This window comes from Staurois parvus, unplaced genomic scaffold (genome assembly GCF_062004578.1).
Source record: "Staurois parvus isolate SC_StPar_1 unplaced genomic scaffold, SC_StPar_1.0 ptg000232l, whole genome shotgun sequence".
Classification (NCBI taxonomy): domain Eukaryota; kingdom Metazoa; phylum Chordata; class Amphibia; order Anura; family Ranidae; genus Staurois; species Staurois parvus.
This window is the reverse complement of record NW_028318028.1, coordinates 8,356,260-8,644,617: the sequence shown is the minus strand read 5'-3', so window position 1 is coordinate 8,644,617 and position 288,358 is coordinate 8,356,260. Positions and strand designations below refer to the sequence as shown.

Sequence of the window (288,358 nt, the reverse complement as noted above, 5' to 3'; positions counted from 1 at the left end):
AGAATTCCTTTAAGAATTAAATCATCTCAGGATCGACATTATTTTCTTTCTCTGAACTTTATGCCTTTAGCTGATGGTTACAAGTAAATTTTAGGTGTAGAGTACTGTGTTACCCATTGGTCAATGCAGGAAGTTTGCAATTTAGGTGATACTCTTTGTTGGCTAACTTATGCTATTAAAGATTTCTTGGAACCCATTAGGTGTCTTCTTCAGGCTTAGGTTTGGGTTTTCTAAAAATATTCTGGGTGCATACAATCAAAAGACCTGCAAAGTTTTACTTTTTTTTTTTGTTATTTTGAAAAGCAGCCACTGCTGGAGTAAAAAAATCTGCCCCCTGCCAGCATGATCCAGAGAAGCACTCTTGTTCTCTTTTTGGAAGCAATGGTCTCTCTGCAGAAGTATGACACACCTACATATTCTTTGCAGAATGCTGGCACAGGACAGGCTTTTCAATTCAGAGTGTAAGTCTAGGTTCACACCTATGCAGGTTGTGTTTGATGCATTTCTGCATTGCGTTTTTGCACTTGCATTTTTTACGCTTTTTTTGATGCGTTTTGCATTTTTATTTTTCTTGTTGCTAGGCAGATTTTAAACGTAAAATGCATTTAAAAAATGGCAAAACGCAGTAAAAATGGAATACATGCTTTTCTGCAGCGTTCCCATTGAAGTCTGTAGAACCAAAAATGCAACGTTTTGCATTACAAAAAGGCCCTGACCCTTTCCAAAAAATGCACCGGGTGAAAACACAGAGATGTGAACCTGTCCCATAGGAAATCATGTTAAATGGATTGTATTGCGTTTCTGTACAACGCTGCAGAAAACACTTGGTTGTGAACCTAGGGTAAATGCTTTTTCTAAAGAAACCAGACTACGACTTTGAACACCGTTTATATGCACCTGGAATGTATTTATCTAATTTAACTTGGAAGTTCAATGAATCTTAAAAGCTGAAGTTTTGATCCAGAGAAGGGCCCTTGTTCTCTTATTAGAAGCAGTGGTCTCTGCAGAAGTACACCTACATCTTCTACGTAGAATGCTGGCACAGGACAGGCTTTTCTATTTGGAGTGTAAATGCTTTTTCTAAAGAAAACAGACTATGACTTTGAACACCTTTTATGTGCACCTGAATGTATTTGACTAATTTGACCGGAAGTCCAATTGGTCTTAAAAGCTAAAGTTTGGGGATTTTTACCAAATCAGCAAAAGGGAAAATACTTACATAAGGGATGGGTGGCCCGAGTGCTGGTGGTTGCTTTGTTACTTGAAATAGTCATTCCTCAGCCCTCTGGTACCATCTGTGACCTTCTGGTGCTGCTGAGGTTAGTGCAAGAAGCTCCACCTGTCACAGGCACTCATCAAAATTGCTGATTATGATGGCCTTTCCACCCACCTGCTCCATTCATAGAAGCTGTACTATTAGTTCCCGCAATGACAGGCAATCTATGAATAGAGGATGGGCAGGAAAAATAATGGTCCACCTCCTCCATTCATAGAATGCTCTTCATTGTGGGAAACAACAGTACAGATTCTATGACTAGAGTAGGGAGATGGCAAGGCCGGTCATAGTTGGGACTTTTGGACAGGTGGAGCTGCTTGTATTAGCCCTGCAGCACCATAGGATCACAACTGCAGGAGTATCGGGTAGAGGAATGAAGATGTCAAGGAACAGAGCATCCATCCCTGGTGCTGATTAAAAAAACAAAACCCACTAAACTTCAGTTCTACGTTTTGGATAGTCTAGAGAAGGTTTTGAACATCTGTCAGGTTCTTATTTCTGGGTCAGCCAGTTTTTGGGATTTCCCCTTACTGTCTTTGATAAATGACCACACTCAAACGAATCTCCATAGTCCTTCCAGAATCTCTCCAAAGAAGATAATGAAACAGTTGATGTTATTCATTAATGTGTTCTTTATTCTTTGTGTTTTTTTCTTTAAGGATATAATTAAGTTCCCCGCCCTCAACTAATTGCCGATCTCCTCCACTCTTCCTACCACTCCATCCCCCACAGATATTTCCTCCTGTACCACTATCCCCTCCCTCCTAGATTGTAAGCTCCAAAGAGCAGGGCCCTCTAACCCCTCGTGTATCGAATTATATTGTTACTTACTGTACTGTCTTGTGTATTGTCTCCCATTGTAATGTACAGCGCTGAGCAAACTATTGGCGCTATATAAATACTGTATAATAATAATAATAAAGTTCCACCAACCCATATAGATATGGAGTTTTCCCATTCCTTCCAACCCATATACATTCATATTGCATCATAGCTATGAACGGAATCCTCCTCAGCCAGGAAGAATGTGTTGGAAGGCCAGAAGCAGATGGGAAGTATATCTCATTCACCTCTACTTCAGCTGAAGGTCACAAAAGCTGACCTTCAGCTGTAGTAGAGGTGAATGAGATCTGCTACAGGTATGTGCAGTCACCCCTAAGTGGCTGCACTATACAGTATATCTGCTATTAGACACGTGTGATTCCTTTCATTACGAATCTAAATTCGGATTAAATGTTTGTTTTTCGGAGATTCAGATGTATCTGAATCACAATAGTAATGCATTTCAACGAATCTAAAATAAATGATAATGAAACAATGAAATTCATTTGCATTAATTTGTTTCATTGGGATGGCATGATGTGATAGTTTGGGCCTTTTTTATATATTATATCCTCACACTATGTAAGTGAATACCAATGTCAATAATAAAAAAGTGCAATGTAAATGACAAAAGTTCTGATGGTGCTATAATAAATGCACATACCAGCTGAAGCTGTTTGTAAAAGATAAAACCTTCTAATACTGTAATACTTATAAATGAACAATGCGGCTGCTATCACATGTATCTTATTTAATAACACATAACTTATAATATAATATTCAGACTACATGCCTAATAATCCAAAATAACTGCAGTCCATAAATGAAGTGAAATGGTGCAATACTTTGATGGCGCAGGAACAATAGCTGGTGCTGACCTTTAAGCTCACCAGCTGGTGATGACCCTTAAGCACTTCTTGACAGTGCTATAGCTGAATCATGGCTCTAGCACAGCCTTCCAGTTCTGGGAGGGCGTTATATGACATCCTCCCAGAACTCACCCCCCGCGTGCCCCCAGGTCTGCACTGCACGGCACTGTCTGTGATCGCTGTGTCCTTTGGACAAAGGTGATCACATGGCATGGTAAAGGGCCAATCACAGCAGCCATTTACCACATGATTAGTTGTGTCCAATAGGCGTGATGAAAGTACTGCCGATAACTGGCAACTGTGAAAGGATTTATCTACATTGATAATCAGGGCACTGATTATCAGTGCAGCCCCAAATGTGCTCATCAGTGCCCAATAGTGCCACCCAGCAGTGTCCAACAGTGCTGCCAATCTGTGCCCATCAGTGATGCCAATCTGTGCCCATCAGTGTCGCCAGTCAGTGACCTTCATTGCTGCCTATCAGTGCCGCATATCAGTGCCTCCTCATTAATGTCCACCAGTGCTGCCTCGTCAGTGCAGCCTATAAGTGCCCATCAGTGTTGCCTATCAGTGCTGCCTCATCAGTGCTGCCTATCATGGCCTATCAGTGCAGCCTCATCAACGCTCATCAGTGAAAGAGAAAAATTACTTGTTTGCAAATATTTATAAAAGAAACAAAGAAAAACGTTTTATTCAAAATTTTGGGTTTTTTTTTGTTTATAGTGCAAAAAATAAAAAATCCAATGGTGATTAAATATCACCAAAAGAAAGCTCTATTTGTGTGAAAAATTTATAAAAATGTCATATGGGTACAGTGTTGCATGAACGCACAATTGTCATTCAAAGTGTGACAGCACTGAAAGCTGAAAATTGGCCTGGGCAGGAAGGTGGTAAAAGTGCCCGGTAGGCAAGTGGTTAAACACTTGAGAGGAGTCAAAATGCACTTGAATTAAAAAACTTTAGGTGTCGGTTCCTCTCTCCATCACTCCAATTCACAGCAGGATTCAAAGATATATGTTCATCATATTTTATAGGTAAAGTTGATCCAGGGAATATCCCATTGCCTCTCGGGGGATCAGGAAGGAATTTGTTCCCCTGCAGGAGCAAATTGGATCTTGCTTTGCTGGGTTTTTTCCTTCCTCTGGAACAACTGTTGGTGTAGGATTATAACTTTTTTTGCTATGGTTGAACTGGATGGACTTTTGTCTTTTTTCAGCCAGACTAACTAAGTAACTATATATGTAAAGAGGATCACAAAAAGATATGCATAACGTAATTCTGTTATTTTTTTAAAGATGATTATCAGGTTACATGCTAAAGGGTATAGATAAGAAAGGCATAAAATGCCAAACCGGAAGTGCCGCTATGGCTGTGTTCCACCGGCCGGATTGGACGCCACGGGAAGTCCCCCCAAACGCGTTTTGCCCCTCCCACAGAGCGTTTTCAGAAGCTGCTCCTTCCTGTTGTGAATTAGAGGAGTGATGGAGAGTGGAATCTACACCTAAAGTTGTTTCATTCAAGGGCATTTTGACTCTTCATGTTTAAGCCCTCGGTCACATCAAGCTGATTTTGAAATTGTGCGACTTACAGTGAAGTTGCACAATTTCAAAGTAAGATGACCTGCCAATTTCAGGTGTGATTTGCAAGACATCCGACACAGATGTCTATGCAAATCGCACCAAAAGTAGTGCATGTACTACTTTATAAATTGGTGTGGCTCCAACCAAGTCGGAACTGCACCGATATGACCTCTCTAATAGCGGACAATGGGGTGTGACTTGTCATATGATTTGCCAGTTGCATGCCAAGTCGCACCCAATGTGACCAGGGTGTAAGGGTCAACACCAGCTGGTGAATGGTGGAAAAAAAGGCACTATTATTCCTGCACCATTGCACTTCGTTTATGGACTGCACTTTCACCTTATCAGATCATTGAGCACATGGACTGAATATTATAAATTATGAGTTATTAAATAAGATACACATGACAAGAGCAGTGTCACAAACGTGCGCACCAGAGACTGACGCAGTCCTCCATTTTGGTTAAGAGTTCACCATGCCCCCCCCTCATTCTCCCCCTTCCTCTCTGTTCAGCCACAGTGACATCTGGTTGTGGGTCACTGGCAGGCTAGAGCCAGCAGGGAGCCCAGAGCTATAAAACACCTCTCTGAGCCTGGGCCTAGCTGTCCAAAGAACCTGTGCAATTTAACACCTCGTATAAGATAAGGCAAGCTTTCCCCGGAGTTCAAAGAACATTCCCAGGAAACACGACCAGATAACCTTTGTTAAAATCCATTTTCCCCCTTTGTCTCATATCTTGGAATATGAGATACTTACAGAAAAAACAGACATATCGTCAGATTGGCTAAGAGGAGACAAACAATTTGATGGGTCACTCTCCTTGTCTCGAATACATAGGGAAGCAGAAAAGTAGATCTCGGGAACCGATCAGTGTATAATTTCATAATTCATATCCAATCAATCCTCAGACGTGTCTGCATAATAATCTACCCGCGGGTGGAATGTCACTTGTGCAGATGGAAAGTTATGGGCCAAAATATGAGTTATTGGCTCTAGTTGAGGTATCCGCCCATACCTACATGCCCTAAATGGGGTATAGGTCCTTGACTTCAGAGACACCCCCTGCTGGGGAACTACAAAATGGGCTGTCAGGCCTAAGAGAGTAAGTTAAAGACGTCTCCCATTTTAACATCAGTACCACCTGGGGAGACCCGTTCCCTTTCACTATGAAACTTGGATCTGCTAACCCAGGACTTTGGCAAATACCTTAACCCTTTCACCTCTCTCTGATATCTCTTTGCTGTGCTGTTAGTCTCTGTATATTTATATATATATCTTAGTTACATCTTTTTCTGTAAATATTGTTATTGCACCCGTTTACCTTTTAGTAATATATCTTTCTTTCTGAAAGTGTAGAACTGTTTCTATAGCGCTTTATTGCAATTTATGAATTCCTGCCTCTAAAGAGAACGCTACTGTGTTTGTTTAACCCTCTGTATAACCGTGTTATACAGACGATTACCTCAACCATTATAGTGTTATAACTGATATCGCCGAGTTTCCTCTTTCTCTGTACAAAAAGGAGGTGGTGGCAGTGTGAAGGGTTAATTGCGTAATTAACCTGACCTAGTAACAATCGCTCAGGCTGCCGCTACATCGATTGTGGTCCAATTAGCTGGAAAATCGTTGTGCAGGGTGCAGCTGGGTGTGGCATTGTTACGCACGTGACATCGTGGTTTTAGATCGGCTAATCCTTCGGTCACGAGTTTGGTGAGAAGGGCTGGGGTCTGACGCCGCGATAGTGACAAGCAGCGCTGTTAATTTATAAGTATTACAGTTTGGGACTTTTGTTAATGTTTGAACAAATATTCTGAACTGATTTAGGTCCATTTCATTTTTATTTTGCAAAAACATTTTTCATTATTATTAAAAAAACGCTCTCCATATGAAATGGAAACAAATTGCAATAAATACAGTAAGGTATAAAAGCGAAGTAAGTTGATTTCTACTTATAAGGTTTGGGTTGGATGGAGGTAGATCCATCAGAATCCCTGAATTATCCAAAGTTAATTTTGTTCCATTCATTACTTTCGCTACTCCAGTCAATATCGTCCAATCAGCTCATTATACTTCATGTTGTTGGTTGGACCAGCAAGAATGACTCAGAGTGCATAAGTAATCTCTCTAAATAACAAATTAACATGTTAAAATGAATATAGCCAATCTTCCGAAATAATTTCTGAAAATACAAATCGATTTAGAATATATACGAAATTAGCTCCAAAAACAAATCATTCTAACATAATGAATAGAGATGAGCGAATTTCTCAAAAATTCGATTCGGCTGATTCGGCGAATTCCAGTGTGAAATTCGATTCGATGCGAATTTCTTCGCTACGAAGATGACTTATAAAAAGGGTTTCTAGGCTTCAGAGAGCCTTTAAATTAGTGCAGAACACTGTACCTTTAATTTAAATGCTCTTGGAGATGAGGAAAGAGAAGGAGAAGGAGAAGGATGAGAAGAAGGAGAAGGATGAGAAGAAGGAGAAGGAGAAGGATGAGAAGAAGGAGAAGGATGAGAAGAAGGAGAAGGAGAAGGATGAGAAGAAGGAGAAGGAGAAGGAGAAGGAGAAGAAGGATGAGAAGAAGGAGAAGGAGAAGGATGAGAAGAAGGAGAAGGATGAGAAGAAAGAGAAGGATGAGAAGGAGAAGGATGAGAAGAAGGAGAAGGAGAAGGATGAGAAGAAGGAGAAGGAGAAGGATGAGAAGAAGGAGAAGGATGAGAAGAAGGATGAGAAGAAGGAGAAGGATGAGAATGAGGATGAGATGACTTATAAAAAGGGTTTCTAGGCTTCAGAGAGCCTTTAAATTAGTGCAGAACACTGTACCTTTAATTTAAATGCCCTTGGAGATGAGGAAAGAGAAGGAGAAGGAGAAGGAGAAGGATGAGAAGAAGGAGAAGGATGAGAAGAAGGAGAAGGAGAAGGATGAGAAGAAGGAGAAGGATGAGAAGAAGGAGAAGGAGAAGGATGAGAAGAAGGAGAAGGAGAAGGAGAAGAAGGATGAGAAGAAGGAGAAGGAGAAGGATGAGAAGAAGGAGAAGGATGAGAAGAAAGAGAAGGATGAGAAGGAGAAGGATGAGAAGAAGGAGAAGGAGAAGGATGAGAAGAAGGAGAAGGAGAAGGATGAGAAGAAGGAGAAGGATGAGAAGAAGGATGAGAAGAAGGAGAAGGATGAGAAGAAGGAGAAGGATGAGAAGAAGGATGAGAAGAAGGATGAGAAGAAGGAGAAGGATGAGAAGAAGGAGAAGGAGAAGGATGAGAAGGAGAAGGATGAGAAGAAGGAGAAGGATGAGAAGAAGGAGAAGGAGAAGGATGAGAAGAAGGAGAAGGAGAAGGATGAGAAGAAGGAGAAGGATGAGAAGAGGATGAGAAGAAGGAGAAGGATGAGAAGAAGGAGAAGGATGAGAAGAAGGAGAAGGATGAGAAGAAGGAGAAGGATGAGAAGAAGGATGAGAAGAAGGAGAAGGATGAGAAGGAGAAGGATGAGAAGACAGAGAAGGAGAAGCAGAAGGAGAAGGATGAGAAGAAGGAAAAGGAGAAGGATGAGAAGATGGAGAAGGAGAAGGATGAGAAGATGGAGAAGGAGAAGGATGAGAAGAAGGAGAAGGAGAAGGATGAGAAGAAGGAGAAGGATGAGAAGAAGGATGAGAAGAAGGAGAAGGAGAAGGATGAGAAGAAGGAGAAGGAGAAGGATGAGAAGAAGGAGAAGGAGAAGGATGAGGAGAAGGAGAAGGATGAGAAGAAGGAGAAGGATGAGAAGAAGGAGAAGGAGAAGGATGAGAAGAAGGAGAAGGAGAAGGATGAGGAGAAGGAGAAGGATGAGAAGAAGGATGAGGATGAGAAGAAGGAGAAGGAGAAGGATGAGAAGAAGGAGAAGGATGAGAAGAAGGAGAAGGAGAAGGATGAGAAGATGGAGAAGGATGAGAAGAAGGAGAAGGAGAAGGATGAGAAGAAGGAGAAGGATGAGAAGAAGGATGAGAAGAAGGAGAAGGAGAAGGATGAGAAGAAGGAGAAGGATGAGAAGAAGGAGAAGGATGAGAAGAAGGAGAAGGATGAGAAGAAGGAGAAGGAGAAGGATGAGAAGAAGGAGAAGGATGAGAAGAAGGAGAAGGATGAGGAGAAGGATGAGAAGAAGGAGAAGGATGAGAAGGAGAAGGATGAGAAGACGGAGAAGGAGAAGGAGAAGCAGAAGGAGAAGGATGAGAAGAAGGAAAAGGAGAAGGATGAGAAGATGGAGAAGGAGAAGGATGAGAAGATGGAGAAGGAGAAGGATGAGAAGAAGGAGAAGGAGAAGGATGAGAAGAAGGAGAAGGATGAGAAGAAGGATGAGAAGAAGGAGAAGGAGAAGGATGAGAAGAAGGAGAAGGAGAAGGATGAGAAGAAGGAGAAGGAGAAGGATGAGGAGAAGGAGAAGGATGAGAAGAAGGAGAAGGATGAGAAGAAGGAGAAGGAGAAGGATGAGAAGAAGGAGAAGGATGAGGAGAAGGAGAAGGATGAGAAGAAGGAGAAGGATGAGAAGAAGGAGAAGGAGAAGGATGAGAAGAAGGAGAAGGAGAAGGATGAGAAGAAGGAGAAGGATGAGGAGAAGGATGAGAAGAAGGAGAAGGATGAGAAGAAGGAGAAGGATGAGAAGAAGGAGAAGGATGAGAAGAAGGAGAAGGAGAAGGATGAGAAGAAGGAGAAGGATGAGAAGAAGGAGAAGGATGAGAAGAAGGAGAAGGAGAAGGAGAAGCAGAAGGAGAAGGATGAGAAGAAGGAAAAGGAGAAGGATGAGAAGATGGAGAAGGAGAAGGATGAGAAGAAGGAGAAGGATGAGAAGAAGGAGAAGGAGAAGGATGAGAAGATGGAGAAGGAGAAGGATGAGAAGAAGGAGAAGGAGAAGGATGAGAAGAAGGAGAAGGAGAAGGATGAGAAGAAGGAGAAGGAGAAGGATGAGAAGAAGGAGAAGGAGAAGGATGAGAAGATGGAGAAGGAGAAGGATGAGAAGAAGGAGAAGGATGAGAAGAAGGAGAAGGAGAAGGATGAGAAGAAGGAGAAGGAGAAGGATGAGAAGAAGGAGAAGGAGAAGGATGAGAAGAAGGAGAAGGATGAGAAGAAGGAGAAGGAGAAGGATGAGAAGAAGGAGAAGGATGAGAAGAAGGAGAAGGAGAAGGATGAGAAGAAGGAGAAGGAGAAGGATGAGAAGAAGGAGAAGGATGAGAAGAAGAAGGATGAGAAGAAGGATGAGAAGAAGGAGAAGGATGAGAAGAAGGACAGTTCTGTGACAGTTTCTGTCTATTTCTGACAGTTCTGGGACATTCACTCCATACAGCTGTTTCAACCGCTGTATGGAGGGAATGTCATGGAACTGTCAGAAATAGACTATTAATGACAGTTCTGGGACTGTCCTTCCATACAGCGGTTGAAACATTGTATTTATTTGTTTCCATAAATGGATCCATTTATGGAAACAAATACATACAATGTTTCAACCGCTGTATGGAAGGACAGTCCCAGAACTGTCATTAATAGTCTATTTCTGACAGTTCTATGACATTCCCTCCATACAGCGGTTGAAACAGCTGTATGGAGTGAATGTCCCACAACTGTCAGAAATAGACTATTTATGACAGTTCTGGGACTGTCCTTCCATACAGCGGTTGAAACATTGTATCTATTTTTTTCCATAAATGACATTCTGCAAATACACTTAGAGGAGCGCTGCAGATACACTTTTTGCCGGCTTGGAATTAATCTTATTTTCATCCTACTTCTTCTTCTTCATCCTCATCCTCATAAGAAGAAAAAGAAGAAGTAGGATGAAAATAAGAATAATTCCAAGCCGGCAAAAAGTGTATCTGCAGCGCTCCTCTAAGTGTATCTGCAGAATGTCATTTATGGAAAAAAATAGATACAATGTTTCAACCGCTGTATGGAGTGAATGTCCCAGAACTGTCATAAATAGTCTATTTCTGACAGTTCTGGGACATTCACTCCATACAGCTGTTTCAACCGCTGTATGGAGGGAATGTCATAGAACTGTCAGAAATAGACTATTAATGACAGTTCTGGGACTGTCCTTCCATACAGCGGTTGAAACATTGTATCTATTTGTTTCCATAAATGGATCCATTTATGGAAACAAATAGATACAATGTTTCAACCGCTGTATGGAAGGACAGTCCCAGAACTGTCATTAATAGTCTATTTCTGACAGTTCTATGACATTCCCTCCATACAGCGGTTGAAACAGCTGTATGGAGTGAATGTCCCAGAACTGTCAGAAATAGACTATTTATGACAGTTCTGGGACATTCCCTCCATACAGCGGTTTCCGGCAAAAAGTGTATGTGCAGAGTTCCTCTATTCTGCAGATACACTTAGAGGAGCTCTGCAGATACACTTAGAGGAACTCTGCACATACACTTTTTGCCGGCTTGGAATTATTCTTATTTTCATCCTACTTCTTCTTCTTCTTCTTCTTCATCCTCATCCTCATCCTCTTCTTCTTCTTCTGAGGATGAGGATGAGGATGAAGAAGAAGAAGAAGAAGAAGAAGAAGAAGTAGGATGAAAATAAGATTAATTCCAAGCCGGCAAAAAGTGTATGTGCAGAGCTCCTCTAAGTGTATCTGCAGAGCTCCTCTAAGTGTATCTGCAGAATAGAGGAACTCTGCACATACACTTTTTGCCGGCTTGCAATTATTCTTATTTTCATCCTACTTCTTCTTCTTCTTCTTCTTCTTCTTCTTCATCCTCTTCTTCTTCTTCTGAGGATGAGGATAAAGAAGAAGAAGAAGAAGAAGAAGTAGGATGAAAATAAGATTAATTCCAAACAGGCAAAAAGTGTATGTGCAGAGCTCCTCTAAGTGTATCTGCAGAATAGAGGAACTCTGCACATACACTTTTTTCCGGCTTGGAATTATTCTTATTTTCATCCTACTGTTTCTTCTTCTTCTTCATCCTCATCCTCATCCTCAGAAGAAGAGGATGAGGATGAAGAAGAAGAAGAAGAAGTAGGATGAAAAGAAGAATAATTCCAAGCCGGCAAAAAGTGTATGTGCAGAGTTCCTCTATTTCTGACAGTTCTCTCACAGCTTCTTCACATGTACAGCGGTTGAAACATCTGTATCCTAAATGGAAACTAATAGATACAAATTGTATCTATTAGTTTCCATTTAGGATACAGATGTTTCAACCGCTGTACATGTGAAGAAGCTGTGAGAGAACTGTCAGAAATAGAGGAACTCTGCACATACACTTTTTGCCGGCTTGGAATTATTCTTCTTTTCATCCTACTTCTTCATCCTCATCCTCATCCTCTTCTTCTGAGGATGAAGATGAAGAAGAAGAAGAAGTAGGATGAAAAGAAGAATAATTCCAAGCCGGCAAAAAGTGTATGTGCAGAGTTCCTCTATTTCTGACAGTTCTCTCACAGCTTCTTCACATGAACAGTGGTTGAAACATCTGTATCCTAAATGTAAACTAATAGATACAATGTTTCAACCGCTAAACATGTGTTCCTTCTGTCAGAGAACTGTCAGAAATAGCGGAGCTCACTGCAGGGACACTTTTGCCGGCTGATCGGGAAATGTTCGATTCGCGCACCCGAAGTAGGCAAAATTTCGGTTTCGCCGCGAATCGAATATTTCCTGAAATTCGACTCGAATTCCGGTTCGCCTAGTTCGATTCGCTCATCTCTAATAATGAATATGACAAAACAAAATGATTTACTTAAAGTGATTCTAAAAGTACAAATAAAAAAACCCCAAGTATATTATACTTACTGTACCTGCTCTGTAATGGTTTTGCTTAAAGCAGTCCCAATCTTCCTCTTCTCGGCACTGCTCGCCGCTCCTGCTCGGTTGGTTCCCCCATAGGAAGCCACTTCCTATGAGGACACTTGTGCAGGCTCTCTCCCGAGCTCCATTGTCTGTGTCCATAGGCACAGACAACGGGACTCAGCCCCCCTCCCCCCTGAGCCCTCGTCATAGGACTTGATTGGCAGCAGCGGGAGCCAATGGTTCCTTCTGCTATCAGTCAGCCGAGGAAGAGCCGCTGCTCTTATGCACATTGCTGGATTGAGATTGGCTCAGGTAAGTATAAGGGGGGCGAGAGGGGAATTCATTAAGGTGAAAAATCCTTTAGAACCACTGCAACAAATGAATCTGAAAGGAAACATTTTTTTTCATTGTGCACATCTTTGTCTGCTAGCAGCTGTATTTTTTAAGTGACCAAGTAAATTTAAAGACGAATTACAGGTATGGCATTTTTAAATAGCTACATTGGTCCAGATTGTACCAATGTAACTATGCATATACCATACCTGTGGGATCCTCCTAGAAGCTGGAACCCCCTTTAGTAGACATTTCTACTCCAGTGACCTCCACTAGCTTCCAGGTTCTGTGCTAAATGGCTGCCCTCCTGCATTGTGAACACAGGAGGTCGCCCGCCTGCATGGGCACCATTCAGAGAATGTTTTGTATTTTGAATGTAAAGCATTCTCTGTTTGGATAAGATGGAGACTGTGATGTCACTGCCATGCCTTTCCACCTAATCCATTCAGAAAATGCCTTGCATTCATTGAGAAATGCAAAGCAGCCAGTCCCCTGTGGTCACAAGTCAGCAGGGCAGCCGCTCGGCACGGGACCTGGAAGCTAGTGAGAATGACTGTAGCAGGGAGTCTGTGACAGTTATTTTCACCTTCTAGATAGATCCCACAGGTTATTTCATTAGTCCAAGTTAGACCAATGTAACTATGTAAAAGCATCTTTATCTGGAGTTTGTAAAAATTACTTATTACATATCCACAAATGTGAAATTACCTGAGATCCTTATAGGATCTGTTATGCAACGGAAAGCTTGCACCAATGCAGCTTGTGTACTAAGCCCAGCTGCTGCTGCCTGCCATCTTAATCCCAAGATTAGGACAAGAATGGGACATTTTGTTTCAGCACTCAACAAAATAACCAAGGTAAAGTGGATCCTCCCCCAACCTCCTTTTTTTCTTTTTTTTGTGTACCTCTGCCTATCGGTAAGTGAATTCTGCACATTTCAGATACTCACCTACTCAACAGAACCAGCTTTGTCCCACTGAGATCCTCTCATCTTCTGCCACTACTCAATTCTGCACCATCATGTTGTTTCTGACATCATCTAGAGGCCCGCCAGCTCTTCTGGGTTCAGCAGGCGGGCATCAGAATGATGCTCTGCAAGGCCCACCCCTCCTCCTTTGTGGGTTAAACACTATGCCTCCTGGGATATGCATGTCATAGTGAGCACTGTGCATGTCATTGACCTAGGCGAGCGACGTGCATAGGGGCGGACAATTGTCTTAAAAAAAAAAAAAGGAAAAAAACGCAAAATAACACAGAGCTATTCATGTACAGGACGGGAGGAGGGATGGATCAGAGGGAACTTTATTAAGAAAGTGAAGATCTGCTTTAAAGCAGTATGAAACCCAAAATCAAACATTGTATTATATTGCAGCTTACCATTTTTTAGGCTTTCTTTCTTTTAATTTCACCTGATGAACCTGTCAGAAAGTCTGTTGTTTTTTAACAGAACACGATCTCCTGCAGGTATAGTCAGAGGGTTGAGACAAACCATTTAACACTGACAGGGGTGCTTACATTGATCAGCTTGTATTTATGTAATCCATGTATATCCAAAAGGAACAAAAACTGTTTGCTGTAAAAGCTTAAAAAGTGTTAGCTAGTGTTTGGCTTCAATGTGTTAGTTTATCTAAAGCTGCTAGCGCATCTAACACACCCCTCCCCCTAGACTGAAAATGCTGTTGTTAAAAGGCGTCTCTGTTGCTCCTTCAGCCAGAGTGTAGGCACCCTCAGGCAGGGAGTGTGCTACTGGCAAGATCACCAGGTGCAATTTTGGTTTTTGGGTTTATTACCTCCTTAACGCAATGTTAGTAATAAAAATGCAGTTATGCGCTAAATGCTGAGAAACATCTAAAACCACAATCAACTGACTACAACAGAACACCGCAAGGAAAGAATATTACAGGTACCACGTGATCTAGGTATAGGAGTCAGAAACAAATCATTGTTTGACAGTAGTAAATCTGAAACACACATGAGCCCAACCCAAAGTCATAAGTCTTCTCTTGGTGTCATACAAAAAATCCCTTGAAGCCCTTCCTAGGGCAATGTTTGCATAGAAAGCGACTCAACTGACACTGAGATGGAAATTAATGTCAGTCATGTGATCATGCTGTGATTTTCTTTTCCTTTTAGTGTCATTTTTCTTATACATCAGAGAAACCACAATAAATAAGTCTTTTTTAAATTATAAATCCCTGCGCACAAGGGCTTTGTCTATTGTGTTTCAGTTGCATCAAGGCATACCAAATCTGCGTCATCTGTTAAAATAACCTAAAATAAATAATAAAAAAAAAACTTTGTTTACTGTATGTGTTTTATAGCATAAAAGGACATTGCAAAATGTTATGAATATACTAAACAATGTTGGGATCACCTTAAAGTGTCAATAAACCCACATCATAAAAAAAAAATCAATAAATGCTGTATTACATGCTGTTCATACTCATTCACTATGGGATTCATTTTCTGTATTCTGCAAAAAAAACTAGTTCATTCTGCTGTTCTCTAACTCCTCCTTCTGTTCCTGTCCCCAGTGCATTTAGGGATTTTGCAGAGCAGTGTTGGCAGCTACTGCACATGCTCAGTTTTCCTCCCTATCACATCTGAGCAGCCCATGTGACTATAGAGTCTCACATGTCGGCTTATACACAATGGTAAATGGAAGCTCCCTCCCTCCTCCTCGATGCCCACTAACCAGCTACACAAAATGGGGGTGGGATATTACATTTTGATTGATGGAGGCTTCACCTCCCTGTTATTCTAAGACACAGGCTGGAGGGGCATTACACATCCTGTGACTGTCAGAAATCCGCCCGCGCCATGTTATTGCCAAAAAAAATACAGATTTGATTTCAAATATATATTTGTATGACAATTTAGAACAGTGTATTGATATTAATTATTTATTTTTACTCTGCATCCCAAAGGCTGTTTTTTTTAAATGTTGAACCTGTGACCAGCAGCAGAGGACTAGAAACTCCTGCTGCTTACGTTTCCCTGCAGAGGGGCTGGGAAAGGGTCATTTGACAGCTGTATATCTATTAGGAAAATATACTTAGATTTTTTTTTTTAATTAAAATAATTACAGAGCCATCATTCATACACAGAAAGTGAAGAGATAATATAAATTAAACAGTGTGTGTTTAGTACCACTTTAACGGTTATTCCAACATTGGTTGGAAACTATTCAGTCTCAGGTCACTCAAGGAGACACATGGCCACTCAATGAAGTCGGATGAGAATCGGTTTAATCTTAAATGGCGTAGGTTTTGGTTTTTTACTGTAAGAGCGGTAAGGATGTGGAACTCCCTTCTACAATTGGTGGTTTCAGTGGGAAGTGTCTATAATTAAAAAAAAACCTTTTAGATGGGCATCTTATTGAACACAATATACAGGGATATGGGAAGTAACAGAGACATAAATAAACACACAGCTTGAACTAGATGGACTGGAGTCTTAATTCAACCTTACCAACCATGAAACCACTAGTGCAAAATATAATAGACACTGGGCTCCTCTAAACCAGGGGAGTTCAACCTGTGGCCCACGGGATGCATATGGCCCAAGATGGCTATGAATGTGGCCCAACATAAAATTGTAAACTTACTTTACAAAATGTAATTTTTTGGGTGAATGTTTTGCAAAAATGTATTTACACTTAACGAACACATGTGGTCAAAGAAAATTCTGACAGTGTCTCAAAGAACTGGACTTTTATATGTTTTGTATTTACAAATAAAAATTTCCCACTCTACACAATCACACCTTATTCATGTCATCAGTTTTCAGCACCTATATTTGTGAGCAACTCTTTGTAAGGATGAAGCAAAGGGCAAAATTAGAACCAAAATATCTGATGAGCACGTTGAGAATTTCTACTACATCCATGGAACCAGATATTGAGATATTGTGTTAGTTTATCAAAAACAGTATCAAATATTACACTTTTATAATAAATATATTACAAAAAATGATGTTCTATTACTCAGATAGGTCTACTATCTATATCAGTGATTGCTAACATTGTTGGCAATCTCTCTTCTAAACTCAAGCCGGCTCTGGTTGAGAGCATGTGACCGAACCGGAGAGACTTTAGAAAAGGGAAGTATAGACATCTTTCCTTTTACAGGGTAGATAGAGTATGGTTAAAATGGGGGTGGGAGTAGATTTGAGCTTAATTGGGTTTTGATTTGCCATCTACTTTAAATGCACATATCAACATTTTGCTGAGAAAATTATTGTTAGTAAAGAACAAGGCTAAAATAATTCAGACGGCTTAATGAATGTATGAATGTATTTAGCCTTTTATTTTTATTTAGCCTTTTATTTTTATGTATTTATCCCTTGAGAGTTGAATTTGTTTTTTTCATTTAAGGGACCCTTTAAAAGGGAAGCTTTGAACATACTAAGAACTCTAATTCAGCAGCATCTGGTTTCTCAGCAATTAGACGTTGGATAAGATTTGGCATATTTTACTATCAATCCGTTTGTAGGTCCCCTGGTATTGGGCGTGGTGTGTAGTGTATAGCCTTCACCACTTGAAAGTCATTCATCACAATATAGTGAAGGCAAACTGTAAATAAATGTAACCATGTATGTCTGTGAGCCTTGCTGGATACTGTAAAATAGGTATCCATCAATGATTTATCTCATTGTTCTGAGTTGTGAGGTTTGCTTCGTGAACACATTCGAGTAGCCGTCTGACATCATATAACCAAACACGTTTTACAGGAACAGACAGCTTGATAAACGTTTACGTACTTTAGGGGGGGCACCCTATAAATAATCCTGGATTGTTTGAATGAAACAATACATAGCTGTGCCTGAAATACCTGTCAATGATTTTGTAGATCTTGCTAAAAGAAGGAAATATGAATCAGTTTGCTATTAGGAAACTAATTGTATTTTGGTAAAGATATTCCACACCTTTTGTAAGAATTTCCTCTTGCAATTTGTTATGTAATTCAAGGACTTCCTTATTATGCATGTGTGGAAAGCAAAGTGTGGAAGATTTGTCTCTTTCTTGGTTTATTATGCTCAGGATAATTTTTATTTTTATTATAGCGAAAATGAAGTATAGCAGATTAAATTTTTTTTTGGTCTTCTCTTTCATGTTTTTGCAGCCTGTCTATTATTTTTCTTGATAAAAGAGCCATTTGTATGCGCATGCGCAGAGGCTGAAGATGGCGGATGCACATTAATCCCACTCCGCTTCGCCGCTCTCTCTTCCAGCTCCTCCGGAGCAAACAGTAGCTATTCGCTGCAGAGGAGCACAGGTACTGGACTCAGCATTAATTGCAGATCCCCATGGGCAAAATCTGTCATCACAAATACCCTCCATCACCCGCCAAACATCTGCGGCCTACATATATGGATAAATATGTGTCTCGAGCCACATCCCCGGCCTCGAGTGACCACACTATCCCAGTGACTGAACTGGATTATCTGAAGGGCAGTGGTAACACATCATACTGCTCTGTCTCCCTCCTCTCCTTTTCCCTATCTTACGGCAGACATTTTGGATGATAAGATACATGATCTTCTGCTGAATATATCCCATACTATTTCTGCGGCAGTGGGGAAAATAGCACAAGAGTTTAGAGGGGAGATAGCATTGGTGGAGGAACGTACAGACAACCTTGAAACCAAATTTGATGATTTGGTGCAGTATGTGCATGTATTAGAGGAAGATGATCATACTTTGAAACAACAGATATCCCAGCTGCAATCCTTACAAGAAGATTTGGAGAACAGGGAACGGAGACAAAATCTTTGTATACGTGGCATCCCTGAATCTATAGGAAATGCCGATCTGCAAGATTATTTATGAGGTTTATTCACCGCTTTGGCTCCAGCTGTCCTGGACATAGATTGGTGAATGGATAGAGCTCATCGCTCTCTTGCCCCAAAACCTCCATTGGGCGCAAGACCAAGAGACATCATTGTCCGTTTCATTACTATGGTAGTAAGGAGTCCTTACTGAATTCTACATGTAATACTGCTTCGGTAGATTTCATAGGGAAAAAATTCAAATTTGCAGCAACCTGTCTTCTATCACACTTTCTATGAGACATACACTTTGACTGATCACACTTCACCTTCAAAAGCATTGCACTATATACAGATGGGGTTTCCCGTTCAAGTTAACCATGACCAAAGATGGCACTCAACACTTAATCAGAGATCTTCAGGAGGGACAGGCATTTTTGCGTAATTTAGGCTTACCTACCCTTCCAGATGAGGCCTTGATGCTTTCCTTATCTAAGCCTAGAGTGGCCAACACTCCTACCAAGATGTGAACCCCGGCAAAATCCAAAAACAGAACACGCCCCCGATTCCTCAACAGTCCCCTGCTTCACTGATATCCTCTGCAACCTGATGACGTCACGCAAAACGCAGCTGGTGCTACTAATATTTCATGTCTATAGGCAAGGGTTTGAATTCAATGAGGAAGAGGTCGCTAGCCCTCGGGGGATTTCGTCATTCTAAGGCTGATATTTTTCTTGTTCAAGAAACCCATTTTAAAAAAGGCAGCTCATTTAATTTCGTCCTCAAGTATTTTCCTATTCAGCTATAGATAACACAGGTAAAGCAGGAGTCGCTGTCCTTATCAGGAAAGGTTGCTCTATGCAAGCGTTGCCTTCTGTGCTTGAACTCAAGGCAGATTTATATTATTGCCACATCAGTATGGCAATACCTATCTTAAAATAATTAATGTCTACTCCCCTAATACTAATCAATTGGTGTTTTTCAGAGACTTTATTTCCCCACTACAGTCGTACTCACTTCCCTTCATGATTGTTGGAGGGGATTTCAATATATCTTTGTCTCCTGCGAGAGATAGGAGGTCCCTTCGGGGTCAATTGCCCTCAAAATATGTTTTGAAATAATCCACTTCCTTTCGTCAATGGACTAGAGGAGATAGACTGTTTGATGTTTGGAGAATACGACATCTGAATGCTAAACAGTTTTCGTTTTTCTCTCCGGTACACCATTTTTACACCAGATTAGATTAGGTTTTGTTATCATCTCCCTTGCTTAAGCAGATGATAAATTCCGATATCGTTCCTAGCTCTTGGTCAGACCACTCTTTTTTGCTTTTGGATCTGTTTCTAGATCAATCACACTCACGCACATGCCATTGGCGTCTGAATGACACACTTCTGCGCCAGGCAGACGTCAACGCTTCTATTTCGGCAGCTCTGCGTGACTCTTTTAACTCAATACTGGATCAGTTTCTGCATCCTCAACTCTGTGGGAAGCTCATAAAGTGTTTATTAGAGGTCGTTTATAATGGAAAGCTCACGCCTAAAGAAATCCTCATTCCATCAGAAAATGGAGCTTATGAAACAATTATCTCAGGCAGAAAAAAAGCTTATAGAGGCACCCCCTTCCCCTAAACTTCGAATAGTGTTACAGCTTAAGGAGCAACTCAGGGTACTCAAGGCTAGTGAGTGAAGAGACTACTATGGATGAGACAGAGGTTTTATCAATTTGCTAATAAGCCGCTTAGGATGCTAGTTAATAGATTGAAAGCACATTTGACTAATTCAGCTCCTGAATTTCTGTTCCAAACGAATGAAACTCCCATGTTTTGCCCCAGACGGATAGCCCAAGTTTTTGGCAACTTCTATTGTAAGCTTTATAACTGTATATCGCCAGTCCTGCACCCTACCTTCCATAAAGACTCTTTTAATACTTTCCTTTCAGCCCTTCACCTCCCTAAACTTAAAAGGGAAGACAGACTGCTCTTGAACGCACCCATTACTATGGAACAGGTGTGTGCAGATATCAACGAACTGCCAATGCAGAAAGCACCGGGTCCGAACAGGTTCTCATATGCGTATTAAAAACAATTTGTTGCAGATCTGGGCCCTGCCCTATTGGAATTTTATTCTACCTTATTGAGAGGAGAGGAACCTCATCCACAATTTCAACATTCTCATATCATAGTCATTCCCAAGCCTGGTAAAAACCTAGCAGCCCCAGTCAACTATAGGCCCATAGCCTTATTGAACACAGAATATAAAATTTTTACAAAAATTCTAGCTAATCGTGTAACCCCTTTGCTGCCCAAAATCATAAACAACAATCAAGTAGGATTCATTATGGTGAGACAGGCGGGGGACAACACTAGACGCACGGTCAACTCAGTAGACATACTCAATATCTCACGATCCCCGGCTTTGTTGCTGAGTTTTGACACTCAGAAGGCATTTGACAGGCTGGGATGGCCTTATATGTTTGAATTATTGCAACATATGGGAGTGCAAGGACCTTTTTTTAAAGCGATTGAGGTATTATATTCACGACTTGCCGCACAGGTTAAACTTCCCTATGCCATGTCTGACACTTTCCCCATGTTTATCGGTACAAGACAGGGATGCCCTCTATCCCTGCTTTTATTCGTGTTGTGCCTTGAGCCATTGGCTGTAGCAATCGGAGCCCTCCCTGACATAGCGGGAGTGAATGTGAGAGGGAAGGAGTATAAGCTCTCACTTTTTGCAGATGACGTATTATTGACGATTACTAAGCCCCACCTGTCACTGCCTGCTTTGCATAAACTCTAACAAGCTTTTAGTGACTTGTCTGGCTGTAAAATAAACACTTCAAAGACAGAAGCTATGTCTCTTAATATCCCACCCCAGGACCTCTTACTACTGCAAAAAAACTACCCGTACCATTGGTGCATGTCTTCTATCAAATATCTTGGCACTCATATAACTCAGACTTATGCCCATTTATATGGCGCTAACTGTCCCCCCTTGTTTCAAGAGATTTATGATCTCTTGAGTCGATGGGATGCTTATAATATATCTTTCTTAGGCAGGGTGAATGTGTTAAAGATGTAAAGTTTACCTGAACTACTTTACCCAGTGGTGTATTTAGGTTTTGTGCTGCCCTAGGCAACACAAGAATCCCCCCCCCCCACAGAAAGAGCCTGACATTGACCAAGAGCACACATGCCCTCCACCTGAGCCTTCCACTACCACTGCCCCCCACACCATCCCCCATGGTGAGAGAGAGACACTCACCTTCACAGCTCCGGACATCCCAAGAACGAAAGTCGGGCTGTGCATACACTGTCATGAAACCCACAGCATCTCTCGGAACCCACCTGGTCCCCATGCCACGTATGTCCCTTCTTTCATCCCTTCTTCCAAGGGGCAGTGCTGCCCCCCCTGAAAAATGTCACCCTAGGCAAATGCCTTGTTTGCGCCTTGTGGTAAATACACCCTTGACTTTACCTCTTGTAGACTCTCCCTGTGGCAATACCGCAGACTCAACTACGGACTTTACAGCAGGCGTTTCTTAGATTTATTTGGCTTGCCAGGAGGCCCCGAATAGAGAAGCAGGTTCTTTTATCTTCCAGAACTAGCGGAGGTCTGGGGGTACCAGACATTTCCAAATACTACTTAGATATTCATTTAAGACAAATACTGTCCTGGTTTACTCATATTCCCCAGAATAGATGATCAGAGATAGAAATGGGTTATATATATATCTCTGGTCCACACGTGTTCACTGCTACGCCCTTCTAATTATACATTTTCCCTGCCGTCTTCCCTCCAATGCTCAATTCTATTAAATTTACCCTTAAAATATGGTCGGTTTGTGTGAAGTCTCAAAAACTGATGTCTGCATGCTCTCCCCTGATGAATATTTTATACAATCCGGAACTGCAAGATAGTTTATCTTACCCACAGATGAGTTCCTGGGCAGTCAATGGGATATTTCAATTACATCATCCGATTAACCCAGTCTCACGCAGGATCAGGTCATTTGAGGAGATCAAGACTTGGAGATCCACTGGACTTTTATATGTTTTATCTGTCCAAAGAAACATTTCCACTCTACACAATCACACCTTATTCATGTCATCAGTTTTCGGCAGCACCCATATTTGTGAGCAACTATTTTTAAGGATGAAGCAGACAAAGGGCAAAATTAGAACCAAAATATCTGATGAGCACATTGAGAATGAATTAAGAATTTCTTCTACATCCATGGAACCAGCTATTGAGACACTGTGTTAGTTTATCAAAAACAGTATCAAATATTGCACTTTTATATTAAAAATATTACAAAAAATGATGTTCTATTACTCAGGTATATTATCTATATCAGTGATTGGTAACATTGTTGGCAATCTCTCCTCTACACTGAAGCCAGCTCTGGAGAGAGCATGTGACCAAACTGGAGAGACTTTAAAAAAGGGAAGTATAGACATCTTTCCTTTTACCAGGTAGAGTATGGTTATAATGGGGGGTGGGAGTAGATTTGAGCTTAATTGGGTTTTGACTTGCAATCTATATTAAGTGCACACATCAAATATTTTGCTGAGAAAATTATTGTTAGTAAAGAACAAGGCTAAAATAATTCAGACAGCATAATGAATGTATTTAGCCTTTTATTTTTATGTAATTATCCCTTGAATGTTGAATTTGTTTTTTTTATTTGAGTGACCCTTTAAAAAGAAAGCTTTGAACATAGTAAGAACTCTAATTCATCAGCATCTGGTTTCTCAGCAATTAGAAGTTGGATAGGATTTAGCATATTTTACTGTCAATCTGTTTGTAGGTCCCCTGGTATGGGGCATGGTGTTTAGTGTATAGCCTTTGCCACTTGAAAGTCATTTATCACAATGGTGTCTGTTTATGAACCAGCGATAAATGATCGCTGCTCAATTCTCCGGCATTCTCGGAGAACACAGTTCTGTGAATGCCTTTTATGAAGCGGTGTAGATCAGTTCTCTGAACAAAGGGAGAACGTTCTACAAACGCTGGAAAACGGCTGATTTTACTATACTCTCGCGAGATTACAGTAAAAGATCAGTTTACTAAGCAGAGGTAAATTATCGCTGCTTAGTTTGCGGTTACTCCGATTCTCCAGCTCTGGGCTGGAGAATCTGGAGGGAGAACACAGATCTCCAGTGAAGGGCTGAACATGTTCTCCGCTGATCTCCTGAGTGTCATAAACTGTGAATGACCAGAGAATAGTTGTGATCCTCTGAATCGCAGCTATTCTCTGTGTCATAAATGGACACCAATATAGTCAAGGCAAACTGTAAATAAATGTAACCATGTATGTTTATGAGCTTTGCTGGGTACTGTAAAATGGGTATTCATCAATGATTTATCTCATTGTTGTGAGGTTTGCTTCCTGAGCATATTCGAGTAGCCCTCTGACATCATATAACCAAACATGTTTTACAGGAACAGACAGCTTGAAAAAAGTTTACGTACTTTAGGGGGGGGGGCACCCTAAAAATAATCCTGGATTGTTTGAATGAAACAATACATAGTTTTGCCTGAAATACCTGTCAATTATTTTGTACATCTTGCTAAAAGAAGGAAATATGAATCAGTTTGCTATTAGGAAAGTAATTGTGTTTTGGTAAAAGTATTCCACACCTTTTGTTAGAATTTCCTCTTGCAATTTGTGATGTAATTCAAGGACTTCCTGATTATGCATATGTGGAAAGCAAATGAAGATTTGTTTATTTCTTTGTTTATTATGCTCAGGATAATTTTTATTTTTATTATAGCAAAAATGAAGTATAGCAGATTACATTTTTTTTGGTTTTCTTCTTTTGAGTATGCAGGTGGAACTTTTTAATTCCTTTTCATGTTTTTGCAGCCTCTCTGTTATTTTTCTTGATAAAAAAGACTTTTGTTTAAAAAATTTATTTATAGCTTAGGCTGAAATTTACACATACACAAAGTACCGTAAATGATTTATCTTTATGGAGCTACCCAGGCCAAAGTTTCAATCAGACAATGAAAGACTCAAAGGAAGTGGCATTAGTGTCTTTTTAGTTTACTCACAGTGCTCTGTAAATTATCATGCGTGAAATGTTTATTTGTAAAACGTACTCTGACCCTGATTTATTAATGGGGTCAGAGTACATCGAATGGTAGGTGTACTGTAACACTGAGATACAGAATAGCAATAAAAATTCAAAAGTAATGCATGAGTAACAAATTATGCACTGATTTGCATGTTCATGAGGGAAATAAGTATTTAATCCCTTATCATTCAGCAGGATTTCTGGCTACCAGGTGTCTTTCATACAGGTAACATGCAAGATTACAAGCAGTCTCTTAAAGGGAGTGCTGCTAATCTCATTTTGTTACCTGTATAAAAGACACCTGTCCACAGGAGCAATCAAACAATCAGATTCCAAATTCTCCACCATGGCAAAGACCAAAGAGCTGTCCAAGGATATCAGGGACAAGATTGTAGACCTACACAAGGCTGGACTTGGCTACAAAACTGTCGCCAAGCAGCTTGGTGAGAAGGTGACAACAGTTAGTGCAATCATTTGCAAATGGAAGAAACACAAAACAACTGTCAGTCTCCCAAGGTCTGGTGCACCATACAAGATCTCACCTCGTGGAGTGTCAATGATCATGAGAACACTGAGGAATCATCCCAGAACTACATGTGAGGATTTTTTCAATGATCTCCAGGCAGCTGGGACTACAGTCACCAAGAAAACAATTGGTAACACACTACGCCGACAAGGATTGAAATCCTGCAGTGCCCACAAGGTCCCTCTGCTCAAGAAAGCACATGTCCAGGCCCATCTGAAGTTTGCCACTGAACATCTGAATGATGCAGAGGAAGACTGGTTGAAAGTGTTGTGGTCAGATGAGACCAAAATCGAGCTCTTTGGCAATGTACCATCAAATCGTGGGTGAGAACCTTCTTCCCTCAGCCAGGGCATTGAAAATGTGTCGTGGATGGGTGTTCTAGCATGACAATGACCCAAAATATATGGCCAAGGCAACAAAGGAGTGGCTCTAGAAGAAGCACATTAAGGTCCTGAAGTGGCCTAGCCAGTCTCCAGATCTTAATCCGATTGAAAATCTGTGGAGGGAGCTGAAAGTTTGAGTTGCTAAATGTCAGCCACCAAACTTTAATGACTTGGAGAGGATCTGCCAAGAGGAGTGGGCCAAAATCCTTCCTGAGATGTGTGCAAACCTGATGGCCAACTACAGGAAACATCTGACCTCTGTGATTGCCAACAAAGGAGTTGCTACCAAGTACTAAGTCATGTTTTGTGAAGGGGATCAAATCCTTATTTCCCTCATGATCATGCAAATAAGTGCATAATTTGTTAGACATGCATTTCTTTTGATTTTTTTGTTGCTATTCTGTCTCTCGGTGTTACAATACACCTACCATTCGATTTTTAGACTGATCATTTCTTTGTGAGTGGGCAAATATTCAAAATCAGCAGGGGATCGCCTAGGCGATCGTAGCGGAAGTGGGAGCGGGTACCTGTCAAATTCCCGTACCCCCTCCCCCCCTGCTCTCCAAAGGTGGCAGCCAGGTGCCCACTGCTCATGAGCGAGAAGCGCTGTGCTTTGTGAATGGTCCTGTAGTCTTCTGGGACCTGTCACGTGTCACAGAAGACTACGGGGAAAGAAGGGGGGAGAACGACTTCTGCTTCTGATCACCTAGGCGATCGCTGCGGAAGTGGGAGCGGGTACCTGTCAAATTCAGGGACCCCCTCCCCCCTGCTCCCCAAAGGTGCCAATCCTTAATGATTAGCGGAGGACAAAGGCTTAAACCGGAACTTCCCCTTTTGGGTGGAGCTCAGCTTTAACACCAGCCCTCGTGTTTGCAACCCAGATTGGCACAGACTAGATGTAAAGTACAAAGTGCACTTGGCTATAGAAAATACCTTGCGCCTGGATGCCAGGCGAATATAGGGGAGACCAGGGCAAAAATACAAGTGGCTCCTTCGGGGGTAGCGCTACAACTTTATCAGATCAGTTTACCCTATCTGTTACAAGAGCTGCCTGACACAATGTTGTGTAAAAGCAGAGGAGTACAGTTTATATACAGTATGTAGCGTTTACTCACATAGAAGCCGCTGGAAATTTGCCCAGGTTCTTCCCCAGTGGATTTTCCCACAGCAATGCACATGGACACAGTCACTCTTTTCCTCAATAACCAGTCTAGGGCTGTTTTTGTTGTTTTTTTTTATTTTTGGAGAACTTGGATAGGGTTGAGAGAATTGAGTGGGATACCTCAGCAACAGAAACTATGTCCTAATTGAGGATAGTGAACTCCTTTCTGTAAAGCTGAAGCAGAAGTCCTTGGATATAGCAAACTGTGGACTTGGCTTTGTGATAGAAGCAGTAGAAGCACAAAGGCTTCTTTCTTTAGGGCAACAAGAGCAGAATCCCTTCACAGACAACTAGATAAACTAAGCTCTTTATAACACCAGCCGATGTTCCCTTTAGCAAACACTTGGCTGGCTCTCCAGCACAAGAGGGGTGGCAGTGGCCAAAAAGTCTCTAAGATCTCACACAGCAGTCTGTACTCACAGAATGTCCAGGGACCGTTGGTTGCTTCTTTCCAACTTCCAAGCGACACCTCTCTCTCTCAGTGACTCCAGACTAGAGCTTCAGCAGACAGCCTCTGCAGCTCTCTGTAGCTGCAGTATCCAGGCCCTCAGGTCACCCACCTGAGACCTCTCGAACAGCAAGCACATAGCAGTGTTGCCTTGGAGGGCAGCCGCCCTCCAGGCTGGAATGATTTTCAGCAGGAAGAAACCCGGAGCCCAGCCTGTCACAAGTTAGCCTGCAGCCTCTTGTTTGTTTATTCTTACCTGCTTGCTGCACCTGATCCCCTCACATGTGTGTTTGTCTGTGCTTCTATGGGCGTCGTCTGCTGTCCTCTGGGTTTTATTTCCTTCCCTTCCATTACTTCCTGTCCCACCTCCTTGTCTGCCTGTCTATATAAGATGTGCTCAGACTAGGCCACTCTGCCTGAGCATCTTCTTGTTGTGGAGCGCCCTTGTGTTTCTGCTGTGAATCCTGTGTTGTCTATCTGTGTATCGACCCCAGCTTCGTTCCAGACCTTGCTTGTTTTCCACCTGTCCTGACCTCAGCTTGCCCATTGGATTCCCTGTGTCTTCTCCCGTTGTACCCTGCTCCCACTAGCGGTCTCCTCCACCTCAGCTGGGTGTACCTGGGGGCCGTGACCTGGTCCCCGCCTGCTGCAAGTCCATCCCCACCATTAGGGGCCCTGGTGAACAAGCAGGCTGGGGCTTAGACTCCACGCTCTGGGGAACCCCAAGCTGTGGATCTATAGAGCTCACTACCATGGGCCTGACAGTGTCTCTCAGAGTATTTATGCATTTACCCAGATTTCTTCAGGGCCCTGCTCCCTGGGATTGGCCAGGGCTTCATGAATATTCATACTGCCATCTGCATAACCCCACACCTATGTTCCAGAGAATTCCAAAACTGGAAATCAGATAGATGGCTATCAGACTAACAGCAGCTGAGAACACTGAACTGACCTAATTAATCAGCTGCACTGGATACAGTGAGCAAAGCTAAATTTTCCTGACAGAAAATTGCAGCCACACTGATTACAGTGAGGCAAGCTAAATTTACAAATTTACAAAAATACACCCAGCTCCACTGAACACAGGGAGCCAGCACTAAACCTAAGTAATCCTAGCACCTATGTTGGAGGTGATACATATAGCTGTGAGATATAAAAATTGGATTAACGTGATCATGCCTGAAGTGCTGTGGGATTATAACTGTTGGGAATCTACTTAAATCCACGGTCACATATCTTCTCTTTTCTTCTGTGTACAGTGGTGGGGTTCTTTTTCAAGTGTCAAATTCACCTCCTATTGGCTATCCAGTGGCGGGGTCCTCTCACGGTCTAGAAGAGGTTTCTTCAGCTGTGTTGGTGACGGACTCTGATGGTGGATGTAGGGGAGTTCAACATCATTTTATAAGATCTGTAAAAAAAACCCACTGAATGGTTGACAGGGTAGGTTTTGTCTGGAAATAAGCTTTAGCGTGTGAGCTGAGCCAATATGTTTTTATTAGTTTTAGATGGAGTGGAGAAGAATTAGAGCCCCTGGTAGGCTGCATTCACACTTGAGCAATTTGTGCTCCAAAAACACTCAAACTTAAAAAATCAATTGTTCTCTATGGTGCCTGTTTGCGCGATCAGGTGTGAACAGGCTCCATAGGGAACAATTGATTTTTGAAGTTTGAGCTTTTTTAGAGCTTCGAGCTTCAAGCTACCAATTGCTCAAGTATGAATGGAGCCTTAGGGTTTTACTGGCAGAAATAGAGAGATTAGCTCTCACTTTCTATCCTGCTGGCAACATTGTACCAAACAAAAAGTATGGGGAACTCTTAACAGCAACACAGACAGGAAAAGATCTTCTATATAGTAGGGGAGTGCTGGAACCCCTTTCAGATTTTCACTTATGTCTGTATCCCTGTTGCCTCATGCAGGGCCAGATTTAGATCTGTGGGGGCCCGGGGAACATCAGATATGAGGACCCCTCATACACAGAATTGGTTTACAGTCTCAATGACAGTCACACATTTTTAAAATGCATGGCACAATGTTATTCTAAGGTCATGTGTGTACATACAGTCATAGCTCTCTATGGATGGTTTGCTTGAGTAGCCAAAATATGTTTTTTTTAAATGATCCAGTCCAGAGTAAAAACGTTTTCAGATGATGGCCGACAAAATATTACCTCCCCAGATACATTTAATTAAAAAAGTAATTTTGTTATTATACATTTTATATTATTGTATTATTATTTATTATTATTATTTTTTTAAATATTGTTTAATATAATGTTTGTATAAAGGGGGGGGGGGCTTCTGTCAGGGGGCTCAGGGTAGCTGCCCCTTTTTACCCTGTCTGGTGAAATTATTGTCAGCAGGACACAAAATGAAGACAAAAAATCAGCAGTAGAAGAAAGGCAGGTGTTCTAATCCTTCCCACGAGAGAAGTTTGGCAATTTAAAAAAATAAACAATTATACTCAACTAGGTGGATGCAGCATTGGTCCGGTGCTGAATCTTTTCCCCGCTGCTTCTAAGACTGAGAACTGAGCGATCAAAGACTGCTGATGCCTTGGTTCTTGGTCTTAAGTGAGCAGAGAGCCAGTGACTGTGGAGGGAGTGGGAAAGGCTGGCTCAAGCTCTCAGGAGCTGGCAGAGAGGCTAAGCCAGCTGCCAGTAAGTAATCTGGGGGAATCTCTTTAAAGTCAGGATCTCTCCAGAGCATGGATCAGAACAGTGATGTCAGTAAATATGGGTCACGGATATGCACAATGAAGTTACCTCCTGTGACCTACAGGAAAAGTAGGGCCAAAAGAGCTTTGACCCTACTTCTCCTTTAATCCAATATAAAAATTATTGGCTTGACTTACACTATAATAGCTAATGAAAACAATGAAAGATAGATAGATAGATAGATAGATAGATAGATAGATAGATAGATAGATAGATAGATAGATACAAATAGGATAGATAAAAATAGGAAAGATAGATAGATAGATAGATAGATAGATAGATAGATAGATGAGATGATAGATAGATAGATAGATAGATAGATAGATAGATAGATAGATAGATAGATAGATAGATAGATATCACTTGAGCAGCTTTGTGGTGTACAACATATACAAACTGTGAATATAATAGAATGAAATCCTATCCTAAATTGGTCAAGATGACAATGAAAAAGAATTGCGGCATCTGATCAGCAGATTGCAGCGCATAACCTATTATATTTCAGCTTGGCAATGTAAAAGAAATGAGGCACCGAGTTGCAGTTTTTGGGCACTTCTTAACTAACTGACTGTGTACACAATTCATACAGAATCAAGAGAAAAAAATCCACAGACAGACATTGGAATAAGTGCAAGACAAAACAGAAGAGAGAATGTATACCACATGAATACTCAGAGAGTTCCCTCTTGTGGTACACAGGATAAATTACGCAGACTTTCTTTCAGGATGTTCAAAACTGTTTCTTCATTGCTATAATTGTGGTTGCTCAATGCAACTGTTCATCTGGTTCTGGAGATCCTTTTTAACAGACATATATATATTTAAATGGAGGCACCCCTGTTTTTAAATGAAGTGTCCGTAATGGAAGTACTCCTGAGTGCCAGGTCACATATATGTGGATGTGGTTTGAATCGCATCCAATCCGCATGACATGTGAAATAACATTGCTTCCTATGGTGCCTGTTCACATATGTCTGATGCATTGGCAGTGCAGATTCAGTGCAGTTTGAAAAAGAGTCATGTAAGATTTCTGAACAGTGTGGTCCGGATCAGGTGCAGATTACAGGCTATTGACTTGTATGGGAACCGTTTCTAAACCGAACATGTCATCAGTTGTGAACAGGATACAATCCTGACCTGAATCTGATGTAAACCTGACATGAGCCGCTGAACAAATACTGTGTCAGTTAGCTGTGAAAATGGAGTTTTAATCCACACCATGTGTGAATCCACACTAAGGCATTTTTGACGCGTTTTGAGCTATGTTCATCTGTTTTGTTTTTTCGTTAAAGTGGATTTTTTTTGTGGCAAAAACACACTACTATGCATTTCCGCACAGCTTCTCCACTGAACTCTATTGTAGCAAAACTCTGCTTTTTGCTTTTAAAAAAGTCCCTGACCCTTCCCAAAAACGTAGCAGCTAAAAAAAGCATAGATGTGAACATGTTCCATAGGAAAGAATTCCAGGTGTGCCATTTTTTACATTGTTACATTGTTCTATCATTGTGACTACTTATATAACATACTTGTGGGGTTCCCCTAGAAGCTGGAAATCATTTAGGCCAGCCATTGATGTATGGAATCTTGGTCGGTTCAGCAGGGACCGGCTGAGATTTGATCCTTCTATGGGTAGGCAGGATGTACTGAAGCCAATCCATTGATCAGCTTAAATATATATAGCCTGTTGGATTTCTTGTCTGCAATTACAGTCAGCAGCTTTTGCAGCCAGCAGTAGTCACTGTGTTCTGCTGGCAGGGAACACTGTAGCACTGTGGGAGGGATTCCCCCATCAACACTATAGAAACATAGAAAACTGATGTCAGAAAGACCAAGTGGTCCATGGAGTCTGCCATTTTTTTTTTTTTTTTAATTTATACATATTTTTGTAGTTTTGTTTATTTATTTATTTATTTTTTTTGTATAGATCTATGTTTTTTCCAAGCATGTTTAAAGCCATTTACTGTTGACTGACTCATTACCTCTGCTGGAAGTTTATTCCAAACATCAACTACCTTTTCAGTAAAATAATACTCTCTAAGATTAGTTTTGAACTTTCCTTCTGTCTGTGTTGATGGGGGACTCAAGCGATTTTCTTGCCTGCAACCATGGGTTGAAGAAAAATACATCATCTATGGCTTGCCTTAGAAGGCACTGCTATTCCAGTGATCACCACTAGCTTTTGGGTCCTGTGCAGAATGGTTGCTCTGTTGCATTGTGAATAGTGATTAGCTCACTGTTTGGTAGGACCATAGGTTTGGACGGAATACTGGCTGCTCGGATGTTCATCCACTGCTGAACATTTAGATCGTTTGGTATGGACGAACGTGATAGCTTCCAGCAGTCAATGGTTGCTAATGAAGCAGTGGCTGCTTGCAGCCTCCACATCCTTGCCAAGCACTTATACCACCTTGCCCATTCACTTACATGGCTGAGAATCCTCTGCCACATAACCACGGAGGTGGGGAAAAGAGCCTTACATCACTGCAGTTGGGAAATGATGACCTTTCTTTATATATTCGATGACAGCTCGGGTAGCTGTAATTCAGGTAGTGTAACTGTCTGGGATTGGTCATACGCTGCGGGTCCTGAATTGTTTTTCTATTTTGTTGGTGGCAGCAGAAATTTTGGGGGATTTTGTATTTTGAATAAGAAATTTAGCAAACATTTGGGTGTCTTTATTCTTAGGCTACATCTCTTACTCATACTCATAGGAGGGGTGGTAGCCGGGGCCCCCCTTATTATTAAAGGGGGCTGCCAGATTTCAATAATCCCCCCTGGTCTTTGACTCCCACAACCACCAGGCAAAGGTTTTGATGAAGAGGCCTTGTCCTCATCAACATGGTGACAAGGTGCTGTGCCATGGAGGGACCTTCCTGACACCCCCTCATTACAAGGGCATGTGGCCTGGTATGGTTTTGGGGGGGGGGGCACGCATGTTTGGATTACGGGTCTGGTATGGACTTTCAGGGAGACCTCACACTTTTTTTTGCCTGGAATTCCCCCTAAAGTGGAGTTCCACTCAAAAGCAGAAGCTCCTTTTATTTGCCTCCTCCCCCCTCCACTGCCATATTTGTCACCTTTTGGGAGGGAGGGGGGAGTGGACACCTGTTTTTGACAGGTACCCGCTCCCACTTCTGGCTCAGTTTGCCGCGGTGAAGTGAGCCGGAAGTTCGGCCCCCTCCTTCCTCCCGCAGTCTCGTGGGTACCTTCACAGATCCCAGAGGACTGACAGACCAATGAGAATGCGCAGCACGACTCCCGCATGCGCAGTGGGCACCCAGCTGTAAAGATGCAAGCTGTCACAGCCTGGTACCCACAGTTGTATGCCAGCACCTGGGAGAGAAGAGGCAGAGAAGGGACGGCGGGGGCGGGGGCACATCGCTGGACCCTGGGACAGGTGAGTGTGCTTTTATTAAATATCATCAGTTACAGTTTGTGTAGCTGCTGACTTTTAATAAACACAAAACTGACTGGAACTCCGCTCTAAAATCTATCCCAGACCTTAAAGGTCTGACATGGATTTCCTGGGCGACTTTAAGCATTTTTTTTGGGTTGCATTTTTAATGTGAGGTATGCCCTTAAAATCTATACCACACTCATAGGGTCTGCAATGCATTCTGGGTGAAATTTCTTTTCATTCTTGCTGCAGCATGTTCTAAATTTAAATACTCTCCCATATAGAACAATAAATTCTAGTATTGCATCATCATTGTGGGCAGCATCATTACTTATTGTATATTTTTGGGAGCTTATAATTAGAAAGTTTTGTGGTCTTTTCATGTACTATAGCAGGGGTCTCCAAACTGCGGCCCGAGGGTCAGATGTGGCCCTTTGCTTGCTTTTATTCCTTTCGGGCATAGTTCCTGCCACTGACACCCATAATGAGGCACTATTCCTTCCACTGACACCAATGATGGGGCACTATTATTTCCACTGACACCAATGATAGGACGTTATTTCTCCAACTGACACCCAAGATGGGGCACCATTCCTTCCACTGACAACAAAGATGGGGCACTATTCCTTCCAATGACACCAGTGATGAGTCTCTATTCCTCCCACTGACACCAATGATGAGGCATTATTCCTCCCACTGACAACAAAGATGGGGCACTATTCCTTCCACTGACACCAATGATGGGGTGCTATTCCTCTCACTGACACCAATGATGGGGCACTATTCCTCCCACTGACACCAATTATGGGGCACTATTCTTCCCTCTAATATCAAACATGGGGTATTGTTTACTCCCACTTACACCAGGATATTTTGCTATTTTTGTTGACTACAGTCCGGCCCCCCTAAAGTTGGAAGGCGAGTAAACTGGCCCTTTGTTAAGAAAGTTTGGAGACCCCTGTACTATAGTATGATTATGCACATTTTTTTCATCTTCCTGAAATGAGTAATAAAATATCCGTAAGGGCCCATTTATACTATACCGTTTCATTGCTGAATTACACGCTATACTACAACAAAAGGCAATGCATGTTACATATGTTGCTGTGTTGTGATGTAATTTATGTTGAATAACACACCAACATACCAAGGCAACACACATGAATAGCTGGGCACTGCCAAATTTTCAGAACATTCTGGTACATTTGCAGTCTATTCATTTCAATAGGCCGCCTTAACACAAGATGCAGTACCATGTAATGTGCGAAAATGCATTGCATGCTGTAAATAGACAATGCTCTAAAGGACATTACAAGTTTGCAGTCTATTTTTTAAAATGTCCTTGTGGCTCTCATTGTATCATGTCTACGAGACTACAAAATACATCACAGACTGCATTGCCTAATGCAAAAACGATCTGAAGTAAACATATGTACATTTGCCAGTAGAAGATTTTATACAATGTACATATGCATTTCTTAACTTAGGTTTATGCTCTTTGGCCGGATAAACTGCCTTGAGGGTGTAATTAAGAATTAAAACTCAAACACAAGTAAACACAATCAAGATCTGAATTAAATACTTTACAACCCTGAGGCATGCCAAGTACCAGACTAAGAGCACTCAACCTGTATTGCATTGTACAGTTTCCCTACTTTTGTAAGTTCAAATACAAAATGGCTTTTAATAAGTTATGTAGAATAAACAAATAACTGGGAAGTCCAGATGGACGTGATAAAAGAAGAGTAGAGTACTGCTGGGGAAATCTTTACACTGAACATTAAAAGATATACTATACTAAAAAAATTAAAAATATATAAAACCAGTATAAGACTGAAGCTTTTGGTTTTCTGTGCATTCATACATCGGTTTCTCCAAGTTTCAAACTGATGTATTTTGTGGGTTTAGGAGTGTATGTCATTATACACCATAGATGGGTGTTGAGGCACTGCCATTTTCCTTAATGCTCATTTAGCTGTACTCTAGTGGATCACAGGAGTACAGTTCGTTCTGCACTCCCATGATCCCTTTTCACCCGACAGCGGACTTTAGTCACTCATCTGATCCAGGCTGAGAAAAGATCCCTATCATATGGTCGGAATCCACCCAGGAGACTAGACAGGCACATGGCTCTGCCTCTTAGTGAGCCGTTCCCACCCCCTTTACAGCCCAGTGCTTCAGTGAGATCTTGGGTGGTGCAGAACAGACAGTGGTGACTGACAGTCATGGCTTTCTGGTTAGAGTGGCAGGGAGAACTGAGCGATCAGTGGTGTGTGATCGCTCAGTACTCACCCTTAGAGCCTGCTGTGTATGAATGCTGCATCCACCTAGGTAAGTGTGATTTTGTAGTAATACTCAGTTAATAATAAGAGTTGATGAGTTTTGGATCACCCTAAACTATACAACCAGGCAACAGGTATTTTCTTCACTTCTCCACTCACACAGACTCAGTGATACAGTCCTTCACCTAGTTTTTTGTTGTTTTTATTAAGGGGTTAACAACTTGGAAGGGATCTGGGGGTATACAGGATGCCCAAGGAACTGCAAAACTTTGAGGATAAACTTCTTAGCAATGATACTGTACAAAAATACAGTATGTGAATTAAAAAAAATAGCAACTGTCTCTTTAAGGAGCACTAAGTCCCCTTTAGTGTATCTCATCAGACCCCAGATAAATCTTCCTCTTCACCCAGCTGCACTGAGGGTATCCCTGGGCAAGGGATTCCAAGAGCTTACAATTAGGTAGTCCTGGATGAGAACTCACTGGGTCTTGCACCTAACCGCCCTCTCCTTTTGTTTGGCCCAGGGGGTGTAGGAGTCACACTGTCCTGTTCTGTTAGCTTGGTGGGTTAAAGCTGCTTTCAGGCCTTTTGCTAGGCTGGCTCCTTCCTGACTGACAGGTTGTCCTCCCTAGGAGATGGTGGGACTGTGGAAATATTTCTGTCCAGCAGCCAGCCTGCAGGTAGGGAGGTAGGGAGGATCCAGAAGCCCTGACCTGTAGCACCTACCAGCCTGTCTGGAGGTGAACTTACTACCTCACTCCCAAGCTGACACCTAACCTCTGACTAACAAACAACAAAGTTAGCTACCTAGCAGATGCTACAATTTAAAAACAAAAACATACTTCTCTTTTAATGCTGATTCTACTGTATGAGATAAGCAACTATAATATGTTTTACCTTTATGTGGGTGCATATTTTAAAACATTTTATGGACATAATTTATTACTACATTATGGGGTTGTTATCTATCCTTACTTTAGTTTTATTTAGTGCAAAAAAGGATCCCTGACTCCTTTAAAGGGGCAGACACCTGAATTTTTTGAGAATTCACTTTGGAATAGCAAGACCTGGGTACCACTGGAAGTGTCCTCGAGTGCTCATGACCTATTTGATGTGGGGCACATTTAGAAGGTGGTTGCATGGTTGCACAGAGGTGAATCACATGTGCAACATATATACTGTAGATTGTGACACATTTATAAGGAAATAATATTTGTTCTCATTGGCATGTATGCATATGACATTTGGTATGGGACAATGCATATTTGTTTATGAGAGATGCTACTAGATGGTCCATAAAGCTTGATACACTATATGCTTGTAGCACTACCACCTTAGGAGTCACTGAGTTTTGGGTCCCCCTACAGCTTTGCAGAGCCAGGCAACACACATTTTATTCTACACCTTGCACTCAGAGTCAGTAAACAGTCCTTGATTTTGGTTTTGTGATTTTATTAAGGGGTTTAGAACTTGGATGGGTTTGAGGGGCATATGGGACATACAAGGAAACTGTGAACTTTGAAGACAAATCCTTAGCAACTATGTTCAAATCTGTGGATGAAATGGTCTCTCTTTAAAGAGCTCTCCAGCCCTTCTGGTGTACCTTCTCAGACCCCAGATGAATCTTCATCTTCACCAAGCTGCCTGAGGGTATCCCTAGGCAAGGGCACCCAGAAGCTGCCACTTAGAACAGTCCCAGATGAGAAGCTAGTTGGGGTTTCCACCAGACTGACCTCTCCCCTTATCTGGCCCAGGAGGTGTAGGATTACCCACTCTGTCCCTTCTGCAAGCTAGGTGGGACGTTGAGGCAGAGAGATCCTCCTTTCCTTCACCTGCCTGTAGGTAGACCTCTTCCCTGGGCCCCCTCCCTGGCTCCACACTCCAGCCTTCACTCCATTTTCCACCCAGCACTTACTACCCCTGCTGCTCAGGCTCAGCGATATTTAAGGGCTGTCCTAGCCCCATGCCAAGCCTCCTGATTGGGGATTGGCTAAGGTCCATTAAGTATACAGATCAGCCCCTCCTCACCCCACCCACTGACTTCAAAAAAATCCTTCCACTTCTAGAGCAGGGGGGAGGTATCAGGGAACTCACCTGCGGAGCACTCAGCCCAGATCTAAAATAACCTGGCTGACTCATCTCAGGCTGCTACCCAGCCTCTATCTAAAAAAAATAACTAGCTCCCACTAGCTAAACCTGAAGGGCGCTATATGTAGTTGCACTTAGTATTTAGGATTTCTGTATGAAGACACAATAATGTGCTGAACACATGTATGTATGGTGTTTGAAGCAGGTTGTTCATATCTTGATTTGTTTCACTTTAAAGAGATAGTAAACCTAACAAAAAGAAAAATATTTTCCCCTGCAAGGTAATGTCATAATGTGCTAGTATGCATCACATACTAGAACATTAAGTAAGACTTACCTGAGAAAGAAGCCCACCAGCGGTGCACTGTCACCACTGCAGAGGCTTCCATCTTTATCCGGTCTTCCTTCAGGGTTCCTGGGCTGCGGCCACTTGAATGGCCGAAGCCGTGGTGACATCACTCCAGCGCATGCATACGGGAGCTACAGCCACTGCATACAGCTCTGAAGGAATGGCACAGGTATGCTCTTCCTTCAGAGAGCATGCTCCGGTGATGTCACCGGCTGCCAATCACTAGAACATCTCCTAAAGGGTGTACAATTAGGAGATATTAATTTACCTACAGGTAAGCGTTATTATAAGCTTATCTGTAGGTAAAAGTTAAAAAATTTAGTTTACTACCACTTTAAGTTAGTATCTAGCAGCGTGGCACTGAGCAGGCTGAGCAGCGGGGATGAGTATCATGTTTGTCACTACCATGGGTTGGAGGCGAAACCTACAGGTTCAATATTTGTGGTCCCAGGCATACTAATGGTAATTAAGGGAACTTTTGGATCAACCAGTCCCCTCACTATCAAAGGGGCATAGGGCAGCCATAGTGTCAGTGAAATGGAAGCTGTTGTAGTGAAAGCATAGGGAAAGCTGACAAACTGCATGTGGAGAGACTAGTCTCAGTTAGGAAACTGTACTTTATCTCTAACTGCTAGATATTTGGGAAGACAACCCCTTTGCTGCCCTTTTTTCCTGTTACTGGGGACTTTTTTTTGTCTTTTTCATTTTGTGGTTGATTTGAAGTCAGCAGTCACTTTATTTTGTGTTTATCTTATGGTTTGTGGGGTGCTTAAAGTGGAGCATCAACTGGTGAAGGTCCTCTGATGATGTCAGTTATGACGAAACACGTTGGAAGGAGCAAGGGGGTGACATTAATACACCCACTTGCAGAATGCAGTGGTGCTACGAGCAGTTGTTTCTCTGTCATTTGTGAGTATCTGCTGCGATTTTAAATAAACTTTTCCTAATGGTATTACACTGTCTGCTGCCTCTGTTTTGCCTCCTTATTTACACAGTGTTTTTTATGAATATGGGTATCCCCAAGTACATCTTGAAAGCAGATAACAGGTTATGCTAAACACATATCCTGGATGCCATATAATAAGAGTGCTGTTGACCTCCTATGATATAGAGGTCTTGCTGTCTGGTAAGCAGCTGGTACACTTGGTGGTGTGGGGAAGAGCGGCTGGCTTTCTAATACTAAAGCACACCTTTTAGCTCAGCATGTTTATATTGGACTGCTATACATATGCATTTCTTTATGGATTTGGTTTACTTAATTTATTTTCATTTTTGTATACTTTACATGCACTTTTGATATACTGCATATGCTGCACTTATTTATTTACATTTAATTTTTTGTTGATTAATTGTGAATTTTATTTATTCTTAAAGGGGTAGAACACCAATTTATATAAAGTGTGTTTGAGTCCAGTCCAGTGTTGGGATGGTCAAGTGCTACTTACTTGATTTGTAAATTTTGCACCTTAGCTCAAAAGCTTTTCTTTGGTTTTTAATTTTAACAAATGTTTTTTGTATTAGTACATGTTCCCCTTGGCAGTGTGCAGCTTTCCATGTTTTTTTTTTTTTTAAATAAATTTAATACCAAGATTTCACCCCTTATAGACTTATGTTCATATACTGTATTAATTTCAAAGTTTTGATTTGCCAAATGTCAAAAAAATTTGCTGAACCCTTTGCAAATCAAACTCTGACAGAGTTCCCATCACTAATAAGCAGGTCACTCTAAGTTTTCTTTTACCTGCTCATATATCTCAGCTCTCTCCAGAATATTTTGGATCTGAGACTTGTTTTCAGTCTTCCAGTCTATCCAACAGAATTAATATGACATATAAAGTACAGTATGTTGACAATCTTTAAGGAGGCACCCAGGATTGGATGGGAGCCTATGTGCTCCAAGCAGTGGCATATCTACAGATCATGGGTCCCCCTGTTGAAGACTTGTCATTTTTTGTAACATAAAGTATGTATGCATCAAGGAGAGCTAGCAAGAACGCTGTCAGCATAGTCAGAATATTTCTAGAAACCAGTGCTGTGGACAGATGTTGCCAGGGAATAGGGGGAATTGGTCCATGGTATGAAAGCATAAGTTACCTTTGGAAACATTTTACATGTTCCACCCATGTTTGGGTGGAACATGTGTCTACTAGATTATAAGCTCCAACGAGCGGGGCCCTCCTAACCCTCTTGTATTGTACTGTTTTGTTGGTATATTGTCTTCCGTTATATTGTAAAGCGCTGAGCAAACTGTTGGTGCTATATAAATCCTGTATAATAATAATAATAATGTACACCTTCCCACTGCTGCCTGATTTCCCCTCACCATGACAGCAGTACAGGGAGAAGTTCCCCGTATTAGCCATCACTTTTTGAGTTATACTGATGAACTACAAGTCCAGACAGCCTTTGTGGTTGTTAGCTTGTAGTTCCCAATGAACTACCAAGGCACTGAGGAGTGCTGTGGTAGTTCATTGAGTCTTCCTTTTCAGACTGTATCTGTGTGCCTGTATGGGATGTACAGGCACACAGATACACTGGCAGTCCTGCTGGCGCAATGCTTTCCAGGCTCAAAGAAAAAAAAAAATGAAAAGTAAATGCACATTTTTTTACCTGCAACAAATGTGCATCTATTTCTTTTTTGTTTAAAGTGAGCTTATTCTTTAACTTTGAACCTTCATTTTCCAGCTAACTCTGTCCTTAGTAGCTGTCCAGTCTCTTTCAGCATCTGAGATCTCAGGGCTTTAATGTAAAATCTAAGCTCTCTCACCACTTCCACCTCCACTGTGTTTCAGCCAGGAGAGGAGTGGACTGGGGGCAGCAGGGCATTTACCCCCCGGACCAGTACTAATAAAATATATTGGGATGGAGCCCAATAATAGAGACACTCTACTATTAAGACATTGATTTGTTTGAGACCTGCAGTCAGTGACACACACTTGGCAATATATAGCTACTTGCTCCATGTTAGGACTCAGTATCTCTATAATGTCTGACAGAGGGGAATTTTCCAGCACTGACTCTGAGATGTTATATTTTGAAATTCACAGAGCTGCAAAGCAAGCTGATGTTTGAAATTGGAAAAGGTGTGTTACAATAAACCATGTTCTTTAGTAACATCCACCTTTCATCATGCCCACCAATTAGTGTAGCACCATGACACGCTATATGTGATCCACTTTCTTTAGCCCACAGAAATATAGTGATAGGGTCACTTGCTTATATTCACAACTAGGGTAAAGGTTACAATTCCCCCCCCCCCCGAATTCCAATACTGTGCTTTCAGCACCTCAGTTATTGTGTTGCCTCGTTTTTCTTTATGGCTAAACATAATCTTGTAAAATGGGAGGCAAACTCAGTAGAAACTGGCAAATTTACTCAATGTCTTCATTCTTGTATGACACTGAGCTGTGTACAGTATATCACATACAACTACTTTTTTCATGGTCACGTTTGTTATACTTGGAGATTAGTGACACCAGGGGCGGACTGACCATTTGGAAACTCGGGCACTGCCTGAGTGCCCGGGGTCAGTAGGGGGCCCCATGAGATGCCCCTGGTACCTTTTTCATAAGCTTTTTTGAGTTTGGGCAAGGATACAGGGGCCCCATGATCCCCTATTGCCCGGGGGCCCCATGAGTTGTCAGTCCGCCCCTGAGTGACACCCAGCAAAAATGTCATTCAAGAAGCAATGACTTCACAGCTGGTGACAAATAACTGATTCAGATGTCGTATTTGTAGTCAAATAATGGTTGTAATCTTCTGCTTCATGTAAATACATGAGAACAATAAGATTGCAAACCGGGAAAAGAGTATTTAACATTCCTGGAAACAGGGTCAGGTGGTAAAGTGAGTCTCATTTCTAAGATTGAAAAAGAAACCGTCTGTGTTGCAACCAATTACCTCTTAGTAAGAAGTAGGTACCAATTGAACTTTGGTGTCATGCTTGATCAATAGGAAGACAGCCTTAGGTTATAGCTCGTTACTCACAGTTATTGTATTTTGCAGCTCCTTATTAAGTAACCTTCCACTGGGAGAACCATTGTTGCAAATAACAGCAAAATACTTGTCTCATGTATCAGTGAGTCAGTATTAAAAATTGTCTTTATTGGACCATTATCTATTTTGCATATTCAAATTCCACCTGGCATTCAAAGAGATGAGGAATTAGTGTTAATTCTTAGGATTTATGTATTAAGATACTGTGGTTTTATAAACTACCCAAGCATGCAAATTATTACTTGTTGTCAGGGCTTTTTTTTAAGTTGGAACTTGGTGGAACTCAGTTCCGCCACCTCTGACACAGGCTCCCTGCTCACCACTATCACTTGTAAACAAAGAAGTATGGCTTCTGTGTCTACAAGTGATAGCTTGTCTCCCAATGGTTCCCACAGATCTGATCTCCTAAGCGGCTCCCGCTGAGTGCATGATGGGAACAAGGGAGATAAAGGTACCTGGGGTTCAGTGTGGATGCCAACACCCCCACTGGATGATCTCCCTGCAATTGAGAGCCAGAGCCACATACAGTGTGGGGGGTACTAGAGCCAACTGGGTGCTTTGATTTAATACAGCAATAAAGTAAGACGTGGAAGATGGTGGAGCTTTTAAGGAGTTGGAGGAGAAGATGGGGCAGTTGAGAGTGGGTGAGAAGTGTTTGGGGGATGCAGAGGTAAGTAGATGTGGAAGAAAGCTATAATCTGCACTGTGTACCACACCCCTGAACTTTGCACTATGTATGCAGAGCACCCCTGAACTCTGTAATATGTACGCAGTACACCCCCAAACTATGAACGCTGGTGTAACCTCTACCAAAATTCTGCACTCTGTATGTAATGAATTCCTGGTATTTGATGTGGATTGGTGGGTGTGTGTGTGGTGGTGGTGGTGTGTGTGTGTGTGTGTGTGTGTGTGTGTGTGTGTGTGTGTGTGTGCGCGCGCGCGTGCGTGCGTGTGGTGGGGGGGGGGGTGTGGTGGGGGGGGGTTGCAGTCATGGTTGAATTCCTTCACTTATTTTCTGAGAAAAAAAAGCCCTGCTTGTTGTACAGCATGTTAGACTTGTTGAGACTATGTTGTAACTGGCACTGGTTGTTGACTGTGCTGTTGTTGGGTTTACTGTGATCAGCTTTCTTTAAAAGCCCATCTTTGTAATATGATGGAGAATGCTCTGGAAGTAGGACCTTCAATTTATCTACAGACATGAGATAATCTTCATTCAGGCCTCATGAACATGGACATATGAATTTATACTTCAAATATGCTGCCAGAAGTTGACAGAAAAAATGTTTCTAGTCTTGTGTATTGAACATTTAAACACGTATTGATGTGCGTATTTATGCTCGTTTACATGCAGATGGCATTTAGAAGTGCATGAGCTTAAAATCATTCTATTCTCCACTGCTCTCTCCACCCCCCCACCTCCACCCAGCACCTCACTCAGTGCCCACGAGATTGCCAATCACTTCCAAAACAAGATTGACGCAATCCGTAAGGACATTGTCAACTCACAATCCACCTCTCCACCCAGCCTCCCGCCCTCCTCCGACCCCACAACCCTCCCCTCTCCTGACCTCATAGCCGCACTACCCCCCACTATACCCAATGCCCCACACACCATCAACTCCCCAACACTCTGCTCCTTCAGCCCAACTACCTCTGAGGAGGTCTCTAAGGTCTTCACTGAAGCCCGCCTCACCACCTGCCCCCTGGACCCTATCCCCTCACAGCTCCTCCAGTCACCCCCCCCCTCCATCATTCGCTCCCTCACCCACATCTTCAATCTCTCCCTCTCCACCGGCACCTTCCCCTCCCCTCTAAAGCACACACGCATCACCCCCATACTCAAAAAACCCTCCCTTGACCCCACTAACCTTAACAACCTTAGACCCATCTCCCTCCTGCCTTTCACTTCCAAGCTCCTTGAGCGCCTGGCCTACAATCGCCTAAGCGCCCACCTCACTGATAACAACCTCCTTGACCCCCTACAGTCTGACTTCCGTCCCCTGCACTCCACCGAAACCGCCCAACTTAAAATCACCAACGACCTCCTAACCGGCAAAGCCAATGGCCACTATTCTATCCTCCTGCTCCTCGACCTCTCCGCGGCTTTCGACACTGTTGACCACCCTCTCCTCCTTGCCAAACTGCACTCCCTTGGCATCAGGGACGCTGCTCTCTCCTGGTTCTCCTCCTACCTTTCCCAACGCTCCTTCAGCGTTACCTACAACACTGCCACCTCCCCCTCCCTCCCCCCTCTCTGTCGGGGTCCCCCAAGGCTCTGTCCTCGGGCCCCTCCTCTTCTCCATCTATACCTCCTCCCTTGGCAAACTTATTCACTCCCATGGCTTCAATTACCACCTCTATGCCGACGACACCCAAATTTACCTCTCCACCCCCCACCTCACCCCCTCACTCTCTGCTCACATCGCCCACCTCCTAAACGACATATCAGACTGGATGTCGCTCCATTTCCTCAAACTTAACCTATCCAAAACCGAGCTCCTGGTCTTCCCCCCACCCCCCCCCATCCTCTCCATCACTACTAACAACGCCACCATCTCTCCTACCCCGCACGCCAAAATCCTGGGTGTCACCCTGGACTCCCACCTCTCCTTCCTACCCCACATCCAACTGCTATCTAGATCTTGCAGGCTCCACCTCCGCAACATCTCCAAGATACGCACATTCCTCACCCCAGACACCAACAAACACTCCCTCATCATCTCACGCCTGGACTATTGCAATTCCCTTCTCACTGGCCTACCCAGTCGATCCTAAACTCCGCGGCTAGACTCAGCCACCTCACCAACCGCTCCACATCTGCCTCCCCCCTCTGCCAATCCCTTCATTGGCTCCCGATTGCCCAACGCATCAAATTCAAACTGCTAACTCTGACCTACAAAGCCATTCACAACGCCGCCCCAAACTACATAACTGACCTGATACCCAAATACTACCCTACCCGTGCCCTCTGCTCCTCACAAGACCTCCTACTCTCTAGCTCCCTGGTCCCCTCCTCCCACACCCAATTGCAGGACTTCTCTAGGACTTCCCCCATCCTCTGGAACTCCCTCCCTCAATCCATTAGACTGTCACCTACCCTCCTCACCTTCAGGCGCAGCCTGAAAACCCTCCTCTTCAGAGAAGCCTACCCCAACCTCACCTAACACCTGACCTCACCTAACAACTAACCTCCTCCACTCCTCCCACCACTCCATCCCCCACAGCCATTTCCTCCTGTACCACCTTCCCCTCCCTCCTAGATTGTAAGCTCGAAAGAGCTCGAACCCCTCGTGTAGTATATTGTTACTGTCTTGTCTCATGTTCTGTCCCCCTTGCTACTGTACAGCGTTGAGCATACCCTTTGGCGCTATATAAATACTGTATAATAATAATAATAATATTGGGGAGAAAATTAATTTATTCTAGCCACTAGAATAAATGTACACGCATAAATATGTGTTTATGCACATTTATGCAGGTTTAGACGCTTTTTGCATGTACATGCATAAATTATACTGATATGCTCCTCTCCAAATGTAGATGTGGGGCATTTTTTATGCACCTGAACGCTGCGCACAGAAATGCACATACACACCTGCACATGTATGGCCATATTAAATAAAAAGCAACTGTGTTCATGGGCATGAAAAAAATGCCAGAGGCCTCAACAGTGGCATGTATATATGCCCCTGTTCATGAGGCCTAATGGTTGATTGAAGAACATTCTGTCTGTCTGCAAATCACCCCCAATGCTCCTTCACAGGCAGGATGTAGATTGCCAAAGATGGAATTTTCCTGCAGATCACTATTGTTTGCACTCAAAATTGCTGAGGCTGGGGGGTATCAGTAGAGTACTTATCCTGCTGATTCCATGAGAATAAGCAGACATGTTAGCAGGATGCTTACATATATGTTTTTAGAGGGCCTAAAGGGACAATAACAATCTAATCACTGGGTTGCAACATAGCAGGCAGGGAATAAATGATCGTAGGCACTTCAAATCATGTGAACCCAAACAAATTACAACTTGGAGCTCACACAAAGCTGTGGATTCTCTCCCTGCTCCCATGTGACTGAGTTGGGTACCTAAGTGGCCAATCACATAGTACCAGCCCTATCACATGGGAGGAAGATGAGTGATTCACATGCTCTGCATACTCAGAGGTTCCGGATAGTTATCATTGGCTCTGGAGGCTGAATGAGTATCTCGGGAAGTGATGGCAGCAGATAAGTAAACCTTTTGCTTTACCTTGCATGGTTAAAGCAAAGGTTCACTTTAAGCCAGTGGTCCAGATAGTGCAGCCATTTCACAGCTACCGTGTGTTAAAGCATTTTTAAAGATGAACTCCAGAAACTATATTTCTTGCATACTTAAGTTGGGCTATCGTGGTCAAATGTAAGTATCTATATCTGATATCTAGAGGGCCCCTGGGGATGCTGTAATTCACTGTAGTAGTTTTTGCTACATACAGTGAGAGCCATGATCTTACAGGTTCTGTGTTAGTGGTTTCCCCTCTGGACACCGGGAGTTGCTTGATCAGCACCTCTACCATTCATTAAACACCTTGGAGATGTTTCAATGAATGCAAAGCATTCTCTAATTGGATGAGGTGAAGAGAAGGGCGGAGATGTCACAATCTCCACCTCATCCAATCAGTTAGCTGGCAAGTTGTAGCAACATGATTTCTAACAGACAACTTACCTCTTGCAATGGAGGCACTCTTTCTCTGGACTGGATAAGTGAGAGGTCACTCTATTGCAGCAAGTGAGATTTTTTTTTTTGTATTCTTGGTCAGCAAGGGGGTACTTCCACAGGAAAAATAGCATCATAATTGCCACTCTGACATGGCCCTCAAAGCCAATTGTTTTTCTTTAAAAGACTTCCATATCTATTGTTGATGCATTAAGAAAACTGTACCCCCTCACCCTTGAAAACTCAAAGTTGTGCTCATGGTAATGTTAAGTTTAATTATATTATAAAAATATAACAGTGAGGTTATGCTTCCATAATAACATATAGCATTCAATGCAATACATCTTTATTCATTTTCACATAGCCACTTTGTGGCCATGTACTTTTACAAATAGTAATAAATATATTATACAGCAATATATCATACAAGCCACCCCTTGACTGGATATGGTTTTGCCTGCAATACCAGTGTAGACCATCAGAGGCATATTTTCAAGTAGGCAATATTTAATGTATATAAAATATATATAAAATGATAACACACAGTGATCACCAGGATCATCCTTCACACTGATTTCCCTTTTGATTGCATCCCACCCCCTGGCCAAACCTTTGGCTCAATAAATCTTATACAAGGCTTGGCAAATGCTGGTACACTAGATCTGATTATCTTGAAGGTATATTATGCTTGGAATAGTACACTGCACTGATTTGTAGGCGGCAATATTGTAAAGTGGTGTCTAAGGAAGTATTTAGTACATCCTGTTGTGCTCAGTGGATAGAGATGACACCACCATTCCAAGAACATGTAGCACCGTATTTACAGGAATAAACCTCTTGCATACCCAGTGAGTAGACATCACTGAATTTCAGTCATAGGAATACACCCATTACAGCAAGCCAACATATTGTATGATAGTTCAATCTTGTCCAATAGTCCATGAACACTGCTTTTGTTGCATGTAAACATATTGAAAAATAATCAAGGTAATTGGGATTTTCCTTATACTCTCACATTGGAAACATCATAACTGGTAGTAGCGAATCTTCTTATGCAGTAGACAATCTGATTAAAGAAGGAGATTCAAATTAGCAAAATGTTGCACATTTCAATTTTCCTCAGATATCTAACCATTTATAGCAGTAATTGTAGTACTAGTAAATATAATTAAAATAATATACATAATGAAATTAGAATACAATTATATTGGACTGAGTGCTTTCAGTGGGCATTTTTTTATTCACATACTATAAAACTTTGCTACTCTTTTGTTAACATAAAAATACTAAATAGTGTTTCTTGCAAACAAAACTATGAATATGCACCTCTCCCACTGCTTGTGCCTGTAAATATACGATAGATAGAGAGATAGATAGATAGATAGATAGATAGATAGAATCTAATCTATCTATCTACAGTATCTGCCTGTCTGTCTCCCACTTCGTTAAAATAAAGAGGGCTTAATTAGACTATTAAAATCACTTACCAAAAATCCAACAGCCAGTATTGCTGCTAAGGTAAGAATAACGGCAATACATATGAGAATGATGCCCCAGAAAGGAATGACGGTAGTTGAAAGTCCTGTAATCAAATAGAAATAGTGAAATTGCATGCTTTGGGAAAGTCAGCCCTCTCAAAACACTCTTATTCTTCAGAGACTGTGGCAGCAGGATCTCTGTACCTGAGTAATAGGATTTTGCAGTTATTTTACATTATCTCCTAGATTGTAAGCTCCAAGGAGCAGGGCCCTCCTTTCCCTCTTGTATTGAACTGTATTGTTGCTGAATTGTCTCCCGTTCTATTGTGAAGCGCTGAGCAAACTGTTGGCGCTATATAAATCCTGTTTAATAATAATAATTAACGATAATGCAGCAAAGAGAGCTCAATTCTGTTAGTGCAGAAACAGAGCTGGGAACTCCACTGAAGAGATCCCACTGCTGGAACCCTTGTAAATATAAAACAGCACTACAAACAGCATTCCCTCCTAAGTGAAATATCAGTTTAAGAAATGACTATTATATAATTAGTTTTCAATATAATTTTTAATTTTCTATTGTTGGTATTTATAGTGGTCATACCTGTACCTGTATTTATAGTGACCATACCTGCAGCAGTAGTTGTGGGTTTGCTTGTAGAAGTTGTGCTTGAATTGGTTGCCACCGATATTCTTGTTATAGGACTGCTAGTAGACGTTGTGCTTGAACTGATTGAGACTGATGTTCTTGTTGTAGGACTGTTTGTAGGAGTAGTGCTTGAACTGATTGAGACAGATGTTCTTGTTGTAGGACTGCTTGTAGGAGTAGTGCTTGAATTGGTTGCCACCGATATTCTTGTTATAGGACTGCTAGTAGAAGTTGTGCTTGAACTGATTGAGACCGATGTTCTTGTTGTAGGACTGTTTGTAGGAGTAGTGCTTGAACTGATTGAGACCAATGTTCTTGTTGTAGGACTGCTTGTAGAAGTTGTGCTTGAATTGGTTGGCCCTGATGTTCTTGTTGTAGGACTGCTTGTAGGAGTAGTGCTTGAACTTATAGGCACTGATGTTCTTGTTGTAGGGCTGCTTGTAGAAGTTGTGCTTGAATTGGTTGGCCCTGATGTTCTTGTTGTAGGACTGCTTGTAGGAGTAGTGCTTGAACTTATAGGCACTGATGTTCTTGTTGTAGGGCTGCTTGTAGAAGTAGTACTTGAACCGGTTGCCACCGATATACTTGTAGGACTGCTTGTAAAAATTGTGCTTGAACTGATTGGAACTGAGGTTCTTGTAGGACTGCTCAAAGAAGAAGAACTTGAACTGATTGGCAATGCGGTTCTTGTTGTAGAAATGCTTGTAGAAGTAGTGCTTGAACTGGTTGTCGCTGATGTACTTGTTGTAAGACTGCTTGTAGAAGAGTTTGAACTGCTTGCCACTGAAGTTCTTGTTGTAAGACTGCTTGTAGAAGAGTTTGAACCGCTTGCCACTGAAGTTCTTGTTGCAGGACTGCTTGTAAAAGTACTGCTTGAACTTGAGATACTTGTAATGGTATTACTGGCTGATGTGGATGTATTTGGAATTGTTGTTTTGGATGTGGAGATAGTTAACATAGTTGAAGAAGTTGTAGAACTACTGCTATTTGAAAATGTTGTAGAAGTACTAGTGGAAGGTGTTTTGTTACTGGTTATTGTAGTAGATGTTGTTACAATCTTGCTGGAAGTTGGGTTAATACCTGTTGAATTGGTAGAAGAAGGAGGGTTAGTAGTGTACGTTTTCTGGCTATTGGCTGTAATAGCTGAAGTTGTGGCTGTATTAGCAGATGTGAGTTTACTATTAGTTAAAGAAGAGACAATGTTAACAGTGGAAATATTCAGGTTAGTGGTTGCATTAGTCAAAAAGGCTACTGTGTTAGAGGACGTTATTTTACCTGTACTAAGGGTAGTTGAAGGGGATGCACTGTTACTTGTACTTGTCTGCCTTGTGGACACTGTAACTGAAATTGTCACTGTGCTGGAGGATGTTGGATTGTTTGTGGTCAGAGTAGTAGGTGAAGACGATATAATAGTGGAAGGTTTTGGGCTACTGGTACTGCTGGCTGGGGATGCCATAGTGTTGGTGGAATTAGAGGAGATTAACTTATTAATTATAGTTGTGGAAGGTGGTACAGTAATACTGGAAGATTGCTTCTGACTATTGGTTGCAGTAGATAAGGATGACATTGTGTTCAGGGAAGTTAGCCCACTAGTGGTTAAAGTAGCTGAAGAAAAGACAGTGTTACTATTGGGACCTGTTGTTTTGTTTGTAACAATACTGGAAGATGGCACAGTGTTGACTGATGTAGGAGTGCTACTGGTCAATACAAACAATGAAGTTTGATTACTGTATGGTGAAATGAAAGACGTCACAGTAGTAATAGATGCTGTAGTGTTAGTAGAAGCTACTTGGCTACTTGTTGCTAATGTACTAGCAGATGTCCCAGTAGTAGTTGATGCTTGAGTTCCAGTAGAAGAGGTTAGTGGTGATGATGGCGATGATTGGCTGCTGCTTACACTATTAGAGTGTATAGTACTTAAAGATGACCCAGTGATGAGCGATGTTGAACTAGTAGGAGTACCAATGGAAGATTGATTTGTAATGCCTGAAGACAGTGAGCTGCTGCTTCCAGTATTTGAAGCTGATGTGTGCGAAGTTGTAGGTGTGCTACCTGCCAATATAGATGATGAAACTGCATTGTTATTAGTAGGTGTTTGACTGCTTGGTGCTAAAGTATTAGAAGTTGACCCAGTAAAAGCTGACCCTTGAGTTCCAGTAGAAGATATCAGTGGTGATGACTGACTGTTGCTTACAGAATTTGAAGCTGATATGTGCCCTGCTGTAGATGTGCTACCTGACAATGTAGTTGATAAAACTGAAATGTTAATAGTAGAAGGTGGTTGGCTGCTTATTGATAATGTACTAGATGATGTACCAGTAGCAGTTGACCCTTGAGTTACAGCAGAAGATATCAATGGTGATGACTGATTATTGCTTGCAGAATTCGAAATCAGTGGGTGACTTGTTGTAGGTGAGCTACCTGACAATGTGGTTGATGACACCGATATGCTAATAGTAGAAGGTGTTTGACTGCTTGTTGCTGAGGCACTAAAAGATGTCCCAGTGGTACCTGATGTTAGAGTACCAATGGAAGATTGATTTGTGATGCCTGAAGACAGTGAGCTGCTGCTTCCAGTATTTGAAGCTGATGTGTGCGAAGTTGTAGGTGTGCTACCTGCCAATATTGATGATGAAACTGCATTGTTATTAGTAGAAGGTGTTTGACTGCTTGGAGCTAAAGTATTAGACGTTGACCCAGTAAAAGCTGACCCTTGAGTTCCAGTAGAAGATATCAGTGGTGATGACTGACTGTTGCTTACAGAATTTGAAGCTGATATGTGCCCTGCTGTAGATGTGCTACCTGACAATGTAGTTGATAAAACTGAAATGTTAATAGTAGAAGGTGGTTGGCTGCTTAATGATAAAGTACTAGACGATGTACCAGTAGCAGTTGACCCTTGAGTTACAGCAGAAGATATCGATGGTGATGACTGGCTGTTGCTTGCAGAATTCGAAATCAATGGGTGACTTGTTGTCGGTGAGCTACCTGATAATGTGGCTGATGGCACTGATATATTAATAGTAGAAGGTGTTTGACTGCTTGTTGCTGAGGCACTAAAAGATGTCCCAGTGGTGACTGATGTTAGAGTACCAATGGAAGATTGATTTGTGATGCCTGAAGACAGTGAGCTGCTGCTTCCAGTACTTAAAGCTGATGTGTGCTCAGTCGTAGGTGTGCTACCTGTCAATATGGATGACGAAACTACATTGTTAATAGTAGAAGGTGTTTGGCTGCTTGTTGCTAATGTACTAGAAGATGTACCAGTATCAGTTGACCCTTGAGTTACAGTAGAAGATATCAGTGGTGATGATGGTGATGACTGGCTGTTGCTTGCAGAATTTGTAATTGATGAGTGACTCGTAGGTGTGCTACCTGATGATGCAGTTGATGACGCTGAATTGATAATTGTAGAAAGTGTTTGGCCACTTGCTGCAGAGGTACTAAGAGATGTCCCAATGGTGGTTGATGTAGGAGTACCAGATGAAGCTTGATTTGTGGTACCTGATGACAGCATGCTGCTGCTTCCAGTATTTAACACTGTAGTAAGTGTGATTCCTGGCAATGTGCTTGATGGACTTGCAGTTGTAACTGTAGAACCTGTTTGTCTGCTTGTTGCTAAAATAACAGAAGTTCCAGTAGAAGATGTCACTGTGGTGCCTGATGGGGATGATTGGATGACACTTATTGCATTTGAAGTTGGTGTGTTTCCAGCTGCAGATGTGCTATTTGTGCCTGTAGCTGATGAAACAACATTATTAGTTGAAGCAGTCTGACTACTGGAAAATGTTGCTGTCATTAAAGATGTGGGAATACTAGTGGAAGGTATAAATATGCTGCCTGATGTAAATGTACTACTGCTTCCAGTATTTGAAGCTGGTGTGGAATAACTGGTGCTGGTAACAGTATTTATTATATAAGGGGATTGATTATTAGTTACACTTATGGTTGATATGCCACTGGTTATATCTGATTGACTGCTTGGCACTATAGTAGCGGAAGTTGGCTGGCTACTGGTTCGAGTAGTTATAGTTGAGCTGCTGAATTTACCAAGACTAGAAAACGTTTCAGTGTTAGTTGATGGCGACTGTGTACTGGGGTTATTAAATGTTGTTATGCCACCTGTTACAATTGATTGACTGTTTGGTTCTGTGACAGAAGAAGTAACTGCATTACCTGTAGATGGTTGGTTACTGGCAGCTAAACTGCTAAACTCTGAAGATGTTCTTCCACTTGAAGAAGGTGATTGGCTACTCATCTCAGTATTCAGTGATGAAATGCTGCTGGTAAGAACTGACTGACTGTTTGGGCCTAGATTAGAAGATGTGAACACATTGGTTGTTGATGGATGAATAGTTGATGTGGCAGTGCCAGTGGAGCTGCTGAATACAGCTTGGCTACTTGTGTCAATTAGTGAAGATGTTATTGAACTGGCTGAAGGTGATTGGCTACTTGTCTCGCTGGTCATAGTAGATATGCTGCTGGTTTCGAAAGACTGGCTGCTTGGTTCTGAAATAGAAGATGTGGAAACATTGGTTGTGGTTGGCTGGTTACTTGTTATGGCAGTAAAAATGGTGTTACTGGATACAGTTGGACCCTTTGCGCCCAGACTTGAAAATGTTTCAGAGCTGATAGACAGTGGTAGACTGCTGGTTTCAGTATTCAGTGATGTTAAACTTCCAGTTACAGGTGGTTGACTGCTGCTTACTGAATTTGAAGAACTGAATGTTTCAGTTGAAGATGCCGTATGGGCAGTTTGAGTGTTAGTACTAATGGTAAATTCAGTTGAGCCACTTATTCCATTGCTGGAAGATGTTACTGGATTGGTCGAAAGTATTTGACTGCTTGACTCAAATGTTGCAGTTACTACTGTGTTAGTCACTGACTGACTACTTGCGCCAGTACTTAGGGATATCGCTGCACTCTGTGTGCTAGCCAAAGGTGCTGTGCTGGCTGTTAATGTTACTGGATTTGTCGAAACTGATAACACACCAGTTCCAGAGATAGGTGTTGATGTTAAGGGGTTACTTGTCCCAGTATCAAAAGGTGTTGCTGTGCTAGTTGATGACAAAAGTGTACCTGCGCTGCTACCAATAGAAGATGTTGAACTACTGGTAGAAACTGTAGAAGCACCGGTTGCAGTACTAGAAGAAGTGCTAGCTGATGGCTGCTGTTGAGTGCTGGCTTTAGTGGTAGCTGTAGTCACTGTGGTACTGGCAGTTGTAAGAGTTGTTGAAGGAGAAGCTGTTGTAGTAGGACTAATCACGCTGCTTATCTGGTTTACTAACTTTAATATGGCATTAGCCAGGGATGTAATGATACTCTGAATGGTCTGAAGTATTGAGTTAGTTGACTGTGCTTCAACAGGAGATGCTGTGAAAAATAAACAAAAATGGTTATTAATGATATTGGAACCATAAATGTTTAAATGTTTGTCTTCTGAACATCATCAGCAACATATCTTTATATAATCTTTAATGCACTATACAGTATACTGCACTTTTTCTTGGCACTAGTCACAGGGCTCTCTGCTGCCTTCCAAATCCTGTTAGATCTCTGCAGCATGTTTTACATAAGTAGCAGTATAGACCTTCCTTTCAAAATCATGAACAAACAGATTTTTAAAATGTCACCATTTCGAAGTGTAATACCTTTTATTAATTTTAGTAAACATGCATTGGTGGGTCCTTGTATTTGAATTAGTTTTTTATATGATCTCATTAAAAACACAAGTCAAACTGTTATATATAAAGTCAGTACAGCTAATATATGTTCTATAGCTCAAAAAAGCTGACAGTAACATTTTACCTATAAAGATAAATTAGACCTAATATAGCCCATTAGAAAAGTATTCTACTCAATTTATAACTGTTTGATTCATCAGTGAGAAAGCAAAATTGAATATTACCAGCCTGACATATGACCTAAGACAGAGGTTGGAAAATATGATCGTCAATAAAACTAGGCATGCATACAAAGTTGTATTGGAATGAACAATAGCAAACAATTGGGAAAATCTATTCTAGCCAATCAATTCTTGCCCTGATTTAAAAGCACCTGCCTTTGGAGAATGAACTGTGCCTGAAGACATGCAATCATGTCCCAATCAGACCAAGATTATGTAGATTGTGTGATCATGTGACAGTCATCTTGGGGTTTATTTACTAAAGCTGGAGAGTCCAAAATCAGACTCCCTTCTGAATAGAAACCAATCAGCTTCTAACCTCAGCTTGTTCAATGAAGCTTTGGCAATGAAACCTGGAAGCTGATTGGTTTCTATGCAGAAGTGAGTCTGATTTTGGACTCTCCAGCTTTAGTAAATAAACCCCCTTGTGTCTATATCTAAATGAGTTGGATAATGCACTTGATCATTTGTATCTATTGGACTATTCCATGTGTACTTTGAAATCTCCAGTAAGTATAACTGAGATAGCTCTCAAGTTAAAGTTACCATGAGAATGGTGGAGCCTCACAAGAAACATTAGGAGAAGTTTTAGTTTTAAAAAGCCAAAATTCAATACATTTCATGGATCAGAAGCCATCCCCCTTGATCAGGGCTAAATAAAGATCGGCCTGATAAGGAGGGTACATACATCGATTAATCTTGTCCCTATAGGACACTTAAGGGTGTTCATAGATGGCCCAATTATTACAAGCAGTGTTTTCAATTTGAACATTGTATAGGAAAACCAGGTCACCTGTGAACTCTAAAAGTACAACAGAAAGCTTCTCTGGTTTTCAGATGGCTTTTCTGTTACACCTAAAGATTTTAGGACCACATACGGGTGAAATCCTATCATTTCCTCTTCAATATATGTTGTACATGACATTACAAGCTTGTGAGCGTCCATTTGTCTAGCTTTTAGATTTAGGAGAATGTTTTCTTCTCTTTAATATACAATAAAATGTGTTTATTCTGTTACACCATTCTAGTAACTATATACATTTGGATACATCAAAACCAATGCGTGACTTACTATGTGTAAAACTCAATCACTGTGTGTAAATAATGTGGTTAACCAAGGTGTGGAAGTGCATACAATACATATCTAAATCATGTTAATGCTTCTTTAACATGAGTAATCGCATGACTAATATATCAGTAACTATGTTGGGCCTGTACAGTAGCTAAAGAGATAAGATAATGGATAATTGATAAAAGCCAGGGGATAGTGTCACCAGCTAAACAAAATAAAAGAAAAATGGTTTCACTGATATATCTAGGATGTAGGTTATGAACTATATATCTTTTGTTACTTGAAATTTCATTCTACTTTCCAATCTGCTATAGATGGAAATGGTGTAATGTTAATTCAATAAAGATTTAAAAAAACGTTTAATAGGTGTTATCTCAACCTAAATTGGTATACTAGTTTTGAGTCAATACTGGGTCAATACTGGCTGGCTACTCTGCAACAGAAGTCTCAACTGGGTCAGTTTGTGCTTACCATTACAAAAAACTATACCTTAGGTTACCCTAGAAATCTGTGCATTTGTGTTATATTGGACAAATATGCAAATAAAAGGGTCAATAGCTTCTGCCAGCTTTTTATTATTGTCTGTTTTCCCTTGAGATGATACCCTCAAAAAACTTTTGACTGAGATGGGCTTTGACCAATTGAGTTGCTGATGCTGTTGTTAAACAGCACATGGACAACAGTTGTTTGCCAATGCGCATTTTTAAAATGGCACATGGACAAAAGTGTTCTGTTGCATCCCAGCATCTTTAGGTGCTAAACCTGTTCGTTTTCAGTGACAGCCAGGTCAGTCCAGCCTCTTCCTGAGACTCCTATAGTGATATAATGCTAGCTAATTGTAGTAAGCAATAGATCACTACTAGACATGATCTGATGCTACATGAATGCCTGGGTATCTGCATCATGTCTCCACTGACCAAAACACGGTAACAATGCATCACAAACGCATCAAAAATGCATGTAGAAAAACACAAAACAAACTGCAAAAAGCACTGGAGAAAGCATCAAACGCAAAATGCATATATGTGAACCAAGTCTAAAGATCTCCTGGAATAAAATGCATATGTTCACTTTGAGCTTTACAATACCACTATACTACACTACATAAAAAGTCATATGATATCATGTTAATCAGCACACAATGATAATTATATTTTATTGTAAATATATAGGGGTGTGCAACTGACATAAATGTTGCATTGGGAAAATATTAACAGAACAAAAACATTTTTTGCTCAAGTTTTACGAAATATTCCCATAAAACCAAGGAATTAAAAATATATGTATGCAAACTTGCTACCAGATTAGGGTAGGTTCACACCAGATCCAGTCCAGTGCATTTTTTATTTGTATCAAAACCGCATGCACAGTGTTTTCCAGTGCAGTAAACAAAAGTAGAACTTGTTGCATTTATTCTAGATGAAACGCATCTAGAAGGCAGCAAAACGCATCATAAATGCACTACAACGCTCAGAAATACGTAAAAAATGCACTGGAATGCACATGTCCTAAACTGAAAAAGAGAGGAAAACATTCACCAGAAATGCATTTAGAACACAGAAATTGTGGTGTGAACAGGACCTATCTGCCCCCCTTCCCTCCAAATAAAAGATGTTTAATACACTGGGGTACACTGCAAACACTAAAAAGTATAATATGATTAACTGAAATATCTAAAAAAAAATGCCCTGGAACTCAAGTGGCTAAGTACATCCATTATGTGATCCTATGTGATAGAGTACTTAAAGTGGAGCTCCAGCCAAAAGAGGAAGTTCTGCTTTAAGCCTTTGTCCCCTACTCCCCATTAAGGATTGGCACCTTTGGGGAGTGGGGGGGAGGGGGTACCCAAATTTTACCGGTACCCCTCCTGCAATTGCCTAGGCGATTGGAAGTGAAAGTCATCCTCCCCCCTCCCTGTAGTCTTCTGGGACACGTGACAGGTCCCAGAAGAATACGGGGGCCACTCACAAAGTGCAGCGCTTCTCGCGCATGCGCAGTGGGCACCTGGCTGTGAAGCCACAAGCTGTCACAGCTGGGTGCCCACACTGAAGATGTCGGGACCAGGGAAAGAAGACAGCTGGTGAAGCCAGCTGTGGTGAGGACACCGCTGGACCGAGGGACAGGTAAGTGTCTGTATTTTAAAAGTCAGCATCTGCAGTTTTTGGAACTGCTGACTTTTATTTTTTTTTCCAGGTAGAACTCCGCTTTAAAGGAGAAAAACAGAAAGAAAAAAAATTATACTCACCTAGGTGGATGCAGCATTGATGGATGCTGCATCTGCCCCCCACCATCTTTGCACTGGGAACTGAACAATCAAACACTGCTGATTGCTTTTCAGAACTTGGACCGGGTCTGTGATGTCAACCAGCAGCAGGAGTCACAGTAACTGCACTCTTGTGATCCATAGAAGTACAGCCAAAAAAGCATAGGCTATACATCTCTTTTAACCTGAACAACCAAGTTATCATATTGTAGAAACGTTTTTTCTGTACTATAGAGAGGGTGTGGAAGAATTAGAACCACTACTAAGATTTAGTTGTGTCCCCTCTGGGAAGGTTCCACTCACTTCAAGTGTTGTCATTGGGACAGGAAATGAGGGGACATTTTCCCAATGGGGATACGGGCACCAATAAATAAGTTTAATGGAAGCTGTACCCAGCCCCTACTACATTCAAAGAAAAGATAGGGATATACAGGGGTTGATTTACTAAAACTGGAGAGCGCAAAATCTGGTGCAGCTGTGCGTGGTAGCCAATCAGCTTCCTTTTTCAGCTTACTCAGTTACCCTAGGTTCACACCTAAGCCTTTTCTGCAGTGTTTTGCAGAAACACAATACAGTCAATTTAACATGATTTCCTATGGGACATGTTCACATCTCTGCGTTTTCACCTGGTGTGTTTTTTTGGAAAGGGTCAGGGACTTTTTTGAAAAGTTGCATTTTTGGTTCTATAGACTTCAATGGAAACGCTGCAGAAAAATGCATTTTTAATGCATTTTTTGCCGTGTTTTTGATGCAATCTGCCTAGCAGCAAGAAAAAAAAATGAAAAATAAAAACCGCATAAAAAATGTGGCAAAAACACAAATGCAAAAATGCAAAATGCAATACAAAACGCAATGCAGAAACGGCTCAAACGCAACCTGCATAGATGTGAAGCTAGACTTAGGCTTTGGCAATAAATCCTGGAAGCTGATTGGTTTTTCTGCACAGCTACACAAGATTTTGCACTCTCCAGCTTTAGTAAATTAACCCCACAGATCTTTACACCCTGGTCACATCAAGCCCGACTTACAGTGAAGTCTCACGATTTCAAATTCAGGGGACATGCCGATTTCAGGTGCGATTTGCAAGACATATGACACAGTTGTCAATGCAAAGTGCACCAAAAGTAGTGCATGTACTACTTTAGAGGTCAGAACCGCACCAATATGACCACTCTAATTGTGGACAATAGGGTGTGACTTGGCATGTGATTTGCAAGTCGCATGGCATGCAAATTGCATGTGATTTGCATCCAGTGTGACCCGGGACTTAAGGTGCTGCTAATATGCTTAGGTGCTTCCTAACATCAACAATCTTATGTCTGCAGAGGTGATATTTGATACACATACAGTATGTAATTCTCTACACAGGTTTTTGTAAGTTGTGATATTTATGACTACAGTAAACATGTACTTTGTCAGGCAGGAAAAAACAACAGGTTCACTTTACTACCCCCACCCCAAAACAAACACCAGCCTAATGCATTATCCTCAGACAGGGGCGGACTGACCATTTGGAAACTCGGGCACTGCCCGAGGGCCTGGGGTCAGTAGGGGGCCCCATGAGATTCCCCTGGTACCTTTTTCATAGGCTTTTTTGAGTTTGGGCAAGGACAGAGGGGCCCCATGATCCCCTATTGCCCGGGGGGCCCCATGAGTTGTCAGTCCGCCCCTGTCCTCAGATATCATTTATTGATAAAATCTAGCAATAGGTAATATACTCACAAACCGAAATAAGTACAAGCTTGTCAGAATAAATCCAACTTCAGACCCTTGGTACATCAAACCACAGAGGAACAATGTAGGTCCAAAGGTCATTAAATCCCCCCTCTACAGCAGCACACACTCACCATTCCTTCACTCACCTCCTGCAGCCTTCAGCAGCCGGGAGGCAAAAAGCCCTCTAACAGCATCATGTCAAATAGGGAGAGTCTATAGCCTTTATAAGCTGCAACTCATATTTCACACAGGATAACATCTCCTGCTCCAATCAGTCAAACTTACCAGCAGGAGAGCAAAGGAAAGGTATCCGCGTGTTGCTGGACAGGGGGGATTAGAGTGAGCCTGTTGCTTGTCCTGCATGAGTAAAGCACAGGTTCACTTTTGAGCTAGCCATAGATGGATCAAAATTTTGATTCCTCGATGGCCATTCCTATGCATCAGAAGTTGATTGAATGATCAACATTTCACAAATGGGCTGGTTGGAAAATTTGTGTTTGATCATCGCTGCAACCAGTCGACTGCAGCACTGATCAGCATATTCTGATAACGGAGGTATCCTCTGCTGTCAGAATACAATAATACAGAATTGAGGATTCCTCTAGCCATCTTGCTTGTGCGGACAGAGGAATCCATTCAGTTTTTTTTCAATCAGTTCAGTATATAGTACAAATACTATGTAAGACATATTAGGACACTCGCCTGTCCAGGGATACAGCAAAGTCCTCACCCGAGCCGATTCTTCAATTTAGTTCGGGTGCAGGCGCCGACATCTTAGATATGTGAAACTGGCAGTAAAGCTTGGCCAGTTTCCTACTGCACATGTGCAAACCATGCGCTGTGAATGGCCCCGCAGTCTTCTTGGACCTGTGTGTGCCCAATAAGACTGTGGGTGGTGCACTTTACTACCTCATGATTGCCACAGAGATTTGACCCTGAAGTGGGAGCGGGTACCCGACGAAACTAGTTACCCCCCCCCAAAAAAAAATGTCAATTATGGCAGTGGATGGGGGAGTATGCAAACAAGTGGAACTTCCCCTTTTCAGTGAAGCTCTGCTTTAAAGTGAAACTTTAGTCAGAAAATGATGTCCTGTTAGATCACTTCATGCTGGTCCCTTCTACAGATATAGCTATGTAAAGCATTAAAAGAAGTGTCTATACGCTTTAAAATCCAGTTCCTCTCTATTTTTGACACTGTGCAGAAAATGTAGAGGTCAATCTTCTGACAGCCTAATGATTTACTGCTGCTCAGGGGCTCTGGGCTTCAACAAAATGGCAGCCACCAGCAAGAAGAAACAGGGACAATGCTGGAGGCAATTTACAGCACACAGTAGCATAATTATTAATGTGGTATTTATGTTCTTTTTTTATGAAGTTGTTATGGGTAAAGTTCTGATTTAAGAAGAACAATAACAAACATGCATAATGGAGAAAAGCATTTTGTTGAATTGAAGGATAAATGTTTAAATAGGATATTTTCAAGACAGTAGAGGTTAGAAGCTATATTGATATATCAGGGGACACTTTTTACAAACACAGAGTTGCCTTTTCATTCAATCACTCTATTAAAGAGAAATAGCAAGTGTCACTTTATCTTTTTTGGCTAAGAATCTTTTGGTTGCAATAGAGATGACTGCAAAATGTATGTAAATGTTATATATCTCTCTTCTGCCTAGTTGTAGAAATTTACATGTAAATGCTATTCATACACCTTAAAAAAAAAGCAAGTAGTGAATTTTATGTAGGGTGTGGTACATATAATTCCTTTAAACAATTTTTAACAGGGACAGCAGAATAAGCCGTGTGCTGGAAATTCAATCCAATTCAAATTCAATTATTCATCATCTCTTTATATCTGTTCAGGTAAAAACAAATTAAAAAAAAACCTATTACTGTAGTTATGTATTAAAAGTCATGAAATCAGTCGAATTCCATAAACCAACTTATACTATCTATTTACTGGCCCTTTAAAAAATAGTACAAAGATTAATGATATAAACCAAATACACCAGCCAATCAAAAAATCAGCTTTCAGCAGCATGTGTTTTAAAATGAATTCTTATTGGCTGCTTCATGTTACCGTTTTACACAGCTATTTACTGTTATTGGTTAAAAAAATACACTAGTAATTTATTATTTTTTGTTATAAGTGCTCTATTAAATATCAATCAATAAATAAATTGTTAATAAAAGCAAAGAATTTTCTTACCGCACGACAGCAGTAGAATTCCAAAGGTGAAAAAGGTGGCAGTTCCCGACAGATACATATTCAATAAATATTAAATTAAGATACTCAGTAGAAAATTGGCAAAGATAATATTGGCAATGTTTCAGAACCTGTTGATATAGGAATGTACTGGGTTCCCAGTTCTAGCAATGCTGTCAGTTTTTAAAAGCTCTGTCTGTCTGTGCTTTTAAATATATATATATATGTACATATAGATATAGATTTGGTGAGCAGGGAGTGCTCTAGGGTGTGTGACCTGTGACATCACACATACCAATCACAAGTAACAGACTTATTCCTAGAGCTAGATATCGAAGAGGGCGGTTAAGAGTGAAGCAACATCTAAATATAGAGGGAAATAAAGGAAGGTGTCAGCATCACAGATTAGTATTTGTACTAATAAAAATCTAAAGTGCTTATCTCTTAACCACTCTGCTCTGTTCTTCAAGGGATGTTTTACACAGTGTTGGTAACAGAGTCTCCTCAATCACCTGCATACATTGTTACGACAGGAAAATCACCAGATCAATTTGTGTGCTTACTGTATAATATTCTGCAGATTGTAAAACATTGGTGTATATATATTTAAAATATGTAATAAATCCTCCTGCGCTGCTATGCCTACTAGGACTAGTGAAACAGCAGCTAACATCCAACCCTCACCTTTAGATGGAAAATTAGATAAAACTAGTATGATAGTGATGTAGTGCTATAGTTGATATTATGACCCTTTTGTTAGGTACAACACTGCTTCCACAATATTGATATCAATATAAAGTCAACCAAACGTATACTTGTGACATTTATTGGTGATTAGTGAAGTATAAATCAAACATACAGTATATATATCCAAGTGACCATTCCAACATTGCCGTGACACACAGTGATTCCCAGGGGCGGACTGATAACTCATGGGGCCCCCCGGGCAATAGGGGATCATGGGGCCCCTGTGTCCTTGCCCAAACTCAAAAAAGCCTATAAAAAAGGTACCAGGGGCATCTCATGGGGCCCCCTACTGACCCCGGGCCCTCGGGCAGTGCCCGAGTTTCCAAATGGTCAGTCCGCCCCTGGTGATTCCCTATACAGGGATATGGGTCACCTTAAATAGGTGATTTATATAAGTAGTAGTGATATAAATGTCCACAGTATCCGGTGTCTGGCTTGTGTATCAACAGCACACACAAACAATGATAAACAGCATGCTTCTGTGCCGGTGCAGGTAGTAAGTAATACTCCTATATGGCAGGCATGCCTGCTCACCTTCCCCCTGCGACCTACAGGGGCCAAAACGCCTTGCGGATCACCCAGGATCCTGCACTATCTCTCCAGGCAAGGATTAACTCCACAACCTTCAATGAACTTTCCTCCACCTTCCACTATTCCTCCATGGGCCAATTCACACCAGTGCATTAATGCCTAGGTGCTTGATTTTATACATCTGTGGCCATGGAGGTGATTGGAACACCTGAATACAATGATTTAGATGGGTGTCCCAATACTTTAGGCAAAATAGTGTATATCATGCATTAAATACATCACTGTAAAAGAATTAGGTGGTGGTCCCCAGAAACACATCTTGTAAAGAATGCCACATACCATGTATAAACACATCACATTACAGTTATATTGTAAAGCACTGAGCAAACTTTTGGTGCGATTTAAATCCTGTATAATAATAATAATAATTATGAGTTTATGACACCTTCAGTAAGCAAAATGATAAATCATACAGGTGATCTGCAGTCCTTCACCGTGTTTTGTGATGAACCTCATCAAGAGATGTACAACATACTACAGATGTGTTACACCCACTCAAAGGATCCTATGAGACATCAATGACTACAGACCAAGGAAGGTTGCTGCTAAAGCCCAAAGGGACCATTGGTGGACTGCAGGGCGAGGAATCCGGGTAACAAGTCAATATATATAAATGGGTGGATGCGGAAGAGACTAAAATGGGGATCTATTCACTACACACAGGTCATATACAGTATAAGGAAATAGCTGATTACATGTTGACTACACCATTGGCTAGAAGTTTATATAAGTAGCATGCAAGTGGTCCGTAGGGGAAAATCCAGCACTTATGTAATGATGCTCTCACATTCTTCCACGTCCACTGGCTACTAATTACTTCTTGATTTGATTTTAGCACCTTAAAAGTCCCATTCTGTATGTCAAACTTGCCTTCAGTTTCTAAAATTTGGGGATGTGGTCCTCAGGTGATCAATCTTAACCTTCCATGCAATTTGAATACTACTAAAAGCAAGTTGCAATTGTTCATCTACACAAGTCCAAAGTCCATTGACATACGCCCTAAGGGAGGCATATTAAGACAAGTATATTGTTTATAAGGTCAATGATTATTGCTTTAAAATCCCCTGCTATGTTATGGAGTGACCTGTTGTACATTTTCCACCTAGTAAAATGGTAAGTGGTCCACTTTTTATTACTTCAAGAATACCAGGTGAATAAATACCACAACTGGGCTTCACATTAAAGTGGAATTCCCATTACTATTTAATCTCTTTTTACCAGAAGCTTAATTTCCAGATTTAGCCTGCATATGTAAAACGCAGATTAGTGGAAGGAAATTTGAAAAACAATCATTTACAATGTGTTCTATTCACACCATAATGCTGCTTTGACCTGCATTGCACAAAAATGCAACGGATGTATGGAGATACAGTGCAGTACACTGGTTATCCCATGAAAATGCAGTACGCTTTAACACGTGTTGAAATGTATGTCAACGGACATCAAAATGTATGTCAATGGATGTCAAAATGTATGTCAGTGGACATCAAAATGTATGTCAACGGACATCAAAATGTATGTCAATTGATGTCAAAATGTATGTCAATGGACATCAAAATGTATGTCAACGGATGTCAAAATGTATGCCAATGGATGTCAAAATGTATGTCAATGGACCTCAAAATGTATGTCAATGGAGATCAGCTTGCAACTAAAATGAATGGAAATCAATGTATCCATTTTCCATTACAAGTCAGTGTGAATGAGGGGGGCTTGTCAGCAGGAGGCAGAAAAAAAGCAGTACACTGATCTTTCCAGTGAAGAGATGTGCAGAAGGGGGGTGTTTCAGCACACTTCTTGGCCATTGGAGGACAGGTAAGCTGTTCTCTCATCACAGCCAGAAAACTGACCATGCTGGGATGGATTTGCTTTTGTTTCTACTGTGGTCAGTGTGAAATAGGAAAAGGGGATTGGCAGGATCACCAGGTATTTTACACAAAGACAACAGGAATATGAAATGTTGAGATAACATACAGTTTAAATACAACACCTTTAGACACCCATCAACTAGGGTCAGTTATTACATCAAACAGTATTTTACCTGCCAGTCATCTTTGGTAATGTACTGTATGTGTTGGTCTGCCCTTGTGGCACAATCTATATGGAGGATACCACCCAGAATATTAAAGATACGATTGTACAACACTATTTTTCCAGTTAACAGCAAGAACATAGCTTGTCTCAAGACATTTTGCTGAAATGGGTCATGTGAACGATAAATTGAGATATATGATGATTATTGAAATGCCGCTCATGAAAAGAGTTTGTGACTGTGTTTTGAAAATGAAAGAGAAGATTCACCAACTTCCATCACTGAATAGAGATTATGATCTTTATTTCTACTATGGTCATTATGACCTATAACTATGGTTTTAGGTTTATCTCCTATGTTTTGGCTATATGAACATATACAATTGATACAATGTGATCGTATGTGAAGATACATCATTGCATTTTGTATCTAGTATTTATAGTCGGTTGCTTAGCAATAGTGAAATATGATTCTTCTTTTTTCTTGTGGTTTACATCATTGAGATTTCTTACTTTGTACACCTGTGAACAAAGGGCGGGATGCCTGAAACTGCAGTTTTATTTTCCCTGGCTACAATGTTTGTGCTGATAAAAGATCAATAAAAAGAAAAATGCAGTAATACTTGTGCTGCATCCCTACTACTTTGATGAATGTTCAGTGATAGATGACAGTCCGCCTGATGCATTTGCTTAGATGTGTGGCGTGTGGCTCATCACTGTACAAATACATTTATAATATAGTCATATGTTAGACTCTACCTGCTAGAGACACCTAAGGAGACATGAATGGGTTCTCTATGAATACGAATTTGTGATCAGAAAAGCACATGCATAAACTTCACAACTGTCAATCCAATTACTAATACTGTATGTATGTACAGACAATCGTGGTAGAGATTCCAGTGCGGGCATTGGAGGGTGTACTGCCCAGGACTCCCATGGTGCTAAGGGCCCTCTGCCAAAGCAGTGGTCATGTTCTGCTATTTTCCCACCTTTCCTGGCCCGCTTTCCTCTCTCAGACTGCCCCACTCCAGGCACCTGTCAAACAATATGATACTTCATCCTAAACACATAAACAGACTAGCCAGTCTACTATGAGGTCTGGTGGTCACACTGCATAAGCTCCCTACACAGACAGCAGCCAACCTGCCTCTGGGAATTGCTTGGATCTGCTCTCCTCCCAGGCTGCCTGCATTGTCAGATATTGACTCCAAATGCTGAAGCTGCAAGAGCCATTGTAGTTACATTATAAAAAGAGAAGTGAGCATTGAAAAAGGTGGCAGTATAAAAGTAATGGAGTGGGTAAGGTTGGGGCTTAATTGTGTCTATATGGTGGAGATGGAAACTTGCACCATACCATAACTACCTATCACCAAAGACCCTTTAGACCCCTCCCTTTCACACGGCACCTTTACATTTTTCCTCTCTCAACATCTTTAAACACCTCTCCTGCTCTCACCACAGCATCTTTAACCCCCTTCTGCTCTCACCACAACATCTTTAAACCCCTCCCCTGCTCTCACCACATCTTTAAACCCCTCCCCTGTTCTCACCACAACATCTTTAAACCCCTCCCCTGCTCTCACCACATCTTTAATCCCCTCCCCTGCTCTCACCACAACATCTTTAAACCCCTCCCCTGCTCTCACCACATCTTTAAACCCCTCCCCTGCTCTCAGCACAACATCTTTAAACCCCCTCCTCCTCTCACCACAACATCTTTTAATCCCACCCCTGCTCTCACCAGGACATCTGCAAACCCCTCCCCTGCTCTCACCAGGACATCTGCAAACCCCTCCCCTGCTCTCACAACAACATCTTTAAACCCCTCCTTACTCTCACCACAACTTTAACCACCCCTCTTCCTCTTACCACAACATCTTTAAACCCCTCCCTTGCTCTCACCACAACATCTCTAAACCTCTCCCCTGCTCTCACCACAACATCTTTAAACCCCTCCCCTGCTCTCAGCACAACATCTTTAAACCCCTCTCCTGCTCTCACCACAACATCTTTAACCCCCTCCTCCTCTCACTACAACATCTTTAAACCCCTCCCCTGCTCTCACCCCAACATCTTTAACCCCCTCCTCCTCTTACTACAACATGTTTAAACCCCTCCCCTGCTCTCACCACAACATCTTTAAACCCCTCCCCTGCTCTTACCACAACATCTTTAAACCCCTCCCCTGATCTCACCACAACATCTTTAAACCCCACCCCTGCTGTCTCCACAACATCTTTAGACCCCACCCCCCTCACCACAACATCTTTAAACCCCACCCCTGGTCTCACCACAACATCTTTAAACACCACCCCTCCCTCTCACCACAACATCTTTAAACCCCACCCCTGGTCTCACCACAACATCTTTAAACCCCACCCCCTCTCACCACAACATCTTTAAACTCCTCCCCTTCTCTCACCACAACATCTTTAAACCCCTCCCTTGCTCTCAGCACAACACTTTTAAACCCCTTAGCAGTTGACAACAACACTTTTAAATTAGAGATGTGTATGACAAAAAAAAAAATTATTTTCTTTCAGATTAATTTGTTAAGTTAATCATTTCATTTTGTCATATTTGGTATGTTGAAATTAATTGTTTTTGGGATTTGTTCTGTTTATTTTGATTTGTTTTGTATATTTGTTGCTCCGAATCGACACTAGACACTAATCCCCGGTTCATATGATGCAACTTGTCATATGATTTCACAGTTCCAAATCGCATGATAAGTTGCATTGTATTGTCAGAAATTGAACCATTCAATTTGGATCCGCTGGAGTCGCACCGATTTTAAAAATAGTTCATGGATTAATTTCGGCGATTGCAGGCGTGACTTGCATAAACATTTGTGCATGAAGTTGCACAGATGTCAGGCAAGTCGCACCTGAAATCACACTGACCTGCGGCTTTTTCACTTGAAGTAGCACAATATCAAGGTCTCATTCAATGTGAACCAGGGCTAAAGCACAGTATTTGTGTTTGATAGCGGAGTCAGAATATGCACAACTCTCTTTGCAGAGTTCCAAATTGTGCAAGGATTTTTGCTTGCATGCAAGGGTGAGGTCAACAGCCACTAGTAGTCTCCTTTGAAAGACCATCTGCACCTTATAACAGGAAGTGCCTGTCCAAAGTCCTTAAAAAAGAAGTTTGGGGTGATTGTAAAGCTATTATTTTTATTAAAATAACAAACATCCCATACTTACCTGCTCTGTGCAACAACTCCAGATGTACAAATATTGAAAATGACTTTTGAAATTACATTAAAGCTTGTGTTAGATTTTAAGAATTAGGTTTTATACATTTCACCGATGTATGTTGCGCTCCTTAGTACCTCATAATAACCCTTAAACCATAATTATTTTTTAAAATTCCAAATACCATTAAACAATTAATAAATCCCTATTAAAAGTGATTTTGTGCCAACCAATCAAAAATTATTAGTGTAAAATCTATTATAAATTAATAATCCTCAATAAAATACAAAATTTATGACTGAGTGATTTTTTAAAATTAATTCAAAATCCCAGTAATTTATAAAATTAATAAATCTAATTACAGTGATTTTGGAGCCAAATAATCATATAAACAAAATTAATATCATTAAATAAATAATAAATTAATAATCCTAAATACAATACAAAACAAGTGACTGAGTGATTATTCCTCTTCAATTAGTGACTCATGTGAAATATAATTAAATTCTTTCTTAATTAATAGTCCCAAAATCTATAGCAAATTGTGACTCGGTGTTTGTTGCTCTTCAATCAGCAATAATCACTCAGTCACTTGTTTTGTATTGTATTTAGGATTATTAATTTATTATTTATTTAATTATATTAATTTTGTTTATATGATTATTTGGCACCAAAATCACTGTAATTAGATTTTGAATTAATTTTAAAAAATCACTCAGTCATAAATTTTGTATTTTATTGAGGATTATTAATTTACAATTGATTTTACACTAATAATTTTTGATTGGTTGGCACAAAATCACTTTTAATAGGGATTTATTAATTGTTTAATGGTATTTGGAATTTTAAAAAATAATTATGGTTTAAGGGTTATTATGAGGTACTAAGGAGCGCAACATACATCGGTGAAATATTTTGATACACAGTGGTAGTTATGTGTTTTATGTTGGCGATCCACTAGAATTGAGATCATCTTGGCTCGCAGGTTATATAAATTTACACAGGTTTTATACATTGCTTTGACAATGCAGAGAAAAGCAACATGTTAGCTTTAAGTCTGGTCCTTCCAATTGCATATACTGTATTCCTTTGCTCCCTTTCTGCTTTTTTTGCCCACTGTAGCTTACACAGGGATGATGACTGATGCCTTCACATACTGGATGCCTGATCGGGGTTATTAGAGAGAACCAACTCTACCACTCTGGAGGAAGGGGAGTGAGTCACATACTCCCCCTACTGGAATATACCCGGTACTTCCCTTCTCTACTGGCAGCTGAATAGAGCAGTGGGGGAGCAAAGCAAAGGAGGGTATGTGCAGCTGAGAAGGGGCAATTACATGAACCCCTTGCTTTGCCCTGCAATGGAAAAGCACAGTTTTACTATAAACTGATTATTTAATCAGGCGTACAATAAAAAAGAGTGTATGTGTATTTTAACTTTAACTTGGTGTTGCTTTCTTCTTTACATTCCTGTATCCAAATCCATTCTTTCAAATCTCATATCCCTATATGATTTCCTGTTTCCAAACCTCTGTACATAGCACTAGCATAGGGAAACCAGATTCACAAACACACTGCACTGACAGCCTTGTCTCCTTCAATCGTTGGATAAAAAGTCGTAAACCATCAAGTGATTTTAAATACACATTGGCCTTTTCAATGGTCATATCCAGTAACCACACAGGTGTACACAACTTTCTTAAAGGTTTCCTTTGCATTTGCATTTTGGGGTCAGTAAAAATACGTGGTTGAGTCATGTTTTTACCCCTCAACTGCTCCCCCTTTAAATATATCTAAACCCTCACCTTTTTAAACAACATATTCAGTTTAAAATAGAAATGAAAACCAAAACATTTGTGTATAGATATAAAAAAAAATTATAAACACCTTTTTTCCATTTTTTTTATAAGTGGTCACACATCCCGTTCTCAGCTACATAACAGCTAGGGGAGGAGAAACAGCAGCACACTGATCTTCCCAGTAAATGGCTGTGCAGGAGAGGGGGAGCCATCACAAGCCTGATCATTGGATTAGCTCCCAGCACAGCCAGAAAACTGACCATGCTGTGCTTTCCTGCCTAGTGTGGTCAGTTTTTAATTAAAAAAAGCAGATGAACTTGAAGGAACACCAGGAATTTGACACAAAGGAAGCAATGCAAAGGGAACAGTATACTTTTTTCATGCAAGTACATGGTGCAGCAGGTATTTATCAGGAATATGAAATGTTGGGTTTACATGTTTTTTAAATTGCAAAAGTAGTGCATACGTGCCACAGCCACAGCCATGATGCTGTGCTTCACGATCCAGGCAAGAATTAAACCCTTTGTTGCTTTTGATGGACAGTACACCCACCATACGTAACCCATCCAAGTTAATGGGGGCACATCGCAACTGTCCTACAACCGCCTTCATTGTAGCTGTTTTACTAAAGGAACAGAGGCTGTTCACTTAGCAAAGTGAATGTTCCCTTTGCTATGTAAATTTTAGTACAGTTGCAAGAAAAAGTATGTGAACCCCTTGGGATTATGTGGAGTTTTGCATGAATTGGGCATAAAATGTGCTCTGAACGTCATCTAAGTCACAACATTAGAAGAACACAGTCTGCTGAACATAATACTACACAAACATTAGATGTTGCCATGGTTTAATTGCACATAACATGTAAACATTCACAGTGCAGGGAGGAAAAAGTATGTGAGTCCCTAGCTTAATGACTTCCCCCAGAGCTAATTGGAGCCAGGAGTGAGCCAACCTTGACTCCAATCAGTGTGGTGATATTGGATGTGTTGCTGACAGCTGTCCTGCCCTTAAAAAACACACACCTGTTTTGGGTTTACTGGTTTCAAGAAGCACTGTCTGATGTGAACCATGCCTCGCAGAAAGAGCTCTCAGAAGACCTACGAAAAAGAATTGTTAACTTGCATGAAGCTGGAAAGGGTTACAAAAGTATCTCCAAAAGCCTTGATGTTCATGTGTCCACGGTAAGACAGACTGTCTACAAATGGAGAAAGTTTAGCACTGTTGCTACTCTCCCTAGACGTGGTCGTCCTGTAAAAATGACTGCAAGAGCACAGCGCAGAATGCTGCATGAGGTAAAGAAGAATCCCAGAGTGTCAGCTAAAGACCTACAGAAATCTCTGGCACATGCTAACATTTTTGTTGACACATCTACAATAAGGAAAACATTAAACAAGAATGGAGTACATGGGAGGACACCACGGAGGAAGCCATTGCTGTCCAAAAAGAATATTGCAGCACGTTTGAAGTTTGCAAAAGAGCACCTGGATGTTCCACAGCACTACTGGCAAAATATACTGTGGACAGATGAAACCAAGATTGAGTTGTTTGGGAAGAACACACAACACTATGTGTGGAGAAAAAAAGGCACAGCACACCAACATCAAAACCTCATCCCCACTGTGAAACATGGCGGAGGGAGCATCATGGTTTGGGGCTGCTTTGCTGCCTCAGGGCCTGGACAGATTGTTGTCATTGATGGGAAAATGAATTCCAGAGTTTATCAAGACATTTTTCAGGAAAACGTACGACCATCTGTCCACCAACTGAAGCTCCGCAGAGGATGGGTGATGCAACAGGACAATGACCCAAAGCATACAAGTAATTCAACAGAACAATGGCTGCAACAGCACAGAATACGCCTTCTGGAGTGGCCCAGTCAGAGTCCTGACCTCAACCCGATTGAAATGCTGTGGCATGACCTTAAGAGAGCGATTCACACCAGACATCCCAAGAATATTGCTACACTGAAACAGTTTTGTGAAGAGGAGTGGTCCAAAATTACTCCAGATCATTGTGCAGGTCTGATCTGCAACTACAGGAAACGTTTGGTTGAGGTTATTGCTGCCAAAGGAGGGTCAACCAGTTATTAAGTCCAAAGGTTCACATACTTTTTCCTCCCTGCACTGTGAATGTTTACATGTTATGTGCAATTAAACCATGGCAACATCTAATGTTTGTGTAGTATTATGTTCAGCAGACTGTGTTCTTCTATTGTTGTGACTTAGATGACGTTCAGAGCACATTTTATGCCCAATTCATGCAAAACTCCACATAATCCCAAGGGGTTCACATACTTTTTCTTGCAACTGTATATAGGGAAAACCTGTGTGTACCTAATAGTTGAATTCTTGGATAAGCAAATAGTGTCTGAATACAAAAGGTATGAATCCTGGAGTACTTTGCATATTCCTTCCAGATTTGTGCAGTGATCCAACAAGATAGTTTGCCTCTGTGCGGGAGCTTCCAGTAATAAAGACTGGCCACTGCTGCTCTCCCTTTTTGTGCAGGGTGACTGGTCTTGTCTCCACCCCCTCCTTTAGTTTTCTGCAGGCACTTTGTAGTGGGGGAGACCTTCTGGGTCCCTTTTACATCTCTGTTCTCTGCACAAGCTATGTATAGGCATACATTTGTAGGCAATTGGTGCACCTAAATTAAATGCATATCTTTTGGGGATATTGAATCTATATAAATTAAAATTCCTGTGCCCGCGGTTTAACTTTAAACAGGCAATTTTGCTAGCAAAAATCCAGCTTTTTTAAAAAATTGTATGCACATGATTAGATATTCAAAGTACAAATATGTTTGCCTTATGCACTAGCATCTACTCTGCAAAGTATTTGTTCACTTTGCTTTGTGAACAGCCTCTACTCCTTTAGTAAATCAGCTCTTGTATTTACTAAGCTAAGTAAACATTCTGTACAAGTGAAAGTCCCATAATAACAATGATCAGGTTCAGAAAGTTGTTTGTTGCTAGATTAAATCAGATCGTTTGGATCCTACCCTTAAAGGCATCATTGACATTAGTAGAGCATCATCTAAATTCTTTCAGGAACAGAAACAATTGAGTACTGTCTGCGATACTTTTTTTATTTGCACTAACATACAATTTTGAGCACAAGCTTTGGGGGTATGTCCCCTTCTTCAAAGTCTAAACAGTACTATTACAAATCACAAAGTTTAAGCAGAATGTTAGAAGGGATTGAGAAAAAAAAAAAAGCTACAGATAAAATACATAAAGAGCGAGGGGGGGAGGGGGGGGGGGGATACTACACTCACACAGAGGGGGTCAAGCTTCAGCTAATAGATAGTCATAAAGCTGTCGGATAGTGGTTGAGGAATCCCATGTCCAAGTTAAGGCCGTTATCTTTTGTGTCAAATAGAATTATCATTCTTAGTTCAAATGTTTTTTTTTCCTGGATAGATTTGAATTTTCCTTTCAGAACCAAAACATTGAGGTCTCCCATATTGTGGTCTGGTTGTGTGAAATGGTGTCCTACAGGTGTGCAGAGGTCATCGTCTTTATGTTCCTTGATGGTATGTCTGTGCAAATTCATCCTTGTTTGCAACTTCTGTCCTGTTTCGCCAACATAAGATCCTTTGCTGCATTTTCTGCACTGGATAAGGTACACAACATTACTGGAGGTGCAGCTGTATGATCCGGAAATATTGAAGATCCCTTTTGAATGTCTGACACTTTTTGATGGATTGATTTGGTTTGGATAACGGCCTTAACTTGGACATGGGATTCCTCAACCACTATCCGACAGCTTTATGACTATCTATTAGCTGAAGTTTGACCCCCTCTGTGTGAGTGTAGTATCCCCCCCTTCCCCCCCTTGCTCTTGATGTATCTTATCTGTAGCCTTTTTTTTTCTCAATCCCTTCTAACATTCTGCTTAAACTTTGTGATTTGTAATAGTACTGTTTGGACTTTGAAGAAGGGGACATACCCCGAAAGCTTGTCCTCAAAATTGTATGTTAGTGCAAATAAAAAAAGTATCACGGACAGTACTCAATTGTTTCTGTCGCAAATGCACTAATACGGCTACAATCACCTCAAGCATTTCAGGAACAGGAAATGATAGGAAAAATATATACTTTGAACAGAACTTTTCTCCAATTGAACATTCTCTTCTTAAGAAAAAAGCCAAACCATGTGTGCTCAAACCATGAACAAAGCTATAACAGAAGTAATTTCTAGTTCAATAATCTGAATATAGATTTATATTACCTTAATTGTTCTTCTTGCTTATGAAGGACTTATTATTATTCCTAAATGCATTACCATGATACTCCAATAAAGCTCAGTGCATGGACTTTTTAGGTACTCCAGAGTGTAATGCACACAACGTTTGTCGTTAAAAGTAACAAGAAGGATAACTTCCAAATTATACTTTATTTATACAAAAAGTTAAAAACACCAAGTAAATATATCCAAAATAAAATTTCTTAGAAGCAAATACCATCATATCATATTATTTAATCAAGTATCACAGTATTTTCGGAGCATTAAAGCAGAACTCCGGTCAAAACGTTTATTTTCCCATGCAGTGGGGCTGTGCCCGCACTGCATGGGTTAAGTGTTTGTTTTGTCCAGGAGCTCAAGGAAAAGCTTTCTGGATGATTACCCTGATCCTTCAGAAAACCCGCACTCCCCTGGGTCCAGTGGTGGACTGTTCCTGCCATCCTCACATCCGGAGCTGGTCTATGGGCGTGATGACGCTAGGAACAGCCTATTCACAAGACCTCTAGCATGCGGGGGGGGCAGGAGCAGTGGGGACTGGTCTTGTTCTCAGAGGATCGTCAGATTAGGTAAGTATATTTTTGCTTTCTGAGCTCCAAGACAAAAATGAGCATTCAACCCATGCAGTGGGGCAACAGCATGGGAAAATAATAATATTTCCTGGAATTCTTCTTTGATTCTTAGGAGAATTTAAAGTTCTTTTAGAAGTTGGCTGTAATTCCTCATGTTTTGCATGAAACTATGCCTGCTTCTTCTGACGGATAGTAGCTGTTACTAAAGAAAGAACAAATTTAAAGAAAGCAAACATCAATATACAAGACATATGCAATATAATACATACATGAACAAAGTTACAATATGTAGTGAAAACTAATACATACAAACAAGCTGTATGAAGAGAGATATGGCTCCAAGGGGCTCACATGTGGTAAACATCGAATTAGGCAAAATGGGAAAGACCCAAAAGGTCATCCAGAACTGCAGGGTGTAGGTGCCCCCACATGCGGATGCGGGGGGCACACACAAGGTATTTGATACGTCAGCATGAATGTTAGGAGTCAGAGGCCACCTGTAGTCTAATAGACGTTGACCTGTCTGTAAGGGGCTTCTGATTGGATAGGACAACAACCCCCTTCTGTTAGTTAGTAGCCTTCACCATCTTGTGTCCAATTCCTTGCCAGGTGCTTTTCCACGACATCCCATTAGCTTTTGCATTCACAAGAAAGGAATGTCCACACCAAAGAGTAGACAGTACAACTGCAGCTGACTCTTCTGGGTGTTAGACTATCTAACCCTTTTCTTCTGCTTCATACATGGCCTTTACAGTAGCTGACTATATATGTATAGCTCTGAGGTTTGTGGCTTCCATGCCCTAACTAGGACTCCTCCCGTCCTGGCATTTACATGGACAATGACTACATCCATCACATCACTATTTCCAAAAGGGGACCTAACATCCAAAAATACTAATTCCCTAGTACCATACAAATTTGGGACAGAGACATCCAGTGGCAGACTAGCCACCTACATCTGCTCACTGGCCCCCCTCCTTAACTATGCCATGTTCCTGTGCCATGAGGGGGAACCACTCTTGGGGAAAAATTACCTCCTTTAACCCACAAATGGTGACACAGCAGTAAACAAAATCAAGGTACAATAGATTGTATACCTGGCACATTTCTTAAACATTGCAAATAGATTAGAAGCAAGACATTTCTTCCTGTCTGGTACCATGCTTATCTCAAGAGTCGTAAAACAACATAACCTGAGCAACAGGCCCAACCACAAAGTATCACAAATAAATAACAGAATAAATACACAGCATGTAGATAAATATATACAGGGTCAGAGCCAGAGTCTCTGTACCCGAAACCTGTTTAATAACATAATAATGGATGTGCTTGGTATTAGGGTGGGACATCACTACTTAATTAAAGTGGATATGTTGCCCATAGTAACATCTGTACATCCAGTAGAATTCGTTATAGGTGGTGGTTCCAACCACAAGCACCTGGTGATGTTTAGAGGAACACAAGCCCATAAAGCTCTCAAACATAACAAATCATGCGCCGCTGTTGACAAGACTCTGCCCATGCACTGGAGGAAGATAGGAGGCTGGATGTTGGGGGAGTCTACTGCGCACTACTTGACTCCTCCCCTTCCTCCAGCTTCACACATGAGGGATGTCAGGTCTTCCATGGGTTTGGGACCTTCTGGTACCACCCCTTCTTTGCAACCCCTGCTGGCACAATCAGGAGATCTACAGGATTTGGTAATAGGCTGTGATGTGTGGTGGATGATACATTTGGAAAAGCACTTACCTGTTATTTGTCGCTTGCACTTACTGGAAGATACTGGCATGGATTATAGTAACATTATGAACTGTTGATGGCACAAGCACTTTTATTTATTCAGTATTAATTTTTAATAGAATTTTATTTGTACATGGACATTTGTATTTATTTATTTATTCTGTTGTTTGCACATGCACTTTATGGTATATGAAGGTATCACTTATTGATATAGTTATGGAAGTGCACCTATTACCCACAGGCCAATATCGAGAAAGAGGTCCTAAAGGACTGGCAGAGAGTAGTGAGGTTGTGCTGCTCTAGCCACAGGATACAAGAAAGGCTGCATGATGAAGCTGCTGCTGCCATCTATACTGCTCAGTGAATTTGAAGCATCTGCCCAAGATTATCTTCAGTATCTCTCTGCCCAATCTCCTCCCTGAAACTTCAGACCAATCTCAGGTCCCAACACATGGCACAAGGGTGTGTCCTATCCTGCCAACTAAGCCAACATTGTAATGAGGTTTCTGATTGGCCAACAGTTGGCTCCAAATAAGCTAAGCTTCATCCCCACTTCTTCTTGAAGAGGACAACAACCCATTGCTGATAGTAAGTAGCCTTCGCCATCTTGTGCCCAACTCCTTGTCAGAGGCCTTCCCATGACAATCCTCGCCATTAGCCTTTATATTCACAAGCAAGGAATGTCCATACAAAAGGTATAGTTTCTGCACTTTACTTTTGTTCTTTAAAGATGGCAGTGACATTTAACATTGTATACTGACATACTGACAGAACTTTGTGGCACACATTGCCATACATTAAGAGCAAAATCTTTTACAGCAGTCACTCAGTCATGGAATGCCAGCACATAATTAAGAAGCTATCTTCCCTTTGCTCTTACTCTCTCTCCCCTCCTTGGGAGCACCGCACTGTTGGGATGTATCCCACTGTATGCTAGATTCTGTAATATTCTGCTCTATTCAAACCAAGATTACCAAGGTGAAGCATCCTGCTCTGTCATCTGTGATTAACAAGGTGCTTTCTGTAGTATACCCGTCTCTATTTCTATGCCCAGCTCCTTAGCTCTGCTCAGCCATGTATGCTCCCACATGTCACTCTCATTGGTACTCATTCAGAGGGCCCACATACTCATGAGAAATCACATGTACATATTTCTGAACCCATATAATAGACTGATTTTCAATGCTTTTGTTGTGCCCTAATTTTTCGCACACTACTACATTATGCTGTCGTAGAAAAAAAGGCAGTGAATGTACAGGTATTTGTCATTGAAAAGTTTATTTCAAGTACCAGAGCAGAGCGTAAGTATTCCTGGTGATTTTGAAGCTTTTTTTCTAGGCATTTTCAGGTTTTTTTTGTAGCTCCAGGAGTTTGGTAAAGTGGAGGAGAGCAGTTTTAGAGTGGGAGAAAATTTCCTCAGGTGTAAAAAATCACATGTAATGTGAGTTTACAGATGCTCGTTTTGTCTATGTGACCAAAATAACTCCTAAATATGCCCCCCCCAAAAAGCTCATGAGCATTTCTGAGTATAGGGAGTAGAGCATAAAGGGACTGGGTGTACTAGTGTGAACAGGTACAATTAGAAAGGATGGGATTCTGCATTTTGAGTATAGTCAGGAGTAGGTAAATGAGCAGAAAAACACTCAAGTATGTATGGGGGGGGGGGGGGGGGGGGTACGGCTAATGTCACACTTGCGATCCTATTGCTGACAAGCAACATGACTGTTAGAATTTGCAGTGAGAACACTCATCTCTGTATATGTTGCTCCCTTATTGACTTTGGCTGAAAGGCATCACTCCCTCGCTGCCAAAAAGGCTGCAAAATGTAAATCGCTGGAAAAAGAGAGGATTTGCTCATCCATTCCATGATGGAGTGACACATGCAATCATGTAAGTGGGTCACCTCCCTGCTGTGTCCTCCATATTGATCCTGCATTGGGTGAGTTTTCACCAGCAACAGGATAAATCATTAGGAAACCTCATCTGGAATATGCAGTTCAGTTCTGGGCACCAATTCACAAAAAGAACATTGGGGAACTGGAGAAAGTACAGAGAAGGGCAACCAAACTGATAAGAGGCATGGAGGAGCTCAGCTATGAGGAAAGATTAGAGGAACTGAATTTATTCTCTCTTGAGAAGAGGAGATTAAGAGAGGATATGATGAACATGTATAAATACATCAGTGGTTCATATAGTGAACTCGGTGTAGAGCTATTCACCCTGAGGTCATCACAGAGGACAAGGGGGCACTCTTTACATCTGGAGGAAAATAAATTTAATCTTCAAACATGGAAAGGTTTCTTCACAGTGAGAACTGTGAAAATGTGGAATAGACTTCCTCAAGAGTTGGTTCTGGCCAGCTCAGTGGATTGCTTTAAAAAAGGCCTGGATTCTTTCTTGGATACACAGAATATAACTGGTTACTAACATTTATAGATAAAGTTGATCCAGGGAATAACTTCTCGGGGGATCAGAAATATGTTTTTTTCCCCTGCAGGAGCAAATTGGATCATGCTTTGCTGGGTTTTTGGCCTTCCTCTGGATCAACTGTGGGTATAGGATTATAACTTTTTTCTTTTAATGGTTGGACTTTTATCTTTTTCAGCCAGACTAACTATGTAACTATGTAATGATATGGGAAATGGGACAGTAGCTTTAGGGAGACCTAAAAACATTATCAAAAAATCACAGTATTTTCATTGGCAAGCCATGGTTAAGCTTTTGTGCATTGAGGCTCTGGAGGGTACATTCCATAAAAAATCCACACCTAGTTTTGTTAAAGCATCATGTCATGTCAGTTTGAAATTTTTGAAATGTTGACAGTGTGCACATAAGTTTCCAATTACTGTTGAACGTTGTGTTGAAACTATTATTAGTAACTATAGCATGTGATCTCATGGATTGATTAATATGTTTTGGTTATGTCACTTTATCTTATCTAGATGGTTTATTAGAATTTGAGCTATGTATAGCAAAATATATATGTCTTTAAAGGAAAAAGGGAAATGAGTTATTCTGCCCTCTAACACCTCACACCTAGTTTGTAAATAAAGTGTTGACGTAGACAATATATCAGGTGATCAATCAGGTGTATCAATCATAGATGTGCAGCACTATGTGTAACTTAAAGTGGTTGTAAAATCACATTTTTTTTTACCCTAATTCATTCTCTGCATTAAGGTAAAAAAAATCCCTACTACCTGTTCTACATCCCCCCTTTGTTCCTAAACATTTTGCAGACTCCTCTCACTGCTCAAGCACTGATCTCCTCTATTCCTGGTCCCGCAGGAGACACTGAGAGCAGTTATCAGTAAAACTGCTATGAGGAGGAGGTGTGAGCATGGGTTACTGGCACTGTGTGTATCTAAGGAAGCACATAACCCAGCTCGTGAATGCGCACACAGGTGCCCCCTTAGCACCTGGCTTGCTAAGGAGGCACACAGAGCAAGGAGAAGCAGACAGCACTGGTGGAAAACTGCCAAAGAGGAGATAGGGGACTGCTCTGTGCAATATTGTTGCACAGAGCAGGTAAGTATAACATCATTTTTATTTTAAGACATTAATATCACTTTAAATACCATAAATTTACATATATATATATATATATGTACACTATATTGCCAAAAGTATTGGGGCACCCCTCCAAATCATTGAATTCAGGTGTTCCAATCACCTCCATGGCCAAACGTATGTATATAAAATTAAGCACCTAGGCAAGCAGACTGCTTCTACAAACATTTGTTAAAAAATGAGTCGCTCTCAGAAGCTCGGTGAATTCAAACTTGGTACCGTGGTAGGTTACCACCTGTGCAATAAGTCCATCTGTGAAATTTCCTTGCTACTAAACATTCCATAGTCAACTGTTAGTGGTATTTTAACACAGTGGAAGCAACTGGGAACAACAGCAGCTCAGCCACAAAGTGGTAGGCCATGTAAAATGAAAGAGCTGGGACAGCGCATGCTGAGTCGATAGCTAAAGACCTCCAAACTTTGTGTGGCCTTCAGATTAGCACAACAGTGCGTAGAGATCTTCATGGAATGAGTTTCCATTGCTGAGCAGCTGATGCAGTGGTGTAAAACACACCACCACTGGACTCTAGAGCAGTGGAGACATGTTCTCTGGAGTGGCCAATCATGCTTCTCTGACTGACAATCTGATGGATGTGTCCAGGTTCAGCGGTTGCCAGGAGAACAGTACTTGCCTGACTGTATTGTGCCAAGTGTAAAGTTTTGTGGAGGGGGGATTATGGTGTAGGGTTGTTTTTCCAGGGTTGGACTTGGCCCCTTAGTTCCAGTGAAGGGAACTCTTAAGGCGTCAGCATGCCAAGACATTTTGGACAAATTTATGCTACCAACTTTTTGGGAACGGTTTGGGGATGACTGCTTTCTATTCCAACATGACTGCGCACCAGTGCACTAAGCAAGGTCCATAAAGATATAGATGAGCGAGTTTGGGGTGGAGGAACTTTACTGGCCTGCACAGAGTCTTGACTAGAGATGAGCGAATCGAACCAGGCGAACCGGAATTCGAGTCGAATTTCAGGAAATATTCGATTCGCGTCGAAACCGAAATTTTGCCTACTTCGGGTGCGCGAATCGAAGATTTCCCGATCAGCCGGCAAAAGTGTCCCTGCAGTGAGCTCCGCTATTTCTGACAGTTCTCTGACAGAAGGAACACATGTTTAGCGGTTGAAACATTGTATCTATTAGTTTACATTTAGGATACAGATGTTTCAACCACTGTACATGTGAAGAAGCTGTGAGAGAACTGTCAGAAATAGAGGAACTCTGCACATACACTTTTTGCCGGCTTGGAATTATTCTTCTTTTCATCCTACTTCTTCTTCTTCTTCATCCTCATCCTCAGAAGAAGAGGATGAGGATGAGGATGAAGAAGAAGAAGAAGAGGAAGAAGAAGTAGGATGAAAAGAAGAATAATTCCAAGCCGGCAAAAAGTGTATGTGCAGAGTTCCTCTATTTCTGACAGTTCTCTCACAGCTTCTTCACATGTACAGCGGTTGAAACATCTGTATCCTAAATGGAAACTAATAGATACAATTTGTATCTATTAGTTTCCATTTAGGATACAGATGTTTCAACCGCTGTACATGTGAAGAAGCTGTGAGAGAACTGTCAGAAATAGAGGAACTCTGCACATACACTTTTTGCCGGCATGGAATTATTCTTCTTTTCATCCTACTTCTTCTTCTTCTTCTTCTTCTTCTTCTTCATCCTCATCCTCATCCTCTTCTTCTGAGGATGAGGATGAAGAAGAAGTAGGATGAAAAGAAGAATAATTCCAAGCCGGCAAAAAGTGTATGTGCAGAGTTCCTCTATTCTGCAGATACACTTAGAGGAGCTCTGCACATACACTTTTTGCCTGTTTGGAATTAATCTTATTTTCATCCTACTTCTTCTTCTTCTTCTTCTTCTTCATCCTCATCCTCAGAAGAAGAAGAAGAGGAAGAAGAAGAAGAAGAAGAAGAAGTAGGATGAAAATAAGAATAATTGCAAGCCGGCAAAAAGTGTATGTGCAGAGTTCCTCTATTCTGCAGATACACTTAGAGGAGCTCTGCAGATACACTTAGAGGAGCTCTGCACATACACTTTTTGCCGGCTTGGAATTAATCTTATTTTCATCCTACTTCTTCTTCTTCTTCTTCATCCTCATCCTCAGAAGAAGAAGAAGAGGATGAGGATGAAGAAGAAGAAGAAGTAGGATGAAAATAAGAATAATTCCAAGCCGGCAAAAAGTGTATGTGCAGAGTTCCTCTATTCTGCAGATACACTTAGAGGAGCTCTGCAGATACACTTAGAGGAGCTCTGCACATACACTTTTTGCCGGCTTGGAATTAATCTTATTTTCATCCTACTTCTTCTTCTTCTTCTTCATCCTCATCCTCATCCTCAGAAGAAGAAGAAGAGGATGATGAGGATGAAGAAGAAGAAGAAGAAGTAGGATGAAAATAAGAATAATTCCAAGCCGGCAAAAAGTGTATGTGCAGAGTTCCTCTATTCTGCAGATACACTTAGAGGAGCTCTGCAGATACACTTAGAGGAGCTCTGCACATACACTTTTTGCCGGCTTGGAATTAATCTTATTTTTATCCTACTTCTTCTTCTTCATCCTCATCCTCATCCTCAGAAGAAGAAGAAGAGGATGAGGATGAGGATGAAGAAGAAGAAGTAGGATGAAAATAAGAATAATTGCAAGCCGGCAAAAAGTGTATGTGCAGAGCTCCTCTATTCTGCAGATACACTTAGAGGAGCTCTGCAGATACACTTAGAGGAGCTCTGCACATACACTTTTTGCCGGCTTGGAATTAATCTTATTTTCATCCTACTTCTTCTTCTTCTTCTTCTTCTTCTTCATCCTCATCCTCATCCTCAGAAGAAGAAGAAGAGGATGAGGATGAGGATGAAGAAGAAGAAGAAGAAGAAGTAGGATGAAAATAAGAATAATTCCAAGCCGGCAAAAAGTGTATGTGCAGAGCTCCTCTAAGTGTATCTGCAGAGCTCCTCTAAGTGTATCTGCAGAATAGAGGAACTCTGCACATACACTTTTTGCCGGAAACCGCTGTATGGAGGGAATGTCCCAGAACTGTCATAAATAGACTATTTCTGACAGTTCTGGGACATTCACTCCATACAGCTGTTTCAACCGCTGTATGGAGGGAATGTCATGGAACTGTCAGAAATAGACTATTAATGACAGTTCTGGGACTGTCCTTCCACGCAGCGGTTGAAACATTGTATCTATTTGTTTCCATAAATGGATCCATTTATGGAAACAAATAGATACAATGTTTCAACCGCTGCATGGAAGGACAGTCCCAGAACTGTCATTAATAGTCTATTTCTGACAGTTCCATGACATTCCCTCCATACAGCGGTTGAAACAGCTGTATGGAGTGAATGTCCCAGAACTGTCAGAAATAGTCTATTTATGACAGTTCTGGGACATTCACTCCATACAGCTGTTTCAACCGCTGTATGGAGGGAATGTCATGGAACTGTCAGAAATAGACTATTAATGACAGTTCTGGGACTGTCCTTCCATGCAGCGGTTGAAACATTGTATCTATTTGTTTCCATAAATGGATCCATTTATGGAAACAAATAGATACAATGTTTCAACCGCTGTATGGAAGGAATGTCCCAGAACTGTCATTAATAGTCTATTTCTGACAGTTCCATGACATTCCCTCCATACAGCGGTTGAAACAGCTGTATGGAGTGAATGTCCCAGAACTGTCAGAAATAGACTATTTATGACAGTTCTGGGACATTCACTCCATACAGCGGTTGAAACATTGTATCTATTTTTTTCCATAAATGACATTCTGCAGATACACTTAGAGGAGCGCTGCAGATACACTTTTTGCCGGCTTGGAATTATTCTTATTTTCATCCTACTTCTTCTTTTTCTTCTTATGAGGATGAGGATGAAGAAGAAGAAGTAGGATGAAAATAAGATTAATTCCAAGCCGGCAAAAAGTGTATCTGCAGCGCTCCTCTAAGTGTATTTGCAGAATGTCATTTATGGAAAAAAATAGATACAATGTTTCAACCGCTGTATGGAGTGAATGTCCCAGAACTGTCATAAATAGTCTATTTCTGACAGTTCTGGGACATTCACTCCATACAGCTGTTTCAACCGCTGTATGGAGGGAATGTCATAGAACTGTCAGAAATAGACTATTAATGACAGTTCTGGGACTGTTCTTCCATGCAGCGGTTGAAACATTGTATCTATTTGTTTCCATAAATGGATCCATTTATGGAAACAAATAGATACAATGTTTCAACCGCTGCATGGAAGGACAGTCCCAGAACTGTCATTAATAGTCTATTTCTGACAGTTCCATGACATTCCCTCCATACAGCGGTTGAAACAGCTGTATGGAGTGAATGTCCCAGAACTGTCAGAAATAGACTATTTATGACAGTTCTGGGACAATCACTCCATACAGCTGTTTCAACCGCTGTATGGAGGGAATGTCATGGAACTGTCAGAAATAGACTATTAATGACAGTTCTGGGACTGTCCTTCCATACAGCAGTTGAAACATTGTATCTATTTGTTTCCATAAATGGATCCATTTATGGAAACAAATAGATACAATGTTTCAACCGCTGTATGGAAGGAATGTCCCTGAACTGTCATAAATAGTCTATTTCTGACAGTTCTATGACATTCCCTCCATACAGCGGTTGAAACCGCTGTATGGAGTGAATGTCCCAGAACTTTCAGAAATAGACAGAAACTGTCACAGAACTGTCCTTCTTCTCATCCTTCTCCTTCTTCTCATCCTTCTTCTCATCCTTCTTCTCATCCTTCTCCTTCTTCTCATCCTTCTCCTTCTTCTCATCCTTCTTCTCATCCTTCTCCTTCTTCTCATCCTTCTCCTTCTTCTCATCCTTCTCCTTCTTCTCATCCTTCTCCTTCTCCATCTTCTCATCCTTCTCCTTTTCCTTCTTCTCATGCTTCTTCTTCTGCTTCTCCTTCTCCTTCTTCTCATCCTTCTCCTTCTTCTCATCCTTCTCCTTCTTCTCATCCTTCTCTTTCTCCTTCTTCTCATCCTTCTCCTTCTCCTTCTTCTCATCCTTCTCCTTCTTCTCATCCTTCTCCTTCTTCTCATCCTTCTCCTTCTCCTTCTTCTCATCCTTCTCCTTCTTCTCATCCTTCTCCTTCTCCTTCTTCTCATCCTTCTCCTTCTTCTCATCCTTCTCCTTCTTCTCATCCTTCTCCTTCTTCTCATCCTTCTCCTTCTTCTCATCCTTCTCCTTCTCCTTCTTCTCATCCTTCTCCTTCTTCTCATCCTTCTCCTTCTCCTCATCCTTCTCCTTCTCCTTCTTCTCATCCTTCTCCTTCTTCTCATCCTTCTCCTTCTCCTTCTTCTCATCCTTCTCCTTCTCCATCTTCTCATCCTTCTCCTTCTTCTCATCCTTCTCCTTCTTCTCATCCTTCTCCTTCTCCTTCTTCTCATCCTTCTCCTTCTTCTCATCCTTCTCCTCATCCTTCTCCTTCTTCTCATCCTTCTCCTTCTTCTCATCCTTCTCCTTCTCCTTCTTCTCATCCTTCTCCTTCTCCTCATCCTTCTCCTTCTCCTTTTTCTCATCCTTCTCCTTCTTCTCATCCTTCTCCTTCTCCTTCTTCTCATCCTTCTCCTTCTCCTTCTCCTTCTTATCATCCTTCTCCTTCTTCTCATCCTTCTCCTTCTCCTTCTCCTTCTTCTCATCCTTCTTCTTCTCATCCTTCTCCTTCTCCTTCTTCTCATCCTTCTCCTTCTCCTTCTTCTCATCCTTCTCCTTCTTCTCATCCTTCTCCTTCTCCTTCTTCTCATCCTTCTCCTTCTCCTTCTTCTCATCCTTCTCCTTCTCCTTCTTCTCATCCTTCTCCTTCTCCTTCTTCTCATCCTTCTCCTTCTCCTTCTTCTCATCCTTCTCCTTCTCTTTCTTCTCATCCTTCTCCTTCTCCTTCTTCTCATCCTTCTCCTTCTCCTTCTTCTCATCCTTCTCCTTCTTCTCATCCTTCTCCTTCTTCTCATCCTTCTCCTTCTCCTTCTTCTCATCCTTCTCCTTCTCCTTCTTCTCATCCTTCTCCTTCTCCTTCTCCTTCCTCATCTCCAAGGGCATTTAAATTAAAGGTACAGTGTTCTGCACTAATTTAAAGGCTCTCTGAAGCCTAGAAACCCTTTTTATAAGTCATCTTCGTAGCGAAGAAATTCGCATCGAATCGAATTTCATACTGGAATTCGCCGAATCAGCCGAATCAAATTTTTCATTTCTTCGCTCATCTCTAGTCTTGACCTCAACACTGTAGAGCATCTTTGGAATGAATCAGAGCGGAGACTGCGAGCCATGCCTTCTAGTCCAACATCAGTGCCTGACCTCACAGATGTGCTTCAACACCCTCCTAAACCTTTTGGACAGCTTTCCCAGAAGAGTTGAAGTGGTAATAGCTGCAAAGGGTGAGCCAACTAAATATTGAACCGTATGGACTAAGACTGGGATGCCATTAAACGCAGCAGGCATCCCGATACTTTTGGCAATATAGTGTGTGTGTATATATATATATATATATATATATATATATATATATTTATTTTTTTTTTTTTTTTTTTTTTTTTTCAATTTCTCAACTAACATAAAAACAAGTGTTTCTCATACATACTACAATTTCAAAAGTGAGAAAACAGCAAATAGATCTTCTGTATCAAGCTCCAAACCAATGTGTTAATGTGGAATAATCTCTTCCCAGTGCTTTTTTAGCTAGTAAATTATTTTAGAATAAATGATGGTTTGAGCATAAATGAACAAACAGAAGGTAGCTTCAGAAACAGTCCACTAGACAGTATAATCACTATGCCAAGGTTACTTAGAATAGAGTTTTGTAGCACTAGACTGGGATTAACTCAAGAATCAGCAAAATCAGCAATAAGCAGAGCATATAAGCATTAACTGCAATGGGAATAATACTATAACTAGTCTAGAGTGCATTCTGGAGAACAGCTGGACTACGGTGCAATGTCCCTGAGAGGTACCTCTGAGCACAAGCAATAGGCGAAGGTCTCTGTGTAGCAGCTGTAAAGGGACATTCTTTAGTCCTAATTCCTCAGCCGGCTAGCAGAGAAGAGTTCCAGTCAGCCTGCAGGTAGCAATAAAGCTACTAGATGGCTGTACAGTCAGTTCCTAAAGGGCTCAGTCTATCTAGCAGCAGATAGTAAATCCCCACAGTCGCAGCCCACCAGTCTTAGTAATATTGCGGCTCACCATGTGGTCACACACAATGAGTAGTCCACTCTCTGCTCTGCGCCCAGGTTGACTCTGTCTGTCAGCACTCCAAAACTCAGCACTTCGGATCCTGCTCAGGCCACTGAGATGCAGTAGTGACGGTGCACACTGGATAGCAATGTGCACTCTCCAGTCTCCCTCATGGTAAAAAACGAAGCTGTTTCCTGTACGGCCTGAGAAAATGCAGCTCTTTCCCTTCCTCCTGACTGTCTCTCTCTGGGAAATTCAGTTCAAAAGCCCTTGATTACAGTAGAGTCTCTCTCCTCTGCACTACAGTTCCCACAGTGTACTACTGCCTGGCTCAATCTATTGAACTCTTCCTGCTCCACAGCTCTCTCCTCTTGCTGATATAGCTGTTCACCAGTTCAGCACTGCAGGGCAGTAGACACAGACACAGAAAGCAGCTGAAGCCAGCTCCCCTCTCATTCTCCATTTTTAGCCAAGCATTTGGGGAGGGTGAATTAGATTATAATGGGGTAGACAGATTAGACAGGGGTCAGTACTTATTGGTGGGTGGAATGGGAAAAGATGGGAGGAAGGCAATGGCAGATGATAAGGTTCCCATGTTACAAACAATCAGTGGAATTGGTACCATTTGTATGAAAATAAAAAATATGCAAAATACATGTGAACAATTAAAGTGTTTGTTCACCAATGCCAGAAGTCTGCAAAGCAAAATAGGTGAGTTGGAAGCTTTGTTGCATGAAGAGAACTATGATATAATTGGTATTGCTGAATCTTGGCTTCATTCTTTGCATGACTGGTCCTTTAATATTCCTGGCTATGTTCTCTTTCGGAGAGACAGAGTAAATAGGAAAGGTGGTGGTGTCTGTCTCTGTGAGAAATGATCTCAGAGCGAGTGTGAAAGAGGACCTAGTTGATGGAGAGTGTGATGAGGCTGAAGTATTTTGGGTGGAACTACATATGGGTGTGCATACTACAAGGGTAATCATTAGAGTTTGTTATAGGCCTCCCAGTGTTAATGAAGTGGAAACCCAGCTCCTTGCACAGATCGAAAGGGCTGCAAGGGCTGGGACAGTGATAATAATGGGGGATTTTAACTACCCGGAAATTGACTGGAGTAATGGTACTGCAGGAACAGTTAAAGAGGAAACATTTTTAAACGTACTACAGGACAATTTTATGCTACAGTTCATAGAGGCCCCTACTAGGAATGATGCTCTGCTGGACCTGGTAATCTCACACCATGCAGACCACGAATGTCCATATAAAAGAACATCTGGGTAGCAGTGACCATAACATGATTTCATGTATTGTTATCTGTCAACAGCAAGCACATACAGGAAAATAAAAATGCTCAATTTCAAGAGATATAATTTTCCAAGGCTGAGAGCTGCTCTCCTAGACTTAGACTGGGAGGGAATATTGGCATTGATGAACACAACACAGAAATGGAAGTTCTTCAAAAAGACTGTATGTGAACACACTGCAAAATATATTCCCATGGGCAACAAGTTTAAAAGGCTAAAAACCAAACCTATGTGACTTACGGCCAAAGTTAAAAAGCTATAGATAATAAGAAAAGTGATTTTATTCAATATAAAAATGAAGGAACGCTATCATCATTTAAACATTACAAAGAATATAACAGAATATGCAAAAAGGAAATAAAGGCACCAAAAATTGAAAACAAACGACAGATTGCAAAAGATAGCAGGACCAACCCCCAAAAATTCTTCAAATATATTAATAGTAAAAAGGTTTGGTCCGAGCATGTAGGCCCTTTACAAAATAATCTAGAGTGAGTGACTGGGAACAAAGAGAAGGAAAATTTATTGAATACCTTCTTCAGCTCTGTGTATACAAAGGAGCATGGGGGAGCTCTTGTCCATAATGGGCATGGTATTGACACAGCTCCAGATGATCCACATTGGCTCACAATTGATATGATCCAAAAATATTTAGACAGTATAAAGCTGAATAAATCATCTGGACCGGATGGCATACACCCGCAGGTCCTAAAAGAATTGAGCTCTGTCATTTCAAAGCCATTGTTTGTAATTTTTAGGGACTCTTTAACGACTGGCATAGTACCACTGGATTGGCGTAAGGCCAATGTGGTGCCAATATTTAAAAAGGGGTCAAAATCTTTACCAAGTAATTATAGACCTGTTAATTTAACTTCTATAGTTGGGAAGATACTGGATAGTTTAATAAAAGACCACATAGATGATTTCTTGTTGGAAAAAAATATTTTAAGTAACAGACAGAATGGATTCATGAAAGACAGAAGCTGTCAAACAAATCTGATTTCTTTTTATGAGGAGATGAGCAAAACCTTGGACAGAGGGGTGGCGGTGGATGTGGTATACTTGGATTTTGCAAAAGCGTTTGACACAGTTCTCCAGACATGGCTATTGTGTAAGGTAAAGTCTACGGGCTTGGAAAAATCTGCATGTAAATGGGTAGAAAACTGGCTAAAAGATCGTATTCAGAGAGTAGTGGTTAATGATTCATACTCTGAATGGTCTAGGGTCATCAGTGGTGTACCCCAAGGTTCAGTGTTGGGACCCTTACTTCAACTTACAAGCCGACCTCAGTGCACTGTTTAATTGGGCAACTATGTGGCAAATGAGGTTTAATGTTGATAAATGTAAGGTTCTGCACTTGGGGGCTAAGAATATGCATGCATCATACATACTAGGGGGGGGGGGTACAACTGGCATGAATCAATGGTGGAGAAGGATCTGGGGGTTCTGGTAGATCACACGCTTAATAATGGTATGCAATGCCAAGCTGCGGTTTCTAAAGCAAGCAAAATCCTCTCTTGTATTAAAAGAGGTATAGACTCCAGAGAGAGAGATATCATATTACCCCGGTACAAATCATTAGTAACACCTCATCTGGAATATGCAGTTCAGTTTTGGGCACCAATTCACAAAAATAATTCTTCATATAGTGAACTCGGTGTAGAGCTATTCACCCTGAGGTTATCATAGAGGACAAGGGGGCACTCTTTACGTCTGGAGGAAAAGAAATTTAATCTCCAAACACGGAAAGGTTTCTTCTCAGTGAGAGCAGTGAAAATGTGGAATAGACTCCCTCAAGAGTTGGTTCTGGCCAGCTCAGTGGATTGCTTCAAAAAAGACCTGGTTTGTTTCTTGGATACATAGAATATAACTGGATACTAACATTTATAGGTAAAGTTGATCCAGGGAATATCCAATTGCCTTTCGGGGAATCAGGAAGGATTTTTTTTCCCAGCAGGAGCAAATTGGATCGTGCTTTGTTGGATTTTTTTTTGCCTTCCTCTGGATCAACTGTGGGTATAGAATTATAACTTTTTTTTTTCTATGGTTGAACTGGATGGACTTTTGTCTTTTTTCAGCCAGACTAACTATGTAACTATATCTGTACAAACCCCATTCATATATTTAAAAAAATTTTAAAAATCATTAACCATTTGGGCCTTGGAAGATTGTATCCTCCTCATGACTAGGCCATTTTTATGCTATTCGGCACTGCATTACTTTAACTGGTAATTGCACAGTCATGCAACGCTGTACACAAAAGAAATTTATATAATTTTTTTTCACAAATATAGAACTTTCCTTGGGCTGGGATTTTTATTTTTTATTATAGAAATAAAAAAAATGTAAATAAAAAAAAACAATATTTTCTGTTGTTAGAAACATTTCCAATGAAAAAAATCAAATTTATTCATAAATTTAGGCTAAAATGTTTTCTGCTACATATCTTTGGTAAAAAAAAATCCCAATCGCTGTTTATTATTTAGTCTGTCGGAAAGTTATAGTGACCACAAACTATGGTATATATAATTGAAAATTGATCAGTCCTGATGTACTGATGGACAATCTCATTTCGTGAGGCCCTCATGTCAGGACAGTGCACATATCCCCCAAATTACCCTTTTTTGGCAAGTAGATAGTCTGAGGTATTTAGTTTGAAGTACGGCAAGTTTCTTGACACTGTAATTTTTTTGTCACAATTTTTGGGAAAATTTAGAAATTAATCAGGGACACTAAGTGATGACAGAATGAAAAAAGAGAAAGAAAAAACTAGCAAAAATGTTTAAATAATCTTTTATTCAATATTCTAGACATTTGTTTTTTGTTAACATTATTTCTATTTTTTTACTATTTTGTTTCTTTAGTACTTTCATCAGTGTAGTTAAATGTTACCACAGTTTCATTGTTCTACTCTGGGGGGTGATCAGGGATTTTTTATGATTGCTGGCACAGTGGAGATCATTGCATTACTATGCTTTGAACTGTTATGAATGGGTTAAGTTCCTGACCGCTCTGAATACTAGTGATCTGTGATTGGCTACAGCTAATCACATGGTACGGGGTGCTGTGATTGGCCTAGGTACCATGTGATAGCTGTGGACCAACCACAACTCACTAGAATCAGAAGCAGAGCTATTGTGAATGAAATTCAGTGGTTGCACAGAAGAAGGGGTGAGGTGGCGTGCCACGCAGCGCCCCCCTGTGTCATTACAGGCAAAATGACGTACAGTAAAAGTGCTGTGGGTGGTTGGCAAGCTGTTAAATACAATAAAAAATCAAAACATTTCCAATTAATAATATTATTACTATAAAGTCAATTATTCCTAAAAAAATAATTAATGTCAAACTGGATTTAGTTCAAACCTTAGCTCACAATAGTGTTCACACTTAGAGGTGTTAAAAAAACATCACTAGTGAACCCTAAGGCTAGGTTCACATCTCCGCATTCCTGCGGGCTGTGTTTTGCGCGGGCATGAGAGCCATGAGACTCCCGTGCTCTGGGACACGCAGGGAAGAAGTCCCTGCACTTCTTCGGAAAATGCAACTTGCTCGAGAACCTCAGTTACCAGTACGGTTGCAATTTCCAGTGCACGCGGTGTGCCATTAGAAGTAATGGCACCCGCCTGCGGGTCCGCATTCCTCTGTGCGGGTGGTGCGGCTGCATGGATTTTTGTGCGGATCTGCAGCGGCACCAGCCGCACATATGTGAACCAGGAGTAAAAGAATAGACTCTTAACCTCCCTGGCGGTATTCCCGAGTGTAGCTCGGGGTAACATTTCAGTACCAAGAGCGGTAACCCTGAGCTACACTCGGGCTTACCATGCGGCGTTGCTCAGGGAGTCCCTGCAGCGCTTACCTTGTCCTTCGCTCCCTCGATGTGTCCCTTGCAGCATCCCCGGCCATCTCCTCCGGCCGATGCCGGCATCCGGCTTCCGTGTTCCGGTCCCTGTGACGTCCGAGCACCGGAACCGGCGGCAAATTTGAAATTTTTAAAAAATTTAATTTTTAAAAAAATGATTATTATATAGTAAAACATTACTGTTTCAATGCATTTCACATATATTTTGTCCCTACTGCTTTGTCCTGTGCCCTGCCTACATTTTGACTGTTCTTTCTGCCTGGAAACTTAGAAAAGTCCAAAAAGCGTCCCTTTATGTCAAAATCGGTTTTAGACCAGCTAGAGCAGTGTTTTTCAACCTTTTTTGTGCAAAGGCACACTTTTTTCATGAAAAAAATCACGAGGCACACCACCATTAGAAAATGTTAAAAAAATTTACCTCTGTGCCTATATTGACTATATATAAAGTAATTCTCTTGAATAGGAATCAAACACAAAGAAATTATTTTATAATTACTTTATTATGAAATAATAAAGTATTTTATAATTGGACCCGGGGGCCGGACCAAGAGTAGATGAATGATGTGTATGTGTCATCCATAGTAAGTATAGTAATATTCCCCCATAGTAAGCATAGTAATTAATCCCCCATATAGTAATTCATCCCCCATAGTAATTCATCCCCCATATAGTAATTCATCCCCCATAGTAATTCATCCCCCATATAGTAATTCATCCCCCATAGTAATTCATCCCCCATAGTAATTCATCCCCCATATAGTAATTCATCCCCCATAGTAATTCATCCCCCATAGTAATTAATCCCCCATATAGTAATTCATCCCCCCATAGTAATTCATCCCCCATAGTAATTCATCCCCCATATAGTAATTCATCCCCCATAGTAATTAATCCCCTATATAGTAATTCATCCCCCATATAGTAATTCATCCCCCATAGTAATTCATCCCCCATATAGTAATTCATCCCCCATAGTAATTCATCCCCCATAGTAATTCATCCCCCCTATAGTAATTCATCCCCCATATAGTAATTCATCCCCCCTATAGTAATTAATCCCCCATATAGTAATTCATCCCCCATAGTAATTCATCCCCCATATAGTAATTCATCCCCCATAGTAATTCATCCCCCATAGTAATTCATCCCCCATATAGTAATTCATCCCCCATATAGTAATTCATCCCCCATAGTAATTCATCCCCCATAGTAATTCATCCCCCATAGTAATTCATCCCCCCTATAGTAATTCATCCCCCCTATAGTAATTCATCCCCCATAGTAATTCATCCCCCATATAGCAATTCATCCCCCATAGTAATTCATCCCCCATATAGTAATTAATCCCCCATAGTAATTCATCCCCCATATAGTAATTCATCCCCCATAGTAATTCATCCCCCATATAGTAATTCATCCCCCATAGTAATTCATCCCCCATAGCAGTGTTTTTCAACCTTTTTTGTGCAAAGGCACACTTTTTTCATGAAAAAAATCACGAGGCACACCACCATTAGAAAATGTTAAAAAAATTTACCTCTGTGCCTATATTGACTATATATAAAGTAATTCTCTTGAATAGGAATCAAACACAAAGAAATTATTTTATAATTACTTTATTATGAAATAATAAAGTATTTTATAATTGGACCCGGGGGCCGGACCAAGAGTAGATGAATGATGTGTATGTGTCATCCATAGTAAGTATAGTAATATTCCCCCATAGTAAGCATAGTAATTAATCCCCCATATAGTAATTCATCCCCCATAATAATTCATCCCCCATATAGTAATTCATCCCCCATAGTAATTCATCCCCCATAGTAATTCATCCCCCATATAGTAATTCATCCCCCATAGTAATTCATCCCCCATATAGTAATTCATCCCCCATAGTAATTCATCCCCCATAGTAATTCATCCCCCATAGTAATTAATCCCCCATATAGTAATTCATCCCCCCATAGTAATTCATCCCCCATAGTAATTCATCCCCCATAGTAATTCATCCCCCATATAGTAATTCATCCCCCATGGTAATTAATCCCCCATATAGTAATTCATCCCCCATATAGTAATTCATCCCCCATAGTAATTCATCCCCCATATAGTAATTCATCCCCCATAGTAATTCATCCCCCCTATAGTAATTCATCCCCCATATAGTAATTCATCCCCCCTATAGTAATTAATCCCCCATATAGTAATTCATCCCCCATAGTAATTCATCCCCCATATAGTAATTCATCCCCCATAGTAATTCATCCCCCATAGTAATTCATCCCCCATATAGTAATTCATCCCCCATATAGTAATTCATCCCCCATAGTAATTCATCCCCCATAGTAATTCATCCCCCCTATAGTAATTAATTCCCCATATAGTAATTCATCCCCCATAGTAATTCATCCCCCATATAGCAATTCATCCCCCATAGTAATTCATCCCCCATATAGTAATTAATCCCCCATAGTAATTCATCCCCCATATAGTAATTCATCCCCCATAGTAATTCATCCCCCATATAGTAATTCATCCCCCATAGTAATTCATCCCCCATAGTAATTCATCCCCCATAGTAATTCATCCCCCATATAGTAATTCATCCCCCATAGTAATTCATCCCCCATATTAATTCATCCCCCATATTAAGTCCCCAAGCCCCCCCTGTGTCAATTCACTTACCTTTGCTCCGCGCGTTCCTCTCGCCGTCTTCCCGCGCCGTTCCGGTGTAGCATGAAAATCTGTCTCCTATGAGGATCTGTCCCCCTCGACGTATCTGCGCATGTGCCAGTTTCAGGCATTAGCAGCCGATCGGCGATCTCCGGCACATGCGCAGATACGTCGAGGGGGACAGATCATCCTGACAGTATCACGCTCCGCGGGCCGGATTAAAAGGTCTATGTTACGGATGAAATTGCAATTTTTCCCACGGCACACCAGACAATATCTCACGGCACACTAGTGTGCCGCGGCACAGTGGTTGAAAAACGCTGAGCTAGAGAACAGCGATAGTAAATCAGAACCACTTGCAGAATTGAGTGATAATGATTTGTGGGGAAATTCGTCATCAGACACTGAAAACTATTTTGCGACTTTGCTCAGCGATGTGCAAATTTGCCTCTGTATTTCAAATTTCAGTGTTTTTGGTTTGATTATATTATTGAATTAAATTTATTATTATTATATTATTATTTTTTATGATTATTAATTAAATTATAATTTATGATTTCGTGTTTCAAGTTTTATCATATCCGGAATGTTTACTAGATTCTTGTTCGGACAGATTTCAGTGAGTTATTCCTAAAAATTACAGCCTACAATAAAAAACTACATATTTCCATGCAAAAAAATGGTACCGCTTTCAGCACCAAAAATCGGAAATAATCATACCGCCAGGGAGGTTAATAGGAAGATCAGAACATAACCGAACAATTCTTACAATGGCGGATAGCATAAACTCCAGGCCTTGATCCACTTTGAAATTGCACTCAATTTTTATGACACATACAAGATCTTGATAATACAGTCTGATGTTTGAGACTGCAACCACTAAATGTTAGCAGGTTGTTAACATAAAAGACAGGAAGTTTGAAAAGCAAGTAAGATGGCTTCCGATGACTAATCTTTATCTCACTCTCCTATGTAAATCCTGCTGATAAGATGTTTGTACATAATGCAGTCAAATAAAAGCTTATAGCCAGAGTTATTTATAACAGGTTTATAGAAATCACCATGTACACAGTGGAAAAGTAACACAGCACACATAGTATACTCATTGCCTCATTATTTTATTACTGATTCATGAATGGTTGCCTTCAGAGATAACCAGTTATAAAAAACAGAATGGGTGTTTTTTCGGAAGTCTTGGATATTTCACTGTCTATTCATAAAGGATGGGCTGTGCAAGAAACACAGTAAATTTTTGCTGGACATTCACCGCCTATATTTTACAGCTATAATTTTCAAATAGGATTTTCAATCAGCATACAACATAATAGAGTGATTCCAATTACATGATTTGTCTATTACATTTAAAATCAAACAAAATCTATCCATCGGTATCAACATACAACATAATAGAGAGATTCTGATTGCAAACAATATTAGACCATCACACTTAAAATCAAACAATGATCCTACAACATAATAGAGTCCAATTGCAAACAAGATCCACCATTTATATTTACAATCAAACAAGATTACACATATAGTGAATCCACTGGAAATTATAACTGAATGCTGTAAAATACAGACAGCCAAATGTCCAGTAAACATTCATTGTGTGAATTGCACAGCAAATCTTTGAAAAATATTATTAATATTATTATACAGGATTTATATAGTGCTAACAGTTTCAGCGCTTCACAATATAACGGAGACAATACAGCAACAATACAGTTCAATACAAGAGGGTAGATTTTTAATTAAATTTAAAATAATCTGTGAACCCCAAATATGGACCTGACCATATATCATCAGTGGGGTTGTGGGGATCCTCTGTCCCTTTGTTTACGTTTAACAATGGGGCTTTTCATATTAGTAATAGTAAAAAAAAATTTAAAACATTTTTTGTGTTTAATTGCTTTTCATTTTTTCTTTTTAATGCTTAGGAATACTATGTACCCTTTACTCTTTCACATGGGGGGATGAAATGTAGGGGCCCCATTATTGTTAAAGGGGGCTTCCTGAGTCTGATAAACCCGCCACTTGCAGACCCCCATAACCACTGGGCCAGGGTTGTGGAGAAGAGGCTCATCAACATGGGGGACAAGGTGCTTTGGCAATGGGGATCCCCTTGTGAAGCAGACCCCACAATGTTTAGAGTATGTGCCCTAGTATGATTCAGAAGGGGAGATTTGCTTGCTTGTCTCCCCCTTTCCTGGCCAGCCAGGCTGCATGCTCAGATCAGCGTCTGGTGTGGATTTTTGGGGGACCTCATTTTTGTGTTTGTTTTTTTGTGCGGGGTTCTGTTTTAACCACTTGCCCTCCAGAGGATTTACCCCCTTCCTGACCAGGCCATTTTTTGCGATACGGCGCTGCGTTACTTTACCTGAAAATTGCACGGTCATGCAACGCTGCACCCAAATGAAATGTACGCCCTTTATTTCCCACAAATTGAGCTTTCTTTCAGTGGTACTTGATCGCCTGTGCATTTTTTATATTTTGCACTATAAAAAAAGAGCCTGACAATTTTGAGAGGAAAAAACAATATTTTTGACTTTTTGCTATTAAACATGTCCAGTAAAAAAATAAAAAAAATAAAATTTCATCATAAATTTAGGCCTAAATGTATTCTGCGACATGTCTTTGCTAAAAAATATCCCAATATGTGGAAATTAATTGGTTTACATGAAAGTTATAGTGTTTACAAATGGTGGTATATATGCTGGAATCTTTTTTTTTTAATAGTAATGGCGGCGATCAGCGACTTATAACGGGACTGCGGTGGGCATTCTGACACTGGGGGGAACTGACTTGATGTCACTGACATCCCCAGTGACACCAATACAGTGATCAGCACTAATAAAAACCACTGACACTGTACTAATGACACTGGGCAGGAAGGGATTAACATGAGGGGCGATCAAAGGGTTAACTGTGTGCTGTTTTTCTATGGGGGCTGTGTGTGTGCTTTCCACTGTAAGCACACTGCTTTGTATGGCTCTGCTATTAAGAGCCATACAAAGCAGTGTGCAGGAGCTGACAGGGGAGAGATCTGTATTGTTTACATACAGGTCTCTCCCCTGTCGGAAATCCTTGGAGATCGCCGGGTACCGACGGGGAATCACTGGCCGGGACCCGGTGATTAACAGCCGAGGCCGCGCGCACCCCCTATCTGGAACTGCAAAATCGCGTATATATACATGATATTGTGCACCCGTGCCGCCCTGTAGCAGTATTTCTGCTATAGGTGTTGTGGAAGCAGTTAAAATCCATACCAGTTCTTAATGTTATGGCATGAATATTGGGGGGAAGGCATGCCAGGTTTTTTTGTTTGTTTTTTACACAATCTCTGCCCCTTTGTTTACATTCGCTTATCAGCCCAGAATCCCTGGCTGACAGCTGAATGGGCCAGACAGGGATGAGTTGTTAGGATGCTGCTGTCTGACAGCCTCCTAAGGACCAGCCAGATGGGAAGGTGTCACATTTAGCAGCTGTAGTAATGCTACTTCTATATGTATCACTTTCCACTGCCATCAGAGGTTTGACTCAGTCAAACACCAACTTAGTTTGGCTGTTTGCCAAACCTCTGATCAAGCAAAATTCAATCCAAACTTGGGTTCGGCCTATCCATAATTGTTATCGTTCCCTGCACTCTCCTGATTTGGACTACTAGCCAGCACATGCTGCAATAGCCATCATAGTCAAGCTGTGATGTTGAGCTGCTGCTGCATGGAAACATCTACAGGATGTTCATACATATAATCTATAGAAAGGAAACAGTGTAAGGAGAGAAAACTTGAACCACAAAAAGGAAAGTGTATTTTATCACCAAATTAATTAAATTTTAATTGAATTACAATATTCTATAGCAAGTATTAATTTGTGAGAGTTTAGTTCTACTATAACAAACCTTTCCCCCCTAGCAGTATGTATATATCATTGCTTGCTTTTGGAAAAACACTGTTTATCAATTTGGGATCAGGGAAAGAAGACCTTGTATAGGATCCAAACGGACTTCTCAGAGCTCACAAAAAGACCATGATCTCATTCCTCAGGCAAATGTGACATCAATGGGGCCAATAACGAGGCACTTAGAGCTTTGACCTGGGTGAGGGAGTGTGAGTCACCCCCAGGAAGTGTTGAGCATTTTGGAAAGGTAAAATGGTGCTTCTGGGGATAGAGGGAATTAAAGTGATTGTAAACCATTAGTTTTTTCTTATTAATAACAAACATTATACTTACTTGCTCTGTGCAATGGTATTGCACAAAGCATCCCCAATCCTCCTCTCCTGCTCTGTGCAATGGTATTGCACAGAGCATCCCCAATCCTCCTCTCCCCATTTTTCTGAACAACTCTCCTGGCTCCTAACCACCCACCCACCAAGTGCCCAAACAGCTTGCTGTGGGAAACTCATGCGGGCTCACTCCAGAGTCAGCTCTGTGTGTCCATTGACAAACAGAGCATGGCTAGGCCCTGCCCCTGCTCCCTCCTTATTGGCTGTGATTGAGAGCAGTGGGAGCCAATGGAGAGAGCCAAGAGAGCATGGGTAAATGAAAGGCACACTTTTACTCCTCTCCCATTGAGTGTAGGCTACAGGAAAGCCCCTCCCTTCACACTGACTATTGCTTAGGGAAATACAGAAGAACCTGGTAAACTTTCAGTTGGCATTTTGGAAATGGATGTCAAAACTAATTTTTGGTGGTTTCACCATAGCTAACACCATAGCTAACTGGGATGCTGTGCGCTTGATGCACCTTTATAATTGGTGGAACAGACTGAAATCTTTCAGTTTACTAGTATGTAATTTTTTTCATTATCCTTCAAAAATATACATTTAAAAAAGTATATTGCCAGATCTGAACCAAAAATATTCATGGTATGAACAGACTTGGCAAACACTCAGTAAAGGATATTATTACCCATATGATCCATTCCACTAATTTTTCTTGCATATCTGAATAATTTTAATCTTCAGTTACATGACTAAAGTATTGCAGATATTACGGCTGCTCCTAAACCTTTAAACCCCCCACCTATCCCTGTGACCTCCCCAAACCAAAAAATGACACTGACCCACATTGGAGTTTAAAGTCCATAGCAGCCATTTTTATTAAACAACAAGATTACACTTTGTTACCAAAAATACAAATTCTTTATATAACTCACCAAACGTTAATCACCTTACTGTTATTCCGGATTACCTCATTAAAGTCTAGGGTCTTAGAAGGCAACTTGTATATCGACCAACGGGCTGTATCTACCACCAACATAGACTTCAAGACCCCCAGCCGCAAATAAACCAACTCGGGGACAATTTCCTAAAAATTAACCTTGATACAGCCAATTTACTTCTGAACCATTACTGCAATAAATTTGCTAGGGTAGGTACACCCATACCTGTGATGGGCCCAACCCACCATTCTCCAAAATTTTAAAACCATCACTGCCTTCCAAGACCCTGAGACACCTGCCAACTGCTATGAAAAAAGAAACACAGAAAACAACCGAACACCCCAAAACACAGGAACACGACCAAGCAGTCACCCATCCAGGGAACTGCCCAAGAACCACCGAAAGGCTGGAAAGGACCAAACAAGGTGAGCGCCACGAACACGAAGATGCAAAACAAGTCGTTCGGGAGGGAGGGCGGGAGAAACTTGTTCTATGCTGTCCCAGCTCCGACTGGCTCAGACCACTTTAGCACCTCCCAACTTTCTCCCTAAGCCACCCAGACCCTCTTAAGCCACACAGGAACCTCCTTCAATCTGCTAACACTTTCCCTTTTTAAACAAAAACTCCTCTATTAACCTACGTTGCTCCACCTATCTTGCCAACCTAGTCATGTCAGGCCTTCCACCTATGCTACTCATCTAGCTCCAGGCCTTATTCTTTACCATCAGTTTCACATGGCTATCATCTTTGCCAGGTTCTTGTTTTTCCTGTATATAATGTGTACGTTGACATGCTAGGCCTAATAGAAGAATGACAGTAATTTCGATATATTACACAATTTCACATGCAAAAATAAAGAAACATTTTACATACCACAAAGACACACCTCTTCTTCGTATTGTTTTCAAGCTTGATTAGCTTTGTTGGTAATAGGATATCATTTACCTTTAACATTATAGACAATATTTAAAAATAAAAAAGGTTAAATTGTTTCTTTTGTTATTATGGACTCACTGCTTCTATAGTTGGAGTCAAACAATGTCTATTTGGTTATGAAAGTGTCTCGGTAAATTTTTATGATCAGACGAGTGTTGTACGTGGTAATTTAATTATTTTTTTGCAGTGTTCTGCCTGGAAATCTTGGCATAAAAAATCACTGAATTTGCAGTGCAAATAAAAATTAATGTACAGTATTTAAAGTGTATTTAAAACCAAGAAAGACATTAATATATTGTAGCTGATCAGTCCTTAGTGGCTTTATTAGATGTCTTTTTTGGCCTTTATGACCTGGTGATCCTGCCAGTAACACACTCCCTTTCCCGCGTGACAACGCTCACTCTCTGTACTGTATCTGAGGAGCTGCTTTGACAGCCTAGGACAGAAACACACTGTATGCCCCTCAGGACACAACGATATTTTGTGAGATTTTTAAGGTGTATAATCTCTCAAAGAATCAGCACACATACCATATTAACTGTTAAAATCCAAGGTTTATTGTTACAATTCAAAAAAACATCAGGTTGAATAATTAGAAGAAAGAAAAAAACAAGACACTAAAAACATACAGAGTATCTAACTCTTATGAACATAGACCTCATTTGTACAGATCCATCCACAGTATAGCATAAATTTCATTTATATATGTATGCATTGTATAATACTTATGAATAAAGATGCTATGGAGCAGTTCTAAGATCTCAGTATGTTTGGCTACATGCTTCTTCAGGAGAAGGGGGTGTTCAAAAAGAAGATATCAAGAAGATCATTCGACAGGGGCTGTCAGGAATGGACTGGCCAGCAATAGTGGGACTCACCTGCCTTATGAGCTGCAGTACCAGGGCTGGCCAGCGGGCGCTCCCAGCAATCAGAGACTCAACCTTGCAGCCAGTCAAACACCTGGAACTATTTATACTGGTGTATTTAAGGGACATTCAGACCTGCAGACTCTGCCTTGGTGTTGTGTTTCTCCTGGGCCCTGTTTCCTGTTCCTGTTCCTGTCTGATTCTCTGCTGACCCTGCTCTGATCCCTGGCTTGTCTGACCATTCTCCTGCTCCTGATCCCTGGCTTGTCTGACCATTCTCCTCTGCCTGACCCTCTGTGCCACGCTGCCCGCTACCTGCTGGGCCTGGCTTGTGGCCCCGACCATTCTCCGCTTGCTCCCTCTGTGCCTACCTGCCCGGTTGATGTTGACCCGGCCTGCCCGGCGACGCTTGCATTGTATGTACTGTTATCTGTGGGTGGTTTGGTTTGGTTTGTTTGCACTGTGTTATGTTTTAGTGTTGCACTGCGTTTATGTTTGTATTGTTGGTGTTGATAAATTGCGTTGTTTATAACATATCTGAAGTCTGCATTTCCCTGGGTCGGTCACACACCTCTGGTCACACCCGGGAGCCCTGACATTGGCTGTACAGAGCCCACGTTTCGCTACACGCTTCTCCTGCCCCTCCCCTCCTTGCCCCTGCCTCTCTTTGAATGTCCAAGGTGTACTGTCTTGGGCTTTGTATGGCCCTTGCCAAATAACCATTTTGATATCTTTCTTTTGAACACCCCTCTCCTGAAGAAGCATTGAAACACATTGAGATCTTTGAAACCCTATACAGCCACCATCTTTATTCATACATAATATACAATGTATACATTTATTCTGGGTCTGGGTAGATTTATGTGACAGACCCAACCAGGACAGGGGCTTTTGAAGGAGACTAGGGGATAGCCTTCTACCCACTTATTATGGCCCATAGAGGAGACCAGGGATTTTGTCTACTTCTCCTGGTTATAGCATGGAAAAGAGTTCAGTTCAGCCTCTGATCACATGGAGAGAGCAGATCAGTCTGTGATGATGGACAACAATGTGATGAATTCTGAGAGTGAGGCTTGGATTCATTCTCTGCATAAAGACAAAAAAGCTTCCATTGTAATGTACTTTGTGTATTCATTTTTGTTGTTGTTGGACTGTTTGGGGTGGGCTCCTGGACAGACTGGATGCTTAGTCTGATTAATTTACTGGTAATTAGATAGTTGTTAGTTGCTAATTAGATTACAGTTAAATGTATTAATGATATTACTGTTTAACCACTTGCCCTCCAAAGGATTTACTCCCCTTCCTGACCAGGCCATTTTTTGCAATACGGCGCTGCGTTAATCTAACTAACAATTGTGCAGTCATGCAGCGCTGCACCCAAATGAAATTTATGTCCTTTTTTTCCCACAAATAGAGCTTTCTTTCAGTGTTATTTGAACACCTCTGCGGAAATGAGAGAACTCAGGCAGGTTCACTTTGAAACATTTCAGAGAAAATAGAACATATGCTACTGAATAGGCATGCAATTATATAATATGGTATTTAGGTGTTTCTGAAATGTGTCATTTGGCCAAGAATGTTGTCTTGTCATTGACTTGGGTCTCTCCTTATAGTATGAGTGTACAACATTGGCAGCACAAAACAAGCTAGCTAACATTCCATATCATTTGAGTGTCATAAAATTACAGTAATCAGGCAAATAAAGCATTTGTATTGTCTATTTTATTGTAAAGTTTATGGTGTTCCTAGTGAATTCCTTTCTTGTCTTTAATTATATGGTTGAACTTTGCACTTTTGTTGTTATGCCTTTTTTTTATTCCACCATTTTCTTACAATAAAAGACAACCCCACAGCTGAGACCAATGCCATTCTAAATCAATGACTGCAGCATACAATTTGTTTTAAAAGCAATAAATTCCAGGGCATTGGTCCCCAGATATCCTGCTATATAGATATTCTTTGGTGTATTGAAATAGGTGGGGGACTGAGGTAGTCAGAATTTTTTTTTGTCTTCAGAAGATTCTCTTTATTTTTTAGAACTCGGTTTGTTTCCAAATTAAACCAAAAAATAGTATCTCATACAACCAATCATAAATGTGTTAACATGAAACCGAAGCAGGTTCAAGTGAGGAAGCTGGAGAAGTGTACACTCACACCCCTATAGGCTGACAGACGTATTTGTCTGAACACATGATGTGACTGTGAGATGGGTAAACAGCTCTCATTGTTTGAACACTGTTTGTGTGGAAGTAAATTAATGTTTTGATTGACATTCTGCGGTTTAGCCACAAGATGTCACTGTTTTTCTAACACAGGCTCAGACTGCATAGATATTTGTATATTCATGAAGAGGTGGGGTTTTGCACTCAGAGTTGGAGTTTAGTGAACAGGAAGAGGAGACTGCAGCCATGTTTTGGACGATGCTGAATGAAGGGGCCATGTGAGCTGAGAATCCGATGACATCCAGGTGTGAATGCGTCCCTCACTAACCAGAGTTGCAGCTGAGTGAAGCTGATGAGATTGCTGCCAGGAAGCTGATGAGATTGCTGCCAGGAATGCTGATGAGATTGCTGCCAGGAAGCTGATGAGAGCAGAGGAATTAAGCAACATATACGGCAAGACTGCATGCTTGTTGGAGAGACATTTGTTCTGTTCAGAGTCACCAGTGGATGAAAAGCAGACCTGGGTCGGTAAGATCGTGCACGCACCTCATTTCAGTATTGGCGCCTTGAGACTGAGTCCAGGCCTATAGTTAGTTAGTTAGGGTCTCTGTGTCAAGCCACAAGTGTTGTTATTGATTATTGGAAGGACTCCACAATGTAAAGTGACATTTCACATTGGAAACCTGATAAAATCCTACAAACTCAAGCCAGACTGGCGTTTTGCTCAGAAGGAATAATCAGGCACGTGCTACAGGACCAGTTATGGGAGGGGGAATACTGTAAATTTGTGTAAGATTGTAAGCTGTTGTGCTGCACCGCAGGCTAGCCCATACCGTACACCCATACACTGATTCCTGCTCTTTTAGGGTAATAACAGGTAAGGTGTGGCAGCTTATTTGTGCCCGCCAGTAGGTAAATTACTTCATTTTTTACTTTCATCCATCAGAAGGCGCCGTGCTGTGCAGCACAAGGGTGTCAGCCTTTGGGCTGGGTGTATGTAAATTTATTGTATGTTTCCAGCATTTGTGGTTGTGTTTATTTGCCACATTTAAGTAAAATTCTGTTGTGGCAAAAGCTGGTGTTGAGGTTGCTTTCCTCGTTTGTGACTTCACTGTATCCTGGGGAGCCCACCCTGGTACACGGCTCACATGGCATTAAGGTGGCAGTCTCCATTAGAGATTTTTTGCACTTTAACGGAACTTCCTTAACTTCACCCTGGCTCTCACTTTGCAGCATTTCTGAATAATTGCCACATATCTTGCACCAGACTCCTCGAGCCTTTATATGTCACTTCTCCCAGCAACAATAATAGTTATATTTGACTGCATATTTATATAGAACTCCCACCTCTATATTTCACTTAAGCATATTCTCCAGAAAACTGTGCTGCATTCTCACTCACTCCTTCTCCATGATTATCAGGTCAGATGTCTGGTACACCCCATACTGTAGTCAAAACCAATATTGGAGTACCAACCACTAGACAAGAAATCCAGCACACCGATCTCTTCACTACCTGGGACCACTGTCACATCCACCAAGTCACCCCGCTTCCTGGCTGGATGACTGCTATTGTGTAGTACTAGTAGACAAATGTACCTTTTTTCAACACAGCGGTGCACCACCCACAAGGGCTAACCTTGCTGCACATAGAACTGGTACTGTATTAGTTATGTGTGAATGTTTCTTCCCCTGTTTGTGACCAACTGTATGATATGCCATGCATGCACCCCTTTTCTGTTATCTTGAATCATTTCAGTCCAGGTAAAGACATTAGCAACAAACCTTTATTTTCTGAAGCAACTTCTTCACAATATAACTTGACATAATATTGCAATCCCAACAAACATATATATCGCCCTGGTGCCCCCTTGTGTTCCTGTTCATGTGAGGTATTGGTTTATAATAATTATTGATTTACAAAGAACCGGGTATTAGTTATTATGCTATTAAATATGATAGTATATAGGTAATCACTCCTGTGTATGTACTGTATATAACTGTATACTAGCTACTTCTGTATACTCTGATCTCTGGCCTTACCATATGGTCACATCCCTAATCTTGGAACCATTAAATGACCAGAATGGTTAAAACCAGTTATTTAGTAGAACGGGTAAAGATTATTTTTACCTGGGGCCCCCTCAATAGGTTTCACATATACAGTGGCAATAAAAATTTGTCCCAAAATGTGATCTTAAGCTCATCTAAGTCACAGCAATATACAAACACAAATGTGCTTATGATGATAACACAAAAACAATTTTAATTTCTCACTTCTTTATTGAACACAGCTTTGATAGCTCTGGATCAGACCAGCACAACATTCAGGAGGAATTTTTGCAATTTTTGCAATTTTTGCAAAACAGCTTCAGCTCAGATATATTTGTAAGATGTCTGGTGTGAACGTCTTTCTACAGGTCATTCCATTTCATCTCAATGGAGTTAACATCTGGGCTCTGACTTACCCACTCCAAAAGGTTGTTTTTCTGAAGTCAGTCTGTGGTGGATTTACTTTGATGCTTAAGGTCATTGTCCTGCTGCATCACCCAACTTCTACAAAGCTTCAGCTGGCGGACATCCACTCTGATATTATCCTGCAGAACATTTTGGTAAATTTGGGAATTCATTTTCCCTTCGATGAATGCCAGTGGTCCAGGCCCTGAGGCAGTGAAGAAAGCCCAAATCATGATGTTTCCTCTGCCATACTTAGAATGATGTATTAATGTTGGTAAGCTGTGCCCTTTTTGAGCCATACAGAGTGCTGAGCATTCTTTTCAAACAATAACATTTTTGTTTCATCAATCCACAAAACCTTTTCCCAGTAGTGTGGCAGTTTGCCAAGGTGCTCAGCAATGTTTTTTTTAGTGGATAATGCAGGCCATAGATGGGTCGAAAATCGGCCGATTTTTCGTTTAAAAAAACAAACAATTGGTCGTTCAAGTGGCCGACGTTACCACCAATGGTAAAAAAAATCGGCCGATTTTCATCCCGTCTACAGCCGGCAAAAAGTGTCCCTGCAGAGAGCTCCGCTATTTCTGACAGTTCTCTGACAGTTCCTTCACATTTACAGCGGTTGAAACATTGTATCTATTTGTTTCCATTTAGGATACAGATGTTTTTATTCGGAAACAAATAGATACATTGTTGCAACCGCTGTAAATGTCAAAGAACTGTCAGAGAACTGTCAGAAATAGCGGAGCTCTCTGCAGGGACACTTTTTTCTGGACTGGAATTCTTCTTATTTTCATCCTACTTCTTCTTCTTCTTCTTCATCCTCATCCTCTTCTTCTTCTTCTTCATCCTCATCCTCTTCTTCACCATCCCCATCCTCTTCTTCATCTTCATCCTCATCCTCTTCTTCATCCTCATCCTCTTCTTCTTCTTCTTCTTCATCCTCATCCTCTTCTTCTTCATCATCATCATCCTCTTCTTCTTCTTCTTCTTCCTCATCCTCATCCTCTTCTTCTTCATCCTCATACTCTTCTTCTTCATCCTCTTCTTCTTCTTCTACATCCTCATCCTCTTCTTCTTCTTCTTCTTCCTCATCCTCATCCTCTTCTTCATCATCATCCTCATCCTCTTCTTCTTCATCCCCATCCTCTTCTTCTTCATCATCCTTATCCTCCTCTTTCTCTTCCTCATCCTCATCCACTTCTTCTTCTTCATCATCCTCCTCCTCCTCCTATTCTTCTTCCTCATCCCCATCCTCTTCTTCTTCTTCTTCATCCTCATCCTCTTCTTCTTCATCCTCATCCTCTTCTTCTTCTTCTTCTTCTTCCTCACCCTCATCCTCTTCTTCTTTTTCTTCTTCTTCTTCTTCATCCTCATCCTCATCCTCTTCTTCTTCTTCTTCTTCTTCATCCTCATCCTCTTCTTCTTCATCCTCATCCTCTTTTTCTTAATCATCCTCATCCTCTTCTTCTTCATCCTCATCCTCTTCTTCTTCTTCTTCTTCTTCTTCTTCATCCTCATCCTCTTCTTCTTCTTCTTCTTCCTTCATCCTCATCCTCTTCTTCATCCTCTTCTTCTTCTTCTTCTTCTTCTTCATCCTCATCCTCTTCTTCTTCTTCTTCTTCTTCATCCTCATCCTCTTCTTCTTACTCATCCTCTTCTTCTTCTTCTTCTTCTTCATCCTCATCCTCTTCTTCTTCTTCTTCTTCTTCTTCCTCATCCTCTTCTTCTTCATCCTCTTCTTCTTCCTCTTCTTCTTCTTCATCCTCTTCCTCTTCTTCTTTTTGTCTTCCTCTTGCAGGTCACTGCTCATGCGCAGATTTTTTATCGGCAAAAAATCGGCCGATTTGCCCACTAATGCAGGCCATAGATGGGTCGAAAATCGGCCGATTTGTCGGCCGAAAATAAAACCGGCCGATTTTCGGATCGTTAGTGGGCGATTTGGTCGGCCGTTTTTCGGGATTTTGGCCGTTTTTTTTTTTTGGTAAAGTTGGAAAAAAATCGGCCGAGGCATTAATGGGCCAATCGGCCAATTTTTTACCGATAAAAAATCTGCGCATGAGCAGTGACCTGCAAGAGGAAGACAAAAAGAAGAAAAAGAAGAAGAGGAAGAGGATGAAGAAGAGGATGAAAAAGAGGATGAAGAAGAGGAAGAAGAAGATGAGGATGAAGAAGAGGATGAGGAAGAAGAAGAAGAGGATGAGGATGAAGAAGATGAGGATGAAGAAGATGAGGATGAAGAAGAAGAAGAGGATGAGGATGAAGAAGAAGAAGAGGATGAGGAAGAAGAAGAGGATGAGGATGATGATGAAGAAGAGGATGAGGATGAAGAAGAAGAAGAAGAAGAAGAGGATGAGGAAGAAGAAGAAGAAGATGAGGAAGAAGAAGAGGATGAGGAAGAAGAAGAAGAAGAAGAGGATGAGGATGAGGATGAAGAAGAAGATTAAGAAGAAGATGAAGAAGAGGATGAGGATGAAGAAGAAGAAGATGATGAAGAAGAAGAAGAGGATGAGGATGAAGAAGAAGAAGATGAAGAAGAAGAGGATGAGGATGAAGAAGAAGATGATGAAGAAGAAGAGGATGAGGATGAAGAAGAAGAGGATGAGGATGATGAAGAAGAAGAGGATGAGGATGAAGAAGAAGAAGAAGAAGAGGATGAGGATGAAGAAGAAGATGAAGAAGATGAAGAAGAAGAAGAGGATGAGGATGAAGAAGAAAATGAAGAAGAAGAGGATGAGGATGAAGAAGAAGATGAAGAAGAAGAAGAAGAGGATGAGGATGAAGAAGAATGTTTCAACCGCTGTAAATGTGAAGGAACTGTCAGAGAACTGTCAGAAATAGCGGAGCTCTCTGCAGGGACACTTTTTGCCGGCTGTAGACGGGATGAAAATCGGCCGATTTTTTTTACCATTGGTGGTAACGTCGGCCACTTGAACGACCGATTTTTTTAAAAGAAAAATCGGCCGATTTTCGACCCATCTATGGCCTGCATAATTGCCGCGAAAATCGGCCGATCGGCAAAATCGGCCGATTTTTTCCAACTTTACAGAAGAAAAACCGCCCAAAATACCGAAAAACGGCCGACCAAATAGCCCACTAACGATCCGAAAATCGGCCGATTTTATTTTCGGCCGAAAAATCGGCCGATTTTCGACCCATCTATGGCCTGCATAACTCATTATACTGATAAAATGGATGAAATGTTTGCCAGTTTGCCAGATGTTTGCCAGTGATATCTTTAATGCAGGCCATAGATGGGTCAAAAATCGGCCGATTTTTCGGCCGAAAATAAAATCGGCCGATTTTCGGATCGTTAGTGGGCTATTTGGTCGGCCGTTTTTCGGTATTTTGGCCGTTTTTTTTTCTGTAAAGTTGGAAAAAAAAATCGGCCGATTTTGCTGATCGGCCGAATTTCGCGGCAATTAGTGGGCAAATCGGCCGATTTTTTGCCGATAAAAAAATCTGCGCATGGGCAGTGACCTGCAAGAGGAAGACAAAAAGAAGAAAAAGAAGAAAAGGAAGAGGATGAAGAAGAAGAGGAAGAAGAAGAGGATGAAGAAGAAGAAGAAGAAGAAGAAGAAGAAGAAGAAGAGGATGAGGAAGAGGAAGAAGAAGAAGAAGAAGAAGAGGATGAGGATGAAGAAGAAGAAGAGGATGAGGAAGAAGAAGAAGAAGAAGAAGAAGAGGATGAAGAAGAAGAAGAAGAAGAAGAAGAAGAAGAGGATGAGGATGAAGAAGAAGAAGAAGAGGATGAAGAAGAAGAGGATGAGGATGAAGAAGAATAAGAAGAAAAGGATGAGGATGAAGAAGAAGAAGAGGACGAGGATGAAGAAGAAGAGGATGAGGAAGAATAAGAAGAAAAGGATGAGGATGAAGAAGAAGAAGAAGAGGATGAGGATGAAGAAGAAGAGGATGAGGATGAAGAAGAAGAAGAAGAAGAAGAAGAAGAGGATGAGGATGAAGAAGAAGAAGAGGATGAGGATGAAGAAGAGGATGAGGATGAAGAAGAAGAGGAGGAGGATGGGGGTGATGATGATGAAGAAGAAGAGGATGAGGATGAGGAGGAAGAAGAGGATATAGAAGAAGAGGATGAGGATGAAGAAGAGGATGAGGATGAAGAAGAAGAAGAAGAGGATGAGGATGAGGAAGAAGAAGAAGAGGAGGAGGAGGAGGATGAAGAAGAATAAGAAGAAGTGGATGAGGAAGAAGAAGAGGAGGATAATGATGATGAAGAAGAAGAGGATGAGGATGAAGAAGAAGAGGATGAGGATGAAGAAGAAGAGGACGAGGAAGAAAAAGAATAAGAGGATGAGGATGTAGAAGAAGAAGAAGAAGAAGAAGAGGATGAGGATGAGGATGAAGAAGAAGAAGAAGAAGAAGAAGAAGAGGATGAGGATGAGGAAGAAGAAGAAGAAGAAGAAGAGGAGGAGGAGGATGAGGATGATGAAGAAGAAGAAGAGGATGAGGATGAAGAAGAAGAAGAGGATGAGGATGAAGAAAAAGAGGATGAGGAAGAAGAAGAAGAAGAAGAGGATGAGGAAGAAGAAGAAGAAGAAGAAGAAGAAGAAGAAGAGGATGAGGATGATGAAGAAGAAGAGGATGAGGATGAAGAAGAAGAAGAGGATGAGGATGAAGAAGAAGAGGATGAGGATGAAGATGATGATGAAGAAGAAGAGGATGAGGATGATGAAGAAGAAGAGGATGAGGATGATGAAGAAGAAGAAGAAGAAGAAGAAGAAGACGAGGATGAGGATGAAGAAGAAGAAGAAGAGGATGAGGATGAAGAAGAAGAAGTAGAAGAAGAAGAAGTAGGATGAAAATAAGAAGAATTCCAGTCCAGCAAAAAGTGTCTCTGCAGAGAGCTCCGCTATTTCTGACAGTTCTCTGACAGTTCCTTGACATTTACAGCGGTTGCAACAATGTATCTATTTGTTTCCGAATAAAAACATCTGTATCCTAAATGGAAACAAATAGATACAATGTTTCAACCGCTGTAAATGTCAAGGAACTGTCAGAGAACTGTCAGAAATAGCGGAGCTCTCTGCAGGGACACTTTTTGCCGTCTGTAGAAAAGATGAAAATCGGCCGATTTTTTTTACCATTGATGGTAACGTCGGCCGCTTGAACGACCGAATTTTCGTTTTTTAAAAGAAAAATCTGCCATTTTTCTCCCCATCTATGGCCTGCATAAGGCTTTAGCTGTTACTCATGGGTCTCTATCGTTATTCACTGATCCTGGGACGATGTCCATTGTGATGATATACGTGGGGTGGATCCATCACTGACATTATCACACTTATCACATCTGTTTTACATGCCTGTCGCTATTCAACAATTGGGAGTACCATTCTTTTATTATAAATTGTGATATTTGACCACTACACTAGGTTTGTCCTGTGTTCTTCCTCCTCATGTCCACGACTGCACATATGATCTTGGCTTAGAGTTTTGCTGCAGGAGGCTTCTTGATACATCACCCAGAGGTTGTGGCATAGCTTGAGTGCTGTTAGATTTCCTATTCAGGGGTCTTTTTCTCTGGTAAGCAGATAAAGGGGGTTATTTACTAAAATTTCATGGTGCAAAATCTGGTGCAGCTCTGCAAAGAAACAAATCACCTTTAAGGTTTTATTGTCAAAACTTAATTGAACAAGCTGAAGTTAGAAGCTAATTGTTTGCCATGCACAGCTGCACCAGATTCTGAGTGCTCCAGTTTTTAGTAAATCTCCCCCAAAGTGTCCTTTCCCTGGTGGTGGAACACTGAAATGGGGTCACAGTGTAGACAGGTGCAGTGTGCTTTCTCCTCTGTAGGTGGTGCCCAACCGGAGCCGTATCACAGCCTGGAGAAAAAGTCAAGGGAAACTCAGTTTTTCTGTGGTTTCTTGATCCCTGGAGGCAGCATTCTGGTTGGCTATGCAGCATCCAGGTGATCTTTGGTGGCCATCTTTGGGTCAGTAAAGTCTTTATAAAACTCTACCCCCAGGCTTTGGCACACATTTTGTGAAGTGGTTAGAGTAGGTAAAGAGCACCTGCCTGTCAGGGAAAGTGATAGCAGCAGAGAAAGGTTCCTGATGAGTATGGACAGGCTGGGGACATGCAATCCTTACTGTAGCCTCCTTTTAGGGACTGGCCAGGCTGCATTCTACCAGTCAGTGCATCTATACCTGTTTTCTCTCTGCCAAGAATTGGACTTTGAGTGTTACCCTTAGCAGTACTCTCTAGCTGGGGTTGTTTGTAGTTGATATCGTCTACAATACAAGTTATGAATCTATTTGTAAATGGAGTCTGTGTCTTTACTGCCCCCACATCCGGCTGCACCCACCCACACTTAAGCAACAGTATTTGAACCTTCATCATCACAAAGGATTAACCATAGTCTCATCTGTAAATGTCCATAAATGGCATAATGGTATAGCCAGCACCTGGCTACACAGTATTATTAAAAGCAAGAGGTACAACAGTTGTGTTCAAAATAATAGCGTCAGACATCATTAACCTGTTCAATCACTGTTTTTGGTAGAAATGATATTTGTACATGGCAAATAATTTACTAGCAGGTGTAGTAGAGTAATAGAAATCCAACAGACCCAACAGTCATGACATGCATGCTGCTGATTCTGTGTAATTGAATCACTAATTGAAAGGGGCATGTTCAAAATAATAGCAGTGTGGAGTTCTATTAGTGAGGTCATTCATTCTTTGAAAAACAGGTGGCAATTATTGCCCTTATTTAAGGAAGGAAGGCAGCAAATGTTGTACATGCTGGTTACAGTGCATTTCTCTCTGAAATTCTGAGGAAAATGGGTCATTCCAGACATTGTTCAGAAGAACAGCGTACCTTGATTAAAAAGTTGATTGAAGAGGGGAAAACATATAAAGAAGTGCAGAAAATGATAGGCTGCTCAGCTAAAATGATCGCAAATGCTTTAAAATGGCAACCAAAACCTGAAAGACGTGGAAGAAAGCGAAAAACTACCATTCAAATGGATAGAAGAATAACCAAAATGGCAAGGACTCAGCCAACAATCAGCTCCAGGAAGATCAAAGAAGGTGTAAAGTTCCCTGTGAGTACTGTTACAATTAGAAGACGCCTATGTGAAGCCAAGCTATCTGCAAGAAGCCCCCGCAAAGTCCCACTGTTGAAAAAAAGACGTTCTGAAGAGGTTACAATTTGCCAAAGAGCACATTGACTGGCCTAAAGAGAAATGGCGCAACATTTTGTGGACTGATGAAAGTAAGATTGTTCTTTTTGGGTCTAGTGGCCGGAGACAGTTTGTCAGACGACCCCCAAACACTGAATTCAAGCCACAGTACACTGTGAAGACAGTGAAGCATGGTTGCGCAAGCATCATGATATGGGGATGTTTCTCATACTACGGTGTTGGGCCTATTTATTGCATACCAGGGATCATGGATCAGTTTGAATACATCAGAATACTTGAAGAGGTCATGCTGCATTATGCTGAAGAGGAAATGCCCTTGAAATGGGTGTTCCAACAAGACAACGACCCCAAACACACCAGTAAACGTGCAACATCTTGGTTCCAGACCAACAAGATTGACGTTATGGAGTGGCCAGCCCAATCCCCGGATCTTAATCTAATAGAAAACGTGTGGGGTGACATCATAAATGCAGTTTCTGAGGCAAAACCAAGAAATAGAGAAGAGCTGTGGAATGTAGTCCAATCATCCTGGGCTAGAATACCCGTTCACAGGTGCCAGAAGTTGGTTGACTCCATGCAACACAGATGTACAGCAGTTCTCAGAAACAGTGCTTATATAACTAAATATTAATTAAGTGATTCAAAGGAAAGCAAAATCTTCAAACATTTTTCAGTTTATATAGTGAATGTTTGAGTTTGTAAAGAAGAATACAAATACTGCTATTTTTTTTAACAGTCTAATATTCACTTTTCTTCAAATTTTTTAGAGGAACAACACAAATTTTATATATTTTTCTTTATGTTTTGATTTGGAATAGAATGTGGAGTGTTCCCAATGCATTTGTGTGTATGGATATAAAAGCTATTAGAAGGATTTTGAGCTTTATTAACTTTTTTCAACACACTGCTATTATTTTTAACACAACTTACATTTTCACACACTATAAATATGTTTATCTGTTCTCCTAATCACAGATCTGACCATCTCCTTTTTTTTATCAAACTTCTTTTTATTCATTAAATACAATTTTTTAAAAGTTTTATTTTATTTATTTTATAAGTGATATAACTGAAGGTATTGTAGTTAAGGTATGCCTTTTTGCTGATAACAAAAAGGTGTGGTGTATAGGGTTGATATTCCTGGAATTGTTTGTAAAATGGAACATGATTTATCACTGAAAAATAAATGGTCAAAGCAGTGAAAAAAGTAGGTCAAAGTAGTTCAGTGTTTCTAAATGCAAAGTCATGCACTTAAGAATCCTCTCATAGAGAACAAGTTTGGGAGCAAAATGTTGGACAAAACTAGGGATGGGGTTTGAGTTTGCCACAACACATGGTTCACTTCACACTCCGACTGTTTGCCATTTGCTAAATGGGTGAACAAAATAGCCAAGGTTTCCTCCACCAAACCCTTACTAAATCCTTTTCATAGATAGGGATCTTCTATGGATTGTGAAGGGGAAACCCATGCAACAAAAAAGTGAGGTCCCCCCCAAAATCAATATCATACCCTTTGGGTCTGATATGTATTTTAAGAGGGTATCCCACAAAAACAAAATGTGCTACTCCCCATGGAAAAAAAATCACACCTTTTATCTGGGCATGCAACCTGACTATTCAGGAAAGGGTGGACAGAGAGTATGTATTTTTTTGTGTAGCATTACCCCCTTAGGAGTTGCTGAGTATTTGGGTCCCCCTATAGTCCTGCACAGCCAGGCAACATGCATTGTTTTTCACAGACTTGCATTCAGAAGTCAGTATCCAGTCCCTGAGGTTGTTTTTTAATTTTTATTAGGGAAATTTAAACTTGGATGAGGTAAGGGGTATATAGTATGCCCAATGGAACAGAGAAACCGAGGACATCTTCCTGGAACTATTTACAAGTCTCTACAGCAAAACAGGCTCTTTGGATAGCTAGCCAGCATCTCCTGCTGTACCACCCCAGATCAATTCTCTTCTTTATGCAGCTGTCTGGAGGAATCCCTGAGCAAGGCATCCAGTGCCTGTCACCTTAAGAAATAAGACAGTCCCAGGAGGTGGCTCATCTGGTTTTCCACCAGACTGCTCCTTCCCCTATCTGACCCAGGAGGTGTAGGCTTACTCACTCAGTCCTTCTCCTGTGCGACTGGTGGGTTGGTGGCTGCTACCAGGCCTTCTAGCTGGGTCGCTCCTTGCCTGCTGCATATGTGGAGCTCTCTCAGGGGGCCGGTGAGGGTCTTAGCTTTCTTCCCACCAAGCTCCACTGCATGTAGGTTAACCCCCTCTGCATCTGGGCCCCCTCCCAGTCTCCTGCCTTCAGCTTCACATCCTCTCTGTCTTTCACTCTGCAGCTGAGCAGGCTCTCTCACTTTAAGAGTTGTCCTGGCCTCTTGCCAAGCCTCCTGTTGGGGACTGGCCAGGACCCCCCAAAGGTGCAGATCAGCCACTCCTCAGATCCACCCACTGCTTCTAGACTTTTTTCCAAAGTTCTAGAGCAGGGGGAAATTCCAGAGGGCTGGTATTCAGAGCATCTTAGCTCTGACCTTGATTTGACCCCTTCTAGCTATCACACCCAGGCTGCTACTCAGCCATAACTAACAATTGGAGTCTAGCTCCCCCTAGCGAACTAGGATGGCACTACATTTGCATAAGGGACCCCCTAAATGTTATACCAGACCAAGAATAAGGTCCTAGTAAGTCTTTTTAGGGTAAACCTCTCATCATTGTATTTTTTTTCTGTGGGTTGTCCCCTTCACAATCCAGACCAGACCGGCATCTAGGACACGTGTCTGGTATGGATGTTCTGGGAATCCCAGCTGCTTTCTTTTATGATAAAGTGGCTATGATTCCCCTCAACATACATGCCAGAAATTATTTAGCGGCACGGAGATGAAATGTATTTAATCTTATAAATGGCATTTTTGCTTTAGTACATCGTACAGGTACAACACTTCGTATGCAGGTTTAAAGCGACATTAAAGGTTTAATTGTATTGTTTTAAATAACAAACATGTTAAACTTATTTACTTTGTGCAAGGGTTTTGCACAGAGCAGCCCCGATCATCCTCTTCTCGGGTCCCCCACTGGCACTTTAGGCTCCTTCCCCTGCCAAGTGCCCCTAGAGCAAGCTGCTTGCTGTGGGGGCGCTTGTGCTTGCCCGCTCCCTAGCCCCACTCTGTGTGTCCATAAGACTCACAGAATGGGACTCGGAGCCAATGAGGAGGCCAAAAGCTGGGACAACATCTGGTCTCGTGCACATCCCTGAATTGGGCTCGGGTAAGTACTAGGAGGGGCTGCAGGGGTAGCTGCATACTGAAGGTTTTTTACCTTCATTTTTAGAATGCATGAAGTGCAGAACCTTCAGGCTTTAGAACCTCTATAAGAAATCCTGCAACAATTTTAATTAAAGAAATAGTGTATTTTTAATTTTTCAGTTTATTTCTTATTAAAAGACACACTCTCCACCAAATGGTACTTTTGAAACTTTCCCATACCTAGCCAGAGCTATGGATGATGATTTTGGGGGAATCATTTCTGATGATTGCAAAATGCGAAAACAGCGAGGAACGCAAATATTGTTGTGGTGTGCATCATTAAAAGGGTCATCAGCAGAAGTAGAGAGGTACTGAGAGCTTTAGCTAGACCTTATTTAGAACAATATCCAGTTCTGGAGACCTCACTTGCAAAAAGTTATTGATAGGATAGAACTAGTCCAGAGATGGGAAACACATAGTGCAAGGTCTGAATTATATATAGCTCAAAAACACTGTAGCACCAAATCTTAAAACTCAACCTTCCTAAAAAGTGATCATGCTAGATAAATAAAATGAAACCAAACTGCCATGGTCAAAAGTGCAACCCAAATTATACCATAAATAAATAGACCTTTTATTTTTGTCTTTTTCTGATTTTGACTGTTGTGAGTAACTGAAAACATATAAAGATGTTTCTCATTTATGTGGAATATTTATAGTTTGTATTTTTTATTCACAAACACATTTCTTATCACTGAAAATACTAGAGTAAGCATGACCTTTTTTTTTTTTTTTTTTTTTTCACTATCATGACTTGTTTTGCACTAAACAGATCTTTCCATGATATTTATTGCAATCAAAACTCTGTTTATTCCTTTATCTAATGACAGGAAAAAAGAATTAAAATTAAAAACAGTTTCTATGATTAAGTTGTGTGCTGCCGATTGTAGCCAATAATCTTGTCCTTCATTTTCTTCCCTGATACCAAAAATGACAATTTCAGTCTAGGTTCTTGCTAACAGGAAAAGACTAGTTTAATAAACAAAGCCCATTACAGCCTGGGAAAATCACAGTTTTGGTTGTTACCATTTTTCAATCTAGTGAATGCTCTTTATGTCATGAACTGCTCTGTGATTATATTCAAGAAAGTGAAAACCTCATATTCTGATTGCTTGCGTAGGAGCTGATAAGAAATATAAATATTAGAGTTATTTATACCAAGCAAAGTTCTTCATTTGAACATAATATTTAGGAGTGGCTCAGATAAATCTGATATTTTAACAAAGAGGGCGCTTATGCTCACAACGCCTTTACAAAATATTCTGCTGTTAATCTTTAAGGAAGTCTTGAAATAGCTTCAATTATATTCCTGTAACTGTGAGTATCTGTGAATGTGTCAGCACTGAGGAGTTAGGAATTGTTTTGCCTGTTTATTATAGATCCTGAAATTTTCAAAAAGATTTTGTTTCTGACTCATTAACATATCTGTAGCTTTACTACACTTTGGAGGTTTTAAGGTGCTTTTATGGCTGCTTAGTTTATTTCATTTTGTGTTCTTTGTATTCATGTTTTTTTCCCATTTTTCAATATTTGCGTACACAATCTAATTTGTATAATAATAATTTGTATAATTTGTCAAAAACACTAGAGGATCCCATGACATCAATAGTATAGCATCAAATGTAAAAAGAAAGTAGTTTTAAAATGGTAGCCATGGTAGGATATCTGAGGGTGGTTTGAGTTGGAAGCCAAAGGTTACTTTGTGGGTAGGATCAGGCTGTAAGGGAGTAAGGTGAAAGATATTTTCTATATAAGTCCCCAGTTTGGATTCCTCTGCGAATTTTGATTAAGATCAATAGCATATTTAGGGATAAAATTAGAGACACTACAACATCCCAGTGATGCTAGAGGACTGGCAGTACCCAACCCAAGATTATATTTTTTGCAGCTCAACCCTTGCAGGTTGAGAATCTGAAAAACCTCCTAGGTCTGCTCGCCGTCTATTTTCTTACATTTTCAGGGGGCCACCATTGCATGTTTTGGAAGGGGCATGGGAGGCACTTCATTAACTGCTACACCTACTTTGGTGTTAATGTGCAAGGTGTGGGAAGAAACTGAGAAAATTATAGGGATTTCTAACCTTATGGGGAAATGATAAGCTTCCTGAGCATCTTGTTCTTCAGGGATTTCACAGATGAGAAAGATCTGGGGTCTCTACCTTAGCACAACTCTATGAGAATGGAGCTCTTAAAACGTTTGAGCAGTTGACAGAGTTTTTCTTACCTCAAAGGTGGTTTAACCAGTTTCTTTAACTTCGTGATGCGCTATCAGTAGAGATGAGCGAATCGAAGTAGGCGAAGTGGAATTCGAGTCGAATATTGGAAAATTTTCGATTCGCGCCGAATCCGAAAAATAGCCTACTTCGGACGCGCGAATCGAAATTTTTCCTAAAATGGCGGTGGACATGTGCGGCGACGGAGCGGGGATGTCTGGGAAGGCGCGCAGACAAGGCGCGCTGACCCATAATGCATTCCTTAATGACATGTGATCGCATTAGCCAATCAGCAGCCAGCCAGCCAGCACTGTGTAATGGTCGAGCTATAAATAGCGGCCATTTTAGAATTCTTCATTTGCCTCCAGTCATTCAAGAGAGGCAGACCGCTCTGTATTAGGGACAGAGTTAGGGCCACAGAAACGTTACTTGGGGACAGAGAAACGTTACTTAGGGACAGAGAAGCATTACTCAGGGACACAGAATTGTTAATGAGGGCCACAGAATCGTTACTTAGGGCCAAAGAAACGCTAGTTAGGGCCACAGAATTGTTACTCAGGGACAGACAGAATTGTTACTGAGTGCCAGAGAATTGTTACTTAGGGCCACAGAAACGTTAGTTAGGGCCACAGAATTGTTACTCAGGGACAGACACAGAATTGTTACTGAGGGCCACAGAACTGTTACTTAGGGCCACAGAAACGTTATTAGGGCCACAGAATTGTTACTCAGGGACAGACAGAATTGTTACTGAGTGCCAGAGAATTGTTACTTAGGGCCACAGAAACGTTAGTTAGGGCCACAGAATTGTTACTCAGGGACAGACACAGAATTGTTACTGAGGGCCACAGAACTGTTACTTAGGGCCACAGAAACGTTATTAGGGCCACAGAATTGTTACTCAGGGACAGACAGAATTGTTACTGAGTGCCAGAGAATTGTTACTTAGGGCCACAGAAACGTTAGTTAGGGCCACAGAATTGTTACTCAGGGACAGACACAGAATTGTTACTGAGGGCCACAGAACTGTTACTTAGGGCCACAGAAACGTTATTAGGGCCACAGAATTGTTACTCAGGGACAGACAGAATTGTTACTGAGTGCCAGAGAATTGTTACTTAGGGCCACAGAAACGTTAGTTAGGGCCACAGAATTGTTACTCAGGGACAGACACAGAATTGTTACTGAGGGCCACAGAACTGTTACTTAGGGCCACAGAAACGTTAGTTAGGGCCACAGAATTGTTACTCAGGGACAGACACAGAATTGTTACTGAGGGCCACAGAATTGTTACTTAGGGCCACAGAAACGTTACTCAGGGACACAGAATTGTTACTGAGGGCCACAGAACTGTTACTTAGGGCCACAGAACTGTTACTTAGGGCCACAGAAACGTTAGTTAGGGCCACAGAATTGTTACTCAGGGACAGACACAGAATTGTTACTGAGGGACACAGAATTGTTACTGAGGGACACAGAACTGTTACTTAGGGCCACATAATTGTTACTCAGGGACACAGAATTGTTACTGAGGGCCACAGAACCGTTACTTAGGGCAACAGAATTGTTACTCAGGGACACAGAATTGTTACTGAGGGCCACAGAACCGTTACTTAGGGCCACAGAATTGTTACTCAGGGACAGACACAGAATTGTTACTGAGGGCCACAGAATTGTTACTGAGGGACACAGAATTGTTACTGAGGGCCACAGAACCGTTACTTAGGGCCACAGAATTGTTACTCAGGGACAGACACAGAATTGTTACTGAGGGCCACAGAATTGTTACTTAGGGCCACAGAAACGTTACTCAGGGACACAGAATTGTTACTGAGGGCCACAGAACCGTTACTTAGGGCCACAGAATTGTTACTCAGGGACAGACACAGAATTGTTACTGAGGGCCACAGAATTGTTACTTAGGGCCACAGAAACGTTACTCAGGGACACAGAATTGTTACTGAGGGCCACAGAACCGTTACTTAGGGCCACAGAATTGTTACTCAGGGACAGACACAGAATTGTTACTGAGGGCCACAGAACCGTTACTTAGGGCCACAGAAACGTTACTCAGGGACACAGAATTGTTACTGAGGGCCACAGAACTGTTACTTAGGGCCACAGAATTGTTACTCAGGGACAGACACAGAATTGTTACTGAGGGACACAGAATTGTTACTGAGGGACACATAACTGTTACTTAGGGCCACATAATTGTTACTCAGGGACACAGAATTGTTACTGAGGGCCACAGAAGCGTTACTTAGGGCCACAGAATTGTTACTGAGGGACACAGAATTGTTACTGAGTGCCACAGAAACGTTACTTAGGGCCACAGAATTGTTACTCAGGGACAGACACAGAATTGTTACTGAGGGCCACAGAATTGTTACTGAGGGCCACAGAACCGTTACTTAGGGCACAGAATTGTTACTCAGGGACAGACACAGAATTGTTACTGAGGGACACAGAATTGTTACTGAGGGCCACAGAACCGTTACTTAGGGCACAGAATTGTTACTCAGGGACAGACACATAATTGTTACTCAGGGACACAGAATTGTTACTGAGGGCCACAGAACCGTTACTTAGGGCCACAGAATTGTTACTCAGGGACACAGAACTGTTACTGAGGGACACAGAACCGTTACTTAGGGCCACAGAATTGTTACTCAGGGACAGACACAGAATTGTTACTCAGGGACACAGAATTGTTACTGAGGGCCACAGAACCGTTACTTAGGGCCACAGAATTGTTACTCAGGGACACAGAACTGTTACTGAGGGACACAGAACCGTTACTTAGGGCCACAGAATTGTTACTCAGGGACAGACACAGAATTGTTACTCAGGGACACAGAATTGTTACTGAGGGCCACAGAACCGTTACTTAGGGCCACAGAAACATTACTCAGGGACAGACACAGAATTCTTACTCAGGGACAGACACAGAATTGTTACTCAGGGACAGACACAGAATTGTTACTGAGGGCCACAGAACCGTTACTTAGGGCCACAGAAACGTTACTCAGGGACAGACACAGAATTCTTACTCAGGGACAGACACAGAATTGTTACTCAGGGACACAGAATTGTTACTGAGGGACACAGAATTGTTACTGAGGGACACAGAATTGTTACTCAGGGACACAGAATTGTTACTCAGGGACACAGAATTGTTACTGAGGGACACAGAATTGTTACTGAGGGACACAGAATTGTTACTCAGGGACAGACACAGAATTGTTACTCAGGGACAGACACTGAATTGTTACTCAGGGAAAGACAGAATTGTTACTGAGGGCCACAGAAATGTTACTTAGGGCCACAGAAACGTTACTCAGGGACACAGAATTGTTACTCAGGGACAGACACAGAATTGTTACTCAGGGACAGACACAGAATTGTTACTGAGGGACACAGAATTGTTACTGAGGGCCACAGAACCGTTACTTAGGGCCACAGAAACGTTACTCAGGGACAGACACAGAATTGTTACTCAGGGACAGACACAGAATTGTTACTGAGGGACATAGAATTGTTACTGAGGGACACAGAATTGTTACTCAGGGACACAGAATTGTTACTGAGGGCCACAGAACCGTTACTTAGGGCCACAGAATTGTTACTCAGGGACAGACACAGAATTGTTACTCAGGGACACAGAATTGTTACTGAGGGCCACAGAACCTTTACTTAGGGCCACAGAAACGTTACTCAGGGACAGACACAGAATTCTTACTCAGGGACAGACACAGAATTGTTACTGAGGGACACAGAATTGTTACTGAGGGACACAGAATTGTTACTGAGGGCCACAGAATTGTTACTCAGGGACACAGAATGGTTACTGAGGGACACAGAATTGTTACTGAGGGACACAGAATTGTTACTGAGGGACACAGAATTGTCACTCAGGGACAGACACAGAATTGTTACTGAGGGCCACAGAACTGTTACTTAGGGTCACAGAACTGTTACTTAGGACCACAGAAACGTTACTCAGGGACACAGAATTGTTACTCAGGGACACAGAATCGTTTAATTAAAGAGTATGTCAGACAACATGCAGAGGAGTGGCAGAGGAGGCAATGTTTTAGGAGCGAGCAGACGTGGCAGCAGAGGAAGGGGTCGAGGCAGCACTATTCGCAGCCAGAGGCTAGTGCTCCCGGTGTCATCCAGTACAGTGAGGAAGAGCTAACAGAGGGCGGTCAGGAACGGGGGGAGACATCCGCCTCTTCAGCAGCCAGGCGAAGAAGTAGTGGCGAGGAGAGTGGCTCGGTAGCCGGTGTAGAGACAGGTCTGTCTCCTGACCCACACGCAGCCGAGGGGGCTAGTAGTGAGGCGGAGACCCTAATTGATGATGATGAGGCTGATCGCACTTGGCAGCCTCGTCGTCATCAGGCTATTGCTTCCGCATCATCAGGAGAAGAGGGTGGCAGCTTGGCAGCGAGCAAAACAGTCGGTGGGTTGTCTCCATCGCCACACTCTGCCATGTGCCACTTTCAGATTTCCTCACACACTGCTGGTGTGTTGAATTTTTTGACATAGGGTGCTGGCAGATTACGGGCCTCCCATAGCTGCTGCCAGGCCCCTAATCTGCCATGGGCCCGTATACCGCCTCCTCATGCTGCTGCCAGGTCCACAGTCTCTCATGCCATGTGCCACTTTCAGGTCTCCTCACACTGCTGGTGTGTTCAATTTTTTGACATAGGGTGCTGGCAGATTACGGGCCTCCCATAGCTGCTGCCAGGCCCCTAATCTGCCATGGGCCCCTATATACCGCCTCCTCATGCTGCTGCCAAGTCCAGAGTCTGTCATGGGTCCCTGTACGGCCTCCCATTGCTGCTGTCTCCATCGCCACACTCTGCCATGTGCCACTTTCAGGTCTCCTCACACACTGCTGGTGTGTTGAATTTTTTGACATAGGGTGCTGGCAGATTACGGGCCTCCTATAGCTGCTGCCAGGCCCCTAATCTGCCATGGGCCCCTGTACCGCCTCCTCATGCTGCTGCCAGGTCCACAGTGTCTCATGCCATGTGCCACTTTCAGGTCTCCTCACACTGCTGGTGTGTTGAATTTTTTGACATAGAGTGCTGGCAGATTACGGGCCTCCCATAGCTGCTGCCAGGCCCCTAATCTGCCATGGGCCCCTATACCACCTCCTCATGCTGCTGCCAAGTCCAGAGTCTCTCATGGGTCCCTGTACGGCCTCCCATTGCTGCTGTCTCCATCGCCACACTCTGCCATGTGCCACTTTCAGGTCTCCTCACACACTGCTGGTGTGTTCAATTTTTTGACATAGGGTGCTGGCAGATTACGGGCCTCCCATAGCTGCTGCCAGGCCCCTAATCTGCCATAGGCCCCTATATACCGCCTCCTCATGCTGCTGCCAAGTCCAGAGTCTGTCATGGGTCCCTGTACGGCCTCCCATTGCTGCTGTCTCCATCACCACACTCTGCCATGTGCCACTTTCAGGTCTCCTCACACTGCTGGTGTGTTGAATTTTTTGACATAGGGTGCTGGCAGATTACGGGCCTCCTATAGCTGCTGCCAGGCCCCTAATCTGCCATAGGCCCCTATATACCGCCTCCTCATGCTGCTGCCAAGTCCAGAGTCTGTCATGGGTCCCTGTACGGCCTCCCATTGCTGCTGTCTCCATCGCCACACTCTGCCATGTGCCACTTTCAGGTCTCCTCACACACTGCTGGTGTGTTCAATTTTTTGACATAGGGTGCTGGCAGATTACGGGCCTCCCATAGCTGCTGCCAGGCCCCTAATCTGCCATGGGCCCCTATACCGCCTCCTCATGCTGCTGCCAAGTCCAGAGTCTCTCATGGGTCCCTGTACGGCCTCCCATTGCTGCTGTCTCCATCGCCACACTCTGCCATGTGCCACTTTCAGGTCTCCTCACACACTGCTGGTGTGTTGAATTTTTTGACATAGGGTGCTGGCAGATTACGGGCCTCCTATAGCTGCTGCCAGGCCCCTAATCTGCCATGGGCCCCTATACCGCCTCCTCATGCTGCTGCCATGTCCAGGCGAACGTAGTCACACAGGGGAGGAACTTCTCAGTGTAATGAATAGAGAAATCGACAGATGGCTGTCTCCGCGCAAACTGAAAATCGGAACCATGTTGACCGACAACGGAAAGAACATGGTGTCTGCTCTGCGTCAAGGAAGGTTGTGCCATGCGCCATGCATGGCTCACGTGTTCAATCTGGTTGTCAAGCGGTTCCTAAAATCCACCATCCCACTGCAAGACATCCTTAAAATGTCACGTAAACTTTGCATGCATTTCAGCCATTCCTACACCGCAAAGCACACCCTCCTTGAGCTGCAGCGGCAGAACGGAATTCCACAGCATCGCCTGATCTGCGACGTTGCAACAAGGTGGAATTCAACCCTACACATGTTAGACCGCCTTTACGAACAGCGAAAGGCCATCACCGATTTCCTGATGTTACAAGCGGATAAAGGTACTCCCCTGTGTAACTTCGATGTCAGCCATTGGCAGCTCATGCGTGACACCTGCCGCTTGCTCAGGCCCTTTGAGGAGGCCACGCTATTCGTGAGTCGGCAGGACTATGGGATGAACGACGTCATTCCTCTGTTGCACGTCCTGGAACAAATGCTGTTAACAATGGCTGGTCAGGGTGCGGTAGACGTGGCGCACAGATCTCAACGCCACATGACCCCTGTGGGGGAGGACAGGAAGAAGAGGAGGAGGTAGAGGAGGACATTTGTGCTCAGGAATTATTGAGTGAAATGGGTGGTTTTTCCACTCAGCGGACAGGAGTGGAGGAGCAGGAGCATCTGGTAGAGGAGGAGGAGACAGAGGACCCAGACGCACCGTGGCAGTATGCTGTGGAGATGGAGGCAGGGAGTCCCTCGCATTCCTTGGCACAAATGGCCCATAGCATGCTCGGTTGCTTGCGTAGCGACAGCCGAATAATAACCATCAGACAGAGGGATGACTTTTGGCTGTCCACCTTGTTGGACCCTCGCTACCGTTCAAAAATGGTGGCCTTTTTCACACCTGCTGAGAGGGAGGCCAAAATAACGTACTATAAAAACCACCTATGTAGTCAGTTGGTCTCTGCCTTTCTGCGCCAATGTCCATCCTCAGACACTGTGGGCCCTGTGCGCTCGCGTTCCGCTGCCATGGCAGCAGGGGAGGGGTGGGGTGGTAGGAGCAGTGGCAGCTCCACCAGCAGCAGCTGCCTCAGTCTGCAGTCGATGATGAGTAGCTTTCTTCACCAGCGCAGTGAGGAAACTACTAACCAGCCGCAGCAGCAGCATCAGGTGGACCTGGAGCAGGAGCTCAAACAATAGGCTTGGGCCTACTTGGACAGCACCCTGCCAACCGAGGTAGACAATCCCCTTGACTACTGGGCAACGAAACTTGACCTTTGGCCCCAACTAGCTGAATTTGCCCTTGAAAGGCTGTCATGCCTGGCCAGTAGCGTGGCATCGGAGCGCGTGTTTAGTGCGGCAGGAGGTATTGTAACTCCGCGGAGGACACGACTGTCCACCCAAAGTGTGGAGAGACTCACGTTTGTGACAATGAATCAGGCGTGGATTAGTCTGGATTTCAAACCACCAGTTCCTGTCACAACTGACTAAATCCGCCATGAATCATGCCCCAAACATGTGCCACTTTCAGGTCTCCTCACACTGCTGGTGTGTTGAATTTTTTGACATAGGGTGCTGGCAGATTACGGGCCTCCTATAGCTGCTGCCAGGCCCCTAATCTGCCATAGGCCCCTATATACCGCCTCCTCATGCTGCTGCCAGGTCCAGAGTCTGTCATGGGTCCCTGTACGGCCTCCCATTGCTGCTGTCTCCATCGCCACACTCTGCCATGTGCCACTTTCAGGTCTCCTCACACACTGCTGGTGTGTTGAATTTTTTGACATAGGGTGCTGGCAGATTACGGGCCTCCCATAGCTGCTGCCAGGCCCCTAATCTGCCATAGGCCCCTATATACCGCCTCCTCATGCTGCTGCCAGGTCCAGAGTCTGTCATGGGTCCCTGTACGGCCTCCCATTGCTGCTGTCTCCATCGCCACACTCTGCCATGTGCCACTTTCAGGTCTCCTCACACTGCTGGTGTGTTGAATTTTTTGACATAGGGTGCTGGCAGATTACGGGCCTCCTATAGCTGCTGCCAGGCCCCTAATCTGCCATAGGCCCCTATATACCACCTCCTCATGCTGCTGCCAAGTCCAGAGTCTGTCATGGGTCCCTGTACGGCCTCCCATTGCTGCTGTCTCCATCGCCACACTCTGCCATGTGCCACTTTCATGTCTCCTCACACTGCTGGTGTGTTGAATTTTTTGACATAGGGTGCTGGCAGATTACGGGCCTCCTATAGCTGCTGCCAGGCCCCTAATCTGACATAGGCCCCTATATACCGCCTCCTCATGCTGCTGCCAAGTCCAAAGTCTGTCATGGGTCCCTGTACGGCCTCCCATTGCTGCTGTCTCCATCGCCACACTCTGCCATGTGCCACTTTCAGGTCTCCTCACACTGCTGGTGTGTTGAATTTATTGACATAGGGTGCTGGCAGATTACGGGCCTCCTATAGCTGCTGCCAGGCCCCTAATCTGCCATAGGCCCCTATATACCGCCTCCTCATGCTGCTGCCAGGTCCAGAGTCTGTCATGGGTCCCTGTACGGCCTCCCATTGCTGCTGTCTCCATCGCCACACTCTGCCATGTGCCACTTTCAGGTCTCCTCACACACTGCTGGTGTGTTCAATTTTTTGACATAGGGTGCTGGCAGATTACGGGCCTCCCATAGCTGCTGCCAGGCCCCTAATCTGCCATAGGCCCCTATATACCGCCTCCTCATACTGCTGCCAAGTCCAGAGTCTCTCATGGGTCCCTGTACGGCCTCCCATTGCTGCTGTCTCCATCGCCACACTCTGCCATGTGCCACTTTCAGGTCTCCTCACACACTGCTGGTGTGTTCAATTTTTGACATAGGGTGCTGGCAGATTACGGGCCTCCTATAGCTGCTGCCAGGCCCCTAATCTGCCATGGGCCCCTATACCGCCTCCTCATGCTGCTGCCAGGTCCACAGTGTCTCATGCCATGTGCCACTTTCAGGTCTCCTCACACTGCTGGTGTGTTGAATTTTTTGACATAGGGTGCTGGCAGATTACGGGCCTCCCATAGCTGCTGCCAGGCCCCTAATCTGCCATGGGCCCCTAAACCGCCTCCTCATGCTGCTGCCAAGTCCAGAGTCTCTCATGGGTCCCTGTACGGCCTCCCATTGCTGCTGTCTCCATCGCCACACTCTGCCATGTGCCACTTTCAGGTCTCCTCACACACTGCTGGTGTGTTCAATTTTTTGTCATAGGGTGCTGGCAGATTACGGTCCTCCTATAGCTGCTGCCAGGCCCCTAATCTGCCATGGGCCCCTGTACCGCCTCCTCATGCTGCTGCCAGGTCCACAGTGTCTCATGCCATGTGCCACTTTCAGGTCTCCTCACACTGCTGGTGTGTTGAATTTTTTGACATAGAGTGCTGGCAGATTACGGGCCTCCCATAGCTGCTGCCAGGCCCCTAATCTGCCATGGGCCCCTATACCACCTCCTCATGCTGCTGCCAAGTCCAGAGTCTCTCATGGGTCCCTGTACGGCCTCCCATTGCTGCTGTCTCCATCGCCACACTCTGCCATGTGCCACTTTCAGGTCTCCTCACACACTGCTGGTGTGTTCAATTTTTTGACATAGGGTGCTGGCAGATTACGGGCCTCCTATAGCTGCTGCCAGGCCCCTAATCTGCCATGGGCCCCTGTACCGCCTCCTCATGCTGCTGCCAGGTCCACAGTGTCTCATGCCATGTGCCACTTTCAGGTCTCCTCACACTGCTGGTGTGTTGAATTTTTTGACATAGAGTGCTGGCAGATTACGGGCCTCCCATAGCTGCTGCCAGGCCCCTAATCTGCCATGGGCCCCTATACCACCTCCTCATGCTGCTGCCAAGTCCAGAGTCTCTCATGGGTCCCTGTACGGCCTCCCATTGCTGCTGTCTCCATCGCCACACTCTGCCATGTGCCACTTTCAGGTCTCCTCACACACTGCTGGTGTGTTCAATTTTTTGACATAGGGTGCTGGCAGATTACGGGCCTCCCATAGCTGCTGCCAGGCCCCTAATCTGCCATAGGCCCCTATATACCGCCTCCTCATGCTGCTGCCAAGTCCAGAGTCTGTCATGGGTCCCTGTACGGCCTCCCATTGCTGCTGTCTCCATCGCCACACTCTGCCATGTGCCACTTTCAGGTCTCCTCACACTGCTGGTGTGTTGAATTTTTTGACATAGGGTGCTGGCAGATTACGGGCCTCCTATAGCTGCTGCCAGGCCCCTAATCTGCCATAGGCCCCTATATACCGCCTCCTCATGCTGCTGCCAAGTCCAGAGTCTGTCATGGGTCCCTGTACGGCCTCCCATTGCTGCTGTCTCCATCGCCACACTCTGCCATGTGCCACTTTCAGGTCTCTTCACACTGCTGGTGTGTTGAATTTTTTGACATAGGGTGCTGGCAGATTACGGGCCTCCCATAGCTGCTGCCAGGCCCCTAATCTGCCATAGGCCCCTATATACTGCCTCCTCATGCTGCTGCCAGGTCCAGAGTCTGTCATGGGTCCCTGTACGGCCTCCCATTGCTGCTGTCTCCATCGCCACACTCTGCCATGTGCCACTTTCAGGTCTCCTCACACACTGCTGGTGTGTTCAATTTTTTGACATAGGGTGCTGGCAGATTACGGGCCTCCCATAGCTGCTGCCAGGCCCCTAATCTGCCATGGGCCCCTATACCGCCTCCTCATGCTGCTGCCAAGTCCAGAGTCTCTCATGGGTCCCTGTACGGCCTCCCATTGCTGCTGTCTCCATCGCCACACTCTGCCATGTGCCACTTTCAGGTCTCCTCACACACTGCTGGTGTGTTCAATTTTTTGACATAGGGTGCTGGCAGATTACGGGCCTCCTATAGCTGCTGCCAGGCCCCTAATCTGCCATGGGCCCCTATACCGCCTCCTCATGCTGCTGCCAGGTCCACAGTGTCTCATGCCATGTGCCACTTTCAGGTCTCCTCACACTGCTGGTGTGTTGAATTTTTTGACATAGGGTGCTGGCAGATTACGGGCCTCCCATAGCTGCTGCCAGGCCCCTAATCTGCCATGGGCCCCTATACCGCCTCCTCATGCTGCTGCCAAGTCCAGAGTCTGTCATGGGTCCCTGTACGGCCTCCCATTGCTGCTGTCTCCATCGCCACACTCTGCCATGTGCCACTTTCAGGTCTCCTCACACACTGCTGGTGTGTTGAATTTTTTGACATAGGGTGCTGGCAGATTACGGGCCTCCTATAGCTGCTGCCAGGCCCCTAATCTGCCATAGGCCCCTATATACCGCCTCCTCATGCTGCTGCCAAGTCCAGAGTCTGTCATGGGTCCCTGTACGGCCTCCCATTGCTGCTGTCTCCATCGCCACACTCTGCCATGTGCCACTTTCAGGTCTCTTCACACTGCTGGTGTGTTGAATTTTTTGACATAGGGTGCTGGCAGATTACGGGCCTCCTATAGCTGCTGCCAGGCCCCTAATCTGCCATAGGCCCCTATATACCGCCTCCTCATGCTGCTGCCAGGTCCAGAGTCTCTCATGGGTCCCTGTACGGCCTCCCATTGCTGCTGTCTCCATCGCCACACTCTGCCATGTGCCACTTTCAGGTCTCCTCACACACTGCTGGTGTGTTGAATTTTTTGACATAGGGTGCTGGCAGATTACGTGCCTCCCATTGCTGCTGCCAGGCCCGTAATCTGCCATGGGCCCCCGTACCGACTCCTCATGCTGTGACGTTGCAACAAGGTGGAATTCAACCCTACATATGTTAGACCGCCTTTACGAACAGCAAAAGGCCATCACAGATTTCCTGATGTTAAAAGCGGATAAAGGTACTCCCTGTGTAACTTAGATGTCCGCCATTGGCAGCTCATGCGTGACACCTGCGCTTGCTCAGGCCCTTTGAGGAGGCCATGCTATTCGTGAGTCGGCAGGACTATGGGATGAACGACGTCATTCCTCTGTTGCACGTCCTGGAACAAATGCTGTTAACAATGGCTGGTCAGGGTGCGGTAGACGTGGCGCACAGATCTCAACGCCACATGACCCCTGTGGGGGCAGGACAGGAAGAAGAGGAGGAGGTAGAGGAGGACATTGGTGCTCAGGAATTATTGAGTGAAATGGGTGGTTTTTCCACTCAGCGGACAGGAGTGGAGGAGCAGGAGCATCTGGTGGAGGAGGAAGAGGAGACAGAGGACCCAGACGCACCGTGGCAGTATGCTGTGGAGATGGAGGCAGGGAGTCCCTCGCATTCCTTGGCACAAATGGCCCATAGCATGCTCGGTTGCTTGCGTAGCGACAGCCGAATAATAACCATCAGACAGAGGGATGACTTTTGGCTGTCCACCTTGTTGGACCCTCGCTACCGTTCAAAAATGGTGGCCTTTTTCACACCTGCTGAGAGGGAGGCCAAAATAACGTACTATAAAAACCACCTATGTAGTCAGCTGGTCTCTGCCTGTCTGCGCCAACGTCCATCCTCAGACACTGTGGGCCCTGTGCGCTCGCGTTCCGCTGCCATGGCAGCAGGGGAGGGGTGGGGTGGTAGGAGCAGTGGCAGCTCCACCAGCAGCAGCTGCCTCAGTCTGCAGTCGATGATGAGTAGCTTTCTTCACCAGCGCAGTGAGGAAACTACTAACCAGCCGCAGCAGCAGCAGCAGCATCAGGTGGACCTGGAGCAGGACCTCAAACAACAGGCTTAGGCCTACTTGGACAGCACCCTGCCAACCGAGGTAGACAATCCCCTTGACTACTGGGCAACGAAACTTGACCTTTGGCCCCAACTAGCTGAATTTGCCCTTGAAAGGCTGTCATGCCCGGCCAGTAGCGTGGCATCGGAGCGCGTGTTTAGTGCGGCAGGAGGTATTGCAACTCCGCGGAGGACACGACTGTCCACCCAAAGTGTGGAGAGACTCACGTTTGTGAAAATTAATCAGGCGTGGATTAGTCTGGATTTCAAACCACCAGTTCCTGACACAACTGACTAAATCCGCCATGAATCATGCCCCAAACATGTGCCACTTTCAGGTCTCCTCACACTGCTGGTGGGTTCCATTTTTTGTCATAGGGTGCTGGCAGATTACGGGCCTCCCATAGCTGCTGCCAGGCCCCTAATCTGCCATGGGCCTCTATACCGCCTCCTCATGCTGCTGCCAAGTCCAGAGTCTCTCATGGGTCCCTGTACGGCCTCCCATTGCTGCTGTCTCCATCGCCACACTCTGCCATGTGCCACTTTCAGGTCTCCTCACACTGCTGGTGGGTTCCATTTTTTGTCATAGGGTGCTGGCAGATTACGGGCCTCCCATAGCTGCTGCCAGGCCCCTAATCTGCCATGGGCCCCTATACCGCCTCCTCATGCTGCTGCCAGGTCCAGAGTCTCTCATGGGTCCCTGTACGGCCTCCCATTGCTGCTGTCTCCATCGCCACACTCTGCCATGTGCCACTTTCAGGTCTCCTCACACTGCTGGTGGGTTCCATTTTTTGTCATAGGGTGCTGGCAGATTACGGGCCTCCCATAGCTGCTGCCAGGCCCCTAATCTGCCATGGGCCCCCGTACCGACTCCTCATGCTGCTGCCAGGCCCGTAATCTGTCATGGGCCCCTGTTGTCGCTTTTTGGCATATTCCGCTCGTTCAGATGCTCCTTCTCCTGCTACTCCTCTTCACGGATTCCGTCAGCAGTCTTTCTTGGAATCCGTTTCCAAGAGACAACAGTTTGCGAGCACGCACCCGACGGTGCAGAAGCTGAACGTCCTCCTGTCCAAGTTGCTGCTGCCAGGCTCGTAATCTGTCATGCGCCCCTGTACCGCCTCCTCATGCTGCTGCCAGGTCCAGAGTGTGTCATGGGCCCCCGTACCGACTCCTCATGCTGCTGCCAGGCCCGTAATCTGTCATGGGCCCCTGTACCGCCTCCCCATGCTGCTGCCAGGTCCAGAGTGTGTCATGGGTCCCTGTACGGCCTCCCATTGCTGCTGCCAGGCCCGTAATCTGCCATGGGCCCCCGTACCGACTCCTCATGCTGCTGCCAGGCCCATAATCTGTCATGGGCCCCTGTACCGCCTCCTCATGCTGCTGCCAGGTCCAGAGTGTGTCATGGGTCCCTGTACGGCCTCCCATTGCTGCTGTCTCTATCGCCACACTCTGCCATGTGCCACTTTCAGGTCTCCTCACACTGCTGGTGGTTTCCATTTTTGTCATAGGGTGCTGTATGGCCTCCCATTGCTGCTGCCTCCACCGCCACACTGTGGCTCCACACTCTGGTTTTGGCCCCGTGACTGCCCAAATGAGTGAAGTGTGCGGTGATTCTAAGATCGACGGCACTCATCTGCATGTCATACTGACTGTCAGTATTATTTCTCTTCCCCAGCAGACTCCAAGGGCATTTAAATTAAAGGTACAGTGTTCTGCACTAATATAAAGGCTCTCTGAAGCCTAGAAACACCCTTTTATAAGTTAAATTCGCAGCGAATATATTCGACTCGAATCAAAATTTTTCCACGAATTCGCCGAATCAGTCGAATCGAATTTTTGAATACTTCGCTCATCTCTAGCTATCAGCTCAATTCTCTACAGTAGTGCTTTTTTTCCCTACTTTGTCACTGGACAGAATAGTTGAAGCCCTATCAACTAAGGGACTTCTCTCAGAAACCTATGCAGATCTATTAAATACATTTTTATTGACGTTCCCAGTCCCATCCATCACATAGATTAACACAGATTTTTATTCTTCATAGGGTATATAGAACCCCTACATTTCTCCATACCATAGGTATGACTCTGGCCCAGCCTGTGCTACATGTGGCAAACCTGGTACTCTTATACATCTTACGTGCTGGTGTAAACTCCAGAGATATTTGGCGGAGGTGGTTGGTACATTAAAGAATTGTATGTACAGTTTGTTGGTATTTGTTGATGAAAAATGAAAAAAAATAAAATTTAAAATTTAAAAAAGGTGAAAGATAGATGTGCCTAAATCCCTAGAGTAAATGCGGAACTGGAGGGCAGTAGTCCTGGGGGGGGAAGGAAATAAAAATAGCATAGATGCTTTGAGCAGACACACTACCTCTTGAGGTGATCTTGATCACATTCTATATGAAGAAGCCATGAGTTCCAGGGTTGCCAGATGGACAGGTATTTATTCATTTTGTGATCAATTTAGCTTCAGTCTTTTTGTATAGCCTGACTAAGTTGATTCCTGACTTGTGTTGGTAAGCGTTGGCAATTTTTTGCTTGGCTGCTGTTAAAACATGAAGTAGCAATTTTAATTAGTTTTTTGAAAGGCCTGGAGGTTTGAAATTTAAGAGAGCATGCTGAGCTAAGAAAGGGATTGTGGAGTCAATTAGTTTGGAGATCATCTGAACCTCTTCCTCCCAGAACTGCTATTACAGGTCCACCATATGTAGAAAAAAGTTCTCACCTGTCCAAACCCTCTAAAGCAATGTGGCAGTTATGTGGGTACATAGTGAGTAATTCGGGACTGTACCAGATAACAATGCATCGGTACTTTATAATTGGTCTTGACGACCAACATATTAAAAGAGAAGGAATCAGATGTTTCCCAGATTTGGGGCCAATCTTAATTTAAGCTGGTGAATATATTGTTGTGATAGGGAGATATTTAACTCTTGCATTTGTTTTCATTCATGTGCAGGCCTAAGGTTTTTGCAAATTTAGAAAGGGTAGACATAATATTTGTGAGGGAAGTGAGTAGGTTAGTAACTTCCAGTATATGATAACATTGTCTATGAAAAAGACGTAATTTATGGCATGCATCAGCTATCACAGTACAGAGGATATTAGGGTTTTGTTTGAGTAATATGGCCAAGGGTTCCATTCCACAAGTAACAATGGGAAGAGTGAGCATTCCTGTCATGTGTCTTTATTTATGGAGAGGGAGGATTTGTATGCTGAGTATCTGATGTAAGTCTATGCAGAATTGTATAGAGCAAATGTTATAGGACCCAGGCCTCATTTGGGTAAGATATAGGGCAAATATTTTGTCAAATTCCCATAGTGACAAGAGAACAATGGGAATACTGTGGCAACATGTAAGATGCAATATACATCAAATATTGGTACTTACTTGGTGGGTGGGCAGGCATGAAGCTTACTTGTGTACTTTGTGTATTACATTGCCAAATATAGGGATAAGTCTTGTGGTGAAGGTTTTAGCCAGGATTTTTTTTTTAACATTCAATAGCCAGGATTTTGATGTCTAGGTGTAATAATGAGATTCATTCAGTAAAAGTGTGATCTGTGTGAGATTTTGATATCATAGAGATTATTGCAGAGAGGGTTTCTGTTATGAATTTGTGGACTTTAAGGACCCTAATGAAAGCACTGGTTAAGGAAGGAGCAAGTAGGTCAGCAAACTTTTTATAGTAACTAGCAGAAAAGCTATCTGGGATGGGATGCTTGTTAGGTTTCGTTGCTTAATGAATTGAATGATTTTGTCTGAGGAGATAGGCTGTTTAAGGTCACATTTAGAAGCAGGGGAGAGGGAAGGGAGATGCTAAATAGTAGTTGTCCTGCATAGTCCCAGGGAAAGAATCCGGATCTGTGTAAAGTTTAGAAAGTTGGGAGTGGAATTCAAAGAGGATTTTGGTCAGATTTGTTGTGAAAACCAATGTCCCTATCTCGAGCCTGACAGGTTTGTATTCTAAATTAGGTCATCTGAGCCTGTGGGCTAGTAACCATCCTGTTTTTTACCTTTCATGTAGAAAGTATTCCTGACACTTCTACCTTGTTTTTCTATAGCTTCTGTGAAGAATACATCAAGCTCAAGGTGTGCTTTTTCTAAAACTTTTCGATTAGAAGAAGGGTGGGCTTGGAAGGTTATAGTTTTTGTTGAGAAGCTGGCTCTAGATGTTGGAAAAGGAGCCATTTAGATTTTTTGGACTGCAAGGCCAGTTGAATGCAGGGCCCAGATTATAACGTAAAGAGTCAGTGAGAGCTTGTTGAGTTGAGGAGCAATTAGTTAGCAATGAATCACTGAGTGTACAGGTGTGGTTCGCACTAAAAGGGCTGACAAGTCAGGAAAAACTGAACTGTGGTCAGACTAAAGAACATGTCTAGTCTCAGTATACACTATATTGCCAAAAGTATTGCGATGCCTTCCTTTACAAGCACATGAACTTTAATGGCATCCCAGTCTTAGTCCATAGGGTTCAGTATTGAGTTGGCCCACCCTTTGCAGCTGTAACAGCTTCAACTCTTGTGGGAAGGCTGTCCACAAGGTTTAGGAGTGTGTCTATGGGAATGTTTGACCATTCTTCCAAAAGTGCTTTTTTGAGGTCAGGCACTGATGTCGGGCAAAAAGGCCTGACTCACAGTCTCTTCTCTAATTCATCTCAAAGGTGTTCTGTTGGGTTGAGGTCAGGACTCTGTGCAGGCCAGTCAAGTTCCTCCATCCCAAACTTGCTCATCCATGTCATTATGGACCTTGATTTGTGCACTGGTGCGCAGTCATGTTGGAACAGGAAGAGGCCACCCCCAAACTGTTCCCACAAACTTGGGAGCATGAAATTGTCCAAAATGTCTTGGTATGCTGATGCCTTAAGAGTTCCCTTCACTGGAACTAAAGGGCCAAGCCCAACCCCTACAAAAAAAAAAAAAAAACCCACACCATACTTTACACATGGCACAATGCGGTCAGGAAAGTACTATTCGCATGGCAACCGCCAAACCTAGACACGATTGCCAGACAGAGAAGTGTGATTCATCACTCCAGAGAACATGTCTCCACTGCTCTAGATGCTCTAGCATGCTTTATGCCACTGCATCCAATGCTTTGCATTGCAGTTGGTGATGTAAGGCTTGGATACAGCTGCTCGGCCATGGAAACCTATTGAAACTCTCTATGCACAGTTGTGCTAATCTGAAGGCCACACAAATTTTGGAGGTCTTTAGCCATTGATTCTGCAGACATTTGGCGACTTCTGCAAACTGTACTCTTCTGCATGCACTGATCCCTCTATGTCATTTTACGTGGCCTAGCACTTCGTGGCTGAGTTGCTGTTGTTCCTAGTTGCTTCCACTTTATTATAATACCATTACCAGTTGACCGTGGAATATTTAGTAGCAAGGAAATTTCACGGATGGGCTTATTGCACAGGTGGCAACCTATTATGGTACCACGCTTGAATTCACTGAGGTCCTGAGAGCGACTCATTCTTTCACAAATGTTTGTAGAAGAAGTCTACATGCCTAGGTGCTTGACTTTATACACCTCTGGCCATGGAGGTCATTGCAACACCTGAATCCAATGATTTGGAGGGGTGTCCCTAGTACTGGCAATATAGTATATGTGACAAGTGGGAGAGCATATTGAGTTGTGACAATGTGATTAATCCTGGAAAGGGAATTGTGGGATTGAAAACAGAAGTTATATTCCTGTCTGGAAGGATTGCTCTCTTGCTTGTGTCAGTTACCCTATAATGAGTGCAGGGATTAGGAGTTTGTGAGGCATAGGACTCAAAGGTTAGGAGTGCATGACACAGTGTGGAAGGGTCAAAAATGTACAATGCACAAAGGACAGGGATAGGGAGTGTATATTCACAGAGTACCAAGGTCAGAAGTGTATAACATATGGAGTCAGGGGACAAAAGTGTGCAATGCACATAGTGCATGAGTCTGGTGTACATAATGCATCAAGTGCAAGGGTCAGGAGTGCATAGAACAGTGCAAAGTAGTCAAGATTACATAACATACAGACCAGAGTACACAGCAGAACAAAAAAAAATCCCCTCCTTTCAGTACAAATCCATCCAGTACAGATCTCCCCCCCCCCCCAGTACAGATCTTTCCCCCAAATCCCTTCCAGTACAGAGCTCTATTCCCCTTAATTATCCCCAGTACAGACCACCCCCCAATACAGACTTTTCCCCCACAGAACAGACTGTCCCCCCAGTACAGCTCTATCTTCCTAGTACAGACCTTTCCTCCCCAATACAGATCTCTCCCCCCTCCACAAACAGACCCCCCAATACAGACCTATCCTCCTAGTAAACACCTTTCCTTCCCAGTACAGACCTCTCCCCAGTATGGACCACAGCACACCCAGTTCAGACCTATCCCCCCACCCAAGTACAGACCCCCACAGTACAGAAGTCTCCTCCAGTTTCCTCCCCAGTATGAACACAGCTGAGTACAGACATCACCCCTCTGCCCAATGAGAGACCTCTTACCCTAGTATGACCTTTACTCCCCAGTGCAAACCTCACCCCCAGTACAGAGTACATACCTCTCTTCCACTACAGACCACAGACCTCCAGTAGAGACCTCTACTCCCAGCACAGACCTCTCCCCTTCCTCCTCAGAAAAGATCTCCCCTTCCAGTAAACCTTTTCTTCCCAGCACAGACCTCACCCCCAGTACAGACTAGAGACCCATAAGTACATAAAGTACATAAAGAGGCAGACCACAGTGCGAGAAAGGTAAAGCAAAGGAGGATCCTTCCTCTGCTCTGTAAAAGCCTCTCTCAGCTCTGTAAATGGCATGAACAAGTATCAGCTGCAGTACAAATATAACTGGATATTAACATATATTGGTAATAACGGTATAGACTGTTGATCCAGGGAATATAAAATTCCCTTTAGGAGATCAGTAAAGAATTATTTTTCCACCACTGGAGCAACTTGGAACATGCTTTAAAGGGTTATTTGCCTTCCTCTGGATCAAATTTGAGTATAGAGTTCTATTTATGGAGGTTTTCCATTTATTAATTCAATTATTTTTTTCTATTGGTTGAACTAGATAGACTTGTGTCTTTTTTCAACCTAATTAACTATGTAACTATTTAACTTGAAAATGTTTTTGTATTCATCCCCTCACATATTTTTTAATAATCTTTTATTGAAGTACTTGTTTATATGGTGTAGGTGGTGCCATGATACGGACTCACAAAATACATGTGTATTTATACTACACTAATTTAAAACCCCTTGACAACACACAAGTGATCTCTATTAAATCAGCTATGTGACTTTGGAAAAGATTCGTCTGCATTCAAGTGGTTGCGTGCTTGTGCAATCGGTTATTTTGTAATTGTTTTGACTGTCATTTATTTAACCACTTGCCACCCTGCCACTGTAGAAATACGTTGGCAGGGCGGCATGGGCAGGCAAAACCACGTTTTAAAACGTATGTTATGTAAACAGGTAGGGGGCGCGCGCGAGGCGCGCCACCGCCCTGCCTGTCCCGCCGATCACAGCCGCAGATGTCAGTCGCCGGGTCACAGCCGGTCCTTACCAGCTATCTCCCGGCGATCGGCGGCAATCAGTGACAGAGAGCACAGCTGCTGTAGCTGTGCTTTCTGTCACTTCCCTGACAGCTCGAGAACACGCTGACCGGGACAGAAGAGTTTCTCTCTCCCGATCAGCGGTGTTCCCTTCAGTACACACCCCCGCACCCTAGTAAAACACTCCCCCTCACACAGAAAACCCTTCCCTGAAAAATAAAGTTAACCCCTTCCTCCCCAGTGCCATTAGTACAGTGTCAGTGTTTTTTTTTTTGCACTGATCACTGTATTGGTGTCACTGGGGATGTCAGTGACCCCAAGTCAGTACCCCCCAATGTCAGAATGTCCGCCGCAGTCCCACAGTCCCGCCATAAGTTGCTGATCGCCGCCATAAGTCGCTGATCGCCGCCATAAGTCGCTGATCGCCGCCATTATTAGTATAAAAAAAACTAAAATGCCCAGTATCTTTCCCGCCATTTGTAAATGCTATAACTTTCACGTAAACCAATTAATTTTCACATATTGGGGTTTTTTTTTTTACCAAAGACATGTCGCAGAATGCATTTTGGCAGAAATTTATGACTAAATTTGATTTTTACATTTTTTTTTACTGGACATGTTTTATAGCAAAAAGTCCAAAATATTGTTTTTTTTCCTCAAAATTGTCAGCCTTTTTTTTATAGCGCAAAAAATAAAAACCTCACAGGCGATCAAATACCACCGAAAGAAAGTTCAATTTGTGGGGAAAAAAAGGATGTAAATTTAATTTATGTACCGTATTGCATGACCGTGCAATTGTCCGTTAAACTAGCACAGCGCTGTATAGCAAAAAAATGGCGTAAATTGCAGTATCTATACCATAGTTTGTAGACGCTATAACGTTCACAAAAAGCAATCAATATACACTTATTGGGATTTTTTTTTACCAAAAACATGTAGCAGAATACATTTTGGCCTAAATTTATAACCAACTTTGAGTTTACTATATATTTTTTATAGCTGCAAGTAAAAAATGTTGTTTTTCTTCAAAATTTTTGGCCTTTTTTTGTTTATAGTGTGAAAAATAAAAAGCGCACAGGTGTTCAAATTACACCGAAAGAAAGCTCTATTTGTGTGAAAAAAAGGACGTAAATTTCGTTTGGGTGCAGCATTGCATGACCGCGCAATTATCAGTTGAATTAGTGCAGTGCCGAGTAGCAAAAAGAGGCCTGGTCATTAAGGGGGGTAAATCCTCTGGAGCTCAAGTGGTTAAATCAGTCTACAGAGACCTGTTTTAACTTTAATATGAAAGAGTCTGTTTTTGTTAATCAGCATAAATAAACTGCTCCCATTACTGAAAATTACAGCTGCTATGGCAAATAACGGTTGATTTGTACAAACCTTTTTATTGTCTTTGTATAAGTAGTGATACCTTAGAACACCTGTCTATTTTTTATTGTTTTCTGTAGCTGGGAAGTGTAACCTCCAATTTATAATGGTGATCATTACTACAGGTTTGACCAGATTTGGGAGGTGAAAATGAATCTTTTAATTAGCAACACCTGTTTTTCTGACAACTGTTTATGAAAGAAGAGGATTTATTTGACTTTGCAGTGATTTCTTCTTAGTAGTTATTGCATATCTGGGACAGGAAGGGAAGGTATATGTCCCCAATAGGTCACAAGCAGCAAAAAATACATTGACAGGGATTTGAACCGCTCCCTACGCTATCTAAAGTTAACAAAAAATGTTTTGGCTGTACAAACACTTTAAGTAAACCTGTGGCCAGTGTACACTTACCTGTTCTATACACAGAGTGGTCCTGAACCTTCTCTTCTCGGTTCCCCCGCCAGCACTTCTGGCACCTCCTGTTCTCAGTGAGCCACCATAGGAAGTCGCTTCCTATAGTGGCACACCTGTGGGCTTGATCCTGATCCATACTGCCTGTATTTATAGACAAAGACAGGGTGGTTTGGCCCCACACCCCTCTTCTGTTGCATGATTTGACTGACAGCAGCAGGAACCAATGACTTCTGCTGCCTTAGCAAAGGAGACTGGGAAGTGAGAGCAGAGTGCCATTGCAGACAAGCACATAGCTGGATCAAGTGAGGACAAGTGATAACAACAAATGCATAGAGAGTTTAGCTGGCAGGATTCATAGGTGATGAAAATATCACATTGTAATGAGACTTGATTATTGAATTCATTAAGGAGAATGACAATAATGTAAATTTTGTTACATTAACTAAATTTACAGGTTACGTTTTTCAACAATGTCTTCTTTATAAAAAAGCAGGGACAGATAATATTGTGGAGAACAGTCTAAAAAAGAGAGCTAAAGATAAAGAACCTTTATATGAATTGAGAAAGGCTGTTACTTTAACCCCTTGGTGCAGTCTAAAAGGGATTAAGATGCCGGGAGGTGGGGCCGGGCTTGTGATCATGTAACAGTTGTGTTTGGCTGTCACGGCGGTCACACGATTGGAAAGCTCCCAACTGCAAGTAGCAATCGGGATCTATCTGTAGCCACCAGTAACTATGCCAGGAGCGCGCACGGTGCACGCTCTTGGCACAGTTCTGTTTTGTTTGGGTACACATATATGCGGCCTCCCAGTGTCAAGGTCCACGCACCGAGAGGTTGCATGTATACGTACAGCTGGAGGGAAGGAGTTAATTATGAAGTAAAACCAGATTGCATGATAAATAGGTTCTTAGTATGAACAGAAAAATAATTACGTGTTTGGAGGAATCGAAAAAAAATTACCTTCAGATATGAGGCATGATTATTCAGCTATTGTGTAAGAGCTGTCCAATCACATTTGGACTCTACAAGATAAATGTCATGGAAGTACCTTATCTTAAATATTTCTTTGTAAAATAATATGTTTACACAAGTAATTAAACTGATGTAAACAAAGCTATACATATAAAAGAAGTACATAAAATAAATATTACAAAAATATATTATAATATTCTTTTAATTAAGTGCTCCTTTGTAAATGATTCATCTGTATTGTTAAAAGTAACTGTATTTGCATAAGACTTAATAATTATATGGAATAATGCCAACATACAATGACAAATCTCACTAGATGTGGAGTCCAAAGTATCTGGGAACTATCTGACAGAAGGTGGTATGGCACACAGATAACCTGAAGATAACCTGCTGGGGTCTAGCTAACCTAATCTTTTGGGCAATTCAGCTGGTGGTGAGTTCTTGCCTTATTAGAAGTGGACATCAAAGTGTAGAGGTGGAAAAATATATTTCAAATCACAAAGATTTATAGATTTTATTGCTTTTATAATGTTTATTTCACTTTACAGAAACTGTGCACTTGATATCATGAAAATTGTAATTTATAATCATGATATTTATTGAATTGAGATTTGTTGATGGTGCACTGGATCAGAAGTTTGGCATGCATTTAAATACTGTATAGTAGAATAAAGAGAGTGTCAGATGTTTGGAGGACAATCCAATTCAAATTTCTGTCTTTGAACTAGTACATTTTTTTAGGCACTTATTTTTTAAAGTTGTTTTTACAGTGTATATGAATAGTCTAGTATTACTAGAAAAAGCTGACATTGCATATTTCAGAGCACTGAATGTTTATTTCCACATACATTTAATTTGTTACATGTCATTTGTACATGGTGTTTGTGCCAGGTTAATTTGTTTTCCCCCAATGAACACCAAGCAGAATAAAAAAAAACCAAAAAAAAACTTTCCAGGGGTTCTCATCTTTCTCCGTTGTTAGATTTTTTTTAAATGTCTTTAAAAGGAAGCAAGGATACATTTCCAAAATGATGACATAAGCAGTCCTAAAAAACTGATAGTGGTTTAAAATAAAAATCCCTACCATAAAAGAAAACAACGCAGCCCTGAATCCCTTTAGACACGCAGCACATTTTTCAAGTGTCTCAACATAGTTGAAACTCGTGGGGAAATATCATGGGCATTTCTGCAGTACTTTGTTCCATACATTGTCTGAAACCTGCCCTCCCCCCTGCAGACTTTCAGGAGAATTTAAAAAGTGAGCCAACACAGCTGTTGGGAGATCCTCAAGACAAACTGAATGCTTCTACTTTATTAAAAGAAGAGACAGGGCTTGTTGATTTAATAACTACTTAGGGGCTGAATAATTTTTGTTTTTATATTTGCCTGGAATTAATCTTTAAATCATGGCTGATTGTTGATATGGTTGAATAAATTGATTCACTTGGGCTTTATTTACTAAAAGCAAGAAAAGGAAAGTTGCACTTTGCAAAGGGCATTTTCCCCAGAGCTTAGTGATTGAAGTAAAGCTCTGCTGATTTACAGTATGCAAGTGTGTACAAACAAAAATGTAATTTTTTTTTTCATTTGATTGCATGTGGTTGGATATTCTTGCAAAATAAAACTTCATCACATTCGCTAAGTTCTAGGGAAAATTTTGGTGTAAAAGTGTCACATCTCTCTTGCATTTAATAAATCTAACCCACTTGTATCCCAGCTCAAAACAAAACCATCTAGTTTTCCCCAAACTTGGGTTTTTCAAAAGATCGTGATTCACTTCCCTGATAAACGTTTTGCTAAAGTAAACTGATAAAAGGATCCATGGGACCAATTATAAATTAACTACTGGCTCAGCAGACCCTCCCCCCACCACTGCACACACATGCAATATTGGAAACCACTGTCCTAATAGGGAATTACTAACATTTCTATATTGTATCTTAAGGATAGCACCTTATAAGCAAGTATTCTACCTCTTGATATAGGCACTTACTGTATGTCACAGGGCTGGGCTCTCACATTATACCCCCTGCAAGCTTTAACTAAAATCCCCAATGGATCCTGTTGGGAGAAATCACTGTCTTAATAAGGAAATACTAAAATGTTATATTTTATTTTGGAGACACCTGGTAAACATGTATTCTACTTCTTTATATAGGCACTTATGTCACAGAGATGGACTCTCACCCCATAACCCCCAAAGCTTTTAAAACAAGATCCCCTCTGGATTCTGTTGGGCATGTGGTACTCATGCCTCCCTTGGAGCCCTAGCTTTTGGGTGGACTGCTGCTTGGGGTGGACTATGGCACTCCGTGCTGAATGAATGTGAACTCCTAAGCCACCCCCTTTGCCACTTTATACTCACTCATTTCCTGATGTGTACTGACAACATTTTTTTAATGTCATGTTACAAAATAGCACATGTGTATTGATTTATGTTGTATAAATTTTTGCATTATTGGAGCTTCCTGACATTGGCCATTCGTACCACTCGCTTAACCAAGTTTCCCAGTAACCAACACAGAGCAATGAGTAATGGATCAGTAATCCAGCTCTGGTGTGGTCAGAGCTGAGTTGCATGCTCAACCCTAGTCTTTATGTGGTCATACATTATCTCTTATCATAAACACACACACACTTATATTGATACAGCATGACCTCAGCTCTTTGAACAAGCAACACTCTTTTGTAATTTGTCCAGTTCATCATTGAGTGCAAATGGCCTTTCTGCTCTGCAATTCACTATTCACATGCATTAATTTTCTTACTGCTAATAAAAATAATCCCTATTATCTCGCAGCCAACTTGCATAACATATCTATGTTATAAAGCCGGTGTGAACTAGTATGCAACTGAAAGCCTATGCTTTGGTTCCCACCTGGGAAAGATCAAGAATGTGATAAAATAAGGCCGACCCTTTCCTTTGAAGTACTGTATATCTTTTACAGCTTAATAAAGGATCTCCTACATCACATAAAAGTGAAAGTGGATTTACCTTATAGACTGACTGGGCACTCAATGAGCAGTTATGTACCTGTTTCCAGGTATCTACTAGGCACTAAGCTCAGCGCGGGGAAAATTTTTAGGACAGAGACCCTTCCTGTATCATAACCTGCTGTCAGAGAAAGTAGACTTTTAAAACTGCTACTGATGACAATGATTTAGGTTAATGGGTTTGCAAAATTGTAAAGGTTTTATATTAAATGAGAAGAAGAAAGAAGTCACTTTCCAATTTAAAAACCTCATATGTAGATTTTACTGAAGCGCCCTATCCATGTACTTGACACCTGAGGCCAAGATGGCTATGAATGCGGCCCAACGCAAAATCGTAAAATTACTTAAAAATGTTGATTTTTTTAACTTTTTTTTTTAAATGCGTTTACTCTTAGCGAACACATGCAGCCAAAGAAATATTTGACAGTGTTTCTTTAATGGACTTTTTTGAGTTTTATCTTCCCAAATAAAAATATCTCAATCTTCAAAATCACGCCTTATTCATCTCATCCGTTTTTGTAAGCACCTATATTTGTGAGCAATATTTTCAAGGATGAAGAGCACAAATGGCAAAATTAGAACCAAAATATCTGATGAGCACCTTGAGAATTAATTGAGAATTGCTACTATATCCATCGAACCAGATGATTGATGTGTTAGTCTATCAAATAATATCACACTAGCTTTATGTTGCCCTCTTTTACTTTTCTTATAAAAAATATATAAAAAAAAAAAAAAGTTTTATTACTCAGATAGGTACATTATCTATACTCAACAGCCACTTTATTAGGTACACCTTGCTAGTACCAGGTTGGCCCCCTTTTGCCTTCAGAATTACCTTAATTCTTCATGGCATAGATTCAAAAAGGTGTCGGAAACATTTTGTTCCATATTGACATGATAGCATCACGCAGTTGCTGCAGACTTGTCAGCTGTACATCCATGAATCGTCAATACAAAGCAGGATGCATCCATGCTTTCATGTGTTTTACACCAAATTCTGACCCTACCATCTGAAAGTTGCAGCTGAAATCAAGACTCATCAAACCAGGCAACGTTTTTCCAATTTTCTACTGTCCAATTTTGGTGAGCCTTTGGGAATTGTAGTCTCTGTTTCCTGTTCTTAGCTCACAGGAGTGGCACTTAGTGTGGTCTTCTGCTGCTGTAGCCCATCTGCTTCAAGGTTCAATGTATTGTGCATTCAGAGATGATATTCTGCATACCTTGGTTGTAATGAGTGGTTATTGGAGTTACTGTTGTCTTTCTATCATCTCGAACCAGTCTGCACATTCTCCTCTTACTGCTGACATCAACAAGGCATTTTCCTCCACACAACTGCTGCTCATTGGATATTTTCTCTTTTTCGGACTTTTCTCTGTAAACCTTAGAGATGGTTGAGCAGGAAAATCCCAGCAGACCAGCATTTTTTTAAATACTCAGACAAACCCATTTGGCATCAACAACCATGCCACGTTCAAAGTAATTTAACCACTTTCCCTCTGCCCTATAGCAGAAGTCCTGCTACAGGTTGGCAGGGCTGTGCAAAATCATATATATATATATATATATATATATATATATACAGTTGCAAGAAAAAGTATGTGAACCCCTTGGCATTACGTGGAGTTTTGCATGAATTGGGCATAAAATGTGCTCTGAACGTCATCTAAGTCACAACAATAGAAGAACACAGCCTGCTGAACATAATACTACACAAACATTAGAGGTTGCCATGGTTTAATTGCACATAACATGTAAACATTCACAATGCAGGGAGGAAAAAGTATGTGCACCTTTGGACTTAATAACTGGTTGACCCTCCTTTGGTAGCAATAACCTCAACCAAACGTTTCCTGTAGTTGCAGATCAGACCTGCACAACGATCTGGAGTAATTTGGAACCACTCCTCTTCACAAAACTGTTTCAGTGTAGCAATATTCTTGGGATGTCTGGTGTGAATCGCTCTCTTAAGGTCATGCCACAGCATTTCAATTGGGTTGAAGTCAGGCATCTGACTGGGCCACTCCAGAAGGCATATTCTGTGCTGTTGCAGCCATTGTTTTTTGAATGACTTGTATGCTTTGGGTCATTGTCCTGTTGCATCACCCATCCTCTGCAGAGCTTCAGTTGGCGGACAGATGGTCGTACGTTTTCTTGCAAAATGTCTTGATAAACTCTGGAATTCATTTTCCCATCAATGACAACAATCCGTCCAGGCCCTGAGGCAGCAAAGCAGCCCCAAACCATGATGCTCCCTCCGCCAAGTTTCACAGTGGGGATGAGGTTTTGATGTTGGTGTGCTGTGCCTTTTTTTCTCCACACATAGTGTTGTGTGTTCTTCCCAAACAACTCAATCTTGGTTCCATCTGTCCACAGTATATTTTGCCAGTAGTGCTGTGGAACATCCAGGTGCTCTTTTGCAAACTTCAAACGTGCTGCAATATTCTTTTTGGACAGCAATGGCTTCCTCCGTGGTGTCCTCCCATGTACTCCATTCTTGTTTAATGTTTTCCTTATTGTAGATGTGTCAACAAAAATGTCAGCATGTGCCAGAGATTTCAGTAGGTCTTTAGCTGACACTCTGGGATTCTTCTTTACCTCATGCAGCATTCTGCGCTGTGCTCTTGCAGTCATTTTTACAGGACGACCATGCCTAGGGAGAGTAGCAACAGTGCTAAACTTTCTCCATTTGTAGACAGTCTGTCTTACCGTGGACACATGAACATCAAGGCTTTTGGAGATACTTTTGTAACCCTTTCCAGCTTCATGCAAGTCAACAATTCTTGATCGTAGGTCTTCTGAGAGCTCTTTTCTGCGAGGCATGATTCACATCAGACAGTGCTTCTTGAAACCAGTAAACCCAAAACAGGTGTGTGTTTTTTAAGGGCAGGACAGCTGTCAGCAACACATCCAATATCATCACACGGATTGGAGTCAAGGTTGGCTCACTCCTGGCTCCAATTAGCTCTGGGAGAAGTCATTAAGCTAGGGCCTCACATACTTTTTCCTCCCTGCACTGTGAATGTTTACATGTTATGTGCAATAAACCATGACAACATTTAATGTTTGTGTAGTATTATGTTCAGCAGACTGTGTTCTTCTATTGTTGTGACTTAGATGACGTTCAGAGCACATTTTATGCCCAATTCATGCAAAACTCCACGTAATCCCAAGGGGTTCACATACTTTTTCTTGCAACTGTATATATATATATATATATATATATATATATACACATGATTTTGCATTTCCGCTAATGGCAGCTAGGGATGTCAATCACTGGGTTCCAGCCAGTGATTCCCGGCCTGCTTTTGGTGATCGTCGGATAAAGCTGACAGGGGAGTGACCTGTGTGTAAACAACACAGATCTCTCTCCTGTCAGCATGGACATGCAGTTTTGTATCTCTCGGCTGTGCAGAGAGATACAAACAGCATGTCTCTCTAGTAAAACACACACAGCACAGTTAACCGTTTGATCACCCCAGATATTAACCCCTTCCTGCCCAGTGTCATTAGTACAGTGTAAGTGCTTTTTATTAGTCAGGGCCCCCCAGTGTCAGAATGCTCGCCACAGTCCCGCTATAAGTTGCTGATCGCGACTAGTATAAAAAAAAGAAAACTTCAATACAGTATCTATACCACCATTTGTAGACACTATAACTTTCACCTAAACCAATTAATTTACACGTATTGGGATTTTTTTTTAGCAAAGACATAGCAAAATACATTTTGGCCTAAATTTATGAAGAATTTAGTTTTTTTAAATTTTTTTATTGGATATGTTTCATAGCAAAAAGTCAAAGAGTCAGAATTATGGATCTTTTTTTGTTTATAGTGCAAAAAATAAAAAAAAGCAGAGGTGATCAAATACCGCTGAAAGAAAGTTTCATTTGTGGGAAAAAATGACATATATTTTATTTATGTACAGCGTTGCATGGCCGTGCAATTGTCAGTTAAAGTAACGCAGTATTGCAAAAAAAAGGCCTGGTCAGGAAAGGGGGTAAATCCTCTGGAGGGCAAGTGGTTAAATCCCCTTTCTTCCCCATTGTGATGCTCAGTTTGAACTTCAGCAAGTCGTCTTCACCATGTATAGATGTCCAAATGCATTGAGTTGCTGCCATGTGATTGGCTGATTAGCAATTTGTGTTACCCAGCAATTTAACAAGTGTACCAAATAAAGTAGCTGGTAAGTATATATCACTGTGTATGATCACAGCGTGATCGTTAACTTGCAATCTGCCAGACCTTTTCTGCTCGGCTTTCTTTACAACTTACCTTTTCGTGGAGCGAGTTCGGTGTCACCCCGTATGCATGCTGACAATCCCCGCAGGGGACAGACTAAAACATTTAATGTGAAAATGGCTTAATGTAGCTTAACGTACCATAATGTGCTTAAATCTCAATCAATTGACTTGAAACTTTGCACAGCCCAAGTTCTCAACGCCCCAAACATGTCCTAGAAGTTTCACAGATTTTGGACTCCACAAAGAAAATGGGGGACATTAAGCTTGTTTTATGGGGAGCTTAGTGTGGCTTAACGTACAAAAAAGAGCTTAGATGTTTACCATTTCCCACCAAACTTTATACATTAGAAGACCCTATCTATGGCAACATATTCTAAAAATTGACCTCAATCAATTGACTTGAAACTTTGCACATCCCAAGTTCTCAATTTCCCAAACATTTCCTAGAAGTTTCATGGGTTTTGATTTCCCACAAAGCAAGTGAGTGACATTAAACTTGTGTAGCCCCTACCACCTTGTGTAATGGCCGTAGCGTGGGACAGCCAATGGGGGAATATTATGAGTGTGTGTTTGTAGCTCACCAGCCAATCACTGGGGATTTCTTGGCTTGTGGTGCATGCTTGGGAAGTGCATTCTTCCAAGTTCCAAATACCAGTCAATATTGGCACAAAACCTTTAGGCTTCTGCTAGAAAGCTGAACATGAAGAGGAACTTCATCTTTCAGCATGACAACGACCCAAATCATACATCCAAATCAACAAAGGAATGGCTTCACCAGAAGAAGATTCAAGTTTTAGAATGGCCCAGCCAGAGCCCAGACCTGAATCTGATTGAAAATCTGTGAAGAGGGCTGTGCACAGGAGATGCCTTCGCAATCTGACAGAGTTGAACAGTTTTTGCAAGGAAGAGTGGGCAAATATTGCAAAGTCAAGATGTGCCATGCTAATAGACTCATACCCAAAAAGACTGAGTGATGTAATAACATGAAAAGGTGCTTCAACAAAGTATTAGTTTAAGGGTGTGCACACTTATGCAACCATATTATTTTAGTCTTTTATTTTTACTTCCCTCCACCAAAAAGATTTCAATATGTTTTTCAACTGAGTTGTACAGTTTATAGGTCACATTAAAGGTAGAAATTTTTCTGAAATTATATTTCTTTCTCTCATTTTCTTACATCACAGAAACCTGACTTTTTTAATAGTGGTATGTCGACTTTTTATATCCACTGTATATATTCATGAGAATTGCTATGTGCTCAGTCTTAGTACAGTCTACCTCCAGGCTTGGCCTGGGGAGGTAATGCTTATGTGCGGGAAAGGTTTGACTAGGCCTCAAGCCTAGAAGGGGCCTCACATGCTGATTGAGGAGCAGAATGAAAGAAGCTGGATGGCTACTGGAGGTACCTGGTACTAGAATGGACCTAAGGGGCAAGTCTGTCTGACCTATTGAAGATCACATGACTATCCATATTTAGCTGTTCCTCTAATACCCAGTGCCGGCTTGTGCTCCTATTGATTCTGCAATGTGAAATACTGAAAGGGTCTGGTGAGTCTGGAGTTCTTTTCTAATATAGTTTTGACATGAATGTTCTAAACCCTATGTCCTATCTCCCAGTTATGAAGTTCCCCAATAAAGAATTCAAAGATGTACTTAAACTGACTGGCGCCTAACTTTTCTTTGATCGCATATCCCTTCACTGGCCTAGGATCTGCACAAAAACAAAATGTCAGCCTTCCCTGCCTTTGAGGGTCCACGCTACGCCTCTGGGGGTCAGGGGGTGCTGTACTTATTTTTACTGGAACTAATTGTGGCTTAAAGTACAAAACAGAGCTTGGATGTTATCCAATTTCCTCAAAATGTATACAATAGAAGATTTTGGTTTAGGCACATTATGGTACGTTAAGCTCTTTTTACATTAAACTGTTCACATTAAATGTTTCAGCACTGTAGCTTAATGTGAATAACTTTTGATGTGATTTACCAAATTATCTGAAATTTTCAAAATATGTTGCCATAGATTGAGTCTTCTAATGTGTGAAGTTTGGGGGAGATTGGTAAACATCTAAGCTCTTTTTTGTACGTTAAGCCACATTAAGCCCCCCAAAAAATAAGCTTAATGCCCCCCATTTTCTTTGTGGAAGGCTGAAATCTATGAAACTTGTAGGACATGTTTGGTAAGTTGAAAACTTGGGCTGTGCTAAGTGTCAAGTCAATTGATTTTGGTTTAGGCACATTATGGTACGTTAAGCTCTTTTTACATTAAGTTATTCACAGTAAATGTTTTAGCACTGTAAAATATAGCTTAATGTGAATAACTTTTGGTGTGATTTACCAAATGACCTGAAATTTTTAGAATATGTTGCCATAGATAGGGTCTTCTAATGTGTAAAGTTTGGGGGAGATTGGTAAACATCTAAGCTCTTTTTTGTACGTTAAGCCACATTAAGCCCCCCAAAAAACAAACCTAATGTCCCCCATTTTTTTTTTGGAACGCAGAAATCTATGAAACTTCTAGGACATGTTTGGGACATTGAGAACTTGGGCTGTGCAAAGTTTCAAGTCAATTGATTGAGGTTTAGGCACATTATGGTACGTTAAGCTCTTTTTACATTAAGCTGTTCACATTAAATGTTTTAGCACTGTAAAATATAGCTTAATGTGAATAACTTTTGGTGTGATTTACCAAATAACCTGAAATTTTTAGAATATGTTGCCATGGATAGGGTCTTCTAATGTGTGAAGTTTGGAGGAGATTGGTCAACATGTAAGCTCTTTTTTGTACGTTAAGCTACATTAAGCTCCCCAAAAAACAAGCTTAATGTCCCCCTTTTTTTTGTGGAAGTTCAAAATCTATGAAACTTCTAGGAAATGTTTGGGACATTGAGAACTTGGGCTGTGCAAAGTTTCAAGTCAATTGATTAAGATTTAGGCAGTTTATTACACATTAGGCTACATTAAGCCATTTTCACATTAAATGTTTTAGTCTGTCCCTCCACGCAGGATGGTTCGGATCTGCGGATTGAGCATAATGGATCGGCGTCCGATCCATTATGCTCCCCGATCCGCAGATCCGATCCCTCCTGCGGGAATTCTCGGCACGCAACCTATACAGGGTGACAGTGGACCGGCTCCACGAAAAGGTAAGTTGTAAAGAAAGCCGACGATCCCCGCAGGATGGCTCGGATCCATCTTGCGGGGATCGTCGGCTTGCTTTACAACTTACATTTTTGTGGAGCGGGTCCGGTGTCACCCCGTGCGGTAGGTGTCACCCGGTGCGGCACACACCCCCCGCACCTACCTCGGGACGCCACTGATTATGGGTATTATTTGTGATTATTGAAAGAATGCCAAGACATATATTAGATAATCTCTTACATTTTAATGGGAGGTAATCATGGAGTCAGGAAGTAGTCTAAATCCAGCTTTAATTTAAAATAAATAAATAAATAATAAAAAAATTTTTAAGACACCACATGTAATTTGTGAGGATTCATTTAAAAGAGAAGTAAGGCCAAAGCTTTTTTGGCTTTCTTTTCTTCTGGGTTACAGGAGTGCATGTGCCGTGCTTTCCTGTGACCTAGAATCAGCCGTCAGCAGGCTAAATCCCGCTGTCAGCTGACGTCACAGAGCTGGCTCTGGAAGGATTCTGACCATACTGTCTCAACTGTGCATGTTTCTCTATGAGATTGTGTAGAGGGGCTACGTGTCCTCCATGCAGGTCTCAGACTACACTCAACTCTCCTCTCTGAGCTGTCCAGTGTATGATATTTTATCCCCTTCCCCTGTCTCTGGAAGCTCAGAAATGCTGCGCAAATTCTGCACTTTAAAGGGCTGTAGAGGAGAGAGGGCTGCAGATAATCAGGTATAACGTATGAAGGAGGATTTGTTTCATCTCTATGTATCACTAGAGGCCAGTAACATCAGTGGGTATATATAACGGGGTTTAACTTTAACGCCTCCAGCTCACCTTATTGATAAATGATAGAATGGCAGGAGCTCTCTTGTTCTGGGAGGACATCATATGATGTCCTCCCTCTCTAGCTGTGCATGCGCTCCCCCCTCCCAGGGGAGCATGTGGTGCTACAATTAGTGGTGCGATCGTGGTAAAGGGCCAATGAGGTAGGCTCTTTACCATGTGATCAGCTTTGTCCAATAACAGCTGATCACATGTAAACAGGAAATGCCGGTTATCGTCAGTCCTCTCCTCACGTTGACAGCGCGAGAGGAGAGCCGATAAGTGGAAATCTTCAGAGGAGACATCTACACTGATCATCAGGGGACTGCTCATCAGTGACCTGATTATCAGTGCAGCCCCATCAGTGCCCATAAGCACTGTCTTTCATTGCCCATGAGTGCTGCCTTTCAGTGCTCATAAGTGCTGCCTTTCAGTGCCCATCAGTGTCCATCAATGTTACCTGTCAGTGTTCATCAATGCTGCCTATCAGTGCCCATCAATGATGCCTATCAGTGCCCATCAGTGATGCCTGTCAGTACCCATCTGTGCCGCATATCAGTCTCTGCTCATCAGTTCAGTCTATTAGTACCCGTCAGTGCTGCCTATCAGTGCCCATCATTGCCGCCTATCAGTGCCACCTGTCAGTGCTGTCTATCAGTGCCCTTCAGTGCTACCTATCAGTGCAGCCTCATCAGCATACATCAGTGAAGGAGAAAAAAGTTTATAACAGAAAGTAAGAAAAACATTTACTTTTCAAAATTTTCAGTCTTTTTTTGTTTGTTTAGCAAAAAATAAATAATCAAGTGGTGATTAAATACAATCAAAAAGAAAGCTCTATTTGTGTCAAAAAAATGATCATTTCATTTGGGTACAATGTTGTATGACAGCACAATTGTCATTCAAAGTGTGACAGTGCTGAAAAGTGAATATTGGCCAGGAAAGGAAGGGGCTGAAAGTGCCCAATAGGTAAGTGCTTAAAGAATCTGGGAGTTGGCATATTTCAGCAATAAATACTAAAGCAAAAGCATTTTATACATTAAATTTAAGTGATTGCTAAATTGAATCATATGCTCTAGGCTGCGATGGTATTTTGGAGACAGGGAGTAGACATGTTTAAGTCACAAATATTAAATGAAACTTTATTTTTCCACAAGCACTGCATAAACATTGTACACATTTGAGGCACTGAATTTCATCCTGTTAAATAGAATGCAGTTCAGGTGGCAACATGTGGTTCCTAAACTATATAATAATTATACAGATGTGCTGCACTAAAGCCTTTCTTTTTGAATTGGTGAATTATTCCTAATACAACCATAACAATAAAATTAAACAGTAATATATCTTTTTTAAAACATGTTAGAAATGGTAGACATTTGATACATAGAATAGCATCCTTTTAAAAAGGATTACATTTTGATAGTAGAGAAAAGTCGTGTTTCAGCCCAAAATATTCAATTGTGCTGTAATTTTTTGGCTATATTATTTATAAATTATACAGATTAGCTGCAAAAAATTCAGGACACAAGCCCTCAACATAGAGGGACTACTCTGGCAAAGCATCTTGTTCCCATGTTGATGAGGACAAGGACCTCTTCTCCACAACCCTGGCCTGGTAGTTGTTGCATTCTGGGGGTGGGAGTCTTATCAGAATCTGGAAGCCCCCTTTCATTTTTTTCTTAATTATTAATTAATTAAAGGACTTCTCAGAAAGGTATGTTCATTTACTAATAAGCCCCTTGATCTCAACAACCACCAGGCCAGGGTTGTGGGAAAGAGGTCCTTGTCCTTATTAAAATAAGGGCAAGGTGCTTGCCAGGGTGGCTACCATGGCATGGTACCCTCCGTTTAAGAGCTACTCCATGACATTTTTTCATACTATCTATGCTGTTTGTTTACATTTACCTGTTTGCAGTGAATCCCAGGCTGGCAGCTGAATATGCTGGGTGCTGTTGAGTTACTGGTTGTTAGGATGCTTAACAGCCAGGAGCCCTGAGCTTGAAGCTGTCATATTTAACAATGCTAGAAATAAACCAATTACCATCACCAGCTCATAGGGACACAGTGTCAAGGTGTGCCTTGTCCTGCATCCCTCCTGGCTACTGGCAGAGTTTCCCAGTGCACCATGAAACATATATACTGTACCTGCCCATATCTGCTGATCCACATGTATATGGTCATATGAACCCTTCTGCTGATTGCATGGTCCATGTATAGGAACCTGCTACTGCAGTACCACACAGGAAAGGGGGTTGACTCTAGCAACTGCAAAGGCAAGCGATGTAAAGCTCCTGCATGGGGGGGTGGCTGGGGGAACAGTTAATGCAGAGAAACTGGCCTGCTGATTGCAACAACTGAAGAAGGCTGAGTGGGGTCGACAAAATCAGAGAAAGGATGGAGCCTATGCTTGCCTCTACTCTACATGGCACCACACTAAATTTATTCTCTGCTGAAAAAGCTGTAAAATAAGATGCTGACAACCCTTGAAAGACATTCATTCCCATCGTTGGAGGCTGCTGATGGGGAATCTGGTACTGTGTTGGTATAGGTAGACAGGGGAGAGCTGGACAGAGAGGAAGTGAGGCCCTTTTCCTGCCAGCGGCTAGCATTCAGGTGCTGCTCCCAAAGAGTTGAGTGGTGAGAAGTCGTGTCTCCTTACAGTGCAATCTGCAGCATATGTGTTAAACAGGTCAACACAACTGAGCTCTGAAGAGTAGACCAGGGAATAATAGTGCCTCTGCCATCCAGTGGAAAAGGATGGATGTTCCCTCCTCTCCTCTGGCACCTGCTCCTGGATGACATTCCTCCTCCTTAATATTGTTCCTCTTTCTTATTTCCTCCTCTGCTATATCTGGCATCCAAGCACATTTGGAGACCTCATCACCATCACCCTCTTCCCCCATCGCTGGAGCATACTTGGCAGTAGACTGAAGCTGTGGGAGCATGCTGGTCAAATGCTTCTCCCTGCTTGTTGTCACCTCCTTCCAAGAGTTCCTGACTATGCCCGCCATTTCTGCTCTGGTGCTCCATTTATATTAGCCATACTACAGCTTTTATGAATGAAACACAATCTAAGAATGAAGATTGAAAGATCTGCCCCCTCCATTCATAGATAACTTTCCATTCATAGAAGATGTAGTATTGATTTTCAAGAATGATGTTGCTGGGGTGAAAAGGATAGGCATAGTTGAGCACTGCTAATGAAAGCCTGTGACAGCTCCTGCAGTTCAGTTAACCCGTACCATATTAAAAGATTACGGCTGTGAGGAGGGCATTGATGGATGAGAATTTCAGCTAACATAAGAGGTATCAGCACAAGGGACACATCCTACTAACTAAGTTATTTTCATTTTCCTGATTTTTGTGCTTATTTAGTTTGAATGCACATAGGCTTTAATTGGAATGTCCACACAGCTGAAGTTCTAGCCGAACTCCCAGCTCATCTCTGTTAATAACTCACATATGCACTTATATTATGTTGAAACTCTGGTACCTTCATAGCATTTGATGGTAGCAGCTAAAATTCATGTTAAAAAATGCAACAAAGTTCCATCAAAACCTCAAAAACACCTCTCTCTTCTCCAAATGTTTAACAAAAAATGTCTAATAGAATAACAAATAAGTTTTATTATTGTGTTTGCATATGTATATTTATAAAACATTCTTTTTGGGATCACAAATAGGAGATTTAACTAAGGTGAATCAGTTCACTCTGCTGATCTGGACAGCTCAACGAAAATGATGTTAGCAAAGGGCCAGCAAAATCCATGACAATGACACAAGGATAATGTGCAACTCAGGGAGTCCAGAGCCATTTGGTGATACTGGAAAAATAAAATAATGAAATATTAAATATTGTATTTTTTATATTAATTTATAAATAACAACATCAACAACACTTCAAATTCTTATTTATTTTAGATTATAATGCCGTATATTATAGTCATATTATGATCTTCTTGTATTGCAGAGGAAGCAACATATCTTTTGCTAGCAGCACTAGTTGAAGTTAATTTGCATGAAAATGCAATGTCCGCTTACTCAGCAGACCCCTCCACCCCTACTTTAAAGCAAGGCTCTTCTTGTATACAATGATTTTGTCATTGGAACTTCTGAGGCCCTAGGAAAGCAAACTATCCCAAATGTTGCAGGAATGTGTGCTTGTACTGTGTAGGAGAGAATTCTCATGGGATGTGTGATCCTCAGCTTTCCCAGGATTCTGCAAGAACGCCCAGTGGCTTTACGTTCACCTAGGTGAAAATGCTGTAGGTCAGGGTGTATAGTATTTTTTACTTTTTTCTTCCAAATTTTAATTTCTTTTCTCTTTAATCTAATAATTTAATTGTGAGGTTAGGGGCTACCTTATAGGTGAACCTTATATTTTCATGCAAGGTCCCCTTACCATCCTCCCACCTGTTCTCAATCCCCCCTTTCCATTCCTTCTTTCCTTCCTTCAATAATGTCAATCCTTTTCCTTATTTTTACTTATCCTTCCCTCTCCTTCAGCTTCCTTTTCAATCATTGTTCTTTATTTAAATCATAAATATATATAGGAAAACTTACCCTTGGTAGGAGTTGGACTTGTAACAGATGTGCTGCTGGACGCATTGGTTGATTTTGCAGTACTACTGGTTTGAGTTATGGCATTCATAGTAGGACTAAATTTGGCTGTAGTTGTTGTAGTAACCACAGAAGACTTCAAATTACTAAGAGTGGAAGAAAATGCTGGTTTACTTGTGGATATTGCATTAACCCCAGAAGTAACGGAAGACACTGCTTTAGTGCCTGATGAGACATGACTAGTAGACATTGGATTGGTAGTTGGTTTAATGCTTGAGAGCAAATAGCTGGTAGATATTGGTTTATTGGTTGACAGCAAAGTGTGTGTCATGGTGCTAGATAGGGGTATTGATTTACTGGAAGACAAAGGATGACTAGTAGATACTGGTTTTGGTGTTGACCTTAAAGTGTTTGCCATAGTACTAGATAGAAATGCTGGTTTACTAGAATTCCATGGAAGAGTGGTAGACATTGGTTTAGTAGGTGCACTGGATTCAAGTGGAAATCTAGTTGATACTGGTTTTAAAGTTGATGATGACACTGGCACACTGACTGGTGTTGAGTGAGCGCTGGTTTTGGTCAAGGAAGATGTCTGTGTGTTGGTTCCAGCAACTGTTGGACTATTCAACTTAGTAGTTGAATACCCAGTTGTGCTTGTGGTTGGTGGTGCTGTGGTACTGCTTATCTCATTACTGATTTGAATGCCCAATTTTTGTAGCATATTAAGTAGCTCTTGGAGAGTCTCAAGCCAAGAGGGTGGGATTGATGGCTGACTTTCTACTGGAAAAGCTAGAAAAGATTAAAAAGTAAAGAGTATAGTTACATTTACATCAATAAAATGTTGTGTAAAACTTTCTTATTGTGAATGTTATTGCTGGAAAAGTAAAGTTTAATGATTCGTGGGTACTTGTAAAAACAATATACATACATGGTACATTTTAATATATTTTTTTTTACATTCTGTTTGAATATATTTATTTATTACATGTACTTACATAGCGCCGTTAATTTACGCAGCTCTTTACATATATACAGTATATTGTACATTCACATCAGTTCCTTCTCTCAAGGATCTTACAATCTAAGGTCCCTAACTCACATTCATACATACCAGGGCCAATTTAGACAGGGGTCAATTAACCTACCAGCATGTCTTTGGAATGTGAGGGGAAACCGGAGTACCCAGAGGAATGCCACATAGGCACAGGGAGCACATTCATGTGAAACCAAACTTTGCAGTCCACAGCAACTAGGTCCTAGATTTTACCTCCAGTAATCCCATCCTAAATTGCAAGGCCCAAAACACAAAAATTACCTAAAAATGTACCTTGGAATCCAGTTTGGCCACTTCACCTAGGCAAAGGTGATGCAGTGATGCAGAAGGCAATTGTTTGGCTACAATACTGGACTGCTGCAGACTGTAAGGTTTACTTTATAGCAGAACTTAATTCTCTCAATCTACATTGAGTAGTTTATTCCTTATTCTGCTGGAATTAGTAAATAGACAGGAAAGTATTTCATATTTACTTGTTTCAGACATTTTTTTTAACATGTATTCAGTTACTTCCTGGTTTCCAGGCCTAGGAAAATGATGCCATACATCCCAGGAGTCTTTAGTAGGGGAAGAGGGCTTTTCACCCTCCTGCATGCATGCCTGAGCTAAGGGCAGATGGATTCCAATAAAATAAATGCTACATGACATTCCCTTAAGATGGTCACAGCCATAAATGCTAGGTGATGTTTTTCAAAGTATTTTCTCAGCAAAATAAAGTAATGGAAACATGGATATGGGCGAGTTTATAAGAAAAAGAGTAATGTCTAACACAGGAGTCTCCAAACTTTGTAAACAAAGTGCCAGTTTACTGTCCTTCAGACTTTGGGGGGCCAGACTGTGGCCAGTGGGGGTAGAAATTGTTCTGGTGTCATTGGGAGTAAGCAATGCCACATCTTTGATAGTAGGGGGAGGAATAGTGACCCATTTTTAGTGCCAGTGGTAAGAACTATGCCCCATTGTTGGTGTCAGCGGGAGGAATAGTGTCTCGTATCAGTGGGAGGAAAAGTGCTCCAAGGGCCAGCTAAAGGCAAGCAAAGGGCCGCATCCGGCCTATGGGCCGCAGTTTGGAGATCACTGGTCTAACACATAATACCATATAAGATAGACTTTGACTTTACATTTCATTAATCTTCAAAAAGGATAAAGTCTAATTGGTTCATATGTTTTTTGCTGTATGTTATGTGTAATGTTAAAGTTGGGAACTCCAAAATGCTAAAAAAATACATCACTACTCATTTCCAGAGCTATGGACACTCTTTCTGACACATGGACAGGTCAAAACAAACACTAAAGAAGCTTTCTAATTGTTTGAATTCCTTCCTATTGTCTGATTGGGTATATAAAGTGAACCTAGAGATGAGTGATTTTTTTTTTTACAAATTACCTTTTAATTTTCTAAGTGCTGTTAATCTACACATTATCAACTTACTCACAGTTGTACAAACCGTGGCACTACGATATTTAAAAAATGTAACAATTCCTTTACTGCAATGTATGCAAGCATTATCATTTAGGTTGGGTACACACGGACCAAAATTTGTCTGATTCAGTAGGAACTGACTTGATTCTGATCTGTATGTAGCCCTCTCTGTTCAACAGAACCTCGGTAGACCAGCTTCTGACGAACAGTCCTGCTGGAAATTGATAAGGTGCTGCAGCCCTCGGCTGCAGTGCTGATCAGTGTATTCTAATAGTAAGGAGGGGCCCCCACTGTCAGAATACAATAGCACAGTGGGGGAGATCCATTTATCCATATCACTTGTATTTATGCAGGAATTTGTGAGTTGAACATAAAACTCACAGTGAGTATCCAGATTTATACTGGACTTCAATGATATACTTTCATACATGGAAAGAAATTACATTTTTTAAAAATCAATCATTAAAATAAATGAATTAATGCATTAAGAAAATGCAAGATATGCATTACCTGAAATAAATTTCAAACTTTAATGAAAATGCTATCAAATTACACAATGATTACCAAGTTACAATTTGCTTGGCTATCCCTGGCTTTAATATTTTAGAAGTCATTAAACCAGACATACAAATTAGAGAGTCACAGTAAAGTTAGTATATATAAACTGCATACTTTTCACAGAAAGTTCTTCAGAAAGTTTTAAAACCACTGAATCAGCATGACAGACAGGTTACGAAGATTTGTAGATAAAGTCAGCAATGATGACATTCATGTTTTCTCAGTATAGGCATGCTTTAAATTAGGTTCATGAATGCCCCTCTTAAATTAATTGTAATGATAATATTGCACACCTTACCTGTTATCAGTAAGCTGAGCCCTAGGATGATAAGTTTGCATGTGGTAGTACCAGCCATATCATTAAGGATACTATATGTAATCCAGTCTGCAAAATGTATTTTGTTGGAGCTGCAGAAAGGTTTATATCTCACATATTTATATATTAGTAGTGGGTGTTGGGGTGTAACCATTGCCACCATGATAGATGTCATACAGCTTCTTCAATGTTTTTATTCTAGAGGAAGGATAATAGGAGATAGAAATGACTGTATAAAAGCACTAAATATAGGTGTGATTTATACGGGATGGGTTTTCTGGCTCAACCAGCTTAGGGATCTCAAAGAAATCCTAAATAGTGATGATGTAAGTTGATAAGTCTGCACGAAACCTAGAGAGTCACAATTTAAGAGTAATCTTTCAGTGGGAAAAAACACTGTTTGGTTTGAAATTTGTTTCCAGAACTAGACTATTTGAAATTTTAGAATAACCATCGCCAGTGTCATTTAATGTTAAAATAATTCTTACCTACAGTAACTTTCAAAAACATACAGTACTAGCTGCCTGGCTTTTTTCGTTGATCCTTTGACTTCAATACTTTCAATGGTCTAGATCAGGAAAGTCAAAATAAAATCACCAACTACGAATACCTAATATCGGCTTATCAGTGTTTTTTAGGTGCTTACATCTATTTACAGAAATTCCCCCAAACTGTTTTTATATAAAATGTCACTGTATTTATTTATACACTTTATGAAAACATATACAAGGCTGCTATACTAAAGGTGTTAAGCATTAAAACTTTGTCATAAACAATCCCTCTCCTTGTGGAGACTATCAAATGGGCGTTTGCCCCTCCTGATCCATACATAGCATTTACCAATAGACCAAAAGATCTGGTCAAGCTAAACCCCCCCCCCCCCCATTTATAATCTCCCATCAGGAAAAACAGCTGCACATAAGCAGTTAAAGGGACAAAAATTTAGCAGTGTACACACTGCTATGTGTTCCATCCAGGAGAGATCCTGACTGCAGTTGGAGGACCAGAGGCCCCCTGTGCAAAGTCCACCATTAGGTAACTGGCACACAATGGTAAGAGGTCATAATCCAGATGATTTTGACAGCCACATCTTAAAGTTAAGGGGCTGGAATGAAAAAAGCCAACACATTTACAATTATTATTCTTGTTTTCTAATACATTATTATCTCTAATAGTGGTATAGCAGGGTATCATATTGAAATTCATATGAACAATGGAACAAACATTCCCCTCCCTTAGACACAAAATAATGGAAAGTCCAACAATATTATATCAGGTATAATTGCTCATGGAGAGTTTTTAGTTACCAGGTATTAGATAATATTGCTTTATTTCATCTCTATTATCAGTTATATTATAAAAAGGATTTATAGTTCAAAACATCATTTAGACCAGATGGCTGCATTGCTTTCAATAAAAAAATTCATTGGGTCCCACTACAGAGAATCTATCCAGATCTCTTGAATCCTCATAACTATGGTTTGGTGCTATGAAACTAATGCAGGATGAATTAAAGTTGTGGTTTAGTACTACATATCTACTAATTGGGATGTTTAACTTCCCATTCTCTATGGTATATACAGGGATATGGTCATGGCAGCTGCCTCGTGGTCTTCCCAACGTACAAAGCACCACACATACACTGCATATAGTGAAACCCCCCCATTGTTAGGCATATAACATGATGTTATGGTTTTATTATTTGGCCATTGGATAGTATTATGTTTTCAGCATCATTTATCCAAGGATACCAGCTACAAGTCCCACAGGAGAAAATTCCTTTTTGATTACATGCCCCTTTCTGATCCTTTACTGTGCACTAATTTGTCTTTAATCAACATTACACATCTAAGCACTATCTCCAGTTTATCATGTATGTGTTTACTAACTATTTCATCGCCAGTAGGCAAATACCAATATACTGTATGTTAAACATTTAGGGAATTTGTTTTTATTGTCAATAATAATGTGTAATGAGTTTAGCTGTATGTTTCTGTTGGAATACTAGTCTGTCCCTTGTATTTTCCTGAGTTCTCTGATATGCTTTCTTTAGAACTTTTTTTTACTGTATCCTCCCTGGAGGAGTTTCTCCTCCAGAGCTTTAGCCTGTGCTTGAAAATCTTCTTCTTTGGAACAGTTCATCTTTAGCCTAAGATGTTGGCCAAGTAGTAGATTCCAGGAAAAGGCCTATGGAAATAATTCTGCCTTTGTATACTGTAACTTTTTACTTTCAAGATATACAAAAATGGCACTTGACATAACCCATTGCAAATTTCTAGATAAAATATTTTTTTCCTATTGTGTTCATGAATGTCTTTAGTTTTTGGACAAAACCTGTTCATATCATCAAAACATCATCAATGTACCTGTGTCACATATGAATATGTTACAGGTACATTGACAAGGCTTCATTAAAAAAAAAAAAGCATGCAGACCTATTCCCCCAGATACAGGCTAAAGTAGGACGGGGCACAACATATCCTCATCGCCAAGCTCTACACCTGGAGATAATGGAAGTCCTAAAAAACAAACACATTACAAATAGTTCTAAGTTCACAAGTCATATGGAATATTGGAATAAGGGATTTCCATATCTATAGTAACTAGTAATACTCCAAGGAGAATGGTCAAACCTTCAATTGTGTTTTAACAAATGTATACACCTTTAGTGTAAGATGGCAGGCTAGTTACATGGAACCTCAGGTAATCGCCCAGCACACAGCTAGCATTTGCCATTTGATTTCTGATACCCGAGACAATTTGTCTTCCAGGGGGTGTGGTCAAACTTTTATGTACTTTTGGGAGAGTGTAGAATGTTGGTATTCTATGATATTTAACTATAAGGAAATCAGTACTTTTCTTAATCAGATATCACCAAAATGGTTCACATCCAATTTCTATAAACTCAACCTGAAATTGTTTTATGCCTGTGGCTTGGTGGAGATTGTGCTGATGTCACCAAAGCCTGTCTGGAGTAAGCAGCAGCGGCATTTATGACTTTCATGCTTGTTTGACTCTGAAGTTTGTAAGTGGATTTTTATTTATTTTTAATAAATCATTTATATGTTTTCACACAATCTGGAGTATTATCCCTTTTGATGAGTACACAGCAGATCACAACAAGTGAGGCAGAGGAGGAGAGATACTGAAGCCTGTGACACTTTTTTTCATCTAGAATGTAACAAGCAAGATATGTTCAGCATCATGCTCTGTTAGACCACTTATAATTTGTGGTCTAACTATTCGGTAAGGAGCAGTGTGTTTTCTGTGGTAGTGGGCATGAGAGTCTTTATTTCACCACATGTGTGGAGGATTATTGTGGACATGGCTGTTCATCATAATTGCCTAGATTGCCTGGATGCTAGGATCTTATGACAAAATTTTGCACACTGCCCCCTATGCACAGATATCAGTTCACTTGGGCAAATCCCATTCACTTTCCTGTGCCCACACATGCTGCATTATCCAAATGTATGACTGCACATGGTCAGAAAAATATGATTTCAATAGTATATGTTGTAATATTGTTCCTTTTTGTTTTTTGGAACAGTAACAAACATCAAGAAACATTGGAAGTCACTCAGGGACAGGTTCAAGAAGGATCTGGCGGCATTAGCTACCCAACCAAGTGGTTGTGCTGCAGAAACAGTGAAAACGCACCAACTGTTTAATGAGCTTCAGTTCTTGAGGGCTGTAATGAACAGGAGACCGTATGTATTTCCCTATTGAATCTGCCTTGATACAGTGAGTAAAATAATTATTTTATCCCCTGCAGATTTTGTAAGTTTGCCCACTTACAAAGAAATGAAAGGTCTATAATTTTTATCATAGGTGTATTTAAAATAATAGAGACAGAATATCAACCAAAAATTCAGAAAAAAACCACATGGTACATATGGTATAAATTGAGTTGCAGTTCAGTGAGTAAAATACCTTACCCCTACCTTACAAAATCTAAAGGGGATCAAAAACTTATTTTCCCCACTGTGTACTGTACATGTGATGCTGCCAACTGATTATTGTAATAGAACTTTCCATGATTTTCTTTTCCTTCACACAGAACTTCAGGAAATATTTCTGACAGTAGTGACAGTCAAGTTGTCTCCACTCTAGACATAAAGAACTGGGAAACTACAGATATGAGGGATTTCCTGTGCATTCCTCCTAATACAAAACTTACATAAAAAGAAAACGTTGTGGACTCAACTGAAATAGGGAATTTGTGAATACTCAAGAAAAATAATACAAACAAAGGAGAAGGTGATCGGTGACACACAAAAACTTCTTTATTACAGACAAAATTAAAAATATAAAAGAAACACAAAACATCATACTACAGTCCCAAGTAGATAAATCCCTGTCAGGGGAAAATCCATTGGTAGAAAGATAATTGTATGGATGACTCATAGAAAAGACTCATTTGTAAGCTATAATATGTTTCATGCAGGAAAGAGTGCAAAGGCATAATAACGAAAATGCGCCTATACTCAGAATTGATCAGCCATAAGCGCCAGGATAAACCCAGCACCAGACCAATCATACTAGTGAGACTGGTGTAAATGTTAGTGTAATACAGGGAGGGATGCAGGAAAGGTAACCAAACCCCCCTCATACACTAGACACCAAGGCATAAAGATCACAACAGGAACTGATCGTAAACGTATGACCACATGTAGTCCAGAGGAGGATGTAAATAATGGTATATAAAAGGCTTGTGACCCTCTCAGATGCCAAGGTTTTGCTACCTTTCCTGCATCCCTCCCTGTATTACACTAACATTTACACCAGTCTCACTGTATGATTGGTCTGGTGCTGAGTTTATCCTGACGCTTATGGCTGATCAATTCTGAGTATAGGAGCTTTTTTTGTTATTATGCCTTTGCACTCTTTCCTGCATGAAACGTTATAGCTTACAAATGAGTCTTACCTATGAGACAAGGATATATCTACTGGGACCTGTGGACTGTAGTACGATGTTTTGTGTTTGTTTTATATTTTTAATTTTGTCTGTAATAAAGAAGTTTTCGTGTGCCACTGACCACCTTCTCCTTTGTTTGAATTATTTTTCTGGAGTATTCAGAAAATCCCTATTCTGGTTGAGTCTTTTTCTACAAGTTTCTCATTGGCTTGGTGTCTAGGGGCTCCCGGAATACATATTTTCGTTTGATCGTATTTATATTTTTAGGTACATTGAGGCTTCTTTTTGGAAGTTTGGCATTTCTCCTAATACACCCTCCACCTCCCCTGTTTCAATCATCTCAAGTAGTGATCATACACGGAGCTCTGCTTCTTCCAGGAAGAGAAAAGCTGATAACAAAATTCCTCTGACCCAATTTGTGGTATCTAAGGAAATGAGGCAGCTAATGCAGGAGTCATGTGATGATCAAATAGGTGGATTTTTTACCTCTGGCACACGACATGGGGCAGATTCCAGCACATCACTTATCAGCCCTGAAATATGATTTCCTTGGGGTCATACAGCGCTACATGCACATGTCATCTGCTCCACCCCTACCAGAATCTGTGAAATGCTCCAATTTTCCAAATAAGATATACATATGCAACATAGTGCCCCTTTATATTCAACACTTGCAACATGTCAAAGCCACACATCAGAGTATAATTCAAAGCCAGCAGATATCACAACAGGTCTGGAGCAGGTGACAACATCCAAGGCCATTATACTCATGCTACTCATACAAGCCACTCCTCATCTGAGCCAGTGTATAGGAATTTATAAATTAAAAACACTAGCAATTTAAAAAAAAACAGCCATAACATTATGACGACCCACCCAATATTGAGTAGGTAGAAACTGAACCAGACCTTGGAAGGTGTATCCGGGATATTTGCAACAAACTTTCCAAAGCAGTTTACTGCAAACTCCAGCTTGCCTTCCTCTCTGGTAACTTCTCTGGTGGTCTTCCCTGATACACTCAGACATAGCCATCCAACCACATGATGTCAATCCATAAATTGATCACTGTCACAATGTGCCTAATTTTTTTTTCCCATACCTTTTTTGTCGGGCAACATTTTCCCCTACTGCCATTGGTGCCAGTGGAGCCATTGGAACAAGATGTCAGCGGTCATAATGCTGTGCCTTATCAGTGTATAGGTGAAAGTTTATGGAAAGGTTACATGTAAAAGTATATAAAACTATGTTTACTATAATACTGACATAGACTACAGTATTTAAAGGGATAGTTCATCTTTACCAAAAAGCTAACTATGCAGGTAAGGGACATCTGTAGATAAAAACAAACAGTGGAGCTCTGACTAAAGCTGAATAATGCCTTGGCTATAGATGTAGCCCATTTACATATTTCTGACTGGAAAACTCCCAGGGCTTTGTTAGTTAAGGCCTAGTCAATACTGCTCACCTGCCATCACAGGAGTGAGTTCTCAGATGCTGAGCTCAGAGCTACTACATCAGGGGAGAGAAAGTGCATGTAAGGGGCTTTGATTCATAGAAAAAACTCACTCCTGTAATGGTGGAGCTGAGCAGTAATGACTAGGCCTTAGCAATTTTCTGGGTGTACTTGGCAATGTCATGGAAGTATTCCAGTCAAGGTTCATGACGTACATAAATGACCTACACCTATAACAAGCCAGAGACACAAAATTTGTTATTATCAACAGACACCCCTTATCTATATAGGCAGGTTTCCGGTAAAGGTGAACTATGTATGAAACCCAAAACCAAGCAATAGTTGCTACAGTGCAGCTTACAATTAGATGTGTTTTTTTTAAGCCGCCTTTTCTTTATTTTTAACTAGAGATGTTCTTTTTCAAAAGAACAGGCTATCTTCACAACAATCAGAATTTATTTGTTTACCTAAATCCTCTCCCACTATTAAAAAAGTTTGTTGTGGCTGCATAGTGTTAGCTGTATCTTGGCTTCATATTGTATCTCTCTGCTAGTGCATCTCCTCCTCCGAGCTTATGTTACTGTGTAATGGTGCCCCTGTGCTCTTTCCAGCATACTGCAGGCACTCTATACGGGATATATCTTACCACCCGTACCATGCTGTCGTCCAATGCTGCCTCTGTTCTTCTTCCAGAATGGAGGCAATCTCCAGTGGATGCACTCTATGCAGGGTGTGTGTTAACACCACCAAATGCTGCTGTCCAATTGTGCCCCAAACTCCTTTATCCTGGCACATAGAGTAGGTGTTTATTCTGGACAAAATACCAAGGAAAAACAGAGGTGATAAAATAATGAAACCACCACATTTTATAAGCAGCATTATATTACCTTTTTGGTTTCATATCTCTACACTTTAGTTTATGTCATAATTTTCTACCTGTGATGCAGTGCTGGAAAAGAATCGACCTTTCAAAGCCCCATCACATAGAATTGCCCAGTCAGGAACTCAAGCTGACGATTCCTCCCTCTTAGCACTGACCATTTATGCCTCAGATCTGGTCACGTGAACGGCAATTGTGGGGGCTTCCAACGTATTTTTAAGGTTTTTTTTAATGGAACATGTTGCTTTCGTGGTGATGTCTGCCAAAAAAGGTTATGGCACTGAGCCACTTTCAAGTAAGGCCCAATTTGTTTTGGTTTTGGATAAATTGAAGAGGGATTAGAACACTTCTATTGCTCTTTGGCCCCATTAGGAAGATTCAACCTCTCTTTGTCCTGTTTACCATAATCCTTAAAAGTGAAAGTAAATTAAAACCAAAACTTGGTTTGTCCCCAGAACAGTAGAGATGGGATATCTTCCAATGGGGACTTTTGTTCTGTTTACAATCAGGGATTGCCAGACTTTACAGAGATTATTTCTCACCTTCTGTTATGGCAGTGGGACAAAAAGTGAAGGTATATACAGTATATCTCCCATATGGGACACATATGGCAAAAAAAAAATTGATTAGGGGTTCTAACATTTTATCCAAAAAGAAAAGAAAACGATTGCCTATAGTTCTACTTTTAGTAAAAACCTATAGGTATTATATACCTTATTATCATAGGTATATATACTTATTATCATATGCTGGTATGCACATTGAAGGGCTTCCCCATTGTGGTGCCCAGTGGGTCTTCCTGTTGACTTGCATTTGACTACTAAATCCTATAACATGGGTGCTCAACCTGTGGCCCTCCAGCTGTTGCACTACTACTAGTCCCATGAGGCATTGTAAGCCGCTGACAGTGCATGACTCCCAAAGGCAGAGGCATGATGGGACTTTTAGTTCCGCAATAGCTGGAGGGTCACAGGTTGAGCACCCATGTGTAATGAGTGGAGGTCAACAGGAGGAATTAGTAGACAATCCAGGGGGTCACAGAAGACCGAAAATCCTAGAAGTGTCAGTCTCCAAAGGGAAAAATTGTAAGCTGTATTTGCATGTATTGTTATTCAGACTCCATATCTTAGCATTTTTTTGGGAATACCAGAAGGTGAATGCTAAACTCTACAACTTTCACCTTTTTGGAGTGCTCTGTTGGAACAACACACACTACAGGATAGAGGAACCTGATAATCCTGGGGTAAAAGAGGTGTGAAATGTATATGTTGATGTAATTATGCATTCGGAGCATATGGGTCTAAATAAAAAAAAACGTCTTCTGTGTTTTGTAACAACAAAAATGTTTGTAATATTTTGCACTATTTGAACATGAGTATTTTTGGATAAATTATACTTTGTCTAGTAGCACTATGTAAAGTAGTACTATGTCTAAAGCATATGAAACATTGTTCCTGCAAAGTTTTCTTTTTTGCTGTGACTGAAATAAATATGAAAATGTGGTAGTAATGGTTTTCTGTTTTTTTTTTTTAATTACTTTCTATTGGTAATAACTATTTCCATATGAAGAAGATATGTAAAGCGAAACTTTACCCTCTCACATGGAGACATGGATGAGGGAGTCTGATTTGAATATTAACAATGAACTATATAGCAGCTTAGGGTTTTGGTGCACATATACAGTGTAGTTCTGATTTTCAGTTATATTGGGGTTTATAATCCTGTACAGAGCAAATATTCAAGAGCAAGTATGTACTTGTACTCGATTATATGAAGTATAGGGTTCAGAACTTCAAACAATAGAACAAAAAGGTTGAACAAGGAACAAATGTTCAAAAATGACTTTTATTGCATAATAAACATGCCTACATTTCATCACCACATGACACTTTTTGGGGAAAACTCCCAGCAGAATATTACACATGAAAACAAGACATTGTGAACTCTCCCATACACTCAGTGAAGTGACTATTCTCTGGTGATACCTTTAACAAATCCTCCTACACGAGTTGAACCTATTTATCTGCAATCTTCTCTTCAATACAGCCATTCAAAGTCAAGCATTTATAAATCTTGACTGAGCTTTCAAGAAGCAGGGGGTGGGAAGCTGAAGTTACACACTGCAGAGCTCAGAGGAAAGCTCTGAGAGCTAATTTGAGTAAGGCCAAACCTCCCTTCACACAGCACACAGGAACAGAAGGCTGTCAATCACAGGCTGTGTGCTTGAGCCCTCTCCACTGTCAACTTCTTTCTCTTGCTGTCCGAACATCCTGTTACAAGTGGGTCATGCAGATAGCAGAGGAAACAAGCAGCAGAGAGATAAAAAAACTTTGGTGGTGGTTTCCTAAAACTGGTGTACTCAGCATCTGGTGCAGCTGTGCATGGTAGCCAATTGGCTTCAAACTTCAGCTTAAGTTTTGGTAATAAAACCTGGAAGCTGATTGGTTTCAATGCAGAGTTGAACCAGATTTTGCACTCCCCAGTTTTCATGAATTTCCCCCTTTGTGCTTTTAATTGATACAATTACACAGTATGCTTTGTTCATATTTCATTTAGGAGGTTCACAACCACGTTATACTTGAAGTGTTACTAAACCCAGAACCCTGCATCCACTATATCTGGTCTCCCAGGATCCTACATTCACTCTATCTGGTCTCCCACAGTACACAGAACATGGAAATGCAATTATTTTAGCAATTATAAACTGCTAAATACTTTTTCTCATCAGAAGTTAGAGCAGTCTGGTGGCTTCTATCCCTGTTCAGCCAATGACTAGCTAAAGCTTGTAGGAGGAGTTTTAATTCTGCTCTAGGAGGATGCAAAACCCCTGACCTCTGTCCGACCAGTGCTGATTGCCCCTGTGCTGATCATATGCACTCTCCCAAGAAAAAAGTCCTCTCTAGCAATATACACCAAACTGAGCATGTTCAGAGTGTATCCACATGATATGTCTCTTCAGGAGATAAGAGGGGGACACTGGAAGAAGGGGGATCAGAGAACTCAGGATCAAACAGCCTTTTCATACAATGCAGAGGATTAACCGCTTAGGTTACACAGTGAGTATAACAAGCATGCTTTACTGCATATACAGGCTGATTTTACTGTTGTGGGTTTAGTAACACTTTAAACAACTTGACAAAACTTTAGTAGCTGAGTAGAGACAAGTAATTTTTTTACACTTTTGAACATTGCCATGGGATTTCTCCCTCTGGTGTCATAAAATAATTGGCAAACTCCTCCCTGATATTGGGCGCCTGGTGGGCACTTTGTGCACTATGCCAATCACCACCTTGCAGATCATGCACGAGTCATCAAAATGAATCCCCTCTCTTTGATGGACAAAATTGTGGCGTGCACAGGCACTTTTAACAATAGTGTCAACATTAGTGGGATCTAATTGCATTGCACCTCTAAAGATTCTCCACTTATTTGCTAATATGCCGAAGGTGCAACCATCAAATAGCCTAGCTCAGGGCTTAAAATTTCAAGTCCTGAGCTACTAGCCAGGCCTTAAGAGTTACTCGTCACTAACAAACACACACACAGAGACACCAGTACACACACACAGACATGTACATACACATACACACACACACATGTACACACATGCACAGAGACACATGTACACACACAGACACATGTATACACACACACAGGCACGTACAGACACGCATACACACAGACACATGTACATACATACACAGACACATGTACGTACATACACACTCATGTACATACACACACACACATGTACACACACACACACACACACATGTACATACACACACATATACATACACACAGACACATGTACGTACATACACACAAACACACACACACACACACACACACATGTACATGCACACACACAGACACATGTACACACACACATACATGTACATACACACAGACACATGTACAGATACACACATGTACATACACACAGAGACATGTACATGCATACACAGACACACATGTACACACACGCATGCTGTTAAGTGCTCTCTCCTCTCCCCTGAAGCCACCACTGACTGACATAGAGGATCATGTGACCAGAGTGAGCTGAAATTAGGTAGACACACACACACACACACACACACACACCACACACACACACACACCACATGCACACCCCACACACACATGCACAGCCCTATAAAAACGTTGCAGTACTTCGTTGTTCACTCACAGAGCCGGGTACTGCACTCTAGGGGGAGGCAGAGAGCACAGCACACACTCCTTCCTTTGCTTTCAATGCGCTCAGCTATTGAGCAGTCTGATGGCTCCCAGTGCCAATGACAGATCCTGCCTGAGCTCCGAGCATGCTCAGCAAGACGGCGCTGGGGGACACACTTGCCCCCACCATAATTTCCACTCGCCATTGGCAAACAGGCAAATGGAAATTTCAAGGCCTGGCCTAGCTCGTATTAGCTGATAATTAAATACCCTCTTCTTCAAATCCAGGCCTCTTTTAGGATATGGTTTCATTAGTGAACTAGTCAGTGAAAATGCCTGATCAGCCACTAGCGCATATGGCAGGTGCTGCCCATTCTCTGTTATAGGTCAAAGGGATGGTATGTTGAACCTTACTTCCATTATCCTTCTTTCCATGGTTGAATTGCGAAACACTTGAGAGTCCTCAGAGCTTCCATAAGCACCAACATTTATTGCAACAAAATTGTAGTTGCTATCAGCAATGACCAGAACTATGGAGAAATACTTTTTATAGTTGAAATACTTGAAGCCACTGTTTGGGGGCATTTGAATGCGTATGTGTTTGCCATCTACTGCTCCAATGCAGTGAGGAAAGTTGCTGTTTTTATTGAATTCATTGCTGATTTCCAACCATCTATCCTCTGTTCGTTCTGGCATTTACGATTCCCTTTAGTACGTTCCATATTGCATCACGTCTCATGAACTATGTTGTGGATTGTGGCTTTGCCCAGAAGGTAATGGAAGTGGAGGAAAGAGAAGGATTCTCCAGTTGCCACCAAAAATCTGTTAAAAATACACGTCATTAGTAATTCAATTACTTTATGTTTTTAACATATATACAGTAAGAAATTCAATGTGTGTGTGTGTGTCATCAAAGCTGTAGCAGCTGTATATGGTCAAAAAACTGTGCTTGGCCAAAAATTGCTTAGTACTGCTGATTTTTGGCCAAGCACAGCTGCTAGGAATTCTGGCTTGTCCACTTTTGATACATTAAACAGTATTCTTGTACATGGCAGAAAATACAGCAATATGTACACAACTGTGGCATACATTTGTCAAGTTGTCATAGATTACTTACCGCAGCGTGACTAATAGACGTTCTTCTGGAGACACTGGAAGCCTCAGTTTTGTTCTGCTGCGTATCAACCAGGGTCTAAGAATCTCCAGCAGTGCATCAAAGGATGTGATTCTCATGCAGACATATTCGTAAATCTTCTGAGGGTAAGTGCGTAAATCATTATACAGGGCATGAAAGTGCCCTTTAGAATATCTCTGAGAGACAATTGGATGCACCCAATAGCGCCTGGATGTCCTTCTCCTCTTCCTCTGCTCAGTCAGTTGCTCATACATCAGCATCATCTTCAGGAGACCAAACATGAGATAAAGCATGGTAAAGGAATCCATGCTGCTGCCTTCCTGATGGAGTATGCACAGGAACATTCACCATGACAAGCCACACCTCAAATTGCTTATTTCCTCTTATGTCACTTTTATGTCACTTACTTACAAAAAAAATTAGGCATTTGTGGAGCGTTTTCAACGCTTGCAAAACACTTGTAAAATGCGTCATAACCGTGCATAGGGCATTTGGGAAGCATTTTGAACGCTTGTAAAATGCCAGTCTACCGCCCGTACTAAAGCTCATTAATGCATGTCTAACACCCATACTAAAGCTCATTAACTCCCATATTAGCGCTATAGGAGCTGTTGGAGAGCAATATGTTTCTATATCTGACATTTATGGAGTCTTACTGCATGGTTGCCAAATAATTATTTGGCCCATTGACTGTTATCTTGGAGTGTCAAGAAAAGCAAGTATTTACGACAGGATGTGTAACAAAAGGCTGCATACTATTCCTCCTTCTGGGAGTTCACACATACCCCCTAGCGGTGGGGCATGGAGATAAGAGAACCTCAACCCAGACACCCCGGTTCCATGCATAATAAAAAGACAGATTATATGGCTTCTAGCCAGAAGTGATTGACCAGAGTCCGAGCATGGTGGGCAATATACCAGTGCCCCCCGGTGGAGCGTTGGTGGCAATATAGCAGTGCCCCTGGTGGAGACAATCTAATTCCGGAAGTAATCCTACACTTCCTAATGAAAAGGAGAGCAGCCCCTTGTGAGTTATGGACGCTTGCTCATTGGATGGGTAACTACACCAGGCGGGTCAAGGGTGTGTGTGTGGAAGTGCTTGAGAGGGCCTTTAAATATAGTATTGGCCATGTTTCTGGTCTCTCTTTCTCTCTCTTTTTGCTCTGACGTGGGACCAGCTAAAGATACTCAGCTTTGAGGACAAACTTACGCAACGTATCATCTTTACAATTATTCCTAAATATACTCTGTATTATTGGCTTAGATTTTTATGTTAGTTTTACTTACTTTGTAAATAAATAAGACTTTGCTTCTTTGAGCATTGTGTCTATAATTATCGCTAATATTGCATTGTATTACGTACTTCAATATAGTCAAAGATTATATAATTACTAATTAATTATAGGAACCGACAAATAGTACATAAATTGTATAATAAATAAGGGGATTCTAGAAACAAAAACCCACATTATTTATTTCAGGAGCGTTTGTTAACAGTTAGAAATTTAGTCAAGTGTGAACAAGCCCTTAAGCTTGGAAGGAAGAGAATAGGGGCTAGAGAGCAGTAAGAGTGAAGGGGACGATTTAGGTGATATTTCAAGATAAGCTAGTGATGTAGCTTGGGTCCGAGTTTTGGAAGGCTTTGTATGTTTTTGTTAGTACTTTGAATTTTATGCATTAGGGGAAGTGGAAGCCAGTGGAGGAATTGACTGAGAGGGTCATTGGACACTGAACAGTTGGATAGGTGGATGAGTCTGGCAGCATCCATGACAGACTTAAAGGGGTATGGTCTACAATAAGGAAGGAAATGCAATAGTGAAGGCAACTTAAGGCAAGGTGTGTGTATATGAAAATCTTAAGACTGATTACTATATCTTGTTTTTCGTGTATATCAACTATAAAAAATACACCTTGCCTAAAATTATTATGCAAAGGACTGACGGGAAAACTGACACAACAGCTTGTCTTAAGCGTCAGTAAATACATTAGTCATTATTCACAGCTCACTCACATTTCACTTCACTATTTCTGGGTGTTCCTTATACAGACAATAGGAGATAAACGTCACCTTCTGCATTTCACAACCTTTGACAGAGTGAAAAAAGAACTTGATATTTGTATCACATTTAAAAGATAACTATTGGCTCATAGGTAAATTTAATTTTTAATAATCAAGAGCCAGTGAAGGGTCAAACATAAGTTCAGTTAGGAAGAGCTTGCAGTGCAATATGGGTGACTGTACATACTTAAAGCAAACCTTCACCCTTTTCACTCACTTTCCATAATATAATCCTTGCTTCTTTTTTTATTAAGCTGACCCCATTTCCAGATTTCTCACCTAGGTGAGAATGACATAGCCCCCAAATTGCCCACCTGGACATGCACCTCAGGAGGCTTTAGGTCAATTATCCAAAAATGTGCATGCACTGCACCCAGTCATCAGAAAAACTGTCTTTTCTTGGTTCTTGCAGTTGACCCCATGATATAACACAATGGTACACAAACATTATCAAGGGCTGGCTGCAAGAACCAGGAACAAACAGCTGGCTCCAAATTATGTAAAAAGAGAAGATGGCAGGGGGCTTGGCGACCATGTGTGAAGATGGCTGCTTGACTCAGAAGCTCAACTCCTCACCTCAGTTCTTCTCATAAACTGGTCTTCCGAACAGTGGCAACCTGCTGGTCCAGCTGAGCATTCTTTTCCAAGCCTAGGGAGATAACCTGCAAAAGAATAGAGCAGCCTGAGCCATAGAAGCTATCCGCTTTTTTTGGTTTTGGACCTTCTCAAGAACTTTGAGGCCCTTGCCTATGTCAAATAGGTTATATCTTTATTTTATAATATCTTAATATCTAACAAGATCAACTATGCTTCCACAAATCTCCACCCTTCCTACAGTGGGAAGCAGATCTCTCTGCTGCCTTTACTACTTGCTACTACACAATGGAGCAGACCCTTTATAATGTCTATAAATCTTTTAGTTGCATTGAGCACTGAGAACTGGCGCAAAAGATCATTTTACAGTGGTACTTAACTCCATTGTTCCAAGCTTGCCAAATTTTGTTCTATGCAGTCTTCTTTATGCTGGAGAGGGTGTGGTTTCACAGCCCCATTAATGCATATATTATGGCATTGTAAACACCTTAATAGTTTTCAGAGGAAAATCTTTTAAACTATATTAGAGTTTACTGAATATGCTAAAATAACAATTACCAGGCACTGGAAATAGTTGGTGCCTAATCCTTCAGAAATGATTGAACTGGTTAAAACCAACTTTGTTTATTTAAAAAATTGTTAGCTATTAGATGGGACAAATACTTAATATTTGAAAAGCTTGGAAAACCTGGATTAATTGGACAGATAAGGTTTAATGCCTGATATCCTATCATTTCTATAGTCTTTTTTTAATGCTTCTATGTAATCCTTAGTACTGCAACATTTGGTTCTGCACAAATTTGTACAAATTCCTTTTCTCATGTTATTGCTTAGCTTTGTTTCACCTAGTAGGCATTGTTTGTATTTGCCATGCACAAAATCGACTAATAAAAAAAAAGAGTGAGAAAGAGAAGAAAAGATGGCAGTGCAGCACAAGGTAAGCAGCAGCAGAACGGTGGATTACCACAGAACAACAGCGTGTGAGCATGTTCACTGCAGATAAATCAGCAAAAAAGGTAAAAAGACATTGAAAAAATAATTAAAGATGGGGTGAAGTCTTCTTTAACCACTTGTCTATCAGCACTGTCTAGATAGATCAGAATTTTACTATAGCCACTGGAAGTGTTTAAATTTGCTCAGTCGTCAATGGGCTTTCAGGTGGAAGTGATTTGTGTGGCTGAAAAGCTGTAGCCTGCCAAAAGTACTGACCCGCACCCCCATACTTGAATGTCCCCTTCATGTTTCCCAGGCTCTGCAGGCCCACCTACAGAGCCGGGACGGACATGGTGGGTGTCAGCAGGTGGAGTGATACCAGTGAACTTCTGTGTGCTGATTTTCCTCTGTTATATGAACAGAGAAACAATTTGGCCAGGACAGAAACTAATGGAGTAAGATCTGTGCTCCATTAGCTTCAGTGGAAGGTAGGGGAGATATTAGGGGTCTAATAGATCCCAGAGGTCTCAGTAAAGAGAACCTGTCATTGCAGTATGTTATCACATAGAAGGTTATTGTACCCTATGTGATAGCAATAAATGTAATTGTGAAAAAAAGTAACATAAAAAATCCCCTGCCCCATATTTACACACATAAGAAAATAAAAGCATGTTGTGGGTGTACCTATGTATGAAAAAAAGGATTGGGCTACACATGTTACTATTCCCATTCATGGTTAACTCTAAGCCAATACTTTGCAAATGCTTTTAAAGCAATGCCTATGAACAATTTTTGATACCAAAGTTTGTCATGGGCTCTTTCAGTTTTAAGGCTTAAAATGTTTGGTATCTATGCTAAAAAAAATGGGCAAGCAAAAAGATTTGAACAACTTTGAGAAGAGCCAAATTGTAGTGGCTACACTCATGAAGACCCATGTCATAGTTTAAAAGCGCCTACAATGCGCACTTGACCATCAGAATTGAGCCATGGAGCAAAGAAAGAAGGTGAACAAAAATAAGAGCTGCACTTATCCAATCTTAATCCCTTGTTTACATATATAAATCCAGATTAAAAATATAAAGTGCTTTACAATCCCATCAAAAGTGCGCAGTACTGAAAAGTGCAAAAAAAAGCCTATGCTATAAGTTCTTTTAAAGAAAGTGCATCATTCTATGGGCTAGTGCCCCACACCCTTCTGTGACTGAACTCACCAAATAGTGTTGACCACCTGCGTTTACACTGATGTAGGTCAAATGCTCTGGATCACAGTCGCGCTGTGTGTGGCAGTATTTCAGGATCAATATACACCGAATATCTCATTCTTAAACAGAAAGAATCCTCAAAGCGGTATATTGTCTATTTAAAGGTAGCGATGAGAGACAGCAGCGCCGCTCTAAGTATAGACGGTTAAAATCAGGCAGATTTAATGGTAAAATTGCACTCACTTAGGTAGGTAACAGGTAGACATGTCAAGTAATGGAAGTCCAGTGGGAGCATCAAGTCCTTTGGCCATGCTCTGGGTGTTTTCCCGCCGCTCCGGTGGTGTCAAGAGCTTGGGGAGTAGCAGAGAGGCGCAGGGAGGCTCACAGGGATGATGTCACCACATGGACTGGGTTTCCTAGATGGCACGCATACGGAGTATGCTCACTCCTTCATCAGGCCGAATAAGCGGCCTGATGAATGAGTGAGCATCATTGAATATGCCTTCTAAGCCCATTAGACGTCTATACCAGTAACCTGATCAAGATTTTGCTTAAATTTCAATCTCAGCTAGCTTCCCTGTACTCACTTGATTGTGCGTGGACGTTTCGAAGACAGAGGCCTTTTTTTTGCATATTAAACTTCCAGAGCTCTCACAGGCCCATCGCTCCAAGTTGGATTCTCCTATTACTGAGACTGAAGTGGCTTCGGCCATAAAAGGTTTGAAAGTTAACAAACGTCCGGATGGTTAGCCCACACTGTACTATAAATCATTCTCTGGGATCTTGACTCCTCTTCTCGCTACCACATTTAACACGCTACTTGATGGACGTTCTTTCTGTTCGGAATTCTTATCAACCGTTATCTGTATGCTCCCTAAACCACACTCTGATGATTCTCTTTGGTCTGACTATCGCCCTATCTCACTCCTGAATCTTGACATTAAGCTATTAGCTAAAATACTGGCGACTAGACTAAATACTATGATTAGGAAGTTTTTCCATTGCAATAAAGTGGGGTTCATACCAGTGCTGCAGGCCAGAGACAATATCCGTAGGGCTGTGTTGATTGCACTTGCGGCCAGAACTTGACGTATTCCCTCTTGCTTCCTATCACTTGATAAAAGGCTTTCAATACCGTGTCGTGGTCCTATCTGCAATTTACCTTACAAAAATGGGGCTTTGGTCCCCACTTCCTTCACTGGATTTCGGCCTTATACGCTTCTCCAAGAGCGTATGTCAAGTATGCTGGATATAAATCGGACCCTCTATGCATCGGCAGAGGTACACGTCATGGTTGTCCCTTGTCTCCTATACTATTCGCTCTTCTTATCAAACCTTTAGCCCAGCAGATCCGCTCGGATTCCAAAATTAGAGGAATCGATCTTGGAGGGCATCGTCAAAAATTGTGTCTTTGCGCAGATGACATTCTGTTGTTCTTATCCACTCTGCAAATTTCGGCGCCAAACTTACTAACCATGCTCTCTTAATTTGCTTCTCTTTGGGGTCTCTCTGTAAACGCTCAGAAGTCGACCGCCTTTAACATATCACTATCGGAGGAAGAGCTACAGCTCACCCAAGTGGCTTTACCCTTTTCATGGGCCCAACATAATCTTCTTTATTTGGGTATCAAGTTAACAGCTTCTCATTCTGACCTTTTTTGCTGCTAATTATCCCCCAATGCTCACATCTGTATCTTCTTTAATGACTCGCTGGTCCTCGCTTCCAATTTCTTGGATAGGTAGGAATAACGTTCTTAAAATGGTGATCTTGCTCAAATTACTATATCTTTTTAGACTCTTGCCGATTTCTGTCCCAGCCTACTTACTTCGCATTTTGCAGAGGCGAGCCTTATCTTATGTTTGGGTTACAAAAAAAACACGGATACCTGCTCCACGTTGTTTCTTCCCAAACCCTGTGGCGGGCTGGGTTTACCCCGCTTCTCCTCCTGCTACTATGCGGCACAATTAGCTCAAGTGCCTAAGTATCACGCTGTTGGTCAAACCCCTTTATGGGTTTCCATAGAGTCAGTGGATTGTGACCCCCTGACGGTAGCTAACCTGTTATGGCTTCGTCCAGCATTCTCTGTCTACCTGGGGTAGATTCACGGCTACATACGGATTACAATCTGATCATAATCCATTGCTCTCCTTTTTCAATACCCTGCCTTTCTTCCAGCCTGGGAAAGTCCTACCTCGTTTCATGTTTGGAATGCCACGGGCCTTATACGCCTATATAATCTAGTCAATGCATCCACTTTTCTGTCCTTTCCCACTCTCTGCGACTCCTTTGGCCTTCTGCGTTCTGAGATTTTTCACTACTTACAGATAAAAAACTTTTACTCCTTTTAAACCACAACTCACGAAGGGCTGACTTATCTTTCCCAATTTGAACGGACATGCCTTAAAGATGCACACGCCAGAGGCCTTGTTTCCTCCCTTTATAAACAGATTCTTTTTAAACCTAATTGTGACACACCATCTTATGTTACAAAATGGGAAAGGGATTTGGGCCGCCTGTTGGACCCAGATGACTGGAGGGAGATCTGGCAGGTCACCAAATCCTCCTCCTCCAATGTATTGGCTTTGGAAGCTAAGTATAAGGTTCTGACCGGGTGGTATCTTGTACCCAATAGAATTGCTAAATTTGCTCCGAACAGTTTGGCACTCTGTTTTCGTGGCTGTCCCCACTTGGGCACATTTTGGCACAGTTGGTGGGAATGTCCAGTGGCTTGTTTGTTTTGGGCAGAGATTTTTACCCTTGCCTCTATCCTGTTTGAGACAAACCTGACCCGGCCAGTGCCCTCCTTAAATTCAAACCTGCTGCTTTGACTCGCAGACAATTTAAACTTCTTCTTCAGCTTTTGATAGCCGCTAAACAGACTATAGCTCGGGCAAGGCGTCCCCCCTCTTTAACCTTGGCTGAGACTAAACACAGAATGTCCCAGACCATTGTGCACACCAAATTGGAAGCACTGGAAAAGGATCTGTTTGAAAAGTTTGAATTGACCTGGAAGCCTTGGATTACACACTGCCTCCCCCCTGACTTTGAAGAACTGGTACGTTTGCCATGGTAAATTATTGCTTTTTTTCTGCCTACACTATGACTCTCAGGGTCTTCCCTCCTTTCTCTTCTTCTCTTTCTTTCTTCCCTCTTTCTCTGACTTTACTCTCTCCCTACTATTTGGGATTCTGTATGTCTGTGTTTTTATTTTTATATCCTCCTGCTACAGCTGAGCCTGTGACTAAATAGTTGACTCGGTTGGACCTTCTTCTTCTATATCTCTTATCTCACTGCAGCCCCTTTTTTGTTTGTTTTCTTGGGCCGTGTTTTGTTGATTTTACTTAGGCTATGGAGGCCTACTGTACATTACAGCTGTCTGTTTTCAGGTTGTTTCTTCTAAACCTCAAGCATTTACGGGATAGCACCAGGTTCTTCCTAGGTTACAATTTCTTATGTCTAATATATTTGTCTTGTAATACTTATATGTTTCTCCTTCCCAAGACTCTGGGTCTTGGGGAGGGGGGGTTATCATTATTTGTTTGGCCTGTATCCTGTTTTATACCCAGCCTCATGAAGGCCTGCTTGTGTGTATGCTTGTCGTCCCGTCTCCCTTTTTTCTTTTCTGTATCCTATGTTGAAATAAAAATCTTTGACAAGAAATTTTATTCTCCATCCAATTCTCCAAACTTTCCACTGAAAACTAAAACAAACGTTTTGGCTTTAGATACAGTTTAAGAATTAAACTGTATTACAGGACATCATCAGAAGGGATGACGCCTTGGTGTTCCTGAAATACTGCCACACACACAACGGGGCTGTGATCCAACGCTTTGACCTACCTCAGGATAAACTCATGTAATCAACATATGGTGAATTCGGCCCCAGAAGGGTGTGGGGCACTAGTACACAGAAGAAGTCTCTTGTGGTGGAATACCACGGAGTGATGCACTTTCTTTAGGAGGTCTTATAGCACAGATTTGTTTTGCTCTTTTTGGCACTACACATTATAGAAGGGATTGTAAAGCACTTTATATTTAAAATTTGAATGTATATATTTAAATAAGAGATTAGGATTGGATAAGCACAGTTCTTATTTTTATTCATTTATTAGGTGTGGTTTTATATGTAGTGCTCTTATTGCACAGAGCGTGGCACAGAGCAGGTAAGTTTGAACCTGTTTGTTATTTTTCATTAAAAAATTTTTATGTTGATGACCACTTTAGTTGGTGATATTTAGTAAATCTAAGAACTCTCAAGTGTAAGACAATATTCTTCTTATCAAATATTCTGGAGGTTTTCTTTGTTAGTCTCAAAGAGAAGGGAGAAGTAAGTACATTTTTTTAATATCACCAGTGCCCCTGTTCTAAAACCACTGCTCTGGAAGATGCTTCCTGTAACTGTAGCTGTATAAGCCTACAAATCACACATTTATTCATACAGCCTTGTAAAATTACTGGTGGATCCACATAAGAAAAGGAATGGATCACAACCCCTATAACACTATTTGTTTTCTGTCTCTGACCTGCTGGTGAGATACCCCGTAAAGGAGAAGTAGGGCCAAAGCTCTTTTGACCCTACTTCTCCTGTGAGTCACAGGTGTGCACTTAGTTCTGCACTCCTGAGACCCGTATTTAGCCAACAGCAGGCTACAGTCCTCTGTTGGCTTATGCTGCTCAGCTGGTCCAGACTTTGGAGGGATCCTGACTTTAATGTTGGGATCCACCCAAATGCCTGACTGGCAGCTGAGTCAACATCTCATCGTGCAAACCACTCCCGCCCCCTCCATAGCCCAGTGCGCACTGAAGGGGCAAAGTAGAGCAAAGAGCCGGTGAGTAACGGTCACTGGCTCTCTGTTCACTGAAGACTGATAACTGAGCGGTCGGCAGTCTTTGATCGCTCAGTTCTCAGACTTATAGTCAGTGGAGAACAGATGCTGCAACCACCTAGATGAGTATGATTGTTTTTTTAACCCCCCCTGGCAGTATTCCCGAGTGTAGCTCGGGGTAAAGTTTCAGCACCACAAGCGGTAACCCCGAGCTACACTCGGGCTTACCCTGCAGCGTTGCTCCGGGATCCCTTCTGCACTTACTTACTCCCACGATGTCCCCCCTGCAGCATCCCTGGCCATCTCCTCCGGCTGATGCCGGCATCTGTCTTCTGGGTTCCGTTCCCTGCGACGTCGGGACGTACGGGGGACGGAACGGCGGGAAATTTAAAAATGTCAAAAAGTGACATTCACTAAATACACTAAAATCACATAGTAAAACATTACTGTATCAAACCATTTCATCTAAATTTTGTCCTTAGCGCTTTGTCCTGTGCCTTGCCTGCATTTTTACTGTTCTTTCTGCCTGGAAGCTGAGAAATGTCCATGGCGTCCAAAAAGCGCCCCTTTAGGTCAAAAGCGGGTTTAGACCAGCTAGAGAACAGCAATAGTAAATCAGAACCACTTGCAGAATTGAGTGATAATGATTCGTGGGGAAATTCGTCATCAGACACTGAGAACGGTTTTACGACTTTGCTCAGTGATGTACGAACTTGGCGCTCTATTTTAAATTTCAGTGCTTTTGGTTTGATTATATTATTGAAATAAATGTATTATTATTATATTATTATTTATTATGCTTATTTATTAAATTATAATTTATGATTTCGTGTTTTAAATTTTAACATACCCGGGATGTTTACTAGACTCTTTTTCAGACAGATTTCAGTGAGTTATTCCTAAATATTACAGGCCTACAATAAAAAAACTACATATTTCCATGCAAAAAAATGTACCGCTTTGAGCACAGAAATACTAACATAATAAGACCGCTAGGGAGGTTAAGATCTAATACTTCGCTTTTTATTTCCTGTCCTCAATTACTGAAGTATGTGATCTAGTATGACAGCTAAGCAAATAGCAATTGGTAGGAAGATTAACAGTGGCTGATCCTTTATTTCTTCTAACATAGACTGCTTTTAAGGAATGTATAGATTTTTTTTTTTTTATTTTACATATGATACTAATTACGCCTCAGATATGTTTTTCCCTTTTTACCCAACATCCTGAAATTAATTGCTGTCATTGTTCATTTTAGTTTGTATTCAAATGCCTGCACTGAATCACATCTTCGGTGCTTGACAGTTGTCAGGTCTGTGCTTGTCTATCTTATGATTCATAAAAATAGCTATTACCAGCACTCTACAGTGAAAATCAAATAGCCTCTAGTTCTCAGAAAAACAGACTTTCTTTTTTTTTTAATACATACAAGGCTTGTAGATTCCATAATCCCTGTGTTCAGTGTGCAGTTCCACATGTGCATTTTTTCTCAATATTGAAAGATAGGATGTATTTTACATACACTTAATAGCCTTATTGCAATCTGATTGTATCCCGACTCATATCTACACAAAGATGAATGTGTATGAGAGGCAAAGCAGATCAATTCCCTGGAATCTGGAAACCTTCTTTAAAAATAGGAAGGCCCCCTGATACTGGCCCCTCACGGGAATGAGTAAGGGATACATACTACCCTTACTCCTTCACACACAAAAAAAGTTTAAAGTGTAAAAATAAAGAGAAATAACCTCCTAAAATGTTCCACAATTTACAATACATGCATTACTACTCGCATCCACTGATGCAGAGCTGCTTCAATCATGGTGAACCACATCTTCCAAATCACCAAATAAAATTCCCCGCCATCCTACCAATACATCCAACCCAGTTGCTACACTTGTTGCAAATGACAGCTCTAGTCCCCTCCACTAAATGTAAAAAAAGGGGTGGGGTATATCTAGTGATGTCATTGACAAAATATGACCATGGCAAGTGGCCATTTTTGGCAACAATGTCAGCCACTATCCCTGTCTCTTTTGTTAAATGGTTACTATATATAACATTCATCCCTCACCAAATAACCTGAAAATTCCGCACCACCAAAGAACCTGTGTTCAAACTATGATTTTAGCTCATCCCTGTTCCTCATCCACACCTGATCCTGCTGTTGCCCCAAAAAACTGGCATGGAGGAGTCAGCAAAATTATTTGAACACAGTGTCAGTCACTTGCTGCTGGAGGATGTGCATCAATTATTGCATCTGAGGTTAAGGAGGAGAGTAACAGAAATATAGGGGGAAGGGATGACAAGCAGATAGAGCCAATTTGCACTGATGTTTCAGAGGTCTGAAGAAAAAGTGGAAGCTTTGAAACGCGTCACCGGACACACAAATCCTGACCTGTCCTCGCATTTCCATTGGTTGGCCTATTGGTCCAGACTTCCATGCACTCCACGCTGGTTATGGTGCCAGTTCCTGGCATCTCCCACTGACAGCTCACTCCTCACTCCAATCCCGGGACCCGGGCTTCTTCCGAGACCATCGGTCTCTCCACTGGCCCATTCGAGGACATGTTTTCCACGCCCTATTACCTTGTACCTTTGTGAGTAGCTATTGGCTATATTTTTTAATAAATGTTTTTAACTTACTGCACTTAGGCTGGCCACCCCCTTGTGTTTTCTTTTGTTTCCTACAGAGCCTTCTTCACTCTATGGGGAGCTGCCACTGCTAGTGCCTAAGCCACGGACTTTATGGATTTGTTTTTATATACGTTTATATGTTATTTATCACAAGCTCATTTATATTTCTGTTGTAACGTACTTTAATAGTGTCTCCTCTCAGCACCAATTACTTATACTGTTTTCAAAAAAATCTTAAAAACTGAGTGGATAATCTGTGCAGTATTTTTGGACCCTTTCACAGGAAGAGCACAATGTCATTTTTTTAAATTTTGGATGTTGTTTGCTGACTTTCTAAAATTATACCTATTAAGAAGGCATAGACTCTCCAACCAATTTGCACAATTTGTAGTTTCTGTCTTTAAAGAAATACAATGTAATTTAAAATTTATGGCTGACATCTGCCTACTCTCTTTCTCTCTGAAGTTGCATGCCTTTAAAAAGTAGCGATTATGTAGAGCATATCTGTACAATTTTTTAAAATTTGTCTCTGAAAAAATAAATTCTGATTTAATATTTCTTTCTGAAATCTTCCTGCTCTGAAATTGCATCCAATTAAAAAGAATGAGCTCATGTGCAGCAAATCTGTACCCATTGTATATTATGTCTAAGAAAAGCACACAGTCTAATTTAATATTTCTGGCTTAACTACTTCAAGTCCGGACACTCTTACCCCCTTCCTGTCCAGGCCAATTTTCAGCTTTCAGCGCTACCACACTTTGAATGACAATTGCACAGTCATTACCTCTAAACTCCTAGAATGCTTAGTCTACAATCGTCTGAGCTCCCACCTCACCGACAACAACCTTCTTGACCCTTTACAGTCTGGCTTTCGCCCTCTACACTCCACTGAAACTGCCCTACTAAAACTCTCTAATGATCTACTAACTGCTAAAACCAATGGCCACTATTCAATACTTCTACTACTCGACCTCTCCGCGGCTTTTGACACGGTTGACCATCCCCTCCTCCTCAAAAAACTTCACTCTCTTGGCCTCAGAGACTCCGCTCTCTCCTGGTTCTCCTCCTATCTATCGCAGTGCTCCTTCAGTGTTACCTATAACTCCGCCTCCTCCTCTTCACTCCCTCTCTCTCTAGGGGTCCCTCAAGGTTCTGTCCTTGGACCCCTTCTCTTCTCCATCTACACCTCCTCCCTTGGTCACTTGATAAACTCCCATGGCTTCAATTACCATCTCTATGCTGATGACACGCAAATCTATCTGTCTACCCCTCACCTCACCCCTTCAGTCTCCACTCGCATCACTAGCCTACTAAGTCACTCCACTTCCTCAAACTCAACCTTTCCAAAACTGAGCTCTTTGTATTCCCCCCTTCCCGTGCCCCCTCCACTGACTTCACCATAAATATTGGTAACACAATCATCAGTCCATCCCCTCATGCCAGGGTACTAGATGTAATCCTAGATTCCCATCTGTCCTTCCAGCCCCAGATCCAATCGCTGACAAAATCATGTAGAGTTCACCTCCACAACATCTCCAAGATACGACCATTCCTAACCCCGGAAACCACTAAGCTACTTATTCACTCCCTTTTTATATCACGCCTCGACTATTGTAACTCCCTTCTCATTGGCCTACCTCATCGCAGGCTATCCCCACTCCAGTCTATCATGAACACTACTGCCAGACTCATCCACCTTACTAACTGTTCTGTATCTGCCATCCCTCTCTGCCAATCCCTCCACTGGCTCCCAGTTGCCCAACGGATAAAATTCAAAACACTAACAACTGACATACAAAGCCGTCCACAACACTGCCCCAAATTACATAACCAATCTTGTCTCTAAATATCACCCAAACCGTACTCTCCACTCCTCGCAAGACCTCCTATTCTCTAGCTCCCTTATCTCCTCCTCCCATACTCATCTCCAGGACTTCTCCAGGGCCTCCCCCATCCTCTGGAACTCCCTACCCCAATCTATCAGACTATCGCCTACCCTACTTACTTTTAGGCGATCACTGAAAACCTATCTCTTCAAGGAAGCCTATCCCGCCCTCTGCTAATACTGGAATCCTCTACTCTTCCAGCCACTCCATCCCCCACAGTTATTACCTATTGTACCATTCACCCCTCCCTCCTAGATTGTAAGCTCCAAGGAGCAGGGCCCTCAAATCCCTCTTGTATTGAACTGTATTGTTACTGTATTGTCTCCCACTATAATGTAAAGCGCTGAGCAAACCATTGGCGATATATAAATCCTGTATAATAATAATAATCATGCAACACTGTACCCATATGAATTTTTTAGCATTTTTTGAGACAGATAACACTTTATTTTGGTGGTATTTATTCACCACTGGGATTTTTATTTTTTTTGCTATATTATTATTATTATTATACAGTATTTATAAAGCGCCAATAGTTCGCTCAGCGCTGTACATTACAAAAGGGAGACAGAACATGTGACAGAACAATACCAATACAATGCAAAACATGAGGGGATCAAGGGCCCTGCTCTTTCGAGCTATATAAATGAAAAAGTCCAAACATTTTGAAAAAAAGTGTTTTTCTTATAAAATTTTGCAAATAAATAATCTTTCTTCATAAATCTTGGCCAAAATATATTCAGTTATCTTTATAACCAAAAATGATCATTTTTAAAAATTGTTTTTTACATTTTAATTTTTTTTAATATTATTATTTATGGGGTTTTTTTTGTTTACATACTGTCACCCTAGCAGTGCAGTGTCAAAAGCTGCTGACTTTTTTTTTTTCAGCTGGAACTCCGCTTTAATTTTTAGGTAGTGTGGTGAAGTGTGGCACTTTTTATGAGATCTAATGTATAACACATTTGTATGGGAGTGTGATTAGTGTGGGCGATTCCCACTAGATCTATTTATTTATTGTCGTATGCATTATCTCTTCCACTCTATTGCTTTAATTTTTTAATAGCCACTAATCTTTCCCCCCATCTAATAACTAATATACTAGCATCTTTGTGTCTAGATCATTTTTTATTAATTAATTGAATTTTTCTCTATATCCTAATTTTCCAATACCTGGTTATTAAACCACTAGTAGATTTTTTCCAGTCAGTTATTTCATTTCACACATAACTTGCTTGAATGGTTGAATACATGAGAATACCGATTCCAATCATTCAAATGTCTATATGTGTTATGAAGATGCACAGTTATGATTTACTGTCTTCAAGTTGTTTTGCATTGGCTGAGCTCCCTCTAGTGCTTCAAGTCTAAACAAATATTTTTGGTGTTCAACATTAGCTTTCAGGTTGCTTGACTCTTTTATCCACAGAACAGGAATTGAAGAGACTATTGTGTGTAAATAGTTTTCTTTGTGTCCTGTTGGGAAGATCTATCTGAACTTCCTGCCCTAGAGACACAACAGCAATTTAGAAGAAATCTCTTTAACATCAGAGGAAATCTTTAAGGGCCGGTTCACACTATAGAAACGCAGTCCAGATGCATTCTGGATGCATTTTTGTATGCGCGTTTGTGGCGTGTTCTGGTGCATTTTTAAAGCATTCCAGTGCATTTTTTTATGCATTCCAGTTCATTCGCCCCCCTCTTTTTCTTCAATTTAAATAGGGACATGTGCGTTTCAGTGTGTTTTTGGTGCGTTCCGGTGTACTTTTGATGCATTTTGACAGCTGAATGTAAAAGAAAGAATTGCCAGCAATTTAAAAAATTATTAAAAAATTATTAAAAAACGGTGGGGTCCCCTCTCCATCCACACCAAGCCCTTTGGGTCTGGTATGGATTTTGAGGGGAACCCCCATGCCAAAATGTTTTAAAAAATGTTGTGGGGGTCCCCCTCAAAATCCATACCTGACCCTTATCCAAGCATGCAGCCTGGCAGCTCAGGAAAGGGGGGGGGGATGAGTGATAGCCCCCCCTCCTGAACCATATCAGGCCACATGCCCTCAACATGGGGGGGTGCTTTGGGGTGGAGTGAGCTCCCCCCCAAAGCACCTTGTCCCCATGTTGATGGGGACAAGGGCATCTTCCCCACAACCCTGGCCGGTGGTTGTGGGTGTCTGCGGGTGGGAGGTTTATCGGAATCTGGAAGCCCCCTTTAGCAAGGGGGTCCCCATATCCTGCCCCCCTATGTGAATGAGTATGGGGTCCATGGTTTTGCTACCCATACCCCCCTTTCCTGACCTGCTGAGCTGCATGCTCAGATAAGGGTCTGGTATGGATCTTGGGGGGGTACCACACGCCATTTTGTTTACATTTTGGTTTGGGGGTTCCCCTCAAAACCCATAGCAGACCTGAAGAGCTTGGTATGGATGGGAGGGGGGAATTTTTAAAATTATTTTTAATGCCTTTTCTATGCAGCTGAGCTTCAAGATTTAGGTGAGGTGTTGTGTGGGTATGGCTTTGGCTTGAGTGTAGGCAGAGACACAAGGGGCCCCATTATCTCTTATTGCCCTGGGGCCCCATGAGTTGTCAGTCTGCCCCTGAGCAGAAGTAAACACTGCTAGCTCACTTGTAGCTACAAGTAAACTGATAATAAAGCTTACATGTACGTACAAGGATTATCTCCTAAACATGCACCATTTAAGAGATATTCACGACTTTTGCAGTCGGTGGCATCACCGGTGCATATGCACTGTGCTCTGAAGGGATGCATTCCATCCCTTCGTGGCACTGTGCCACGGCTCATGTGCAGAAGTGACATTATCACAGCTCAGCCATTTAAATGCCCAGAGCCTGCAAACCCACAAGGAAGAGTGGATAAGGATGAAAGCCCTGTCAGTGGTGACAGCACACCGCTGGAGGGCTTCGTTCTACAGTAAGTCTCTCATAATATGCTAGTGTGCAATGAATACTAGCATATTATGCCATTACATTGCAGGGTAACGGTTTACTACTGCTTTAATGTGGAATGTAGATTCCTTTCTAAAGAAGTTTAATTTTCATCAAGTTGTTATGTGTAAAGGTCCACTTTAACCACTTGCCCTCCTGAGGATTTCCCCCCCTTCCTGACCAGGCCATTTTTTGCGTTAGAGCGCTGCATTATTTTAACTGACAATTGCGCGGTCATGCAAGACTGTACCCAAATTAAATTTACGTCCTTTTTTTCCCCACAAATAGAGCTTTCTTTTGGTGGTATTTGATCACCTGTGCATTTTTTATTTTTTGAACTATAAACAAAAAAAGACCAAACATTTTGAGAAAAAAATATTTTTGACTTTTTGCTATTAGATATGTCCAGTATAAAAATAAAAAAAATCAAATTTCATCATAAATTTAGGCCAAAATGTATTCTGCTACATGACTTTGCTAAAAAAAAAACCCAATACATGTAAATGAATTGGTTTACATGAAAGTTATAGTGTCTACAAATGGCGGTATATATATTGGAATTTTAATTTTTATTTATTTTTTTACTAGTAATGTTGGTGATCAGCGATTTATAGCAGGACTGTGGGACTGCGGTGGGCATTTTAACACTGGGGAGAACTGACTTGGTGTCACTGACATCCCCTAATAAAAAGCACTGACACAGCGATCAAAGGGTTAACTTTGTGCTGTGCTGTTTTACTGTGTGCTTTACACTGTAAGCACACTGCTTTGTATGGGTCTGCTATATACATGATTTTGTGCACCCGTGCCATCCTTTAGCAATATTTCTGCTATAGGGCGGCGCAGAGGCGATTAATCTATCACGGGCATAACAAAGAGTTAACACAAGCTCTAAACTATCAAGCTTTGAAATTGGAGATTGTATTGTGTTTGTATGCACTAAAGTTAATCTGAGCAATATTTTTTTGAAAATATAGATTTGATAAATATGTGCAAATATCATACAACAAAAAACATTGCATTGACCATTTTTTTTTTTTTTTAGTCCACAGGTCCTGTGCTTCCAGAAAATATTTAATGCTTTGGGATTTTAAATGCACAAATATACACTTCTGCATGCTTGTAAAAAATAATGAATTAGTTTGGGAGCAAAACGGTTAATGGACTAGATACAATTAAAGAGAACTAAAGCTTGCAATGACCTAACTTTTCCACAAGATGACACTGCATTATCACTGCCAACATTTTGAAAGGCTTGTATTCAGTAAAACAAGAGACCTATGAAGTCTAATAACAGAATGACTAGAAAGTAATTAAAAGGGCTGTGAGAAATAATATATAACCCATTATTGGTTGTCAGACTAAAATAGTGGTTTTCTTGCCTAGTGAGGTACATTTTTATTATTAGACACGGCTACTGAAAATTTTAAATTGGAAATGTGAAAGGACTAGTCAGGAGAATGAATGAGACATACAGTACATAAGCTGGTTTAGCTCTGTATTTGAGATCGTAATAGCTTTAAAGTGTTACTAAAACCCAAGACCCTGCATTCCCTATATCTGGTCTCCCACAGTACACACTACACACTACATGGAAATGCAGTTATTTTAGTAAATATAAACTGCTAAATACCTTTTCCCATCAGCAGTTAGAGCAGTTTTGTGACTTCTATCAGTGTCCAGCAGAGCACTGGTTAAAGCTTGTAGGAGGAGTTTTCATTCTACTGTAGGAGGATACAGAACCCCTGACCTCTGTCTGGACAGTGCCGTTTGGCCCTGTGTTGATCACATGCACTCTCCCAAGAAAAGAAAAAGCCTCTCTAGCAATACACACCAAACTGAGTATGTGCAGAGTGACTCCACATGATATGTCTTATCAGGAGATAAGAGGGGGACACTGGAAGAAGGGGAGGATCAGAGAAGACAGGATCAAACACAATGCAGAGGATTAACCCTTTAAGTTCCACAATGAGTATAACAAGCATGTTTTACTGCATATACAGACTGATTTTACTGTTGTGGGTTTAATAACACTTTAAGTGTATGTGAACCCAAAATCTATGTTTCAGTATGTTTGGCATCATGGCTCACTGTATAAAGTTTTTGTTTGCAATTTTTTAAAAAATCAATCTGTTGCGTCTCAAACTAGCAGCAACATTGCCAACCTGCCAGTCCAATAAATAGCTCAGCAGCTAAATTGTATGTTTATACACCCATGTCAACCATATCCATTTCAGTTCTAGGCCATTTCTGGTGCTTTTTTTTTTACAAGGTAAAATATGCCATAAAATGAACCCCCAAGCATTATATATTTTTCAAAAACAGAGGCCCCAGAGAATAAATTGGATGGCTTAGCATTTTTTGTATGTCATATAGTATTTCAAACGCAACCTTTTGGGAAGAAATTCACTTCTTTGAATGTTGCCATTTTTTAAAAAATATAACAGATGATGTTACATCAAGTGGATAGATACCAATCATGTCCCACTTTAAAACTGGGCAGACCCGTGCAACAGCAACAAACGACATAGGTGATGGTTTAAAAGATTTTATAGGTTACCACTTTAGATTTACAGAAGAGGTCTAGTGTTAGAATTACTGCTCATGATCTGATATTTGTACTTGAATACAGGGGGGCGGGGGCACTTTAACTTTATTTATTATTATTCATGTTTTATCTTACACTGTCGCTTTTATTTTTAATAACTTTTATTGCTGTCACAAGGAATGTAAGCATCCCTTGTGACAGCAATAGACACTTGACAGGTACTCTTTATGGAGGGATCTGCGGTCTATAAGACCCCAAATGCCTCTCTGCACTTAAAAGCATTCAAAACACCACGATCAGTGTTTTTGAATGCTTTTAGTTTTTTAAAAATGCAGCCAATCGTTTCCGAGTAAACCAGAAGTGATGTCAGGTCATCACTTCCAATTTACTATAAGGGGGAGCCGAGCAAAGCTGATTTCTGCTTTGACTGGCTGTCTGGCCAGCCGGCGGTCATGCCGGCTGATCACTCAAGTCTACAGGTGGCATGGGCTATCCCAAGGGAGCGGTGGGAGACGTCCGCTGACCACGCCTCTAAAAAAGGATGACCTATACTAATGTATATCAGATAAGTCACATGGCTTAGGATACTTAGGGCTCATAACCACAAGTGCTGAGAAATAACTCCAGTGCATGTTCCATCCAGAATCACAAGGGTACAGGGGCGGACTGACCATTACACCACTTGGGCACTGCCCGAGGTCCCAGGGTCAGTAGGGGGCCCCATGAAATGCCCCTGGTACCTTTTTATAGGCTTTTTTGAGTGTGCTTTGAGTGTGGTCAAGGACACAGGGGCCGCATGATCGCCTATTGACAAGGGGCCCCATGAGCTGTCAGTTCTTCCCTGCAAGGGTAAGAAGAACAGAACTGCATATGGCATAAAATCTCACATTAATTAAAAACAGCATCTAAAAACTATTCATATGTAGTCCTTAGCAAAGTGCAGCAGTACAACCAACATTCAGTAGCCATTCTTCATTGCCCTAGATATTATGTCGTTAGGCTCTGCTCTACGCATTACTTCACTTTCAACTTCATCGGGGGCTTGACAGGGGTAATTAGACCTATGTAAATCCCTTGATAAAGTCAGAATTGATGTTACATTTAGGGCAGAGCCTAATGATATAATATCTGGGTTGGGAAGAAGGGTTACTGAACGTTGATTATACTGATGCACTTTGCTAAGAACTACATGTGAGCAAGCATACAATCAATTTTGGAGGTTGTGCAATGGAGAGCATTGGTCAGCCTCCCTCACCCCTGTACCCTTGGGACCCCTGTCCATGACAGCAACATACCAGTAATGGGTGTTCCAAGACAAAATAAGGGTAAAGAGCTGTCTCAATGACAAATAAGCATAGTGAAGTTAAAGAGTAAAAACTAGTGAAGCTTGTGTACATATCTAAGATGCTCTGTGGTTTCCATCTTAATGTTGTTATGTCATATTTAAAATAAACCCATTTAATAAACAACTGGGATTTCTGATAAATGTGTAATTAAACCCTTTTTGACCTAAGTGGAAAATCCTGTTTCAGAAAATATCTATTGTGGTGAGAGGCCTCTTGACCACTGACTTTTCTTGGTTCCGTGAAACAGTTCTGAACAAGAGGGATTGTAATAACTCCCCTTTATTTGGAAACAATGCAATAACCCATTGGATTACAAACAGCACTTCCACCACTTATAAGGAAGAAAAATAGGGACTGTCTCAACAGGTTTGAAAAAGAGATATCACAGCAACTTCTATCCTTTTCTGACTTGAACTTGACTGAATGAGAACATTTGTCTGGAGACCCAGAAAAATGTGCTGTGGGTCTTTTAGGAGACAAACATTGTTCGAGTTAATGTGTTGTCTGCTGGGAACTTTTGTGCTTTCTTCAAGGACCCCAACTTTGCAGGCCAACATTTTTTTTTTCATCATTTACTAGACAGTGTGACAAAGTGAGGACAGTTATAGCAAGTTAGGACAGTCTTTATATACTGTTGCTTGGTAAATGCAGTTCAGTTCTGGTAATTACTGTTAGTCAGAATACTGCAGGTGTTTAACCATGTCTCTCAGAGTAAAATTGTTGTCTTATTTATTCTTTGTTTAAGTACACTTGCTAATCCTCTCTTCTATTAGGCTATGCTTGGCCTAATACATTCTTTAAATGTCGCATAACAAACAGGAAGCACATGTACCTTTTAGTATTTTGTCAGCAGTTGGCCATTTCCACCCAGCAGCAGGATACCATAGCAGAGAGAATGAGAGCTCTCAATCAGCTCACACATAAAGGTCCTTGCACATTTGGAAATAATAATGTCTGGATACCAGGTAAGATGTGAACCTAGTAACCTAGGAATAGAGGCTTTATCCCACCCAAAGCTGTACAGAGCCTCCAGCTGCAAGACCCAGACAGAACATATTCAGATTCTGAAAAGCAAATAGTTTGTTTTCTCCACATCGTCTACAAACCTTGGAGGCCCTCACCATGTACATGTGAAAATCCTAGGTGACACATACATACTGTCTACTGTCTACAAACCTGCAAGCCAGAAGCTCACAATAGAAAAACACTATATTGCCAAAAGTATTGAGACATCCCTCCAAATCATTGGATTCAGGAGTTCCAATCACCTCCATAGTCATAAATATTCCATGGTCAACTGTTAGTGGTATTATAACAAAGTGGAAGCACCTAGGAAACAACAGCAACTCAGCCTCGAAGTGGTAGGCCACGTAAACTGACAGAGCAGGGTCAGACCATGCTAAGTGCACAGTGGGCAGAAGTCACCAACTGTCTGCAGAGTCAATAGCTAAAGACCTCCAAACTTCGTGTGGCCTTCAGATTAGCACAACAGTGCGTAGAGAGCTTCATGGAATGGGTTTCCATGTCCAAGCAGCTGCATTTAAGCCTTACATCTCCAAGTGCAATGCAAAGTGTTGGATGCAGTGGCGTAAAGCACGCAGCCATTGGACTCTAGAGTAGTGGAGACGTGTTCTCTGGAGTGAAGAATCATGCTTCTCTGTCAAACAATCCAATGGACATGTCTGGGTTTGGCTTTTGCCAGGAGAATGGGACTTGCCTGATTACTTTGTGCCAAATGTAAAGTTTGGTGGGGGGGGGGGGGGAATTATGGTGTGGGGTTGTTTTTTAGGGGTTGGACCTGGTCCCTTAGTTCCAGTGATGGGAATTCTTAAGGCGTCAACATACCAAGACATTTTGGACAATTTCATGCTCCCAACTTTGTGGGATCAGTTTGGGAATGGCCCCTTCCTGTTCCAACATGACTGTACACCAGTGCACAAAGCAAGGTCCATAAAGACAAGGATGAGCGAGTTTGGGATGGCGGGAACTTGACTGACCTGCACACAGTCCTGACCTAAACCCGATAGAACACCTTTGGGGTGAATTAGAGAGGAGACTGCCAGCCAGGCCTTCTTGTCCAACATCAGTGCCTGACCTCACATATGCGCTTCTGGAAGAATGGTCAAACATTTGCATAGACACACTCCTAAACCTTGTGGACAGCCTTCCCAGAAGAGTTGAAGCTGTTATAGCTGCAAAGGGTGGGCCAATTCAATATTGAACCCTACGGACTAAGATTGGGATGCCAATAAAGCTCATGTGCGTGTAATGGCAGGCATCCCAATACGTTTGGCAATATAGTGTATATATATCACATATATCAAAGGAAGTAGCACAATTCCTTCTTATTTTCAGATCACCTGTTGAACAAAGTTTTACACTTTTGTGTGTGACCTAACATATTATAGGTGTAGTCTATTTACACCATGGATATCCTTTTGGTATTTCTGTTCAATAATACCTATAAGGCTATGTCTTTCAGTTACTATTTGTATCCTGCGTAGTAGATTTGTTATATTATAAAAAATGAATTATTTCCACACATTGTTATATAAAAGTGTATAATGCACATAAATAATAATGATGTATAGCAAATTGAACAGATTTCAGCATTGCAAAGAAGTTGCAGATTAGCTATAGAATATAGATGAACTGAAGTTAATTGAAGTGAACCGAGGTCAAGCAGTATGAAAAGATGACATGATTATGCAAGTGAAACTATTTATTTAATATTTTTTTTACTTGTAATAAAAGTAATAAGCAGCAGTAATATACCAATAAGGGACAAGGTAATATTACCACTTGCTGGGAAGAATTGTATCTGAGGATTGCAGTGGATGGATACAATCTGATGGCTAATCTGGCATCTGGTGGGAGAGCTGTGACTTGCTCCACACATATCAATGGATAATCTTGCCTTCTAAGAAATTTGGAAATTGCTATAGTCACAAAGCTGAGGAGGGGCTACTCCATATTAATGCTTATGGCCGCTTGCTCTGGATTTAACTTTTTCTTTCCCTTATCATACACAGCAGTGATTGATGGTAGAGAGAAGAACAAGAGAAAAACTATGTGCAGAAAACCTTTATTCTATTTCTTGTTTACACATATTACTGACTAAGGGAACATAAGGGCACTTACTTGGTCAAAGCAATGTTATGTTTCGACTGTACATAATACATCTAACCCATATAAAAAAACTAGTCTGGAGAGCAAACAGTCCAGTCGTGAGTACAATACTACTAATACTTTATTACTATATTTTATTAGTGCTACTTTTTACTGCCACTACTTTTTATTACTACCTCTCCTACTACTAAATATATTGCTATTACTGATTTTCACTAGTACTACTCTTTAATACTACTACTTTTACTACTACTACTCCTTTATGCTACTACTGCTATTTTTTTCCATTACTACTATTACAATTTTTTCTACTACTACTACTTTTTACTATCTGCTAAATAATGTGTGTAGAAACATGATGGTTTCCATATACCTGCAGGATAGACTTTCACAGCTGTGTGGTCTCCCATGGATGTATGTGTTAAAAAAGGTTCAAAATAGCTAGCATGAAAATATACTCCAGGAAAATCCTATAGGGAAAATCATTTACTATTGCTGTTCTCTAAAGAGTGTGTATTTTTGGCTTCACGTGCGAAGCTATCCTCATATCCTCATGATGTAGAAATGATTGGCATTTGCCTACGCATAGTTAGATGTGTTTTACATTCCCAACATGTGTATCTGAATTGTCACTGTGTGACTCATCATTGGGTTTGCTTTCTCTGACATGATTCTATCATAAACCTGTTTGTTGACATGAATTTATGTTTCTCTTTGATGTATCACTCCTTTCTCTACATCATTGTAGAATAAAACTACTTAAATAATGGAAATTCTTGATGTGTATTCCTGGGTGGAGTTGCTCGTAAGTTTGTTATTTAAAGGAGAATGACAGCTTATAAATGTTTTTAAACAAAACAAAGCTAACCAAACTATTACTTTTACAGGTACATGTTGTTAAGTAAATTAAACGATAACTAGATGTAAAAGTATTTATGTACCATTGACCCAGTTGTAGAAAATTGGGAATACCTAAAAAATCATGTTGCGAATATTTTGCCAGATCAGTTCCCACAACTACATTTGCATTTGGGATACTGAAGTGTGTGTGTGGGGGGTCTTTGGAAAGCACCATATTGCACAAGATTATAAGAAATTTAGGAACATTTACAGCTGCGTTTAATAAAATAGATTTGCTCTTGCTGTTATGGGACATTGAAGTGTTAAAAAGCTTATTATATTGTACAATTTGTAAAAGGAGAGTGCAGAAGTGTTATAGATAATAATCCATAAACCTACTGACTCCAGAGTGCTTAAGGCTCCTCTTCAGTCAGTCCCGATCTGCCCTGTGCCCTTTTGGAAGATGTTTCCTTCTCTTCTACCACCGGAGCTCCAGTGTTCTTCTGGCTCTCAAGCCATTAGTTAAATGTGGGGTTGTGATGGATTGGAAGAACAATGCTTGTAGTTTTAGCATCAGAGTAAAAAAAGTCCCATCATTGGAGCTAGTGGCAATTCTAGTAAGTCCCAGCATTAGTATAAGTGGTTGAAAAAAATCCCTCCTTCTTTGGTAGTAAAACCTCCCAACTTTGGTAGTCAGTGGCAGGCTGTATTAGTAACCGATCATCATTGATGGCCAATGACAGGCTTTAAAACCAACCCCTCCTCAACATTGGTGGTCAGTGGCAGGTTATAATAGCCTCCTAACATTGGTGGTCAGTGACAGGTTGTAATAATGCCTTTAAAATTGGTGATCAGTGTCAGGCTGTAATAATACATCCCCAGCATTGATGTTCAGTGTTAGGCTATAATATCCCCTCAATATTGGTGATCAGTGACAGGCTAAAATACCCCCAATCTTGGTAGCCAGTGGCAGGCTATAATACCCCCCAATATTGGAGGCCAGTGGAAGACTATAATACTCCCAATATTGGTGGCCAATGGGGCAGGCTATAATACTTCCAATATTGTGGTCAGTGGCAGGCTATAATATTCCCAGTGTTGGTGTTCAGTGGCAGGCTATAATACTCCCCAATATTTAACAAAATTGATTTGGAATTGGACTTTTAAGGCACAGATATCAGTACACAGATGATAAAAATCACACAAATTGTATTCAACAAATCTCATTAAAATCACATAGAAAAAAAAGAGAACAGGTATAATAGTGATCATGATGCCATTTTAGGTGCAAGGTTCTTATGTTCCAATGTGTTTTGAGATATTCTCTTCATGATCACGTTAGAACATGAGAAACTTGCACCCAAATTGCATCATAACAACTATTATACCTGTTCTCTTGTTTTTATGGGATTTGAATAGGATTTGTTGAATATTATTTGTGTGATTTCTATAATCTGTGTACTGATATCTGTGCCTTAAAAGTCCCATTCCAAACCTATATTGTGAAATGCTTTCAATTTGGGACGTGGTATGGTTTATCTCGGGGGTCAAAGTACTCAACGCTGTTGTATACCCTCCAATATTGGTTGTCAGTGGCAGGCTGTAATAACCCCCAACATTTGTGCTCGGTGGCAGGCTGCTGTGAACTTCCCTAACATTGGTGGTCAGTGGCAGGATGTAATAACAACCCTCCTTAAAACATTGTTGGTCCATATAAGGCTATAGACATGTGTGATTCTCTTCATTCCGATTCGAAATTCAGATGACTTTTTCGTTATTCGGAAATTTGGGTGTATCCAATGCATTGGTCTCATTTCACTCATATGTAACTAGCAATCGCACCACACATGTGAAATATTGCCGTGAATGTCAGAGCAAGAGCAATAATCCTAGCACCTGATCTCCTCTATAGCTCTAAAATGGTAACCTGTAAAGGATTATAAAGCATCGCCTATGGAGATTTTTAAATACTGTAGTTTGGCACTATTCCATAAGCATTCGCAATTTTAAAGCGTGACATGTATGGTATCTATTTACTTTGTGCAACACCATATTTTCTGTTTTATCAAAAGTGTGGGTATTATATTGTGTTTGTGTGTATCAAAATTCTTTAACTGCTTCGCACCTGGCCTCTGCACATAAACCACCGGGTGAGATCTTCGCTGTTCTGAGTGGATGTTCCTGAACATCCCTCAGAATGTGACCACTCAGCTGCGAGCTCTCGGAGTGCCTGTGTCTCTTGGAAACAGCACAATGCCACAGGGCAGAAGGGCTCTCTGATCGCATGATGACTGTGCCCAATCACAGCCATCATGTGATGTCAACAAAGCCGCCAGTCTGTTGACTGGCTCTGCCTCTCCTCACAGAGCCCACTAGTGAGAAGCAACTGGACAACTTTGTGTAAAACAAATTCATTTTCATTTTTTTCCACATTTTGCAAAACTTGTGGAAACAAATAACATGTTCAAAAGACTCATTATGCCTTGTGGAATATACATTGAGTGTTTTCCTTCCAAAATTGGGTCACTCTGTGGGTAATTCCATTGTCCTGGTGCTCCAGGGCCTTCAAAAATGTGATAGGTAGTCAGGAAATGAGATGTGTACTTTATGCCTCCAGAACACCTGTAGGTCCTACTTGGAAGTTGGGCCTCTGTATGCGGCCAGGCTGTAGAAAAGTCTTACACATGTGGTATCCCCATACTCAGGAGAAAAAGCAGAATGTATTTTAGGGTGTAATTTTTGGTCTGTACATGCTATGTGTTAGAAATATCTTATAAATGGACAACTTTGTGTAAAAAAATATATTTTCATTTTCTTTCCATATTTTACAAAAACTTGTGGAAAAAAATGACATGTTCAAAAGACTCATCGTGCCTCGTAGAATATACATTGGGGTGTTTTATTTCCAAAATGGGGTCATTTTGTAGGTAATTCCATTCTCCTGGTGCTTCACGGCCTTAAAAAATGTGATACTGTAGGTAGTCAGAAATGTGTCATTTATACCTCCAGAACGCCTGTAGGTCCTACTTGGATGTTGGGCCTCTGTATGTGGGCAGGCTATGTAAAAGTCTTACACATGTGGTATCCCCATACTCAGGAGGAGCAGCAGAATGTGCTTTGGGGTGAAGCTGCAAGTATGCATATGCCGTGTGAAAAGAATAACCTGTTAATATAACAATTGTGTGAAAAAAAACTAATTTTATTTACTTTCTTCATTTTTCAAGGAATTGTGGGAAAAAAATTTCAGGCTCAAAAAACTCACCATGCATCTTACTAAATACCTTGGAATGTCTACTTTCCAAAAAGGGGTCATTTGGGGGGGGGGGGGGGTATTTGTACTGTTCTGGCTTGTTATGCAGGCCATAGATGGGTCAAAAACCGTCTGTTTAAAAAAAAAAACCCAAAAAACGAAAAATCGGTCATTCAATAGGCCGACGTTACCACCAACGGTAAAAAAATTGGATACAGATGTTTTTATTCGGATACAAATAGATACATAGCGGACTGGAATTCTTCTTCTTTTTCTTCTTCAAAACAAATAAATAAAACTAAACTAAACTAATTCTGAAAATGAATGAAACTAATTTAACTAAACAAAATTACTTAAATAACGAATTGAAAATAAACACTTTTTTTTTTCATTCTACACATGACTATAAGGCTATATTAACCACCCTTCCCAACACATGGTGGGTAATAGCAAGCTGTATCAACCCCCTCCAACACTGGTGATCAGTGGCAAGCTGTAAACCCCCCCACCCCAACATTTGTGTTCACTGGCAGGCTGTATTAATCATTCCAACATTGGTGGTCAGTAGCAGACTGTAGCAAAACCCCAACATTGGTGGTCGGTGGCAGACTGTAGTATTCCCCTCAACAATGGTGGCCAGTAACAGGCTATATTAACTCCTTCAACATGGTGGTTACTGGCAGGCTCAGGTTTGGTTAATGTAACAGAGTTACACACTCTTTCACATACTCCTTCATACATGCAAGATAGCATCTTTGCCACCCCTTGCTCACAGGCACCCCTGTTCACATGGCCCTGGGTGCAGTTTTCTGTTCATCCTGCACCTGCCCCCCCTTGCCCCAAACTTTGGTTTACTGGTCCACACAGCACACACACACCACACTGGAATACATATTGCCCCTGGGCCCAGCTCCCTGCATTATATGTACCCATCAGAGTGCCCCTTAACATAAAATGTGCCCATCAGAGTGCCCCTTAATACAAATGTGCCCATCAGAGTGCCCCTTAACATAAAATGTGCCCATCAGAGTGGCCCTTAATATAAATGTGCCCATCAGAGTACCGCTTAACATAAAATGTGCCCATCAGCATGCCGCTTATTTTATGTTAAGGGGCACCTTGATGGGTACATTTTATGTTAAGGGGCACTCTCATGGGCATCTTTTATGTTAAGGGAGCACTCTGATGGGCACATGTTATGTTAAGGGGGCACATACTGTGGAAAGGGGCAGTCTGATGGGCACATGTGATGGAAAGAGGCACTCTGATGGGGAATATTATGTAAAGGGTACACTGATGGGGAAATATGATGGAAAGGGGTACTTTGAGTGGATGGAAATACCTGATGTAAAATGGCACTGTAATAGGGATACCTGATGTAAAGGGGCACTCTGATGGGGACAACTGATGTAAAGGAGTACTCTGATGGCGACACCTAATGTAAGGGGGCACGCTGATGGGCACTCCCTATGTAAAGTGTCACCGTGATGGGGGAACCTTATATAATGGGCCACTCTAATAGGGACAACTGATGTAAAGGGGCACACTAATGCGAGGCACCAAATGTAAGGGGGCCTTCTGATGCAGAAACCTGATGTAAGGTGCACTCTGATGGGAATGCCTGATGTAAGGGGGCAGTCTGATTGGAATGCCTAATGTAAGGGGGAGGTCTGATGGAAATGCCTGATATATGGGGGAACTCTGATGGGAACACATTAATTAAGGGGCCACTCTGATGGGACGCCTGATATAGGGGGGTACATTGACAGTGGCAACTGATTTATGGGGGAAGTCTGATGGTGGCGCCCAATGTAATAAATTACTCTGGAGGGGGAACCTGATGTAAGGGGGAACACTAATAGGAACATTTATTTACAGACCACGGCCAGAAAATATTTTTAGTGACTGGACCTCCTTGAATTTTAATTAAATACCCCTGGTCTAGGGGTTCGGTAAGCAGCGATATACTTACCTAATCTGTCCATCTTCCGAGTACAAGACTGGTCCCCATCACTCCTGCCTCCTCGCATGCTAGCGGTCTTGTCAATGGGATGTTCCTGACATCGTCATATACATAGGCTGGCTCCAGACGTGAGGATGGCAGGAACATTCTACGGCTGGACGAGGGGGAGCACAGTTTTCCAAAGGATTGGAGGATGGGGTAAGTATAGCTTTACCATGAGCCCTGCACAAAACAAGCAGTAAACCCATGCAGTGCGGGCATAGCCCCACTGCATGGGAAAATACAAATTTTAACTGGAGTTCTGCTTTAAAGCAGGCTTGCCACTCTTAAAGCAGGGACATTTTTCAGGTGGAGACATTCTCCTAAAATCAGCAACTGACTGGGGAAGGTCATCCTAGGATACCTGTGCACTTGAAATCTTACAAGAATGTGGCTAGTCCAGGGGTGAACTGACAACTCATGGGGCCCCGGGCAATAGGAGATCATGGGGCCCCTGTGTCCTTGCCTAAACTCAAAAAAGCCTATTAAAAAGGTACCAGGGGCATCTCATGGGGCCCCCTACTGACCCCAGGCCTTCAGGCAGTGCCAGAGTTTCCAAATGGTCAGTCCACCCCTGGCCTAGTCTATTGGTGGAGTGTGTTCTTGCAGTCACCGTGCCTCTCAAAAGGGTTGAAACCTAATTTCCTGTTCTGCTCCCAACGTTTTACCAGACAGGAAGTGAAGGGAACTCTTCAAAAGCAATGAAGAAATATAAAAAATTTTCTTTAGTAGAGTAAGGGAAGGGTAGAACCCCTGCCAGATGTTTATTTCTGTCCCTGTTGCAGACGTTGCCTTAATTCCTGTCTGGTGAAAGTATTGTCAGTAGGACATAAAGTGTGGCCCCCTGAGTAGTAAAAACCCATCAATAGTTTTAGTCCTTCCTCATTTGCTTGACATTTATCAACAAGCACCATGCTGTAAAACAAATGATGGCCAATAGGCATGCTTCCACGTTATGTTCCTTGCTAAGAAGTCCCAGAAATTCTACAATATTTACTTTACCCACTAGGTGTTGCACTCTGATTACCCTGTACTGCACTATGCATCTGGGAGATGGCTGTGGTTGATAATGCTAAAAGCACTGTCTGCATTCCTTGTGAGTAATGCTGGGTGGCTTCTAAGTTACAAAGACATTATTATGAGTTGACTAGTAACTGTGCTAGAACATATTTTAATATGGCCAATTAAAAGCAACCTTTCCACATATTAGAGCCATCCAAAACTTTATTAATTAACTCGAACATGTCTGTTTTGGTATTTATATAACCAGCATAAAGCCACAGGTAGATGTATACAGTACATCCATAAAAAATATGTAAACTGTTTTATTCAATGAATAAGCATATAAACCTACATTGACTTTCTCCCACCACAATAACTTGTTTATAGCTTGTCTCCATAATGTTATGTGGAAGACAGTAACTTTTTAGATGCATTATGTGTCTGTATTATGTGTTATAGACTGTTTTATAGCGTAAATTACTGAAGATTACTTATAAAAGTTATTGTATTAAGCATGTTTCATATGCAAAGAGAAATCCTGGCTTATGCCATGTCCTTTTCAAGTAAATTCAAGGTTCCAGAGCTACCATATTTGGATATGTGTTGTTGTAATCTATGAAAGACCTTCTTTTACAGTATTTAACTACTTCAAGTCACCCCCTTCCTATCCAGACCAATTTTCAGCTTTTAGTGCTATCACACTTTGAATGACAATTGCGCGGTCATGCAACACTGTACCCATATGAATTTTTTGGCATTTTTTTGAGACAGATAAAGCTTTATTTTAGTGGTATTTATTCACCACTGGGATTTTATTTTTTTTGCTATGTAAATGAAAAAGTCCAAACATTTTGAAAAAAAATGTTTTTCTTATAAACTTTTGCAAATAAATAATATTTCATCATAAATCTTGGCCAAAATGTATTCCGTTATCTTTTAAGTAAAAAAAAAAAAAATAACCCAAATTAGTTTATATCCAAAAATTTAAATTTTTAAACTTTTTTTTACATTTTCATATTATTTTTTTTTTTACATACTGTCACTCTAGCAGTACAGTGTCACCATGGTGACACTGTACTACTTGTGGGGGGTGATGAAGATTTTTTTTGCACTGATTGCTTTTACACCCATAAAGGCTGTAAAAGCAATCATTTCTCATTCTCTCTGGCTGCATTCTTGCAGCCATTGAGAACTACTGTGTGAGCTGTGATTGGTCACAGCTTGTCACATGGTACAAGGCTGTTGTGACTAGCCTTGTACCATGTGACCTCTGTGATCATTCACAGATTTCACATGTAGTCAGTGATCACATGATCGGGACCTCGCAGAGAGTTCCCGTATGATGATCGGTGTTCCACACAGTGGGCACCTGAACGCGGTGCTGTACGCTCCCAGGGAACGCGCACAAGTGGGGGGGGGGGCGTTCATAAACGGCACTGCCACAGAAATAGAAATGAATGCAGGCAATTTAACTACCTCCCATTCGGCAGTTGTATGTAAACGGCAGGACTTGAGGTGGTTAAATTGCCTGCATTCATTTCTATTTCTGTGTCACTTTGTTGCCTATCTTCATGTGACACTGATGTGGAATTTCCCACAGTTTAAAGCATTTGAGTTAGTTCATGAAATTTTTAACACAACAATTGCACTTCTACTGATGGTTACCTTGCTTGTGTCTTGATGTAAAATTCTGTGTCCCTTTTGAGAATCACTGTACCCCACAAGTACACCGTCCTTTGTGCAAGCATCTCATTTTCTATGTTTTTCTTTTTGGATGTGAACATAGGCTTTGCTCCCAAAAAATTTTGGTTCAAATGTGGGATCTTTCCATTCCACAGTTTATATTGAGTTTGCTCGTTTGCTTTTCCTGGTAGTCAATTTTGGAGATAGCATGGTGTCATAATTGCCTAACCCCCAGTATGTGGCTGGCATATCAAACAGCATGGTTCTTCCACTCACATAGAGTATGGTTCATTCTTTCTGCAACCCCATTTTGTTCTGGGTTGTATGGTACAGTAGTTTGAAATAATATACCATGCTTTCTGAGAATTGCTTGTGTGCTATCACCTGTATATTCAGTCCCATTGTCTGTGTGCAATACACTCAGCATTTTGCCAAATGTGTTGCTTACTTGAGCCAAATGCTGTCCAAGTTTCTTTGCTACTTCACCTCTGTTGTTTAACAGATATAATGTAGTATATCGGGAGTACTCATCTATAAAAGTGAGAAAATACCTCTTCTTTCCTGGAGTCAGTTTTTCCATTGGACCACTAAGATCTGATTTAATTAAGTCCAGAGGTTTCTTAGCTCTGCTGTTACTTTGCTTTTTCTTGTCATTTTTCTTTTTATACACCTTGTGCATTTCATTGTTTGATCACATGGACTAATTTTTATTCCACTTGCATAGTCATCCTCAGTTAATTTCTTTATTATTTCAGAACTTCTGTGCCATGTGTGAATGCAGTTTGAATGTTTTTCCTCCTTGGCAGTATTAATTGCCTCAATTTTAGCATTTGCAATTAAGAAATCCCCATTTGTGATGGTACAACTGGCATTTTGGAAGATCACTACATTGCCTTGTTTTGTGAGCTTCTTCTCTGACAAAAGATTTGTTTCAGGAGCAGGGACATACAGGACATTTTTCACAGGTATCTTTCTAGTGACACTCTGGGAAATAGGACAGTAAAGAAAACCATCTATTCCTTCTGATTCCAATATTTGCCCATTAGCTGCGGTGATTTTTTTCTGTTTTACTCTGGTGAAGGTGAAGCTTATGGGAATCAGGAATCCTCCGTTAACAATAAGGAGTCCTCTGGATACCAGTCCCTTTCATGTGAATCAATAATGTTAAGGGTATGAGGCCTTGTATGGTTCAGGAGGGGGTGACACTCGTCAAACTCTTTTCTGGCCTGCCAGGCTGCATGCTCAAATAAGGGTCTGGTATAGATTTTGCCTTTTTTTCTTGATTTTTGTGTGGGATTTAAATCCATACTAGATCTGAACAACCTAGTATGATTTAGAGGGAAGGTCCAATTTTTTTTTTGTGGTGTTCCCCATTAACATATAGGACCCTCATCTAAGATGAGTCTCATATACTGTAGATGGGTGGAATCCCCATTTGCTTTGTTTACTTAGCAGATACGAGCTTTCAGTTTTTCTTTGTAAATGTCAATGTTACTGTAGTAGGTCCCAGGCAGTGAATGAAACGCTGTTGCATTTAGTGAGTAGTACCAACTTCTGAATGCACCCTATACAATTGAATGTGGGCTCACTGCAATGTGGTTGTGGCGCTCTACTGTGGACTTCAAGGAGTTAAAGCAGCCTGTCAAATGCTCTCTAGAAAGTACAAGAGTACTTGTTTTCATATTGATGACGATGATCTCCTGCAACCTTTTTGCAGCCTCTTTCTGTCTGCATGCACTCCATGGCTGGGAGAATTTCCTGATAGTTACAACAGGGGACCATGCCTGCAAAAGGCATGTTGGATGCAGTAGCACAATTGGGAGACAGGAACAGAGTGTGGAAGGAAGTGCCTAAATGAGGACTTTCATCGCAAGATCACCAGGTATTATTTAGTTGAAAGCTGCAGATTTAAACATATTGAAAATAACTTTTGAAATTACTATCCCATTGTGGAGATTTCCCTTCTCTTCCTGTCCCATAGCCAAACAGGAGGTGAGTGGAAATCCCTGCAAATTAAGGGAATTCCTTAGGGACCCCCAGGTCACCAGAACTAGTGTCCCCATTGGAAGATTTCCTGTCTATTATGTTTCTGGGGACAACCCAACATTTGGGTTTTTCTTGTACTTCTACTTTGGATGATAAAGGTAAACAGGACAAATAGAGATCTAGGTGAATAGGTGAGTTTCCTCAATAGGGGCACAGACAGCAATAAAAACTGACAAGTGTATGATTCCCTCTCCAATCTGGTAACAATAACTCTGTAACATATAGAGACAGGTCACCTGCTATCATGTGTTTGCAGCTGAATGCTGCCTGTGACTTTATATCAAAATGCTTCACATACTGTACTGCTCATTTACAGTAATTAGTCTTTAATTGACCCTTTGCAACATACTACAAAGGCAGCTGATGAATTCTCATAGCAATGATAATAGGCACCTAAGTCATAATTAAAAAGATTCTGACCCCTCCTTTTCAAACTTGCCCATTGTTCTACTGTTGACACAAAACTGGAAAATCAATTTTACAATATATTTTATTATCGGATTACATAAATCACCCACTCTCTGTTTTTTATCCACTACTTCCCTTCCCTGTGATTCTTGCCAGTGGGTTCCAAGACAGCAAGAAAGATTGAGCTAAGGTTCTCATACTTACTGTATTAATAAAAGTGGTTTTATTACCATCTGTGTCCCAACTGTGACATTCTATACCTTTTCTGTCTCAGTGACACCACAGGAAGTGAGGGAACATCTCCCCAATGGGGAGAAATACAGTCATGGCCGAAATTGTTGGCACCCTTGATATTTCTCCAGGAAATCATGTATTTCTCACGAAACGTATTGCATTAACACATGTTTTGCTATACACATGTTTATTCCCTTTGTGTGTATTGGGACAAAACAAAAAAAGGGAGGAAAGAAAGCAAATTCGACATAATGTCACACAAACCTCCAAAAATGGGCTGGACAAAAGTATTGGCACCCTTTCACAACTGCGGATAAATAAGAATGTTACAAGCATGTGATACTCCTGTAAACTCACCTGGGGCAAGTAACAGGTGTGGGCAATATAGAAATCACACCTGAAAGCAGATAAAAAGGAGAGACGTTCACTTAACCTTTGCATTGTGTGTCTGTCTGTGCCACACTAAGCATGGACAACAGAAAGAGGAGACGAGAACTGTCTGAGGACCTGAGAACCAAAATTGTGGCAAAATATCAACAATCTCAAGGTTACAAGTCCATCTCCAGAGAACTAGATTTGCCTTTGTCCACAGTGCGCAACATTATCAAGAAGTTTGCAACCCATGGCACTGTAGCTAATCTCCCTGGTCGTGGACGGATGAGGAAAATTGATGAAAGATTGCAACGCAGAATAGTCCGGATGGTGGATAAGCAGCCCCAAACATGTTCCAAAGACATTCAAGCTGTCCTGCAGGCTCAGGGAGCATCAGTGTCAGCGCGAACTATCCGTCGACATTTAAATGAAATGAAACGCTATGGCAGGAGACCCAGGAGGACCCCACTGCTGACACAGAGACATAAAAAAGCAAGACTACAGTTTGCCAAAATGTACTTGAGTAAGCCAAAAGCCTTCTGGGAAAACGTCTTGTGGACAGATGAGACCAAGATAGAGCTTTTCGGTAAAGCACATCATTCTACTGTTTACCGAAAACGGAATGAGGCCTACAAAGAACAAAACACAGTACCTACGGTAAAATATGGTGGAGGTTCAATGATGTTTTGGGGTTGTTTTGCTGCCTCTGGCACTGGGTGCCTTGACTGTGTGCAAGGCATCATGAAATCTGAGGATTACCAAAGGATTTTGGGTCGCACTGTAGGGCCCAGTGTCAGAAAGCTGGGTTTGCGTCCAAGATCCTGGGTCTTCCAGCAGGACAATGACCCCAAACATACGTCAAAAAGCACTCAGAAATGGATGGCAAAGAAGCGCTGGAGAGTTCTGAAGTGGCCAGCAATGAGCCCAGATCTAAATCCCATTGAACACCTGTGGAGAGATCTTAAAATTGCTGTTGGGAAAAGGTGTCCTTCCAATAAGAGAGACCTGGAGCTGTTTGCAAAGGAAGAGTGGTCCAAAATTCCGGGTGAGAGGTGTCAGAAGCTTATTGATGGTTATAGGAAGCGACTGATTTCAGTTATGTTTTCCAAAGGGTGTGCAACCAAATATTAAGTTAAGGGTGCCAATACTTTTGTCCAGCCCATTTTTGGGGTTTTGTGTGACATTATGTCATATTTGCTTTTCTGCCTCTGTTTTATATTTGTTCCAATACATACAAAGGGAATAAACATGTGTATAGCAAAACATGTGTTAATGCAATACCTTTTTTGTGTGAAATACTTGATTTTCAGGAAAAATATCAAGGGTGCCAACAATTTCGGCCATGACTGTATAAACAAGACAGAAGTTCTACCTTTCCGAACTCTATAAAACCAAAATAAATGTTTCATCTGGAGTTCAACCGTCAAGTGTTTCCTGCTGATATGAATAAATAAGTGTAGCAAATCCATTTTCCTTTTCAATAGTTGAAACAAAAACTCTTGCCTCTTTGTACTGTAGACATACAGTATATGTTGAGGATATATTACCTAACTAAAAGATAACAAGGGTATATGGTAGATTAGCATAGTTTATATTTTTATTAGATTAGTCTACTTGAGCTGGTCATAGATGGATCGAAAATTGACTGATTCAACAAGGACTACCTGAATTTTGATCCATCTTTGGCCATTCCCACTCGACAGAAGTAGATCTAATGATCGACTTTTGTCAAAAAGGAATATTGGAAAACTTGTGTATCACAGCAGCTACAGTCACTGATAAGTGTAATCTGACAGCAGAGCAGTCTAGCTGTCAGAATACATAGGGACTGATTTACTAAAACTGGAGAGTGCAAAATCTGATGTAGTTCTGCATTGAATCAGCTGTCAGTTTTTTTTTGTCAAAGTTTAATTGGATAAGCTGAAGTTAGAATCTGATTGGCTACCATGCACAGCTGCACCAGTTTTAGTAAATCAACTTCATTGTCTCAGCTGGTACAATTCCTACATCCACCTCGTTTGCGTAGATAGGAAAATCCATTCATTTTTTCATTCAGCCTCCTGGGCAGTTTTAGGATTACTTAAACCCAACTCCAAGCTAAATTTCCCCCCCGCCTCAGGCAGTATTAAAAAACGTTCAAGCTGCGATACTCACTTTAAGTCTGGAGCAATACCCTGCAGTACCTTTTTTTGCCAAAAGTAGCTGTCAGTCTTCCAGACTGTATGATGGCCAGCATCACTAAACCTTGGAAAACTGAACACATATTGTGAATGCTGGGAATTGCAGCTCTGACTCTTGTGGAGACATACGCATGGTGCACTTCATTGATGCAGAGAGAAGACTGACCTCACAGAGTTTTCATAGTATATCTAAACTCACACTTTTTTTTTTACGTTTTTAAGTTTTGGATAGAGTGGTAAGGAATGCCTGGAGAACAAGAGAAGAAGATTATCCTGCAATGTCATGCGACTGGCCTGAAGACTTAAGAAAATATAAGTATTAAAAAACAAAAGCATAGAATACAGACCATGGGGGCCACAAGGGGGTTAATATGGAAGAAAGCCCAGAGCTCGGAGTTTGGGCTTTAATGTTCCTAAAATGTCCCTTTTGCTCCCAGGAATAACCTTTTAAATTGCAACTGCTGATTGTAACTTTTTTCCTGTTGATAGTAATGTCCATATGTGTTTTAATCCATGTACAATTACAGTTGCTGTAAAACAGTGTAAATTCCTGTTCGTCGTAAAATTATTTCATAACTTTTGTTGGCCAGTTATACTTACTCACCGGCATTGGGAGTAAACTTGGACACTTGAAAACTTGAACCTCTGGACATCATTCTCTCAACCTTTTATATCAATCTTTATCAACACATCTTACCTTATCAACACAGAGGAACCCTTGAAATAACTTTATGGACTCAGAGAACCAATGTTAAAAATGACTATGTCTATCTAACTCATGATACATTAGTGTGATGGCCATTGGGAAGAATTCTCCTTACACTTGTAGACATCGGGAAGAATTCCCCCTTGACAGCTAAAAAGATCATTAGTGTCAGTGGAAACTTATCTGAGAGGCAGAAATTGCTCACTGCTCAAGGAATCTCTAGAAACCACTGGAGGAACCCGCTGTTTTGTGCTGCCTTTGTCACAGTTGGGGAGATGTCTGTAACATGAAGATGAACATTCTCTAGTGAGGACACAAACAGCATTTGATATCTGACAGAGGCTATAACCCTTCTTTATTTAATCTAATTTAAAAAAAAAAAAAGTTTTGGCTGGAGATATACTTTACATGTAATCAACTAACATTTTCTCATGAGTGATTCATTTTCTTTCATCCCTTCTTATCAATCAACAGTGAAAGTGTTCCTTAAGTGACAAATGTGCCAACAGCATAGGAGAGAGTTGGCTGAAGGTATGTTGATAAGATAATTTGTATCTGATGTGATAATTTATACTCTGACTCTGTCATTTCAGCAACTGCTGATACATTCCATTGCTAAATGAAATGGTTAATTATATAAGGCACTGGGGTTGATATACTAAAGGCAAATAGACTGTGCACTTTCAAATGCTATTGCATTTATTTTACCCAAATCTTAGTGAATATGATGAAACCTCACTTTGTAAAAAGCAACCAATCAGGTGCAAGGAAAATAAAATAGAAAAAAAACAGCATTTTTGCTTGTACATGATTGGATGATGGAAATCAGCAGAGCTTCACTACATTCACTAAGCCCTGGGGAAAATGAGTGCAACAGCACTTGCAAAGTGCACAGTCTATTTGCCTTTAGTAAACCAACCCCACTGTGTGTGTGTGTGTGTACTCCATATGTTTTGGATGTTTAGAAAAATATCAGTGTGTTGCAGAATAACAGCACAATACCATTTACTTTGAGGTCGTTGTTATACATGTTCATTTTTTTTGTCATCCTTTGAACAACATACTCGATGTAAATATAGATTTAAAAAATCCCTGTAAAGTGAAAGGGAAACGATTCAGACAGCATTTTTATATACTGTACATCAACAAATGAAATGCCCAAATTTCTATAGAGTTCTTTTCAAATGTTTAGAGATATAAATCTTTCTTTAAAGCATATACTTTTACACATGCGATCATATATCCAACACGTTTCCTGGAACATTGTCCACTTTTCCAAACATTCATGGTATTTATTTACAAATGGGCTGTCTCAATTGTTAGTAGGAGTGTGATAATGCCACTTTAAACGTAATACCTAATAGAAAAACTGGGTTTTGATTAGTAATAGATGATTTAGACTGTGTGGTGTAAAGATGTCGCACATTGCCAACTCAGCGTGTAATACTGTATGGAAATGGCCTCAGCTCATCCTTGGCTATGCCCCCTACTCCATTTTTCCCCAGTCCGAGAGCTACAGTTAAGTCCCAGGGCAGAGCGGTACAGGTCAGAGGGCATGGCCAAGGAAGGGCTGAGGCTGTTTCCATACAGTATCACACACTGAGCTGGTGGTGTGTGCCATCCTTACATCACATGGTTGTATTGCTTTCTGGATTGAGCATTTCAGACATCTGCACCCCTTTGACACAGTGGACCTCCAGAGCAGTAATGTTAGATTGGCACTTAGGGTGGCACTATAAGTGATTACAATGGGTTGCTGTGAGATATTTCAGCCTTGGTTTTGCGACCTGCATTCTGTGGGTAGGGTAGCCTATTCATTTCAATAGGCTGCCTTACCTCAAGAAATGCAGGTAAAAAGTCCCAGACCCTCTTTGAAATGGAGCCAAACATAGCTGCATGGGTCTATAGCACCATGAGGTTTTGTGGAAGAAAATCAAAACTAGTGAATCTTGTGAGCTGCTATCAAAATATAAATATAAGCAATAATGTGAGTCACCCACGCTAATCACACTCCCATATAAATGTGTTAATAATGTATAACCAACAAAGTGCCGCACTTCACTAAAATAAATAGATCCTATATACATGCATTTTATAGTCACCAATATCATAAATATAATATTCATAAACATCAGTGTGTAAAAATAGTTCCAAAGGACAGTCCCATATCCACTTGAAAAACCATCTTCATACAGTATATGAGTAAACTTCACAAATATAGAAGCTTCTTCCAACACCGTTTGTCCCAAACTAGTAATTCCAACACGGTGACACACCACCCTTCACCAGATGTGCTCTCACCTGGAATATATGACCAAACTGTTAAGCGAGGTCACATAGCGCTTATGTCCCTAAAGCAGGACTGATATATGTTCCCAGTTGGGTCAGATGAATCCGCACTCCTTGAGATTACACCTCTCCTCTTCCTATTGATCCTCCTCAGCGATATATACATAAGGAAAAATCACCAACATTGTGCATATCCTTTTTATAATGTATTGTCATTAAATTATTTCCAATATATAAACTCACATTTACAAGGTGTCTAAGTGCACCACACTGTATCGCACATCAAATATATCCAACGATGTACATACGCCGATCAGTATACAGCCAGCTGATAGTTAAGCATCTCAATAGACCTCGAGCATTAAGTCTTCAAGCCCTTGCCCTGAAGAAAATTCAGACATCTTGCCAAGTGTGGGGGTGCCATTAAGAATTAATGGCACCACCACACATCGGCTAAAGAGCACCATGTATCAGCGCTGCAAGTGCGCCATATATCACACTTACAAAGTATTCACACAAGTCGCATGTATAGAGTGACTACACCTGGTAATGGAAGAAATCACTCTGGAGAGATCACGTGGCTGACTGGTACCTTCTTGTGGACAATCTTTGCAAAGCGGGTGGGCTGATTTATGCATACTGGATGGATGAGTAAATGTTGATTTCTCCCATTACTGGATGTTGTCTCTGTATACATGCTACTTGTCTGTGATACTGTATATGGCGCTATGGTCATTTTATTGCATTTCAACAATGAGCTCTATTTTTTGTGGTTTTATGCTTTCTTTCATGCCTGACCTGTGCTGTGGAGAAACATTTGGTTAACCCATTGTTGCAAGCATGCTACATTATCTAGAATGGTTGTTGTGGAAGATTTTAACCCGTGTTTTTTTTCATCAAGCGCTAATGGACCTATAATATTATAGGTCTAATCTTAAGGTGAGCATTTTGGATGTCACTAGGTGGTGAAGGAAGCACTATTGGTGGCACTGGACATGTTTGTGCTAAGAAAATCACTTTTTTAATTTTCTAAAGGACACTTTGAAATTTCTAATTGCCTTTAATAGCTCTAAATGATACTGATTCTTTTGCACAAAACTGTATGTGAAATTGTTGGTTATATATTGATTTGGTTCACGTTTGTTAGATATTTTCCTGATATATGTAATACATTTAGTAAAGTACAACGCTATTATTTAGATACCAAAATCGCCATAATGGCTAACTTATTACAGTGCCATAATCATATAACAAAGTGCCAGCAATTAAGGAAATGACAGTGCATAAACAACTGATGTCCACACCTAACATATAACAACCTCTTAGGTCTTGTGCAAAATATGGAAAATCAATACAGGCCATACCATAGTGTAAATGTCATATGTAACAACTTTTTTTTGTCTTGGCAGGTCCTTGATATGTCTAGAGGATGTAATACATTGGGCGAGTCTAGACACGTGAAGTCATCCAGCACAGCAGAGCACCTACTCACACCAAGGATGAGACACTGGAGTTGGGCTCTGACATTTCTATATGCCGCAGTGTCCTTAATGCCTGGGTTTGATACTGTAATAAGTTGGTCATTGTAATATTTTTTGTATCCAAATCACAGCACTGTACTTTATTAAATCTATCCCCCAAAAAATAAACTGACCAGAGTTTTACCTTTTTTATATGGCATTTTTATTATTATAGCAATGATTTGTTTTGTATCTTTGGCATTCATTTCATATATTCATTGGTCCAGGTGGATTCAAAAGATTTAGCATTTTTTTCCGAAGATTACTATATCCTAGTTTTTGGTTGCGATATTTTTGGGTGGATACATCTTTCATATATTGAAACTACTTGGAAGGATTTGATATTTTGAATCCAAATTATCAAACAAGTTGGAAATTGAATTCATTTCACCATGTGCTTGAACTACTATCGCATCATGTGACGTCATCAGAATGAAACAAATCCATTTCTTTATTTTGGTATATTTTGATTCATTGACATTTGTTACTATGTTCATTCGGAGATTCGTATATAGTAGAATCTCTGAAAATCAAATTTTGGTCCGAAAATTAGTTATGAAAAGGAACACACGTGTCTATTCTGGATATCATACATAAAAATAATTTTAATCATACATGAAAAGGTGTAAATCCAAACATGAGAAGAAAATATTTTAGGGCTTGGAGTTTTTTTGGTACAAAAGACTTTGTATGTCACTTCTGGCAAAAGACTACTTTCCTTTTTTATATTATTTTTTTTTCCACACACAGCCCATGGCAAATGCACAGTGCAGTTTAAACTGATAGCATAGTTACATAGTTACCTGGCTGAAAAAAAGACAAAAGTCCATCCAGTTCAAACATTAAAAAAAAAATTATAATCCTATACCCACAGCTGATCCAGAGAAAGGCCATACAACCATTTTGCTCCTGCACGGGAAAAATTCCTTTCTGATCCCCTGAGAGGCAATCTGATATTCCCTGGATCATCTTTACCTACAAATGTTAGTTTCCAGTTAAATTCTATGTATCTAGGAAATAACCCAGGCCTTTTTTTAAAGCAATCCACTGAGCTGGCCAGAACCAACTCTTGAGGGAGTCTATTCCACATTTTCACAGCTCTCACTGTAAAGAAACCTTTCCGTGTTTGGAGATTACATTTCTTTTCCACAAGACATAAAGAGTGCCACCTTGTCCTCTGTGATGTCCTCAGAGTGAATAACTCTACACCGAGTCTAAGTCTTGGAGAGCAGCTCTCAGCCTTGGAAAATTAAATTTGAGCGTTTTTTATTTTTCCCGTATGTGCTCGCTGTTTACAGTTAACAATAAATGAAATCATGTTATGGTCACTGCTACCCTGATGTTCTTTTATATGGACATTCATAATAAGCTCTGCAATGTTTGAGATTACCAGGTCCAGCAGAGCATCATTCCTAGTTGGGGCCTCTATGAACTGTACCATAAAATCGTCCTGTAGTAGATTCTGTTTGCCTTTAACAGTTCCTGCAGTACCATTACTCCAGTCAATTTCCGGGTAGTTAAAATCCCCCCTTATTATCACTGTCTCAGCCCTTGCAGCCCTTTCGATCTGTGCAAGGAGCTGAGTCTCCACCTCCTCATTAACAGTGGGAGGCCTATAACAAACTCCAATGATTACCTTTGTAGTACGCACCCCCATGTGCAGTTCCACCCATAATACTTCAGCCTCATCACATTCTCCATCAACTAGGTCCTTTTTCACACTCGCTCTGAGAAGAGGATAATGTAGCTCCAGAGCATGCACATGAATTACTTCATCACTGGGTAATCATTGGGTGAAAAAAAAGTGCTCTCATGGCTTCCTTCTAGCACAGTTCCACTTTAAGCTAACCCCTTCCTGCCTAAGGGTAAAACAAATGTGAATGCCTAAGCACAATTTAGCAATTTTGATATGTGTTAGTAAAACTATACATATCATCACAATTTTTTTGAGTATCAAGGTGGAATACTCATTTTTTTTCAAGACAAATTGGGCTTTCATTTTGTGGTACATTGTAATGGATATCTCTTGATTTATATTATTATCAAAGGAAAACTGGCCCAAAATAGTAAAAAAAAAGTTTTTTTTTAAATGTAGCTGTATATTTGTTGCTACTACCATAACCTATCACCAAAAAACAACCCAAATTAAATCCTTCTGCTCCCGACGATTGCAGTGATATCACATATGTGTATGTTAGTTGTTGTATGTACCTGTAGTACAGGTAAGAAACAATAGTGCACATCTTGCTTTTTTTAATCCTACCTAAAACACACTGACACTGATGCTAATACTAATTAAAACATTTTTTTTGTTAATCCTGCCCAAACTATACTGGCCATGACCTTTGGCCCTGACTTTGACCTTTGAACCTAAAGCTAACCCTGGTACTGATCTATATCAAACCTTGATCTAAGTATTTTTTCTTTTTTTTTTCTTTTTTTTTTTTTATTATTATTACTACTACTATTAATTATTTATTTATTTATGTATTTATTTATTTTTAACACATGTATTTTTTTCTCTCTGCAAGAAGAGGGATAGATACAAAGTATCCTCCATTCAGAGAGAGAAAACACAAGGGCCGAGCTTCATAGTGACTGACTACTGTGACAGCCAATCAGAGTCTATCACATCGATCAGATGACCCAGAACCATTAGTACTAATGATTGGGACCCAGGGCTCCAGGTGAGACCCCACAGAAAAAAGCCTAGTCCAGCGGAGCTGCATATGTGTTCTGTCGGCAGGAAGGGGTTCAGCTGAGTGGACATTTAGCACTGTGGCACTTTCCTGAAAAGCAGGGATTTGTGAATAATTTTATTTTTAAAAAGGAGTCAAAAACTTGTTAATTTGCCACACTCTGCTCATCAGGCATTTTAGATATAAACAGAAGTCACATTGCTGTGACACATTCTTCTTGATGACTGGCTGTCTATTACATTTTCAATGTGTGTTTCAGCTGGGCGTAGCCTCATTCCAGCACAGCTCACCCTGTGAAGACACAGAAAAGCATAATACTCAATGAATCAACACTGGCGATCTTGCTAGAACATTAACGTCACAATAAGTGTCAGTTGCCCATCTTTTTTTAGACAGCACAATACACCCTATATCAACCCAGTTAGCCATCATGTTGACGTACATCTGCACCTTTGATTATTTTTATCATTTTATTTGTAAATCTGGACACACCTGTGTCAGATAATTTCTAAAATAGAATTGGTGATTTCTGGGTTCAGGTTAGGATGCATAACCACTCATATTTGGCTGGTTAGGGCTAATATGTATGTACGCAACTTCAGTACAAACCCATGATTAAAGCCAGTGTGGTCATATTGTAGTTAGACTTAAGGACCTATTTATTAAGCGTTTGCCAAACAATTTGTAATTTACCCTTTTAACCTTCCATCCATGGGGTGAAAGTAGATGGACATCTCCCTGGAAAACCTTTCCGTTGGAGCCCTAACCAGTTTACCATACATGCAAGTTTGAAGCTGAAGGATAAAGACCGACATATGAATCAAAGGTTGATAAATGAGGTGGGAGGCAGCTGTGTGCCTTCTTTTTTTAGGATTTCTAATTTAAAAGAGACCCATCAGGGGACATTTTAAGATGCTGCTAAACCATGGAAGGTACGTATTTGTTTAGGTAACAATATTACATTTATTTTTTTTATCTTTCAGCTTCATACATGCATCATACATGGTGAACTGGTTAGGGCTCCAATGGAACAGTCTACAAGGGAGATGTTTACCTACTTTCCCCCATGGATGGAAGCTAGGTAGCTCATAAACTTCCTGTCCCTTGGAAAACCTTTCCCAAGGTCTAGGGTGCCAGTGTACCCAGTTTTCTGTAGACACTGGTGCTTTGGTAGGGGTACTCTCTTTTTTGGAAATCCTCTTTCAAAGCATTCACCATCATCAATTCTGAAGGTCACACAATTAGAACTCCTATTGGGGTTTTACTTCTATTTGGGATATTTCCCCCCCTAACTTCCTGTCCTGCTGACAAATGTTTTACCTGACAAGAAGTGGGGAAAAATCTGCACCAGGGACACAGAAAAAAAAGAAATTATGACAGGGATTTTAGCATCCCTATAATCTACTAAAGAAAATCATTTTTAATTCTGCTCTATTCTACCAATAATCAGGTAAATATCACATTGGAATAGTAATACTGAAGACAATGCTCACAGATGTAAAAAGCATTATTTAATGGAGTTAAGTATTCCCTTAAAATGTTAAAGGAGAAGTACAGCCAAAGCTCTTTTTCGTTCTACACTCCGGTGACCCGTCTTTCTTAGGTCATTTTGATGGAAACTAGGTGGGAAGGAGGTGTTTGGCACTTCAAAATCAGCAGGGCTTTGGGGTAAAGGGGACACATCTCGTGGTATGGAGCTCTCTGGTGGTCATGGGTTATAGTAGTCCCCTTGGGGCTCATTTCTTGTGGAATCTGAGGTGTTTTCTTTGAACCTGGAATCCTTGAACCATTGTTGTGAGCTTGAGGAAAGACTTTGGGTATGTCTCACTTATAAACACCAATGTAAAAATTTGAATTTTGCTATTTATATTTTCATTTATTTAACTGTTAAAGTGGCGGCTGTGGCCAATTAAAAATCATGTAATTTGGTCTAGTGTTTTATTGGGAGGTGTTAGTAAAAGGGCTGGCATTATTGATAAATCTCTCACTCAAATAAGTCCTACATAACTGCATACACAGCATCAGACTTGTGAAAAAAAATAAAAAATGGAAAGTGGCATGTTGCCCTTGACAGCCAGATTCTAGCAAACCTTTTCATACCATATAATTCACCTGGACTCTTTTACAACAAAACAATCACACCAGACACCATTAGATATGATAATTCAAATCTCCTATTTCCAAATTTCATCTGCAAGAGAGGGTGATAATATGGTATGCAAAATCACTGGAATGTTTCTACATTATGCTACATGCAAAGCGGACATCTTCTTTAATTAACTAGTTTGATCACCTCTTCGAAGAATAACGCCTGTAATTAAAACATGAATATTTTGTACACCATGTATTGTGCAATTAGATGTACTTAGAAGGCATATTTCATATTTAAAATATACCAAGCAATGTGAAATATTTATTTGATAACTGATAGAATCAGGTAACATTTTATGTTACATATTTTTGTGTAATATAGGCCATATTTAGGCCTTTCTGTATTGCTTTGCATTGCAAAATGAAAGTAGATTTTCATCTAAATTGCTTTGAGTTTTGACTGGATTTTGGCAAGGTTAGATGTGTTGAAGGATGATTACTGTTTCTTGTGATCAAGGTAGGACATCTCCCTCATCCTTGACTCATTAGGATATGAGATAAGGTTCTTTTAGAAAATGCAAATAAGAAGTCCAAACATTTTTCAGAAAGAATCCACTAAGAAGAAGCAGATATCCTTTATTCATCTGTATATCTGTATTTTTCTGTTTTGGAGTTTCATTTAAAGCAATCCTGCCACCATTGGCTAAAAGAGTATGCTGAATGCTTTAGTCTTGCTTTGGTCAGCACTGCTGTCTGACATTTTGCAGATATGGCAGATTGTGTTTTCTCCACTGTGCACTGTGGATCTTCTCGTTGACCAATATGTCACTACAGGATACAGTAGACATTTTGAGGCTGGCATAGAAAACTACAGTGCATAGCGGGGTACAAGCTCTCTGACACACTCAGAAAACTCATGCTACACCACCATCCAAAGCTCTGCAGGAGAGCAAAGATTGAACTCCCCCCATAACCATTGGACAAGTATGAATTCAACATCCTAGTCGCAGGGCCACTTTAAAGAGAAACTTCATAGAATTTTTATTTTATCTTATACTAGACCAAAGGGAAAGCACTATGAACTTCCTTCAAAATCTGCTATGGAACCCAATTATTACCCAAACTGCAACATTTTGCTAGAGGCTCTGACTTTGCTATAAGCTATTTGTTTTTGAGTACCTTGAAGGCCAACAGAAAAGGCCTCAGTTGGCCAATTTGCTGGTGAAGGAAGGTGTATTTTGGAATTTCTGCTGTATACAGGCAATTCTAGGACACGGAAAATTTGGAAAAAGCTGTAGGTACTGCCATTTCTACCTTCACATACAAGCTAGGGTAATGCGAACTCAAGGAAGGTTCACAAAAAGAGGTTCCAAATGAGAACTACTGCATTATTGTTGCAAAAAAAAATATATATATTTTATTAGTTACTAAAATACATAAAATCTATATAAATATTATCAAAAACTTCCACCATTTACCAATTTATTGATGAATGGCAGAAGTTTTTTGCTAATATTTATATAGATTTTATGTGTTTTGGTAACTAATAAAATATATATTTTTTGCAACAATACCACAGTAGTTATCGTTTGGAACCTCTTTCTGATTCGAACATCCTTGAGTTCACATTGCCCTAGCACAGGGGTGGCGAACACGCGGCTCTCGAGCTGCATGCGGCTCCCGGCCAAAATGAATGCGGCTCTTTGCCTCTTATCATATTTTGTATACTGTGGCTCTTTGCCAAGTTTCATGTTTCTCTTATTTTTACCTGTTCCTCTATCCAGCGGCGCGCTGTCTTCCGGCTTCTGTAGTGTGGGCACTGGGCTAGACAGCCGGGTGCCAAGTGCGCATGCGCAAGAAGCGGTGCTTTTTGTGAATGGTAAGGCGGTACCTGGGACACATGACAGATCCCAGAAGCCGCCGGACCAATCACAAAGCGCAAGTGCTTCTCGCTCATGCGCACTGGGCACCCGGCTGTCATGCCGAGCGCCATTACAGAAGCCAGGAAGACAGCGCGCGGCTGGATCGAGGAACAGGTAAGATCAAACAAAAACTCTGCGGAAGTAAGAGCGGGTACCTGTCAAATTCAGGTACCCGCTCCCCACCTCCCCAAAGTCTCCTCTCCTTTTTCATATGCTGCTTTAGGTTCTGAGGACACCACATAGTCATTTATATGTGAGTCGGCTATATTTATTATTGGGGGTAATTTTATTTAGAACCCCTTTTGATTCCTATTTATTTTTAAGCCAAGAATATCCTGTTTTTTATTTTATTTCAACTTACTAAACTAACCATGTTGTGGCATCCGCCTTTTTTTATGGTATATACATGTTTTACCTTCACCCTTGGATTGTCATCTTCATCCTGACTTTAGTACTGAGTGAGATCGAAAAAAAAGAAGAATGCAAGACTAACCTCACTAGCTGCATGCATATTATAAACTGCAGACTCTTTAAGTAGCAAATTTAGGATTAAGATCATCCTGCACCTTTAAAGGTAAAGTTTGGTATGGTGATTTAAAGTGGTTCTAAAGGCAGAAGGTTTTGTACGTAAATTCATTCTATGCATTAAAGTAAAATCACCTTCTGGGTGCATCTCCCTCCTTAGGCCCGCTTATACTCACCTGAGCCTCATCTCGATCCAGTTGTGTGCTTGAGAGTCAACGCTCTCCGCGTCTCTCTCCTCATTGGCTCATACAGCAATGGGAGTCATTGGCTCCTGCTGCTGTGAATCACAACCAGTGAGCCAATGAGGGGGAGGGGCTGAGCCACTCTCTGTGTGTGACTGGACAATATCCATTCACAAGAGAGCGGCTTGGGAGTGAGTCTACTCAAGTGCCCCCATAGCAATAAGTTATGACCTCCGGTGAGGGACCCAAAAAGAAGATTGGGGCTTCTCTGTGCAAAACCATTCCACAGAGCAGGTAAATATCATGTTTGTTATTTTAAAAAACTAACAACCTTTAGAATCACTTTAAAACTAAATTAGCAGTAGTAATTCCCATGTATCGAAAATGCCCCATAAAATTCCCTCTTCCAAAGAATGGCCCTGTCCTCTCTTGCCTCCCATGCCACTCTATTTTATTGTGCCTCTGCCCTTCACATTGAATGATGAAAAAATAGTGAGGCTTAGGACATGGCAGGGATCATCCATGTGCAGGGCTGATAGTCAGTATTTCCAAACCAGAGTACCCAAGAAATCGGGACACACTTGATGACAAATATAGGCATATTAAACAAGTTAAAGTGGAACTTCTCCTGAAAGGGGAAGTTCTGTTATTCCACCTCTTACCCCTTCCTCTTCTAACACTTTTAGAAATATTTCATTTTTAGGGGGGAGCAGGTACCTGGTTTTGGCAGGTACCCACTTCCACTTTTGCTTGGATCGCCTAGGTCAGGGGTTTATAAACTATGGCCCTCCAGGTGTTGAGGAACTGCAAGTCCCATAAGACCTTGCAAGACTCTGACAGCCACAAGCAAGACTCCCAGAAGCAGAGGCATGATGGGACTTGTAGTACTTCAACAGCTAGAGGGCCATAGTTTGGAGACCCCTGGCCTAGGTGATCAGAGTGGAAGTTCGCCCCCCCCCCTTTTGCCTGCTGCCTTTTGGGACATGTAACAGGTCCCTGAAGGCTGTGGGACCATTTACAAAGTGCAGCACAGCTCTCACATTCCCAGTGGGCAGTTGACTTCCTACAGTTACATACTGATGCTAAAGTCAACAGCTACAGTATTCGTCTTTTTTTTTTTCTTTTAACTCTTTTTGGCTGGGCTAAAGATCCTCTTTAATTTTTATGATATGCTATTATGGTCTTATCGGCAACATACATTTTTTAACCAGCTCTTGGTGCAGTTGTTAATGACTCTTAAATGCAACTCTTTGTCCTTATAAAAGTTATAAAGATGTTTAAGAGGTACAAATAATTATGTAACAGCCTCATTTTTAACAAGACAATTACACCTTGTAATTGTGGGCATCGTAAAACTGACGCAAGAATTAGGAACATAAAATTTTTATGGATGGTTGTTTATAGCCTCTTTACCTGTGATTTTTGGCTCAAAAAGCTCAACACATAAACTTGTTCAATTTTATTATCACCTGAAGCCACAATATAGAATACTTTATAAAGCATTGTTAACTTTTCACATATGTTAAGAGAATAGCTGATAGACAAAATATTTAGAGAATAGCTACCATTATAACACAAATGCATGGCAGTAATGGATACCTGTTGAGGAGCAGAAATTAGTCTTTCAATGGCCCACTCTGTATGCAGTTGATGCCGCAATTGATCCCTCTTGATAGAGTTGCAGGAAGCAGGCAGTGGACTGTAAGCGGAAGATGGGGATGGGGCTATGTCACAGTAACAAATAGCGATTTGTTTTATTTCCAGCAACAGAGTCCAATCAACTCCAATGATATTGTTGGCCAGACTGGTGAGCTGTCAATGTGTTGCTGCTCCCTCTTTATGAGTCGATCTTCTGCAGCATCTGGGCAGTAAGGCGACAAAGTCCATTTTATGCAGTGGATTTGTACTTTAGTGATTCTCTCAGCCACAATGCTGTGAGTGAAGGGCTCTTCAGTGACAGCCACTTAGAGGGCAGATCCATGACACCCTGCCAGGGGTGAACTGACAACTCATGGGCCTCCGGGCAATAGGGGATCATGGAGCCCCTGTGTCCTCGCCCACACTCAAACCACACCCAAAAAAGCCTATGAAAGGTACCAGGGGCATCTCATGGAGCCCCCTACTGACCCTGGACCCTTGGGGGAATGGTCAGTCCGCCCCTGCACCCTGCTCTCCTGGTATGTTTTCTGGGTTCAGTGGTGTTAGGCATCAATAAACTGATGGGGGACATCTAGTGATAGAACTGAATTACTGCAGGAGACAGCACTGTAAGCCCTGGTTTACACTGGTATCAGTGCGATTTGCACTGCTGATTTCATTGCAGCTTTCAACGTCATATAACAGAGGTCTATGCAAGTCACAATGAAATTGACAAAAAGTAGTACAGGAACCTTTTTCATAATCGCTGTGACATGATTTGCGGCGATATGAATGGTTACATTGCCGGCAATGGGGTGCAACTTGTCATGAGATTTGGAACTGTCAAATCACATGACAAGTCGCATGATCAGGCAAATGTGTGCAAACAAACCCCTTGTTTTAACATGAACTGTAAGACAGGGTTAATTTGGTTTGTTGCAGGCTGGCTGGTAAGTGAGTTGGGAATTTGTGTTTGTTGTTTCTTGACATGTGTCGCCCTTACATGTGTTCCTTGCTGCAAAAGCCAGTTATATGTTGGGGTTGTTGCCATTTTTTTGTACTGATGGTAAATTGGTGAGGGGATGCACTGGATACCTTTCACTGCCATTGTGCTATTGCTAGGTGTCTAGTATGCCCCTATACCTTTAGGGAGGGATGGACTCCTTCCAGGCATGCCTGCCCTAATCTATCCATTATTACATATGTGCTTCAATTTTGAAGACTCTCAAAATTTAAAAAGTTAGGACTGCAGTACACTGGGGTGCCATGATGTGGCTTACGCATATATTTGTAATTGTGTGCAAACTAAACTCCTAGATTATAACATGAGCTGATAGACGGGGTAATTCAGTTTGTTGCAGGCTGGCTGGAAAGTGAGCTACAAATTTTTATTTGTTGTTTCTTGATATGTGTCTCCCTTCCAGGTGCTACTTGCTGCAAAAGCCAGTTACAGATTGGGGTGGTTACCATTTGTTTGTACTGAATTTAAAGCACACCTCTTATATGAGGAATATGCCACCTCTGCCATTTTTTTCTGAAAATTCAAATTTCCTGGTTGTCATTCAGAAAATGTGGCTTAAAAAATGTCTGGGTCACTGACCTGGAGCAAGAGTAGAGATAACAAATTAAACTTTTTGCCAACTTTCTTGCCAAAATGTCACCATTTTTAGAGTGGGAGGGGTTTAGAGTGGGAAGGGCTGTCATGTTAACTGTCATATACCTTTAAATGTTATCAGTGTTTTGTCTCTGCTCCTCCCTTTCCTTTAGTTTAGCTAATGTTACATAGATAGCCCTCCCCTCTTCCCAGAGATGCATTGCAACAGCCTCATGGCAAGAAACAGAAACAGTATGTTCTTTCGACCTATCAAATGTTTATTGTTGTAAGATCCTCTCAGTTTATGGAATAAACTTCACAAGATCTGCAAGATATCATTCTGATTGAGTCTCTGACTGTAGACCCCAACTGAGGGTGAAGTTATCGCTATCTCATCACAACTGTAAGCTACAGAGATCACACTATCAATGCTTAGATTGGACACACAGAACAGTTGAAAGAACAGTAGAATGCTTCATATGAACCTGGCTATTCAAAGGAACAGTGAACTGTCTTCATAATAATCCTTGCTAGCTAGTATACACAGTCATATGTTACATGGATACTGGATATAACAGCTATAGAGAGTGCAGCCACCTCTACACAAGTCTGTATATGTCTCCAAGTATATCCCAGCATAACACTCATCAGTGTCAGGACACATTATTGATGTGCATGTTTTATAACTGTAAGTTTATACACTACATTACAACACAATTCTTGTCTGTGAACTTAGAAGAAAGAAAAAGAAAATATTTTAAAACCTGAACTCAGCCACAGAAGAAGTTATACATTTCTCTGTAAGCTTTCTATCAACCCCTCTCCTTGCTAACATGATGTTTCAGGAAAGCGATATACAGTCTGGGGAAACTAATACACAACCACAATCAGAGCTACATCCAGAGCAGGACTTAGATAAGAGAGAAAAACGCTTAAGGAATCTATCTTGGAAAGTGCAAGAAAATCTTAATGTTGATAAGTCAGAATTGCTGTCTAATATTAATGACTTATGGTCTAATACTGTTAAATGCATGTCTGCTCTCTCCCAACAATCTCATGAGCCATTACAACTAGAGGGCGCTATCCAGCAATTGAATGTTGCTTATGAGAATTATCAAAGACTGTGTGCTCTGTTAAAACGGTACAACTCTCAAGGGTTATTGGAAGAATTAAGGAGTTTTGAGGAGCTCAATCTTGAAAGAGACAATTTAGTGGTGCAAACAAAGACAAAGGCAGAAGTGAGAATAACACAGCTCCATGAATCCAGATCGTATCACTCTGCGTCTTCTAGACGCTCCTCAAGATCTTAGAAATCCATACAATCAAGATCTTCTACACTTAGTCAACAACTGATAAAAGCCCGTGCTGATGCTGAGGCTTCTAAAATTCAGGCAGTTTTTGCCCAAAAGAAAGCAGAAATAGAAGCCTTTCTGCATATAAGAACGCAGAAATGGAGGCTCAGGCCGCACATAAGAAAGCAGAAATGGAGGCTCAGGCCACACATCAAAAAGCAGAAAGAGAGGCTCAGGCCGTACATCAGAAAGCAGAGAAAGAAGCTGAAGCTTTGGAAAAACAATGTGAGCATGCCGCAGCCATGGCAAGGTTAAGGGTCTTAGAACAAGCCGCTAGTGAAAACAAAAGAGACAGCAGTTCCAGACACTCAGTTGTATCTTATGTCTCAGATTCTTCACACACCTCTCCAGAATGTCAACTCCCTGTCACAGCAGCCAAAGTACTCAATCAAAGTCTCTTCTCTGCACCTACTGTACCTCAAGACCAATTGCCCTTATATCTCTAAATACATCAGACTGCAACATCTCAGCTAGCCGCAGACACTGGTGTGCATTTAATAGACAGTCCATCATACTTTGGCACCTACAGAGTACCTCCTAGCAAACGCACTACTCTATAAACCAACATGCCAATGGTCTTTAAGCCAGCTCCAGCATTGAATGCCTTAGCAGCAACATATGTTCCCAAATCAATCCACGTAAGTCCACCAACCGTTGCAATCAACTCTGTTACTCCTGTAGTCATGCACCAAAATATGAAAACACGGACATGTCACAGTTTGCTAAATACATGCTCCGCAGAGAACTTGTTAAGACAGGCCTCACCAAGTTTGATGACAAGCCTGAAAATTATAGAGGCTGGAAATCCACTTTTAAGACCACAATGAGTGACCTAGACATCAATGCCACAGAGGAATTAGATGTACTCATCAGATGGCTAGGTCCTCAGTCTACTGAACGCATCAAGAGACTCAAAGCAGTTCATATTGACAACCCTGCTGCAGGCCTTAATGCTGCTTGGGGCAGACTTGAACATACCTTTGGCAGCCCAGAGGCCATTGAAGATGCTTTATTCAAAAGGTTGCAAAGCTTCCCAAGGATTTCTGCTAACGACAATCTAAAGTTTGAAGAACTCAGCGATGTTCTATTAGAGCTTCAACTTGCTAAGGCTGACATCAACTTACCTGGTCTCAGTTACCTTGACACCTCAAGAAAAGTGAAAAGGGGAGAGAGGAGAAAGGGGAAAAAAAGCAGAAAAAAAAGAGAAATAGACCGATAAAGGGGGTGGTTCAAAAACTCCCCAACCATCTGTAAACGCAGCTACTATAAAAAAAAGACTTGCCTATACAGGAAAAAAAAAGCCCAGAGCCATTAAATTCAGAGCATCACCGTGAAAGGTCTACTAGCTCAGCAGGGGAAGAATCTAGACTATCATTTGGTTCGATGGAAGCAGAGCAAGACAAAGAAATATCAAACAGAGAAAGTATAGGTGAACAAAGAAGAACAGAACAAGAAAAGGAGCAGGGCCATTTACTTTCAAAAAATGATCTAGCTGAAATGTAGTGATCTGGGTCATATATTAGACCGAATGAAAGAAAGATAGAGGAATATGAAAAAAAAATTAAGAATTTAGAGGAACAAGCTGAAGAGAGGTGGATAGACCAGAGAGAGATTCTATTCAAATTGGAAGAATAAGAAAATTGTAATAAAAGGAACAACTTAAGGATCAGAGGGCTACCAGAGGAAAGAGCGAAGGAAGAAGATCTATTTAAGAAGATAAAAAAAAATATGTAACCCAATAATGGGAAAAGTGGAGGCTGACACTTTGAAAATAGATAAAGAATATAGGACTAGACGCCCAAAAGGAATTCCAATTGAAAGTCCCAGAGATGTGAGTGTAAGATTCGAGGAATTAGGGGATAGAGAAAAGATATGGAAAGGGATCCGAGACTTGGTTGAAATAAAATACGAAGAAACAGTAATACAAATTTTTGCAGACATAGCCCCTGAGACATTGGCTAGGAGAAGATACTTAAAACCTTTATTAAAGCACGAGAGAGAATAAAGTCAGATATAATTGGGTTTCCCTGCCTCCTTAATAGGATGGAAAGATGGAAGATTGGCAAGATTGAGAGTTCCAGAAGAATATAATGACTTTTGTGATAAACTTGACTTGCAAAGAGTATATATTGTGGGGTGGTCAGAATAAACTAGGGAAGGGATAAGGGAAGATAGGGTTTAAGGGGGAACCGGTGGTTATCGGGGAAGAGGATTTGAATAGAGGGGGAGAAGAGGGGGGAGGGTTTGGGAAAGGGGGGGTTTAAAAAAAATTTTGTTTTCCTTCTTTTCTCCTTATTTTTTTACCCAGTATAAACCCGTTAACCTCCATATAATTCTCTTGACATGGTGAAGGGGCATCGTTACCCCACCCCTAAAGACCCCTTATTCCAAAGGGAAAGTGAGGACATGATAGGTTGGAAAATAATGTTAGGTCAGGTCGGTGTCACGTGAGGTAAGGCACTAAGCTGTTCTCCTGGTTGAAATGTCATCTGACCAGATTCAAGAGAGGTGCCAGTTTGCGAGTTTTACCCTAAAATAGGAATCATTAGTAGGGTTTTTCCTAGTCAGATTCCAAGGCCTGATAAATGCTGGGGGAGGGGAGGAGAGGGAGGGGAGGGGGGAGGGAGGGGAGACTGGAGAGTTGAAGAGGGTGGACTGTAGAAAATATCTGTATTATTTAATGCATGATAGGCAGCTACTTAGTCTAAATAAATATGGTGGAAATGAACAAAGTTAAGTTTATGACCTATAATGTAAAAGGATTAAATTCCCCCCAAAAAAGACATAAAATTCTTAGAGAAATCCAACAACACCTAATAGATATAATATTTCTTCAAGAAACCCATCTAGCCAGGAATAGAAACGCGAAACTATACTCAAAGCACCATCAAACTTGGTTTTATTCTGATTCTCCAGTAAAAGGGGCTAAAGGAGCTGCAACTGGGTTTTCAACAAAAGTTAACTTCTCCTTGGAAGATAGAATGGAAGATCCAGAAGGGAGGTATCTGTTCGTAAGGGGAAAGTTACAAGGAAAGAAATACACATTGGTTAATACATACTGTCCTAACTAAAACCCTGCCAGATTCCTAGAGGGGGTGTTGAGGAAACTCGTGGAGTTTAAAAGGGGGCTCCTGGTGGTGGCAGGGGATTTCAATCTGTGTCTGGATCCCCAATGGGATGTGTCACCTGGAACGAGGAGAGAGGGTGGAAGGAGTCCGAAATCTCTAAAGATGGCGATTTATAAACATCAATTGGTAGATGTGTGGAGAATAATCCATCCAAGAGAAAGAGACTATACCTTCTTCTCTCACGTTCATGGTACATATTCCAGGTTGGACTATTTAATGATTGAGCATAGACAGCTGGAGTTATTGAAGGGATCAAATATAGAAGTCATGTCAGTATCAGATCATTCTCCAGTTACAATGAAATTATTAATAGGGGAAGGGCAAGATAAAATATCCTCATGGAGACTGAATGAAACGCTTCTGCAGGATCCTGAAGTAGTAAAGAGGTTAAAACGGGAAATTGAACAGTTCTTTAAGATTAATGAGACTGAAGATATATCTGCGGCAACGGTCTGGGAGACACATAAAGCCTATATTAAAGGAATACTGATCTCTATAGGGACAGAAAAGAAGAAGGAAAGAAGGGGGAAAATAGAACAGGTTGTTGAAGAATTATATAAACTAGAACAAACACATAAAAAAAAGAATGGAACAGATATATATCAAAAAATAATGGGGGGCGTGTCCAAGATGGCGACCGGAGCGGCCGCATAATCCTGAGCTCCGGCGCCGAAGTTTTCAATCCGCTGTCATCCGTGCAGCAGCGGATCACGGAGAGGCAGCAGAGATCCCTGGGGACATCTCCTAGACCTGGGAGAGGGGCTCCGGGTAATATTTCTGCCCTCCGTGGCGGCGGATATCTGCGGCCTGGTGAGGCCGCGTGGGCCGGGGCTCCGGCGCCTCACATCCACACCCGCTGCCATCCGGGTGGTGGGGGATCGTCCAGGGACATCCGAGGCGCCCTCTGCATCAGCTGGATCTGTGAGAGGGTCGCCGCTCAGTGTTGCCACTCCCCACTGCGGCGGGCAGCTGTGGCCTGCACCATCTGACGGGGCCTTCCTCTCATCCGGTCACAGTGAGTAAGGGGGGACGGGTCCTCAGGTCCCCCCATTGCGATTTGGGGACTGGGTTTCACAGCTGCGGCCCCAGACGCCATCTGCCTCCGTTGCAGCGGCCCCTGTCGGGCTCCGTGGCCTACTGGAGCCCTGATACTGCTCCGAGGGGTGTTTTTTTGGATTTGCCCTGGAGGGCCCTGTGCTTGATATTGGAGGCCCTCTGCTCCACGCTCTGCATCCCTCTCAGGCCCTGGGGTGGGACCTGGTGCTGTGACCCTGCTCCTGCAAGATATAAAGTGGTTACTGCGGCCTGTGTCCCCTCTGCCTTTTCACGGCCTGCTAAATATTTTTACAATATAACGTCTTCGCGGATGACCATGACAGCATTCATGTAACTACAACCTTTAATCTATTTTGGGCGTTATAGGTCTCCTGGGGTTATTTTCTCCATTTCTTATCCAATTTTCAGCTGATCACCCCCAGGAGACTCCCTGTATGCCGTCCACCAAGAAAAAAAAGGGACAAGCTCAAAAGTCCCTCACGACATACCTACTTAAGGCACAAGAGCTTTGCAGCATGTCTCCAGTCACTACAGAACGAGCATCCCTGTCCGATCCCACGCAGGATACCATAGCTCCTTCCTTAGCCCTCGTCAGTGAAAATACACAGCAACTCACAAAGGGGGATCTGGAGTCTTGTCTGGAATCTATGTACACCAAGTTGGCCACCAAATTCCAATCAGAATTGCATAAAAGCACTAATGTTCTCTCTCAGGAAATAGCCACATTGGGCTCCAGGACCGACCGCTTAGAAACCAAACACGATGAACTTAGCTTAGCCTATGGTGAACTTTCCAGAGAGCATGACCATCTACAAACGGCTTTTTTAACAATTGCAGGCGCAGGTAGAGGACCTAGATAATCGCAACCGCAGGAATAATTTGCGAATCAGGGGAATTCCGGAGTCTATATCTGACCTCTCATTAACCACAACCAAGTTATTCAAGTCACTCCTTCCGGATCGCGACCCTGGGTCTTTTGCCTGTGACCGCATCCATAGAGCCCTGCGCCCTAAACCTCCTAATGACAAGCCGCCTAGGGATATTGTCCTGTGTATGAAGGATTTCCTGACCAAAGAAGACATACTTAGAGCTGCTCGTAATACCCCAACAATCTCCTTCGATGGCTCGGTTCTACAAATCTTTCCAGATGTTTCCCCGGCCACGTTGGAGAAACGTAGAAAAATGAAGGAAGTTACCACTGCCCTGTTCTCAGCTCGTATCCGCTACAAGTGGGGCTTCCCTTTTAAGCTGATAGTTCCACATAATGGGAGCACATATATAGCCACATCCCTTCTTGAAGGTAGGGAAATTTTGGCCAAATTGGGCCTGGTGGATGCCCCATCGCCTCGGCGTCCACCCTCCACCCCTTGTGTTTCTCCCATTTGGCATACTCCATCTCCACGAAGGGATAGAAGGAGAGTCAGACAAGCACCGGGCTGACAGGACCATTTTCACATGCCTGATACCCATTGTCTTGACGGTCCTTGGTCCTGCCTATTGTATATTATGACTTTGACAGGAACTGGGACACAGGGATTTTGCTCTTTATCTCTTACACTGTCAGGATATGCATTTTTGTGGTCGCTGCTCTGATATCTTTGTGGTTCTGCGAACTATGTGTGCCTTGTATTAATAGCTGGACGAGTTAAGTTTTACAAGGGTCTGCGGGCCCTCTTAATTACGCCCATTAAACCATGGTCTCACAACTCTTGGACACGTTTCCCCACCCTGCCTCCTGACATGGCCGGAGGTGTTGCCGCCCGATTGAGGGGTGACGGCTCCATTTTCCATGTTTTACGGAGACAGGGTCTGGGCCCATTTGGCCCGTTAATGTCTGAATTTTTTGTTTTATCGGGTATGGTAAATTTCCTGCCTGATCCATGTTCTTTAGTTACCCTCTCAACTATAGGAGCTATTAAAGCTTCGTTTCTATTGTTTTTTGCTCATTCTCTTCACAAAACTTTAGTGTATGACGTTGGTATTGTGCCGGTCTGTGGACGTCACGACCCCCATGTTGGGGTCTGGGGGTCCCCTAGGCTGGTACTGCTGCAGGTAGATCTGTCTGATGTGGACCTGTGGGTCATCATGTCTAGCCAAATAATTTTAGGAGATATCTCTCCAGTGTGTATTTTTACGCTGATAGTGTCAAACTTTGTTTACTATGGAAATTCAATGTATCTCGCATAATGTCCAGGGTTTCAATTCGCCAAATAAGCGCAAAACAGCCTTTCTTCAATATAAGCGTCTAGGAGCTAAAATTATATTATTACAGGAAACACATTTTGCAGCCGCAAAACACCCAACATATTTTCATAGATCCTATAGGCAGGGGTATTATACCCTACATTCCTCCAAGAGTAGGGGAGTAGCCATCTTTCTACATAACTCATTCCCCTTTGAGGTTCAACATGTGTATCGTGATCCGGACAGTAGGTTTATCATTCTTAAAGGCACCCTTTCCGGTCGAGAACTTACGATTGCTAATCTTTATGCACCGAACTCGGCACAATCTTCCTTCTTTTCTAAATTTTTTGGTGCTCTGGATAGGTTTTTATCCCCTCATCTATTGGTGGGTGGTGATTTTAATCTAGTGGCAAACCCTCTTTTGGATCGTAGCTCCTCCTCACACTCTTCCCAAGCTTTCCCAAAATCCCTTACCAAGAAACTAGATGCCCTCCAGTTGGTGGATGCCTGGAGAGCGCACAACATGGGAGCCAGGGATTACACATTTTATTCCCACCCACATGACTCTTATGCCAGATTAGACTATATCTATTGTACCCCGATTTTACTAGCTAATTCTAAGACAGCTTGTATTCACTTGAGCCCCTGGTCGGATCACAATATCTTGGCTTTATCTATCACATTTATAGGATTGGCACCTACTCCCTTCTCTTGGAGACTTAATGACTCTATGCTAACTGATATTGACTCTCGTCAAGAGGTGGTTACATCTATCCGGGAATATTTTCAATCTAATTCAACCCCTGATATATCCTCGGCCACACTATGGGTAGCCCATAAGGCGGTCCTACGAGGCCGACTTATCTCCATGGCTTCATCCAGAAATAGAAAACATTGGCAGCAAGTACTACTTCTTACCCGAGAATTAGAAGCACACTATAGAAGTCATGTTGCTAATCCATCTCTCCTCAATAAACAGTTATTGTCCCAAAAACGCTTAGAACTGAATACCCTGCTTTCTCAAAAGACTGAAAAGGCCCTCCGCTGGTCGAAGGCCTCGTTCCTATTACATAGCAACTCAGCATCTACCATGTTTGCAAGGAAATTGAACCACTCTTTGCGCCCCCCACACGTGTATAAACTACGCACTAATTCGGGTACTATCTCATCTCTACCTCAGGAAGTCTTAGGTATTTTTGAAAACTTTTATTCTAATCTTCTAGCTTCTCCGCAGTCAGATTCTGTTCCTCCATCAGACTCATGGCTGGATTCTATATCCCTCCCTGCTCTTACACCTTCTCAGATTGCCTCCCTTAATGCCCCCTGCACTTTGGAGGAAATAACTTGTGCGATTAGTGCGCTAAAACGCTCTACTGCACCGGGTCCAGATGGATTTACCGCTAGTTATTATAAGCATTTTGCCCCCACGCTGGCTCCCTATTTGATAACTTTATTCAATGATGTTTTGCAGGGGGGTAGGTTCCCTGAGGAGATGCTATTGGCTAATATGTCCCTAATACCTAAACCGCAGAAAGACCACTGTTTGCCACAAAACTATAGACCAATCTCAGTAATGAATAACGATCTGAAGATATTTAGCCGTATTTTGGCGAACAGGTTGGCCCCTATCATCTCCTCTTTGGTTTCTCCAGACCAGTCGGGTTTTATTCCCGACAGATTTATTACTGATAACATTCGCCTCACTCTAAATGTTATTCAAGATGCTAATTTACATTCCAAAGAGGTTCTGTTGATGAGTTTAGATATAAACAAGGCCTTTGACAGTGTTCTTTGGCCATATTTATTCTCCCTGCTAGGGAAAATGGGCTTTAGTGATGGGTTTTTGGCAGGCGTGCACGCCCTATACGACTCTCCTAAAACAAGAATAAGGCTTCCTGGTTGTAACTCTGACTTTTTTACATTGGGTAGAGGCACCCACCAGGGTTGTCCTCTTTCACCCCTTCTATTTGCGCTGGTGTTGGAACCTTTGGCATTGGCGATCAGATCACATTCGGATATTTCTGGTTACTCATTATTAGTTTCACATTTTAAAATGAGCATGTATGCCGATGATGTTATGCTTTTTCTTACTAACCCATTGACTTCATTGCCTAATTTATGTGCTGTATTGAACGATTTTGCCTTAGTGTCAGGTCTCACCGTTAATTTTACCAAATCGGTGATTATGCCGATTAATGTTCCTGACTCCCTAAGTGCATCTCTCCGTAGCTCTTTCCCATTTCGTTGGATCAAGGACAGGATCTCCTATCTGGGGATTAATCTCACCCCTAGATACTCGGATATGTTTACTGCTAATTATCCATCATGTGTATCACGTCTCTCTACTCTATTGAAGATTTGGCATGGTTATCATATTTCCTTTCTGGGTAGAGTCACGGCGGTTAAAATGAATATTTTGCCCAAATTGCTTTATCTTTTTAGATCACTGCCAGTTCCAGTTTCAAAAACGTTTTTGGATCACTTTCAGTGGACTGTTAATAATTTTATTTGGGGAAATAAGCATCCACGTTTTGCTTCATCCATTTTGTACCGCTCACAACGGACGGGAGGTCTTGGCCTCCCCAACTTTTGGCTATATTACCTCTCTGCTCGTTTTGCGCAATTATCACAATGGGCTACTATTAATTCTCAAATCCCATGGATCAAGTTTGAGTCTCAATCAATACGCCCATTTTATTTACCGGGAATTCTATGGTCTAAAATTTCCCCCGGATCGCTTACTTTTCATAACTCCATAGTGACTCATTCGCTGACTCTCTGGTCCAAATACAAATCTAAATTGAATCTAGTCTCTCTTACCCCCCCAGGTGTTTCATTTTTTGGTGACCCCACTTTTCTTGTAGCTTTTTCTTCCCCTCAACAGTATCGTTGGTGGTATGATCGATCCTTTATCAGATTATCGGATTTTCAAAGAGGAGGATCTTATATTACCTTTGATATGCTACGTGTGTTGTTTGATGTTCCTCTTCGCGAGTACCTTCGCTACCGACAGATTAGACATTTTTTTAATTCACACTTTGGCCTTATGCCATCTTCCCCGATTTCTTTTTTTGAACGTATCAGCCGTGACTCTCCTAGGGGTAGGGGTCTTATCTCAGATCTTTATCACCAATTTTTGATCTGCCTTTTTCATACACCCCCCTCTTATCGACAAAAATGGGAGGAGGATTGTGGTATCACTTTTTCAGAGGAGGATTGGGATTCCATGGTGGATAATATATGCAAGAGTTCTAGATCTCTTTCGGTTCGTGAGACAGCCCTTAAGGTTTTAACCAGATGGTATTACACCCCATCAAGACTACATGTATTGTTCCCACAAACGTCCCCTTTATGTTTCCGGGGCTGTGGCCTCACAGGTACTTTGGTTCATATATTCTGGGATTGCCCGACCATATCTTTGATTTGGTGTAAGATATCTGAGGTGGCTACCTCACTGTCGGGTACCCCGATACGATTGTCCATACAGACCTGTTTATTGGGGGCCAATATCCCAGGGGTCTCTGATGCCAATCTGAGATTGATACATACATTATGTATTGCCACCTTATGGTCTATTGCCTTACACTGGAGGTCCAATGCTGTACCCTTGGACTCCGTTTTACACAGAATTGATACTGTAATGCTCATGGACCGCATTCATTATACCCTACTGGATAGGATGCACTTGTATGATAAAAAATGGGAGTCATGGAGAGATTGTAGACACTTATTGCATGTTTAACAATATTCTCAGTAAAAGTTGTCTGACATGTGCTGTTGACAGATGTATCTTTTAGCTTATCTTATTGTTCACGTATTTCATGCACTCGTAATTTACTCTTTTCCTTTTTTTTTTTTTTTTTTTTCTCTCTTTCTTATGTTAATATACTTTTCTGTATTGTACATTTCAAAAGTGCCTTGTTTTCGTTGAAAATAACACTTGAAAGTGTGCTGTTGTTTTACAGTCTACTTATATTCAATAAAATCGTTTGTAAACAAAAAAAAAAAATAATAATAATAATATTGAAAAGAGAAGAGCTAAATGAATTGATGGAACAGGAGACTAGGAGGGTATTCAACAGAGTCTCAAAGGAAAGATATCAATGGGGAAACAGATCAGGAAAACATTTAATGAGAAGTCTCAGGAACGAGAAAACCAGGAATTTTATAGAAAAAAATTAAAGATGAAAGGGGAGAAATTAAGTATAAAACATCAGATATAGCAAAGAGGTTCTCGGAGTACTATAGAGATTTGAATAATGTGTGTGTGGGGGGGGGGGGGGGAATCATAAGGAAAGAGAGGAAGAGAAGAAAGTAAGGAGACAGAAATATTTTGGTGAGGTCATCCTGCCACGATTAACACAGGATAAAACAGAGACCCTAGAGAGGCCCATTACCATAGAGGAAATTAGCTCAGCTTTAAAGAATACAACAGTAGGTAAAAGCCCAGGACCAGTGAGGTACCTGAACAAGTTTGAAGATCTCCTAGTTCCTAAAATGTGCGGATATATGAATGCTATAGGGGAGGGACTTGAAATGAGAGAAGAATCTTTGCAAGCATACATCACACTTATTTTGAAAGAAGGGAAAGATAGCTCACAATGTGCGAGTTATAGTCCAATATCACTACTGAATATTGACAATAAAATACATGCAAAGGCCCTGGCAGTGAAACTGAAGGACTTGATGCCAGATTGGATACATCAGGACCAGGTGGGCTTTGTACCGGGAAGAGAATGGAGAGATAATGGGTTGAGATCTTTGATTTTGATACAAAAAGCTAAAAAAGAAAAAACTCTAGTAATATTACTCTTGATAGGTGCAGAAAAGGCTATTGACAGAGTTAACTGGGGATTTATGTTTGACACTCTGGAAAAGATGGGAGTGGGACCAAAGATGATGAAATGGATAAAAGGGTTATAGAAAGCTCCATCAGCGGCCGTGAAGGTGAATGGACCTACTCTCAGTTTTTTAAAATGTGTAATGGTACTAGACGAGGATGCTCATTATCCCCTCTACTGTTTATCCTTTCTTTGGAACCACTTTTAGAAAGGGTAAGGGAAAGTGTTGACATCAGGGGAGTAAAAGTGGGAGAAAGAGAATATAAAGTCGCTGCTTATGCAGATGACATGTTGTTCTATATCACAAACCCTAGAATAACATTGCCCAATTTGATGAGGGTTTTAAAACAATATTGGGCAATATCAAACTTGAAGATAAACCTGGGAAAATCTGAAATATTAAACATTACTCTCCCAGTAACAGAGATGGAAAACATAAAAAAAATGTTCCCTTTCACCTGGAAGGATAAGGAAATAGGATATCTTGGAGTAAAACAAACTTCCTCATTAAAAAGCTCATACCAGATAAATTACATCTCCCAGATAAATGAAATAAAGGACAAGTTAAAAAGAATTGCAAAAGGAGGTGCCTCATGGATTGGACTAATAAACCTGGTTAAGATGGTAATACTTCCAAAAATTCTGTATAAATTTCATATGCTCCCGATTTCACTCGCAAGATCTTTTTTTGTAATTATTAAGAAGATGATTGTTAAGTTTATATGGGCGAATAAGAAACCAAGAATAAGATTTGAGGTGTGTGTAGAGCAAAGGGAAATGGAGGATTGGGATTACCAAATATGAAGAATTATCACAAATCTGTAACATTATCATGTGTAGTAGATTGGTCTTTTACCTCACAGGGGAAAAGGTGGGTGAAAATGGAAGGGGTATTAAGTAAATCTCAGTTAGAGAAGATGATTTGGATTCCACACAGATTTCGCGTGTTGGGTGAAGACACTACTATAGTGACTAAGATAGTTTTGAGCACTTGGGATAGATTACATAGTAGGAATAAATGGAAATTTATTTCACTGATGATCCCACTTGTAGGAACAGAATTCTTCCCACCAGGGAACACTGAATTGAGGGGGAGTTGGATAAAAGATGAAAATGCACGTGTGTTGTGTGTTAGATATTATAAAGAGTGGGAAAATATGCACTTTTCAAAATTTAAAAAAGAATAGAATATGTATTTGTTAGATTGGATGAGTGGCGGTATTACCAGTTATACCACTTTGTTGCGAGTTTGACACATCCGTTGAGGGGGATAGAGGATATGAACCCTTTTGAATAAATAATAAATGGTAAGGTAACCCCTAAACATATCACCTCAAAGATCTACAAGATACTTATGGATCTGGAGGGAGTAGACCCCCCTGAGTTTTTGGGAAAATGGGAGGAGGAATTGGGAATACACTTGAACCCACAGCACAGGAAAATCAGTTTTCAAATTAATACATAAGGCTACAAATATGCGTACGATAGAATTGAATTATAAGTGTATGGCCAGATGGTATATAACACCAAACATAGCTCACAAGCAGCAAGCTGAGAATTCCCCATGGTGTAGGAGAGGATGTGGAGAAAGGGGTACAATAGAGCATATTTGGTGGGGCTGTCCGAAAATACAGAACTTTTGGAAGGATATAGCACAACTCATTCAGCAAATTTGTGAAGTAAACTTTCAGTGTGATCCATGGAAATGTTTATTCTATTATTTTCAACCTGCAGTGGAAACATACAATAGATTGTTGTATCACTTGATTAGTGCAGCAAAGGGACTGATTCCTAAGTTTTAGCATGCGACTGAGGGCCCTAGAATGGGGGACTGGTTAGACAGAGTGGGGGATATTATGAGGATGGAGGAATTGTGCCATATGGAAGAGGATAAATGAGAAAGTTTAGGAAAATATGGTGTAGTTGGAGGAAATTCAAAACATCGAAGAAATATCTTAAATTAATTAAACAAGGGGAATAGTGTAGAATTAGAAGAGAGAAGCCTAATGTTGAGAAGGTATAGAGAATTTGATACAGACTGAGGACGAGTGGATGGGGGGGGGGGGGGGGAGGAGAACTAGCTAGGTTTAATGGATTAATAGGAATAAAATAAAATGTTATTTATGAACTGGTTTATATATGTGATGTGTTTTCATTCTTGTTATTCTTAGTTTGTACAGTAACTAAATAAAAAATTTAAATGAAAAAAAAAAAGTGAACTCTCGCCTTGTAAATCAACCCATAAAGTTTAAAATACAAATAAAAGGCAAAACATTTCGGTAAAGATATAAAAATACATTATAAACACTCTTTTGCCCATTTTTTATACCAGTGATCACATACTCTTTGTTCTTAGCTGCATACAGTAAGAAATGGGGGAGGAGAAACAGCATACACTGATCTTCCTAGTGAATGACTGTGTGTGTGTGTGTGTGTGTGTGTGTGTGTGTGTGTGTGTGTGTGTGTATGTGTGTGTGTGTATGTGTAGGGGGGTGTCAGGTCTGATCATTGGAGTTCCCAGCATAGCCAGAGAACTGACCACGATGTGCTCTCCTGCCTAGTGTGGTCAGTTTTTAGTAGAAAAGCAGAGGGACTGACAGAAACACCAGGGATTTCACACAAAGGAAGCAATAGAACGAGAACAGGATACTTTTTATACAAGTACAGCATGTACATATCAGGAATATGAAAGTTTGGGTTTACATATACTTTAAATATCCTACTACTGGTGTAATGACTGTGGCTCATTTATAAATATAATATGAGGACGTGTAATTCATTAATAACTAAGAATTGCTTCCCTAAATTTCTACTCATTAAAAGTTGTTTTGGGTTAGCTATTTACCTTGTTAAACCATGCTTGTAAAATTTGGTGACTAATGTTAATGATCAGGTAATGTTATGCCAGGTAAAAACATGTTCAATAAGATTGCTGAACACGCTTAATTGTTTAAATTACAGTTGTGTGGAATCATCCAGGCATGTAGGATGACATTAAAATGTGTTTGAACTAGAAACATTCTATGAGGCAAAACTGGATAAACAATGCTAAGGCAATAAAGGAAAAAAAAATTGCAGATTAAGGTAGATGAACAAACGGGAAAGCAGACTCAGTAGCGTCACTAGGGTTGGTGTCACCTGGCGCGGTAAAACATGGTGTCACCCCCCCCCCCAATAATTTTTTTCCCATATTGCTTGTCCTACTGTAGGGCACTGAGCGGGCTTGCGTATTGGCACGGCTCCTCCCCCCTAGCCTGCCACAGTGCTCTGTCCTGCAGAGTGACAGCTGGACAGAGCAGTAGACACTGAGCAGGCTAGTGCATCAGGCTGTCTCCTGTCTAGCCTGTTACAGTGCCCTGCAAAGCGCTGGGCAAGCTAGGCTCAGAACAGCAGCACGCGGTCAAAGTGTGCACCCCAAATCGGCCCCTGTAAATTATGCGATCGGTGCACTGTCATAGATGGGGTGACATCATCACAGTCTGATATCTCTACCTACTTGATGGTGTCACCCAGGGTGGGACAAGATCAATCAGTGCTCAGGGCGAAGATGCCAAATCCCCACCCCCCTTCCTGGACACAAGAATTATCCCCAGCATTGATGTCAGTGGAAGTATTCATAACCCCCAACATTGGTGTCAGTGGATGCATTAATAATTCCCAGCATTGGTGTCAGTAGATGAATTAATAGCCCCCAGCATTGGTGTCCGTAGACGCATTTATAACCTTCAGCACTGGTGTCAGTGGATGCATTAATAACTCCCAGTATTAGTGTCAGTGGACGGCATACTAACCCCCAACACAGGTATCTGGGGACACATTATTAACCCCCAACACAGATCTAAGAGAACACATTAACTACTTGACGACCAGACTATAGACGAATGACAGCTACAGCATGGTAGTCTAGTTCTGGGTGGGGCTTTATATGACATCCTCCAGAACCACGCCTCCCGCGTGCCCCCTGGGGTGTGCAACCAGCGAGCTCTGTGATTGCTGTGCCTGTTGGACTCAGCTGATCACATGACATGGTAAAGGGCCAATCACAGCACCCTTTTATCACATTATCAGCTGTATCCAATGATACAGCTGATCACAATGTAAATACAGTTGCAGTTTATCAGCTGCAGTTTCCTCACACTGTCACAGCGTGAGGAAAGAGGAGAGCCAATAATCGGCAAGTGTAGTTAAAAAATCAGAGGCAGTCCAGTGCAGCCCCCAGTCCCAACAGTGTCCATCAGTGCAGTTCCAACAGTGTACATCAGTGCTGCCAGTCAATGTCCACCAGTGCTGCCAGTGTCCGTCAGTGCTGCCAGTGTCCATCAGTGCCGCCAGTCAGTGTCCATCAGTGCCGCTGGTCAGTGACCTTCAGTGCAGCCTATCAGTGCCGCCTATTGATGCCCATCCGTGCCGCCTATCAGTGTCCATCAGTGCTGCATATCAGTGCAGCCTCATTAGTGCCTCCTTGTCAGTGCCCATCAGTACAGCCTATTAGTGCCCATCAGTGCTGCCTATCAGCGCAGCCTTATCAGTGCTGCCCCATCAATACCTATACATGCTGCATATCAGTGCCCACCAGTTCAGCCTCATCAACACACATCAGTGAAAGAGAAAAATTACCTGTTTGCAAAATGTTATAATAGAAACTAAGAAAACTAAATTTTATTTCAAAATGTTTGTTTTTTTTAGTTTGTTTAGCAAAGAATAAAAAACCTAGCGGTGATTAAATACCACCAAAAGAAAGCTCTATATGTCTAAAAAAATGCCATATGTGTACAGTGTTGCATGACTGCACAATAGTCATTCAAAGTGCGACGGCACTGAAAGCTGAAAATTGCCCTGGGCAGGAAGTCGGTGAAAGTGCCTAGGAGGCAAGTGGTTAATAACCCCCAACACAGGTATCACTGGACACATTAATAACCCCAACACAGGTATCAGCAGACGCCATAATAACTCCCAGCATTGGTGTTAGTGGACACATTAATAACCTCCAGCATTGATGTCAGTGGACGCATTACTAACTCCCAACACAGGTATCAGAGGATGCATTAATAAACCCAGCATTGATGTCAGTGGACACCATATTTAACTCCCAGTATTGGTGTCAGTGGACGTATTAATCACCACCAATCCAGGTTTCTGAGAACGCATTAATAAGCCCCAACACAGGTATCAATGGATGCATTAATAACCCTAACACAGGTATCAGAGGACAACATAATAACTCCCAGCACTGGTGCCAGTGGACGTCATAATAGCTCCCAGAATTGGTGTCAGTGGACGCATTAATAACCCCCAGCATTGATGTCCATGGATGCATTAATAGCCCCCAACACAGGTATCAGAAGACAACATAATAACTCCCAGCACTGGTGCCAGTGGACACCATAATAGCTCCCAGAATTGGTGTCAGTGGACGCATTAATAACCCCCATCATTAATGTCCATGGATGCATTTATAACCCCCAACACAGGTATCAGAGGATGTATTAATAACCCTGGTATTGATGTCAGTGGACACCATATTTAACTCCCAGCATTGATGTCAGTGGATGCATTACTCTCAACACAGCTATCAGTAATATTGACCCCCTCCCACCATATTGGTGGTCAGTGGCATTGAAATTTAACGCCTCCCATGACCTACGATGTGGGGGAAGGGGCTTATCTTTCACTCACATTGCCACAAGTGCAGAAGGGGTGATGGGTTAAAATTGCACTGCCATCAGAAACAATGCAAGGTGGGGGAGCGCAGATGAGGGGTTAACACTTACTGCTATGAAGACTAATGCAGGTGGGGGATGGGAGGATTAACTTTCAATGCCACTGACTCTCCCTCCACCTGCATTAGTGGTCACTGCAATGACATCTAATACAGCCAGCTGAGCTTACCTCACCCCACACTCTCTCCTGGTCAGCTCTCATCTCCCTCTTCAAGGAGTGCAGGCGGATAGACAGGCAAGCGGGCGGGCAGACAGGTGGGCAGCTCAGGCAGGGAGGCGGGCTGGATCTCCAAAGCTAGAGAATCCCCATCCTGCCCACACAACAAGCAACCTATACCAGAGCCTGAAACTGCCAGAGGTGGGCAGAAGAGATTCAGTCTCTAAGCTGGAAGGAGAGGGGAGTGAAATCCTCCCTCAGCAGCTATTGGGACACAAATAGAAATCAAATCTTCATAGAGGGTCTAACCATTTTGCACTCTTTCCAGAACTAAGGTTTGGCCTAAAAATCACTTTTTTTTTTTTTTTTTTAGCTGGAGTTCATCTTTGAAGCCCAACTCGTTATGTCTATGGTAGAACAAGCTAACTTATCTGTCTCTCCAATCCAGTCGGCTCCAGTTCTTTGCTTCTTCACCCAAAATTCTGACCTATGGGTGGAGTCAACTTGTACAATTTATTTTGAGTCCTAGTGACTTGATAAATGAGAGATCTAAAATCAGTTTTGTGCTAGTTTGGTGAGATCTTCCAGCGTCATCACCACAGCTGTAGTCAATGTATCCAACCATCTAATAGCTGGTCTCCCTCATCACCTGGTGCCTTCCTAAACATCATTTCCCTCTCCAATGATTTTTCTCTTTCAACAGCGTGACCAAAATAGGACAGTCTCACCTTCATCATTTGGGATTCTATTTTGAAAAAAAAAGTGATTTTCTTTGTTTCTGTTGTAACATTTTGCCAATCAATAATCTTTCTTCATAAATTTAGGCCAAAATGTATTCCACTACATTTCTTTGGTGAAAATAATCCAAATCTGTGTATATTATTTGGTCTGCAGGAAGATTATACAGTCCACAAACTATGGTTTTTATATCTGAAAATTGATCAATCCTGATGTATTGATGGCCTATCCCATTTCTGGAGGCCTGAAAAAGCAGAACAGTACAAATATCCCCCAAATTACCCCTTTTTGGAAAGTAGACAGTCAAATGTATTTAGTAAGAAGCATGGTGAGTTTTTTGAAGTTGTAATTTTTTTAACACAATTTTTTGGAAAATGAAATTTTAGAAAATATTTTTTTCCCATTTATTTTTCCCATAATTTCACTAGTGCAGTACATCATCATATAACTGATGTGGTGATGATCAAGGACACTGACTGGTGACAGCATGCAAAGAAGAAATTGTAATCATTTGTTTTACATTTTTAAAATATGTTTTCCTTTTTTTAGGGTTTTTTTTTATAACATACCGTGACCAGAGCAATACAATGTTACCATAGTAACACTGTACTACTCTGGGGAAGTGATCAGGATTTTTTTTTACACACTATGATTGCTTCAACTAGTGAATTTCACTGTTATAAACAATCACTATTACTGAATGAAATTGATTCATTCAGTATTTACTATTGTTGTCTACAGCTGGCTACAGCTAATCACATAGTACAGACGGGCTGTGACTGTCTGTTTCTGTACCATGTGATCTCTGTGACCAATCACAGAGATCACCAAAATAGCAGACAATGGAAGACATGAATGATTGCCATCCGTTGTGTACAATTGTCACAGAGATCACATGGTACTGGCAGCAGCTGGTACATTGATCGGTCATCCACTGTGTCTGTAGCAGCGTGGGCCGTGGGGTGCGTGCGAGGCATGTTTCAGGGAGGATGACATATTATGTCCACCAGGAACATGGAGTGTCCCACCCAGCCATCATTTGACAATAGGTCAAGTGGAAACTGGTTAAATTAGCAATTAACCCTTTCAGTGAAGACAAGAGGCCGAGTGCAAAGGGTGTTTTTTTTCATTTTCATGGAGTTGGGCTTTGATATTTTGCACTACTAGATTGAAATACTACTCAGTTTTTTTTAGAATTATTAGAGAGATAATCACAATGTCAATCCTCAACTAAAATAGTATCGGTTTCTCAAACTAGATGAGAAAACAGGTTCCAGGAAACCTGGTAGCTAAGGAGCTGTGTTTTCTTTGTGCTGTTGAATGTTTTGGAAGTCAGCCATGCTGGACGTTGTCCAGCTCATGCAGAACATGTGAAATTTTTTGCAAATAAAATCCTCCATGAGAACCTAGCTTTGGAAATACATGGAAAGTGTTCTCTGTAGCAATAGTGTAGAGATTCCTTGAATGAGTATTGGTACAGGAAGAGAGAAATCCCATATTTTCATTTTCAAACATGGACATTGATAACAATGGTACACCGTAGCTATCAACAGAGATCTAGAGCAAAACCACTTAGTAAGAGGCCATCTCCAGCCCCCAAAAATGTCATATTTCTTTCTCTGTAGAGTTATTCCCACAAGAATTCCTAGCTTTGCCCATTTATATATGGAAAACACTATATGAATGTGCTATGTTCCTCTGATTGTTTCCTAATGCATAGTGTCTTTATCCTTCGTGTCACCAGCAGGGATACAAGATGTGGCCAGTCTGCATGGGCCCAAGGTGGTGGGTGTAGAATTGATTTCAAGGCAGCTTCTAGGCCGTGGCTCTTGTATTGCGCCACCAGTTAGAGCTGGCAGTTATTCAAGACCAAATCATAATTCAGAATGGTAGCCAAACTCAGGCCAGGTATTGGGGTTGATGTAAGACAAGAATAGTTAACCAATAGCCGCCCGGCCAATAGCCGTTTGGCGGCCGGGAGAAGGCTGTAGATTTCCGGGTGGACGCCATATGGCGTCCTCCCGCACATGCGCAGTTTCCACGCTTGCAGTGCCGCGCAGCGGCGCGATCTGTCACCGGCCGTGTACCTCGGACACGGCCGATGGCAGATCTGATTACCGGCCCCCGTTGCCGGTACCATGTGACCTGCTGTGACCAATCACAGCAGGTCACATGACAGTTGTATACAATGGATGGTTTCATTCATGCAATCCATTGTATACTAGTGTCTAGCTGTGAATGGTCACAGCGATCACATGCACATGTCATGTGATTAGCTGTGACTAAATCACAGCTAAGCACACAAAAAAAAAACCCCTGAATGAATTGATGTCATTCAAGTAAATGCTTGCTTATAGCAAAGTAATTCTTAGTAATTCAAAGTAATTGTGTAAAAAAAAAAAATACTGATCACTTCCCCAAAGTAGTACAATGTTACTATGGTAAGATTGTACTACTTTGGACATAGTGAAATATGAAAAAAAATCTTAAAAAAAATAAAAAAAATGTAATAAAAAATTAAAAATAATAAAAAAATAAAAAAAAAATATATATATTTTTTTTCATACTGTCACCAGTCAGTGTCCCTGATCACCGCCATGCCAGTTATATGATGATGCTGTACTGCACTGGTGACAGTATGTTAAAACAAATTGTGAAAATAATTTTTTTAATTTTTTAATTTTCCGAAAAATTATGACGAAAAAAATACAACTTCAAAAAACTCGCCATGCCTCTTATGAAGTACGTTGGACTGTCTACTTTGCAAAAAGGGGTCATTTGGGGGATATCTGTACTGTTCTGACATTCTTGGACCTCAGGAAATTAGATTGGCTGTCAGTACTTCAGGATTGATCAATATTCAGATCTATACCATAGTTTGTGAACTCTATAACTTTCCTACAAACTAAAAAATACATCCTAATTTGGGTTATTTTCACCAAAGACATGTAGTAGAATACATCTTGGCCTAAATTTATGAAGAACAATTATTTATTTGCAAACTTTTATAACCGAAACAAAAAACGTGTTTTTTTACAAAATGTTTGGTCTTTTTTTGTTAATTTAGCAAAAAATAAAAACCCCAGCAGTGATTAAATACCACCAAAAGAAAGCTCTAGTTGTGTGAAGAAAATGATAAAATTTTAGTTTGGGTACAGTGTTGTATGACCGTGCAATTGTCATTCAAAGTGTGAGATCGCTGAAACCTGAAAAATGGCCTTGGCAGGAAGGGGTAAAAGTGCCCGGTATGGAAATGGTTAAAGTGACCCAGGACTCCCAATTCCAGGTCCCATGATCGCTGTGATAGCCTCTGATTGGATATCACAGTGATCAGTAACTGTATAGCCCGCCCCCCTTGTTTTTTTTGTTCTCTATGAATGGAGGAGAGATTACATTGTATCCCTCTAACTCCTTGCATAGAGAGAAAAAAAATATGTTTGTTAAAAAAAAAAAGATAAATAAATATTAAAAAGGTCAAAGGTCAGGGTTTTATTTTAATTGGTATCAGTGTCAGTTAGTGTCAGTGTCAGTGTGCTTTATTTGAAAAAAACCCCAAAAAAACAAAATGAGCACTATTGTTTCTGGGCTGCACTACAGGTACAAACAACAAATAACACACACATGTGTTATTGCTGCGTTCGTCAAGAGCTGGAAAATTTATTTTGGGTTGTTTTCATTGGTGGTAGGTTATGGTAGTAACAAGACATACACAGCTAAATTTATAAAAAAAAGATTTTTTTTTTTTACTATTTTGGGCCAGTTTTCCTTTGATGATAAAAACAAATCAGGAGATATCTATTACCATTTACCACCAAATGAAAGCCCAATTTGTCCTGAAAAAAATAAGGTATAATTCACCTGGATGTACAAAGTATGATATGTATAGTTTTACTAACACATGTCAGCGTTGCAAAATTGTGCTTAGTCATTAACCACTTGCTGCGCCCACCCGCCCTACCTGTCCCGCGGGTGTCAGCAGCGGGTGTCAGCCGCCGGGTCACGGCCGGTTTTTACCGGCCGTTTTCCCGCGATTGATGGTGATGGCTGACATAGAGCAGGGCTGCATTGTTTACACACAGCCCTGTTCTGTGTCAGTTCTCTGACAGCTTGTGAGAAGCTGCAGAGTTTCTCTCCCTCGATCAGCTCCCCCCTCCCTCCCCCGTCCAGTACACACCCCCGCCCCCTAGTAAAACACTCCCCTTACACAGCAAATTCTAAAAATGTTAACCCCTTCCTCCCCAGTGACATTAGTACAGTTTCAGTGGTTTTTTTTCACTGATCACTGTATTGGTGTCACTGGGGATGTCAGTGACCCCAAGTCAGTTCCCCCCCCAGTGTCAAAATGTCTGCCGCAGTCCCGCAGTCCTGCCATAAGTCGCTGGTCGCCACCATATGTCGCTAATTGCCACCATATGTCACTGATCGGCGCCATTATTAGTATAAATAAAAATTAAAAATTCCAGTATCTTTCCTGCCATTTGTAAACGCTATAACTTTCACGTAAACCAATTAATTTACACGTATTGGGATTTTTTTTAGCAAAGACATGTCGCAGAATGCATTTTGGCAGAAATTTATGACTAAATTTGATTTTTGCATTTTTTTTTTACTGGACATGTTTTATAGCAAAAAGTCCAAAATATTGTTTTTTTTTCCTCAAAATTGTCAGCCTTTTTTTTATAGCGCAAAAAATAAAAACCGCACAGGCGATCAAATACCACCGAAAGAAAGCTTAATTTGTGGGGAAAAAAAGAATGTAAATTTCATTTATGTACCGTATTGCATGACCGTGCAATTGTCCGTTAAACTAGCGCAGTGCTGTATAGCAGAAAAATGGCATAAATTGCAGTATTTATACCATAGTTTGTAGACGCTATAACTTCCACACAAAGCAATCAATAAACACTTATTGGGATTTTTTTTTACCAAAAACATGTAGCAGAATACATTTTGGCCTAAATTTATAACCAACTTTGAGTTTTCTATATATTTTTTATAGCTGAAAGTAAAAAATTGTGTTTTTCTTCAAAACTTTTGGCATTTTTTTGTTTATAGCGTGAAAAATAAAAAAGCGCACAGGTGATCAAATTACACCGAAAGAAAGCTCTATTTGTATGGAAAAAAAGGACGTAAATTTTGTTTTGGTGCAGCATTGCATGACCGCGCAATTATCAGTTGAATTAGTGCAGCACCGAGTAGCAAAAAGAGGTCTGGTCATTAAGGGGGGTAAATCCTCAGGAGCTCAAGTGGTTAAGATTTGTTTTACCCTTAGGCATGAAGGGGATAAACTAGCCTTTTTCAACCAGGATGTCCAGGCACCCTGGGATGTCTTCAGGTTTCTTCAGGGGTGCTATGGCAGAATGCTTAATAATTGCCCAAAATATATACAAGCTAGCAAATGGACCAAGCCTACCTGTTAGTTACACAAAGTCACAGGTTTTCTTTGTGCACCATTACAATGGTGCCAATGTCCAAACAACCAATGATGTCCTCATTTGATAAGGAGGATGTCAGACCTCTGTACAGCAACCTTGTTTGCCCCTCTCTGTCAGCACTGGGGTCACATTAGATGAGTGAAGACGAGAAGCTTAGGGAGCGCAAAGGTGTATTTGCTTTGGAAGAATAAATCACCTCCAATGTTGGGTGTCCTACGTGTGTGGATGTTGCTGCATTCTGTAAAACTATTCGTTTAGTTTTTTACATTTTAGAATGGGGTGCCTTGACTGAAGAAAGATTGAGAAGCACCGAGTTAAACCATGGTCTCTGCTTTCAGAAAATGTATAATTTTTTGGGAGTTACAATAATTTCTTGCAAAAAAATGCAAATTATAACATGTGTGAAAAAAATTAAAAAAATTGCCCTGGTAGGCAAGTGGTTAATTCCCTTCACAGCAGCATCCAGACTAGGAGAGGGACAGGCAGTACTAGCAGCCAGTTAGACTGCATTGCACAGTGCTGCTGATTTATAAGCATTTATTGAGAGGAGGAGAGAGAAAATGTTATTAATGTGTAGCTAATCCTACATTGTCCAGTGACAGGCTGTGGCAGATCAGGGATCAAACTGTATTGCTTAGTTGCAATGCAATCTGCTGAAAGTTCTCAGTGACTGCAGGACCTGGTTGGGTTGTGTCACATGCCTGATAGAAGTCTGAATTGACGAGGTCAGCCTCTCTTGTATCTCCAACCCAGGCCCCACTGAAGGTGGAACCAATGGTGCTGAGGGACAGGAGAAACACGAGTTCCTGTGGGTATTGATTGTAGAACTTGCGGCTGGTGATGTAACCTCAGTAAATCAAGCAGGGCATCCAGTCAGGAGTCAGCAGAGGAGATGCTGGAACGGCCAGCTGAGGTTAAGGAGGCACTCTACTGGAACTGCAAGATCTGGGTACGTGGCTTGCCAGAACTTCTGAAAAGTGTGAGGCCAGAACACACCGTGACAACCAGAGCTGACATAATGGATAGCCAGGACAAGCAATTGGCAGGACTGTAGAGCCAAACTGGAGCCGGAAGAGTAGTCAGAGTAATAGCCAGGGTCAGCAACGAGCAGGCGATGAGGTACCGGAACATCAGACAGGAACAAGGTCAGGAGGAATCCAAAATTAGAAACCGATGAGCAGAAGCAGAAACAGAATCCAAGAGCAGGTCAATGGCAAGCTGAGTCGGTAACGGACACACACAGGATACAGCAGGACACAGGGAATAAGCTGAAGGCCAGTCAGCACTGACAGAGAGTAAGAGCCTCCTTTAAATAGTCCGTCTGGCGCCAGAAACTGTGGGCACGCTCCCGCGTGTGCCCATTCTTGCACGCATTATTGCGTGCATGCGCGAGCCTATGTTCATTTCTATTAGCAATGCACCCGTTCTCATTTCTATGCGCAATATTGCGCGCATGCGCATTTCTATGTGCCAATTGCATATATTCCCTTACATTTTGTCTGACACTGTTACCTAGGTCTCAAGACTGGTTAAAGCAGTATTAAACCCAAAACCAAATATTTAATATATTGCAGCTTACCAATCCTTAGATGTGGTGGCTGCATTTGTTTGGATTTTTTTGGCGTTTTCCCCTCTGTTTTCACCTGATGATCTGGCTAGTAACACACCTCCTGCATTAGAGTGCCCCCACTCTGGATGATGGAGCAACAAAGACACCTTTGACAAGAGCATTGTCGGTCTGGGCGGAGGGGGATGTTCGATGGACTAGCAGATTTAGATACACTAACAAACTGAAGCCAAACTCCAGCTCACACTGCTGTTATGCTAGCTGTTACAACAACAATTCTGCCTGTGATTCCAAATCACACTGCAATGCTGGCGAATGCAGCAGGTGCTTTCAACTGCCAATATTTTTCAATGGCACCTAAATGCGGTGCTGTCTTGCCGCGGTTGTCATGTGATGAATAGCGCAGCAATTGCTGCAAACCACATTGTGTGGAGCTTGTCACCCAAAAGAAACTCCTGCTTCTTTTTTTGGCAACAAGCTTCACGCAATGCAGCTTGATTCAAATAGCAACATGATTTATCATGCGACAATCATGGAAAATACGCACAATGTTTAGGTGCCATTGAAAATGAATAGCACCTGAACACACCTGCTGCATTTTGCCAGCACTGCAGTGTGATTTGGAATCATGGGCAGAATTGCATGATCTCAAATCACTAGATGTGAATGGGGCTTTAACCTCCCTAGCGGTATTCCCGAGTGTAGCTCGGGGTAAAGTTTCAGTATCAAAAGCGGTAACCCCGAGCTACACTCGGGCTTACCATGCAGCGTTGCACAGGGATTCACTGCAGCGCTTACCTTGTCCTTCGCTCCCGCGATGTGTCCCCTGCAGCGTCCCTGGCTATCTCCTCCGGCCGATGCCAGCATCCGGCTTCCGTGTTCCGGTCCCTGTGACGTCGGGACGTACGGGCGCCGGAACCGGCGGCAAATTTGAAAATTTTAAAAAATGACATTTTTTTAAAAACGATTATTACATAGTAAAACATTGCTGTTTCAAAGCATTTCACATACATTTTGTTCCTACTGCTTTGTCCTGTGCCCTGCCTGCATTTTGACTGTTCTTTCTGCCTGGAAACTTAGAAAAGTCCATGGCGTCCAAAAAGCGTCCCTTTAGGTCAAAATCAGTTTTACACCGGCTAGAGAACAGCGATAGTAAATCAGAACCACTTGCAGAATTGAGTGATAATGATTCGTGGGGAAATTCGTCATCAGACACTGAAAATGATTTTGCGACTTTGCTCAGCGATGTGCGAACTTGGCGCTATTTTTCTTTTGGTTTGATTATATTATTGAATTAAATTTATTATTATTATATTGTTATTTTTTATGATTATTTCTTAAATTATAATTTATGATTTCGTGTTTCAAGTTTTATCATATCCGGAATGTTTAATAGACTCTTGTTCGGACAGATTTCAGTGAGTTATTCCTAAATTACAGCCTACAATAAAAAAACGACATATTTCCATGCACAAAAATGGTACCGCTTTCAGCACCAAAAATCTGAAATAATCAAACCGCTAGGGAGGTTAAAAAAACAGAATATTTTGATCATGAAGATGCTTGTATAAACCATCACACATCTTAGGCTTTAAACGTTAAAATATGTGTAGATGCTAAACACAGCTATGCTAGCAGCACAAGAGATAAAATGTTAAGCTGTCATGTAACTGCAGCATGTAAACATTGCTGAACAGACTTTAGTAACACGTCACTCTAAATAGTCATTTAATTCTGTTTAGGGAGGAAACATGCATGAACTGGATTATCAATAAACTAATAAATAATCAAAAATCATAATAACATTTCTAAAAGGAAAATGTAGTAAATGCATTACCAACTGTTTTGATTCTTATTTATAAACCCCAAGTTTAGTTCAAATCACGGGCCTCCCGTCCCTAAACAACCTATCTTTACAAAATGTAACATATAGATATTCTAAAGAGACACTGGGCTCCATTCACTAAAGCATTTTGCATGAGATATAGCTGTAAAGTTAAAATATTTTTAAATGACATCTGAAATTTTATGAGCCTATATGAGATGCTGATGACTGGTGTTACATGTATTTATGAAGAATGATGATCTTAATTATCTAGACTATTTTGTATATTTTACATTTTATTGGTTTAAGTCTTCTCTCTTCAATAAATACTTAGAATATGTACAGCTGTAATTGCAGATTAGACAAGCATTCATGACAAGCTGTGTTTTTCAGTCTCCAGCGCCTTTTCCTTTTGTTGTTTTATTATAATCTGCTACTATGGCATGTTTAAATATTTTGCATGTGCAGTTTGACACATAGTTGTTAGAACCTTTTGTTATCTTCAATCTACATGTGTTGTGTTACTCTGTAAACCCTATGGTGTCCGTTTGTGAACCAGCAGTAATATATCGCTGCTCAGTTCTCCGGCATTCTCGGAGAACACAGTTCTCCTGTGAATGCAGTTTATGAAGCAGTTCTCCAAACGAAGGGAGAACGGTCTCCAAACGCTGGAGAACGCTCTACAAATTCTGAAAAACGGCTCATTTTACTATAATCTCTCGAGATTATAGTAAAAGATCAGTTTACTAAGCAGAGGCAAACTATCTCTGCTTAGTTTTCGGTCCCTCTGATTCTCCAGCTCTGGGCTGGAGAATCTGGAGGGAGAACACAGATCTCCAGAGAAGGGCTGACATGATCTCCTGAGTGTTATAAACTGTGAATGACCAGAGAATAGCTGAGATCTGTTGAATCGCAGCTATTCTCTGTGTCATAAAAGGACACCTTAATTCAAAACAAATTCATGTCAGAATGATAAAATATAAAATATCTAACATTTTGCTTGTTTCCATTTAGAACATACAATGGTCTAGCTAGAAAAAAAATCCAGCATTTGATAAATTTGCACAAATGCTGAATTGCTGAAAGATACATATGTTTTAATGCTGACATACTGGAGCAAAAATATCCACAATATGTCATACATATTTAAGAAAAGCACAAATTTGAAAGGGATGGTGATATTGGCGGTGATATTCTGTGATTATGCCGACTAAAGTGTGTTGTAATCTGAATAATAATTTTTCATGTTGATCTGATTTTATTTATTTATTTATTTATAACATTGGTAAAAGTGGGTTCAGGCCTCTTTTTGTCTGTTAGTTCCACTAGAAAGGCGGTAACAGTAAAGATCTTCCAGTCAGTTGAGCTGCATGTGACCCTCAAAAAGAGAACAAACAAGCATAAAGGGATCAGATGGACACACAGCATGCATTAAAATGTTATATCAATAACATCAAAGGAATATATTCTATCTCTATTTCTGCCTGCCAGACTCCATGATGCTATACTCTTTTAATCGGTCGATATAGAATATGAGCATACCTTATACTTGTTGAAATATGCTGCATGATATTCTGTTTGTATTATATGTATATTTACTTGTTGAACTTTTGATTAAGTATTTAGCTTGATCAAGATACTCTCTTTGTCCTGATGAAGCAACCCTATTGAGAAACGCGTTGACATCTGGATTTGAGGAGCTGCTTATACAATACACGTCATATGTTTGTATATATACATATATAGTAGTTCAGGCTATTGAGCTTATCAATCCAGTTGTGGGTATTTCGCATGTTCTTTTTAAATTAGACAGAGTTTGGATCCCTGAAGTTTGTCCTATTAATATGTAATGTGATATTGTAATGACTTTGTAATAAACTCATTGATTTGTATTATTGTGGTCTCATGGTGTGCCAATAGTCCGGTCATACATATTGGAGGTCAGCAGGGTGATTGTCATTTCCCCTGCCTGGTGTCAGGGATCCCGGGTCCTCGGCGGTGCGCGCATGCGCAGACGGCCGATCCGTCCCAGCCGGCGAGCACAGAGTCCTCGGCGATCGCGGCGGCGGCCGTGCATGCGCAGTAGCGATCGTGGCCGCACCAATGGGAGAACAGGGCGCTCTATTTAAAGCTGCCCTGTGCATCTCCAGGTTGCAGCAAGGTCTTGTTCCTGATCCTGTAAGTACGCTTCCTTGTTGCCAAACTCTGCCTGTTCTGACTTATGCTGACCCTCTCCTGCTCTGACCCCGGCTCGTCCCTGACCATCCTTCTGCCTGACCCTCAGTACCGCGCTGCCCGCTACCTGCTGAACCTGGCTTGTGACCCCGACCATTCTCCGCTTACTCCCCCTGTACCACGCTGCCCGCACGATACCGACACGGCTAGTCTGACCTCGCTCACTCCTAGCGTGTCACCCATCCATCCCGCTCGGATCAGGATCTGTCATCCGTCCATCCCGCTCGGATTGGGATCTGTCATCCCATTCATCCGCTCGGATCGGACCTGTCATCCCCTTCACAGCAGGCTCATCCCGGGCACATACCCTCAGTGGGACCCCTCTGCCACCGCCGGGGGTGCCCAGGGGCGCGACCTGGTTCCAGTCTTGCACCAAGTCCATCCCCACCATCAGGGGCCCTGGTGAAAAGGCAGACTGGGACTTAGACTCCGCGTCCTGGGAAACCCCGTGCTGTGAACCACTAGAGATCCCGTTGGGCAGAGCCTGACAGTTGGCCTCGTTTGTTCTTCGTTAGGGTAAGTACAGCAATGAACTTGTGTGATCAACCTTCCTCAGGATTCCAAAAGACATCTATCATAAATCTATAGCTAACATTTTTTTCTTCACTCACCTACCACTGGCCACACTATGGGGATATAGACTATAGAACAAACCAAAAACTCATTTGCCTACCTGGTGATATTCAGTGTATTTCAGTTTGAATTTTTGCAGTTCAGGTTGGTCTTTCTAAGTGACTTGTGACAGTTTGAGGTTGTCAGGGCTCCAGGTATGACCAGAGGTATGTGGACTGACACAGGGAAACGCAGGCTTCAGGTATAGTATAAACAATACAATTTATTCAAGACTAAACAATACATAAACGCAGTGCAAGACAAAACATAAACACGTTGCAAACAAACCAAACCTCCAACAGATAACAAAAAGAACAACACTACACGTAGTCGGGCAGGCCGGGTCGGTAGCAAACGGGCAGGCAAGGTACAAGGAGCAGGCGGAAGAGTAGTCAGGAATAGCCGAGGTCAGTACAGGCAGAGTTCATGCAGAGTCAGGATTCAAGCAGGCAGGATCAGGATACAGGGGCCAAGGGAAACTATACACCAAGGCACTGACTGCAGGCCTGGCCACTCCTTAAATACACCTCCTGCAATCAGCCTCAGGTGATGACTTGATTGCAGGAGTGAGCTTCTGGCTGCTGAGAGCACCCGCTGGCCAGCCCTGGTACTGCAGCCCACACGGCAGGTGAGTCCCACCACCAGTGGTGAGTCCATTCCTGACAGAGGTCCTGCCACTGTGAAAATGGATGTAGGAGTGATATAGAGTTTGCACTAATGCCGAGTGCTGGGCTCTGGAGTATTTATTATGAGCAGAGAAAATGGTTTTACAGGATTCTCTGGGTTTTTTAATCCCAGATCGGGGTCTGAAACTTCAACGCATCTTGGGAGGAACAAAGCCTTCAATTTGGTGTCCAGGTCTTACTGGAGACCTTCATGTTGTCTACAGGTGCATACACTCATTATAAGCAGGGCTTTGGTAAAGCTCAGAGATCTAGCCAGGAGGGACGTTTACTCCGATTTAAAGACAGTTGTACGGTACAGGAGATGCCCACAGACTGTGGACATGGTACACGAGGTGACCAGAGACTGCGGACACGGTACAGGAGGTGACTAGAGACTGCAGACACAGTGCAGGAGATGACCAGAGACTGTGGACACGGTACAGGAGATGACCAGAGACTGCGGACATGGTACAGGAGGTGACTAGAGACTGCGGACACAGTGCAGGAGATGACCAGAGACTGTGGACACGGTACAGGAGATGACCAGAGACTGCGGACGTAGTACAGGAGATGACCAGAGACTGCGGACGTAGTACAGGAGATGACCAGAGACTGCGGACGTAGTACAGGAGATGACCAGAGACTGCAGACATGGTACAGGAGATGACCAGAGACTGCGGACACAGTACAGGAGATGACCAGAGACTGCGGACATAGTACAGGAGATGACCAGAGACTGCGGACACGGTACAGGAGATGAACAGAGTCTGTGCATCTTATGGAGCGAAAAATATGGTATATTGTTGTCCGCATAGTTTTCTTTTCACTTCCTTTTCTTATACTTTTTCGGTCTATATAACAGCCACAGGATGAATATTATTATTTTCTATATTTTATATACTTAAACACTTACCTCACAGAGTAATGATAATTCATATTTTTCACAGATACTGTATAACTCGTATCTCCTTTGGGTGTTATTATGGATCATTTTATGGACTTGCACCTCACCAATTTTTGGTTTGCCTTCCACCAGTCCCTTTTGAACTTTGCGGGTCCTACTGCTACAGTTCCTGGGACAGAAGAAGATAAGTAGGTCTTCTGCCCTGCCAGAAAGGTATGCGTGGTGTGGCAGAGCTGAGTAAATATCAGGACTGGATGGGCATAAATACAAATGCTTTGGCAGGGAAGACATATCCCATATATTGTGTGTATTTCGATTGTGTATTTAGCTGTTTACTTGAAGTTCAGCTTTAAAGATTTTTGCCAAGCCTAATGTAAAAATGACAATCCAAATTCCTTTTTCTAGAGACCTTACCTTAGCAATCCTAGCTGCTCTTCTTATATCTGCAACTTGTAAAAAAAATCAATTCTGACAACACATTGGCTTTTAATATGATTTTTTTAAAAAGTTGAGTTGTCATTTCAGAACATTTTAACAGTTAATACATATCAGAAATGAAACATGTTAAATAAACATACAGTAAAAAGAAACATCTGCTTTGTGGTTTACAGGGATTATTTCTGACAAGAGACATGATATTTGATGCTTGAAGAATCAGATCTGACAGACAAGATGATGGACAAATCCATGGGCTGACAAACAAAATTCTATAAAGCACAAGCCCTTTTTTTAGTGTCATGTTGTCAGAATTATGGTTGATGTCCACTGATCTCAGAGGTTAGTCATATGGGCTTAATTAGTAATGACCAAAATGGGTTGTTTGTGGGACACATTCAGACAACAAGCTTCATTACCAAACATTGCTTACAAGTGATTTCAGATAGTCGAAAACTGCACCCATTGATTTCCAGAATGATACCTAAATCATTTCAACTCATCACAGTTTTCTCACTCAATCGCATGATACATGTATATTCATGAAAGGGCAGTTTAGCCAATCCCTATCATTCGTGGTCATTAGAAAATTGAATGGTTAAAGTGGAACAGACAGATTTTTTACTGCAGAAGAAATATACTATTTATCTTCTTCACCTGCCTGACCAGGGATGGCTCCAGACAATTTTTTGGGGTGGGTGCTATGCTGGTGCTTGAAGTATAAGTGGGGGTGCTAATGTGGCGCACAAAGCCCACCGCCTACCGTGTACCTGTGGGCGTGACCAAAAAAGTAGGAGTGGCCAGCAAGTGGATATTTCTTCATGGTCTATGAATGTAGTATAACACTTTTCCCCCTTTGTATATACCAAATAAGACCTGGGGGTGAATTGAGGATTAAAATAAGCCCAGCTGGCATCAGAAATGATCCCCCCGCTCAGCTTGTGTCAAATTCAGCAATAACCCCAGCACAGCAAAATAATTAACTCCCAGCACTTCACAATAATTAACTACAGTATGACACAGAAATTAACCCCTAGCACAGCACAGTAATTAACCAGGGTTCAATACTTAACACTCAGCATGACACAGTAATTAAACCCCACCACCCCATTGTTAACCCTCAACTTTGCACAACAATTAGCCCCCAAAATAACACAATAATTAGCCCCCAGCACTGCATGATAAATAACCCACAGCACCTCACAATAATTATCCCCCAGCATGGCACAGTAATAAATCCCAGCACAACACAATAATAATTACAGAGCACAGCACAGTAATTAACCTCCAATACCACTCATTATTTAACCCCCAACATTGCACAATACTAAACCCCCAACAATGAACAATAATAAACCCCCAGCAGTATAGCAATCAGTTGGCCCATCCTCAGTATATCAATAAAAAGCAGAAACATGCAGCGCAACCCTACACTTCCTCTATAAATTGTACAAATGGACTTATAAGTGCAACAGTATATATGAATATCCAGTGCAAATCATCCAATGCGTTGCAATATAGTAATGATGATGTCACCCTCTCTGAAAAAAATATACAATACTGCAATGTACAAATATACTGCAATGTACAAACAATGGTGAACCCCCATGTACATAAATAAAATCAGAGGTGCAAACCAACCAGTGTATTAGAACATAGTAGTGATGGTGTCACCCTCTCTGCAAAAGTTAAGAAAAATATTGCAGAGCTGCAATGTGCAAATAGTGGTGAAACCCCCTATTTAACATAATAATATATGCACAATATATACATAAATTTTACATTTATTATGAATATATATAGGGGGTTTCACCACTATTTGCACATTGAAGCTCCACAATATTTCTTAACTTTTGCAGAGAGGGTGACACCATCACTACTATGTTCTAATACACTGATTGATTTGAACCTCTTTTATTATTATTGTATGTAGGGGGTTTCACCCTTGTTTGCACATTGCAAACAACCTCCATTATCCCACACTATGGAAACAAGCAGGTTCTCTCCATTCTCGCAGAAGCTGTATTCCTCTCTCTAGACCCAGTAGGGGGAAACAAACTCTCTGTATATCACCGCAGCCAGAAAAAAAGAGTCCCCAATTTTCTTGCATTAGTAGAGGATTTGAGGGTACAGAAAAATAATAAAAAAATACACTGACACATACAGGAACTGGCATGGGAATTTTGAGGGTGCTTAAATAATTTTTGGGGGTGCTTCACCGAGCTCCTACCTGGTGCTGCCCCTGTGCCTGACTGCACTATACACTGATCTGTGCAATTTCTGATTGATGTCATCTCAGCCATGCCAATCAAAATGGCCAAAAATCAAAACCCAGGGGAGAACCAACTGAAAATGGCAGCAGCTGGTGAGGGAGCTCAGGGATGCCGCAGTGCAGGAATGGTGGCGAGTATAGTTCCACTTTAACCACTTGCCCTCTGGAAGATTTACCCCCCCTTCCTGACCAGGCCATTTTGTGCTATTCAGCACTGCGCTATTTCAACTGGTAATTACCAGCCATGCAACTCAAACAAAATTTACGCCTTTTTTTCACACAATTAGAGCTTTTTTTGGTGGCATTTGATCACCTAAAAGGCCTTGTATGGTTTGTATGGGGAACTCCATGCACTTTTCCCCCCATATTTGGGAGGCTGGGTTCCCCTTAAAAGTCCTACCAGGCCCTTTAGGCCTAGTATGGCTTTTAGGGGGAACCCCACGCAATTTAAAAAAAAATATTTACTGTGGGGTCCCTCCTTAACTTTCTACTAGACCTAAAGGGCCTGGTAAGGATTGGGGGGGGGGGGGGTGGTATGCTGTTTTTTAATGTATTTTTTGTTTTATTTCTATTTTTTGATAAATATACATATTGTAGTTTTTATTATTATTTATTTATTTTTTGGGGGGAGAGTATTCTCCCCTCTGTCTCAGTGTGGGATGGGGACTCTGCACTGTGAGGTCACTATGGGGTGTATGGCGGGCGAACAGTTGGTGGTGCCTTCACACCGTTACCCTTCAGAGTTATTCTTAGCGAGTGCAGGACTGGACCCTACTCTAAAAATTTTAATTATATGCACCTGTCACACAGTGTGTTGAAAAAATGGGCATTTGCTGTTGGTGGTTCTGCACTCTAACCCCTTACAATTACTCTTGATGAGCACAGGAATTGGCACTGCTCTAAAAAACTGAAATTTTACACACTATGCCTATAGACTGTATCCCCTAACAGTTACTCTTTGCTGGGCGCAGGAACAGGCCCTGCTGTTACAAAATTGTTAAAAATTAGAAAACAAATAGTAACAAATTGAAATTAGATGAACTTGTCAGACAGGTGCAGAAAAATTTGGCCTTGGGTGCTGGTGGTGCCCTAAACCAAAAACATTGTAGAAGCTAGCATAATCAGGATTCAGGAATAAGATAGGCAGCATAGGCAGTCTTCAAGGGATCCCAGATCCCTAAAAAATGTAATCAGTTACATCAGCATCAGGGGCTTGATAGCTGCTGTTAATCTGCAGTTGACTGATTCATTTTAATAAATGTCAGACAGTCAATGGAGTCTGTGGACAGACGTACTCTTTTATCCATCACAAAACCTCTAGCAGCACTGAACGTACTTAGGGAAAGCATGCTGGATGCAGGACAGGCCAGTAGCTCGATTGCATATTGAGCAAGTTCTGGCCAGTGATACATCCTCAAGACCCAATGGATCCTCAGTTGGAAAGGTTCCTAAGTCTGCTCTTGTCCCTAGATAATCCTACACCATATGATGCAGACGCTGCCGATGGGTGCTTAAACCTAACAGCCCTGGGCTCTCAGGACTAAAGAATTGTTTAAAGGTATCGGTCAGCCGGGCACCTTCTCCATCGCTCTTCCTTTGACTGAAAGAAGCCTCAAAAACAGGTAATGGTAACCTCCCAATGTCTGGAAAGGTGTTATACAAATTTTTCAACAAGGCGTCCTGAAGATGTTCCATCCTCAGCTCCTTCATCGAAGGCAGGATGAGCTCTGCAACTTTACCCCTTAGACGTGGATTAATAATGGTTGTCAACCAGTAATATCCTCTCTCCACGATACCATGAATCCTCTGGTCCTTTCACAGGCTTTGCAGAATCAGGGAGCCCATGCAGCATAAGTTTGAGGAGGTATGAGATTCTGAGTTCTCTGGCTCACTGAGGATGACACTGTCAGGGAGTACCTCCTTCCAGCCACGTACTACTCCTGGTTGGGTTTCGAGGGACAAAAATCCATCCCTTGAAGACTGCCATATGCTATCCTCTACTTCCATGTTACCACAATCCTCCTCTTCCTCCTGTCTGTTCTGTGACCCCACAGGAATAGTATCTGCATAAAGGGGGTCCCCGCTGTTCTGCCTCGAGTGCCCTGTCCATTATTCAATGCAGTGTGTGGTCCAGCAGGAAGACTAGAGGGATAGTATCACTGATGCATGCATTGTTGCAGATCATCATCTTTGTGACCTCCTGAAATGGTGACAGAACAGTGCATACATCCTTTATCAGCAGCCACTGGGGTGACAAATAAAAGTCAAGCTCCCCCGAGCCTGTCCTTGTGCCATACTCACCCAGGTACTCATTGATGGCCTTTTGCTGCGTGTGTAGCGCTGCAGCATTGCCAATATTGAGTTCCACTTGGTAGGCATGTCACAAATGAGGCAGTTGGTGGGCAGGTTGAATTGCCATTGAATATCAGCCAGCTGAACACTGGCTGTGCATGGTTTCCAGAAATGGCCACAGACTTTTCTAGCCTGACTCAGAGAATCTTGTAAGCCTGGGAACCTGTTCAAGAAACGCTGAAAATTCAGGATGTGTGCCAGGCATGGAACATGTGTCAAGTGTCCCTGTCGGAGAGAAGGTTGTGCCATTGTTGCATACATCCACTGCTGGCTCAAGCTGCCGTGGTGTCAACCACCTTTGAGCCTGCCCCTGCAGAGCTGACAGAATCTCTGCCACAGTGTGGCTCCTGTCCCCTTGAACGCTTACAGAGCACTGCTGGTTCAGAGGACAATTCAGCAGAAGAGGCCATAGAGGAATAGGAGGGGGTTGAGCAGACAGATGTGGCAAAATCACCACCAGCTTTTTTGATGCGTGGGGGTGGAACAAGCTCCAGCACTGAACCCTGTCCTGCATCCTTTCCAGCTGCCAGCAGAGTTACCCCAGTGTGCTGTGAAGGAAATGTAACCTCCCTGAACATGCCTGCTGGACCACGTGTCAGCAGTAATGTGGACCTTGCTGCTGACCGCCCTGCCCAACGAGGCTAAAACATTGGCTTCCATATGATGGTACAGAGCTGAAATGGCCTTACATGAAAATACATTTATTTTCGGAACCTGCCACTGTGGTACAGCACATTCCACAAATTCATGGAAGGGGGCAGAGTTTTCCAGATGGAAAGGCAGCAGTATTTTTTTTTTATGGTTCAGCAACTGAGGTAGGAAAACTTCACCAAATTCAGGACGTGTGCCAAGCATGGAACATGTGTCAAGTGTCCCTGTCAGAGGGCAAAGAGAGGGTTGATGCCACTGTTGCATACATCCATTCCTGGCTCAAGCTGCCACCAACCACCTTTGAGTCTGCCCCTGCAGTGCTGACAGAATCTCTGCCCCCGTGTGGCTTCTGTCCCCTAGACAGATCTGCTCAAGCACCTTATGGCATCTTTTAGCCTGACTGCTTGTGTAGCCCCTTGAATGCTTACAGAGCACTGCTGGTTCCGAGGAAGATTCAGCAGAAGAGGCCATAGAGGGAGGGATTTGAGCAGACAGATGTGGCAAAATCACCATAAGCTTTTTTGAGGTGTGGTGGCGGAACAAGCTCCAGCACTGAACCCTATCCTGCAGCCTTCCCAGCTGCCAGCAGAGTTACCCGGTGCGTCGTGGAGGAAATGTAACGTCCTTGACTATGCCTGCTGGACCACGTGTCAGTAGCAATGTGGACCTTGCTGCTGACTTCCCTGTCCAACGAGGCCAAAACTTTGCCTTCCACATGATAGTACAGAGCTGGAATGGCCTTACATGAAAATAAATGTCTTTTTGGAACCTGCCACTGTGGTACAGCACATTTCGCAAATTCATGGAAGGTGGCAGAGTGCACCAGATGGAAAGGCAACAGTTGTAGCACTAGCAATTTGGCCGCTGAGCATGTGGATGGGTGGAACAGTATTTTTTTTTATGGTTCAGCAACTGAGTTAGCAACATTTGCCTGGTGAAATCATCAGGTTTACTGCTAACAGATTGGGTACAAGGACCTGTGGCACCCATTGCTATACCATCATCCCTCTCCGTAGAGGCTGTTGAGACAACTTAAGGTATAGCAGTGTTAGAGATCCTAGATGAGGAGCAAGTGGAAGTCTGCACTTTTTTTTAGATGTGGGTCTTTCAGGTGCTGTTGCCAACGGGCTACATGGCAGGTCATCATATGTCAAGCATGTGGTGACCAAGCGGCTGGTGTTTTGTCCACGCTTGATCCGCTTCAGACAGAGACTGCAAACAGCAATGCTGCGGTTTACTGCACGTGTTGAAAAAAGCCCATACCAATGAACTTTTGGAAGTCTGCAGGGAGTCAGCAGTGCTCTGCTCCTGTGGAGCTCTGTCGTGTGATGCAATAGGATGGCTGCCTCTTGAGGACATCATGCCTCGTTGGAGATGTGCCTCCTCCTCACTTTCCTCCTCTGTTCTTTCAGGCACCCGAGTACAGTCATTGACCTCATCATCCCCTCCCTCCTCGTCACTGGAGCCAACTTGGCAGTATGCTGCGGCTGGGGAACATGTCTACCAATGTCTTGTCCGTCATTGGCCCCCCCTCTCTATAGGCTCACATCACTCCCTTCATCAACCTGGGAATCAACATCAGAGCATTCAAACGGCTGCGCATCCTCCGGAAGCATGGAACTGACTCTATGCTCAAATAATTCAGGTGACTCCTCCATGCATGATGGTGGGGCTATGGAAGTAGTAGCTGTGGACAAGGAGCCTGTGGAATAGGCTACTTTGGCAGCTGTGGTGGAAGGCAAACTAGTATAAGTCTTGGTGACAGAGGATGAGGAGGGCTTAATTATCCACTCTACCACCTCTTCTGTATGTTGTGGTTGAATAACATGGCCAGCAGTGGAAAAAAAGACAAGCGTGCCTTGCCTGCAGAGTATACTATGTCCACGACCACCACTTTTCACTGTGGACACAGAGGCTGCTTACCCTCTTTTATCTGCCTGTGTGTGTCTGCTTCCCCTTGCTGGCCTTTCAGACATGATGGGGATTTTGTTTGGAGATTTTTATAACTTTTTATTTTGTGTGGGATAGGAATTTGGTGCTTGGGCACAATACTTTCCTGCTTGGTGTACTATAAACTGTTTTTTTATATAAAGAAAATAGGGAGTACAGAAATTATGGAGAATTTCTTTTTTACTGCTGTGGCAAAAAAAAAAAAATCAAAATAAAATAAATGGAAAAAAATTAAGAAAGCCAAAAAAACCCACTGGTGATACAAAAGGAAGAATATCTGCACCTCAGAAGGATGAACAGCAATTATGGAGAAAATGTTTTTGCTGCTGCTGAAAAAAAAATTCAGAAAGCCACAAAAAAAAAAAGGGAACCATTGCTGACGCAGAAGGAGGAATACCTGCAACGCAGAAGCAGGAACAGCAATTATGGCCAAAATATTTTTCCTGCCGTGGTGGCAAAACAATAAAATAAAATGTTAAAAATTCAGAAAGACAAAAAAAAAAAAGGGAACCACTGCTGACGCAGAAGGAGGCACACCTGCGATGCAGAAGGAGGAACAGCAATTATGTTATAAATATTTTTAGTGCTGCTGCTGTGTCAAAGAAAAATAAGTAAATTAAATTAAAAAAAAAATAAAAAAAGCGAAAAAAAAAACCCCACTGCTGATGCAGAAGGAGGAACACCTGCGACACAGAAGGGGGAACAGTAATGATGAAGCAGCAGAACCTGATGCTGAAAAAAAAAAAAAAAGTAAAATAAATTAATGAAGAAAAAAAATGGGAACCGCGGGGATGGAGAAGTGCTGTCAAAAACACTGACACTTCAATGACACCACTACACTGGTCTTCGCAACACTGCACTACACTGTCACTGACTACACTACACATCACTAACTACATTAAACTCCACCAACACACTACACAAGGCTGTACGCAGCCTTATATAGTGTTTTCACCTTTTTTGCACCTCAGTTCTGCTAATCTCAAGCAGCTCTTTTGCAGCCACTTTCTGTCTACACACAACCACCCTATGGGAAGCTACATGTCATTTCTCAGGACTGGCTCCCTGATGGTGAAACAGGTGGAACATACCTGCATATTACCTGATGGCACGGCTGCTCCTAGTCTCCAGTGTAAGCTCATGTGAAAGGGAAGGGGTGCAGGGCAACCATGTTGCCACCCGGTAAGAGGAAATGCCTGAACAAGTACACTCATGGCAAAATAATCAAGCATTATCTCACAAAATGCACAGAAATTGAAAATGACATGTGAAATGAAATAACATATTAAAGATTATGTAAGATTTTAGTGATGAGTTTACCTTTACCTTAGCATATTTTAAATACCACTGAAAGTGTCATTATTTTGCTACTAAAGGGTATTTCCAAAAAGTGCAATTTTATTTTTTTCATTTTAAAAAGATGTTAAAATAATTATATTGTTTTTATTGTTTTTATTTCATTGGATTTATATTATTTTATTTTATATTGTAAAGATCTTGCCAAAAGAACCATTGGATGGGCACTTCCTTTGTTCGGGTGACAATGCTTGCACTGCAGCATGATCACCCTTGCTGCTGTAGCTGCTTAATTGTCTGTATTGGTAATAGCCCAATTAGTGAATAGCCATGCCTAGCTCTGCCCTCAGCCCTTAGATTGTCAGCATAATGCTCTAACTGCAAGAAGTTAAGGAAATGCCATAAAAGCTCTGCTTGTGCATTACCATTTCCTCCAATTCTATCAGGTAATTCCTGGTAGCCAGCTGGATTGGAAAAAATGTGCATACATATGCGCACACATCTATATAAACATTAGCCAGGTGCAAGTGCATGAGCAAGAATGCACGCAGCTATTCAAGTGTATTACAACGTATGCAAGGACATGCGTGAAGCCCAGAGTCAGCATTGGAACCAGACAGCCAATTTACGGATGCTCTAAGTTACTTCCAGTGATGACTGGTCATCATCAGTACTCTGTGCTCTGATTTGTGTCCTGTATCTAAATTTTTCTGCTGACCTAGCTTGATCTATACTGACCTGATCTTGGATTTTGCTTGTACTGTTGCTTACCAGTTCCTGACGTCAGCTCAATTCTGGACACTGATTTGGCTTATGATTCTGCATCTCAATGCTCACTCACTGTGGAACCCAACTATCTCTATAGGTCTACGTCTCTGACTTGGGTCCATGCAATGCCTGGTTTTGCTGCATCCAGCATCGGCTCCAGTCATGTTTGTGTGTTCCTGTCGCAGGCTCACTGGGGTTTTAGAATGGATTCTGCCTCCTGAATAAGCAGTGAAATTGGAGTTTCTGTTTAACCTCAGCTGATTTCTTTCATGGCTGCTTTTCCTGACCTGACGTTCTGCTGGATTTTCCAAGTTTGCATCTCCAGGCCAAGATTCTGCAATCAACATCTACCAGCACTCATGTTCCTCCTGTCCCTTGGCATTACCTGTTTCACTTCCAGGTGTGCCTGTGCCAGAGATACCATTGAGGCCAAGCTTGTCATTTCAATCTCTGATCAGGTATGTGGCATATGCCCTCCAACTTTCTCTAGCAGGGTGCAAGAGAAATCCAACTTCCCAGTTGCATTTACCATTAAAAAAAGATATATATTATATATCGCCTACTCTGCTCACTTTTAGGCGATCTCTGAAAACCTATCTCTTCAGGGAAGCCTATCCCGCCGTCAGCTAATAATGGAATCTTCTACTCTTCCTAACAGTCCATCCCTCACAGTTACTACCTTTTGTATCACTAGCCTCTCCCTCCTAGATTGTAAGCTCCAAGGAGCAGGGCCCTCATATCCCTCTTGTATTGAACTGTATTTTTACTGTATTGTCTCCTGTTATATTGTAAAGCACTGAACAAACTGTTGGCGCTATACAAATCCTGTATAATAATAATATCTTTTAGGACACTTAACACACCAGTGTGCCTTGAAGATGCAGTTTTTTTCTCTGAAAGGAAAATAAGTAGATGGACTGGATGGACTTTAAAATGCCAGTACGTGTAATGTGGCAGGAAGAAGCACTTGAGGAAAACAAATCTGAACAGAATGTAGAGACAAGAGAAAGATATGCAATATAAAATCTTATTAACTTGATCGAACACAGAAGAGAAACATGCATCATCACTCCCTACTCTGTCACATGTTCTTTCAGTTGCTGCCAATTGTTCGGCAACATCAAAGGAACAGTAAAGACTTGTAAAAATAAATTTGATTTGAAGCATAAAGTATATTACATTTTGAATCCCGTAATTATATCAATGTTTAAGCCTGTTTGGTAGCTCATTACAAAAACGTAGTGTACCTACTGTGTCTATCTGAAAAGAAAATTAAACAGAGGAAGTTCATGGAAAGAATCTCCAAGAATTGATTTCCTCAGCCATTATAATTAGAGATGAGCGAAGTATTCAAAAATTCGATTCGGCTGATTCGGCGAATTCGAGGAATAAATTCGATTCGATGCGAATATATTCGCTGCGATTTTAACTTATAAAAGGGTGTTTCTAGGCTTCAGAGAGCCTTTATATTAGTGCAGAACACTGTACCTTTAATTTAAATGCCCTTGGAGTCTGCTGGGGAAGAGAAATAATACTGTCAGTCAGTATGACATGCAGATGAGTGCCGTCGATCTTAGAATCACCGCACACTTCACTCATTTGGGCAGTCACGGGGCCAAAACCAGAGTGTGGAGCCACAGTGCGGCGGTGGAGGCAGCAGCAATGGGAGGCCATACAGCACCCTATGACAAAAATGGAACCCACCAGCTGTGTGAGGAGACCTGAAAGTGGCACATGGCAGAGTGTGGCGATGGAGACAGCAGCAATGGGAGGCCGTACAGGGACCCATGACACACTCTGGACGTGGCAGCAGCATTAGGAGGCGGTACAGGGGCCCATGGCAGATTACGGGCCTGGCAGCAGCAATGGGAGGCCCGTAATCTGCCAGCACCCTATGACAAAATGGAACACACCAGCAGTGTGAGGAGACCTGAAAGTGGCACATGGCAGAGTGTGGCGATGGAGACAGCAGCAATGGGAGGCCGTACAGGGACCCATGAGAGACTCTGGACCTGGCAGCAGCATGAGGAGGCGGTACAGGGGCCCATGGCAGATTACGGGCCTGGCAGCAGCAATGGGAGGCCCGTAATCTGCCAGCACCCTATGACAAAATGGAACCCACCAGCAGTGTGAGGAGACCTGAAAGTGGCACATGTTTGGGGCATGATTCATGGCGGATTTAGTCAGTTGTGTCAGGAACTGGTGGTTTGAAATCCAGACTAATCCACGCCTGATTCATTTTCACAAACGTGAGTCTCTCCACACTTTGGGTGGACAGCCGTGTCCTCCGCGGAGTTACAATACATCCTGCCGCACTAAACACGCGCTCCGATGCCACGCTACTGGCCGGGCATTACAGCCTTTCAAGGGCAAATTCAGCTAGTTGGGGCCAAAGGTCAAGTTTCGTTGCCCGGTAGTCAAGGGGATTGTCTACCTCGGTTGGCAGGGTGCTGTCCAAGTAGGCCCAAGCCTGTTGTTTGAGGTCCTGCTCCAGGTCCACCTGATGCTGCTGCTGCTGCGGCTGGTTAGTAGTTTCCTCACTGCGCTGGTGAAGAAAGCTACTCATCATCGACTGCAGACTGAGGCAGCCTCTGCTGGTGGAGCTGCCACTGCTCCTACCACCCCACCCCTCCCCTGCTGCCATGGCAGCGGAACGCGAGCGCACAGGGCCCACAGTGTCTGAGGATGGACGTTGGCGCAGAAAGGCAGAGACCAACTGACTACATAGGTGGTTTTTATAGTACGTTATTTTGGCCTCCCTCTCAGCAGGTGTGAAAAAGGCCACCATTTTTGAACGGTAGCGAGGGTCCAACAAGGTGGACAGCCAAAAGTCATCCCTCTGTCTGATGGTTATTATTCGGCTGTCGCTACGCAAGCAACCGAGCATGCTATGGGCCATTTGTGCCAAGGAATGCGAGGGACTCCCTGCCTCCATCTCCACAGCATACTGCCACGGTGCGTCTGGGTCCTCTGTGTCCTCCTCCTCCTCCTCTACCAGATGCTCCTGCTCCTCCACTCCTGTCCGCTGAGTGGAAAAACCACCCATTTCACTCAATAATTCCTGAGCACAAATGTCCTCCTCTACCTCCTCCTCTTCTTCCTGTCCTGCCCCCACAGGGGTCATGTGGCGTTGAGATCTGTGCGCCACGTCTACCGCACCCTGACCAGCCATTGTTAACAGCATTTGTTCCAGGACGTGCAACAGAGGAATGACGTCGTTCATCCCATAGTCCTGCCGACTCACGAATAGCGTGGCCTCCTCAAAGGGCCTGAGCAAGCGGCAGGTGTCACGCATGAGCTGCCAATGGCTGACATCGAAGTTACACAGGGGAGTACCTTTATCCGCTTGTAACATCAGGAAATCGGTGATGGCCTTTCGCTGTTCGTAAAGGCGGTCTAACATGTGTAGGGTTGAATTCCACCTTGTTGCAACGTCGCAGATCAGGCGATGCTGTGGAATTCCGTTCTGCCGCTGCAGCTCAAGGAGGGTGTGCTTTGCGGTGTAGGAATGGCTGAAATGCATGCAAAGTTTACGTGACATTTTAAGGATGTCTTGCAGTGGGATGGTGGATTTTAGGAACCGCTTGACAACCAGATTGAACACGTGAGCCATGCATGGCGCATGGCACAACCTTCCTTGATGCAGAGCAGACACCATGTTCTTTCCGTTGTCGGTCAACATGGTTCCGATTTTCAGTTTGCGCGGAGACAGCCATCTGTCGATTTCTCTGTTCATTACACTCAGAAGTTCCTCCCCTGTGTGACTACGTTCGCCAAGGCATACCAGGTGCAGCACAGCGTGACACCGTTGCGCCCTGCACATGTGATATGCCGGTCGGGTAATGGGACTTTGCACGGGGGTGGCGGCTGAGGACACGGCGAAAGAAGAGGTGGTAGAGGCGGACATCTTTTGTGGACCAAGGACGTGCAAACGTGGAGGCAAAAGCGGCGTGCCCTGTCCAAGTTGCTGGTGCGGCTGTGCCGGCACCACTTTCACCCAGTGGGCCGTAAATGACATGTACTGTCCCTGACCGTAGTTACAGCTCCACACGTCGGCGCTGCCGTGCACTTTGGCAGAGACCGACATGCTCAAAGACTGGCCCACCATCTCTTCTACATGTGAATGAAGGGCTGGCACTGCCTTTTTGGCGAAGAAATGACGGCTTGGCACTCTCCACCGCGGCGCGGCACAAGCCATCATTTCTCGGAAAGGTGCTGAGTCCACCACTTGGAAAGGGAGGGACTGCAGCATCAGCAACTTGGACAGGAGGACGTTCAGCTTTTGCACCGTTAGGTGCGTGCTCGCAAACTGTTGTCTCTTGGAAACAGATTCCAAGAAAGACTGCTGACGGAATCCGTGAAGAGGAGTAGCAGGAGAAAGAGCATCTGAATGAGCAAAAGATGCCAACGAGCGACAACTCCCCTCAGCAGAGGTGTTGGAGCCTTGACTGGCTGATAGAGGGCGATTGACGTCGGGTGACGGAGCAAGTAACGGAGCGGGTGATGGAGCGGGGGCTGGGGCAGGCAGAACCGCCGTATCTTTATCACGGTTTTCCCAGGCCACCAAATGGTGATGCTGCATATGCTGCCGCAACGCTGTAGTCCCAACATGGGCCCCCTGGCCACGCTTGACTTTCTGGCCACATAGTCGGCTACGTTTACTTCCTCGGGCGGCTTGACGAAAAATTGCCACACCGCCGAGTAGGAAACTTTGCCCCCGATACTCCTCACTGGCTGACTGCTACTTCCTCCGTGCACACCGGCACCACTACTGGCCGTGGTGGTAGGCTGCAGTGGAGCTGGTGCTCTACTCCGTGGCCGTTTGCCTCCACTGACACTGCTGCGACCCTGCTGCCTCCTGGGCAACCCACCGACTGTTTTGCTCGCTGCCAAGCTGGCACCCTCTTCTCCTGATGATGCGGAAGCAATCGCCTGATGACGACGAGGCTGCCAAGTGCGATCAGCCTCATCATCATCAATTAGGGTCTCCGCCTCACTACTAGCCCCCTCGGCTGCGTGTGGGTCAGGAGACAGACCTGTCTCTAGACCGGCTACCGAGCCACTCTCCTCGCCACTACTTCTTCGCCTGGCTGCTGAAGAGGCGCATGTCTCCCCCCGTTCCTGACCGCCCTCTGTTAGCTCTTCCTCACTGTACAGTGGGGCTGAGCCCACAGCATGCGATACTTCGCTTGGTGAGGGAACACCAAAGGACAGGGGCAGGTAGAGGACACGTGATTTCAGTGGGCTTGCTCCCGGGCCATGCCAACTAACAGTTGTGTCTGACGTACCCACCGACCGTTGGCTGTAGGTGTCAGAGGTGACCTGGGAAGAGGAAGACGACCGAGCCAACCAATCGATGACGGCAGGGTTGTCGGTGGAGACACGACCGCTGGATGACACCGGGAGCAATGGCCTCTGGCTGCAACTAGTGCTGCCTCGACTCCTTCCTCTGCTGCCACGTCTGCTCGCTCCTAAAACATTGCCTCCTCTGCCACTCCTCTGCATGTTGTCTGACATACTCTTTAATTCAACGATTATGTGTCCCTGAGTAACAATTCTGTGTCCCTGAGTAACAATTCTGTGTCTGTCCCTGAGTAACAATTCTGTGTCCCTGAGTAACAATTCTGTGTCCCTGAGTAACAATTCTGTGTCCCTCAGTAACAATTCTGTGTCCCTGAGTAACAATTCTGTGTCTGTCCCTGAGTAACAATTCTGTGTCCCTCAGTAACAATTCTGTGTCCCTCAGTAACAATTCTGTGTCCCTGAGTAACAATTCTGTGTCTGTCCCTGAGTAACAATTCCGTGTCCCTCAGTAACAATTCTGTGTCCCTCAGTAACAATTCTGTGTCCCTCAGTAACAATTCTGTGTCTGTCCCTGAGTAACAATTCTGTGTCCCTCAGTAACAATTCTGTGTCCCTCAGTAACAATTCTGTGTCCCTGAGTAACAATTCTGTGTCCCTCAGTAACAATTCTGTGTCTGTCCCTGAGTAACAATTCTGTGTCTCTGAGTAACAATTCTGTGTCCCTGAGTAACAATTCTGTGTCCCTCAGTAACAATTCTGTGTCCCTCAGTAACAATTCTGTGTCCCTCAGTAACAATTCTGTGTCTGTCCCTCAGTAACAATTCTGTGTCCCTCAGTAACAATTCTGTGTCCCTCAGTAACAATTCTGTGTCTGTCCATGAGTAACAATTCTGTGTCCCTCAGTAACAATTCTGTGTCCCTCAGTAACAATTCTGTGTCTGTCCCTCAGTAACAATTCTGTGTCTGTCCCTCAGTAACAATTCTGTGTCCCTCAGTAACAATTCTGTGTCTGTCCCTGAGTAACAATTCTGTGTCTGTCCCTGAGTAACAATTCTGTGTCCCTCAGTAACAATTCTGTGTCTGTCCCTCAGTAACAATTCTGTGTCCCTCAGTAACAATTCTGTGTCCCTCAGTAACAATTCTGTGTCGCTCAGTAACAATTCTGTGTCCCTCAGTAACAAGTCTGTGTCCCTCAGTAACAATTCTGTGTCCCTCAGTAACAATTCCGTGTCTGTCCCTCAGTAACAATTCCGTGTCTGTCCCTCAGTAACAATTCAGTGTCCCTCAGTAACAATTCAGTGTCTGTCCCTGAGTAACAATTCAGTGTCTGTCCCTGAGTAACAATTCTGTGTCTGTCCCTGAGTAACAATTCTGTGTCTGTCCCTGAGTAACAATTCTGTGTCTGTCCCTCAGTAACAATTCTGTGTCCCTCAGTAACAATTCTGTGTCTGTCCATGAGTAACAATTCTGTGTCCCTCAGTAACAATTCTGTGTCCCTCAGTAACAATTCTGTGTCCCTGAGTAACAATTCTGTGTCCCTCAGTAACAATTCTGTGTCTGTCCCTGAGTAACAATTCTGTGTCCCTGAGTAACAATTCTGTGTCCCTGAGTAACAATTCTGTGTCCCTCAGTAACAATTCTGTGTCCCTCAGTAACAATTCTGTGTCTGTCCCTCAGTAACAATTCTGTGTCTGTCCCTCAGTAACAATTCTGTGTCCCTCAGTAACAATTCTGTGTCTGTCCCTGAGTAACAATTCTGTGTCTGTCCCTGAGTAACAATTCTGTGTCCCTCAGTAACAATTCTGTGTCCCTGAGTAACAATTCTGTGTCCCTGAGTAACAATTCTGTGTCCCTCAGTAACAATTCTGTGTCCCTGAGTAACAATTCTGTGTCTGTCCCTGAGTAACAATTCTGTGTCCCTCAGTAACAATTCTGTGTCCCTCAGTAACAATTCTGTGTCCCTTAGTAACAATTCTGTGTCTGTCCCTGAGTAACAATTCTGTGTCCCTCTGTAACAATTCTGTGTCCCTCAGTAACAATTCTGTGTCTGTCCCTCAGTAACAATTCTGTGTCTGTCCCTCAGTAACAATTCTGTGTCTGTCCCTCAGTAACAATTCTGTGTCTGTCCCTGAGTAACAATTCTGTGTCCCTCAGTAACAATTCTGTGTCCCTCAGTAACAATTCTGTGTCTGTCCCTGAGTAACAATTCTGTGTCTGTCCCTGAGTAACAATTCTGTGTCCCTCAGTAACAATTCTGTGTCCCTCAGTAACAATTCTGTGTCCCTCAGTAACAATTCTGTGTCTGTCCCTCAGTAACAATTCTGTGTCTGTCCCTCAGTAACAATTCTGTGTCCCTCAGTAACAATTCTGTGTCCCTCAGTAACAATTCTGTGTCCCTCAGTAACAATTCTGTGTCTGTCCCTCAGTAACAATTCTGTGTCTGTCCCTCAGTAACAATTCTGTGTCCCTCAGTAACAATTCTGTGTCCCTCAGTAACAATTCTGTGTCTGTCCCTCAGTAACAATTCTGTGTCCCTCAGTAACAATTCCGTGTCCCTCAGTAACAATTCCGTGTCCGTCCCTCAGTAACAATTCCGTGTCCGTCCCTCAGTAACAATTCCGTGTCTGTTGCTCAGTAACAATTCTGTGTCTGTCCCTCAGTAACAATTCTGTGTCTGTCCCTCAGTAACAATTCTGTGTCCCTCAGTAACAATTCTGTGTCTGTCCCTCAGTAACAATTCTGTGTCTGTCCCTCAGTAACAATTCTGTGTCCCTCAGTAACAATTCTGTGTCCCTCAGTAACAATTCAGTGTCTGTCCCTGAGTAACAATTCAGTGTCTGTCCCTGAGTAACAATTCTTGTCTGTCCCTGAGTAACAATTCTGTGTCTGTCCCTCAGTAACAATTCTGTGTCCCTCAGTAACAATTCTGTGTCCCTCAGTAACAATTCTGTGTCTGTCCCTGAGTAACAATTCTGTGGCCCTAAGTAACGTTTCTGTGGCCCTAAGTAACGGTTCTGTGGCCCTAAGTAACGGTTCTGTGGCCCTAAGTAACGATTCTGTGGCCCTAAGTAACGATTCCGTGGCCCTGAGTAACGATTCCGTGGCCCTAATTAACGTTTCTGTGGCCCTAAGTAACGTTTCTGTGGCCCTAAGTAACGATTCTGTGGCCCTAAGTAACGATTCTGTGGCCCTAAGTAACGTTTCTGTGTCCCTAAGTAACGTTTCTGTGTCCCTAAGTAACGATTCTGTGGCCCTAAGTAACGTTTCTGTGGCCCTAAGTAACGTTTCTCTGGCCCTAAGTAACGTTTCTCTGGCCCTAAGTAACGTTTCTCTGGCCCTAAGTAACGTTTCTGTGTCCCTAACTCTCTCCCTCAATACAGACAGCTCTGCCTCTCTTGAATGACTGGAGGCAAATGGAGAATTCTAAAATGGCCGCCATTTATAGCTCGACCATTACACAGTGCTGGCTGGCTGCTGATTGGCTAATGCGATCACATGTCATGAATGAATGCATTATGGGTCAGCGCGCCTTGTCTGCGCGCCTTCCCAGACATCCCCGCTCCGTCGCCGCACATGTCTCCGCCATTTTAGGAAAAATTTCGATTCGTGCATCTGAAGTCTGCTAATTTTCGGATTCGTCGCGAATCAAAATTTTCCTAATATTCGAAACGAATTCCACTTCGCCGAGTTTGATTCGCTCATCTCTAAATATAATAATGGGTTTGAATACTATAAATAAATGAACTTCGCCTACAGTATACAAAGCCTGGAATGTTCTGAAATGTTCTGAGAAAAATTGTAAGATGGATTACCTTATGGCAATTACATTTACAAAATAAGAGTTGAAAAAACATACCTTCTCTGATAAAAAACAGAATGTCAGAACAAAAAATCAGAATGTCACAACTTCAACTATAACATTGCAAATTATCACAATCTAATAACATAGATTTGCATTTGTGTGAATTATCGTGGATTTAAAGTGTATTTCATCCCTAATAATGAATTTATCTTATTTGCTTCTTCTTGCTCTGTTAACTGTACAATTGAAGGTTTTTTGTTTTCTCTTTAATATCTGTTCAATAAATACTGTTGATCAGAAATTCAGAGATGTCCTCACTTCCTGCATTATCTCAAGGACTACTATTTTCTATGTTGTGGTGAATAGGAGAGGGGAAAGGATTCAGTAGTTCAGCAAAAGACAGCTGGGCAGGGCTGACACAATTTCTTGTATTTTCAGTTCACAAAATCCTGTGCAATTAAGGAACAGGAAATTACAAGCTAAGTTAAATTTTGGCAGATCAACTCGTATTTCTTTCTATTTATAGGGTATTTAAAGGAATAAAACAATGAGACATATGCATGTATTGTGGAGATGTTCTGCATATGCTTTTTTTAATTTATTTTTTCATCAACGTCTCTGGCTGGGCATACTCTTTAAAGTGTATCTAAACAAAAAATGTACTATATTGCAGCTTACCAGTCCTTAGATTTGGCTGCAGTAGTTTTGTTTTTGAGTTTAGACTATCCATGAGGTCTTCGTTCTGCTTCTGTTAAGGCATTTTCTATGCAAAAAAATCTGCCACATACCATAGATGAGGATACAATTGTAGCTGGTTTACTAAAAGTGTTCAGATCTAGAGACAATAAATTGAAAGGATATTAAATTAAATTACCCAATTGTATGCAAATAAGATAAGTAAACAGAAATCTGCATTTCATGTGATTGGATAATTAAAGTAAAAATTCACAACATTTATTGTGTGGAGACTCCTTTAGTAAATCAGCCTCAATTACCTGACTTATCTTTGTGTGTCTCTTTGTATTAAAGAATAGCAATATATGAAAACCGATATGCTGTATGTTCTGAAGAATGTTTTTTTTACATTTTTATGCAAACATTGAAAGTGAATCGTTTGAGGATGGAAATTTGGCAGCTACCACTGCCTACTTGCCATTAAAGTTGCAGGGTTAGTCAAAGACCTTGAACAAACATTGATGTTGCTAGATTAGTCTCACCCAGCTTAGAACTATTTTACTTAATGGCAACATAAAGGAAAAAAACAAGTTTTACAGAGGAAACTGAGCCTTATTACAACATATTTTGATAAATAGTTTTTTTAACACATGCAAAATTACTAACATACATACTATTCTCTGATTCTGCCCTCAGCCCTTAGATTGTCTCTGATTCTGTTGTTCTCAACACACCACCCAGAACACTCAATCCTATGTGCCTGCAGTCATTCATCGTTCTGCCAATTAGTCTGAATTTCATAATTACATTATGTGTCATAACTTCTTCACTGTAGCTATTTTAGCTAATTGTTTAAGGATAAAATTAAAAAATTATAGTGAATGTATCTGTTTGTCACTACTGAACAATGTCATCTATGGGTTGTCCTGCGTTCAGTGCACTTAAAACCCCTGCAGCGTAAATTAATATACAGTTGTTTTGTGGATGCTCTTTTGGATATTTTACTGGCACGGACGGACTTGTATCGTGGACGATATGGGGACTTCAAAGTCTCTGATATTGACTTGGTTTCTGCTACTCTTGGCCATATTTCCCAGTGCAGGTAAGTTTTCAACATACTGTATACTAGTGATTCCGTAGTAACTTTTTAAACAAACTGTTGTTGATTCCTTAGTTAAAAGAAACATAATATAATATATTATTATTATTATTATACAGTATTTATAAAGCCCCAACTTTTCGCTCAGCACTGTACATTACAAAGGGAGACAGAACATGCAACAGTACGAAAACAATACAATGTGATACACGAGGGGTTCAAGGGCCCTATATATATATATATATATATATATATATATATATATATATATATATGTTTTAATAGTTTATATTGAGCAAAACAAAACCTTGTAGAGAAGCACAGTATAAGAATGAAGGCAATTTCCCAAAATGATATGATAAATTTATGCTATTGTGTGTATGATTATATGACATCAGAATGGTGATGATTAGCTTGTCGTTCTTGCAAAAACAACCACTGCACTATAATGAAAGCTCTATTTTTTATAAAACATTATAGAATGCCAACATACGACATCCTATTCACTAAAACTGAATACATTCTGAAAACCAAAAAGACATCTTGTTTTTCATTTTCATTTTTAAAATACACACATACACACACACACACACACACGTCTCTAGTGCTTAAGTTGAAAGCCTTTCATGCAACAAAATTCAAGAAAAACACCAGTCCACAGATTCACTTCTTTTGATGAATGCCCCATAGACTGTGAGCTGCAGTAGTGGCTTATATTTAAATGCAAACCATTGGGTAGAAAAAATACATTTCAATCTTAAAATATAACTAAAGACAAAACGTCTTTATAGTTTTGGATAGTGTGGAGAGGGATTAGAACACCTGGCAGGTTTTTATGACTGTCTGTGCCCCTGTTAGATAGATTCACCCTCTCTATTTGTCTGGTATACCATTATCAATGAAATGAAAGTAAAAGAAAATACCAAATTTTGGGTTGTCCCAAAAAAAGTAATAGAGGGGAGATCTTCCACTGGGGATACTAGTTCTGGTGACCTTGGGGTCCCCAAGGAATTCCCTTAATTTACAGGAATGTCCTCTCACTTCCTGTTTGGCTATGGGACACAATTGGAGACAGATGGTGAAAAAAAAATCTGACAGGGGTTATAACTCTCTCTTACTTTACCCAAAATGGAAAAAAAGTTTTCCTTATAGTTCTACTTTAGCTCCTCAATAATTTTTAAACTTTGGTTGCTAAGGGATTGCCTTTTGCAACTTTGTTTTAGCCCATGGCCATCTGTCTTATAAGTCCATTTAAGCATCTAAAGCTGCTTTTAAATGATTTTTACAAATCAATAAGCATATAGTTTTACAGGTAAGGAATGCCACACATATCATGTTTTACCCATAATAGAATGTATTTCTGTGAAACCATCAAGGCTACAATTTAATTAATTATTTATTATTAATTATTATTTAATTTAAACTAATTTAAATTATTTGACAGATAACTTACATTTATAAGTCTTATTCTTTAAATTGAATTTATTATTATTAATTTACAGCTTCTGATTTATATCTATTTGAAAATAATAATAAAAATGGCTTATGTTTTAAGTAATGCTTCACCCATATTACCAGAACTGGTATTATATTTTATTGTAAAACAGCCGGACAGTCTATGTTTTATACCGTATTCCTCAAAAGTTTAAGGCTATTTATACATATGGTTAAAAAGTTTAAGGGATAATATTCAACAATTAAAACAGATTCTATGCCCATGTTATATATGTAATTTATTTAAATTTTGGCAAGCTCTAACACTCCTTCGAATGTACACACCCAATTTCTTATGTACATTCTGCTATATTACAATGGCCACTAAAAAAATTAAAAACTTTCAAAAACTTTAAGATTGTCAGCCTGTTTCCAAAGTAAATGAGGGTTTTTTTTATTATTGTAAATATAAATCAAAACATGTATTGGGATATGTAATATATTTTATGGAAACAAATCATGCATGACTATTCTTTAGGTACTCTGTCATTTCCTGAAGTGACTGTCTGAGAGTATTTGAGGTCTGGCTTATTGTGACTTAATTATTTTTAATAAAACCACTGGACATCATCCTAACCTTGTCCCAAGTAGTAAGCTTTGTTAAAGAAGCATGAATTTTAGAAACACAGAAGAGTGATGGCAGAAAAGGACCATATGGTCCATCAAGTCTTGGTTGCTAATGAAATAAAAAGAAGCAAGCAAAGTGCTCTTATTTAATGGTTTCTCTACCAATTATCCATTTCTTATTGAAGACAACCTTACTCTTTCTTCTATTAGGTTCCACTTTGTGTGATTTGTGCAATATAATTACATTTTTAAAATGAATCACTCACTTGAAAACTGAATCATAATATTATACCCTGTTCTACCAGTTCAGATTAATTTTTCACTTGATTAAAATGTAAATGATAAATTAAATAATGCAAAAGCTAAACTTTTTGAAAAATTGACTAGGTTTGGCTGAATACATTTAATTTACGGCTGGTTCATGTTTCTTCTATGGATTAATGGGTGAATCATTTTACAGAGAGACAGCGGGGGTGGATTTTAAAAATTTTTCTCTAGAATAGTTAGAACAGGATGTTTCTGTAGTTTTGAATCCTATTCATTATATATATACAGTATATATATATATATATATATATATATATTTTTTTTTATATCTGTAATTGGATATTAAACGTGAAATTAAAAGTGATTCATGAAATAATTAAAAATTGCCCTGAGATTCCGAGTCTTCTAATTGCTCACTATAAAGCAGCACTTTGAACTGTGACCAAAAAAGATCTTATGTCAGAACATATAATTTTATTTATTGTTGTTAAGTTCAGATACAACTACACACTTTAAATCATTATACAGTACAGAAACATTAAAGGGATTATACGGTAGTTGTTTCTATATCTTCTTTCTTTATTTCTGCTCTGTGTTGTAGAGAGAACATAATTTAAGACTCTGGTTTATAGATTAATTTGAAATAAGCATAGAAGTGAATAAGTCAGACTAAAGGCACACCCCTTGATACTTTTGCTTACGTGTAAAGGGGCAAGGGGGCCATGCAATGACTGACAGCCAATGTACTGTCAACTACCTGATCTCTCAAGGAGTACATAACAGTCAAATAACAGTATTTTAGAGGTATTTCTGTTATAGTGGGTATAAAGCCAACACATTTCTTTTAGTCCAATGTGAGTTAGTGTTCACATGCTTATCCTGCATTTACAATCATTAAACCACTAACAAAACGAAAATTTACTTAGGGAAGTGCAAATTCTCAACTAAATCTCAGCATGGGAAGTCAGGGAATTGACAAGGTAGTAGCTGTCAGAATTTAGGTGATTTGTGACAATGACACTAAACCTAAAAGTGTTTTCAAATTAAAAATGATTTATATCCTTTATAAGCAAGGCATGGGGGAGCTAAGCACTGCCCTGGGGGATATATAGCAAAGAAAAAAAAAGTAAATACAGAACAGTGGGAGAGGGTTGTTTTAATGCATCTTCAAAGGCAACATGGAAAAAAAAAAACATCAATCCTTTTGAATTACTTTAAGCTGTATGTTTTTTTTGTCATGTGGTAATATGCCTGAATCGAATGGTGGAAGTAGAAGCCACAACAGATCTGCAAGCTATAGAAAAGTTTACTCTTAAAAAAATCTAAAGCCCTCGAGTTCATACAAATCGGCCATTGGCAAAACCATTTAATGCTATAGTTTGTGAACTTCTTTTTTGTGCAGTACAACTGCATTGTCTTAAAAGTTTATTATAATGTGCACAAACATACTTCAATACTACAACCCCACATTCCTTGAACTCTCTCAATCCTCATACACCCAACTATTCCCAAAATATAGACTTCAATTGTTTGTTTGGTAGCAATTGGCTAGCATCATGACAGTATATGAGTACTTGAATAGGCAACTAATAAAAACATGGCAGGTTTACCTTGCAACAAAAAAAATTGGTGTGTATTATCTGGGAGACAAGAGCAGGGGTGGACTGACAACTCAAGGGGCCCCCGGGAAATAGGGGATCATGGGGCCCCTGTGTCCTTGCCCAAACTCAAAAAAGCCTATGAAAAAGGTACCAGGGGCATCTCATGGGCCCCCTACTGACCCCGGGCCCTCGGGCAGTGCCCGAGTTTCCAAATGGTCAGTCCGCCCCTGGACAAGAGGCACAAATATTGTTCAGAGGCTGAACAGTATGCATTTGTAAGCAGCTTGGTTGGGCCACAATATAAGAGGGAGAAATAAAATAGATTCTTATCTTTGAATATAAATTAGAGTATAATATTCACGATACAACAGCCACAAATATTGTAAAGGAGCTGGACAGTGCAACTCAACAAGGCAACAGATATCAGTTGCCATTTGGAGCTGAAAAAAAACTCACACTATAATTATTCCTAAGTCTGAGCCCAAGTTTGTTCAAGCTGTCTATAATGTAAAAAAAGAAAAGGGAAAAGAACCCAAATAACAGAAAAAGTACTGTAGCTAAGGTCTTGACAACTGAAGAGCTACTTATCAATCAGTTATTTTGGTCCACAAAAAAATTTCCCCCAGCACCCCAAAACTCTAGCATAGCTTGTTAGCATAGATGTAAACCCAAACACAAAAAATTGCATACAAGCATTAATATTAAAATATCACTTGGATAAACATCACATAAAAAACAAAACAAAAAACAGTACTATAGTACACAAGAAACTCCAAGTTTGCATAGCTGATAAAGTCAACATAAAAAATGGGACTCTTCAGATGTCATCCCAAAAACAGGTCTTCTATCAAAAGCCCAGTAATATGTAGGTATATTAAAGTTCTGATGAGGAGGGTATTGCCATTGAAATGCATTAGCCTTGATCCCTGTCAAATGCTTTCCCAGCTTCTGAACTGATGCACATTACCTAGGTATGCTGCACTGTTGTTCCCATTTAAATCATTGCAGGCAATTTGGTTTAAAGGTATAAGGGCATTCATTAGAGTGGAAATTCCATTTTCGGAAAAGGTCTGCTTTAGTAAAGGTCATTGAAAAACATTCACCAGGCCTATTAGGAAATATGCTCTATGAAAAAACACACACATCCAATAATCACTGTAGTGCATGTTGACAGGGACAGGTTGTAGGATACTGCAAAACATCAACAGCATTATGATGTAACAAAAGATAGGAGAAGTAAAACCCTTTCCTCCCTCCCCCCATCCCCAAGCTCTCCATGATGCACAGCATTGCAACCTGCCAAACAATCAGTAAGGGTTTCATCTCCATTAGGAGATACCAGTGTGGGCTTATAGCCAATGCCTACAAGCCCCTCATCCTTTTATGAGATGAGGGGACTGGCTTATCCTATTATTGGCCCTTCTAAGCCAGATGACCTACCGTCCAAGGCTGGGACTATAGTAAAGTTATGCATTAGTTCATTGGGTCCAGTCACCCCAAACCCATGGTAGCCGCAGACCTGGACCTCATCCCTAGCAATAACTGATTCATGCATCAATTATTATTGTTTGAGTGTTATTTATCAATAGCCTTGTTGTTAGGTCTTGGTGAATCTGTCCAGGAAGAGAACGATATTTTCTGGTTTGAAAAAACATATCACCAAATGTACCTACTGACCAAAGAATGTTTTACTTTTGTTTTTGTGATTTACATAAGATACTAAATACTTTTTTTTTACACTTTCTAGGTGCCCAAGACAGAGGTATGTAATTTTTAAGCAAAATTATTTATATATAAAAAGTATATACAATATATTTACACATTCTGAATTGATTTTGACATTCTGTTACATTTTTTTCCTTTAAAGAGAAGTCATTTTTGAAAATAAAGCCATTACATCTTATTGTGTTCTTAATATAGCAGACAACTGTAAATTTGGTTGAATTTTTTTTTTACCCATAGCAACCCACCTAATATTTCCTTGTTTCTAGTATGAAAGTTGGAGTAAAATGTAGCTCCTGTGGGAAAAAAAAGTAGTTTGTTCCAAATCTTCTGAGCCCTGGAGGAAGCTTAGCTCTATAATTCCTACAGATCTCTCACTATTTAAAGATTAATCTGAAATGATAAAGTTGCTAAGGCACAGAAGGTAATAATAACCTTTTAGGAGTAAGTTTTTCCTGTGTTCAGTCATGCTTGTGCAAAGTAAATTAACAACCGTGCCCAGTTCTGTATAGGCTGCTAGATCCGAGAGTAATTTGGGGTTTTGTTACTGTAAGATACCCACGCTTATTATTAGCAAAATTCACAGCAGTTTACCAAATTTTCCAGAAAATTGGTTTTAAAACCCAACTTCGTCCAAAACTTTTTTTGTTGGGGGGAGGGGGGTGTTTGGATAGAGCAGGCCATGGTCAAAACTACTGTTAAAGGAGAAGTAGGGCCAAAGTAAGTTCTGAACTCCTCTGACCCAGATTCAGCCGACAGCATGCTAAAGTCTGCTAAAGGTTGATGTCACTCGACTGGTCCAGGCTCTGGATTAATCCCAGCTTTAATGCTGGGATCTGCCCAGATGCCTGAGGGGCACCTGACACAGCCTCTCAGCACACTGCTGAGAACATGATTCAGCCACTCCCGCATATTCCATAGGAACGGTGCACCAATGAACACTGGAGGGGCAGAAAAGAGAGCCCGTGAGTGAAAGTCACCCACTCACTGCTCACTGAAGACCTGGAACTGAGTGATCAGTGGCCTTTGATCACTCAGTTCTCAGTCTTTGAGGTGGTGGGAGACAGATGCAGCATTGGACTGATGATGCATCCACCTGGGTACGTAGGTTTATTTTTTATATTCCCGCACTTATCATTTGATGGAATTTTCAGACAGATTACACATTTTATTTAGGGATATCAAGGACAAACTTCAAGCATCTTCACGAACTGGAAGGACTGCTCTATATATTATTATTATTATTATATTATATTAATTTTATCACAAACATTTTCCTGTACTTTATTTTACTGTTACATTCAGAAACCACCTATTAAAACATTAAAAAGTAGTGCTCTGCTCGTTATATCCATACTATAATATATCCAGCAACATCAAAAAGTGCCTTAAATGAGCTTTGCATAAGATCGATTGCTGTGTGCTCAACAGGCTTAACAAAAGATATGTAGTAATAGATTAGTGTTATAGTTGTTATACTAACTACTTCACATATTTATAAGCTTTCATATACACTTGTATATATGAAATGCATTGAAGTCCATTGGGAAAAAAATATTAAGGCAGCTTAAAAGGCTTAAGTTTTTTTTTTTTTACCTTAATGCATTCTCAACATTAAGGTAAAAAAACATTTCTTGGTCATCTTCCATCCATCATCCTCCAAATACTTACCTGAGCCCGATCTTGATTCAGTGATGTGCCCAAGAGCTCCTGCTGCTGTCAATCAAATCCTCTGAGGAGGATAGACATAGGAGGAGAATAAATCCTATGTGTCTATAGACACTTGGAATTTAGCCCACACAAGTGCCCCCACAGTAAGTGACTTGTTATGGGGCATTTGGAAGGGGGAGCAGCCAAGAGCGCCAATGGCTGCTCCAGAAGAGGAGGGGTTTGGGGATTCTCTTTGCAAAATCATTGCACAGAGCAGGTAGGAATAACATGTTTGTTATTTTGATAGAAAAAATCTGAGCCTTTACCATCATTTTAAGGGCATGTTTATGGTTTGAATGGTTCCTGCATGTTTCTT

General features: G+C 41.5%; 3 protein-coding genes and 1 pseudogene across 5 annotated transcripts in view; 1 reads left to right on the top strand and 3 right to left on the bottom strand.

The window, feature by feature from the left end:
* Nucleotides 1–46,788: 46,788 nt before the first annotated feature.
* On the bottom strand, nucleotides 46,789–61,996 carry LOC149460348 (uncharacterized). Of its 3 annotated transcripts, XM_089679862.1 has the most exons (6): nucleotides 61,823–61,996; nucleotides 52,834–54,030; nucleotides 51,541–52,398; nucleotides 48,640–49,737; nucleotides 48,021–48,115; nucleotides 46,789–47,599 (listed from the first exon to the last, which is right to left on the bottom strand). In XM_089679862.1, the coding sequence occupies exons 1-6, from the start codon at nucleotides 61,878–61,880 to the stop codon at nucleotides 47,537–47,539; spliced, it is 3,369 nt and encodes a 1,122-aa protein (XP_089535988.1). In that variant the 5' UTR covers nucleotides 61,881–61,996; the 3' UTR covers nucleotides 46,789–47,536. The 3 variants fall into 3 exon arrangements, with proteins under 3 accessions (XP_089535988.1, XP_089535987.1, XP_089535989.1); XM_089679861.1 differs by having other exon boundaries at nucleotides 51,541–54,030; XM_089679863.1 differs by lacking the exon at nucleotides 51,541–52,398.
* A 95,509-nt stretch (nucleotides 61,997–157,505) lies between these two features.
* On the bottom strand, nucleotides 157,506–161,923 carry LOC149460347 (uncharacterized). The gene is made up of 3 exons (XM_089679859.1): nucleotides 161,794–161,923; nucleotides 158,467–159,252; nucleotides 157,506–157,727 (listed from the first exon to the last, which is right to left on the bottom strand). Exons 1-3 carry the CDS (start codon nucleotides 161,849–161,851, stop codon nucleotides 157,648–157,650), a joined length of 924 nt encoding a protein of 307 aa, XP_089535985.1. The 5' UTR covers nucleotides 161,852–161,923; the 3' UTR covers nucleotides 157,506–157,647.
* A 2,342-nt stretch (nucleotides 161,924–164,265) lies between these two features.
* On the bottom strand, nucleotides 164,266–270,148 carry LOC149460346 (uncharacterized; annotated as a pseudogene).
* Nucleotides 270,149–280,566: 10,418 nt separating this feature from the next.
* Nucleotides 280,567–288,358, top strand: part of LOC149460343 (uncharacterized) — a 111,427-nt gene continuing 103,635 nt past the window's right edge. The window contains exons 1-2 of the mRNA XM_089679914.1: nucleotides 280,567–280,684; nucleotides 286,358–286,372. Of these exons, the coding sequence (XP_089536040.1) occupies nucleotides 280,567–280,684; nucleotides 286,358–286,372 (133 nt within the window). The remainder of the gene's footprint in view (nucleotides 280,685–286,357; nucleotides 286,373–288,358) is intronic.

Coding starts and splice junctions, on each gene's coding strand:
- LOC149460348 (XM_089679861.1), bottom strand. CDS start 61,880: ATGTATCTGTCGGGAACTGCCACCTTTTTCACCTTTGGAATTCTACTG. Junction 48,116..48,639: donor ACCCACAACTACTGCTGCAG/GTATGGTCACTA, acceptor ATTTGATTACAG/GACTTTCAACTACCGTCATT. Junction 47,600..48,020: donor TACTGGCTGTTGGATTTTTG/GTAAGTGATTTT, acceptor TTCTTTAATCAG/ATTGTCTACTGCATAAGAAG.
- LOC149460347 (XM_089679859.1), bottom strand. CDS start 161,851: ATGGCTGGTACTACCACATGCAAACTTATCATCCTAGGGCTCAGCTTA. Junction 159,253..161,793: donor GCTCAGCTTACTGATAACAG/GTAAGGTGTGCA, acceptor AATCTTTTCTAG/CTTTTCCAGTAGAAAGTCAG. Junction 157,728..158,466: donor AAGTCCAACTCCTACCAAGG/GTAAGTTTTCCT, acceptor TTATTTTTCCAG/TATCACCAAATGGCTCTGGA.